Source organism: Fringilla coelebs (assembly GCF_963513975.1).
Source record: "Fringilla coelebs genome assembly, chromosome: 6".
Classification (NCBI taxonomy): Eukaryota; Metazoa; Chordata; class Aves; order Passeriformes; family Fringillidae; genus Fringilla; species Fringilla coelebs.
The window spans coordinates 6,156,082-6,431,235 of record NC_140034.1 but is presented as its reverse complement, the minus strand read 5'-3'; the positions used below and the strand labels follow the sequence as shown (position 1 = coordinate 6,431,235).

General features: G+C 45.4%; 3 protein-coding genes across 3 annotated transcripts; all 3 read right to left on the bottom strand.

The window, feature by feature from the left end:
- Positions 1–66,077: 66,077 nt before the first annotated feature.
- On the bottom strand, positions 66,078–74,689 carry SNAPC1 (small nuclear RNA activating complex polypeptide 1). Its single transcript, XM_084208321.1, has 9 exons — positions 74,545–74,689; positions 73,679–73,838; positions 72,503–72,643; positions 71,946–72,050; positions 70,865–71,023; positions 70,385–70,459; positions 69,711–69,773; positions 68,663–68,801; positions 66,078–66,466 (listed from the first exon to the last, which is right to left on the bottom strand). Exons 1-9 carry the CDS (start codon positions 74,670–74,672, stop codon positions 66,438–66,440), a joined length of 999 nt encoding a protein of 332 aa, XP_084064447.1. The 5' UTR covers positions 74,673–74,689; the 3' UTR covers positions 66,078–66,437.
- A 3,560-nt stretch (positions 74,690–78,249) lies between these two features.
- On the bottom strand, positions 78,250–113,184 carry HIF1A (hypoxia inducible factor 1 subunit alpha). The gene is made up of 15 exons (XM_084208288.1): positions 112,935–113,184; positions 97,984–98,174; positions 96,893–97,038; positions 96,713–96,797; positions 93,346–93,458; positions 92,117–92,319; positions 90,381–90,487; positions 90,050–90,197; positions 88,935–89,155; positions 88,470–88,750; positions 87,832–87,954; positions 87,209–87,609; positions 86,283–86,391; positions 83,480–83,606; positions 78,250–83,320 (listed from the first exon to the last, which is right to left on the bottom strand). Exons 1-15 carry the CDS (start codon positions 112,967–112,969, stop codon positions 83,169–83,171), a joined length of 2,442 nt encoding a protein of 813 aa, XP_084064414.1. The 5' UTR covers positions 112,970–113,184; the 3' UTR covers positions 78,250–83,168.
- A 42,779-nt stretch (positions 113,185–155,963) lies between these two features.
- PRKCH (protein kinase C eta) lies at positions 155,964–268,054 on the bottom strand (the record flags this gene model as incomplete). Its single annotated transcript, XM_084207840.1, has 14 exons — positions 155,964–156,110; positions 157,473–157,616; positions 173,467–173,655; positions 174,544–174,682; positions 199,523–199,677; positions 214,159–214,332; positions 215,079–215,222; positions 217,364–217,491; positions 218,360–218,489; positions 220,078–220,166; positions 221,112–221,146; positions 221,965–222,115; positions 241,358–241,421; positions 267,695–268,054. The coding sequence occupies 14 exons, from the start codon at positions 268,052–268,054 to the stop codon at positions 155,964–155,966; spliced, it is 2,049 nt and encodes a 682-aa protein (XP_084063966.1).
- Between the last annotated feature and the right edge of the window lie 7,100 nt (positions 268,055–275,154).

Sequence of the window (275,154 nt, the reverse complement as noted above, 5' to 3'; positions counted from 1 at the left end):
AGGTGCAGATTTTAGATTAAAAGACAAATAAAAAGAAGCTACAAAATAAATATAAATGTCTTGCTGGATTGAGAGGTCTAAAAGCAATCAAAGTGTAAAAGGGTACATACAGTGTAACACCAAGAAAATAAGCTCAGCAGCAATGTGTATTACCTTGTGAAATGACCTCCAGAGAAATGCAGTGGGAATCTCAGTGTTGTGGACTTTAAATGGAGCATGGACTAAGGAGATCCCACTTTGCTTGGTGAGCAGCTCCTTTAGACATGAGATCAGTGACTTAAGAAGAAGACCTTAGCTTTTAAAACACCTGTGCCAAACAATTTTGTTCAGTGATGTTGATTTATGCTGCAGACACTTCCAACAGGTTTATTGTCAGCTTCAGTTTGTGCTATGAATTGCAGCCCTAACAAGGGCAGTAAATGAATGTGGGTTACTAAAGGCATTTTAAGAGCTGTAGCTGTCATAAACTCCCTGGGCTCAGGGCACACACTGTTCCAGCATCCATCTGGCAGCCTCCAGCCCTCAGCTCAGCCCCTGGGATCCAGGTAAAGCTCCCTGCCATGCATTAAATCTTTGGCAAGGAACAGACAGTGCCATAGCCTCGCCTCCCAGGTGAGCTGTTCCCTTCCCTGACTCTCCTCTTTCCAACCCTGCCCTTGGCAAAGCCTCTCTGCTTTGTGCAATTGATTTTCTCATAGACCAAAAGAGATTACAAGCTCCAAACAACCCATTTGCAGCATAATGTGGATTGGCTGCTGGTAAATCACAGCACCAGAGAAGTCACTGGGAGGAGATGGAACTTTAGACAGGGAGATTCTCCCAGGCATGGAAGGGCTCTGGTGGGTAAGTGCTACACCCATCCAGATACTGGATTCATTTTTAACATGGCATTTATTTACAGGCAAGAGCAAATGCATCTCTGGCTTCTGATGAGAGGAGAACCTCACAGTGCTCTCCCTCTCTCTCGTGGCAGCAGTGGCCCTCAGAGGGATGCAGGCATCCAGAAGTGATAGCTAACTGATGGAGATAAAACACATGGGTGCTGAAATGAAGTGCTGATCTGTTCTAAAAATCAACAGAACATAGCCATGTGATATTTGCATGGGGAATAATTAGCTCCTCTTGTTATTAGATTTTGGAGCTAACACCTGATTGGTCCAACAAAGCTACCCCACTTCTGGGTGCTGTGGCTGGCTACATCACAGACTCTGACACAGGGAGGTTGGCACCACAGCCATAAAGATGGAGAGAGCTTTCAAGGCAAGATTTTGCTTCAAGGGAAGTAAAGCAGTGATCTAGATCCACCTGCAGGGCTTGGATGTGGTCACTCAGTCATCTGAAACAGCAAATAGAACTTGAACGTGAACTTTCATACAGCAAACAGCTGCCTGTGGCTTGTGGGGAAACATGGCACGTTCACAGGTACACACATGCACGACTCTACCCAAGCCTGGGACATTTCATTGAACCCCAACAAGTGGTTTGATTTCATTTTATAGACAATAGACAGACACTGATGTGTATTTCACCCAAAAAATCTAAACCATTTTGCAGTAACACCTGCGACTCACACGTGCAACTTGCAACCCGGTGCCTGCATAATCTCTAGAGGCAAAAGCAATGTCTTTTCCAAGGTTCCTGACTCTCTTTCACCTTTGCTTTGCTTTTCCTACACTCCTCTTACTAAAGACTCCACAATCAGTGATATGCTGAACAACTGGAGTTCAGCTGAATTATAAATGGTTTATTTTTGTTCTTGCAGCAGATGGATAAAATGTGTAACAAGCTGCAGACAAGTTTAGGCGGGCAAGAATTTTACAAAGTCACCAGAGGATCAAAGGGGGCTGAGCTGTGTTACAGGCTTGCTGTTTCCCAGGAGCTCTCTCCATTAATTAGGAGACACTGCTCTAACAGCATGTTTATGATATATTTCACAACGTGGCCTTTTCAACATAACAGATTTTTACTTTTGATTTCTCTAACAGTTTTGACTTGCATTAGAAGGAAAAAAAAAAAAGAACTGAGAGAAGCATAAAATGTGTGGGAAATAGGAAAAAAAATCCATTTCTTTTTAAAAGTATTCCTCAAACAAGACAGAGGGAAAAAGCAGTTTAGCAAATTTACTTCAAGTTCCATCTTCTAAAACCACCCATAAGAATTTTCACACCAAATCACATGCTAAACTCAAAGTGGTTAGGGTTCCTTTTTTTTCCTCTCCTGGAAAATCAGATAGCTAAAAGGATCAATGTTAAGCCTCTCACAGAAACCATCATAACCTTTACTACAATCTATATTCCCTTGTCTTGATAAGATCATTATTCCTGAGTAGCATTCCCATTGAGAGGTGCAATTACTATATTGCTAAAAAAAGTACACTATTACCAGAATTTCAGACACGACCACAATGCAGAGGTTTGTAATATTCCCAAAGTGTCTTTCAATCTTCTTGATAGGTAGGTTCCTAAAAAAAGTGCCATCAGTTGTGCATTTCTTAATGTTTCTCTTATTCAAGCTGTTGCAGAGTGTAGGCACAAACTTCCTTTTATTGACTCACTTTTTGTATGGCCCTTGGAGATGTTTTCTACCAAACCTCTCCCTTACAGGCAGAGCACAGATTGAAAATGGATTACATCCATGAGCAGGAGCTTTATTTGTGTGGATGTGGAAGAAGAGAAGTGTGATTGACCCAGCATGAAGCTCTGCCCCAAGTTTAGGGGGAAAACATAAAACAAGGTGACATATTTAATGAAAAATCCTTTTGTTAGCACCTTTTCTCCCAAGAAGCTGAGAGGCCTCAGAAAAAAAATGTAAACAATGATTATCTTCTGCTGTGGAATGCAACAGGTGCATCTTTGATTGGTCTCATCTGGTTGTTTTTAATTAATGGCCAATCACAGTCCAGCTGTCCTAGACTCTGGTCAATCATAAGATTTTATTATCATTCCATTCTTTTTCTTTGCTAGCCTTCTGATGAACTCCTTCCTTCTATTCTTTTAGTATAGTTTTAATATATCATTTTCTTTTAATATAATATGCCATAAAATAATAAATCAGCCTTCTGAAGCATGAAGTCAGGAGTCTCATCTCTTCCCTTGTCCTGGGAACACCTCCACAAACAAGGACTGAATCCAAGCTGATGCCCAGAACATCAAGGATCTGTGCTAAAGGTAAGGGCACTTTGCTGTTAACAGAAGGGGGAAATAAGAAAGCCTTGGAGAGAAGATTTTTTTTTGAGCCACTGAAAACTGTAATGAGCCTGATCTTCCTTTCAGGCTAGAACCCAATTAAAATACACATATAAAATAGCAGAGGGTAGATTAGAAATGTACTCAGATGAAGGCAGGCAGCAGCAACACTGGGCCAAGAAATCCTCTATCTTGGTTCTGGGAACAATCTGGGCTCTTTTCTCCTCTTGCAGTGCCAGAATTGTATCTAACAAGATGCTTGTAAAGCCCTTACACTCTCACCAAACATTACTATGATGAAAATGTATTTCCAGCTGAAATTGTCACAGTTCCAAGCCCAGCCTGTGCACTTGAAACTGTTCACAGGGTTGGAGTTTCTTGCAGAAGTGTTATGAGGGAAGTTCAGAGGCAGTACCCAAGGTTCACATCAGCTGTGAGCATCACTACTGACCAAACTGCCCTAAGGGAAAAACAAAACAGAAATACAGAACATCTGGTACCTTTTTGGCCTATTTCGTGCTATAAAAATGCTATTTATGTGGTTGAACTTAACACACAAAGAGAGAGAAGACAGAGGCACTTTACAAGTGATTATGTGCTCTGTGATAATAGTTTTCAGCTGGTGAATCAGAAACTCCAGGGCACTGAAGGAAAATCTAATGGTTTATGCCAATAAATTAGACACATCTCATTGGAAACATTCACGGGTTACAAATCAACACAGCAATAAAGCCACTGCTGCAGAGCCCTGGTCCTGCAAGCCCCAGAACGGTGAAGAGAAAACAAAGATGAGCTCAGGCAGACAGCAATGTACCCGGCTGCACGGGGCTCAGCCCACGCACAGGAAGCCTGCAGACTTATTTCTCACTCCCAAATCATCTCATGTCTTTGCAGGCAGCTCGCTAGTGATGCTGTGCCAAATTAGTTGTAAAAATTGATGCCCAAATGACAAAAGTGGTTTTGATCAGGATATTTAGCCCCACGTTGTCTCCTACATTCTTTTCATTCCTTTGTTCCTGCTCTCCTTTTGTCAATAACAATGGCAAAAATTTACTGATCTTCGCTGCTTCAGTGGGATGGGGGGAAGAGGAAAGAGGTAGAAGAAAAAAAGGAATTATGCAAATGTGACATTTATCGTTCAGAATTGTGGAGCTTTTTTCAAAAACCCAAGTCTCTCCATCATACAGAGTGTGTGATGACAAATTCAAGCAAAAAAAAAAAAAAAAAAAGTTCCTGGAAGACCAGGATTCAAATATTGTGCTCCAGCAGCAGTGGGGCTGAGGAGCTGATGGTGATTTCCTATGCTGATCTGTTCATAATTCTCTCTTGCCTAGATTGTAAGAACTACTGAAATCAGAGGTGTTTATCTCATGTAAGTCCAGGGCACCCAGAAAGCAGAGGATCTGTGAATGCTCAGATAGAAATTATTGCCACCAAAATGTTAATACAAAACCTGGGGGAATTTCAGGAGAGAGAAGGTGGCAACATCTCCCTGGCCACAATATCTGGTTTGGATATTCAGGTGAGCCAGATTCTGACTTGGCACTGGTGATAAATCCAGAGTCACTCCACCGAAGGCAGTCACATCCTTCAAATCAAAATAAAGCCCTTTGCATTTAAAGAGCTACTTGTCACCAGAGGCACAAAAAAGCCCCTAACTGTTCCATGCCAAATGGCTGCACAAAAAGCAGCAATGAATAACTTCATTTATACTTTTCCAGCCGAGGGTTACATAAAGGGCATAAAGAAATTCACAAATCATTGGAGTATTAGAAAAGTGGTGTTAGTAGTGGCAACTGTGCTCTTTCAGGCTGAAAGAGTGAGAAACATCTGTAATTACTGGATTAGGGGAATGAAAGAAGAAACCTGCAGTCAGAAATTACAGCAAGTTCTGTAATTGAGCTGCTGCCATTCTCCAGCTTGCATGAAGACAGAATAGCCAAAAGGAAATCACAAGTGCAAAGGGCTGGAGAAACACCAATTTACACCACCACTCCAACCCACCCACCTGTGCTGTCAAGCTGCTCCCTAGAGCAGATCCCATAGACTCCACCCTGCCTGCAATTGTGCCTCCCAGTTTGCAGCAAGTGAACAAACCGGGGTCAATCAGAGCAATTACTTGCATGGAAATGAGCAGTGGGAGAGCATGTCTAGCTGTTTAACAAAATGAAGTTATTTTAGAAACATTTAGAGGAGTCACCCAGTTCCTGTTACTCCTTCCCCCACGCACACTCCATCCTTACAGAGCCTGTGGGAATTGCTCTGTGTGGACCACCAAGAGCAGTGCAGGCAGTGCTGTTTGGGAGACAAAAACACAGTGGATGATTCCTGGTGATCCATCTTTGTGTGCACACGTGGCTGAGTCTGTAGTTTCCCTCTCCTCTCACTTCTAAGTCAACCACCGGTCCAGCCAGAAATGCTGGGAGGATGAGGGGTCACTGGGAAAACCAGACCTCAACTCAAAGGATTTAAAGGGATTTGGAGCCACAGATCTGAGCAGGCAGTTGTCCCTACTGACTTAGGAACTTCTCCTTCAGCTACTCTAATCCTCCATTTAATTCAGCTCGTTGCAAACCAGGCTCATCCAACATCAGTAGCAGCAATCCCACTGTCCCATGGCCACTCACTCTTCCTACATGCCTCTGCCGAAGCAGTTGAGAGAAAAAGCAATTTAGAAGAGCAGCTTCATGTGGGCACTGAGAAACTTCCCTTTCACAACCTTCTCTCCTTCCTGCCACAGGTTGGTCAAGGAATCTGAGCTACAAACCCCAGCTGGGGGACAGGAACAGCCTCAGGCTCTCTCTCAATCTGCCCTTGCTGAGGACAGTGGAGCTACTGGGTACTCAGCATCAGAAAAGAACCAACCACAGCTGTGTTTCTTTGGAGAATTACCCCCCTGGGTTTTCCACAACTTTGGAGGAAGCCATACTGGTGCTGTCACACTCACCCACGTTTCTTATTTCTAAACATGAATCTCTGCCTCTGCTGCATGTGACAGTCCCACTCACTGCATGTGACAGGTCCCCAGGGCCCGCCTGGCCCCGGGCAGCACTGACAAGGAAAGGCAGCACCCAGGCAGCCCTGCTAACATTCCAGCCCTGGGTGAGTGTTAGAGGTGTTGATGCCTTCCTCAAAACCTTGTCAAAGGGAGATGAGTGGTTTATATAAGAACTGCATCTCCATTTATTTATTTTAAGTGTGCAGCTAGCCCTAGAGGCTGGAACAGTGGCTGTGCAGAAAAGCTTGAGAACATGAACTGAAAGTGCTCTTGAGGCTGATAAAACAGAAGGAAAAATGAAAAAAAGAAAAATCTTCCTTCCAACTTCATCATATTTATGCTGTTTTCACACATCCAGAGTACATCTTCAACAAGTGTTCAAGGCAAGGCACAACTGGAATTATTTTCATATAAAGCACAGTGTACTAAGCTACAATTTCTTTCCCAGTCTCAGGTGACATCATTATGAAAAGATTACTGTGTAGAACAAAGAGAAACCTTCACTCTCTTGAGCCACAGCACTGAAGCCTATGGTTGGTTACAGCTCTTTGCACAAGGGTTTGCCCAGCATTGTCACAGGTACCTGTGAAATTTACTTCACCCATGAACCTTTGAAGTAAAGGGCTCCCCAGATCTATAAACACCATGTGTAGGAACATCACCACCTCCTCTTGGTCCCAAAATCCACACTACACACAGGGATACCAAACCATCACAGCATCAAAAAGTCTCACATGAAACCTCACTGACTTCTCTCAAGCCTCTGCTCAAGGGAAGCTCCTCCTTCCTTGTGTGGAGAGATGATTCAAGGGGCAATTTTCCATACACACTCTCCCAGTGCCTGAAAGACTCCCAGTGCTGGGAAGAGCCTTTCCATCTGACTCTAGAGGCATGGCAGTTAATCTTCCCATCACCAAGGAGTTCTGCACATGAGCTCTATAAAGGATCTACATCACTCTGGAAAGAGCAGGACTGCTTCATGCCACCACCTCTTCCTTCTGCACATGCTTGGGCATAGCCAAGCAAGCCTGATATGCCCTCTGCTACCTTCCTACCAGGTATGTGCTTACCAGCTTCTCTACCTTTGCAGCCTGCTCTGAGCAGGGCTAAGTGTCACAGACACATTTTATGAAAAATCCTTTCCTTAGGAATTTTTCTCCCGAGAAGCTGAGAGGCCTCAGAAACAAAATGTAAACAATTATTATCTGCTGCTGTGGGATGCAACAGGTGGATCTGGGATTGGTCTCATGTGGTTGTTTCTAATTAATGGCCAATCACAGTCCACCTGTCCAGACTGTCTCAGTCAAACTTTTGTTATCATTCCATTCTCTGCTTTCCTTTCAAGCCTTCTGATGAAATCCTTTCTTCTATTCTTTTAGTATAGTTTTTAATATAATATATATCATAAAATAATAAATCAATCCTTCTGAAACATGGAGTCAGATCCTCATCTCTTCAGATCCTCATCTCTTCTCTCTTCCTGGGACCCCTGTGAACATCACCACACCAAGTGCATCCTAAATACAGGCTGGCTGTGTCCAGATGAGCTCCAGCTCTCCCAGTGAAGGAACTCCTGCAGCTGAGTGAGGAGAAACCAAGGCAGCACATCCCTGCTCCATGAGAGATGGACTCATTGAGATCAATGAACCAGTCAAGAACAGGATTCATAGAAGTCTAAAGTACCAAAAATCTGCCATCCATTTTTGTCCCAGTAATTTAGAGCCTTTGTCCTGAAGTCTCCTAAAAGGTTTTCAATGAAATCTTCATTTTCACAACGATCTTTTCCTTATCTTTCTCCCTCCATAGAGACACAAACTGTGCAATTAAAATTAAATCAGGAACAAACCAGCCAGATGTATCCTAGAGCCATGTTGATGGGAGCACCTATTTCATTCTGTCACTTGCCTTGTTCTGGGGTCAGGCTCTATACAGGAAAGCAAAAACAACAACAAAAAAAGAGGCTATGACATTTTACAGGAGATTTTCTAAATGTCACCCTGCACACCTGCAAAGTAGACAGATTTCCTCATGTTTCTCTATCAACTCTGTCCTTCATTGGTAGATATCTCAAAACTCAGCTGGATCAAGGGCAAGAGGGGCAGCTCAAGCACTGACCCATGCTCCCCTTCCCAGGCCACAGCCTTCATTCACCTGTGCTGTTGCCTGTGGGGGTTCATCCTATAGCAGATGTCACAAAAAGTCATGCAAAATGCCTTCTCTCCTCATTAGATAGATATGTTCTAAGCACTCTGAATTCCAGATGTGGAGAATCTAAAATCTTTCCACAATTTGAGAACTTAGAACTGGAAAGAGCAGCCCTTAGTGCACTGCATGTTAAAGAAAACCAGAATCCTTGGAATCAGGATCTCCTTGCAACACACACAGCTCAGAAGAAAAGAGTTGAAAAGAGGAAAAGTCAATGCTAGCCAATGAACTGCATGTTGCAAATGCTCCCCCATCCTGCTCCTTCCTACCCACCAAAGCCATATTCCAAATTTGAAGCAAACTCTTGCTTGTCAACACTCCTCTTGGGAGAGCTCCCTCATGGTGCTGGAAACAGCCTTCCTTGGCTTCCCTGCCCAAGCTCAGCCTCCAGGTTTCTACATTCGCCATATGACACACTGAGTTAGCCCAGGGTTTAATATATTCCCTCATGCTGCTGTCCTTTAAAAGCATTGGCATTTCCTACACACAGATTCCATATTGACTTTACAAGTACCAAGACACCACGGTGAAATTTAAACTAAATATAGAGGTGATATTTTTAAATAACTCTCAGCTCCAACTCGCCAAGCCGATTTTATTTGAAGGGGAAAAGCAGACTCCAGCTTTAAGCTTCCATTGTAATTAATGATTACAACACATTCCTCTGCCTTATCAGATTTAGCACCTCATTAAGGTACGTGGTATTTTTCTTGCACGGCACAGCTGTAGTTAAAGTTGACTTAGTGCTTCCATTATAAGCCCATGTTTTCAAAGGTTTATCACTCAGACACATGAGATTTAGTCTGAAATGAAAATTGCCATCCAGAGTGTCAGCTGGGAAGCAATTTCTTGTCCTTCAAAACCTGGAAGCAACAAACACCAAAAAAAAAAAAAAAAAGGCAAGCAACTCTGTTTATTAATAATTCACATTTTAAAAAGCATTGCAATACATGTTTACATGATAGCCTGTGACAGCTCCATAGAATGTCAACACCCACACGCTCCTGGGAGATGTGTCATCTTAAAAACCGTAATAAAAGCCACATTTTTACACCACTTGATGGGAGGCGAAGAGAAGGGGAAAAAGACTTTAAAGTAATATTGATGAAGGAAACTTATTAAAAAAACCCTATAGTCTTTGTTTAGAAACACTGAAGTTAGGACTTTCAGTCGAGAGGGGTGTGGGAAGGAATCATTTCAAGTACCATTTGTACTTGTACCTTTTTGGTGCCTGTCCCTGGCTCACGAATGAATTTAGCAAGAATTAGTCCCACTGAGTTCCTACCATAGTAGGAACCTACCATCCAAGCCTTCAATTGTCCATGAGCCCTGGAGTCTCAAAGTACAGCCAGATCATGTCCTCAGCCACGCTGAGGCACAAGGCAAAATGAACAGCAAAACAACTTTTTCGAGCTCTATGTTTTGGGATTGTGTTCTTCTGCCATTAGATTTAAGACTGAATCATTGAGAAGCAGACCCTTCCACTGGGAGACTTCTGAGACCTTTTCTTGGCTATCTCAGTGACTGTAACTTTGCATGACTTCTGACGTGCAAATTTACAAATAAATACAGGAAGAGATTACCAAATTCACAGTGACCACCATTACCAGAACAGATGCATTTTTGAAAGCTGAGAAAAATTAACATGTTCTTTTTCTAACATAGTAAAATTCCCAGCTGTTTTGACTATTTCAGGACTTATGAGTTTACCCAAGACATAACATTTCCAGAACACAACAAACACGTGAAGGAGCATGTAATAGCTACTACAAGGAAACCAGGACAGGGATATCCTTTGTAAGCAGAAAGGCACAGTTGTTACTCAGAAACACTCACATTTTGCTCCTCACTGGATAAACAAAACACTCCCACAACAGACAGAGGAGGGAATGGGCTTCTTTTCACAGTGCTGACTTTCATTTTTCAAGACATTACTCCAGACAACAAGGATAATGGGAACATGGCAGTAATTGCATATCCTTATGATCAAAAATTTGGGAGGTTATTACCCAAAACCCTACTGTTTACCACACCAACAACCTGAGAAACAGCAAGTGGGCCTGTGTCTGTCCTCCCAGCAGTCAAAGCCTCCAGAAGACTCTCTACATCAAAGGCAGTGTAATAAATACTGTGAGACTCACCAAGGCCTTCATGAGCTCTGGACTTTTCTTTGCAGAGTTTTCTTTGCCCTCGTTGTTCCAGGCATGGGAGCTCACCTCTCCTTTCACAGCAGAGCTTCGTGTTGATGGAGTAAAAGAGGACTGCAGGGAGGATAATGAAGGCTCCACCGGTGGCATCAGGAGAAACTAAGGACAGAAAGTCAAAAAATAAATCATTGGCACAACCAGGAAAAACTGTCAAGGGAAAATGTGGTTTAAGCACAGCTGTATCCATGGCTCTGCTTCCCATCCTCTCTGCAGAAGAAATGGAACTGAAATCCAGCAGAACTTGGGCTTGGATATAACATCCATTTAACACATTGATCTGGTCTGCTAACGATGTACATCACACAGACTTGGTTCCAATTCAGGCCCTCATTTCTGTCACAGGATGAATTACAACACAGGAAAGACACCAGCTGACTTTAATAAACTTTTTTAGGAATTCAGAATTCCACCAGCTCCAAGAGAGGCACTCTCCATCTATAGTACAACAGGGATCCAGCCAAGAAAGGGTAGTTGGTCATTAAGGCCCCAACACCTCCTTTGCAATTTATGTTTTTTCTTTAAAACAATCAGATTACACATAATAGCACTCACTAACTTCATTGCATATACTAAGAACCAGGTTAATGTATAGCCTATCATCCTCATTCACAGCTTCTTCACCCTTAAGAAGTATATTATTGTACCACATAATTGCCATTATTTTCTGGGGGAAAAAAATCATCAGCCTCCAGCTCAGGTAATTCAGTTTAGCTCCTTGGGTGTCAGGTTTGGCCACAGGTGATGAGCACAGTGGTTTTGCACTAGCAGATGTCCCAGCCCTGTACATCCACATCCCTATGTCAAACTGTAAAGAAACAGTCTGGTTTCAATTTATCATGTTCTGCCTGTACCACTGGGTCTGCAACAAACCACAGGCGCCAGCAAAAAGCTTTTAAAGCCATTTCACCTCTGTCACACATATCAAAATGCCAAAACAAAGGACAAACACTACATATATCACTTGATGTGGATGGCAAGGGCACACATGTCAAAAACTTTCAGTGTCATCTGCAAAAAAAATTGTTTTGTTATTCTGGTAATTACTTCACCAAGAAGGGGTGAAGTTCAGCTGCTCAATTCAAGTCAAAGACCCCATAAAAATGAAACATCAGCAGCATCAGTGGCACACCAGGGATTCCTGTGATTACAAAGCTGCAGCTCACAGATGAGATGAGCAGGATGAAAGGATGTAAACAGAGCCCTGACTCTAGAACATCCAGCAGGGAATTTATAAGACTTGACTCAGCAAAAGACTTGGGCTAGAAGAGCTAAACTGACCCCAGTTACAGCCTTAATGCTGTATATGACTGCTACCAAGGAGATTTTAAAAACTTAAATTAATACAAGCCAACATGTCTCAACTGGAAGCAAAAATCAGCAATGCATAGCAGCAGCCCACATGCAAAACAAACGAGTGGCTGGGACTGAACCCAGAGGAACACGTGTTACACAAATTCTGGAGGTGGCTCTGACCTTCCTCATCCCAGCCTGAGGAAGGAGCAGAAATATGCACTGAATCACAGCAGCTGAAGTGACAACAAGGTGAAGTCTTCACTTCCCTTGCTCTATTCTGCATGGGCACAGACAATTCACCGAATGATTTGGGTTGGAAGGCACTTTAAAGACCATCTAGTTCCAATCTCCCTGCTATGGACAGGGACACCTTCCCCATCCAACCTGTCCTTTAGCCTGCCAGCACTGCATTTGGTGCCACAATTTCCCTAGATAATTTGGCCAGCACATCTCAGACCCATTTTCCCCTCACATCTCAACCCAGGGAGCAGGGCTGGGGAGGTGAGAGTGGCTGAGTGAGACATTGACTCTGGCTATTTTCAGCTGCTGAAGTCACCATTAAATGGCTGCTGGAGCCAAGGATATATCAGAGGAGATGAGTATAAATCAAAGTAGCCATAACCCCAGAATATACATGAAAGCCTGGCTACATCCCATCATGGACTTGCCATGTTCTTGAGCATAGAATAAGCAGGGAAAAAGGATAATGCTCTACCTTCTATACAAAACACATGGGATCCCCACCTCTCAGCACACAAGAGGGTGTGTGCAGCAAGGACACCACTGTTACCATTTATTTTATTTCATAAAGTGAGCCCAAGAAGACACTGGGTTTTCCCCTTCTCAGACAGGGCACAAACAAGCCACCAGTATTTTTAAATATAAATTATTCAACACATGTTCTTGTATGCTACACAAGCCCCATCTAGAGAAAATCCTCAAAGTGCCCCTTTTCCCCAAGAGACCTTCAAGTACCTTGCAAAACCACAGAAGAAAAAGCAGATCTTTGACTAGACAGGCATCCTGAAGGAAAGCTTGGAGACAAATAATCACCTGCTATATATTTGCTCTAAAGTAACTCAGACTGGCACAACAGTGTCATTTCCCTTCTAATTTTTTCTAGTCAGATACAGAGGAACAAGAAAGTAGTAGCTCAGTGACACAGGACTTTGGACAACTCTTCTGGCTTCCCCCAATCCTTGGGGCAAAAATATAAAAGGCACCACCTATCAGAGCTCACCAAAGGTGCAGCATCAACTTCCAGGAGGAAGTTTTTAAAGCCAAGTACTAAAACCTGTCCACACAGAGGCAGAGTTTTTGGGAGCACAGGCAAGAAGGGACTGCACAGACTCTTCCTGCACGGAAAAGAACCAACAAAGCCTCAGATCCCTCACCTCCCTTCAACATGGGCACCAAGCAGCTCTCCTATTCCTCCCAAAGACAGTCGGTCCACGCGCAAGGACTGGGACATCTACAGCGCGAGGCAACACAGCTCATATATCCTGTCCCATGGCTTCATGCACAGATTCCCTCTTTTCTCAGCCATAGTATTTGTGCCAGACACCAGAAGTTTGTGCCACAATGCCTGTGAGGGAGGGCTGAGTTTGCACCTGAGCACTGCCTCACACACTGCAGCTGGCTCCAGCTGGAAGCCGAATCCCTCTGGAGAGGGGGCATGCTGGCAATTTGCTTCTCCATCATTAAGAGGAAAAAATGCTGCACCTGCATCCAGTCCTGATGATACCTGCCAGCTCTCCTCCCAACCCTCAGCTGAGGGGCTTTCTCTGCAGATTTGAAACTCCCAACTAAGGCAAGGCCTGGGAAATGGCTGTAAAGCTGATTTGGAGCAGAGCTTTGCTCTGGCTTGTGGTGTCTGTCTGGGCCTGAGTGGTGCTGAGGAGAAAAGGCAGCAGAAATGCACACACATCCCTCGTGCTGCAGAATTGCTGGAATTTTCACAGGTAAAATGTCCGTCCTCGCACCAGTGCATGACAGACTGTGCCTGGAGTGACAAAATGTGACAGAGTAAGGCATTCAACTCTTGGTCCAAACCCTGGGAGGTGCTGACCACCACATGCTTTGGGACATTCAGCCAGGATCCTCCCACATTTACCCATTTTTAAGCCAAGAAATTAATGCCACGGACACCTTTGTGCGGTGCCACTGTGGGTCCTCTCATTCTGCTGCTCTGGTTGAGAGCACAAGGGAAGAGAAGAAATGGTGTTTGTGCTCCTGGCAGGTTGAGGCCACACACTCCTTGCCCACTGCTCTAGAACAAACCACAGGTGCAGTGTGAAGAGCCCCAAGGTGGAAAAGAGATCAGAAATGGAGGTGAGGTCAGCAGAAGCAATCTGAGAGAGGACACAGGGAGCACAAGGTGTTATAATGCTGTTCCTGCTCCAACCTCTCCTCAAAACCACATCCACACCAGAAGATTACTTCAGGGAGAGTGTGTCCAGAAGAACAAGAGAGATGTGCTGGCCACAGTGCTAGATGCATGGAATCCAGCTGGGTTTTGGGTTTGTAGCTGGTTTCAGAGCAATCCTGCTACCAGAGCTGGCCTCTCCTGATGGACCAGGGCCAGGGGAATGAACACAAGAAGCTCCACAGTTGATTCACTTGGAGAACCTGCAAGTAGCAAGATCTTAATCCATTCTGCCATGCAAGGGTTAAATTCTGCATAAAATACTATTCCAGACAATAGTTCTTTAATTTCATTTGATACCAAACTTCCTGAAAAAGGAATGTTTACTGGTACTTTTTAATTACGAAAAATAAAAGAAACCATAAATTGTCTGTTTTGCTGTCTGTGCTAATTACATTTCATTATATATTTGGAGTAAGCTATGATTTTCCTGCTGGTTCCCATGACATTTTTCATTATCAGCCACTAATTGTCTAGCATGCACACTGCATTGTGAACCAAGTAGGCTGGTGCGTGGGCAGAAGTTCCAGCAAAAGCTGCAAGGCAGTACAAGTGTACATTATTATTATTACTATTATGATGTATTAGAGAGTTTCCACCTACTTGCATATCTACATATCCTCATCCCTATCAGCAGTGTCACAGCAAAGCCCAGGAGTCCATCCTTGTGCTTGGCAAGGCTCAGCAAATACTGAGGGGAAGTTCTGTGGGATGGAGTGATGGCAGCAGCCCCTCTGCAAGGACAAGTTCCCTGCTGGATGCAATGGAAACACCAAGCAGCTTTCTCAGTCACTTCCTCTACTCTGTGCCCAAAGCACGTGGGGATCAGAATCTTGTCACTTTGCCCACCCACAAGCTGAGGCCAAGGTTATCAAGGAAAGCAGTGCCATATGTGGATTCCTAAAGGAACAGGATAACTAATGGGATCTTTCTGAGACAGCAGGGCAGAAGAAAAAGGTAAGGGGTTTTCAGAAGTCATGGCTAACACTGTAATCATTATAGAAAAATCTCCAACAAATCCCCATCTATGCAAACCCAGAAATTGCCACAAATGGTGAAGCAACTCCTTGCATGCAGCATTTCATAAACTCAGACTGAGGGAAGCTGTAGGTGCCAATTCTTCACACAGCAAACTGCAAGAACATGACCACTGCTTGTCCTTATCAGCCTTGGACAGGTGGCAATTCTATTCATGTGCACCACACACACAATACACAAACACTTCAGAAATAAATGTGTGCTTTCACAGGATTGCAGCTCTCTCCTGATATCTATTTCAAAGGAGACAAAGCCCGACCCTTTCTCACAGCACTGTGAGGGAACAGTTGTATAACTCCCCCTCTTCTCCTCAAGGTGATCCACAAATACATTATCAGAAATGCAATCAGACCACATTCCCTGCTGTAGCAGGAGTGAAATTCCCATCCAAGGCAGGAGGACTTGCCCTGCATAGAGGCTGGGTTTCACACACTTTATTTTTATATGCTGATTTACAGATAGCAAGAATGAGGAGGTTCACCAGTCCTTTTATATAAGGAATATGAAGAACAGAAAGGCACTTATGACCTGACTATGCCTCTCTTTACTTTGACTGCCAAATTTGTCTGATCAGAGTGGAGGAGTGGACCCACTAGTAGCTGCTGCTGATGTATTTTCAGGTCATCTTCAAAGATTTAAGCTGCCCTTATGGCCTCTGACATAGGCATGCAATTTCAGAGGTCTCAAAGACAGTAAATCAACTTCATTTCCCTCTCTTCTACCACCCCCAGAGCCACCCAAGCACCTTGCAGGTTTCAATGCATTTATCCTCCCAGCAGGTCTCTGAAGGAGGGAAACACTAACGCAACTGTCCCACAGAACAGGAGCCATTGCACAGGCACAACCCCAAAGTGTGGCAGTTAGACCCAAAAGAACAATCAAGAAAAGTTACATCCATCTATGCAAGCATTTCAGTGCTTAGAATTACCTCATGTTCCACCCCAAAGCTGAGGCTTCATCTAGAGATGACATCATGGTGAGAGTCACAGGACTCCAGGCATCTCTCCTCAGTCACACTGGGTCACAGAAAAGCTGCAGAATTGGCATTTTTCCCCCAAAACTGGGGAGCTGCATCCTCTGATTCTCTAAGGGATGCAATCCAGTGGAGGTGCTCACTGAACTGAAGGCACAACAGGAGACACAGCACTATTTAGCAAGTGCTCTGCCCTTAGAAGTGGAAGGTCTGAGATGAATTCTCCCTTAAACCCACATTTTCCTTTTCCTAGTACCATGTCTAAGGTGCAGTACTAGAGGAGGGCAGCCTCTACCCTTCAGGCTCAGCTTAGCTCACTGTGCAGCCTGTATTGGGGCCAAAAGCAGCAGAAGATTTGATTTTTCTCAGCCTACACATAAAAGCCAGACTCAGACTTGAATTCTCAGGATACAGTCTGGATTTCACTTAGAACCTGCTATAGATAAATGACCAAAACACAGAGCCTGGGAGGGCAAACCTCAAAGCACCCAACCTGTGAGAGCCACGGGCCCAATTTCAAAAAGGCTTTCCCTGAGGCCAGATTTTCCACCTTACAGAGGCTGCTCTGTGTTTTGCTATGTATGACCCTGTGGCAGCACTTTTTTCCCAGCAGCAAAAAAACCCATCCTGGCCTTGAGCACTGCTCTTGGTGACATTTGTAACTGAGCACACAGGGTTCTGTGAAACATTCTGCGTTCAACAAAAGGCACTTTTCAACTAGAAAAGATGAAGTATTCGTTTTGTTGGATGTGTTTCAAATGAGTGTGGAGCACAAGTTCAAGTCCACAGCCTCTGCAAACAATGACACCTGAAATTCTGCACCCTGAAGAGTCCTGGCTCTCTCCTCATTCCTCCATTTGTAAGCAAACACACCACAAACACAGAGGGAAGAAGGGAACAGAAATGTGTCCTGATGGACAGGGACAATTCACACTGTCAGGTGGAGGTCACTCTCAAGGATGATCCAGAGGTTCCATCATCAGTTTTAGTAATAACCATAAAAATGGCTCCAGTTCAGCACAGAACTCAAAATTCTTTGAAATTAACAGGGCCAGGGAGACTGAGAGTTTGAGCAGCACAGAACTTAAATTGTCATTCATGAGCTGAAAGCTGGTCCCCTCCATGTCAGGGCTGCACAGATTTGATGGGAACAGCACAAGGAACTTTTGTATTTGTTTGGTTCCCCCGACAGAGGAAGGAATGATGAATTTGACTCCATGTTCTTGAAGGTTAATTTATTATTTTAGGATTCTATATTATATTAAAAAATACTAAGCTAAACTATACTAAAGAATATAGAAAGGATGCTTACAGAAGGCCAAAAAGATAATAATGAAAACTCGTGACTCTCTCCAGAGCCCCAACACAGCTTGGCCCTGATTGGCCAATAAGTCAAAACAATTCACATGAGACCAATGAAACAATCACCTGTTGGTAAACAATCTCCAAACACATTCCAAAGCAGCAAAACACAGGAGAAGCAATCAGATAATTATTGTTTTCCTTTTTCTCTGAGGTTTCTCAGCTTCCCAGGAGAAGAATCCTGGGCAAAGGGTTTTTTCCAGAAAATATGACTGACACAAGGAACCTCACACCCATCCAAGCCTGGATTCTCCTGACCCAAAGTCCCTGCCAGGATTGTTCCCAGGACTGAGCCCACAGCTGAGGTAATCAAAGTGAAACCTGCAGCCTCACAACTGTTCATCTCAGTTCTTCTCCAAACCAGGGAAGAAAAATTAGGATCAGGTAGAAAATTACTTTCCCAGCCCACAATCTATGGCCTCAAACTCAAAAGTTTGCTCTGCCATTTCTTCTCCATCTCAACATTCACTCTAATCTCTGAGCTATGCCAAAATTCTCAGTTTTGCACTCTGGATTTATTTTCCATTGTAAAAGCAGCTATGACACAAAGCAGTGGCCTACCTTGGATGGCAAAGCTTTCACCTAAGGCATAAAAAAACAAGAAAATGGCTGTAGTGATGATGATAAATACAACTTGAATTAGAGCAAATTAAAGAATCTAGTCCCTAAAAGCCAATCTCCTGTTGCTCAGGGCTCTCATGTTAGAGATGACACCTGACACCTGTGCTCAAATGCAAGTAAATCAAACAGGACAGAGGTCTCAACTCGCCCCTCCCAGCTTTCCTTTGACTTTCCAGCCTCTGGAAAAACTACACAGCAGCAGGGGACAGGCTGTTTTTTCTCACAGACTGCTCAGAGGAGAATTCCATCCTGAATGAAGACACAACCTAGGTCTAAGAAAGTTTTTTCAAGATGATGCACTTCTTAAGAAAATTTATAATTTAAACAGAATTTAATTGTTCAACAAGAGCCCCTTTTCTCAGAAGGTCCTCAGCCTGCTCTCCCTGTAGTAGGTTTGTCTTTGATCGTGTCCCAGGTTTGTTTTCAGTCACAGTACAACACAGAGATCATAATCTGATACCTTTTGTCACAGCTGACACCAAGACTGCCTTGCTGGTAGGAAGGGAAGACTGGGGCTGTCAGTCTGCCACCTTTCTTGAACACTGAAGTCACGCTTTTTTTTTTTCCTTTTCCTAAAGACAACTTCTTTGTTGCCATGGTATCACTAATGCAGTATTTTGAGACAGGGAAAGAAGATAACTGTGCAGCATCACAGTGACACATCTATCAGCTGCCATCCTCTCAAAAAGGATAAATAAATAAGGATGCCAATGGAGACTTTTAAAGGCTCCTCCACCCTATAAATTTTTTTCCCTCTCACATACAAGTCACTGTCTAAAAAGTTCATGCCTTGGTTTTAGTACAGAGAAGATCAGAATTTTTCTCACAGCAAGGAGTGTCTAGAGTTATTTTTCAATTCCTTCTCTTCTCCCTGTGCTACATGACACCAGCTGAGGTCCACACTCAAGAGAGAACAGCACCTGCGTGTTCAGAAAATGCCAGCCTGGCTCCCCATGTTAAACCATGCAGTGACTCTTTGCAAATCTTGCTTATACAGTGATTTCTCCCTGAATTAACAGGGCATCCACTGGTGAGAACAACTCACATTGATCTCAACAGTGAGAGGAACAAAGAGAGGCACTCTGATGGTGTCTCCTACACAACCACCTTTACCTTCCTGTGATCCTGTTATCCTTGTAGCCTTGGAGTGTTTCCTGCACTTCCAGAATTATTTCAAAACAGAAACCTTTACTAACTTAGCAAATTAAGGCCTGACACTCAGCACAATGGCACTTCCCCCCTTGGCTTGTGAGAACACTGAATCAGGTCCTTTTCAAAATTTCAGAGGTGGCTGTGCCCACCACGGGCACAATTCTGCTGTGTGAGAAAATCCAGGGGCCAGCCACAGTGAGAGACACTCCTGTCCCCATGCCCTCCCTGATTTGGGATCCAGATCAATTAAAGAGCAACAGGAGACACAGTGACTTGATGAGATTTTCATCTCCCAGCTGATATAAAATGAGGAATAATGTAACGAAATGGAAATTTTTATAAGCTGAATTTGCCAGGGCTTCTGTAACAGAGAAGGGAGCAGAGAGCAACAAGCAAAGCGGTGACAAAAGGTCAAACTGGAAGGACCTCTGATATGAGTCAAGAATTAAACAGTGAGCATAGAGTCCTCTAGAGAATAAAAATTAAGTATTTTACATTTGGGAGAGAGAGGAAATGGGAGGAGAGGGGGGAGAAAGGAGGATCTCAGTTGCTGTTTCACTTACTTGGGGGGATAAAAAAGAACAAGTTGGTCTCCACTCAGGATTGAAGTGCTCTCAACTCTTCAAAGAGGAACCTAATTGGGACCTTTATGCTCTCATGTTCTTGTTTCTCTTATCCACAAAACCTTGCTCTTAGTTTCACCAATTTGACCCAAGGCACAGTGACTCATCACAGCAAAAGGCTGGACAGCAGCTTTGGGGTTTTTTCAGAGACCTAAATAAACCCTACTCCATCAATTGACCAAGGACAGCACCACAGCAAACCTCTCACTGAAGGCTGTGTGTTGCCTTGGCAACCTGTCTGATCTCCACTGCTCCAGGGACTGGAAATGTGCTGCCAACAGGAGAATTTAGCTAATCAAACCAAATCTCTTAATATTTAGACAATTTCCCATCTGTGGAGAGTGGGCCAGGTGCCAATGGAAAGCAGGGCACCCTCTAAACACAGCCCTGGCTCCTCCTTGACCTGTTATTTGTTGGATCCTTGTAGGCCACAGACATCTCCTGGCAGGTAGAAAAGGAGCAGAAAGGTAGCAAGAGACCACAACCTCCCACCTGCACTCAGTATATCCTGGCAGGGTGCAGGACCCTCAAAATATCCACTCCTCAACCCCTGACCTTGGGAATTAAAGTGAATTTTCCAATATTGGCACCGCACACCCCCTTGGTACTACTTGTTTTGAGCCTTCTGAAGCTGCTCTGTCCCTTTTCCAGCTTCCATTAAATACATCCAGGCAGCAGCCGTGGCAGACTGCTGACCAAAAAAGAGAGACAAGCGTGTGCCTCTCAACCTTCCTTGATCAGGGGCTGCTGTCATACTGCAGCACAGAACACCTGCTTTTTTCTAAAACTTCTAATTGGCAGTGCTAAAGGGGCAGCTTTGGTGGCTAATTTTGTCTTGAAAGCATGACCAGCCATTGATTTTTTTTTTTTTTTAAAGGAGTAGCCAGGTCAGCCTTTATAAAGTTCCACTAAAGGTTTCTGGCCCCTGCATTTAAGCCCAGCAACAAATCCAGATGATCAGCCTGGCATTTAGCAAACCGAGGAGACACAAAAAGAGGCATGAGTGGCAGAGGGGAAAGAGGAGTGTTCTACAGTCCTGCTGAGACAAGAAATTCTGCGTGGTGGTGATGAGATTCACACCCATGAACAACCACCAGTTTCCATCTAACAACCACCAGAGCTACATCACCAAAAAGATGGCCCTGACTGTGAGCTGTCTGTGCAATTGCCAAAAGAAATCAGGGCGTTTGAGCAGCAGGTGTAGCTTCGGCATTCAGGTTCTCCTTTCGTCCATGGATCATTCTTTACAGCATCTCAGAGGACACGAATCCACAACTCTCCAAACCCAAAAGCCACAGATCCTGCATGGAGCTTCATTCCACACAGGTGGTTTGCTGCCAAGTTAACTTCTGGTGTAGCTACAACTGGCTTGAGGGATCCTCAGAGGAATAATGCTGGGATAGCTGGTTCCTGCTGGGTCTGTGTGCCCCAGGCAGGCGAGCCCGGCTCGGATAGCTCAGCCTTTTGGAGGCCGTGTCCGCATGCCCAAGCCGCTCTTAGCTGCAGGCTACCTTAGCGAGCTCAAGTGATTGTCAGCTCTTAGTGATTTTCAGCTCTTAGGATTTCAGCTCTTTGCTTGCTAAGGATTCTCACCAGCTAGTGGAGAAGCAGACGTGAGAGAGAGAGGAGGCAGCCCGGCGTTCCGCAGCGATGGTTTGTTGGGGGGTCCGTGGAGGCTTCCAACCATGGCTCTTCTGACCAGAATGGGCTAAAGTAGCCCCTTATATAGGGCTAGAATGGATCAGAAATGGTCCAATAGCAAGGGTTAGGGAGAAGTATGGGGTGACAGAAAGATAAGCTAGGGTCTGGAAGGCGGAAGAAAGCGGCTTCTGGCCTTATCGCCATGACTTTGGGCCTCGGCCTGCCATGGGGCCCTCGCAGGCCTGGGCCTGCTCCAGACAATGTCTGCACTGCAGAAGCTGCCCCACCACAGCTTCCCAGGGCCTTCCTGGGACCCAGCCACCAGGCTCTGGCTTTTGAGGAGCAGGATGGAGGAATTGTTGGCATTTAACAGGGAGGCCTGAAGCAGAAGGCTGCTGCTCACAAAGCAGGGTGTGATTTCAAAGAGAGAGAGTTGTGGAAGACTTCAAGGTATCGACCAGGTGACCCACGCCCTGAGAAAATATGTTCCAACAATAACAAAGGCCATTAAACAAATGCTTGTGGGGGGGAAATATGTCAGCAGTTTCTAGAGTATTTAATTGAGTGAAGAGCTGAGCAATTACTGCCACCTTTTACCATGGCCCTGGGAATATTTCTCATGTTTCTCTCTCCACGTGAGTATAAACCAGTTAACCAGTTACTAGGGCTGTGGGGAGAAAGGAAGGAACTTAAATCATTGCTCAGCCAACCCAGGGCTCTGTGACAAAGGAGAGGCAATGAAATCCTGCAGGCATAAGGAGGAGGGAAGCAGAGCTCATTTTAAATGGCCAGGAGAACAGCTCATTCCCTATGGGTGCCTTCCCAGTTTATTCTTTCCTACATCACACCTCCTTCTAGTCCAGGCACTCCTCAGTTTTACTGAACCTGAGTTCAGCCAAAAACCAAAAAGCTCAGCCAAACTGACTGAAAGATGAACTCTGGTACTTATACCTGAAATATCTGTCTCTACAGGACATGGAAAATCAAAAGGAGAGTGGTCACTGATTTAGTGGGGAGCAGGAATGATCTCAGATAAAACAGCTGTTGTAAGTCACCCTCCATAATTCCCTTGTAAAAATAACATGCAGGGCAGGACCCCAGCACTTCAGAACCTGGGAGAAGGGTCTTCTCCAGATGGAAGGGCCTTCTCCAGATGCAAGCAGCCACAAAGTTGTTTCAGAGGATTCATTTGCATTAACAGGTTTCAAAGCATCTACCCAGAGCTTCTTTCAAGCAAGAGCTGCGGTGTCCAACTGTTCTCAGGGATAAATGGAGAGTTGAGCCACTTCAGGAGAAGGGAAGAGGGGAGGCAGATAGAGCAGCTCTTAGCCAGAACAGATGCAATGGAGATGGACTAAAATAGATTCTGTGCACTCCAAGGGCTCCTGCAGCACCGACGCTCCAGCCCAGCCCACGTGAGCAAACATCCACACACAGACTCTGCAGAACACTTGACATAAAGGACCACAAGAATAAAGTGCAGCCTGTACCTGGGATATTTGCAGCCACACTCAGCCAAGCTATGGACTCTATTTACTATTTTATTTGGATCCCTTCAGCTGTTTTCTCCCCCAGCCACCATGCTACTTTAAGTTCCTTTTTTTTTTTGAACCTGTCTCAGTCACAAACACCTGTAAGCACCCGTGGCTTCCCTTGCACAGCAATCAGATGTGCCCTCTGCTTAACAGGAATGCAAATACTTTGCACTTTTGTTACTCATTATGGATCTTGAATTACAGTCTACTACTGCCTTAAAATAAAATGTGGAAAGACAGTAGGAAACAGAATAATGTCAAAGCAGAAAACAGGAAAAAAATATTTGCTCCTATTTAATTCCTTGCAATTTCCAAGATCTTTGCATTTTAAGAAAACCAAAGCAGCATGCAAATCCAAAGTTAGAAGTGAGGGTAGCATAGGATTTTCTTTTCAAACTGCAATTGTCTCAAAAGTAACAAACTAGGGAAGCCATCTTCTCACCAAGAAAAATCCCCAAAGTATTCCAAACACGAGACTTACCTAATCACACTTACATAAAGCAGCAAGATGAGTCAAACCAGAAATGGAATTTCCCAAGGAAGCTTTGAAATGTGTTGTTTATGAGAAAAGTTTTCTTCCTAGGACAGTCTGCTAAATCCTTAGACTCTGTAGTACTCACATGAGCTGGGCAAAGCTGAAGAGAGGCACAGTCCTGAGTTTGAGAAACAGGAGTGGTGCTGGTGTTCTTGCCCTTTCCTCTGCATGTGCTTGTTGATTTAACATCCCAAGGAAGAAGGAAGGCTGCTGGTTGGTAAACATGTGACAGCCACCAAAGGAATGTGAGCCAGGGAAGTGAGATAAAGCAGCCTATGCCACTTCCTAAAAGGGATATTTAAATACTACTGCCTCACCTTTCCTGCTGCTCTCACCTTATGAGCCCTAGGTCTTTATTCAAACAATTATCTTGCTGACAAATTTGCCTTAAAAAAAAAATTATTCATCTATCAGGAAATTGGAAATTGTAAGTGATTTTCTCTCCTCTACAGAGTTATCATTTATTAGTTGGCTGAAATTCACAGTCTGGAAATAAGTATTTTGGATCCGCTTTGGAAATGTACCTTTCCCATCCTGGATCCCCACAGATTTGCAGTAAAAGGGTCAAGTAAGGATCATTCATCTGAAGCAAAGGGAGCAGCCTGCCCCTGGCACTTGCCATGCTCAGCCAGTCATCACTTCCCTGAACTCTGCTCACCCTGGGGCATCCCAGGCTGGAAGGGCAAAGCTGTGCCAGCAGCTCTGTGCTTCCCAATGGGTTTTTACACAGAGGTAAAAGCTGGTTTTAGAGCAAAGGTGTAAGCACAGCACTGATCCCAATGCATCCCTTGTTAACCTTAATTTTGAGGAAGGCTCTGTGTAAGCCTCCTAAACCATGAGGGCACATTATCTCTCTTCACTCTCCACACAACTGCTACTTTGAATGTGTATTTTGGATGTAATTTTGAATCCCAGCATGAGAAGGGTCATTTCCCCCCAACATTCAGAGCAAATCTCTTGTCAGTCTCTGCCTGCAAAAGGTCTCTCTGTAGTGAAACTGAAACTCTTCCCAACAATTCATTTATTGGTGTAAAAAAATTGTTTCCAGCTTCTAGAATACCTGATGTTCCTCAAAAACAGCATGGAAAAGCTATAAAATAAAACCACAGATCTGAATCCAGCTGCTCACAAATGCTCAAAATGTGAGAAAGGGTGGGGAAGGTGGACAGAAAATGAGAGGAAGGAAGGGAGTACACAGTGATGGCTGCTCACAACCAAAAGGCTTCTGGCCTCACTGCCTGCAGCAATTTGTAAGCTGGCTCTAATCTGCTCTCAGCAGTATCTTGCCTTTGCAAGGCAAACTGCTTCCTGAGGCAATTTTCTGCAGGTACTCCTAATGCAGCTCTTTACCACCACCCTCCCCCCCCCAAAAAAAAAAAAAAAAAAAGAAAAAGAAAAAGTAAAGGTGTTCTGATGACCTTGTTGCTAAAAGCAGTCCAGACTGGCATTTTCAAAATAAAAGCGACTTAGAAAGAGCTCAAGAGGAGGAAGAGAAGGGAAGAAAAGTCCTTTCTGGGCAGACCTCAATCCCCGAGATTTACATGAGTCTGGCCATGGCAGAATCCCAATGCATCCCAGCTGGAGAGGGTGTCTGGCTCCCTGGGCAGAGCCCTGGTGAGGAGCCACATGTTCCTCCATCAGGGCTATTCCCTGACTCTCAGGCTGTCCCCTGTCCCTGTGGTGACACTCAGGCCTGGCTGATGAGCCAGAGCAGGAAGTGGTGGCCATGGAGTTGTTATTGGTGCTATAATCCCCAAGTCTGTGAAGAATAATTGGCATCTGACTCCATGATATCAGAAGGCTAATTGATTACTTTATTATACTATATTATACTATAACTATATTACACTAACAAGAGCTATCACTAATTGACTAACTAAAAAACCCGTGACTCTGCCCGAGAGTCCCAACACATACACGTGGATCCAGTTAGTCAATGAATCCAAAACACCATCACCAGAATCCAACCAAGCAATCACCTCGGGTAAACAATCTCCAGAACACATTCCACATGTGCACAAACACGGGAGCAGCAAATGAGATAAGAATTGTTTTGATCATTCTTTTCCCTGCTTCTATCTGTTCAGAGGGTGTGTGAATACCACAAGTGGTGCCTAAAAATATGTGGGAGTGCAGCAGAGCCCTGAGGGAAACACCAAATCTGGTTATGTCAGACTCATCACTGGAGCCAGATGAGTGAGCCACTTCCACCCATCCATTGCTGAGGCGAGCCACTTCCATCCATCCATCCATCCATCCAGCCATCCAGCCATCCAGCCATCCAGCCATCCATCCATCCACTGCCCAGGAGACAGCTGAGTGAGCAACTTCCATCCATCCATTGCCCAGGAGACTTGTCTCATCTGCTAGGCCAAGGGGAAATTTCCCTGCTGATTTAGAATGAAGATGTGCAGAGCCAGGCTGCCTGCACAGTTGGGCACACAGGTCTGTGGGTGCCTCATTCCCTGTATTTCCAATGCTGCATGATTGAAAATAAGCAATTCCAGAAGGGAGGCTGGGAAATGAGTTGCCAAAGAGAAAATAAAGTCTCAAGTTCAATAAGGTTTGACCAGGTTTACTGCACCAAAGAAGTTGCTTACTCCAGACTTCTTCCCAGTGATTGTTTTGTTATTCCCTTACTTTTGAAGTCATCCCTGTGCAATTTTCTCTGTAGCCCCTAACATGTTTTCTGTGGAAATTGGATGCTTATCCACTACCATTCAAATTTCTCCAGAATTCATCAGGAGTCATGAGTTCATCAGGTCACATTTATGGAAGGAAATGAGAGACCATACAAGTCTCCCACTCTGATTCCCATGCGCTCATCTGCCTTTCCTCATCTCCCACAAGTTCTTACTCAAATTTGTTCTTGAAATCTTCCTTTACAAAGTTTCAATGGGGAAAAAATGTAATCCAGAAATAATAGCACAATGATGTTAAGAGAATAAACTCTCATCCTTGTCACCTCAACACTGCCCTTTGTATGGTTGTTTTTTTCCCAGAACTGTTGTGCTAAAAGAGCTAGAGCACAATTGGCAGGAATTCAAATACATTTTCAGATGTAGTCAGTTTTTATTATTCTTTGTCCACCACCAGCTAAACTGTAGATATATTCCCTTTATGTCCCACTAAATGTCAAGCTGGTATTTTTAAAACCCAGGAAATGCATTTCACATAAACCTTTACACCATTATTCCAAAGATCAAGCATCCTTTCACCTGGGAGCCAATGGAATGGCTGTTCCCCAGCAGCAGGATGGGCTTCTGGCTTGGCCAAGCAGTGAGATTCTTCTGAGGTATCTCCTGCCCTGGTCCTGGATGACAGATCAACCCTGACACAGCCCAGTTATGACAAGAAAAAGAGTTTTTATGCTGGTGTGGCTGATTTAATTCCCTCACAGAGCAGCAGCCATGGGATACCTGCCACCTACCTGATATTTAGCAGGCACCACTCTCATTGTAGTTCTTTGCAAAACAATTATTGCTGCAGCATTTGCTAGAGGTAAACTTGGCTGAACAAAGCATGGATGTGCAGGGAAGACAGGATGGCAATAAAACTGCACACAAGCAGCAGCAACTCACACTTCCACTTTGTTCAGTGTATTAAGCCTTCCTTAATGTTCTCTAGACTTGCAAAAAATAAATAATCTCCTGCTGCTTGAACTTGGTTATTCTCCCTTCTCAGCCCCAAGTCTTACTCAAAAGAAATACAAGAGTAAAGAGCAAACTGCATGCAACAGAGTCAGGTCTCTGAGTCAGGAGCCCCAAAACTAGAAAAGCTTATGAAATAGAGCTCAGAGCAGTGAACTCCTCTTGCCAAGGCATGAATGTCTGAGTGAAACATCTCTGGCACATCTTGCTGAGGTCAGACAGGGTCCCCCAGTACTCCACTCCTCTGGGCCATTGGAAGGAATGTGCCTGTGCTGGATAGGTGTGGAGGCAGAAATATTTGCACAACACATTTCTACCCAAGTGATATTCACCTGCTGTCTGCTGGCAGGTACAGGTGACAAGGCCCAGAACTCCAGAGGAGGAGGAAACTGTCTTAGCAGAAGCAGTGTTTCAAGTAAATATTTGTATGCACACCACAGCATTTCCTCACTAAAATTTCCGTGAAGCAGCACAGACCAAGTGCCTGAAACCACACTTGAAAATCAACTGAAATGAGGCTGTGAGCCATCAGCCACAAACAAAAGGGTTAGCTTCACCTAGAGTCCAAAATACCAACAAAATCCATGTGGCCACTAAGCCTGTAGTAGAGAAATCTGACCTGGCTTGCTGAAGTGTGCAAATAAAGTTGTAGATTACCAAGCAGTGATTTGCTTAAATCATTTCCTTGTGGCTATTCCAGTAGGTGCTGCCTGATGGCCAGGCAGTCACTGTCCTGTGTTCCTCTACACTTCACAAATGGGTTTTTGGATCTAATACTGACTTTCACCCCAGGCTTGGACCTCACAGCTCACTTATTCCAATCAAACAGTATCCCACTAATTTAACAACCTCTGAATTGGATCTGAGAGGTCCAGTTCAAGGGAATTTGGAGAAGTTTCAGGAGAATCCCAGGGTCTCTCTTGCAACCTGCATTTATTCTGCTGATGGGAAGAAGGAAAGCCTGGATCAGCACTCAGTCTAGTGGGACGCACAGGAGTTACAACTGAGTAGGCAAATCAACCCCTAAAAACAAAGCGAGCAGACAGGCCAATTCAAACTCCACATGAGGTGGATTTCCAAAAAAATGTCAGTGGACACAAGGGTGATTCAAGTCTACTTAGAGACTTGAAAATCAGTGGAAAGGATTTTGACTTTCTAAGCAAAGCTGGGTGATTATTTTTTATATATATAAAAGAAAAATCCAGCATTAAAAGAGATTATTGACAGGAATTAACCAAAACCATTGCAGTTGCAAAGGAGATGAAGGAAGACTGGAATTCTTCAGGAAAATGGTAAGTTGTGATCAGAAATCAAGAAAGAAATTGTCAGTGCTCTTCACCTTGCAGCTGAGTCCACAAACAACTCAGTGTCAACTTCAAGCTAAATAGAATCATTGTGGGTTACACAAGACCAGCTTGCAAGCAAGAGTATGGACAAGAGCAGACCTAAATCTCCAAAAATGCAAGCAAAGTCACAGGCAATGGCTGTATTTAGAGAAGGAACCCAACAGGAACACAAATACTGAGTCAGCACGTGGGTTAAAGCAATGTAGCTTGACAGCTGTGACAAACAGAGCTGGAATACATCAAAAGCCACCACTCCACCATGGAAAGTGATACAAGAGGGAAATACCCTCCTGACAGCTCTCTTGACAGAGATGAGGGAGACAGACCCAAATATCCCAGGAATTGAAAAAGAGGAACCAGCAAACAGCAACATGTGCACCAATTGGGAACATTACCAAATAAGAGAAAAATGCCTCTAGAGTGACTTTAGCTAATTAGAACCCTTGCCTTGTACAAACACTGCAGCCTAATCCCAGCCACATTGATAAGCAGTAGTATCAGACTGGAGGACAAGGAGCAGCTGCTCCAATGCATAGTGAAGCCATTTGGAGATGCAAGAGCAAGCACAGGCAGCCAAGAAGGAGCTCAAAGTACCAGCACAGTTATTGCAAAACCTTGACATGGCACAAGCACTGCCTGTCCATGCTCAGCATTCCTGGATGGCAGTCTGGGATCTGCCTGGGGCACACACTGGGTGTTGGAGCTCTGAATACTGAGAATTTCAGACTTTCTGTGCTGACAGACTCTGAGTCCCGGGAGAGCACTGCATTTGACCTGAGGCTGTGGAGAAGGCTTCAAAAATTGAGTGATAGTCCTGGGATTATGGGTGTGGAGTTGGTTAGAAGTGTGTAATATCACAGGGTGAAAAACTTAGAGTTTGGGGTTTTAGAATATAGTAATATATATGGAGCAAGATGGAGGTTTTAGGGTGGAGGCTGGTCCTTCTTCTTCACCTTCTTCTTCATGGGTTTGGGTAGTGTTGTGTAAAAGGACAGAAAAGTCCCCATTGTGGGACATGAGGGATCAGCTATTGGCTTAAAAGTGAAAATAATTTAAATGTCATTGCTTAATTGGATAGTTTAGCCTTAAAAGACCTTGTAACAAAAGATAGTTAGCTATTTTGTGCCTTGTTAGTGAAAGACTGTAGAACTCACTGCTATGGGACTGTAATATAGATAAGAAAAAATAAACATCTAAGCCTGAATGTGAGCTATTGTCTCAAGTGCCTTCAATCCCAATCTTGACAGAGGCAGAAAAAATAAGTGGAAAACTGGCACCTGGGGTGGTGGGGAAAGGAGGATGCCAACCCAGCCCAGCTTCAGCCTGCTCTGGGAAAAGACAGGAAGAGGGCAGGGAAAGAAATACTTTAACAATGGATTTTAGAAGAATGATCCTCAAAAACTTTCGGGAATGCTGAAGAGAAACTCAAATGCATTGGGGAATGCTCACACCCCAGAAAATGCTGGGGGTCCTTGCAGCATTCATATTTTCTGAAAAATCCTTTCGCCCAGGATTTTCTCCTGGGAAGCTGAGAGGCCTCAGAGAAAAAGGAAAACAATTCTTTTCTCATTTGTTTCTCCTGTGTTTTGCTCCTGTGGAATGTGTCTGAGATTGTTTATCCACAGGTGATTGTTTCATTGGTTTTCTGTGAGTTGTTTTGACTCTTTGGCCAATTGGGGCTAAGCTGTGTCAAAGCTCTGGAGAGAGTCACGAGTTTTCATTATCTTTTCAGCCTTCTGTAAGTATCCTTTCTGTATTCTTTAGTATAGTTTAGTATTCTTTAATATAATATAGTATCATAAAATAATAAATTAGCCTTCTGAGAACATGGAGTCAGATTCATCATTCTTTCCTTCATCTGGGGGGAGCCCAAACACAAAAAGTCCTCATTTTAGAGAGACCAACTACTCTTCCAGAGCTGGTGCAACTCCTCTTATATTGAGCTGGTGCAATAGTATTATCTAACATCATCGAAAAGAAAATAAAACAGTGAAAAGACAGCCACAAGACTAACAGTGCAGAAAAATGTGCAGGGGAGATTCACCACCAGTTGCACAGGTAGTTCAGTTCAGGATTTGACTGGAGGGCAAATAAAGGTTGTATTTTCAGTGCTATCAACATTGAAATGACAGAAAAGACACAAAAGTCTTTAAGAGAAAGCCAAGCAAAGCAGGCAGCTTCAGCAATACAGGCACCAAGGATCATAAACAACAAACACAGCAGAAGTGAATGTGTCTGGGATCCAAATACCAAACAATATGGAAGCAATGGAAAGAATCAGCAGATGATATCCAGAGTGATGAGAAAAGGAACTAAAAGAAAGTTGGGGTACCTTAAGAGACAGCCAACATTGCCCACAATAATTTGGTTTATTTAATTGAGTTAGCACTGGTAAATAAGAGGTTTGAACATTTGTTAAAAGAAAGGGAACAGATGTGGTGTTCTGGAGCATCAGAAAAACTCAGCATCAACCAAACAAGAAAAGTGCAGTTTGCTTACCCCTTTCCTGCAGAAAAATGAAGTCAGAACGAGGCTCAGAGGACCAGCAGAGAGCTCATAAATAGGCCTGGCTGGAGAAAAAGAAAACAACAATCACCCCCATGTCACTCCTGACAGGATGTCAGCAGTGGCTTTGTTGCCCTTGGGACAGTGCCACAGTCTCCAACTGCATCCCTGCACTGCCCTTTGCTTCAAAACACCCCAGCACAAAACACACTCACTTAAATGAGTTTGGCTGTGCAGGAGGAGTAAGTGCTTGCTGATGTTTATTCTGCTTTAATTTTATCTTATTTCACAGTGCCTCTTCAATTTAAAGCTCTTAATAGATGTCAGTCAACATCACTGAATGGCTGTTAACTGCTGCAGCTTGGCAAATGAGAACCTCAGCTCAAAAATCAGGTCCTACATTCCAGCAGTATCAAACTTCAGAAGTTATCTAGATCAAATTAAGTCCTTGAAAAGAAAATACTTTTAAATACTAAAAAATAAGTTTAAACTCCATTGCTTAGCCAGTTTTCAAGGTATTTAAATCCAAGGAAAGAGGACAGATTTCAGCTAAATTTTAATATTATGATCAAACTCCTGAGTGTAATTAGTTACAGCAGCTACAAAACTTAGTTTTTAAATTACCATTTAGTGTAGCTAAGTAAAGAAATTTTTATTATGTTTCAGAGATTATAATAATTGAAGTTTACAGTAAATCCACAGAGTTCAATAGAATTAACTGGCTGTAAATCTCAGAGCCTAAAACTGGTTTGCAGAGTAGCATGTAAGTGATTCCCAGACTCTGCAAGGTGCCAGCCATGGAGGGAGCTGATTAGTCAGCCTTTGATTAATTGCCTGTTACATTAGAGCCAGGGTCAATCTACTCAATTAGGTGAATGTCTGGTGGAGATCAGAGATGGGAATCAAATCCTGTAGCAAAGGCTTCAGCACAAGAGGAGAATGTTCCAGCAGCTTTTCTTCCCTGCAAGGACCTGTGTCGCCCAGGCAGCTGGCTCTCCAGCCACAGCTGTGGACCATGGAATCCCAGACTGGTTTGGGTTTGAAGGGACATTAAAGGTCATCCCATTCCAACCCCTTCCATGGGCAGGGACACCTTCTACAAGACCAGGCTGCTCAAAGATCCATCCAGCCTTTAACACTTCCAGGGATTAAGGGCATCCACATCTTCTCTCAGCAACCTCTGTCAGGCCCTCACCACCATCACAGCCAAGAATTTCTTTCTAAACCTGCTTTCTCTCAGTTTGAAGCCATTCCTCTCCTGTCCTGTCACATCCAAGGCTGCACCCACTGGGCTGCCACCTCCAAACAGGCGAGGCTGGAGCTGCTGTGCGACACAAGAGACAAAGGGGGAACACAGCAAGAAGAGGCTCAGTGGAAGACAAAACCCAGTGGGAAGCTGTAAATCCCTGAATATGAGAAGCAGGAGAATGTCAGAAATGGTGAAATGTGTTAAAAAAACTCCACTGATTAAGATTAGTTTAAAACCTACCAGATTGTGACACTGTCCACAGGGTGACTGGGTATGGAGACAGAAATAAGGAATGATTTGGAACTAAAGTTATACCACAGAGACTGGGAAACTGTCTTGACAGGGTGCTGAAAACACTGCATTTTTATACATTATAAATAACTAGTTAAAAACCTGCAATAGAAGAGCAACTCATCCCCAGCCACACATGAGAATGGCTATTCTTCAACACCCTATGGAAGAAAAGAGAAGCCCACGGAAATCTAAGTAATAAACCTGGATTTGAAAAAGGAGAACTCCATAAAAATCAGTGTAGCATTACAATGAAGTAGATGGAAAGGCAGAAATACTTCAGAAGACCATGTAGAGGTACTATAGGAAAGCATCAAGACACTTATTAATTCAAAATATTATAAAAGGACCAAAAAAATCAATTTGTTGATTGGGATTGAATGGTTACTTAAGGCAATTACTGGTAGTAAAGCCAAAAACTGGGAAAAACGATCCTTCAGAATGTGAACATCATGTTCAGAGGAGGAAAAGAAAAACAGATGGTGAACTTCTGTCAAGTTCAATGTGGAATCATAGGAGGACAGACCAAAAAACAACTGTGGCCAGCAACTTTCTAGTGGCATAAAAAATTAATTACAGCTCCTTTTCAAGTGTAGCAGAAATTGGACTCTTTTCTGAAAGCTGGTGGGATCACCAGTGATGGTGTACAAGGAACATTGATGATGATGATAGGTCTAGAGTACCAATTTTTGCACCAGTGTTACCTGCAGAGAAGCTGAAGGATGTAATTCAAGACTATTTTCACCCAGAAAAGGGATCTTGGTGACTGCTCAAATAGTTCCTTGGAAATGGCTCAGTGCTCAGGAACAAGGCAAATAAAGAAACATTATGAAAACTAGTAAGACCACAAAAAGCACTGCCATTACAAATTCACGCTACTCCCCTTTCTTCACTGGAGTGTAGAAGTCTTAAAAGACTTCCTAAAAGACTTAATAGACACACCACATTATAGCACCATGCTGGTACAGGCAGCTTGGGTAATGAGGGGTCTGCAAGAGCTTCTGCTCAAGGAAAAAACTTCATTTTGTCAAATAAAGAGGTAATTAAACAAAGGTAATATGGAGGTGGCAAATAGGGAATGAATTGTGACTACACCCTTCTAGGAAAAAACTATAGGGCACACAACAAAATGAAGAGGTATCAGGTACAAATCACAATGCACAGAAATAATGTTTCATGCAACACAGGACTACTATAGAGCTCACTGCTGCAGGTGTTGCACAGCCTGGAAGCATAAGTATTTCAAAAACCAAACAGATAAATGGGTTTCATCATAGGCCACCAAACATGACCTCTGGGTTAGAAAGTCCCAAGCTGCTGATTGGCAGAAACTGGAAGCACAAAGCCAGACTCTGGTTTTAAATATTCTCCCCAGGTACTTTCTACCAGCCAGCATCAGGGATCTTTGCTTGGACACAGCACAACCATCATTCTGGCACTGCACCACAGACTGATTCTTGTTTCATTTTTTAATTTATTTTTAAATTTCAAAATAATCTGAACCCAGAGGATTGCAAGCTGTTAACAAACTGTAAAAAAAATGAACTGCTTGGTTTGCAGCTTTCACTCAGTAAATCAAAGAAAATAACTTCCTTCAGTAGCTGTCCAATAACCTTTCTGATCATTTGCTTTAGGTTCAGGGGCAGCAGTCCCAGCAGGAATGGTGTCTGAAAGCTGATTTCCACTGCTAATCACCCAGCAATAAGAGAGGACCACACCACCCAACTGGTGTGCAGTCAGTACCAGTCTCCTGCTCCTGCAACTCACTTTTACAAGATTATCACAGATATTCCATTGTCACTGTCATATTTTATGAAAAATCCCTTCACCAGGATTTCCTCTCCTGGGAAGCTTCAGCTTCTCCATGTTTTGCTCCTCTGGAATGTGATTTGGAGAATTGTTTACCCAGCGTGTGAATTGTTTTTAATTAATGGCCATCACAGCCAGCTGTGTCAGACTCTCTGCGTCTGTCATGAGTTTTTATTATTCATTCTTTTCTAGCCTTCTGATGTCTCCTTTCTCTTTCTTTAGTATAGTTTTAGTATATAATTTTCTTTTAATATAATATATATCATAATATAATAAATCACTGGCTGTTACTTGCCCTGATGGGCATGGAAACCACAGAAGCCTTGGTCCATCTTCACTGGTCCTTTGTGGGTTTCTTCCACCTCATGTCATTCTGTGATTCTATCTGAGGCAGAAACCAGCCCAGGAATAACCATTGAATTTGGGGGAAGGGAAGTTAGAAAACATCTGATTATTTTTTGAATGAAAAACACTCAACTTGGAGAGAAAGTCTTCATGTCAGCCTAGATTTCTTTGACCTTTCTGGTGCAAGTAAGGAAACGCAGCCAAGTAGGGAAAAAAAGAGATGGGGAGGGGAACAAAGATGGAAGGGAAAAGGGTGAGAAGGTGAACTAGAAAAGGAAAAGCAATTGGCAATGTATTCCCCCTCAACTGGGTGACAACAGTTCAGCTTCCAGCTTTTAAAAGAGAATTTCTCCCAGAAAAATGACAGTATATTTTATTTATCCTTTTCTTTGATGCTGCCAAGCTTGGCTGCCAGCAAAATAAGTTTCGAATAAAAATGTTTTGACCAGCTTTGCCTGAAACACTCAATTAGTGGTGAAGGGCAAAGCGGAAATTGGTGGGGGAAAGAAAAGAGGTCAGCAGCTGGGCAGCAAACAAAGCCAGGCTGACAGAGAAGCTGGCAGCACTCAGGCCACCAGGCACCTGACAAACCTGTGTTCAAGCTAAAAAATCACCCTTTATCTCAAGCAAGGCTTATCCTTTGAAGGATGTCCTGTACCATCTTCTCCAGGGAACTCCTCCAGGGTGCCAAGGTCCCTCAGACCCTGCTGGGTGCCACAGTGAAGTCTGCAGGGCCTGGGTTTAGCAACAGGGATGGACAGCACTGAAAATAAATCAGGAGGCTCCTTAGGAACCGTCATCACAATGACAGTCACCAGGCTGGCTTAATATGACTCCAACCACAATCCATGCACTGAAGTAACAGCTCAGATATAGCAGCAGGTCAGTCTCTTTTCAGTCCTCAGATTCACCCTCTTCCTTTTTCTAATTCTCTCTTTCATTATATAGTACATCTTTCCGGCACCTCTAACTCGATGCTCCGTTTGCTGGCTGCCTGACAGGTCTCAAAAAAGCACATCGTTCCACTTCCAGAGCAGTTCTGTTTAATCTTGTATGAAGAAGGTGTATCACTTAAGTAACTTTTTCCACCCCTCCTTTTCTGCAGGAAAAAGGGAAGAAGTTGGAAAGAAGAATGACAGAAATGTTTCAACCTAAACGGGAGCAATTTGCATGCAAATCAGGTTTTTCAGGTGCCACAAAAGATGTGGGTGCCCTGACAATCTGAAGGGAAGGAATAAAAGGAAGGGTGAATTTGACACAAACACTGTCAAGTGATGAACCTGAAACTTTTAGTTTCCTCACTGGGGCAAAGTGTCCTGGAGAGAGAGTTTCTTCCATACCACCCCCGTATTTATTTTCATTCTCATTGGCACTACCGTTGTAAGAAGAAAAACCTATTTATTCTTGTGTCTGTGCACCTTCTCAAAGCTCCTTGCATGCAAGAGCTACAAACACAGTCAACATGAGAGCAGGTACAACTGGAGGTAAACCCAAGTGGGAAGTGGTTTAGTTGTGGAACATGATGAGAAAATGAGTTATACAATCCATAAACTAGCACCAGGCTGCAGAGGAAGAGAGAATCTTATGATGTACTAAACAGCAGCCAGGCATTATCAGCAATAAATCACAAAACTGTGGGGGCTAGCAGGGGCTCAACAGGGCTGCTGAAGCTGCTGAACACAGGGGAGCTGCAGGAAAGACAGCCACCAGCACTTCAGCTCAGCCAGCTCCTCCCAAGGGAGTTTCTCCCCCCACAGGTAGCATTTGTTGTCCATACAGAGAAATCTTTATGCCCCAGAGCTGGCACTCCTTGCTCCAAGTGTGGTTATTTGTACTTTTCAGAGAGAACCCTACAGAGACTGACTCCCATGGACATTTATGTTCTCCTGGCAGCACTGAAGTAATCTTTGGGGGAACCTGAAGGCAGCAAGCCCTGTGGCAAGGGATACCACAGCACCCCACACCTGGGACTGCTGCACTGCACAGCAGCAATGCAGTCATACCATCAGATTGGGTCAGCTTGGAAGGGAAATTAGAGATCATCTTGTTCAAAACCCCCTGCCATGGGCAAGGAATCTTTCACTAGACCAGCTCACTCAGAGCCCCACTCAGCCTGGTCTTGAGCATTTCCAGGGATGGGGAGTTCAACACTGCTCTGGGAAACTTGCGTCACTGTCTCACCACACAGAGTAAAAATTTCCTAATTACATCTATTCTCAACCTAGCCTCCTGCTCTTAAAATCCATCCTCCCCTTGTCATGTCACCCATGCCTTTACAAAAATTCCCTCTCCAGCTCTCTTGGAGCCCCTTTAGGTACTGGAAGGGCCTCAAAGGTCTCCCTGGAGCCTTTTCTACTCCAAACTGAACAGCTCCAACTCTCTCAGCCTGTCTCGATGTGCTCCAGCCCTGTGATCAACTTTGTGGCTCCCTCTGGGCTTATTCCAGCATGTCAGCACATTTCTTGTGTTGGGATCATTCCAACCAGGTCTGTAGCACTGCCATACACAGGCAGACAACATTTTCACTGGAACCTCAACATCACATTTCACAGTTTTAACTTATACCTGAAAACACACAGAGAGCAATAGAAGAAAACTCCCTGGCTTTGCCTTCCCATGGATTCTGCACAACAGACCTGCTGTACCAGGAGACCAGCAATCAGGTTAGCAAACATGCCACAGCTGCCCTTCACTAAAGCAGACACACATCTGGTCTTGGAAAACTTTTACTGAGCACATGTTTTGCAAGTGTTCATTTTTCCAGGCTCTACTTCCATGTTCCCGGTATTCTAACGCAATTTACCATCACTGCTCTCACAAAAGAATTACGCCCTTTCTAAAATAATACCAGGGCTATGTGACAGATCCAAACCAGCAAAATGCATCAGAGCAATTAGTGGTTCTGCTGCCTTTACGGCTCTGATTGGAATTCAGATCTCCGGCGAGGAAATAGGGTGGCTCTGCATGCGGGCTCCATCTGCCGGCACGCCGCTCTCCCGGCTCTGCTCAGAACATAGTAAACTGAAACAAAAACCTACACAGCCATCAATTACATTTTCTTCCCTCAGCCTATGAATTTCAATAAATACACCATCTGTTCATCTTCTGTGTGGGAGTTCAGTCATCTTCTTGGCAGCAATATTATTCTAGAGCAATTACCTGTGTCTTTATCACCTATCATTGTGCTTCATCATCTTTTCATCATGTGTAAAAACCAACCACTTTATTACTACAATTTCTGTAGGCAGCCCGGTCCTGTTAGTTACCATGGAGATGATCTGTCAAAAGAAGTCTACATTTAAAGAAGTAAAAGCTGTGAAAAGGAGGAGGAGAGAAGCACAAAGAGCCTGAAATGAACTTGTTTCTCTAAGTCATAGTTTAAACACAAAAGGCACATCTCAGGCAGCAACTGCTGAGATGCCACTAACAACCTAGTTAGGAATCCATCAACCTGCCAATAAAGAGGATGAGTCAATGGCTCACAAGCATTACAATATGCCCAGAGGTCGGAGACTTGGCTTTAATCCCTCAGCCCAGCCCCATGACCCGCTCTTAGCAAGGCTGATTTCTTATTAAGATAAATCAAAAGATAAAGCCGGGGGAGGGAGGACAGGCTGGGACGACAGGCAGGCGGCAGTGGCAATTTTCCCCTCACCACTGGCACTCACAGCACGACAGTGACTCTTACATCAGCTGCACTACACTTTATACCCATTCCTGAAATCTCTTGGAATCAATCTCTTCCTTCCCCAACTTCACTCTGGTTTTGCCCCACTTTCTCTCACCCCTTCCAGGGATTCCTGCTTAGCTCTGCTCCTTTGCTCCCTCTCTCACAGGCTGCACATTGCTCTCCTCTTTCCATAAATCATACACACACTTGCAGCTGTTCCACCTCTCTCTTTCCAGATTCCCACATATTTTTTAAAAGCAGCTGTCAGTGCCAACTATTTACAGATGCTTGCTCCCTCGCCCACCCACATACACTCCCTGCCTTCACTTCATGAAATCCTGTTCTTCCCTTTGAATTTTTTTCATCTCCTCCAGCCTTCCAACTCCCATCCTTCCAAGCTGTAATTGCTCTCGTGTTACTGCAGGAAAAATATTAGCAAAGTACAAAGGACTTGCTGATGCTCTGTGTTTCCAGGATGCGTCATTAGCAGCCTTGAGCTGAGACACGCCGGGCTGCAAAACTGCTTTGGCTCAATTCATCCTCGTATCCCTGGAAGAAATAAGCAATCTCAGAGCTATCCAATTTGTTTAATATCAAGAACACATGCACTGAGTTTTAACGGTGGGGATTGTCGTTCTGAATTGCAAGGGAACAAAAAGTGACCACCTATATTCGCTGTGCTCACAGCTAACTCCTGTAATTGAATTTCCACAGTCCTGCAAATCACAGAAAGACAGCTAGGGAGGGAGATCATGTTTTCCAGAAGTTCTCCAGACTTAAAAGCACTTTAATTTCTGTCTGCCCACCTCGAGACTCAAGTTTCCTAAGTTCTAAGTGCCCATGCTTCCCATGGATTTCTGCCTGCAGAAAGCTTTCTATGTTAGGTAGCTGAGTCTAAAGAGCCTCAAATTAAGGTGCTGTAAAATAGGAGGAGGGATTACAATAAAACATTGATCAGGAAAAGAGAGAGAGTGATGAAAATAAAAAATAAAAAAAAAAAAATTAAAGCCAAAACCAGAACAAAATAAACCACACCTAAGGAATGTGCTCCCAGAGTTCAAAGCAGAAATCTCATGGACAAAACCAAAAATATCAAATCTGAAAAAATCAGCATGTGGTGACAAAATATGAACTAAACAATAACAAAACACATTCTGATCTCATATCTAATCTCCCTTGAAAATTTATTACAGAGTAAAAGTTCTTCCCAGCTGCCCCCTTAGCAGAAATGCTGTTGAAGAGAGACTGAAACCACAGACAGATCAGACTCTGCAGCAGCTTCAGTTGCTGAGGAAATGGCACCCACACACTCTTCTTTATCTTTAAAGATGTGAGCCTTGTGCTTCCTCTCTCTCTTCAGATACCTTTTGCAGGCAGGTTGAGCCATCAGCTCCCATATGGTGCTTTACCTTCTACAAGACAGGTCCAGGGAAAGTCACATTCCTGCTCTTTAGCTGTGTTGCTGCACAGATTGGATGGAGATGGAGAAGTGCCCGGGCTAAAAAGTGGTTTCCAGCATCCTGGGCCAACTCGGGCCGTCGCTTGGTAGGCAAGCTGTAGAAACTTCTGCTAAACTCATTTCCTCCAGCCAAGCCTTCCAGACAGGCTCAGTGGATCCTGCACAGGATCTTTGTGCCCTTCCAAAGCAGATGCCCTCCACCAGCAGCATCTGTGCTGCCTCTGCTGGCAGGAAACCGGGACAGGCGCTGGCTCCGCTTTTCCCTCTGCTCCCCCCACAGGTCTGCAGGGACAGCCAGGAGCTGTGCCCGCAGGGAATGCTGCCTGCCCTGCTGCTGCTGCTGCTGGGGCAGTGACCACAGAGGGCAAGGTCCTCATCTGCCACTCCCATTCTCCTGAACCCTCAGCAGCTTTGGAGAAATTGCTGTTTCTGCTTACTCTTTGCTTGAGCAGATGTCCCCAGTCAGGGCTGTGTGCTTGCACAGTGATTCTCCCTCTCTGGGGCTCTTACAAGGGCATGCAGGAGGGGACAAAGGAAAGCAATGTGGGGATTGTGGTCCCAGCCTGGCCACCCACAGCTTGTGAAAGGCACGTGGAGTGAGCAGCAGATGATGACAGACAGGCAAGAATGAAAACAGAGTATTGGATAAAGGAGAATTTCGTCCACTCTTTCCATTAAATCAAATACCCATGAGCCAACCCATTGCACACCTGGCTCATTAAAATGGCCAAGACATCCCCCAGGAATGGCCTTGCAGCTCCCTTGACAGGGCAGAAGAGGAGGAACCAGTGTGACCCCTCTCTGTCCCCTGGAGAGAGCCAAAAGCACATTCCCCAGTGACACCAGGAGCTGCTGCTGCAGGGACAGGCCAGGTCACAGCTCAGACCAGGCAGGAATTGCTCTGCTGGCCAGGGTGACACAACTCGGGGTAGAGAGGCTTGCCAAGGGGATCACTGGCATCTACAGCAACCCCAATAGCACCAGCAGGTCCTGCACCTCCCCAGAGCAGCCTGCCACAGCCTGGAGCCCTGCAGAGCCCTCCCCACTGCTCCTGACCAGGGTCTGTGCCTGCACAGGGGGCAGAAGCTGTCAGCTCACCCCTCAGCAGCAGCAGCAATCTACAGCCCCCCTTGGAGCCAGGGTGAGCCTGCAGGCACTGCCATCACCTCCCAGGCTGGCAGGGCAGCCAGAACATGGGGTTTGGATATCCCCAGGTGACACCTGCAGCCCAGCACTGCCAGGTCCTGTAGGATCAGGCCTTGGCATGGGGACTGACACCTGGGCTCAGCAGATATTCATGGTCTGGGCTGGTGTTTGGCAATCCCAGTGTAAAACAAGCAGTGCCTGCACAAAGCAGGCTGGGATGGTACATGGCATCCCAGATGCTCATCCAGCACAAAGTCACTGCTGCTTGATTTTTCTTCATTCATTTATTCCACCCAGTGATCCAGCCTCACTCATTTCCAAACCAAAAGGCAGCAGGAGCAGTAGGAAAAGCACAGGAAGAGGCTACACATCAGTGCTGGTAGCAGGGACGGAAACCAGGACCTAATTTGTCAGTATGAAGGATTAGGTTAATGAAGAGGTACCATCAACACCTTTCACTTTTCCCTTTAACTTTGTATAAAGCCACAGACAAAGCAGTGCCTACTTCTGCAATCAAAGCTGTGTTAATTATTTCAGTTCACAGCATGTTTCTACCCTCAGTTCAGCAACAGCCTTGACTTGTTCCTTAAAAACTTAACAATTCCTGGCCTCACCCTAGGGCAGCAATTTCCTGGCAGTGCTGGGTAGAGTGTACAGTCAGCACTACCCACAGCAGCCTGCCTGGCAGAGGAGCAGAGCTGGGCTGGACTGGATTCAAAGGCTGAGGAGATGGTGAGACAGAAACCATCAATTCTGCCAACAGCCAGGTGGAGAAACAGGAGTTCCCACAGAGATTTGGGGGTAAAAAGGTCAGAAGATCTCAGGTTATCACACCCCCTGTTGTTCTCATGTCACTTTGGGAGCGCACACGCTTTTTAAATTTCCCATCCACATTGCTGATTTATTGGCTGTTCCACAGGGTTTTACAGCTTTTTCATTAAACAGCAATTAGAGCAGGCAGCCAAAGTCAAGTCAGACCTGTGCACTGAAGAGGCAGAAAGTCCTGAGCAAACAGATTTTCCTTCCTCATTTTCGGCTTGGGGAAGAAAGTGACACTGGATCTAGCTGATGCTTCACCTCGTGTCTGCAGGTAGCTGCATGCAATCTTAGTGAAAATTCTTGAAAATATCATTGTCAATTCCCTTCATGTGGCTTCCTGCCCTTGTTACAGATATTCCAAGCACAGAGTAAAGCTCTGTGCTGACTTTTGCTGATATTGATGCACAGGGCAAGCAGAGCACCTCAGGGACACCTTTGTACCCCTCACAGGAATGCAAGCACACAGCATTTAACTTTCAGCTAAACACACCAGCAATCCATTTGCCCACTTCATCACATGGCATCCTGCACCAGGCAGATCTGGAATCCTTTAGCCTTAATTTGTCATTTTTTTTTTCCTTCTACTTTAAAGCCCAAACTCAAGTTGAGATTCCCAGACAAGAGGCTGCAAGTCCTTAGGAAGCTCAGAGCATTTATCCTCTCCAGGGAACAGCTCATCACAGGAGTTGCTGCCAGCATGAAAACACAGTCAGGATTCTCCTGACTAATACAAAAGTACCAGCATATTAATACTTCCATCAAAAACCACTGTGTCTTATTTTCTAGATTGGGAGGAATCAAAGTACTGGGACTGCATCTCATGTCTGGTAGCTTACTGGGGGTAAAAAAAGGGACAATTTAAAGCCTAGTTAAAAAAAAAAAAAAAAAACACCAAAAAAACCCCAAAAAACCCCCAAACCCAAACAAAACAAAACAAAGTCTATAGAAAACTTGCGACACAAGGAGATATAAAGAAAGGGGAAATCAAAAATCACTGTGGATAGAATGGAGATTATCTGATGTCTGTGCTTAAATTGCAGCAAGAAAATCTGTCAGGAGTGAGTTAGATACAATTCATCTGGATGTGGGGAAAAGGGATGGATCTGTGGTCCTGTCCAGCTTTATTTTCTGTGATTATCTGTCCTCCTCAGCACTCATAATTCAGAGCACACTCCTGGTGCTTAGTGTACAAAGCCAGCCAAAACAGGATTTGTTTCCCATTTTGCTTAAACTATAGAGTTTCCTCACGAAAATAACAATGTCTCCGTTTAGCCTGGGGTCCTAAACATCCAAACAAATAAGAGTAAAAAATAACCACAACTAAACAATAAAAAAAGAGAGCAATTCTACAAAAAGAAAGTCAGTATTAAAACCCATTAGGCAGAGAAACACAGCATCTATCAAATTTATTGCTTGGTTTCAGGACTTGGGAAGAGTCTCTTCATTTCCTGTACCTCTGGAGTATTTACTATGTCCCCTATGAGCTAAGTCTCCCAGAGTCATTTTAATGTCATGTTCTAGGCACTTCAGTGTTGTAAATCATCGATTTTTATCTTCTTCTCCCAATCAATGCAAAGATATTTATGCTGAACACATAAAAGCACTTGACACTATAGAGAAACCAATTACACCCTGCGAGGCGTTTGCTTCTGGTCGTTGACATCATGGAATTATCCATTACACTTTGCACATGCCTGCCACTTACAGGAAAGCACTGTGACCTTGCCTGCCTGCAGTTCGCATCCCTGCATCCTGGTGGAGCAGCAGGAGCTGGGAGGTGCTCATCCCTGAGCTGCAGGCTCTGAAAGTTGGCTGAAGTCACAAAATCCCAGCAGTTCTCATGCCAGCCCTGCTCCTGTGCTCCTACCAGGCACTGCTTGCTGTCAGAGCTGCTGACCAGACTGTCACCATCATATTTCCTGAAAAATCCCTTCACCAGGATTTCTTCTCCTGGGAAGCCTCAGAGAAAAATGAAAGCAATAATTATCTCATTTGGTTCTCCTGTGTTTTGCTGCTTTGGAATGTGGTTTAGAAATTGCTTATCCAACAGGTGGTTGTTTGATTGGTTTCATGTGAATTGTTTTGACTTAATGACCAATCACCATCAGGCTGTGTTGGACTCTGGAAAGAGAGTCATGACATTCATTAGTGTCTTGTTAAGCCTTCTGCCTGTATCCTTTCTCTATTCTTTAGTATAGTTTAGTATAGCATTCTTTAATATAATATAACATCATAAAATAATAAATTAGCCTTCTAAGAACATGGAGTCAGATTCATTCCTTCCTGCCATGGGGGACCCCAAAAAATACCCCACCAGACAGATTTACTTCTGGCTGCAGTCACCTTTCCCTCCACAGCCCCATAGACGACTGGAAAACTTCATTATCACTCTGTGTTTGCCAGTGCTTCAAGGATGGCTCCCACATCCCCCTTCTGCCGAGTGCCAGGCAGGTCCTTCTGTCTCTCCCCCCTCCCACACACCAGGCTAGCAATGCCTGCATCAAACTGCAGGGCAGGCAGGCTCTACAGCACCTGCAAATTGTCTAGACCACCCCAGGATCCCTTGTGGCTCCCATGCTCCATGGCACTGGCAGACAGGTTCAGGGATGAGCCAGGAGCCAGCCCTTCCTTCTTGGCAACACTGCCACAGACTTGTCAAGTCTCAGAGAGATTTGCATTCCTGACGCCCACCAGTGCCTGTCTTGCACTTTCTAAGGTAGCAGCAGCAATTCACACCATCCCAGCAGAGCACTGACGGGTCTGTGCTCCCTGGAAGAGGACCCAGCCCCAAAGGGTCTCCCAGCAGGTGCTGCTGTCCCATCCTCAGCATCAGATCCCCTCCCTGGCTCTCCCATGTCCCTGCTCAGCAGTGGGAAGGAGCTTTCCTGCCAGGCTGTGACTGACAGGGGATGTGCCCTGCTGCCACCCAGCTCAGCGCTCGCTTTCTCACCAGTTAGACAAGAAAAAGTGTTTCTCTCAGCACTGAAACTGCCAGCATTAGCTGAGGAAGAAGTGTGCTGAACAAGGCCAGGCAGGAGTGCTGTGCTTCCCCAGCACTGCTGCCAACTTTGCCTTTCCACCTCCGGCGCTTGCTCAGGTTTTCTCTGAAGCTGGCACACGCCTGTGGCTCCAGCAGGTGAGGAGCAGCCCTCACAACTCGCTCAAGTGAACTGAAATTGGTTTTAAAACCTTGGTGAGACCTTCCAGTGTAGAAAGTAATGCCAGTGGAGTCGGGGAGCTGTGATGGTTGCATCAGATCCAGCCTGCAAGCCAGGAGCACAGCTTTAATGAGAGCACATAAAGAGAGGGAATGTTCAACTTCAGATCCTTCTCCCTCCTTGCAAGTCCAAGAATTACAAAAGCAGTGACACCAGCAGAAGCTTTAGGGCCCAGAGTCATCATGTTTGCTTTTCTACATTCCCAACTGACCCAGCTGAGAGAGGCAGAATTATCTCTCCTTAGTAGAACAATTAACTTTCTGTGTGCCCAGGCACTACTTACACTGAATCTATTTTAAGTTTCTGGACTTTTCCTTAGAGTGTTGAGGGCTTTACCTCTTGTTGTTAAAACAGGCAGAATTCAGCCAAGTTCACTGCAGACCATCCCCATCAACAGGAGGCCAAATCACTGAGGGGCAAAAAGAGCAACAAAAAGCACCACTGCATTTAAAAGCCAACAACCATATTTTGACTCTCAAATTTTAGGCAAAATAAAATCCCTCCTCCCTATTATTTATCCACTTCTGAACACCTGGAGCATCAGGCAGGCAAAGGAATTGTGTGAGAACACCAAGCAGAAAAGATGTCCCTTATCTTAAAGGAGCTACACACAAAAGAAATGCTAATGACAAGAACTCGCAGCACATCAATTCAATGGCATTAAGCCCTTTGGCTATCTCCCTTCTCCAAAAAATCAAAGCAGTCTTAAATAATAACAGTATGAAATTAAGCTGATTTCTTGCTCTTTAATCTGAATGAAGACAGCACACATGGCTCAGTTTTAAACCATAGAGGAAATAACAAGCTTCATTCAGAAGGAGACTGTGTAGACAGGAATTTGGCATCATTCTGTTAATCTGCTTTATAGTCATACCTTATTTAATTAGGAAACACATAGGGAAATTAATTGGTACAAACAAAAATTAGCTGTAATCTCTACTACAGTAATAGCTATGCAGCATTCATCAGGCAGCAGACAGTCTGATTCACAAAGCTTTGCCAACAGGTCTCCTACTTGAAAATTCTACATTTTGCTGTCTGAAAACCAGGGTGGTTTCACAGGCAGTTTGTTCAATTCACCTGGACAAACACCACCAGCAGCAGCTTTTCCACAAACCATAGGATAGGTACTGCTGAAAAAGATAATTAAGTCACAGTGGAACTGTGGCATTTGTAGGTCTCATGCACCTTTTCTTTAAAGGCAGAACTGAAGAAAATAAAGAAAGCAGATAGAAGGGAGAGAGGAAACACAGCTTTCTTTTTTTATAAAAGGATTCTTCTGGAAGTATGTATAAGCAATTTTCCTTCCCTCTGGTTCAGATGAGAGCATCTTATTTTTCACCTCAGTTATGTAAAGTCCTCTCTGTTATCCACAGCCCCTCCTTTCCTCTCATCTTCTCTGATTTGCACAGATGAACAAGATGTTCTCTACTTAGAAAACAAACAAATAGGTATTTCAGAGGTATCAGTTACCTAATGCTGAGCCCACATTCAGATCCTTTGCATTCACCCAGAGAAACTGCCTGGGATAATCTCCTCTCTCCTGCTGTGAAAGGCAGTCGAGTTTAATTTGGAAGAAGCATTGCTACCTTGAAAGTCGATAAAAATCCCTCCTGTGCTGCCTTACAGAGGGGTGCTGGGGGCACAGTCCTGGCTCAAACACCTCCCTGCAGGATTTCAGCCCTGATTCCCCCATGCCCACACGAGCAGCACAACCCACACAGTCAGGAGACATGAACTCTCTCACAGAGCAAAAATCCACGCCAGGTGCTCATTAAATAATCAGCCAGCCATATATAAGCTGTTTATGGGGTAGCAAGGAGCTCCTGACCCTTTCTGACAGCAGGAGCAGGCTCCAGGCTGTGGCTCCCCATCCTGAGGAGCAGGCTGACCCCCCCAACCACCCCCTTGCCATTCTGGATGCTGCCCTGCAATATTATCAGCAGGCAGGTGTGTGTGGCACATCTGAACTCCCACCTGAAGTGAATTCAAAACATTCCAGCACAAGGAAATGTTGCTTCAAGCTGTGCTCTGCTGACACAATGATTTATTGATTTGTCTCTCTACAAGGGAAACAGGAGCACATCCAGTCAAAGGATGTGTTGCATGATAAGGCTGTGATGGAGGAGGGGAAAGACAATGTGAAAACAAATAGTTCTTGTGTGGACTCTGCTGGGTGCACAGGAGGGATGAGCTTTGGTTTTTTCATTTCCTCAAATTGTACACAAATATTGTACTTTTTTTTTCTTTTTAAGAGATTAAAACCTCTTCAAAATTACAGCCAGTCTAATGTTCAAAGTTCCTCTTTTTAGAGGGCTAAGTCTTCCTGGTACAAAAAATTTTCATCAATCAAGACTGCCTGTGAAATAACAAAAACTACTGCTTAAATCTATCCTCTTTTTATCTTTTTTTTAGCAATCATCCTGCAGGGTAGGATTCCTGTGAACGAATCCTGGAGGCACTCCCATCACAGGGATGCTGCACTGCCCTCTAGAGCATCTCTCACTTTCTCGTTCCAGCACCGAGGCAAAAACTCTTACAAAATCGGCTCTAAAGACACCACAGAGGCGAGTGCCGTCTACCTGATATGAGGCACGGCCAATAATTAGGACAAGAATTCAGGTTCAAACTTCTTCGGGTGGTTGTCAGTGTATTTTGGACAATATTTCACCTGACCCTGCCTCTATTTAGGAAGGCACATCTATGAAATAAGGTATGGCCTTTTAGGAAGGACTTTCAATATCAAATAAAAATTTGATAATAAAATATTTAAAAAAAGAAAGAAATATTCCAACAAAGAATAAATAAATGTTGTATTTTTAATGATTTTCTCCTTTCCCCAAAGTCACAACTATTCCTGTAACTCAGATCACAGGATGAAGAATCTACCTGGTGCTTTCAGGATGGAAAATTGCTGTACTCAGACCTGCTGCATCCAAATTCTGTGCAGTGCTACAGAAAGATGGATATTGCTCCTATGAGTGCTTTGCTTTGAGTTAAAATTAGTTTTAGTTCCTTTCTCTCGGATTCATAATTAAAGATCCTCCAACACAGCTCACTACCATACCTACATACCTTCAAGCAGCTGAATGCAATAATTTTTTCCATTCATAATCCAGCAAGGAGAGGATAAAACACACCTTAGCCCTGACATATCAAGCTGCATCAATATCACATCCTAACAGCCACATGGACACCTTTGCATCACCCCTGGAGCAGGAGGTGGGCTGGCACCTCATCCTTCTCCTCTGGCACTGGCAGAGCATCTTGTACACAACATTCCTGACCTCCTGCTTCACACCCTGCTGTCCCCACAGGTGATGTCTGCCTTGATGTCCTGAAAGACACAATTTTGCCCACAAAAAAAGTATTGGTTTCTCTGGGTCTGGATTGAAGGCACTCCAGATACAGCTCCTGTTTGGAGTCAGGTGTTTATTATTTCTTATCAGCCTCACAACAATGAGTTCTGCAGCTTTTCATTAGCAAGGCCCAAAATGGCCAACTGCCTCTTGTTACAAGGTCTTTTAAGACTAAACTATCCAGTTAAGAAAGGACACCTAGATTATTTTCCCTTTTAACCCAATAACTGATCCCTGGAAGCTCACAATGCAGACTTTTCTGTCCAATTACAAAACATCACCCAAACCCATGAAGCAGGAGGAAGAAGAAGGTAAAGAAGAGCAATCTGCCTCCACCCTGAAACCTCCATCTTGCTTCATCTTTATTTCTATATTCTAAAATCCCAGACTCAAAGTTTTCCACCCTGTGATATTACACACTTCTAACCAACTACACACCCGTAATCCCAGGGCTATCAATCAATTTTGGAAGCCTGTTCCATGACCTCAGGTAAAATGCAGTGTTCTCTTGTGGGTCTGTGCCTTTAAGCACAAAAAAATTAAGATTCTCAACATCCAGGAGTCCAACAAAAAGGGGATGAAATAATCACAGGACCCATTTGGTTTGGTTTGTCACTGCCCACATCAAACTGCACAAATGCTGTGGGAGATGATTCGTTTCAAACATGCAACAGGACGTGTCTGAAGGAACACAGACACACAAAGTGCCCTTCAAAGGGCACAGAGACGTGGCTGAGCCACCCTCTCTGCTGCCTGCTGACCTTTGCAGCACCACAGCAGCAACACCGAGGGTTCTGCTTCGTGAGCCACACAGGGAGAGGGGAGTGGGAATAAGGAGCATGAGGAAAAGGCCAAAAAGAGAAAAGAGCGGCTGCCCAGTTGCTAAAAGTCATGCTGGGAATTACAAAACCAGGACTGCTGGGATGCTCTCCAAGAGGTTTGAGTTTATATTCAGACTTACACAGCCACAGGAAATGAATCTCTAGAAGATGGTCCTGGACACCGCCCAGAGCAAGTGTTGAATTACAGCAGGAACATCAAGGACTGCATTTTGGGCATGCCATTTCTAGTCACAGAGGGAAGGAGTGTAGGACACATCTCTTAAGAGTTTTTCTGGCTACATGCCAGCATCTGGAAGAGGACTGAGGTCTCAGAGAGGCATCACAATCCCTTAGTCTCCAGCAAACCTCATAAAATAGTCAAGAAGTTAGAGATTTGGGGTTATTCTCTGAAGTTTACCTGTTTTGCTCGGCTCCACATCATCTCTGCTGTACCCTGTCCCACCAAGCTTGAGCTTGCACAGAAATTACAGCACATTAAACTCACTCCATGGCCTAACCAAAGCACCTTGAGTGACACTGAGCCTGCTCAGGAGATGCTCTACCTCCTTTTCTATTAAAGTCAGAACAGATCACCTCTCTGCTTGAACACACTCTCTCCTGGATGTCACAAACATGGCTCTGAAGTCTTTAACTTATCAAGGCTCAGTGTAACCACATCCCTGCCGCCTCTCATGACACAGGGACTGCCCAAAGGCAAACTTACTCTGCAGCTTGCTCTCCCTGCCCCTCTCCTGCAGACTGGGACCCCAGGACCACCCTCAGCTGTCTCAGTTTGGGTCTGAGCTTGGCTCCTTCAGAGGCCTCTCAGGTGGAAACTGGAAAAGGAGTTTGCTCTTGGCAAAGACCTCACTCTGAGGAACAAGATGTGAATGGACAAATGTGTCCTCGTGTTTTAAATGCTTCCCAGTCCTCCTGAAAGTGTTACATCCCTTTGGCTCATCCATCTTCACCTGCACTCCCTTCCCTGCTACTCCACCCTCAGAGATGTGCTGCAGTCTCTATCCAAGACAAAGTTGGAAAGCTTTTAAGTTGGCCAAATGTACATCACACTGAGTCACACTCAATTAACCTAATCAAGTATTTCTCTAATCAAAACATACGTTTCTGGGCTGGCAGTTTCTGACTCAACCACAATTCATTCAATCTTAAGGAAAAATCATTAGAAAAACCATCTGTTCTCTTTAAATAGAGGAGCTATTTTTGTGTTCATAATGAGCCCAAGTAATTATAAAACAAGTGGAGTGGGTTTCAAAAAGAAAAATAAAAAGAGAGGGTAAGACAGCTGCTACCTTGTGATTATCATGGTACTAACACGTTTCCAGCCATGTGAAGTTCAGGCCTTACTCTCCTCACCTTATTATGCAACATGTGACCCATTGTCATCCCATTAGCACACTAAATGCTACAGGGAGGCACTGGGGGCAGAGTGCAGAAGAGTGAGATTTGCTGAATGAATATTTACATACTAGAACTGAACAGCAGCAGAATCCCAAAGTTAAAGTTCTCAGAAAAGGGTTGGTTCTCAAAGGAAATGGTGACAAGGTCCCACGCAATTGCTATTTTTATGTGCCAAATTCAAGACTTCATTCCTCAAAATCATCAGTCAGTTGACACCTAATCCTAGGGGATCTGACATTTTTTGCATTAAAATTCCCTGGGCACCCACCTGCTCACAGAAACCATGACAGCCTGAACCAAAACAGCAGAACTCTTTCATACCTAATCCTCCCCATAACCTATAGCACAGAAACTTCTGCCTACGTTTCCTGCTGAGATCATCCATTACTAAAGAGATGAAGCACCATGTGAGATCATGTGGGCAGCACTTTTCCACTCCAGCATGGCTACAAGGTGGGCCAGTGTGGCATTCACATTCTCTGAAAAAATCCCTTCGCCCAGGGTTTTTCTCTTGGGAAGCTGAGAAGCCTCAGAGAAAAGGAAAACAATTCTTATCTCATTTGCTTCTCCTGTGTTGTGCTCACAGGAATGTGTTTGGAGATTGTTCACCCACAGGTGATTGTTTCACTGCATTCTGCTGTGAGTTGTTTTGACTTGTTGGCCAATCAGGGCCAAGCTGTGTCTGGACTCTGGAGAGAGTCACAAGTTTTCATTATTATTTTTTTAGCATTCTTATTTTTTAGCATCAGTACCCTTTCTGTATTCTTTAGTATAGTTAGTATAGTATTCTTTAATATAATACAGTATTACAAAGTAATAAATTTGCCTTCAGAGAACATGGAGTCAGATGCATCATTCCTACCTTCGTTGGGACATTTCCCAGCAAATACAACAGGCCAGCCCTGAGGGGAAGTCCTGGCTTTGCCTAGAAGGATCTGAACCCCACCATCCTCACTGCCCTGGCCTGTGGGACCCTCCTGAGGAATTCTCTCTCAGCCCACCCTGCTGGAGCTGCTCCTTTCAGATGTTCAGTGGACCAAAGAGAAAGGCCAGAGGAGCACAAGCCCACTGTGAACTCCATCGTGAGAAAGTCTCCTGACCCAAGGCAATCTTGACTTCTTGCTCATGCTCCAGGGGTTGTTGCAGCTCAGGAGCCTGGAGCTTCTCTTTCCAGCTCAAGAAAGGGGCACATTCTCCCTTTGTGCTGCTCTGCCTCTCACTTTGATTGACTTGGAGCAGTTCACTCAGGCTGCAGGGCTTCCCTGGCGTGGAGGCACCTGGCAGGTCACTGGATCTGTGGGGCTGCTCTGTTCCAGGTCTGACAGAAGCCCACTACAATCATTCCTTCCCCCCCTTGAGATTGTCTGTTGGGAATCCTTAAATCCATTCCTTTTCCTCTAAAAGGGGGACCTGCAGCTCTGTTCCCAGAGTTGCCAGCACATTTAAATCATTTACTGTTTTTCTTGACTCTGTAGTGCTTGGACCCAAGTCAGCACAAAAGAGAAGGTCGGCTTTGTTTTATACTTCTGTTTCTAGTTTGTGTTTTTGCAGGAGAAATATCTGGAAACCAGAGGTGAGCAGAGTAAAGGTCAGAGTCAGTCATGGTGTATATGTTTTTCGAGACTTAAACTTAGTGATTTTTCAACATTAGCTTACAGGGTTGGGAGCAAGTGGTAACACTGTCACCTTGACATCTTCACAGAGCCTGAAGGATGTAATTCTTGATAGGACAAGGAGTAGTGGCTTCAAACTGAAAGACAGTAGGTTTAAATTAGATATTAAGAAGAAATTCTTGGCTCTGAGGCTGCTGAGGCCCTGGCACAGGTTCTTCAGAGGAGCTGTGGCTGCCCCACCCATGGAAGTGTTCCAGGGCAGGTTGGATGGGGCTTGGAACAGCCTGGAATGGTGGGAGGGGATGGCAGGGGAGTTGGGACAAGGTGATCTTGAAGGTCCCTTCCAACAGAAACCATTCTGTGCCTCAGACATACCTCAAGCAATTCTCAGAGTGGCAAGGAACAGCACATCCCATCCCCTGCCCCCTCTGCCCCACTTGACCTCCACAGCTCATGGCCCAGGGATGAAGAGGAAATCATGAGCAGCACCAAGCAGGACACACGGACGGTACCAGCACGGACAGGACGGTTTGAGGGCTCCTCCTGCAGGGACAACTTTCCATTTGTCTTTACTAAATTACAGTAAATTTACTAAATCTGTCTTTACAAAATTTTGTCATTTTGGACAGATCAGGTCGTGTGGCCTGGGTTGCTGGGTAATGAGAAAGGTGAGGTGGCCAGTAGTTGGGCTAAAATGAGAATATCATCAGATACAGTCAAGACTCTGTAACTGGGTGGTGGGATCACTATTTTCCACCCATGAAGTGTCCCTTACATATATATAAATATGGAATTAAAGCACAGTTAGGTGCACATCCCATGGTCCAGCCCATGACAACATTGGCATGAGGCTCCTGGAGCCAGGCAGGACAACAACTCTGACACACAGCAGGAGCAGCACAGACAGAAAACCTGCAGGTTGTCAGATCCCTCTCTGTGAACTGCCTCAAAAACACAGCAGAACTTCCCAATGCAAATCATGGCAACAGAAACACACCCTAATTTGTTTACAGGCTGTCTTCCAATTTCAGCATGAAATGCATTCTGCTTCCACTGAAAAGTCTGTGATATAACAATCATATAAAATGCAAGTTAAGCTGGGGAAACAATTATTAATGTTATACTGAAATGCAGGGAGGAAAAAAAAGTCATTCAAATTGCAGAACAGAACCCAAAGCACTGCTGCAAAATGCTGTGAGCATTTGTACATCTCATCTCTTACGGCTTCAGTAAAAACTCAACAAGAATTTACTCTCAAGCACAGCAACAGAACCTCCTGGATTAATTTTTCATCAGGGCTCCCAGCACAGCTGTATCCCCCACATGATGACCAATGAATATAATTGCAGTGTTGATGCTATAGAAATTCTTAAGTCATTTTTGCACCCAGAAAATTAAATAATTTGTAACTCTATGCACAACTTGTGGAGCATGCACATCTTTTTAAGACTTTAAAGGCAAGTATCACAACTTCACCAATTAAAATCTACACCTCCATCAAACAATAATAGGTATTTTACCTAAATGTGTAGATGTGAAGTAAATCATAAGGCTGCTACAACAAATAACCTTCTAGTCCTTGTGGCAATGAATAAAAAATGCCTTCTTTCCTTCTATCTGCTCCTCTGGAGAGAAACTCTGAAGATTTCAAGTGCTGCAAAACAAGAAAGAGGACAAAACCCATCCACACATGAAGCATTTTCTGTGATTTCTATGGTGATTTTGCTGTTCTTCAGGGCTGACTCAAAGTTTTTAAGCACAAAGCATAACCAAGGCATGTCATGCAAAATGGGTTTCAGACAACAAACCTTCTCCAGTATTTTCAACAGAAGTTATTGATGGAAGATGTTGGTTCCAAAGAGCCACTAGGAAACAAGAGAGAAGAAACACCCACTCTAGAGCAGTGCTTCATGCCCCCCTGCCATTGTCTGATAAACACACAGCAAATTCTTTTCTGCAGACAGCCACCTCAAGATGCCAATCACTGCCTTAAACAGTGGCCCAAATGTTTGTCCTGAGATAAAATTCACATCACCAGCAGGAATCAGCATCCTGTAGATGACTTCTCTTTGCAGAATCCCTCTCCCCACACTGGTGGAAATAATGCTTAGGAAAAGAGAAAGTACCACACCAAAGTGCAATAAATTCTTTTAGAAAGCTCTCTTCTTTCAATTGCAGTGAGACAGCAAAAGGACCTGAGTAGACCTTTGTTAAAATTACTGGGTTTTGTTCAGCTACCAAACATTTTTGTTCCAACTTTGCAAGCACTTGGTTGTGAGGATAATGTGATGGGAAACATTTGGGGGGATTTCTTTTTTTTAATTTATGTACATTATCTGAACGTGCTCCCTAAACACTTCTGAGATGTAAACAACATTTTGATTTTCCACATTTTTATAAGAAGTGCTTAAGTGTTTGAGAACTCTGGTTTTGACCCAGAATAAGTGTTATGGCATCTGAAAACCTGTTTGGTTTTTTTTTAGAATAACAACAATCTTAAAAACACACCTGCCAGCTGTAGGAGTAAGCACTATCTGCAAGTTCCCAGAGGTTTTCAAACCCTATCAAAGCCAATGAAGGCTAATTAGGACTGACTCCCTACTCCTTGAAGGTACCCAGTGTCTTGTGCATTTGAGTCACTAAATAATAATAATAGTAAGAATAAGAATAAGAAGAAGAAGAAGAAGAAGAATAAAAAATGTCTCTTATTATGATATATTTATTATTCTGTATTTATTATAGTATTTTTATATTTATAATATCATATATTATATTTAATATATTCTATTATTATACATAACATATTATATATTATATAATATTTTATAATAACTACATTTCATTATATATTTTATTGTTATAATAATAACAAATGTCTCTTATTATGATATATTTATAATTCTGTATTTATTATCATAATTTTTATATTCATAATATAATATATTATATTTAATATATTGTTATATTATACATAATATATTATATATTGTTATAATATTATTATATAATAATAGTATTTCATTATATATTTTATTGTAATAATAATAATGTCTCTTATTATGATATAATCATAATTCTGTATTTATTATTGTAATTTTATATTCATAATATAATATATTAATAGATTATATTGTTATACATACTATATATTACTGTAATAATATTATATAATAATTATATTTTATTATATATTTTATTGTAATAATAATAGTAATAATAATTATTATTGCTATTATCATTATTGTTGTTGTTCTTGTTCTTGTTCTTCTTGTTCTTGTTGTTAAGCACTATAGAAACAGCACAGGCAAACAGGAAGGGGAAGCAAAACCCCCCCAGTCCCAAAGTCAGCATCAGAGCAAGGTTTGTTCCAGTGAAGGTGTCCCTGCCCACGGCAGAGGAGTTGTAATTAAATGATCTTTAAAGCCCCTTCCAACCCAAACCATTCTAGGATTCTGTGGCAGAATCCCAACACAAGTTCCAGCTGTGCAAGGGACAGAGAGAGATATGAAAGGTGCTTGTGGGACAGAGGGGTCAGAATGGTATGAGGTGCCCTAAGAAGGAAAATAAACCAGCCCCATCCCATCCCACCCCACCCCATCCCATCCCATCCCACCCCACCCCATCCCATCCCATCCCATCCCATCCATCCCATCCCATCCCATCCCACCCCATCCCATCCCATCCCATCCCATCCCATCCCATCCCATCCCATCCCTGCCCTCAGGGCCCCTGCACTCCTCATTTCCCCAGGGAGCCCCACTCAGCTGATTCCCAGCCAGAGATGGGGACAGTGTTGGTGAGGAGATGCCCCCAGCTGTTCCACACAGATGTGCAGGGCAGGGCAGCTGTGGCCCCACAAGCAGAGGGATCACAAGTGTCATTTTGTGGGGTTGTGTGCAGGGTGGGCTCTGGGATACCCTCTCAGGGCCCCTTCTTTGGCTTCCACTGTCTCTGTCCTCCTCAACCTGTCAGCTGATGCAACCAGAGACTTTGTCTGAGGTCTTATCTCCTCTTGGCACTGCTCTTCTCAGGACTTCACAAATGGCATTTTGTCCCCCCATACCCACTGGGAAGGCTGCCACAAGGTCACTTTTCCTTGCTTGAACCAAGTCCTGCAGCTGCTGATGGATAATTTTGGCAATTTTAACTGCCTGTTTACCCACCTGTTGTTCAACCCTCCAACACAAAGCCAATCTATCTGAAACAAAAAGGGAAGTACAAGAAGTTCATTCCAGACAGCACAGATAACTCAGCACCCCAATTGATTAAAGCATGCTCAATTGGATTTGGTTACAGCCACTGCCACAGGCTGGGTGGAACTGGTTGATAACCATATTCTCCTCTGATTGGGAATTCATCTCCCAAAACTGCACAAAAAACGCTCTGTGCAAAGGCAGAGTGCCCAAATAAGAACCAACCACACCAGTCTGTAGAGGCAGTGGCTTGCCAGCTCTGAGAGAGCTTAGACTCAGCCCTTGCTGAATAATTGATCAAACTTTCTGTGTGCAGAACCAGAGCCACCAACAGCAGATCACACAAAGGGGACATGGACACAAAGTCTCCTTAGTGACTGCTCAGCCCCACCACTCAGGACATCAACCCACCAAGGCACATCTGAGGCTGCTTTTTCAAAACAAAGCTGCCTGATGTTTTTAGAAATGTCCCTGGTAATGATGACTTCTCCTCTTTGTTTAAGAGATGTCTCTACAGCTGAGCAGCACCGTGGAAGGACGCCCCCAGATGAAATTCACTTGTTCCCCCCGTGCACAGGAGGAAAAAGAACACTCCAAAAAGGCAAATAAACATCCCAGACTCCTGCAGATGGCTCCCTGAGGAGGGGCTGGCATCATTACTTGGAGCAAAGGCAAGGCTCAGTGCTGCACTTCCCAAAACCTGACACAGCTGGAAGAGCTCTGGCTGCTTCCACCACATCCTCAGGCACACCACAGCCACAGCATTTCCTCCATAATCACCCCTCTGCACGGAACAGGACCCATTTCATGGTGACATAAGAAAATTAAACCAGTGCTACAGCCCTCAGTAACGAGGCTACAGGGATGCATTCAGCTTAAGGTGCCCTGCGACCTCAAAAGTATTTGGTTTAGTATGGAGGGGTTTATAGTTGGTTTGTAAGCAAAGCTGAGTTGATAGAAGAAATAATAATTGATGATTTTTGAGTGTATTTATAGTAAGGATGAAGAAAAGGCTGTTAATATAGGACAGATTAGAAAAGAGACATGAAAATTTTTGTAAGCCAGACTACGTGCATAAGTAAATGCGTATACATACCTTAATAAATTTCCATAAAACTTTTACCAATTATATTAACACTGATTACTTTACACCAATGAATATAATAAGTTATTGTGATGTAGTTAATGACTAAAGGTCACACTTTGTTAAGAGCATATAAACTAAAGAACAAGCAAAATAAAAACTTTTTCTTCTTAAACCCTAATCACGTATGTATATGTCACGTCCAACCTAACAGTAACAGTTTGGTAACTCACTTTTTTCCTCAAACCTCTAAAAATGTTATTATAAGCCTGGCTGCAGGATTCACAAGCCCAGCAGCTCTTTAGCTTTTGAATGCTCTCTGCACCTTGTTCTTCAGTGAAACCCTCTCCATCCCCTCCTCCAAGACATAGAAAGGTGCCTATCTTTGTGAAAAACAAACTCTCCTCAGAGGCAGCATCCCTGGAGAATATCCCCCCACCCCTTGAATCAAGACAGGAAGGAAACAGATTTTAAATATTCTCCAATTTACTTTGAAGTCTGACTGTGTACCTCAATGTTCTCCCACAGGCACAAATGCAGGCTCTTTGTGGAAGTGCCTGTGTGTCACGTGTTTAGAAAAGAGCACACAAGTGCAATCAATATTTTCCACAAAGCAGACATTTCTTAAGACTTGCTTTCAACACATCTGCAGGTCTATAATTAGCAAGAATTTAGGCAATGTTACATCAAAATGAAACAAGAAAGGAAAACCAAAACCAAGATACAGTGACATGAACTTTCAAATGGAAGTCAACGTACTTCCAGTATTTAAAAACTGCTCTGAAGAGTCACATGTATGTTTCCTCTTTTAAATATATTCTCTTGGGAGATCTTTGACTTTAAAATATACAGAATGGTCTTACTATTATGAGGATACCATAAATAATTAAATCATTTAGGCTGGAAAAGAGCTCTAAGATCACCAAGCCCAACCAGCGCTGCCAAGCCCACCACTCACCCGTGTCCCCAAGTGCCACATCTACACTTCTTTAAATCCCTCTAGGGATGGTAACTCCACCACTGCCCTGGGCAGCCTGTTCTGATGCTTGACAACCTTTTCCACTATTTTTTTTTTCCCTAATATCCAATATAAACCTCTTCTAGCACAGCTTGAGGCCATTTCCACTTGTCCCAGTGCTTGTTCCTCACAGAGCCTGACCCCCACCTGGTTCCACCCTCCTGGCAGGGAGCTGTAGGGAGTGAGAAGGTCCCCCCTGAGCCTCCTCTTCCCCAGGCTGAGCCCACCCAATTCCCTCAGCTGCTCCTTATCAGATTTGTTCTCCAGACCCTTTCCCAGCTCTGTTCCCTTCTCTGCACATGCTCCAACCCCTCAATGTCTTTCTTGACATGAGAGGCCCAAACCTGAAGTCAGGATTGGAGGTGCAGCCTCCCCAGTGAGAGTACAGAGGGACAATCACTGCTGTGCTCTGGCTGGCCACACTATTCCTGGCACAGCCCAGGTTCCATTGGCCTTCTTGCCCACCTGAGCCTCATGTTCACAGCTGCCAACACCCCCAGGTCCTTTTTCTCCTGGCAGCTTTCCAGCCACTCTGCCCCCAGCCTGTGGTGGTACTTGGCTGCTTGTGATCCAGGTGTAGGACCTGGCACTTCACCTTGTGGTCCCATAAAATTGGGCTCGGTGCATCAATCCAGCATCCCTCTGCAGAGCCTTCCTTCCCTCCAGCGGATCAACACTCCCACCCAACTTGATGCTGTCACCCACAGACTCAATCCCTTCATCCAGATCATCACTAAAGGGCTAAACAGCACTGGCTCCCACACCTTCAATTAAAACCATTAGAATTGGAGTCAAATGATCCACAGTTCTGTTTGGCACTGACCTGAACTGTGTCCAAGCTAAACTCATTTCCAATTGAGCTGAAACCATAGTGACTGGAAACTAAACTTCCCTCACTTCTGATCCTGGAGCCAGCAGGAACAATGAATTATTCAGCAATTAAACCAGAGCAGACAGCTGTAAAATGGATCTCTGATCACCTCGAGTCATCACTGCCACCTCTTCTGGCAGCCCAGAATCAGAGGAAGAGACTTTCTGGCTCTTTCTGCCTTTCTTGGAGGAACAACTCTGACACAAGGACAGAAGTGGACACTGCCTGAGCTCTCAGGATGCCCTTGTTCTCCTTCCAAACCTCCCCAGACAAGACAATCCCTGGTCCTGCTGATGGTGCCACTGCTCCATACAAGTACAGGAAAGGCTGGCATCTGCTGAGGTTGGGTGTAACAGAACAATCCAGATTTTCCCACTTCAATAACAATCATAGTTTAAATCTAAGTGGGATTTAATACAATTACACCAAGTCCAAGGAATGCCAATTTATTCATTTTAACTTCAGGCTTCCCTCCAGTCTTTCTCATTTCAGATTATTATTTCTCAATCAAAACATTTAGCAATTTTCAAACAGATGAGGAGTCAACTGTCAGATGTGGATCCCTGCTGTAAAATCTAACTCATGGAAGGACAGATTCTCCAAGGTAAAAGTGTACTAATACTACTCTAAACAAACCAGGTTAGTTCCAAATTCTGCTAAAGCCATACTGAAGCACCAAATGGCTCCATGTTGTGGAAAATCCACAACACCACCCATCAGCCTGGGCCTTGCCTGAGATGACCCTTCCTTAGGGACTCAGCCTTGAAAGAAAATGAGGAACAGCAAACACAAAGGAACGTCACCAAATGGCAAAAGGGGGAGAGAAATTAGGCTCCTGATTAAGTCCAATCTTTTTAATAAAAAGCTCAAGCCTAGGATCTTTTTCCTGAGAGCTTATACACTGTGATATGTCATCCTGGCATCTCTTAAAGGCTCACGTGATTATTTTCCCCAAAGCTGGCAAAAGATGCAGCAAAATCAACCCAGCAATCCTCAGGAGGCATTGAAGTTGTCATTTTTATAGTAAATCAGGAGGAGACTGCCAGGGCTGTGTCTAACAGCAGCAGTTCAGGTTCAGCAACTTGGCCAGTGCTGTGATCTGAAATATTAAGGGAAATACCTGGCAGCAGCACCACGGTCACGACCATGAGCTGAGCCAGGGTGGGTCAACAACACCAGCAATCAAAACAACATCCTCATCACTCAAAAATACTCCTTCAGATCATTCCTATTATGCTGTGGTAAGAAAACCCAACAACTCCCAGGCTCACAGACAAGTCCCCCATGATTACAAGAACACCTGTTCTTCGTCAAAATCTCAGAAGCCGGCTTTCCTATTCCTTTATTCTCCCTAAAATCCGTGTCTGTGCACAGGAACCCTTTCAGTGGGACACACACGGGCAGCACACCCTGCCACCGCTCCCTGCGAGACCCGCGGGCAGCGGCCGAGGGGCACCGCCCGCAGCCGGCCCGGGGAGGGGACAGCGACCCCCGAACCGCCTTCCCCCACCCCGCCGGGCCCCACGGCGGAGGCTCCTCACCGTCCCAGGGGCAGGGCCACCGGAGCTGGGCCCGGCTTCCCCCTCCGGGGGCCGTCAGCATCCCTCAGTACCCCGCTTCCATCAGCAATCCCGCATCCTGCAGCATCCCACTCCCTCTCCCGTCAGCATCTCGCTCCCATCAGCATCCCGCTCCCTCTCCCGCAGCATCCTGCTTCCATCAGCATCCCGTTCCCTCTCCCATCAGCATCCCACTCCCGCTCCCATCAGCATCCCGCTCCCTCTCCCGCAGCATCCCGCATCCCGGGCCGGCGGGGCGCGGCCGCCGCCCCCGCCCGAGCGCCGCCCGCCCGCACTCACCGTCCGTGGCCATGGCCGGGCCCGGGCAGCGGCGCTCGGTGCGCGGCTCGGAGCGGAGCGGAGCCCGCGGGGACGCGGCCGGCAGCGCGGAGGGTGCGCGCCGGCCCCGCTCGGTTCATCCCCGCCCGGCGCGGGCAGCGGGGGGAGCCGGGCGCGGCCGCGGGTCCCACGGGGCTGCGGGAGGGAGCAGCGCTGCCTCTGCCGGGGCGGCACCGGGGACCGGGGCTCTGCCACATTTCACCCCAAAATGCGGCTCGGGGGCTTCACTGCGTCTCCCAAAATGTTGAAGCGTGTCTATCTGTGGGTGCTCGGGACTGGGCTGAGCGGTCGGCAGCACGTGTGGAATACGGCGGGCAGCCCCCACCCCAGCGGGATGGACAGGGACAACTCGCAGCCCTGTGTCAGAATCACCTGCTCAGCAGGGTGCACAGAGCCTGTCTCGGATTTAATTGCTACCTCACTTTTCAAAACCATTTTTTTTTAATAACAAAAGACCAAGTTACTCCCCATCTTCAACAACCCTTAGCAGCTGAGGATTATATCCTCTTATGTCCTGCCTTATTTCCCATATTTCCCAGATTTACACTGCTGTGACTAAAGAGGAAGCAGTTTGGTGTCTGTTACAGAAAGCTCGAGCTGCTGAAAGGTAATGCTCCTTGGATGGATTCTATCACAGCCAAACTGTGTCACAGCACAGAGATTGACCCAGGGGCTATGAAGATGGGAAAAGGCCCAGAGGTGAAGCCACACAAGAGCAGCTGAGGTCACTTGGTCTGTTCAGCTTGGAGGAGACTGAGGGGAGAGTTTATCACAGTCTACAATTTCCCCTTGAGGGGAAGAGAGGGGCAGGCACCGATTTCTTCTCTGGTGCCCAGAGACAGGACCTGAGGGAATGACCTGAAGTTGTGCCAGGGGAGGTTTAGGTTGGATATCAGGAAAAGGTTCTTCCTCCAAAGGGTGGTCAGGCACTGATCAGGCTCCCCAGGGCAGCGGTCACCAAGGCTGACAGAGTTCAGCATCTGGACAAGGCTTTCAGGCACATGGTGTGACTCCTGGGATGGCCCAGGCTGGGCCAGGAGTTGGACTTCAATTTTTGTTGTAGGTCCCACCCATCTCAGGATCTTCTACAATTCTAAATCCTAAGTGCTAGAAGAAAGACAGAGCTCAGCACTTTTTTAAATTCCTTGTAGCTGATAAAATTCCAGGAGCCCCATTTCCAAACGTCGGGCTGCAGATGGAGGAGGGAAATATTCCATTATCTGGCTTAATCATGTGCCCAGATTTGAGGACCAGGATGAAAATGGGCTGAGGAAGCCACTCAGCAAGCTTTGTAAAATGTAAATAAGCAACTGCAGATGCAGAATGAACTTCAAAATGAAACATTCCAGACAAGAAGGGATAAAATACCAGTGCCATTTGAAGAAACATGCTATGCAGGTCTCATGTGATGAGAGAAAACACTCTGCATAGAGTCCAGTCACATAAGACATTTAAGTATAACACCAGAATAAACCTCAAAGCATCTTTTAGTCCTTTAGGATCAGGTCTACCTTTAGAATCTTAAAAAACAAAAAAAGACAACAAAAAGAAAGCAGCCTGCTTTTGATTTTAGTCTGAAAGAGAAATGAGTGGAACAGTCTCTCCAGCTTTGCAATGTGTCTTTATGCAGATGGTGATTAATTAATTTTTCTCTGTGCTCACTACAGTAGAGATGTGCAATCGTAGCTACACAAATTCACTTAATAGGAGAATTTCACATTACACAATCTGGCCTTATAACAAACAGCAAAATCCCTTTTACTGTAGGATTCTCCAGTTATTCCAGAGGTGATACCTACATTGACACAAAGCTGTACACACAGAGATCTCCCCTGGCCTCCATGCCATTTGGAATTTTTTCACATCACTCTCATCTTGCTGTTTCAACTTCAGTTTGAAGGCTGCAAAAACCTCCAGGTGGAGCACAGCTACTTACAGGAGCATTCCCGAGCTGGTATTTGAGATTAATTTGTCCAATCTTTTGCACTTACTTGGACTTAATTAGATCTTGTTGGTTGCTTTAATAATAAGAATATAAAAGATATTGTATACTTTCACTTAAAGAGTTTCCAGGTGTTCAAGAAAAGACTGGACATTGTACTCAGTGCCATGCTCGGGTTGACAAGGTGGTGATCAGTCAAAAGTTGGACTCAGTGATGCCAGAAGTCTTTTCCAAGAAAATTGAATCTGTGATTCTGTAAACAGACGTCACCTCTAGGTGTTTTAGGTGCATTTTGCTTTTCATCACCCACATTATCCTTGCAAACACTGAGCACTGGCTCAAGCCTCCACTAAGAGGATCTTTTTCACTTTTGCCAAAGAAACGGTGATTACTTTTGGATGGACAGTTGTGCACCTACCTCAGAGAAGCTTCAGCCAAAACATAACTATTCAATTTATTTCTGAAAACTGTAACAACATCCAGATACACAGTATCATATGGCCTCACTCCTATCCACCAGCACAGCTGGAAATTAGGCTGGCACTACAGAGATTAAATTTCCTAGCAGACTTTAACCACTGCAGTAGCTGAGGCTACAACCAGGAGAGGATTTAAGATCCCAGAAAGTCTACTACTATTGTTACTATTTGGATTTCCAGAATTATTGTTGAAGGGTATTTTTTAATGACAGCTGCTTGCTTCAATGAAGCATTTTAGGAAGTCCCTCTCCTGTTTTTCAAAGCCTGTAATTGGCCATCAGACTGCAGCAAGGGATTTTTTACTTTTAAAGATTACACCAGCATTGTGAAACTCTGCTTACAGCTGCCTCTAAATTCTCAGGATTATTGTTCTGAAACATCACCATGCATACATCAGCAGTTCTAAGTTTATTCTCAATCATGACTTCCATTTTCAATCTATGTCATTTTATAAACAAATTACAGAAGATTTGTTTTCATGATTACAATATGAAAACAATTTCTAGTCGAATGCACCCATCCTTGTGCCTAGCCAAGCCTTTGCATGCTTTGTACATCATTTGCAGAGGAGTGCAGGGAGGACTCATGACACTGAGTATCAAAAATTGTGAAAAATTCCACCCCTTACTCAGCTCTATGGATGGCTCAAAGGTGTAAGGAGAGGCAAATGAGATGGTCATGTTATGAAAAAGTGCCACTGCAGGCAACAGTATTAAACATGTTCCTTAAACATGTTACTGAGCAAAAATAGTCTGAGTAAGTTTCCCTGTGAGATCTCCTCTGTTTTTTTTTTTTAACTTCCTCATCAAAAAGTAGAAGAAATGCACAGAGGCAAGGTTTGTGCAGGTAACAGAAAAGCACAGGCATTGTCACTGTCAGAAAACTGGAATAAAACCAAGTTGTTCAAACTTTACATAAATGATACCTCCAAAACATTCATAGCCACAGATGAGTCCTTTCAAGAAGACCACATTTGAACCATCCACAGCCTTAGCCCAACCTCAGGCCAAAGAGGAAGAGTGAATGATAAACCAGAAAAAAAGGGTAGAAACTAAATGGATGTATGATGACTTTAACTGTGTTGTTACTGGTATACGGGTTTTTACTCTGTGTAGAAGTATTCTTTTTCTATAATAATTAGATTTGAGCTACAAATGACTTTTGGATTAGACCATCAAGACTTTGGTTACTCAACTGAGTATCTGACTGTTCAGTTTACACTGCAGTAAGGTTTGGCTTTATTACAAAGTGTTTCCTCTTTTCTCATTAACAAGGTCAAGTGCAAAACTGGCACATCATCATCAGCTTTTCCAGTGTCAGACCTCATTTTGGACCATTCCTCCTTGCCAACCAACACATTTAATATGGAAACCTTTGATAGTAAAACCATTTTTATCTCCATTTAAATGTTTTTTTCTTCTAGGTAAGAGCACTTCAGTTCCTCTGGCCTTTGACAGTCATACTACCAAACTAATTAATTCAAATTAGGTTCTTTCTGTATTCAAAATCTTTCAAATTTCTAATTTATATTTTTTCCTGTAGAAAAGGACACTTAACTCCTTTGCCTTTCTTGAAAGAACAGCTGTGATCAACTGGAAATATTCCAAGGAGCGTAACTCCAAATTCCTCTTAAACTGTTGTGGTCAGATGGGGATTTTTAAGGCTACAGCCTTCCAAGGCTGAGTGACACAAATTCTACTGGTTTTAGTGTTTACAGAAAATATTCCAGCTGATGATTCTCAGTCCATTTGCTGCTTCTGCTGCAGTGTTGCCAAGCAAATATTTCCCCATGCTGTCCCTTCTCTCAATGCTGAGATCCATGTTTATTTCAGCACGCACTTCTTTCACTCCTCTCCAATTTATAAAGATCATTTTGAATTCCAGTCCTGCCCTTGTACAGCTTAGGGTTATCTGCAGAATTAATGAACACCCTTTACACCTCCTTCCATTTTAATACACAGTAACTCCAGATCTGCTGGAGACAGGGCACAACAAAAAGCTTATCAGCAAGTTCATTTTCACATGTGTGGGATCAAACCATGATAAGCAGTGAAGTTTACACACCATAAAATGGAGCAAGCCAAGTGTGAAAAATAATTTATTGTACCAATTTTCAACAGTCAATAATCTTCTGTTCAGAGATAAAGGATTATAGACATGTCTTACATGGGCAAATATTTTCTGAGCCTTCTCTTTCCAGTTCAGCCAGGACACAGCAGCTTCAGTCTCCCACAAGAAGCATTCACTTGGTGAATAAAGGCACCACAAGACAGCTGAAGTATCCCAGTCACTACCAGTATTCCTGCATCACCTGTGGCTCTGGTCCCAAACACTTCTTTTATGTTCAAAGGTATCCAAAACAAGCACTTGGTATTACCTCTGACCTTTTCATTTTGTCATTAAATTAACATTAGTGCTTCTCCAGCTGGATCCTCTAACGTCATCTTCTTCTCTTGGGGAGAGATACTTCTGAAAGAAAATAAGAGAAGGGTTTTTTACAAGTTTTTAAATCCATCTTCCTTCATGGGAGTTGTTCAAGTAGAATGAATTCTATCTAACACAGAAAATCCACTAGATGAGCTCTTGAGATCCCCTCCCAGTCCCTCTCCCCATGATTTTTAAATATGAAAAAAAAAAAAAAAAATTTCTGGATTCAACAGCACACTGTCATTCAAAGTATCAACTGAAATTCCATTGATGAATATTGTCACTTACTCCATCCTAAAAGCTTTCTGCTCCTCACCAAGACCTTTCAGATTTTGCTGTGAATTTGACAAATGGAATACTCACAAAATATCTGAAGAGACTGCTTATGGGTATTTTTAATACTTCAGAATTTACTGGAAAATTCTGAGAAATGGGAGAATATCCCTAATTTGGAAAGAAACTTTTTATCCACAACAAGTGAACAAGTGAAGGGAAAGTAAACAAAGTACAATATTAAATGCTCCATGGCACCCTCAATCTGAGCATTTAAAACTGAATGAATTCCTACTGTCTACAAATAAAAGTGACCAGAGAATGTAATCTCACTTCAGTACTACATGCTCCTTTGCTTCTAAAACCAGCAAATATAAATATACAATGTCGCTAAAAATGTACTTTAATACATTTAAATGTAATGAATTGTATTAAATATCCCTTGTATTACATATCCTTCCATTCTGGATAGTAAATTAACTGCAGAAGATTCTTTATACTGTGCCATGTTCTCAAGCAGCTGAGAACAGAACCTGAAGCTTCTGAGTTGCAGAGCAGCTCGCTATCATCCAACATTGATGCTTCTGCAGAGCAACTCCACTGTAACCTTTGAGCAATCTGCTTCACAATTAAAATTACATTATTTCCAGTAACCTGAGTGACAGCAAAGCCATTCACTCCCCATTCACTTCCCAGAGTCCTCCCCTGACAATGTCAGATAACTTCCAGCACAGCAGAGGATGCTATTGCTGTACTGGAGCTCAATCCATCAAACACTGCCCAGCTGAAAGTAAGGCTCGAGAGGGACCTTCTCTCCCTCAACCAAGGTGAGGGCAGCAAGGGCTCCTCTCTCCAAAGTTCACAGAGTTACCAGAACAGGCATCTTCTGCAAGTGGGTGACTGACCAAAAAAATCACTTTTCCCTACACAATGGAACTCCTCAAGACAAACTTGTATTACAGAAGAATGAGACTGCTTTAAACTGGACCAATTTTAACTCTGAACACACTATGATGAAATCTATGTAGAAAAAAATTATTTTGGAGACTTTGCCATGGAATTTCAAGGTTTCAATATTCATGCAACAATTTACAGGCTAAAACCAAATCTAGCTTTTGCAAGGCAGCAAGACATGATCCAAATATCAGCTTTAGTTTCAGAAAAAACCAGCAGAGGGATATTAAAACACAAGTCACTGGTTTGCTAAAATTCCAATTATTGTTCCTCCTTCATCTGAGTCCTGTTCTGTGATTATTGGCATCCCAATATGCCGAGTTACAGTTTCCTCTGCCACTTGCATTTCACCTGCAGACAGATTTTGAGGAAAAACTGACAGCTTTTTTTTGCTTCTACATCCTTCATTCAGCAATTAAAAGATTGCTCAGTGCTATTCTTCTGAGATGCTGTCAAATTCTGCAGACAAACCTACTTTTCACAGTACCTTCCATATGGCTCACTAAGAAACCTTCAACAACAAGTAATTAACACTACCAATTTAAAGCAAATTAATCACCAACTTAGTTCAATAACTCACAATGCCCTTACTGCTCCAAAACACTTCATCTACTCTCTTAAAGTCAAGCAAAGGCAACACTGCCTAATGCTCATCTCTGAAGAGGGTTTCGTTTCCTCAGTAACTTTTCTTCCCTAGCAGAGGCTAAGCAGGTCTGAAAACTGAGTTTGGAATTTAGAAATTAAATTCCCATCTTCAAAGTAAAGACAATCCAAAAAGGAAGGACAATCCAAAACCATTTTGCTGTTTAGTTTCATTTAAACTGTAACAAATAAGGAACAAAAAATTTAGACAGCAGAGCAACTTCTACCAGTTGAAGAGCTGGATATCAGAAAGATAATTTCCTTAGAAAAAGTAATTTCTCAGTGAGAACACCGAAATTTAACCCAGTTAGCAAAGCAATGGATAAATTTTACAAGCTCCTCAGGTTCATGGATGCAATGGAGAAGTACCTCTAACTTCTGAAGAACCTCTCCTTGCTGGCTGTGGTGTCCTGCTGGCTTTTTTACTTCGACCTGGAGACTTCCCACAGCTGGGCCCTGATTCAGAGGATTCCAACTGCACTTGCCGATGTCTCCTGGATTTGGAAACCTGAATGACACAAAAAAAGCTGAACTTCTACAGCCAGATCTTGCTGTGTGTCACTTGACAAACCAGCAGGGACCAAAGCCTCAACTTGATGTCAGGATGGAAAAGGGACAGAAGGGGAAAGAGGGAGGGAAGACCCTCACTAGTTGCTGCTCTTCAGTTTTAACAGGACAATGTCCTTCTATGATTTAATGGGTGCATAAATTAAAATGCAAATAATGAAACATTCATTAATTCCCAATCCATTCTATGTTATTACCAAACAAAAGGCACATTTCCAAAAACTGCTGCTCTGTAAAGCCCCCTTACCATCATATTTTGCTGAAGTGCCTAGAAAGCATCACTGCACATTCATGAGTCTGGAGTGATATAAAATCCAGACCTGTGTTTCATTTAATGACACATTTTTCAATATGAGACTTTAATAAACAGAGAAAGTTGAGATGCTTCTCATAGGACTGCTAAGAAAAAGACAAACCAACAATACTCTTTCAAGGGAGAAGCTACTGAAACAAAGTTTTCCAGAACGTGAAACTGACTTTAAACTCCCATTTTCACAGGCATCTTCCAAGATTCCAATATCAAAGATACAAAGAATCTGAGCAATTAAACTCTCACATATTTTTATACATCTTCTTAAAATTTCATCTACTTAAACAGAGAGTAGATATTAAAAGATACCCTGCAAAGGAAAATCCCCTAAGCAAGGCCTTATCTGCATTGCTCCATAAATCTAAGAAGAGTAAGAGCTTTGGGTTTCCCTGCTGTGTTAGGAAAACTAAATCATTCAAAAACTGAATAACAGACTGCAGTTTTAACTCATTCCTTCTTGACCCAACATTTATATTAAACTGGTACTTAAAACTGTTCTTGAAAAAGAAATACATCCCCACTATCAGTTTTCATACCCACCTCAACAACTGCAGAATAAGACTTGTATTTGATTCTGGCCAGGGCATTTGCTCTTTCAGAACCCTGTAAAGAAACAAGAGTCCTGTCAGAAAATATTCTATTATAGCAGTACTGAAATATTGCATCAGGCAACCACCTGAGCAACAGCTCACTACAGCTGTAACTCTGCAATTAGTTCTACATAATTTCCATGCCACCAAAATGGTACTTCAAGGAAAAAAAAATTCATTACAAAGACAGAGCATAATTTTGGTTGCCTTCACTGTTACAAAGCCCAGGAGGAGAAAATTCAAATTTGAAACTTCAAATCTTACCCAAATTCCAAGCAGACAAGTACAACATGAGACAATTCTATAGCATAAAAAAATGAATATTGCCTTAAGCTGAAGCTCCAGGAGCAAGTGTAAAGGAGTTTGGCCAAGAAAACAGCTCTTTTCCCTCCTCACCTGAGAGAGACTTTTTATGGGGATCACCTAAGAGCTGTCACAGCAGTGAATGCTCACAGCTCAACAGAAAACAATGTGAGTTAAAAACAAAACCAAGCAACCAGCACCACCAGCTGTCCTTGGACTTTATTTTGACACCATCAAACTTTGACTTACACTGCTTAGCCTGAGATCTGAAGTCAAAAAATGAACAGATCTGGCCTGTGCAATGCAGCAAAGTTTCCTTACCTCTGATTCTAGCCAAGTCTCCTCTTTCTTTTTGTTTTCTGTTTCGGGAGTTACTTCAGCATTTCGGAAAAATTTCTGTGGGGAAGAAAAGTGGTTTTTTTTAAACATCTGTGATATACAAGACAGCTAAAATCCAAGAACTGCAAAGAACAACATAAGTATTTACACACATGTCCATTTTCTACATCTACCTTACATTGTGCCCTTTCCTTGCTCCAGGAATGTGTTACAGAGGTATTTAATGAAGTCAGATCTTCAAGGCTTCCCTCTCAGCAGTCAGTTGTGGTATCCCAGAGACAAGACCACCCACAAGTCCTTCCTTCCATACCACATCCCTGCCTCAGGTTTCACACACTGTAAGCCTTCAGTGTCACAGTTCCTTTCCCTTCAGTCTGAGATGTAATCACATCAAGAAATCCAGTTCTTACATGTTCACCCAACCTGCTAAGGCCCCACAACATAGTGGTTGGTAGTACCTACCATTCTGTTCTGCTGCCATTGCTGATGTTCCAAGGTTATGTCTTTGAGATTAACCACAAAGTCATCTTTTATCAAGCTCAGGGCCTTGTCTGGCTGGGATTTGTCAGCTGAAATGACACACTTCATTTTCTGGTAGTGGTCGTGAATATTCATCAGTTCCTAAAATTATTTTTTTAAATGTAAATATTTTTTTTTAATTTATTTTTTTTTAAAGTGTCTTTCAGGAAAAAAAAGATTCCAGCAGTAAAGCAATATTAGTCCTCAATGTACAAACCCAGGGTTATAGAAACCATTCTAAGGAGACCATGGGACAGGAGGAATGTTAGAAACTCATTGTGGTTAGATTATTTGAGTTTTAGAGCCAAGGAATCCTGCTAACCAGAACTGACCCATCAAATAAGTTAAAGAAGAAAGAGTATCTTATATTATTTTAACTAAGAAGGTTTTTCAGGGCCACTCATCACACACAGTTCATTCTGATACTGTGGTTTATTTTCAGGAGGAAGCATTTTACTTCACAGATTTCTGTAACAGTGCAGTCAACCTTACTGATACACATTTGAATGAAAAAACCTGCAAAGAAAGTTCGACCACTGAGTGATATAAGAAACTTTACCTGGCTTTATATCAGAACTTTTACCTCACTTGAATGAATCAAGTTTTTATCAAATGCATCATATAATTTAAAAAAAAACCAAAAAAACAAGGTTTGAAAGGAGAAATAAAGGTGGGAGAAGGCCATATTATCACCAATATCAATCCTGCAACCTGCAGATATATCAAAACAAACATGATTCCCCCCCTTTTCCATTTTTCCCTAAGTGACAATTAACCATTTACACCCTTTTACATCTTACTGAGGCAAAACCACAAAACATTAGAGCATATTTCAGTATTGAAAAAGGTACCACAATTCTTCCAAACTAAATGCCACATTTCTGAGTGTCTGGTAAAATTCCCTTAGTCTGCACTCCACAAAAGGATAAGACTGCTGATTAGAGAAGTTACAGCTCTTGGACAACAGAGAAATTAACACAAAACAAACCCCATTGATTAATCTGTAGTTTAAAGGTTACTGTACCTCCAATGCATCACTAGTGATGACGCTGTTTACTCTGTTACTCGGGTCCTTAAATTCTTCTTTAAAATAATTTTCCTCAATCTTCTTCTTAGTTCTGTAGGTCAGCTAAAACAAGAGGAAATGTTTGTGACCTAAAAGAAAACTTTAAATGGCACCTCCTCTTGAGAATTCCTACTGCACATCCATCAATCAGGAGATGGGAGATACTGAAAGGCATAAAACCACATAAAACAACAGCTTTGCTGTCACATGCTCAGAGGCAGCACTTTTCACAAATTATTGTCTAGTTAAGAATTTAATCCAGCACCTACACTAATTTCTCCAACTGGTAAGACATCTCAAATCCATCAGGAACATTAGATACTGATAAAATATTTTCAAGTGAGAAGCATTCAAACATCCTCTAAGCTCTTCATCACCTACCTATGTAAAGCCACACATATTACATTTCAACACAGCCTCAAGGCTGAGCTAACCACGAGTGCTACTGAACTGCCAGGCATCCAAAGATGAGGGTATTTTGTTTAAAAATGTAAGTCATTAATGTAATAACTCACTAGCTTTGGCATTGCTGTGAAATGGAAGGCTCTGGCAAGTCGCAGTCTCCTGAAGATATAGACTGCATCATAGTGCTGGGAGTCAAGCAGATCCAGCTGAAATTTCAGGATTTCAGGCCAATCCTTGAGAGCAATTCTGATCTGCAAAACAAGAGTTACACACTGTTAAACTGAGATTACAACCATAAAAATTAACTGAGCTCACTACTGTGATCTACAGCCTACTGTGATCTGACTACAGACAACACCTGCATGTCCAGAGCTGCAGAAAGGATCCCACTATAACATTTGTTATTACCATCATCATTTTATGCACCTAAGATCATTATCATGTCACTTTCTTGGACAGTGACATGAAACACAAGTCCTTTCTGACATTTGAAGATATTCATTCTGCACATTCTGAAGTGTGTGAAAAATAGTCTGCACCTGGGACACCCCCCTTCACTTGTGATTAGGAAACAATACTCACAACCAGGTTGTGCTGCCACTGAAATGCTCATAAATGTTCTCTTTCCCTTATTTCTTCCTTTCTCTCCTGTCACATCCAGTCTGCCCACTTTCTTTTCTCTCTGGTTAACTTTCTGGATAACTCGTGTACCCTCTTATAGCTGCTATCCAGCAGTGCCTTTAAAATTGCCTAAATTCATCTTCATAAAAAGTTATTGATTCCTCTGAGGTCAAAATATGAGACATCATGGCATTATTGTAGACTACTCCAAATTCAGTTTGTTATTTAAAGAATTTGGACTCAATTTTGCATATGCACTCAACATAAATCACAAAGTTCCTAAGTAAACCACTTCTCCTTGCACTGAGTTTGTAATTCCTTTAGATATTGGTCTCCTACCCTAAAAGCAGCAAGGAGGGTGTCATTCGCCCTCTCAACCTATTTGTGAATTCCTTTTCTGGTTAACAGGAAGTGTAAACAATTCAGTCTCCATTCTGTTGGAATTCTAAAGAGTAACTCAGGCTGTAATGGGGTTCACCCTACAGCTGGTGAACACATTCTCTGTCTCTGCATTTTCCAGTAGCTTCCAATCTGGCTTTAAGCATTTTTATTTTGAGAAAGCGAGAGGAATGCCCTAACCATTTATGATGACAAAGCAGACAGCAGTGAACCACATATCTTATGCTTAAGATATGTCCTGAGAATAAAACCTTAGGAACAATTACCTTTTGTTTTGGCTGACAAAGCTGGGCATTATAGAGCCCATACAGAAGGTACAGAGCACCAACTCGGATCTGGAAGGAGTAGGGGGGAAAGAAGTACTGCTGGGCCAGATCTAGAGTCTTCTTTGTGATCTTATTCCTCTCCAAAGCTCTCATTCTACCACTAAAGCAAATTAAAAAAAAAAAAAAAGAAGAAAAGCAGCATGTTAAACAGGTAAATATAAAACTGCAGAAAAAAGCTTTAGATGTTTTAAAAATAGAGAATCATTTAATGTCCTCAGCTGGAAGGGACCCACAAGGATCACAGAGTCCAGCTACTGACCCTGCAGAGGACAATCCCAAGAATCACAACCTGGCAGAGTTCAAGAAGAGTCTGGACAAGATTCTCAGCACAGGCTGTGACCCTTGGGGTGACCTGTGCAGGGCCAGGAGCTGGACTCCATAATCCGTGTGGGTTCCTTCCAACTCAGGATATTCTATGATTCAGTAAAACACGCACGTCCTGCGATCACACTTTTACATCTCCCGAGGATTGCACCAAGCTGCCTGCGGAGTCAGCGCTCAAATCGCACACATTCCTAATGCACGAAATACCCTGAATTTAAAACTCTCTTCCATCATTAGAGAGGGACCGATGCTCCACTTTCTTTAGAACCCAGCCAGGCAACATTCTCCCCGAGCCAGGCCTGAGGGGGCACACGGCTCACCCACACCTCCTTTAAGGCTGGCCGTACCACGGGAGGAAACTGAGCACCGGGGGCTGCGGGCCTGGCGAGGGGCAGGAGAGGAGAAGAGAAGGCGCGGCCCGGCCTGAGGGGCGGCCGGGAGCCACCTCCGACATCCCCTCGCTCCCTCCCTCCTTCACTCACTAGAAGATGGTGTGGAAGCGGCGCTCCCGCCACAGCTCGGCGAAGCGCTCGAAGCGGACGGTGTCTGCCTGCTGGAAGGCGCCGAGCAGCTCCTCGCAGTCCTCCTTCAGCCCCGGCAGGGCGCTCATCGCGCCGGCTCCGCGCTCACCCCGCGGCCGCTCCGCGCATGCGCTCCCGCACCACAACAGCCGCGCGGCGCCTGCGCGCGGCCCATGCCGGGCGGGGCCGGGAGGAGCTGCCCGTGCTGCCCGTGAGGGAGCGGGGCTGCCCCGACCCGCTGCGCTCCCGGCGCTCGCTGTGTGTGGCGAGACCCCGTCAGTGATGGGCGCTCGCTCTGCCCGCCCTGGGCGTTGTCCCGCTCCCCGCCACCGTGGAGAGCGAGCCCGGTCCACGGGCAAAATGCCTCTCTGAGCAGCGCATCCTTGGGTGGTCCCGGGGCGCAGCCCGCAGGGATGAGCGGGGTCGGGCGGGATGAGCAGCGGGCAGGCGCCGCTCTACAACAGCCCAGAGATCCTGGGGACGCTCTCGAGGCGCGGGGCTTCGCTCCCCCGCCCCAGTCCCCGCAGGCGCCCCTGGCAGCGAGCTCGGGGGCCGTGACCCGGCGGGCAGGGGAACAGCGGTTCCCCGCGCGGGGGGTGCGCCCGGCGGCCCCGCGGAGCGCCCGCGCCGCGCGGCCGTGAGGACGTGACACGCCGCCACGCTCCGGTGAAGGGCCGCTGCCGGCCCCCTGCGCCGGTCCCCGCTGCTCCCCCCGGCTGTCCCAAAACCCCGGCGGCTGCGGGAGCCCCGTTTCCGCCTGAGCGAGCGCGGCAGGCAGGGATAAGCCGGCGGCCGCCCCCCTCCCCGAGCGGCGGGATGCCCTGCCCTTCCCTGCCCTGCCGTGTCATATCGTGCCGTGCCGTGCCGCCCGCTCCCCGCATGCACGGCCACACGTAGGCGGTCGGGGCAGCGGGGCGGGCGGGGAGGGGGCCGCGGCTGCCGAGCCGCACGTAGGGTGGGTGGGTGCGGCCTCGCCGGCGGCGCGGAGCGGGCGGCGGGGGCTCCCCTGCCCGCGCTCCGCCGCGCACGTACAGAGAGGGGCGAGCGGCCACCGAGGCGGCTGCCGGGACCAGCGCCGGCGTCGGAGAGCCCCGCGCCGCGGTGAGTACGGACCCGCGGCACCGGGCACCGCTCGGGGCGGGCAGTGTCCCGGGGAAGCGGGTTCTGGTGCCCGGGAGGCTCTGCAGCCCCTCGGGCGGGTCCCCAGAGGGTGGGAGGCCGGGGCTCAGGTTTCAAGGCGGTGTTGCGGTGATCGCCGCTGCGGTCGGGGCTCGGCCGCGGATTGTGGGAGCGCGGCTGGACAGCGGCACCTGCTCCGGGAGCGCTCCCGGGCCGGGCGGGAGAGCGGCCGGTGCCTGTGCCACCCACGGGATGCGGGGCTCGGCAGGTGCGAGATCCCCCTGCGCAGGGGAAGCCACGCTTCCCCTACAGCGTGTAGGGGAAGTATGGGCTTGGGATGGAGCCTTGAGTATTGTCTTTGGGATGTTTAAATTTACAGGAGTTTTCCCAGTGACCGGGTAAAAAATTCACATTTTGCTTTCTCAAATAATCATGCACTGTGAAATAAGTGTTGAATTCTGCTGGCTACAGTACCGTGATTTTCTCCAGTTCACCAACAGCATCAACTAATTGATCCAAAGGTTGCTCCTTACAGCGAGGCGCATCAAGCTGTCAGCTCCTACAATGTCAGGAGCTCCGACAGTGCTCCAGGCATGCAAGCATCTTTCCGTATTTATTGTGTTTCCCAAAAGGTTGCTGGAGTGCAACCTTTAGCAGCCTTTATTCGGAGGTGATTTGCCATCGGCTGAACAGCAGTTGCCTTTGAGCACCTCTGGTTGCCAATGTCATTGACTATATGAACAGAGATGTTTGCAGAGCTGTTGCATATGAACTGTACAGGGTTTAGGAGGAGAGCTGCACCTGCCAGGGTTTGGTTTACATTTTTTCCCTTTTTCTGAAAAGGCACTTTCATCTATCATTTGGATTCATGTTTAGAGATGTAGGGCAGTGACCCCGTTCATCCAGTACGTGATGACCCTGACTGCAACAGATTGTACTGATTTTGGAACAGAATGTTCCAAAACAGAACTGTTAGGAAAACAGATATAATGTTCTCCCCCCCATGCAATGGATTTAAGGATTCAAAGCACAAGTAAGTCAAAAGTGACACATCATGGAGCGAGTTCACCGTTGCACACAGCTCAAACCAAGCCCTGTTTAGTCACAGGAGTCATCCCTTAGTTTAATAGGAGCAGAGGAGCCTGGCTCTGGAGTGATGCTGAATTTGTAAAGCTCAGTGTGTTTTCGGATTTTTGTTTTTTAAGCATGCAGTGAGTAGGGTGATTTCTCAGAGATGATGTTTCAAGGAACACTATATGGAATTTTTTTTTTTTCCTAAAGCAGATGGGGCTGCATGATGCAAGATGTAGTGAGGATGAGGCTGTTGTGCCCATGTGCCCTAAATCTTCCCTTGCAGGAAGTTTGGGTACAATGTAAAGAATGAAATGCAGAAGACTAAAACCAAGTAACAGGGTCTCTTCATACATTTTCACTGGTGCGGTATATAAAATTAAATACAGTATCAATTTTTAGACTAATTTATTCTCTTCTTCATCACCTGTGTTTTCATATTATTCATTAGTACATTTTAGTAGAAAACCTTCAAACTAAAAAAAAAAAATAATTAGATGATGTAAGGAAAAATGTGCTGGTTACTGTATCTTCTTCATATTCAACTGCTAAACAAAAGGATGAAATCCTATTTGCTCTATTAATTCCTAGTTTATAAGTTGCAATTTGAAAGCCATTTATCCTGTACTGATATAAATAATGGGGTTTTCCAGGTGCATGTGGCACAAAACAATTTTTTTTTTAAATACCTTATGTGATTGCATTAGAACACATTTTCAGGTTGAAAACATTAAAATAAATAATGTTTTAATTGACTTGCATGAAAATAAATAATGAATATATTTTATTAAATAGCTTATTCCACCTTCAGTATGTACAAACCTATTGCTAGTAACAGGGTCATACTCTACTGGCACATGCCTCCTGCTTTCAGACTTCCCAACAAGCACAAATTTTGCAATAGCTTTTTAATCTGTGCAGAAGAAAGTGACATTGATTTAACAGGACAGCAGGAGTCACAGGTTCTTGAGCTATTTGTGTGCACCAACAGCAACTGAAATCACCTGGAGACATGGCCGTGGATTCAAACGAGTTTGTGTTTTGTTACTAAATGCATTCCTGGTGTGATTAATCAAAGAGGCTCCATAACTGTCCTCTGTCCCTCTGGCTCTGTAGCTGTTGCTCTCTCTTTGGCTTCCTCCAGGAAAACCTGCTCCATCCCCATATCTTACTTGTTAAATCTTATGTTTGACCTCTTTTGTTCACACTCTGCTTAACTCAGGTGGGATTACCACATGGGAATAGGATTTAGCTTATATATAAATATTATTTATTTATATTATATTTAGTACAAAATTTATATTTTTGGGGACTGTGACCACGTCTGCTTGATGCCCAAGTTTCTGACAGTGGGTAGTAAAGTCTCAAACCTGCAAAGAGTTTGTTACTCTGCACAAGGTTTAGTTCACTTTAAAGTCACCTCCACCTTTTACAATGGGGAAAAGGGACGGACCGAAAGATCACAGATGTCACAAATTAGAAACAAACCCTCTCTTTTATTGAATTTTATACTGGTACACAATCAAAAAGAAATACAGTCACAAGTACGTCAAAATGTTTCAAGAGAAATATCAATTGCAATACGTTGTACTTGGTTCCAAAAAAGAATTCCATTAAAATATACCACTTCTTCATGAGAGAATACTGCTATTATTCACAAAATCTACTGTACTGTATAAATCCAGCAGCAAACTCTTGAACTTTTTGGTAACTTGCTCAAGGTAAACAGGGAAGCAGAAGGAAAATGATAATTCAATTCTAGAATTTGGATCAAAAATCACAGTCCTCCAGAACTGAGCTTTTTCAGGGAGTTATATCATAATGGTATTTTTAATGAAAGCTGGATACCCAACTCGTGTGGAATTCCTATGAAAATGGACTTCCTACAAAGTCCTTGTGGCCTGTGAGGTGTTTCTTTTCATGCTGGACAGTTACAGTTTGAACAATGTGCCTAAGTGCAGTGACATTGGAGTGGGATGTGTGCTCAGGTCAGGAGCAGGGCAGCAGTGGGAAGGGGACAGATGGCTGACCTGGGGCCTGGCCAGCCTGGCTGACAGGGGCAGGATGCTCCCAGATCCCACCACACTGTCAGGAAAGGTTCACTCAGCAGTAAACAGGGGAACACTTGCCAACAGATACTGCCTTTAGCTGCCAGTGCTTAGCTGTTTAATAAACAGCTCTTTAAGTAATGAAACATTACTATTAAATATGGAGTAGTTTAACCTGTAATCATCAGAATTACCTGACCCAACAGTTGTACTTCATTGGAAGCAGAGCTGATAATTTCATCCAAACTAAGCTTTGAAGTCCTTAAAACCCTCATCAGTGTAAATGGCTCTTTTGGGCCCTAATCTGTGATTCTTTAATTCAGTAATTACTTTGGGAGAGTTTAATGTGTGAACAGATACTATTAAGCTTTGTTTCTCAGGTAAGTTGTTTCCATTTCACCCAAAGGTTTTCAAAGGTCACCAAAGTCCAAACCAGTCTCACTAGGTAGGAGGAAGGTATGTTAGCAAGAGGTACTTTGGACTTCAGGCTACCTTCATTTACTCATATCTTACACCCAAGATAAGTTACTGCACACCCTATTTAAGTGATTTCTGGGGAGTTACAGCTGTAGTTAATTTTAACTACTTTCAGGTAAAGGAAGGAAGGAATTATGTCATCATAAATACTATTTTTAAAAATTCCTTTACCCTTTAACAAAATCATTGCTGTTGATGATTAAAACATCAATAAAATCTGTATGTAAGAACAGTAATTGTACTGTGCCCTAAAGAAGGCCTGGCTTGACTACTGCTGTAGTCAGGAAAACCTGGACGGTAACTCTGTTCTTCTCCTCAGTTTACCATTTTCACATAATTAGCATGTTCTATATACAGGAGAAAATACTGTATTTACCCAGAGTTTCTTCTTTACAAAGAATAAATCACAGAATGATTTGGGTGGGAAGGGACCTTAAAACCCATCTAGTTCCAACCTCCTGCCATTGACAGGGACACCTTTCACTATCCTAGGTTGCTCCAAGCCCCATCCAACCTGGCCCTAGACACTTCCAGGGCTGGGTTATCCACAGCTGCTCTGGGAAACCTGTGCCAGTGTCTCACCACCCTCATAGTCATTAATTTCTAATAGGGTGTCTCAACATTTAAAAAACGCAGCAAGTTGGCAAAGAAAGCATGAAAGAAGAACACTAAGAAAACATTTAGAAAGCTATTTATTCTAGAAGCTTGTACTCCAAATTAGCTCTAGAATTCGACTGTGTTCCTGGAGTCTAAAGAGACCAAAACCAGAAACTTTAGGGGGGGGGGGGGGGGGGGGGGGAACGTTAGTAAAACAGATGTTTAAAAAAAAGGCAACTGCAAGGTGAACTAAGTTTTGCAAACTGGCATCTGCATTTAGCAAAGCTCTTACAAGGCCAGAGCAATTACTGCTCCTTTTTTGTGCCTTGTTCAGTGTCTTTAAGGAGGCCTGGGGGGATTTTGTTAGGTTATTTTTCCCCCTACAGTGAACTAATACAGCTGCAGCAGTTCACCACAGTAATCAAAATATTATTATTATGCATACTAAATGTTGTTATCATGCATAGAATCGAGATTTTTAGATGAAACATGGCTCAGTTAAATCCACAGCTGCCGTTACTAAGCTCAGAGATGATCAAGGACAGCGTGGATGGGGCTCTGAGCAACCTGATCTCATGGAATGCCCATGACAGGGGTGTGGGAACAAGATGATCTTTAAAGTCCCTTCCAACCCAAGCCATTCTCTGACTCCAGCGGACTCATGACCATAAATCACATGGGGCACTTCAGTCTTCCTTCTCTTTTAAAAACAGATTTTATTTTGAAAACTTTCTGCCCTCTTAGTGCATTGAAGAGGACCTGACAGATCCAAAGAGATCAGGCTCCTCCAAAACACAGCCAAGAGAGCAGCAGAACACCTCTGACCTGTCTCTTGGAAGTGCAAAGGGATAACACCCCCAAGCCAGCTCCAAGCTTGGTGGGGCAGTTCAAAAGTAGAACCCAGCTGCACTTTTCACCTGCCTGCAAGACTCTCACAGAAGCACCACATCAATCCATGCAGAGCTAAAGCAGGAGAGATGCTCTAAACAGCAGGGGCTTAACCCAACTTCACTATTTAAACCTCCTAACTGCTGACAGAGGAAGAAATGCCATAGAAAGAATGCCAGCCCAGACACAGCAGGCAGGGAGGAGCTCTGCTGCTTTTAATCATTAAAAATGCATTAAAAATGTTTACTAGTGAAAACATTCTCTGCATGAAGCTGCAGCTAACTGCCCCTACCTTCTCCACTCTGTGCAGCTTCTACTCAAAACTCTATCAAGTCTGCAATTATCTTCTGCTGCCAGTGCCTTATTATTTTTTGTTAATAGTGTCCTTTTAGTTTCATAGAGTTGTGGCAGTTTGGAAAGTGCTCCTTTCAGTGAAACAGTAATTTTAAAGGACAAGTTATGCTTACGTACTATGACTTTGATTTCAAAACAGTGCAATGAAAACAAAAAGTTTTCAACATAAAAGCAAAGTAACTCCTGTGACACTCCACAACTGATTACTTATATTGAGATAAGTTTTGTAAAAATAGTTTGGAGAATGCACAGAATATCTTGACCATATTTACACAATACAGGGTTACCAGTAGCATTGTGTTTTATGACAACAAAATGAGGAAAGTCACTGGGTCAACAGCACAAAAATGTGGAACAAGCTTCATCAAGTACCAGCTAAATTTTCTAATCATGGAATTTTGTGATAGAAATCCATCTCAGACCAATCACTCCTGTGAATTTTACCTTTTCCTGCTTTCCTGTGTTACCTTGATAAAGCTTCCAGAGACAAGCCTTTAAGCTGTTCATAAAGATGAATTCTTTCTGCTCTAAAGTAAAACAAAGATGCTGCCTCCTCGCTGCCAGGTTTGCTCACTGCTGTGATTACAGGTTGAGAAGTGTAACGTCTTTGGCGAGTGGTAGTACAACACTGTCTGGGAGACTTCAGGACTGAACAGGCTCAAAGAATTAACGCAGAGATGTTACAAAATAAGGAAGCAGTAGTTTCCAATCAACTCTAAGTTAAAAAGGGAACACGGATGAACAATAACCACTAACAAAAATATAAATTATCTCATTTCTCTCAGATAACACACTCCCCAAGGGGGCCTGGTCCACATATAGTTTATTGATGTAAGAAAACAATACAGTTAGTGTTAGATCCAACCACAAAGAGCAAAAAGAATGAGTGAATGGAGGTTTTGTACAGTACATATAGGAAAATAAGATGTCTGTGACAACTATATATTTCTACATAAAAAGGCTTCTAAATATATTCAAGTTACTGAAATCTACATGAAAACATATGGATGTTAATAGCAACAAGGTGCATAAAACCAAAACATCAAAATATTGAGCAACTCGATGTACTAGATAAAAGTTTGCTAACAATGCAAGATGTTTTACAATCTGCTTGAAATATCACCTATACCACACAGGGTAAGCTGAACATTTAGATTTAAGATCATACACAATATTAGCATTAACTTCAACAACTACAGGCAGGGATTTTTTTTTTAAGCTGGCAAAGTGACTACTTTAAGAACATCAAACTTTCTCTAAATTGAGAACGTATCCAAAGAAAATGCTGCTAGCCCTTTCCAGATAAAGCCTTTCCTTTGACTAACCACACCCACTGAAGTCAAAAGCATAAGACAGCATTTTAGAACAATTTATATTACAACGTGACTAAAATAATGACATAATCCAGGTTTAAACATGTTTTCATAGGCAAACAAAAGATTCTTCTTAAAAACTAGTTTTTATAAATGCAGAATATATTGCATGAGGAACTGCTGGTATTTTTTAAGAAAATATATTGTGCGATTGTGGCTACAATGCACCGCTGCAAAGCATTGTTGTTTCTTATAAAAACTATTAACATAAAAAACTTACTTGAACATAAAGAGTAAGAGAGCACAAGTCTTCCACAACTACCTATGAAAAGCAGGATGGAAGTATTGCCAGTTTTTCCTGTGTTGACATTTTACTAATGATAAGTTTTGGTGACCAACTCCCCAGCCAAAAAATAAATATTTTTTTTTTAATCAGGTGCATATTTCAAAGCTGCTATTGCAAGTGTGTTTTAAATGTAATGGACTTAAAAGTGTATGTACCAAAGAATTATAAAAATGCACTAGAGTTTGAGTTATTGTTACATAAAGAACATATTAAAAAGACTGTCAAAATAAGTAGAAAGGGGATCAAAACTGAACTAACTGAATTAGTGCAGTACTGTAGCCAGGCTTCTAAAATCAGATATAGAAAATATAAATAGACTGCTTTAGGTGATGATTCACCAGTGTCCAAAAAAGGAGCAAGTTTTGTGAAAGCTCAGTTAACTTGATCCAGAGCTCTGAGCAGTTCTTCCCCCTGTAGCAGGTTTCTGTTGCCCTGTATGGGAGCGTTTACTTCGCAGTCGTAACTCGTGAGTTGGGGGAGTCCACTCTCATCCATCGACTGCCCTAGAAGTTTACTTGCTATGTCTAAAGAGGGAGGGGAAGGAGAAAAAGTGCACTTTATTCACCATGCTTAACCTCTCCTAGAGCTGTTCACAAGGAGCTATGTTTGGGTAGTTTTGGAGTCTCTGTTCTCTTTCACACAGCCCCCTCCACCCCCTCTGCCTAGGAAAGGAAGATACCAACCAGTTGATAGTAGAATGATTGTCTTTTGCTCCACTCCACTGTGACCATTTGTTTTGCATCCCTTTACACGTTTCCAAGCAAGTGATGCATTTCCTCCACGGTCACCTGTCTGCTGGAATAAAGACCCCTAGAGAGAAATAAAATTAATCTTCTTTAGTGAATATTGTAGTTTTATAACCCTCCATGTCCCTTTTCCAAATGAACAGTTCCTGTCACTAAGTACCAATATGGTATTGTTAGAATTTAAAGTGGATTTTGTTCAGAATTTGGGGAGAAATACATTTCCAAGTACACTAACTTGGAAGTTATTTAACAGAAAACTGAATCAGGTTTCGAGACCTGACTTCTATTAGAGAAAACAATTACAAAATCCTGGTTATCATCAGCTACCAGGCTCAAGATTAGCGTGTACATGTAAACAAACACACCCATTTAATTACTGCAGCTCTGGGGTGAGTAAGCATCAGGTTTTCACTGCAGTCTCTAATGGCTTTCTGCACTGGAATTAACAGTGTAGGCAGGAGAGTCAGGAACCTCAGTAGGTCGATTCTATCTACACATTTAGGATGTAAATTCTGCTTGCACTCCAGTTATTGCCACCAAGCCACCCGACCCAAGCCTTGTGGAAAATGCAGTCCTCCACCAGTCTAGTGCAGATATGGCTCCTTAGCATATTGTTTTGACAGCAGAAGAGAAGATATGGAGATTAGGAAGCTGTAAGGGCTTCATATAATTGGGATAAGGAAGAAGAAGCTGCCACTGAAACAGATGGGATGGAAAGAAAAAGCACTATCTTAGTATCAAGTCTGCTAGCAAAAATACTTGAATCTGCAAAGTTTGGTCTTGTTAGTGATACTGACTGCTGCAAAAAGAGGAGAAGGTATTTCACAACACTGCCATTATCCTCAAAATAGTGAAGAGCATATGTTTTCAGGTTATAAAACACCTGTGTAAGTCAAGGGAGCAGCTGTATAGTAGAAGTTACAGTTAACTCAGAGCTGCAGTTCATAGTGAGATTAGTCATCTACACTGCTGCTGCTGCTTATTTTTTACCAAGAATGCATTCCAGCCCTACATTTAAGAAAGATATGGCTTGTAACTGTTCCAGTGTAATGATTTATATTGTTATTTTATAACCTCACGATAGCACAGTATTTTACAATCTTACTATATCTTGTCCTTGTCTAATTCTCCTGTTTTCTAGGAAGCTAAAAGTAGTACTTTACTTTGGTCTTCACTTATTTTCACTCTTTGCAAAATACATCCCACTTCCCTGGAGCTAAAAAGTTGTGGCAAGTGTTTGTACAACCCTAGAACAGCATATATTCTAAGCCTGGATTTAACATAATTTTTCTTCTGCTTGTGTGAAAGGCCTGTATATCCTCCCAGAAATCCATTGTGGAGAGAGAAGCCAAACAACAAAAGCACTTCTTAAAATAACTCCACTAAGACCCAGCTTCATGGAAATTCAGCTTCTGACTCTGAGAAACCATCAAAATATTTGTAACACTTTTGTCAGATATAGACAAAAGAAAAAGTTTAGCAAAAGATGAAGTCTGAACCTGTAAGCATTAAACTGGCAGTAAGCACAGAAGCCTTGAACACTATTCCAGCAGCTATCACTGAACTGCTTGTGTTCTGTGCATTTAATAACATTCCATGGTTTTTTGAATATTTTATCAGCAACACTAAGAGCTGTAGCAACTCTACATGAGAAAAGGGCAGTGGAAGGCAATAACATTTCTTGCAGAGCTGTGAATTCTTACAGGGTTTCTGGAAGCAGCAGAACAACGTACATGGAAGTGCAAAGCATTTAACAAATGAAAACAACCACATAGAAATGGCATAGAAAAACTGATTTGTCTTATGCCCAGACTAGAATGCTAGTACAGGAGTAAGGAGAGTTCAGAGGAAAAATAATCCTGCACTGTAAGATAGGGTAGATGACTACAACTGAAACAAAGAAGCTCAAAGGCTACATTGCAGTAGAGGAATTAAGACTAAGTGTTCTTAAAACTTGACAAGTGGGAATTTGCAGAGAAGATGAGAGAGAGAGAAGAGTGTGCAATGGCAAAGCTCAATGTTTCAAAATACTGAGAACTGACAGTGAGAGACAAAGATTATGGAGACAAGATACCCTTGCAGAAAATAACAAGCTGGACAACCCCCAATCAAGTGACACAAATCTAGGACTATCTACAAAGTGGGTTTTTTTTTAATAGCTAGAATAGATGAGGATAGCTACTCCCAAATGCCCACACTAATACTAGAGAGCATGCATGAAAGGGAGTGGCAGTAATAGACTTTAGCTAGGTGATTATAGGAGCTCTCTTCTCTCACAGTTCAGATGGTCTTGTCATCTGATTAAGTAAAGGAATCTCAGACTCAATGGAAAAATAAAAGCAGAGGAAAAAGCATAAGAACACTAATCTTCAGTTTTGACAAATATGAAAACTGAGTTTGAATTCAAAAGCTAAATAAATGCAGCAATTACACATTTAAATGTGATGTCTTACATTTGTGCATATTGTACTAAAGAAACACACATGTTCACAGAAGAGTATCTTCTACCTAATCAAGAAATGCACATGGGGGTAGAGGGCACTTGTGAAAAGTTGACAGTAAAAGAGAACTAAAAGTGGAGTATCTGCATATATATATATATAAATTTCACTGTCAATTATCTCTCATCCCAAGATTCCACTGCTTACCAACAGCTTAACTCAGGAGTCTGCACTGATGCCTCATTTCAGAAATTGCAAGGTTAAAAGTGAATATTTTAAAATGGTAAAACAAAACTCACAATTCCAACTGCCTGAAAAAGTGAACCATCATGTTCCATTTTTCGTTTTCTCTGAGCATTATGCAAAGCTAGCATCTTTGGATTTAGTTCTTCATCCAGTGCAGTAGATCTAAGAAAAATTGATTCAGGCTGTTAAGACGTTTCTACTTTCCTTGAGCCATTCTTCTTTCGTGGACACTTTTATATACAACATCACAGAACTGAATTTATGAACTCCACTACTTTTCGTTCATAAATTGACTTATTTCAAACAATCATTTTCTAGAGCATAGCAAATGTTAGCCTTTAATCTTGCTGTGAAGCTCAGAATGAGTTTTAACAAAAATTTTTAAATCTGCAGGAAAAAAAGCATAAAAGTTCAGCAGTTCACTATCAACAGAAAAAAGGGAAGGAAGGGTGTGGGAAAGTCTATTCTGAATATTTCTATGTACAGATAAATCTTTTACATATCACAAATCTCATGTTTGACTTAATATACTTTTCTGTTGTGATAAATGTGTACTACAGGCACCACAGACCATCACAAAACACATTTAGTTTGAAAAGCAATATCTATTGCTTGTAGATGTCTGTATATCTGACATCTGCAGTATTTGCAGCATAGACTGTGGTTGCCTCTTACCTCTAACACAGTGGACAAGGAAAGTGCCAGAAACATTGTGTGGGTGGAGCTACCTGAATTGCCTGCATTTTTATAAAGGCTGCACATCAGGTACAAGAGCAGAAGAGAATTTTTACATGAGGTGCTTAGGTTAAAGCTACCATGAAATTACCTTTAGGGGAGTTTACTATTAGAAAAGGACTCATTTGACATGTCCAAATTTAAATGCCTCTGAAAAACGCTGAGGACGAACACACAACAGCTGGCAGAATTTATATCTAATTCCTCGAGCAGAACCAGAGCTTAAGCTGCACTTTTAAAATACCTTTCATTCAGAGTGACTGTTAGCAAGCTGGGTGCTCCTGGAGAAGGCTTTTCCACCTGATCCACCGTTCCTTTCCCTGCCCTGATGGGAGAGGCAGTTCGACTCCTGTTGCCCCCGTAGGGCGAGGCGGGGGCGCTGCTGGGCTCGGGGCCCCCGCGCGCGGGCGAGGAAGGGACAACGATCGTCTTCACCTCCTCCCCACGCTCTGCCGGCTTCAGCTTGGCCTCCTCGGGGCTGCCCGCTGCTGCCTGGCCCTGCTGCTGGAACAGGGGGATGCTGCCTGCACTCTGCGAGCTGGAGGAGCTGCTCTCCAGCGGGGACAGCTGATCGAAGGAGCGCAGCTGGAAGTCGTCATCCATCGGGATGTAAGGAGCCAGCATCTCTAAATCTAAATCGGTTTCCTGGAATGGACAAGAGGGGGAACTTAGCAGTGTGGAAGAAACCTCAGCTGTGACTTCATCAAGGCTTTTCCTGTCACCAAATCCTTACAAATTTTTTTTTTATTTTACGTTTTAATCAAAATATTGCATAAAAAGGGAAGGAGGTTCCTGAAAATATTCTATAAAGGAAAAGAAGTGGACTCAGAATAAGATGATAAAGAGTTTTAAGTTACTGTACATTACCTGAGTAGAGAATGGATTTTTTGCTTCTGTATCTATGGCAAAGAGTTTCTCCACTAATTCCAGTTTGAATTCACTGGCCATATCATTATCCACATCAAAGCAGTAGTCGTTGGGACTACTGGGCTGTGAAAACATTTTGAACACAGTTTTAGGTTTCTGTCACTGCATCACTTGGCATTGTTACCTACAGATTCTCTGCAAAATGTTCTAATGTAGAAAACTAATCCCAAGCTGTAGCTGCACAAAATTAAAATGGGAAAGGAAAACACATTTATTTGTATACACTCAAATTTACCCCACCAGGGAAGCACTTGCTTAAGTGAAACCCCTGAAAGTAGCCTCTACAGCAATTCACTGCAAATACTTTGCTGTTTAGGGAAGCTGTATCTGAACCAACTGAATGAAAAAGGCCAATCCCAAACTCTCCTTATTTCTGTCAGAGAGTATTGCATACATTTGCAAGACTCACTTTAATGAAAAGATATGACAATTTATCAGTTTCCTCAGATCATGGTGTGAGCTTAAGTCATAAGGTAGAAATAATTTCCAGTTCCTGTCTTGGCTGCATCCTTAATCAGATCTGCTCCACAAGCCCCACATCCATTTTAATGACAGCATATCCAAATTACAAAACTCACCTCAGGTGAACTTTGGCTGGTACTTGCATCAGAAGGGCTGGTTGGTTGTTCTTGCACCTGAGGCATGGTAAAAGAAAGTTCGAGTGGCTCTGTGTTTGGCTCCAGCTTTGATACAACTTCTCTATTGAGTGCAGGATCAGCATTGCTACGAAGTGGCTTTGTAGTTTCAGAGGCAGGTAGTGGGGACATTGCCATATTTATATTCTGCAATTTCTCACTGGATGAGGGGAGCATTACATCGTTATACAAAGGAACTTCATCACATTGTTGTTCATCAGACTCTATAAAAATTAAAAGAAACCATCAACCTAAGTAACAGTACTGTGTGTGTCTATGGACCTCATTAAATTGATACAGCAGCTGAAATACCACTGGGCAAGTGGTACTGGGAGGTAATTTTATGAAATCTACTATAAAAAGTAACTTTGCTAATTAACATGCTCTCCAATTTAAACACACACCCACCATTACTGCTGAAATCTAGAGAGATAATTGTGTCTCCAGCAGCTGGGGCTAGCACAGTTAAAGCATCTGGTTCCTGCTTAAGTTTTTCAAATAGGCTGTTGGTATCATCCAGGTCATCTTTACTGAATATTTTGGTCATTTTCATGTCAGGAGACTCCACTGGTTTCAACATACACTCAGTTTGTCCAAGGGAAAAAATTAAGTCCTTCTGAACAATTCCACTGTCAGACAGAGAAGAAGATGACTGTTAAAGAACAGCTAAAAGGAATAAGTTCTGGTCTAATAGTTTAGTAGGCTGAAACCCACCCACTCTCCCCACCCAAAAACCCCAAACCAAAGCAAACAAAAAACACCCCACCACACATATCCCACAAAATTACCAGGATAAGAGCTTAAAGATTTTTTTTTGGTAACTCATTCTTTCCTCAAAAATAGCAGACAAAGCAAGCACTAATTGTGGTGCAATCATAAAAAAGCAACAAACATAAACGTGCTTTTCTGAAAGCATTGAAAAAGGAAAAGATTTTTAAAAAAGGGGAAAAAATTAGATATTTCCTAAACTAATTTTCTTTGTTTTAAATGAATGTGCAATATCTTGATAGACTTATATTGGGACATTCATTGACGTTTTGAAAAACTAATTTAGGACTATTAGACATTTGCAGAAGAATAGTCAACCAGTCTGGCCTCAGCTGAAGGTTTCAACTAAAAGAGGAGTTCTAAGGAATAAAAAGATAGATGGGATTGAGAATGACACCACTACTGCTGCTCTGACTCCATGACAAAGTTATTGGTGGAATTAACTGCTCCAGACTCGGGACAAAGATTAGAGAGTTGTCTAGAATGCAAATGCTCAAGTGCTTCCAATCATACAGAAGAGGCTGGTTTTACACTCATTTGTCTGCAGAGATCATCTACTGACATCACTAGACCAAAAAAGCATTTTGTTCTTAAATGCAATTTTTAATCCTAGGACTGGCATTATTTTTAAAAAAAATTCACTGCTAGGGAACAGTAGCATCATAACACACTCAGTAGGGGACCAGTGCCATCAGAGTATGACTTGGTCTTCACTAAAAATGATGACAAAGAACACTGAAGTCTACTCAACTTACCTCAACACATAATTCACACACACTATGCACTGTGGCTGAGAATTTTTAGTGTTGTATATAACAGTTGCTTGAGTTTCAACCCAGACATAGCCACCTTGTTTGGCCAGCATTCTGTACTGTCCTGTTGTCACCTGCCCTTTTGTGAACACTAAAAGCAGAAAGAACACCAGCTTCAATTACAGGCAGAAAAACCCCAGAACTGTTTGAGGTCAGTATTCATTGCAGATTCCTATCTGCAACTAAAAGAAAGCCCTTGTTCTTCTGCTGCTTTCCCCCAGGGCTGTCTCTCATCTCCTGTAGTTTGAGGGCTTTAAATTCAGTTTTCACTTACTGTCATGGTGTGTTTTGGTCAGATGATCAGAATCCAGTGCGTGATAGTACTCATAGATTGAGCGACCCAGGAGCTCCTCTGGCTCATACCCCATCAACTCTGTAATTCTTTAAAACAAGGGAAAAAATCGCTATGTGAAAGCAGACACTGGCCAGCACAAATACCAGAGCATTTGGATGCTTGCACGTCTAGAAAAACCTTAAGAATCACTTCCACACATATCAGCAGCAAATTTGGTTTACTGGGACTTTTCATTTTGAAATAAATTGCTATTTTGATGCTTCTTTAAAAGACAAATTTCAGCAGGCATAGGAATTTACTTCTCACTGATTATTTATAAATCATGTAGTAGAGATAGGATTAAATAAATCCCCACTTTTTAGACATTTTTTGTCTTTTTGCTTCAAGGTAGACCAGCTTAGGCAAACATGAGAATTTAACAAAATAATAAAGATACAATTCAACAGTTTTAATCCTGCAACTAAGAGAAATTAGGAATCAGATTTACTCTTCCCACTCAAGCACTGCCTGCTTTTAAGGCAAGTGGAATTTCTTTAGTCTCTAGAGGGCAGTGCTAACCAGGGAAGTGCTTCTATTTTGCCTCATTCTAGATGCAGAAAGTGACCAAATAAGTCCCTTTTGTGTGTACCATCAGTCCTAGAAAGGTTGTTACTGCAGAGGTCAGAAATTACCATGCATCAACCTCTTTCTGCATCTAACAGCAACAACTAACTAGAAATTCACTTTTGCTATAAAGGAAATGGGTAGTAACAAATGACACCACATTAAAAACAAACAAAAAAAAAAAAAAAAGAAAGAAACCAACCCCAAACAAAAAAAAAAAAAAAAACTTGCACTATTTCTTTCATTTGCATTTATCAAATTTATCAAGCTAAGTTCCCAGAGGACAGGAAAATCAGTCTGATGTCTGACTACACCCCTGATTTGCACCAGAACACAAAATCTCATTTTTCAACAGCAGATGTATTGCATTAAAAGTACAGCTGAACATCTGGGGTTTTTTTGACAGAAGAAAGCAGACACTGATCCCCTGAGGAAGGGCGAGGGGGGGAAGCAGTAGCAATAAAATACATCTGACAAGTATTACACACACTCTTTTCAGTCACCAAAATGCCCCATATTTGACAAACCTAAAATCCTGCTTTTTCAGTGTCTGGAAGAATCTTCTCATTTCAATTTAAATCACTGCTACTATAGTAAAGACCAATTTGAAGAGGCAGTTAACTGAAGGCAAAGGACTTATTAATAGAATCCTAGAATGGCTTGGGTTGGAAAGCACCTTCAAGACCATCTTGTTCCAAACCCCTGCCATGGGCAGGGACATCTTTCACTAGAGCAGGCTGCTCAGAGCTCCATCCAGCCTGGCCTGCGGCACTTTCAGGGATGGGGTAGCCACAGCTCCTTGTCAAGAATTTCTTCCTAATATCTAATCTAAACATGCCCTCTCTTTACAACCATGGTCCTGTCACTGTTTGCCTGTATAAAAAGTCCCTTTCCCTTTTGTTATTCCAAAGTGATAAACCTGCATCCTCCTTAGGTCTAAAAATCTGGCTTTTAACACATCCTGATCAGTTAGGAAAAGGCCAAGCATGCCATAAATGATTGCATTGTCAAGATCAATCAAGTTATTGAGAAGGCAAACATTAGCCAACATGTACCAGCCCTGCACATCTTTCAAATGAATGATTTTTTACAGTATAAATCATATACATTACCTTTCATCACAATAGGAAAATTTCATATCAAGACTGTGACGACTGAGGAACGTTTTACTGTCCAGGGGGACCTCAATGTTTGATGGGTGAGGAATAGGTTCACAGATCAACACCAAGCAGGTCATGGGAGGCTTTTTGTACCCACAGTGAGTCTGGTTCCCACACGTGTCGTACACGCGGATGTGACCAGTGCAGTGCAGCACCTGCAGGGAAGTTGGGTTTTAGAAACAGACAAGGTTTGGTCTGTCAGACAACACAGCCCTATTTCCACCAGCACACTCAGAGCCAAGTCCTTCCCCACCCCACCCCTCAAGGGAAGGCTGGAGGAGAGCAGGGTCCTCCTCCTCCTCACCCCACACAGCCCAACTCCTTCCTCAGCACTGGCTGAACCCACAGCAGACGTTGCTGCATTTCTGTGAACTCTTCTCTCTAGTCACTGTAATGACAACTCTGATGAGCAGCTGCCTCAAAAAAAGGCATCCACAATTTAAATCTGAAAGTTATGGTAACAGTAGAAACCCCCATTTTAGATATTCTGCAGATCTGATGACAGAGATCAAACACATCCTTCAACAGACAGGAACTTTTGCATTTTGTGGGGTTTTCTTTTAACCATTCTGAAGCAGAAATAGTTCACAGACAGCAGCAAAGAAGTTGTTTGATCCAGAATAATCAAATTCAAATCATAAAAGAGAATTGTGAGCCATAATCCACTGGATATAGTAAAAGGTTACTTTGTCCAGAGGAGAAAATGCATTCACTGCAGAAAGTTATCAGGCTGGCCTCTTTTTGTTCCAACTGTTACAAAAGGGAGAGCCAGCAGCTTCAAAAGAATGGCATTGAAGTCCTTCAGAGAGACCTCAACTATCACATTTTCAGTGACAAATCAAAAGAAATCAGCGATCAGCATAAGTGATGTCAAGTACTTTTTTCCCAGAGAAGGCTTTATGCAAACATATTTGGTAATGATAATTGTAAGTAAATGACCTCTAATTTAAAATGGAAAATTCATTAAAAGAGTTTTGAAAAGCTAATTTTAAAACATTGTTTCAGTTACCTCTGTGATGTAGTCAGCATTAAAATTCAGCATAATGAAGCACAATTATTAAATTATAAAGTACTTAGTGAAATTCAAGCTCGTTACATGAAGCAAAAATGTTGAAATTCAGTGTTATGACATCTGAAGAGGAAGCTGCCAAACTATGCAAATATTTCTTAGCATTAGTTACCTTCCATGTAGCAGACTTTATATTCACTGTTCTTCCCCTGCTAGTCAGCGTACACTTCATTCTGAGAAAAAAGCTGCGCTCCGTGTTCTGCTCTTTGCCCTTTTTCACAGGACCTAGCAGAAGCAAACAGCAAACCAGTTTTTAAAACACTTGGATCATCTTCCAAAGGCATTAAAAAACCTCCACAAATACCTTGTAGAACTCTAAGACTAATGGAAGACCCAAAAAATAAACTAAGAGTCATACACCTAATACTGCTTCTAATAATGGTATTTTTTAGAGCAAGTTTTACTATCAAGTAGATAAAAAAAAACCCTGAAGTTTCATAGAGTTATAGAATGGTTTGTGTTGGAAGTGACCTTAAAGACCATCTCATTCCAACCCTCCTGCCATGGGCAGGGACACCTTCCACTATCCCAGGTTGCTCCAAGCCCCATCCAACCTGGCCTGGAGCCCTGCCAGGGATGGGGCAGCCACAGCTCCTCTGGACACCCTGTGCCAGGGCCTCAGCACCCTCAGCAGGAAGAATTCCCTCCCAAAAACAACCTAACCCTACCCTCTGTCAGTGAGAAGCTATTCCCCTTGTCCTGTCACTCCAGGTCCTTGTCCAAAGTCCCTTTCCAGCTCTCTTGGAGCCCATTTAGGTACAGGAAGGGACTCAAAGATCTCCCCAGAGCCATTTCTTTTCCAGGGAGAACCAACCCAGCCCTCTCTCAGTCCATCCTCACAGGAGAGGCTTCTGATGCAGCCTAGTTTCAATAATTTAGGATCAGGATTGTATTTTTAGCCAACTCCACATTCCCAGATTTCAGGAAAAAGGAGCAGGAAAAAAGAGAGACCAGCTGGAAATTTAATATATTTTAAAATTGTGACAGAGGACAAGAAAAACATATGTAGAATATGAAGCCTTGTTGAGGTTGTTTCCACTGAAATGCAGCAGTAATTCACTATGAGGAGGTTCAAACCAAGCACCTTTTGGGCTCATTGCTCTTGAGGACTGCAAGTTTTTCAATTCAAAACTAACAACTCAGCTTTTATATGCATCCAAGTGTTTCCACGGTGATTTACACTCTTGGAGTAAACAGAGACCAAGTTTTTAAACACATTATTAACATTCTTGGGAGGAAAAAGTTGAGAAACCCTAATACAAATCAACATTGGCAGCACTTATTTTTTAGTCTCTCTACCAGCAGGCTTTAAGTTAAGTTTTTGCCTGTACAGAGGAGAACCTTGCAGAGTCAATTACTAGTTATGCTATTGTGGGCAAAGAAAATGTAACTGATGCTATCAGGAGAGCTGCAAGCAGCTCACAGTGTGTGCAAGGAGGAAATGCAGCACCCAGGAGAAGGAGCAGTGGAAGAGCCAGTTTGCTGAAGCTTGCTAAAGAGCAAGGACCAAATCATGGCAGAGGGGGAAGTTTAGAACACATGAACTCACTTCTAATACAAGTTTACACAATAATTTGCTCTCATCCTCCACAGACAATAGTAACTATGAAATTCTTCATGGTGGCTTGCACTGCAGTTACTGGCTTGACAAAATTAATTAGAAAAATGTTAAAGCCCCTATGCTAACTTGTTTATTGCTTCTAGCAGAGGCAAAGACTAAAGGGCTCAAGCATATTTTAGGCTACTTTAAAATAACCTTAATAATGGAGGAAGTAGGGGAGAACCTAGAGCAGAATTCACAGAAGCAACAAAAACATATTTAATTCAGTAAGTTTTTAGAGTTAAACCAATCTAGAAATTGATAGCTGAAGATCACACAACATTACTGTTACCAAGTACTGATGCATGAGGCTTTGCTTTGAGAAGCAGCTGTAAAAGATGGAGCAACTTTCAAGCCTGATTCAGCACCAGACATTATTTTTTAAAATGGCCAGCTTTGAAAGTTTAAAAAGCAGCTTCATAAAATGAGAATGCAGTTCTGTTTCTGCCAATTGCATTTATATTCCCTTGCACTTGTACAGTCCCAAAGGGGAATATTTAATACTCAATTCAAAACCAAAATAATTCCACTGATGTAAGAGCTGCAGTAGAAGGCAACCTGGGAATACCAATAAATATAAAAATGTACTATTACTACTGTAATTTAGACTTCTGTCTGCCAACGTCATTTGCAAAACAGCTTTTGTAATAATGGTTTCCAGACATCTGATTCCAGGCTGGCCAATTTAGACATGCTTGAGATGGCTTGCATGAAACTCAGTGACAGGACATTTTTAAGAATAAGCTTTTGCAACAAAAGCAGGTTTTTTACACTGCTTTAGGGAAATTGCTCCTCCACCCCAAGATGTATTACTGTATTCCAAAGGGGGAGGCAGGGGAGAAGTCTAATTTAGCTTTAGAAACATTCTAAGGGCAGAAAAAATTTACAAAATGCTTACAAAATCAAAGTGAGGCCCTTAATGCTATGGTATCTTATCAGGTCCTTTCCACTAAATTAAATAGGATGACAACATAAGACTTACACAAAATTTACAGTGCTACAAGAAAGCAGAGGTCAGGTTTATTAATTTATCACTATCTGAATTCAGAGTCCATATAAACCTCATTTGATGAAAGAGAAAGTAGAGGTCAGATTTTAGGCTTCTAATAACTGAGTAAAGCAGATTTGTTTGGAGACATGCAGGCTGCCAAATCTTTATAGCCTTTATCAAATCTTTAGAAGGCATAAAAGCTGTAATTCATGGGCAATTGTTAAATTTCAAAGCACACAGCACATGTAAACACAGTGTTCTGCTCCCTCAGATGGAGAAAAGAAGAGCCAGAAATCTGTGAAAAGATACCAATTTCATGCACCAATTAAAAGGTGCGGAGAAGCATCAACCCCAAAGCCCTTTTTTGGGCTGTTTAAGTATTCCCAGATCAGTGTCTTAGTGTCCTAAAATTTAAATACAGTATCTTTTCTTTTGTCTTGGTTATACCACCACAGATTTCTGGAAGAAAGCATTTGTTCTCAGCTGTCCTGTGAAGGGAAGGCCAGACCAAGACAAATGCACCAACTGAGCTTCTCCATGTCCCTCTACAGCAATTGCTTAAAATCATTCTCATTCAATCTACCACTAATTTTATTCCTGTAGGCACTTATTCTTTCAACCCTCAAAAACTCCATTTTAGTAATTAATTTTATTAGATTAAGGAATCCTAATGAAATCTCCTTTCTTCTATAAGTAGGATATAGCCAAAACATTTTGGTGATTCCTGTTGTTAGTGTCTCTCAACAAGGTTTAATTTGAGATTTAAGAAATTAAAACATATTAGCTTTTGAACTCAACACCATTTTCTGGCAGATATCCAACTGTATTCATGCCAATAGAAACTATCCATAAGTAAATTAAATTGATTTTTTTTTTCTTTCTTCTCACCATTTCTGTGTGTAAGCATTTCTCTCAGCTCCTCATGGTCACATGGATGAGTGAAATCAAATACACTGTGCCCCGTCAACTCAAACTGCAAAAAATGAAGAGGTACATGGGTGTTTAACTTCACGTACACAAAAATGGAACAGCTTTTTGAAACAGTCTTAGGAAATGTCAGTATTTCACCTGAGTGAGTCCCATACACTTGTTCACGTTTTCAGACATGTAAATCATGTCCCCATCTTCAGACAGAACCATGACAAAGCCATCAAGAGCTTTCAAGTAGAAACAGTTCAGTTCCTTCTCCATTTTGGCTTCTGTCTCCAGCTCACCTGCAAGCAGCCACACATTTTTGTTTAAGCAAACACCAGCCATTCTTCACTTACCAGCAGGAATGACTTCTGGCACCAGTCTGCAAGGAGTCAATCTTGCAGGACCATTCAAAACCAGTATAATTCATTTAGATAAATGATCAGTTCAATTCTTCAAGCTCTAGTAAAGGTATCAGAAATCACAGAAAATCAGAGTGAGTTAACCCTCTGTGCTGTTATGTATTAACCAATAAACCTTCCACCTTAAGGAAAAGGTCTATGTGGCAAAAAAATTATCACCCATCTCAAAAAGGCATTCTAAACTTCTCTCAGGGGCTTTCTGGGAGAGTTTTCCAAGTCTGGTTATTGAAGTTACTCCTTCACACAGTAGAGACAGACATGCATGAGCACAAATAACCAGTATACTGCCCATGGCAGGCTATCAGCTACAGGCTACAACCTGACTCAGATATTCCTGCAGTTGTAGCTGCAGAGACAGCACATCCTCAGCTGACTTCACCTCCAGAGGAGCACATCATAGAAACACAATTTACAAAATTATTCCTTGCAGTTTATTTTAAGGGGACACAACTATAGTTAGCTCAGTCAACCTTGAACCAATTACCTACGGTCAAAAAAGCACAGCTGGAACAAACAAATTTAGAGGGAAAAGAGGTTTAAATGCAGGAATCTAACTTTGGGAGAAGGGTCAGATAAGACTGAAAAGGGCACTACAGCTTTGATAAGACAGCCAGTATCACTAGAATAGAAAGGGAAAAAATGAAATCCACTGAAGAGTGGATTTTTCCTGTGTCACTGCTAACAGCTGATTTCTACTGTAATGCCTCCCACCTTCCCAGAACAAGAACACATCTAATAACACAATCATTTATTTTACTGCTGACAGGTCTCACAAAGAGACTCTTCCTCGATATCCCTCCCAGATGGGGCCATGCTGTCCCTCACCAGCATCCAGCAGCTTCCTCATGCGCAGGTAGCTGATGGTGAGCCTCATGATGGACGCCTTGTCCAGGTGCGCGCTGACGGTGTGCGGCAGGGGCAGCTGGTGGGCCAGCTCATAGAACACCTCTGACTCCTTGCTCCTCCTGCAGCGCGCTGCATCCCTCGACTTCTCTTTCCTGCGTTCAGAGCTAATCCTAGAGAAACAAAGTTTCAGGTTAATACAGGGAAGTGAGCTCTCTGGGATGTGTGTCTTTGAAACTAAGTTGCCCAGAGATCAACTGGAAGTTGAATAATGTAAAGATTCAGTTTAAAAGTGCAAGTGTAATTCTTTGTATCAACTTCTGTCCCGTTGGGCTCTGACAGAACTGAATTCAAACCCACAGTCTTCCAATGAGATCAGTTCTTCAAAGAGACACTTCCATACTCAGAACGTCTTGGAGTCTCTGTGGTTAGGATGACCCCAAGATGCGTTAGAGAGTCTCTTCCCAGCCCGGCAACCAAAGAAGGAGTCAGGATTCTTCTGTTCTGGTTTTCAAGGTTGTTTATTTTCTGTTATCTATAACATTCTTTCCCTGACCTGCTGAGGTCTGTTCAGCAGGTCAGTCCGTGGCACTCTGCCCACCTTCAGGGCAGTGTTGGCTTTTTATACTAAAAACCAGGTGTACATTATTTACAATTATTTTCCAATACCTATCACTTACATAGACAGTCTGTCTCTACCTTAAACCAATCCAAAAGTGCCACCATCACCCAAATGATGGAGGCTAGGAAGAAGGAGAAAGAAGGACAAGGCACGCCCAGATTCCTCCATCTTGGGACCCCGAGCCCCCATTCTAAAAACCCCAAAATTCTACTTTTCACCCTGTGACAGACTAACTATCATTCTACTTAAACTTTTGTGGCTTGTAAATCCTCATATAAAGTTGGTATTTTTTTCCATGGGTCAAAATTAAAGACACAAGTGTCTTGGGCTCTGTGCCAAGGTCTCTGTGCCCCCTGGCAGGGGCTCAAGCCATCCAGGACAGCCAGACAGATGTCCTGGGTTCTGACAAGAACCCTTCCTGCTTATCTCATACCTTGAGTGCTGCCTCTTCAGCCTCCAAATCTGACCCTTCAAGCCTGTTCAACAAATTACAGAGCCCATAATTTCCAGCTCAATGCTCCAGCATGATGGATCATGTACATTCTCCAAGTTCTTCCTTTTTTACCACCCTTACAAAGCCCACCTAACAGGTCAGACAAGCAAGGGTACTCACTTAACATTAGATATGCTGCTTTTCAAGCAATCCAGAAAGTCCCTTCCCCAAAATCATATATGATGATTCTATGATTCACTCTTTCTACAGAAAAAGCCCCTTCCAGAGTCTCCCCTGTACTGGAAAACAATGCCTCATTCTCCTTCCACTGCCTCTGTAGACCTGCCTCCTCTAGACCACGAGGTGAAGAGCAGCTCACTGAGGGAAAGCACTGAAACAGTTCAGACTGTGAGTAACAGGGAGAATTCCCCCTTTTCCCAACACCCACACCAGGTCACTTCTGCCTCATGTCAGATGAGTTTTGAACTAAGCATTTTCACATAGGAGCTCCAAATTTTTCACACATACAAACAAGAACTAAGTGCTGCTGTGGTCCCTAAGGAAATAAATATGCTTTTATTTTTAAATTAGCAATACAAAACCACACACTATTATTGTATTAAAGTTTTCTTTTTATGCATTTAAATCTTCTGAAGGCACCCTGTCTTCATTTTGTATTCACCTGAGATATAAAAGGCAGTTGCAGTTTGGGAATTACTTTTTTTAAGATTTCACAAGACTTAAAAGCCATCTACTACCACTGCCAAATTCACACTGCTAAGGTCTGTGGATATGTGCAAAAATCCTTTTTAGTTAGCACACATCTTGTGAGAGGCACCACAAATTACAGAGCAAAAAAATTCACGAGCTAATGATCCCTGGGACATAATGAACCAGATTCAAAGAATCAGAGAATGGTTTGGGTTGGAAGTGACCTTCAAGATCGACCAGTTTCAACCCTCCTCCTGTGAGCAGGGACAGCTTCCACTATCCCAGGTTGCTCAGAGCCCCATCCAACCTGGCCTGGAACACTGGAATGGAGCAGCCACAGCTGCTCTGGGCACCCTGTGCCATGGCCTCACCACCCTCAGAATAAAGAGCTTCTTCCCAACATCTGATCTGTATCTCCCCTCTTCAGTATCAGCAAATGCATACCCAAAAAACACATTTTCAGCCCTTTACCTGCTGTGCTACCCACAGTGGTCAAAACCTTGCTTAGAACAGAAACACAGGTGTGACAATACTGTGTTGAATGTTGGAAGCACAAATGCCTTGACACATGGAAGAAGTTTAATAATCCATGAAAAAGACAGAATAAGCTATCAGAATCTCTTTTACAATTACTTTCCTTTTTACCAACTTGATAAAACTCTATGCCATCCCACCATTCTCTCCTCCTACTCCTGCCACTGCCAGCAGAGAAAACCTATCTCTGTGGAATGAGAAACATTAATGGATTGACATAATATTAATAAAGATCTTTGGAAAACTAACTTATGGTAATTATAGATGTAAAAAACTCTGGACATACAATAGTCCCATTGATTCCTGTGAATACAAACCCATGTCCCTCAGAATGGCAACCTTAAAATATCTGATAGTATTTCCCCATATTGCAGATTTCTTCACATAGAATTTCCCTGTGACAACAGATGTTCCTGTTGTAGTGATGGATATCTTGGTCTGAGAAGCTTGAGGCTCCTGACATACAGGTATATCTGGAAATAGCCATTACGAAAAGTCTGACCTTTAACAATACTGCAAAAATATTTTAGCTATTTAACCTGACTAATTAAATATTTATTACTGAAGATGGACCTCAAGTACCTTTTCTCTTGGTGGAAAACTAAGGGTGGAGAGAAAAAAAACACCTGGATTCTCTTTATCCTCTTTCTTGGACCACAGATTTCACTATAACTCTATTTTGTCAAAGGTATTTCAAGGTAACTGTCGTGGTTTAACCCCAGCCCACAACTAAGCACCACAAAGCTGTTTGCTCACTACCTGTCCCACCCTCGTGGGATGGGGAGCAAAACTGCAATGAAGTTGCAGTTTTCCTCCCCATGGGTCAACTTAAAAACAGTTTAAAAATTGAAACAAAATAATAATTGCAATGACAAGAGAGAACACATAAAGAAAGAAACAAGACTCAAGAGAAACAAGAGAGGCTCAACGCAATTGCTCACCCACCCTCTGACTGATGTCCAGCCCGTCCCAGAGCAGGGACCAGCACCTCCCAGCCAACTCCCCCAGTTTACACATTGGCCATCACACTCCGTGGTTTGGAATGTCTCTTTGGTCAGGCCAGGTCAGCTGTCCTGGCTGTGTCCCCTCCTGCCTTCCTGTGCATCTCCTCACTGGCACAGCAAGGGAAACTGAAAGTCCTTAACTCAGGGGAGGCCCTGTGCAACAACAACTAAAACCTCAGTGTGCTGTCAGCATTATTCTCCAAAACACAGCCCTGAACCAACTACTAGGAAGAAAATGAACTATATCCTAGCTGAAACTGTAACAGCAGCACAAGAAATTCTATTGCCTTAGACAGATTCACCTTTATACCTTTGATTTTTGTTAGCTACTCATTCAAGATCCCTTCACCAGCAAAATGTTCATCCTACAACAAAAACTCAAGAGAGAATTACAGGAAATAAATGGTTGCCATCCACCCAGATTACTGCAGTTTTGTCACTGCTTCCTTTTCAATTGCAGACACTTTTAAGTTAAAACTCCCCTGCTTTGGCAATCAAGCTGAGCACTTCAAGTCCACAGGTTTGTCAGGCTTGTGTGAATCATACAGAGCACTCAAGAGATGAAAACAGACAATAACCTCACAAGTTGGGATTTCAGCCCTTGTATTTTCTTTCTGATGGCCTAATGTTCTTGAAGTTTCCATATTTTGGCCAGGTTTTAGCACCCTTGGTAGCAGCCTTCAGCAGGAACAATCAAAATTTCTCTCAGCCATTGAATTATTAATTACCAACTGGAACGCTGCTCAAATCCAGCCCATAGTGCTTTCTGTTAAAAATTAATCCCAGAGTAAGATCATCAAGTGCTGCCAGCTGGAGCTGATGGGCAAAACACAAGGAAAAGGGGATGTTGGAACCAACCAGTGCTGCCTGAGTGGCAGCATCTCCTCTCCCTTTTACTACATGTTTCCTTTCTAGAAAGGCTGTTACTATAGATAGATGTTTAAACTGTACAGCACAACAGTTGGCTATTTTTAGTTGCTATTTAAACCTAAGCTGTAACCAATCTGAGTAAAACCCAGCCATTTAAATAGGAAGATTAACTACCAGCTTCAAAGAGCGTTTCTTTAATGGATCAAATTAATAGGGAAAAGGTCTTTCACAAATGAGGTTTAATTACCAAGTGAAGTCATTGTTGCCTCAACATTGAAATGCCACCAAACTAAAAAAAAAATTCTTTCCTATTGCGACTACTCTAAGCTTTGTTACAATTGCATAAAGTAAATTAAAAAACACACATCAGCATGTATAGCTGCTCACAATTTTCTGTGTAGTCAATTAAATGACACTGAATTCCTGTAAAGAAAACCTATTTCCAAAGTGAGCATTCTCCTCACCAGAGGGGAAGGAAAGGGAGCTCAGGGAAGGGGATTTTAAACAGTGAGATGTGAAGTGCCACAAAACCAGTTTAAACAAATCATATCACTACTCTTATCTGTTATTTTGGAGCTGCCCCTGTGTAAAGCTCATGATCTTCTCAACAGAAAGAGCATTCTGCAGAAAAGGAGCCAGAAAAAGCTCCATTTAAAACAAACCCCAAACTTCAGAGCTGTATTGCAGCCTTCTGCTCTCAGTCTGGCACGAAACAAAAACACCTCAAGAGCCTGAAGAAAACCTCAGCTGCTGAGTGGATTATACATGCAATGAAAATATCAGAAATGCCGGTGCTGGACAGGAAATTGCATGCATTTGCAGGTCTGATTTTTCCTGCACAATTTCAGTGCCAGACATTCATTTCCATTTTGTATTTCTACCACCAGAATACAGAAGCAGAGAATCATAAGCACGTTATCCATGAGAGCTCACTGAAAGCAGTTTCACTGACCCCTTTAAACCCAATAGCACTTCTTATATATAAGAGATGTTTATATGCAATAGCTGCATAAAATCTGAGCTCCAGAAGATATTTGAGTTACAAACCCAGAGCAAAAGGGTGTTTTACAACAAGGACTCACTGCAGCTGAACCAAGAGCTCAGCTAAAGGATATAACCCAGACTCCCACTCCCTGCCTCAAATCATGGTGAATAGAAACAAAGTTGTACAGCAACATTTGCCCAACAGCCTTGAGAACAAAGCACACCCGCAGCAACCCACTAGTTACAGATGTTAATATTGGCCTCTCTACTTGAGTGTGCAGCTCCTGTCCTCAGGCTCATACAAACCATGTGAGCCACAGCATCTCCCAAATAACACATCATTCCCCATACCATCCCAAAGACCCCTCCACAGCAGATTCCTACAACTGAGCCACAACTGGTAAATTTTGGTTGAAAATACTTAGAAAGAAAATGGTCAATGGATAGAACTTAAAATGTGTAGCAGTCAGCTTTGTCGCCTTCTGGCTTTTAAAGTCACCAACCAGCATTAAAAAAATTTTTATACTGTGTACATATTATTTGATTAAAAAAAAAAAAACCAAGATGTTTCCTTTATGTCACTTTGCCATGGTTACAGATTTTCTCCCATTCAAACTTACTAATTCTCTAATCAGGCACATTTTATTCTATAGGGGTTTTCAGTTCCCATGTAAAATAACTTGTGCATGATTAATTAACCCAGGCTCATCTTTCTCGATACAGGTTGTGAAAACCTTCTAAAATATAAACATCTTCCAATAGCAATTCACATTTTTCTCTTTAGATTGGCTTTCTTCAACCAAGTGGCTTTGTATTTATCACATTATTTGTTCCTAAAGTTTGATAGACATATACATTGTAGGAAACAAGAAATCCTAATTAGTAATGTGCCTCAAATCTGGTAGCATCTTCTTGAGCTTTAACCAGTTTCCAGTTCTGCCATTAATTGCCATCATTTGCCAGTAAAAGATTCAGATAATATTTCCATGTTAGAAACAATCTTTCCTCTCAGACTGCAAAATTACTCTAGGAAACACCTGGCTTAGAAATGGAGTCACAAAAACTACATCCACTATAATATAGCTTCATTTTTTTCTTCATTACACCAAAAAAAAAAAAAGTCAGTAATATACTAAAAGTATATATGACATCAGGATGGTGTTGGAACTTTAGAAAGTAGACCTGCAAAGTGGTCTCACATTTAAGGCTGAATGCATTCCTGTGGTTGATATAAAACTTGGTCACCTTTTCAGGCCCAGCCTAAGCAAGGCATTTCTGGCAGCACAGCTGAACAGGACAGAGGGGCAGCTCCTGGTTTGCAGCCATACCCTGCAGAGCACCCAGAATAACCAGTTGTGTCCATGTGGAGTGCACATGGCTCAGCCCTGGGCTTGTACCACCAACCACTCTCACCTACAGCCAAAGACTGTTAGGACAAAGTTTACTCTCCTGACTGTGCTACACAAACACTTGGGGTTTTTCACTGTTTGTAAGATCTGTGTTTTGTCCAGAGCTGCTAGCCATGATACCTGCTAAATTACTCCTCCATGGAAAGGAGGTCCAGGCAAGCCCAGCACTTAGCACAGAGAAACTAAAACAGTGGAACTGCTCTATCGGCGACTTCATATAAAAAACTGGTTTATAGTTTTTACCACTCAAATCCAGTTTTTTAGGTATAGGGGATCTAAGGAGCTGATCAACTTCAACAAGGAGGGACAGAGCTGCAGTGTTAGCACCATCTATCAAGTCTTGAGACAGACCCACACCAACATGGCCCAGAGTTGCAGGCAGCCCCGAGAGCCCGATTCCCTCTCCCTCCCAGCCCTGCAGTGACACACTTGTCTGTCCTGACCAGCAGCCCAGACTGTTCGTCCCTCAGCAGGCAAACTTTTTCCAAATTGGTTGGGAGGGGTGCTCCTTCCTCCTATTGCAGCTCTACAGAATTACTGCAGTCTCTCAGCTGCCAGTTCTCCATGAGATTGCGGTTACAGCTTTGACCCACCTTGCTTTGACATTATTTCCTCTTAAAGTATTATTGCTTTATGGCCAATTTTATTTACTAGTTCTTCTTACGATCTAGTCTGTGTAGAGAGTTCTTGTGAGGAAAAAAAAAACCCACACCCAAACCTCGTGTGTAATCAGAAGCATGTGATTACACAGAAGAAAGTCTTGCCCCTCATGAATTAATGAACATCACAGCCCACTAATCCAGCTCAGGAAAAGAACTCAGAAATTCCTTACATACAGTATGAATGATTTAGAAGAGATTTAACTGCAGAAACTAATGTAATATCCAAGCAGAAACAATGCCGCCGTACATAAACTATCAGAAGTCATTCCTTTGTATATTTCTTTTTAACACAGCAATTCAAACCATTTTCTTTACATAGCATAGTTACAGGCATTTCCTATAGCCTGACTACGACCAAAACAAACCCCTAACTGATAAAACTAACAAATCAGGAGAGCAAGCAGGCAGGTCAGCCTGGATTAGCTACAGCAGCACAAATGCTCTGAAAGCCACCAGCGTTTGCAAAATGAGAGTGGGGAGAGGCAGCGAGAGGAGACTCACTCAGCTCACCTAGAGAAGCCTTACCCCACAAAGTCCAGATAAACAAACACCCATCCTACAGACAAATCACAGCACACAGGAGCCAGCAGCAGAGCCTTAATGGCCTGAACCCACCACAGCACCATGCTGACAAGATTATCCATCATCTGGATTTGGCCTTGAATTGACCTGAAACCCCAACTACCTCCCCACAGAGAAAATGTGAGTAAGAAGGGAAAAGCTTAAATATTGTCATTTCTAATTTAGATCATGGTGAAGTGATTCTATCATGTCTTGCTATACAGTGTAACCCACCCACAGTTTACCTTTGCATTGTAATATTCTGTTTTAAAATAACCACATGGCGTACAGCGGTGGCATGTAAGATTTTTGTTTTCAGCTACGTTATTTGGCTTTTTCTTGAATATATTTTTTTCCCTTAATTATTTGTGCTTTACCCTTCAGGATTAAAGGTACATGGTAGTAAAATTGTGTTTATTATTACAGAAAAATCAGTGCTATTCAAAAGGGATATCTGAACACAGGCTTGACAGAACTAGACACTAAGTGCTCTCCTCCCTTCAGCCCTTCTGCTTTTGCTTCTACCAAGCTCACAAAAAATGATGCAAAACATATCCCCAAGATATCTGTCAGGCTCTCAGTTAACAATGTTTTAGAACTGGTCTACCTTCAGACAGACACAGACTCTTGATAAAGTAACTAATTTTAGTCTAAATTGTGGCATTAAAATGTTTCTTCTGTTTTGTTCACTGCATTTGCTTGTAAGACTGGAGGCTGGACATTTTCCCTCATTGCTTCCATCCAAGTTTCATCCCTTTACCTCAAGTTCCTCAACTGCTTTCAGTTAACAGGGTATTTTGTAATCAAAGGTTTTTAAGAAAAGGGTAAAAAAAAAAAAAGAACAGAAGTAAGAGATATCAAGTTTTATTTTTTCTGTATGAATAAAGAACAGACCCACTAAGCAGTCAAGAGAAACATTTACAACAATAGCTAGGACAAAAAGCCTGCAGCAATGTCAGCTCAGCATCCAATAGACTCAATAGGGTGCAAGGAAAAAGTCCTTTCTGAAGGACTGAAAACCAAAATTCCCATCCCCAGCTAAACCTTCCTTTCTTTAGTTTAGCTAGTGGAGGTTGCAGCCTTTATATTTGATGTGGATTACTTTACGTCTTCCAAGGGAGGTGAACAAGAAGCAAACATAAGGCGGTAAGCCTTTAGTAACTCCCTTTGTAACATAATAGTCCATTTACTATTCTCATTTGTGAGCAAAAACAGGAGGCTTGGCCTCAAATCCTTTTGCTTCTTGAAATACACAAATTTTCATAAAGTGACATCAGTCTAGCTTTGGTTTAGGATTGACAATGAAAGAACTCATTCTGGTAAACAAAACAGGTCATCTTTTCCAGGTAACATTTGCAGGATTATTACAAATCGAGTCAAAATGTTTATTAAATCAGTTGCTTGGTAAAACCTTCCACTGTTGAAATTATAATCAGTGCTGCTGATTCAGTATCCTCAATTTTTCACTTGGAGTTCAGGCTCTATTTTAATGCAGTGAGTTAAAAGATTTGTTGTAACATTTCTCAAAATGCTTAAGGAGCATTCATTCACACCAAATTAAACAGAAGCTGCACAGTATCTCTGCTAACACACACACAGTTATGCTTTGGCATCTTTAAGGAACAACAGTGGACCATCTTGAAGCACCAGTTCTTCTCCAGTGCCAGCAAAGCCATTTTGAATTTCTTGGTACTAAAATATCTCAAGCTTTTAAAGGGCTGCATTTCTCTACTAGTCCCAGTGTTATCAGACTTCAACAGGAAGAAAGGACAGATTATGCACATGATGAAACTGCTCTTTATCAATGCACTGAGTTCTCAAACCCAACCCCCAGGCTGGTATGAGCAGGCATAGCTTCAACCCAGGCTGTGGCTCCACATCAAAGAACCCTGGAAGTGTTCATCACCTACATAAAGTGCATTCAAAAAATACATATGCTGACATGCATTCACTTGCTTCCATGCTCCTAATGATTTCAGAATGTAACTTTTGTAGAGATTTTTATTCCAAGCTAAATAGCAGAGATCTCAGAGAAAAATCTCAACAGGCTTCATGTCCAATGGTAATTTGGAAACCTGTATCTTCCTTGAATTTTCAGTCATTAAAGTGCAAAGGCTCATCTTCTCTCCTGCAGTCCCCAGCATCACAAAACCTCCCTGTGTGGAGGTTTTGTGGTTCCCTCAGTGGAAAACTCAGATTCTCTTGCATTCTCTTCCATCCCCTCTAATACAAAGGAAATTTCTCAGGACAGGCTCAAAATGCTCAGACTTTCTCAAATTCAAAAGGGAAAGGGCTGTTATAACATGAAAAGATGATTAAGGTCCAAGTTCTTTTCATGCATTACCTAGGTGGTTATTCTGAGGCATGTAAACACCTGCCCATATAACTGTGTGTGTGAAGATAAAAGGTGCAATAATCTGGAACATTCCTTCCTTTTGGACACCAGCTTGCTAGGAACAGGTATGGGGTACTGTGCCTTCTTGTAAAGCTCTTGCAAGATTTGTTTTTGTTTTGAATCTGCTTGTTTTATAAAGAACACATCTTGTAATTGAAATGGTATTTGCATCTCCTTGGAAGTATCATCAGGAAAAGCTTGATGCTCTTGTACACCACCACTAAACCACGTGGGACTTCCCTCCTGGGTTTACTTAGCCATGCACACTCTACAAACAGGTAAAAATTATTTTGTTGGCCCATCCTAACACCAAAGCTCTTTAGGAATAAAATTAATACTGCCAAATTCTCTTTGGTAGTACAAAAAAAAAAAAAGGACTTTCAAAATCAGCAGCTTCTGTCATTCAACGTCCCCTTTAATATAAAAAATCTCATGCAAACCTACTTGAAATCCAGCATTCTAACACAAACTGGTGCGATATTACTACTGAGCAACATGAACACATCCAAGAATTCAATCCACTGTGTTACACAGGCTCAGCAAGAGTCCTCCAGGCTTCCAGGCTGGAAGCACACCAACAGGAACATGCACAATCTTAGGAGTTTTGGGTTTACACTGCAACACCGCTGACATTTGACAGTGTTATTAATATTTATTGACTAATTTTTTTTATTCCACTTCACCATCAGGAATCAGAGTCTTGGAACCAGACACACAAACTCCAGGCATTATAGTTCAAGGACAGGGAGGAATAAAGGTCTCTGGCTGCTTGCACAACGTGCAGGGGAGGAAGCGAGCACCTGCAGGTGAATTCACGCATCACACACATGACAGCAGCGTGGTCTCCTCTGGTGGCAGTAGGAGGACAGCATGGCACAGCTCCTCAAGGCTTACAAAGGGCATGCCACCTTAGCCTAACCTAAGTAAGCCCTTGATGGGCACTTCTGATAAGAGAGAAACCAACCAGAAGATGGGGATGGCAATTAAATGAGAGAATAAAATCGATTATCCACTTCACACCTCCACCTTTAAACCAACTGTTGACTTAACTGCCACACTTAGGGTGCTGATAAGAGTGTGCAGCTACGTTTGTTCCCCCCCCACCACACCTTCCAAAAATGGTCCAGCATGTACTCTAGGAAAGGAAGAAAGGAAAAGCATTTCAACAGAAGGTTGAACTGCTAGAAAAGCTTGAAAGGACTTCAAAAAAAAACCTCTTACTATCACATCACCCTGTTATAGACCCCCTGACAACCTGGACCATCTGATCACAGCTGTAGCACCCTCCTTAGATAAGCGTGGACTGGTGGTTGGTATTTCAGGCGCCCCAACCAAGAGACCCAGACTGCAGACACTGTGTTTTAAAGGGCAAAGCAAGCATGACTGTAAACAAAAACCAGAAAACCCTCCTGCTGCTTCCATCAGCTCACTGGCAAATTATCAGACCTTCACTGATAAATGGAACCAAAGCACCAGCAGAGCAAAATTATGGAACAATTTCTGCAGCAGGCAAATCCTCCACAGCTATTCTTCCCTAATTTTCAGTGCCTTGATGCTCATGAGGACAGGCAGTAGCACTATGCTGTCCCCTTCATCTTTAGTGGGCACTGGAAAGCCATTTCTGGTCTTTTTTATTAAAGGAATTCTATAAACTTTTCATGTTTGAGGCAGTGCAAAGGACAACACAGGTAAGTCCTATGGCAAGGCAACAATCCAGAAAAATCCAGAAAGCAGTAAAACCACTGTTCTATGAGCCAGAAACCACTCAGCCTTCCCCATACCTGTGGGGAGACTACAGGAGATTTACTGAAAGATTCCTCCTCTTCTTACAGCCCAGATTATACAAAAGGGTTTTGTATTCACTTTCTACTCCAGCAACGGTGGCTCAGTTCCCCCAGTGCCGAGAGAAATTAACAGACAAAAGCAGTGACACATCCAATCCTAAAGACCTCACACAGGTTTAAAAAAAAAAGGGGCAGCCACTGCCCCTCTGAGCCATCAGCACAGGGTACAGCCTTCTCAAACAGACTCTGGAGCTGGACTTCGGTGGCAAAAATCCAGCAGAAAACCCCTGATCTTCCAAATCATCCCCCTTAGACAATAAGAAAGAAGTTTCAAGGCCCAACTCTGAGAAACTGAAAAGGTGAAGTTCTTCTGTGAGGCACTCATATCAGGATATTAAATTTCACTGGCTTATACCATCTTAAAACCCAGAATGAATACTCCAGAAATCACTTGTTTTTATTTAGCACCTATGGCATTAAAAATATGTATTTTATGTTATAAAGACTTACAGCACACTAGAAAAATGAATCTGGGTTACCTACCAGCTGCAAGCCACTACAAAAGTAAGGACTAACCCATAACCTTAAATGGCTCATTTACTTAAAAAGGCACCAAAATTCCTCTGCTAATAGTGAAGTGTCACAGCACAGACCGGAGGAAAAGCTTTTCATTGCATCAGCCATCTACACACTGGAGTTTGTTAAAAGAATATTGAGAAAAATCTCATACTTCTCAACAAAACCTTAAATTTGGCTCAAATGAGTGTCGATGAGCAAACAAAGCTCCCAACAACTCTGTTTCGCTCACTCCGTGCACTGAAATGCTGTCCTTGCAGCACCTGGGGGAAAACCCAGGAGCACATCAAAGTGATACAACTACTGAAGAATGGCTAAAACCCAAATAATTCAGTATCTAATCACGGTGCTGACACTTGATTTCTTAGGGAATCTTGACCCCTCTACATATATGTGAGGCTTGGAACCACATCAAAAAATGGACTCAACAGGCCAGTATAAAAATCCACACCTCCAGATACTGCCATGACCAAATTTCACCTTAAAGACTAATAAGACAAACTTGGGCAAATTCCATATTTTCTGAATCTCATAGCTTATAATTAAGTAAACAACAAGCTTTACATTAACTATCAAGAGATAAACACTATCCACATACAAGCAGAGGGAGAGGCAAGGAATAAAAGGATCTTAACCCATGGCAAAATTGAGGTGTACTGTATATACAATTAGCCAAAGTTTTATCATCAAAGATGATAAACAACAGGACATAAGGGACTTCTCCCTTCAAGGTATTCTGAATATGGACACTATCAAACCTAAACCCTTCAAAAACAACCCAGCTTTTTGAGAAATGCTTGATATTTCCATGAAGTTCTCTGCTGAGCTCATATCCTTCCTTTTTTTGCTTAGCCATCTTCACTCAACTGTACATCCACAGCCCCCAGGATGAATGTACCACAGACACAGCTTTATGTTTTCCATTAAAACCCAACAACAGGAGTAATGGGAATATTCTTTTATAAGAAACATTCCCGACTTTGAACTTTGTCTGCAGGAAACTGAAAACAACAAATTCTCTTTCTTAAGCCCTGCCTTTAGGAAGGAAGGATAAGCTTTGCATACTCATTCTTGCATTCTGAAGAAAGCAGATTACATCCAGGATAAGGGAATTCAAAAAAAAAAAAAAAAAAAAAAAGAAAGAAAAAGTTCTTCAGTGGGGCAGAACGGTAAGTAAAAAATAACAAATGCTCAAGGGCAAAAGAAAAAAATAAAAAAGAATAAATAAACCAATAAACAAACAAAAAAGTATCAGAAAACAACTCAAGTCTCAAACCCCCTTCCTAGACCTGCCACTAAATTAGGGCATCAGAGCAAAGCGCAGGTTACTCATTTTGGTTGCAACATTTTCCCACAGGCTTCCCAAGAGCCATCCGCCTGGAGTAGAGAAACTGGAGGCTGAGTGCCACCCCAGGTGCCCCCCTGTTGGGATTTCACTGAACCCAGAGGCGTTTCTCCCCCATCCCAGCCCGGCACGGGCTCCAAAGGCGCTCCAAGGGAGCCGGTGCTGTCCGGGCGCTCCCCGCTCATCACAAAGCTCACCATCCATTTTACAAGCCGGCCAGGGCTCCTTCCCGACACAACTTACACGCTGGAACACTTACTGCGCTTAACCTGCTCAGATGACCCTTGGATACAAGGGCAAGCAAAACCCATCTCGAAGAATTAAAAGCCGAGAAAAGGTATCGATAGCCATATAAACAAACCTTCTGCAGATGGCGAACACGGCAATTAATCCCCCCACAAAGCCCCACCGCCGGGACCGGCTCACCCGAGCCCCCCGGCTCCTTAAACTTCACCGCCTAACAAAGGCTTTTAAGCCTTTTATTCCCCCCCCTTCCCTCTAATTTGCGCTTACAATCCTCGGTGAATTATTCATACTCCTCAACTCACATTGTCCATCCGCCCCCCCCCCCCCCCCCCCCAACTCCGCACCCCCTTTACACCTCCCCAGCGCGACTTTTGGGGATTTTTTTTTTTAAAGCTTAATATCTCCAGATTGCGAACCGACCCTTTTCCGCACAAAGCCGGGGCACGGCGGGCTCGGAGCGCGCCGGGCACGGGGCACGATCAATCCCTGCCCGCTCATTTCCAGGAGCGGAGCAGCCTCCGGGTCGCTCCCCGGCACGGCGGCCGACACCGGCCGCTTCCCCCCCGGCCCCGCCGCCAGCCCCGAGCCCCGGCCCGCTCCCCCCGCCGACAAAATGGCGACGTGGACGAGAAGGAGAAGGAGGAATGGAAGAGCGGAGCGCTCCGCGGGCCGGGGGAGCGCGGGGAGGGCAGCGGGGAAGAGGCCGAGGAGGGGGCGGCGGTAACAAAGCAGGGGGCGGCGGGGACCGGCAGCAGCGAGCGGGGGGAGGCGGGGGGCGGGCGGCGCGGCATCGGTACCTCTTCTTGTCGGTGACGCCGCCGGGGCTGTCCATGGCGGCGGGATGGCTTCTCCTCCCGCCGGCTCCCTGGATGCGAGGCGGCCGCGGCTCCGATGGCCGCCACGGGGCTCGGAGAGATGGCGGCGCTGGCCGGGTCTGGGGCCGCGCGGGCTCAGAGCATCGGGGCACAGGCTGCGGGGAGGTGCGGGCGCGGCGGCGGCGGGCGCGGCGCGGGGCCCGCGCTGCGCCAGTGAGAAGCGGCGGCGCGGCCCGGCCCCTGCGCGCGGGGTCAGCTGAGCGCTCAGCTGGGCGGGGGCCGGCGCCTCACGTGCGGCGCTGCGTGCGGGGCGGGCCCGGGCCCGGCCGGCCCCACAGCACCGGCCCCACTGCACCGGCCCCATAGTGCCCGCCCCACAGCGCCCCGCCAGCGGGGGAGCTCGGCCCCACAGCGGCCCCACTGCACCGGCCCCATAGTGCCCGCCCCACAGCGCCCCGCCATCGGGGGGCTCGGCCCCACAGCGGCCGCCGGCGGGGGACTCGGCCCGGCCCCACTGCACCGGCCCCACAGCGCCCGCCCCACAGAACCCGCCGGCGGGGGGCTCGGCTCGGCTCGGCCCCACAGCGCCGGCCCCACAGAGCCCGCCCCACAGCGGCCGCCGGCAGGGGCTCGGCCCGGCCCGGCCCGGCCCGGCCCGCTCCGAGCACCCCCTGCGCGGATCCTGCCCCAGATCGCACCCCCGTGGGCACAGCGCGAGGAGTTAGTCCCTTCTTTATCTCCTTCTTTCTTCCTTTTTCACGTAACTTTGCTCAATGCTTGGCTCCGCTGCCTCTCCCAAAGGTGTCGTAGTAGAATGAAAACCCAGGACGTTTAGAGTCATAGAATCATCGAGGTTGAAGAGACCTTTAAGATCACCCAGTCCAAGCATCCACCTGGCACTGCCCCTAACCCGCATCCCCCAGCGCCTCTACAACACCTCCAGGGATGGTGATTCCACCACCAGCCTGTTCCAATGCCTGGCCATCCTGACAGAGACATTTTTATTTTCTACTATCTAATCTGAATCTTCCCTGTCTTGCCTTAAGAGCATGTCCTCCTGTCGTCTCACTGCAACCACGGCAGCAGAGATCTCCCTACAACCTCCTCTCAGTCAGTTTTAGACAGTGATGAAGCCCCTGGTGAATCTCCTCCAGGTGAAGCAAACCCAGCTGCCACAGCCACTCCTCACAAGACATTTTCTAGTCCATTTCCAGTTAAAGGGTTCAGAACCTCACATTAATTAAAGGGAGCAGTCAGCTCCACAGCCGGGCAGCCCAGAAGGGGAACTGACAGATAATTAGGCACATTTCAAGCAAGTTTTACAACTTCCCAAGCCCGAACCAAACCCTACAGCAGAGCCAGGAGGCTGGACCAGGGCTGTGCTGAGACACTGCAGGCCCTCTGCCTTCCCTGCTACCCACCCGGGCTGGCCCAGATCCAATTCCACCATCCCAGTGCCTGTGTCCAGTTTTCCTCTCCCTGCTCCCCCCATGGAAGCCTGGCCGCAGGCACTGCTCATCTGAGAGCCCCAGGATCTCCTGCTAACCTTGGCTGGCCCTGGAGGCTGAGCAGGAGGGGCTGGACAGTGTTCACTGGCACTGACATGGCCACACAGGCAAGTGGCCTCTTGGATTAGGAGTCAGGATACAGCCATGGGAGAGCAAGGAGAGAAAAACTAGGGGCAGAGCCCCAGTTTTAACATGTAAAGTTAAAAGCTTTAGCTCTGTACCCTTAGCTCAGGGTCGTGTGTGGGTGAGCGCTCTGGGGAGGCAGGAAAGGCACAGTTCCAGGTGGAGTGACCCCACAGAGCTCAGGGGTTCCCTTACATCTTGTGAGCTCCCACTAGCAAGGACTTCAAGTGACCATCTGGAGCTGAACCTTACGAGACTACTCAGTTTGCAGCTCAGCAGTAATGATACCTTTAAAAAAAAGCAGCTTTGACAGGCATAAGTGGCATTCTTTAGCTGCTGTGTGCACGTGTGGTGACATAAGAAACACCTGCAGGGCAATGTAGATGGTGCTTCAGTACTGCACCTTCCTAACACTTCTGCTGTGGATTCCTGACTCCCGGTAACAAGCAGTTGGTTTAGGGATACACTCATAGGTGTTCTGTGTTTGGGGGAGTTATTAATTTTTTTTTATTTAGAAGAAGAAAAAGCAGTGACTGTGACATTTGTTAGCAATCACAAGGAGTTCCTGTATGAAAAGGATTGCTTCTGCCCACAGCACTCAGATACATGGAAGAGGCACAGGTGCTTCTGACTACTTTTATTCCTTCAAGGTTTTTCCATCCAAACACAGACAAAGCCCAGCTCTGCTTTGCTTATGAGCTGTGACAACACGACAGCCTGTGGCAGTGTGGCTGTGAACTACTGATATTTCTGTTGTTCTGTGCTCACTGGAGCCTCGAGAAGAAAAACAATCTAAGCAAGACTCAACCTCAAGTGTCTTGCATAAGTACCAAGAAGCCCTCCCCAAGGGCTCACAGACAACTTTATCTTTCAAAATGAAGTATAGGCAGCTCAAACATAGGAAGAAATTCAGTTGTGCACTGCAACTGAGCAGGGTTTTTTAGTCTGTTCACAGAGTCACCATAACAGCCCCTAGAGAATTTTCTGGTTAAATGGGAAGGAATCTCCTGGTGGGTGCAGAAATGACAAGGCCAGCTCAGTGCCACCTTCCCCACCAGAGCCTCTGGATGGACCCAGGGAGTTTTGGTAGTGAAGTAATGATAACAGAGGTACCTCCCATGCCTTAGAGGAGGCTGGTGCAACTCAGAGCAGCCGTTGCAGCTTCTCTGATCTCTCAGATTGAGGTTGAAGTGGTTCCTGGTGAGCCTGGCACACTTGAAAGTGAAAGCCTCTCCTTTACTTTGACTGCAATCTCAGTGCCCTTCAAAGACCAAGAGGCACTTGATGCGGTCTGGACCAGGGACTGCTGAGTTGTAACCTACAGAATCCACCTTACCCTACCCAATAAGATTTTATTTCCACTCTTGTCACTCTTTGAATGACAATTTTAGTCCCTATATAAGCATGGATATCTTCGGATTCACTTGTGCACCTTTATTATTGCTATCCAAATGCACATAATGTGCAATACATCAAAAGGGTTTCTCATTGAGTATTCTTACCTAAGGTTCTGCTCTCTTTAAATCACTTGGACACAACAGTTTGAGATGTGTTGGTGACCCCTGAGTAAAAATCACTGGAGAAAAATCCCAGTCTACACTTTGCTAATGCTGCTCAAATGATTATTTAAAGATATCAGACTTCCCAGCATGAACTGTCTGGGGAGCTGTGAGTAAGTGCTGTGGTCTCCTTACGAGACACATTTCTTTCATGCCTAACATGCTTACCCCGAGCTCATAATAAAGAATAATGCTTCAAAACCCAGCTGTGTTTCAGAAGGGTGTTAGTGGAAACTTGCTCTGCAATTAAGCATTTCTTACTGTAGCAGGTTTTGAGAGATGTTAAGCAAATGCTCTCCCTCACACACATCCTTCCCTTTATTAAACTTTTGCGTCACTCCTCTAATAGTCTGCATTTACACTTTCTTTCCCGCTTTCCCAGTGGCTGATAACAGAAACTTATTCCAGTATATGATGCCTTAGTCACTTTTCTTGACCTTTATTGCTGCTCTAAGTTCACACTCACGCTTACGTTAGAGAACTTCCTGAACACAATGGTGTTTGCATATGACTAATTAGGGCAAATGCTCAAGCTGATGAGTCAGCAAACGGCTCGGGAGGACAGCGGCAGCGGCTCGGCGGCAGAACGAGTCGGGGGGAAGATGAGAGAAGTGCTCCTGCCTGTGCCTTCGGATCTGTTTGCTGATGGAAACAGGTCTGTCACCGTGATGGGCTCTGTAGGCATTTACCAAATGCATCCCCGTCAGAGCTTCTGACTTCGGCGGGAAGAAGTCAGGGATTTAATTAAGGCATTTTACTTCCCAGGAGCACTCACCATTTCTGAGCAGGGACTCACCGGGCAGGCAGAGGGTGTTAAAGAAAAGCTCCATGTATCTCTCTGGAGCTGGCAGCTCACACCACAGAGGACACAAACAACCTGCCCTCAGCACTGGCTTTCCTGGGCTTTTGCTTCATTGTACAGCCCCCCGTGATGCCTTGAGAGGCTACCTAGAACCTAGAGGCTATACTGTGTTAAAGGAATAAAGTATTTATAAATATTTATTAAATATTTATAACTATTTATTAAAAAGGTCTTCAAAGGATACACCTTGCGCATTAGCAGAGCCCAGCCAAGAGTACACGATGGACAACGTGTCACGTTTTCAAAACTTTTATAACTTTTGGTCCATTTCCATATTGGGATTAATTGTCCAATTCCAGCTCCAGGTGATGCAGTCCCATCCTTCCAGATTGCTCTTCTCAATTCCCTGTTGTTTACACTTTTTGAGGCTGAAGCTGCAATGGTGTCCTTGGTTCTCAGGTTAGAAAAGGATTGTTTTTCCTAATAGTGAAGAGAACTTGCCTACAATTTTTATGAAGCTCAGAGCTGTATACTAATGCAGTACAGAATCTGAAAAATATGAAAGCTAAAACTTAAGGCACCACCTACATGAAGGGAATTAACACTCATTGGTTCAGTAATTGAGCTATAATCAAAGGTACATTCTAGTCTATCAATATTTGACAAAAAACCTGTCTTGCACACAGCACCCCTGTGCTGACAGAGGAATACCACAAGGTCTCAAATGCTGTGCAGACCCAGGGCTCTGAACACAGGCTAATAGTTGTTACTACAACTTACTGTGCTTAACAGTGCAAGAACCTGAGAGCTCTGGTGGTCAACTCATTTCACAATAGAAAAATGAACTGAAATTTGAATCTAATTCAAACCAAACCATTGGCATTGGAAGCCTAATGCTGCTCTTTCTCAAATCTGAAATATTTTCTGAAACGAGAGTACGTGATGGGAGACACAATCTCCCCTTGGCAACTGCGGTTTCCTCTTTTCTTTTCTAACCTCAGTGCTTCTTTTTTCCTATTTGTGCCAAGATCTTGTTTATTTTTCCTTTTGCATCTACACAATCCCCATTTTTTAAACTATGGCCACCTCTTAAATCCTGCTTGGGAGAGTGTACACTTAGGCATTTGGAAATACTCTCTGGACTGTTGTTTCTACACAGGTACCCCAATATGGTAACAAATCCTGCAGTGTAATAAAAGCACTATGTCCTATTCAGTGCAATTAGATTTGGGGAAGGATTTTCTACCCATGAAAGGAGTTTAACAGATTAAAGTAAGGCAAGCAGACACTCAGCAGGCTACACTGTACAATTTCACCAGTTGGCTGCATCCTGCCTATCCCAGGTCTCTCCTGAGCAGATACTGCCAATTGTACAGTGGTTTTCCTGCTGTGGACAAAAAACAGCATGGAATTTCAAAATTGTCCTTACAGAAAAGATGGGTTTGTGGTCAAAGCCATGAACAAAGGCTCTGGGGGCCGAGGTTTGGTTCCAGGCTTCCTGCAGGACTCTACACAACTCAATTAGAGAAAGGCTTTCTATTTTCAGTGCTGCAATCCTTTGCCACAGTGCTGAGGGGAGGAATCCACTGTGTGCACGAAGTCCAGCTCCCCATGCAGCAAACTGGCAGATGTGGAACCTTCAGGAACCAGCTGAGGAGGGAGCAAAGGACAACGACAATGTAAATATGGGGAAAAAAAGGATCTTGTCAAAGCCAGGTACAGGTTTTGGCTTTCAAGATCTGTCTGTACCCAGGATCCCCAGCTTGTAACTCCACCCTGCAGCAAAGCGCAGCAATGGGACTTTGAAAGAGCAGCCGAAGTCTGGGGCTTAAAGTGCTGTCTTGGAGGTCAGAGATGCTTCTTCAGCCTCTGTCCTCTCCAGCTCAGGACAAGGTTTGGCAACAACTTGGTCAAAGCTTCCCTTTGTCTCTCCTCTGGGAGCTGTTTCAGTTTAGCCCCTTAACTGCAGTTTCCAGAGGAACACTGGAGACACAAAGGAGCTGGGTTAAAATCCCCTCACCAAACCAGGCAAAAGAGATTTGGGCAGAGTTTTCCCCACTCAGAGTGCTGAACAGTGGCTTTGGTGTTCCTTGGCATGATCCTGAGTATTCCTGATCTCACCAAGCACTGTTTTCATGGCCACCAGTCTCACTGTGTGAGCTGGAGACACAAACACCTCCTTTTCCTCCTCTGCTCTGCTCACACACTCCAAGCACAGCTTTCTTGTGAGGCTGTGGTGGCCAGGGCAGCACAGTCTGTCATCACACTGGAAGCAGAACACAGGCTGGTTCTCCTTGTGACCAACACAATGGTTTTAACCCACATCTCTGGAGCCAGCAGGACACTCCCCACATGCCAATCAGCTTGTAACACCTCAGACCTACCAGGCTCGTTTTACTTTCTTCCCTGCACTTCTTCCCTTTTGAAGGCACTATAAACACAAGTGAAGCTCTTTGAGGACAGGGAAGGGAAGGCAGATGAGCAGCCAGCAGCAGCAGCGTGAATGGGACGACAGTCTTTGCATAAGTTACAACCCAGAGCAGAGGGAATATGCCTTTCTCAGAAGGAGTGGTTTCAATTTCATGCAGATTTCTGACTCCTACAGCTAGTTATGATCCACAGGAACATTCAGAAAGAGGCTTCTTTTTCCTTCTTTTGATCCTTTTCATCCCTCCTACAAAGCCCTTTGTTATTTTACAGCCTGGACCACAAGTTTCTCACACAAAGCAAAAAAGAGTCCAAAATAAATTGAAAGATGAAATTAAATGGGCTGCACTTGTAATGAAAATGTAAAGGTGACCAAACTCTTTTGCCTGATCCAACAAAAAGAAGCTTCTAATTCTGATTGGGGATTTTTCCTGTTTTGACATTAAAACACACTTTCTTTCCAATTATATAGTTTCTTAAATGTTTTTGCCTAACATTTCCCCAACTTGGATCTAGCTAAAAGACAAAGGGCTTGAGGTTTTATTTGTTTGTTTGTTTGTTTTCCCAGCAACACATTAGAAAATGCAGTGCAAGCTTTAATGACTATGTCTGTTTTAACATGCCTTTTGGAGGACTGTAGGCATTTATGGGGGAATGAGGTAATTAACATATTACTTGGGCATGCAAAGACAAGTTCCAAGCAGCTGCCTTTATTCTCTTGATATGGCAACACAATTGTTAAAACAATGCCTTCTTAAATCTTTCTTTTTTCCTCTCTGTGTTCACAGACCACTCAAGTTGCTTGTTTAAGCCAAAGCTTTAAGAACTTGCCAGATTTTCAAGACCAGTAATTTTTCTCTCAAACACACTGTTGCCTCTTACTTATTTGAAGTAGCAAAATAAAAATCAATATCTCAATCCCTTTAAGGAAATGTTGAACTCAAAAGCTCCCATGTTCTCATTTCAGCCTCTAAATAAATGACTTCTATACTACATCCATTTTTCTTCCAGACTTTCCAGATTTTCCACCTATTAATCTCAAACCTTCATGGTTCTTCACATTAATCTCACCTTCACGGAGGTGGTGAGAGGTGGGTTTAGCTGATCCAGCCCAGTGTGAGAGGTGTCAAGCACCCCTGAAGTATCTGGGAAGCACAAGAAGATGGAGGAAGGATCCAGCTGCTTCCTGCCTTGCAGAAATCCAGGTGGGTAGGTGAGAGGGGATGCCTAAACAGGTGTTTCTAAATCGCAGGGTCAAGGAGCCGATCGTTGCTCTAGGCAGAAAGAAGCACTTTGCCAGCTTGATAACAACAGAGCTGAGACACAGATTACAGTTCCTTTAATTTTCTTCCAGTTAATTAAATGATCAATTGCAGTGCTGGCTTTCAGCCACAGCAGTGCCAGCTGAAATGAGGTCTCCAGCTTCTGAGAGGATAATCAATAGGCATCATCTGCTGCAGCAATATGGGGTTTTATTTTAAAGGCAAATATTAACATGCAGAGGCAACATAATGCTGTCATTCACAGCAGACTGAGAACTTCTCCAGCTCCCAAAAAATTCCCACTGTAGGGAAGAGTGGCACAAGCAGTTACAGCTTTAGCTTGCCTTGTGTTTTCGCTTCTCTGCTTACCATAGACTTCCTGCATGACCACAGACAAAACACTCAGGTCCAGATATGCAAAGGTATCCAGGCAGCTGAGATAAAAATCAGGTGGACCTAGATACATAAATAGTCTGTGGATGTGGTCCTTTGGAAGAGAGACTGAGTTCTCCACCTAGGAAAGGTGTAATAGGTACTTTACAGCAGAACAACTCCTGTCACAAAAAGCCAAGGCCGGGTAAGAGCTGAGGATGGATATGAACAGCTCCAGGCATTTGGCCACAAAGCAGCATCTGAGCATTCTGCCTGTTGTCTTGTCCTCAGTGCTGCCCACCTTAGCTAGCAGCCAGAGACCAGCATCCCCTTTGATGGCTTTCCAGCCATTTCTTTGTTCAAACTCCTCATTCCTTTAGCTGGAGATGCTGTAGAGCACAGGAGGGGTGAAGTGTGGGGCAGTGAAACAAGGACCACAAGTGCTGGGTTCTCAGAGCCCTTTGGCAGGTGGGAAAATCAGAAAAAGCAATATAATGGAGGCATAGAATGGGCTGGGGACATTTCTATATTGTTAATGAAGACTTTGGTTCTGGTAGGAGCTAACAAGCCCAGCATTTCAGAGCCCAGGAAACCCCTGGGTTTATAAGATGTCAACACAGGATAGAAGGAGTTTGCCAAGTAACTGAGTAAGCAAAATTCAGAACCATAATGACAAAGTTGGTGCAGCAAACCTCACTTTGCTATCTGAGATCATGCACTAAATAATGAAATGTTCATCAATAAGAGGCAACTCATGAGCGTGGGAAATGAAGATATTGTAGGATAAGATAAGAATGACCACAGACCTCACCATTTTCAGAACCAAATGAAAATTTGTTTATGCTGACTGCTTTTTCTCTGGGCAAAACTTTAATACATATAGGTATTCATGCATGCAACAGAGAGAGACACACACAAGCTAATCAATTTTTGGTTTTCCTGTTATCTTGGAAAAGGAAAAAAAAGTTTGTTCATGGATGTAATTTTCATTTTTAGTTGAGAAGCCCTTAGTTCATCATGAACAAAACACATCATCAAAAAACTGGACAGCAAGGTCAAAAACCAGTGAAATTTCATCACCATTTCATTATTTTCTTTTTAAAAATGCAAGAGGATTGTAGCAATAGCATCTCTACTACTCATTTATTTTACTGGAACTGTTACGCAAAAGTGAGAGAAGGCAGCACTGCTGCAATCTCCCCCAGGTAAAAGCAAGCATAGGCCTGAGCACAGCAGCTCCTGGATTATTGATAGGACCAGAAGCTGAACAACTTCTCCCAAAGCAGCAGGAAAGAAATCTAATTGCAGGAGCGGAGCGTGGGTTTCCGAGAGGGAAGAATCCATTCTGATGTAATAAGAACACTTCTGAAAGGTTTTTAATTGATATCACCTTGAAAATGAGCAAACAAAAATCAATCCCTTAGGGAATCACCTCAGAGAGATCTGAGGCTCCTCTCCATCCAGCCTGGCCAGCTGAGCAGTGCCCCTTGCGTGGCATCTTGGTGTGACCTTTCTTCCCCACAGGAATGTGCAGAGGTGGGGGCAGAGCCCGTGTGAGGTGTCCCCAGTGCACTGGGCTGCAGGAAAGGCAGGGATGGGCAGCCTTCTCCGGCCCTGTGGCTTCTCAGTGGAAAATCAGAGATGTGAGAAAACAGCCACAAGCATAAAACCCAACAAAACCCAGGCCTTTTGCCCTGAAAGTGGGCTTGGCTCAACCCAAAGGTTATTGTCAGCCCACTGACTTCTTCTAGATCACGTAGACAACCAGTCAGTTTCTCAGGGATTCACAGTTTCCAAATTCACAGATCTCTGAGGTAACCACAATCATCCTAACACAGATTTTTTTTTGCAAATAAAAAGTCCCTCATATGTTTTTTACCCCATCAAGAAACAGCAAGTAGCTTGCGTCATGCAACTTTTATTATTTTCCCTGCTAAGCAAACTCATGGTAAAACATGGCTGAAAGTGACCTAAATGAGCAAAAACTACCCAGGAGCAGTGTTTATTTTGCAGAACAGAATTCTGTTCAGGAGCCCTCATTAATGTGAAAAGTTTCCACATGACCTCAGAGTTTCTGTAGCCTGTGAGTGTCCTACAGCCTCTGCTGAATGTGATGGTAAAGAAATTGCTGCTGCAGCCCCGTGGAGAGAGTAATGAAATTCTGTCAGTCATGTCTGGGACAGCACCACTGGTTTATTTTTTAAAATAAATTATAAAACCACACATCTCAGTGCAAGAAGGTTAATGGTACAGATGGATAATCACCTGAAAAGTGCTGCTAAGAGAGGCAGCTGCTGCTCCCAGGGCTGGGGCCATCAGACACATCCTCAGGTTGGATGTGGCCACCTTCAAAGTGCTGAATATCAGTGAAATCAGGCCAAGCTCTTGCTGGCTTATAGGAAGGGTATGAGGAAAAAAAATAATTTCCTGGAGTTAGCCAACATATCAGACCAGAGAAAGTCCATCATCTCATTGATTAGCATCTCTTCTTCTGTTGGCCCTCTCTAATCTCTCCTGTCTGGGCAACTCCTCCCAAACACCTCATTGCTAAATAGCAATTAAAGCATAAGTACATTAGCAAGTGCATATTGTAAACTGGCTTGCAAGCCACACAGTGCTGCCAGCCCTCTCCGTGGCAGTGGGGCTCTGCCTCATCTCTGGCCACTTTCCCATGTCAGGAGTATTGATCCATCCCTCTGAAACAACACCAGGGTTCGTGTCCTGCTCTAACACCACTTTAACCTTTGGGAAATGACTGCAGCTTCTGCAGGGCAGCAGGAGTTAAGCAGGGCTGGGTTCAGGTCATTGGCTCTGTTCCCTGCTCCCAGGAAGCTCCTGCTCCAGAAACTGCTCTCTTCTCCACTTGGCCAGGCCACAAGTTGTCCTCTCTCTTTTCAGATGATGGGAAATGTTCATAGTCAGTCATACATGCAATGACATTTTGAAACTTTTTGGTCACTTTTTCTGTTGCACTGAGAGTTTCCCACAGAGCCACAGGGCAGGGAAACCCAGGGCTTTCCCCTTCAATATTCAGCTTATTTCCAGGAATATGGGGACCAGCCCTGGAAATCCATGTCTCCATTTACCCTGCTGGAAGTGCAGGGGAGCTGGGATGGGGGTTTGTGAAGCTGAGGCAAAGGGGTTTTGATGGGAAACCATTGTCTGGGGAGGGAAGCAGGTGTGATAGCCCCTGGAGATGGGAACTCTCCCTGCCAGTTTGAGGGATGTGCATGGAAGAGGGGAGGACAGGCAGCAGGAAGGCACCAACTCTGTATTTCCCCCATACACAAAACAACCTCAGTTTTCCTGAGTCCTCTCTGTGATGTTTTGCTGTGGTAGGTCAGAAGCAGCAGTTTCCCAGGAATTAAATGGGACAGAGCTCCAAAGCACTTTGAGCTTGACTGAGTTTGCTGGTGCTGCTGAGCACAGGAGCTTCCAGGCAAGCTGTACCCCCTTTGCTGCTCTGCTCCTTCTGCATCTCAGCATGGGCAAGTTCCCTCCCCTGCGGTGAAACAAGGAGATAAAGAGTAATTTTAGAGTCCTGGGGACCTGTGTGAGAGCAGCATGAGGACCTCTGTGCCATTTTGGTGGAGAAGCAATTGGCCAAGCCCAGGAAGAGGGAGGATTTCCCAGGACATCCTTGGAAGTCCCTGAGCTCCTGAAGCCCACAGAGGATGAGTAAAAGAATGGAAGTGGCCCTGGAGCACAGGGATGGTGAACACATGACTCAGGCATGAAGTGGTTTCAGCAGAGGGATGGTAATGCACGAGCAGCAAGATGGGAGCCACCAGCACAACATTTCCTGTTAACCACACACCAGACTCACTTGGCTTTCCAAGGAAAAGACTCCAGGAAGGGGAAGCAGGGATCTGCTGAGTAGCCATGGCTTGGTCCATGCTAAAACCTGAGACATCAAAGCTGAGGGACCTTGGTGCACAAAAGAGCTGCAGCAGGAAATGAAAAATAAACAGAGGCATAAGCAGGGTGAGCCCTGGGGAGAGCCAACAGCCTGGCAGAACTGGGCAATGCTGGGAGTGACCCACCAGCCCTGAGCTGGGCTCAGCACACACCTCCAGCCTGAGCTGGGCCTTTCCCAAGTGGGCTCTGCTTTTTTTTTCCTTCCAGCAAGGGGAATTTTGGCTGGGGCAGGATCCTGTGCAGCGCTGGCTGTGGGGCAGCACTGCCATCACCGAGTTTCTTTAATAAACACTCCGTGCCAGCAGCTTTTTAATGGGAGCTTTGCCTCAGGAGGATGTGACGTGTGGTAACAGTCTGTCTGCAGAAACACTTGCCTGCCTGTGTGCTGAAAGAGGCCAAACCAGGAGTTTTCTCCTTACTCACACACACCAAAATGGTGTGTTTTTAACCTAAAACTCACGTGCTTTCATGGAACACGAGCACAGCGCTGTCAGATGCTGGGGGGAGCTTTTCTCTCCATCACACACAGCAGGATCTGCTGCCAGGCTGCCCCAGAGTAGCTGCTCTCAGTGCCTCTCTTTATCCTGGTGGAATATATTTTATGCTTCCTAGAACTTGGATTTACTGAAGTCCAGCACTTCCAGAAAGCCACCAGATATTAAAAAAAAAAAAAAAAAAAAAAAAAAAAAAAAAAAAAAAAGCACTTGGATTAAAACTGTAAAAATGCACAATGTTAATAGCAGCACTGATTTTTTTTAAGGAGTTAAAATGTGGGAAATAGAGCTGACCACATTTAGTTAATGTTTAAAGGATGAATGGTATTTTGTGGCAAAAGGCTTTTTCCTGACAGGTGGGGAGGGAGCATCTGAGGCAGAGGGACTAAATGACATAAATTTGTCTTCCTGTGTATTTTGGAACATGATTTATTTGTGTCCATTGACATGACAGCTTTTTTGGTAATTTCTTCCTTTCCCAGCAAAGAAGCCTTAATCTCCTTACTGGAAATTGTACTATTTATGCAGAAAATCCTGCCCCTGAGATTGCTTGAGATCATGAGTTATATAACCTAAACAGATGGAGCTGGAACCTTTTTTTTTTTGAATGTCAATTCATGTTATAATCCCAAAAGGCTGGAATCATTTATCAGTTCATTTGTAGCATAGAAAAAAAAATAGATTGAGCATTTTAAATGGGCATTTAATATATGCTTACATGGGAACACCTATGCCAGTGACAAGACTGTCACTAAATACCAATAGTAATAATGCTTATTAAGGATTTTCCTCATTCTTATGAACTCAAGGACTCAGTGTGACTCACAGAATTGAATGGACAGGACATTATGACCCTCACCCTGCCACAACATGTCTGTGGGTGTATTTACCCATTGGATAGATGAGTTTATCTGCAGTGATGCTCTGAAGCCAGATCTGGGAGATCAAACTGGTGAATAAGTGGGAAGGGAGAGGCAGAGGAGAGCTGGGTTGGAGCAGTCCAGGGCAGGGCAGTCGGTGTGGAGAACCTGATTAATGCTGCCTTGTCCAACTCTTGAGCACTACTGAACCTTGTAATGATGAATCACCCATCCAGCTGATCACATGGGTGCACTGTAGAAGCCAATATATCATACACAATACCTAGTTTTAAATTTCACATTTGCTTAATAGTCCTCTTGCTAACATGGTCAGGCAGATAAAATCCTAAAAGGCTCAATTACCCTTGCAGAAACCTTATCCTTTTACTGTTACTAATGTGGCTGCTCTCATTTCATGGGACTTTAAGCCACAGTGAATCTAGACCACAGGAAAAAGAGGATGAAAAGGGATGGGAAGGAAAAGGTAACAAGACAAGATTATTCCAAAGGGTAATTAATATAAATGGATTAGTTAGGTGTTCTTAAAACTGTCAGATGAATTTGGGAGGAAGAAGAGGAAAAAACAAAAGATTAATTTGAACCCAAATATAATTTTATATCAACATGAAGCTTACAAGGACTTAGGAAAAAAAAAAAAAGTTACTGCACTTAAATATGAACTTAGTCCAACTACATTACTTTTACTCTGCTCTGTGGGAATTCCCAATGTGACACACTTGTATATTTGGGCCCAAACTGTAATCTAAGGCTCAGACCATGACAAGGAGCTTTGCTAGAGCAGAGCTCTCAGTGCAGCCACAGAAAGCTGAAGAAGAGCTCCTGGCATGAGGCAGAACTTTCTGCTAAAGCAAAACCAAAACGGAGGGAGGGAGGGATGCTGCTGCTGCCAAGGCTGGGTTCAGGGGTCTGTGCACTGAGCTTGACCCCTGTGTGATGTGTGCAGGTGACTGCACAACCACTTCCCTCAGCAAGGGGGGTAAGGCAGCTGGAACAGGCTCTGGGCCAGGGAATGTAACAGAGACCCCAAGATCTGGTCTGTCTCCAGCACCCTCTGCTCCCTTTCCACACATCTGTGGGGGCATTGAACTCTTCTGGAGGCTCTTCTGGGCTGTAATTCCCAAGGATGTGGCCCAGGATGATGGCAACAGCTCAGGCTCTGTCACAGGACCAACCTTTCTCTAGCTTTTGATCCCATCCTTCATTTTGCTGAAGTTCAAGCCCTGGGGAAAGATGAGCCAGAAAGCTGCTGGAAGCCAGGCACATCCACCATCAGCCCTTTTCAGGCCTCACCACTCACAATAGATCTTACACTGAAAATATTTCTGAACAGGACAGTAAAAAACAAGTCAGCAGGGGTTAAATATTTTAATCCAGGTGTGCTAACAGTCTCTAAATTCCCTGTTCACCCTAATTTCATTTTTACCCCTTCTCATATTGCATTTAAGACTGTAGAGAGAACAAAATATTTTAGTGAGGCATCAGGTGAATGAGATTGTTAAAATATGGTCTGACAGTAGAAGGAATTACAGCATTTCAAAGATAGACCCAAAGAGCCAGGGAAGTGCCATTGCTTATACACAATGCTAAGCAACACCTTGATCTCCTTTCTTCTGGATTGGGGACTTTACCTACTTAGTACTACTAATGTGAGAAAAATTGTAATGGGTTTTTAATTCATTCTGGATCTTGGCCAGATAATTAATTTAGTTAGACATTTTTCTATTAGCCAAAAAACTTCAAAGATTTTTTTTTTTCTTTCCACAAGGAAAGCAATGAGCTTCTGCTTGTAAATATATGTAAATGTTTACCTGAGCAGGATTTTGCTCAGGCTTATAGAGCGTGAGCTTTCTTTAGAATAGCTTTTCCCTGGATGATGTAATTTACTTGACTGGATATTTTCTACCCTTGCACAACTGTGTTAGTCGATCTAAGCAGATTAACCTAAGCACCAACCTGGCACTCACTTTGCCAAACAGTGCCCTGCAGAGAAGGATTGTTATTTTGGGGAGGCAAAAGGATCCTTTCTCTGTGCCTGAGATGGCTTTCAGATGGGTGTTAGTCTGTTTGTGTGTAAATAGGTCTGAAAGCCCCAAGGAGGATGGGCAAGAGGAGCCAGACTCTGTATGAGCAGTTATGTAACAGGAGCAGCTCTAAGAGAAGGAAAAAAAAGGGTTTTTTCTCCATTGTTACAATGACAGTCAAGAGTCAGATGATTTAAAGGGCAGAGAGATGATTTTAAAGGGAGCATCCCCAGCTCTGGCTATGCTTCCTAAATCCTCAGCCCCATGGAGCTCTTGGTATCAGAGTCTGGGTTTGTGGAGGACAGGGGGAAGAAAGAGAGAGGGGAGAAAGAAGGAGGTTTATTTTTAGCAGAAATGATTCTCATACAAGGGAAAGGTGACAGACTGATGGCTTTCAAGAAATGTTTTGTTGAAACTGAAAGCACAGGAATCTTCTGCAGGAAGCAGATTCAAGCCATCTCCACAGCACGCTCCAAAATGCTGCAGCATCACCCGGTCAGTCGGCCCTTAAGGGCAAGATAATTACAGCTGTGCTGTCTGAATGAGGGAACTTTTGGTTCACTGATCAAAAATTTTCTTTGAATCAACCTGAAATGAAAGTCTGATTTCCTGTTTTTGTTAGGCTTTTGGGGAGCTCAGCATTTCCATTCTTTTCACTTAAAATCATTAAAGTAATTCAGGCGGTGCTCAAGAAAACACAGTTTTTCATTAGGACTAGGGACATTTTAAGGCAAAAATGCATCATGGAAAATTTTGTTATTGTAAAAGTACTTCCAAAATTCAGCTCAGATACTTGGTCACCTCAAAACTGCAGGCTCCTGTGGTGAAATTTTTTCCTGGATTTCTAGTAAGCTCTGAACTAATACTCAATTTCTCAAGATTCCTGCCTATTAAAGACATACATTTGGCACATCCAATCACATCTCCCTCTTGTGGCTATTTCCCAGGACTAAAATGACCTGCTATTTACTAGGCATTATGTAGGATTATATAGGTTACACTTCATTTTCCAGCCCTGAGCCCTGCTGATCACAGCATGTGGGTGTGAGAGGGGCTGCACCACCATTTCCAACCTCGTGCTTCCCAGACAAATTGTCTCCAACCCCTCTTCTGAGCTTGGGGACATCAATAGCAGACTGGAGGGTCCCACCAGCCCTGTGCCAACCAGCTCATCTTTTAGACAAGCCAAGAGAGATGTTAGGAAAGAAAATGCTTCTGTATCTGAGTGATGGGCAGCTGAACAATTCTCTGTTTCATCACACAATCCTGATGAAACTTGGGCCTTAGATGGAGTTTTGCCCTCCAGAGCCCTTGTGGAGATTTAGTCCTAAATTACAGCATTTTGCTGCTCCCCACTTGGGTTTTACAAATAGCTGCTTTTATAACTACATTTATCCTCCTGCTAACGGTTTCACAGCAAATGATATTTCATTTTGATGAGAAAGCTTTTGAGCTGAAGCCAAATCGCTCCAGGCAAAGCAGATTTTGTTTTCCTACAGTTTAATCAGTAGGAAATTAAGAGGCCAATATTGTTCTGCCACAGACATGGAGGCAAGCAGCTGCCTTTTACATGGGTGAGTTTTTCCTCTCCTGCACTCCCCAGGACACAACCAGGAGTCAAAAGCCACAATGTCTAACATAAATCCAGTGGTCTCAATCCTCAGCCCATGTAAATCAGTGTTGCTCCACCAGGAGCAGGTTTACAGCCTCCATCAGTCAGCAGGTACAGAGCATCCATCACAGAACAGCCAACCTCTCTCACTTGTTTAAAATTCAATTCTGCATTTTAAGAGAAAACTGAAGCCATAACACAGATTCCCGTTTGTGTCCTTGCCTCCAGGGAAGGCAACTCCTAAGCAGCTGCTGGCAGCTGGTCAGACAGTATGAAAATCCACTGGAACTATATATACATATATAGATATTTTCATGCTGTCTGGAAGGGTCAAGGCTTGGCTGCTCCAAGGGAAGGTGTTTCAAGGAAAGCATTCTTGCGACACTCTGTTTACAAGGGGTGACTCAGCCACAGAAATATGTGTCTTTTATCACACATTTCTAATTCTGTAAAAAAAACAAGTTTAGGGGACTCCAGCCTGCTTATTCCTCAGCTCAGATCCTCATTCTGAAAGATGTTTATCTCAGAGGTTTTAGCCAATGTCAGACTGCACGGACCAAATGTTTTCCAAGCATATAGATTTTCCGTGTGAAATACAATGCCTGTGTGGCTGTAAAACAGACCCCGCAGTGTGATTTAGGCGATGGCTTCCAGGCACACGCATGGAAAACGACGAGGGGCCGGTAAATTCTGCACAGATTTATCCCCACCAAGCCTCACTTCTCCGCACAGGGCTTGCCGCGCATCCACGGCCCGTGGTGGGCAGCGAAAGCGTCTCCGAGGAGTTTTCTGCGGTGGCGCAGGGAGCGCTGCCAGCAGCTCGGACTCTGCCCGGGGTCATCCGAGGCTGAGCGAGCGGGGCCAGCCGGCTCCGGCTCCTCCTGCCCTCTCTGAATCAGGATCAAACCAAAACTCATCCCCCCACCCCTGCTCCAGCCGCGGGCGGGGGATTTCCACCCGCTTTGCCGGGTTTTTAAGGGGTTTTTAAGGGGTTTTTAAGGGGTTTTTAAGGGGTTTTTAAGGGGTTTTTAAGGGGTTTTTAAGGGGAGGCATCTGCGAGCTCCAGCTCTGCCCGGCTCCCTGGGGTTCGTGTTGGAGCAGGCTCAGCCTGGGACAGCCTGGAGCCGAGGAGATGGATGGAGATGGGTGCCCGCGCTGGATGGATGTGAAAAAACCCTCTAGGGAGGATGGCACCGGGCTGTGGCACCAAGCAAAGGCAGCTGAGCTGCCTCCCAGCCCGAACAGGTCCCCCCACGCCGCCAGCCCTGCCCTGCCCGGCACCCCGAGCCCGTGGCGGGGATGATCCGCGCGTCCAGAAGGGAAGGAGCATCTCCCATCCTCACCCCTTCCCCTTCCTGGGAAGGCAGCTGCCGGTAGCTCCTTGTAGGACAGGAGGGGTGGCATGGAAAGAAAGCCCTGTGCCCTTTCTCAAGGCTTCCTCACGAGGAGAGCCAGCACTTTATCGCGTCGCTGGCGGAAACGATTTAAAAGCTCCTTAATTAGCCCGTGGTATCAGGCAGTTCCTGCGCCGGCGGCTGGCTGGGTCTGGGCGACACCCCAGCCTTGGTTTTGTCACTTGGAAGAAGTTTTCGTGTAAATCACAGCAAAAGCGGGTGTTTGTCTGACTACCCGGCGGGCTGGGGGAAGAGGGGAGGTGGAGAGGGGCACCCATGTCACACGGGATTTGTTTGTGTGACATCCTGGCAGGGAGTGACAGGCTCTGGAGGAGCTGGATTTCTGCAGGTCTCACCTCCGAAGCTTTCTCTGCTCCCAGCTCCCTGTGCCACGGCTGGGGGGAGGAGGAGGAGGAGGATAGGAATTCTTCTCAAAGTTTCTCAGCATCTGAAACCACCACTCCATGTTTTGCCCACCACATCGTGCTGCACAACTCACAGCCAGTGAAGACGGAGTTTTCCTCTTTTTGTCTCAGCCTGAAGTCTCACAAAAGCCTTTTTCTGTACGACTTTCACCTCTGCTGAGAGCTGTGTCTCAGGCACCACCACCACAGCAACTCCTCCTCATCCTCCAGCCTGCACCAGGGCTCCCAGCCACAGCACTGGGGCACTGAGGGGCAGATAAGGACCTCTTATCCATTTCATGCCAAAAGTAGAGGCTGAGTTACAGTTTTTAGACACTAAAATTATTGTTTAATTAGGTAGCTAACTCAGCTGTGTACTCAACCTGCTTTCCATCTGTGAAGGGAACCTGCTTCCCCCAGCGCTTGGGCTGAGCCCAAGCAAAGCCAGGCTATGGCTCCCCAGTTAGGAGAGGCTCCAAAACCAGAGGGCTCAGACTTCTCACTGCTCCCCCATTCCTTCTTCAGCCCCACCTGCTGCTCATCCCTCCCAGAGCTGCTGATCCTGCCCCAGGCACAGCTTCCACCTCCTCTCTCTCAGCCCCCAGCACATCTCCCCTCCCACCCCCCAAAATCCTGCCCCTAGCATGAATATGCATTATGCAGCTTGGGGCTTTTCCTTCAACACAGGGGTGCCCCTGAGTGCACCCACATCTGCTCTTGTGGATTTAAAAGCAGCTGTACAGATGTAGGTGCACTCATGTGAATATGGTCATGTATTATTACAGGGAATTGTTTCTTTCAAAAGTGTCCAGAAAAGAGCAATCTGGGACAGCCTGTTGCTGATTTTTCTCATCTTTACTCCCACACATGCAGAGGAGACTTCCACAATAAAAACTGAAAATAGATTTCTGATGAAGTCTAAATTAAGAATATTTTCCTCTGTTTAGGCAGGCATTTGACAGTGTAATTCTTAAATAGATTTTATTGCTATTAAATTTAATACCCATGAAGGATTACATATCTGCTTCTTTGCAAGTCTGACAGGATTAGGAGAGTGGTGTCTGCTTAGTGTTCTTAAAACATCAAACACTCACAAAGCCCTGAGCAAGAAACCTTTTCTGAGGGCTGTAAAATGCCAAGGGTCCAGGGAATTGCAGCGTGCCAGGAAATCAGATGGCGTGCCCTTTGAGGAGCTCCACATTCCAGCTGCCAAGGCACGTGGTGACAAGGACACAGCCACTGTGTCTGCACCCAAATATTCCAGATTCTGCTCCCTGGCACTGCAAAAACACTGGCTTCAAGCCAGGCAGCTGGCTGGAGGAGCAGGAACTCACATCCCTTCTCCACAGGCTGAGAAACTCTGGGATTTGGGGACAGGGTGAAAACACTTTGTAATATTTACATTGCAAGCAATTAATTGTTCAGAGTTGCACTGTTTGTAATGATCTCTCTATCTCAGAGATATGTAGGGAAAGAGGGTCCGTTCCTCTTGGATTTGGAGTGGGGATGTTAAATCCTTGTTAGAGCAGGAGACACAGGCCAGGATGGGATGAGCCAGGCTGGCTCCAGCCTCCCTGGAATGGTGAGGGATTGGCACAAGGCCCTTTTAGGGATCTGTCTCTTTAAAATGATCCTCAGTTTCTCAAAAGAGGCTGAAAGTCAATATTGTTTGCTCTAATTAATGGCCTCACCAGCTCAGGCACCAGCCCTAGGCAAATCCACCCCAAAAATCCCCTGGAATATACACTAGCACTTTGATGATAGCTAGGAGGTGACTTGCCTTGCATTACAGTAAATTGGCATGTGGGAAGAACAAACCAGCCTTGCCACTTCCCAGCTCCCTCTGGAAAGCTCCTGTGCAGGCTGGGATTCTCCACCCTCCACCTCCAAGGGACTGGGACAGTGTCCTGCAAGTCAGAGCCATCCCTGCCAGGCCCTGGAGCACAGGATGTAAAGGTACAGGGGCAGGGAAGCCTATTTTTGGTTCAGCTGCTGTTAGGGTGACTCCAGCATTTACAAAGATGGATTAGCCCTGGATATTTCCAGGCATAAGAGTTTGGTCCTGGAAACCCTAGGAAAAAAAGCACTTGAATTAAAGGAATTGTGGGGATTCTTATATTAATATTATTATTGTGTTTTCCTTGTCACAGCCCCAGGGGAGATGGCATGCATGGCAGGAAGGCTGGAGGCACCTCCACAGGCAGAGCTGATCTGCAGAAGGTGAATGACAGCAAAGCAGCAACTCCTGGTGGGCACAGAGAGGGTTTACCCACCTCCAGCACATAGCCAGGAATCCCTGGAAAGCTCATTTTCTGCTACAAAGGGGGAAGAAAGAAGAGATTAGAAAAGAAAAATGACTCTAAGAGTTGCCTTCAAAACTTCAGCAGCAGATTGAAATGTAATCCCCGACTACTTCTTCACCTCCACAGCTCTGCTCAAATTCCTCCTAACTGTTTCCTTTACATCAAAGACACAGAAACTTGAAAAAGAAAAAAAATCAAAGCAGCAAACAAATCATGAAGGAAAAAAGGGCTTCTTAAAGCAGTGAGTGAGCCAGGCCTCCATTTGCCTAAGGAGAGCCCACAGACAGAGCCTTGCAGTTGCTTACTAAAAGATGGGGTCACATGGGAAGGCTCTTGGCTAAATCCTCTGCCCCAAAACCCACATCTAGGCTCAGGTAAGTCTGGTTTAAAGCCTCGCTTCCAAACCAGGCTGCTTGCACTGAAAAACAGCTGGGGGCACAGAGCAAATCTGGAGTCATTGCCAGGGGCTGGGAAAGGGGTCAGGCACCTTGCCAGGGCTTCCCAGGGCTGAACATCAGCCACAGTAACCCAGCCCCAGTTAGCTTGATGGGAAATAAGAGTTTTCATCAATAGACTCCAGGGTGGGAGGATGTCACTGTGTCACAGGTTGGAATCATCTGCTCAATGCGAGATCACAGCCTCGGTCAAGAATAAATATTTCCATCCTCATCTCAGATTTATTGTCACTGGAGGCTGATGTGAGTGCATGAGGACCCATGGCCACCTTGCACAGGATCACAGAAGCACAGAATGGTTTGGTTTAAGGGACCTTAAAATCATCTGGTTCCAGCCCCCTGCCACAGGCAGGGACACATTCCACTATCCCAGGCTGCTCCAAGCCCCATCCAGCCTGGCCTGGAGCACTTCTAGAGATGAGGAATCCACAACCTGTTTGGGCACCCTGTGCCTCACCACCCTCACAGCCAAGAATTTCCTCCTAATATCTAATCTCACCCTGCCCTCCTCCAGTCTTAAAGCCATTCCCCTTTGTCCTGTCACTCCATGCCCTTGTCCAAAGTCCCTCTCCAGCTCTCTTGCCAGCCCCCTTTACGTACTGAAAGATGCAATAAGCTCTCCCCAAAACCTTCTGTTTCCCAGGCTGAAAACCCCCAACCCTCTCAGCCTGTTGATATGGGGCCCAGCAGGTTTTTTCCCATATGGCCAAGTGGGAAGCAGCCCTGGGAATCAGAGGGAAATTCACTGCCCAGCCCTCAGTAACAACCACTGCACACACTCCCTCAGCAGGGCTGAGGGATCTGGCAGGGAGCAGAGCACTCCTGGGGAGTTTCCTTTGCATTAAGTGCTTTTGACACTAATGTTGGTGCCTAAGCAAACACATTAGGATTGCTAAAAACACCCGGGCTGCTAGGAATCACAGAGCACACACTGGGAATGCATTGGCTGAGAGGAAAGCAATGTGCTTTTGTTTTTAAGGCATGGGTGTGTTTGGGTTCTGTGAGGTGCCTGTGGGTGAGACAACGACACCTCCTTGCAGCACCTCTCTGCTATTTATGAAGCAGACCTAAATAGTCTGCATTAAAAAGTCACATATGTGGATTATGCTCATGTGAAGTGTAATTGGATTTGATTGTGCTCTTTGCAGAGACAGGAAGTAAGCCCACAGCCTGCACTCAGTAGAATTAGTGTTGCAAGGATGGCTAAAAGGGGAAGAAATTCAGCTTCATTGCCTGTATTTCCCAGTGCTGCCACACAGCACTAAAGGTTTTGTTTCTCAGATCTGCAGCCCAGATATTCCTGTTTGGAAGAACCTGAGATTCCAGGGATTATAAAGGATGCGTGGGAGTACTAGGCAGATCTCCATGCTGAAGATGAAAAAGACTCTCATAGAAATACTTAATGGCCTTTGAAGCAAGAATAAAGCAGGCAGGATATTTTTAGCAGCCTGCCTGCACTTGCCAACACCTGCATCTGCTGATGGCAGAGGCTCCCCAGGGTCGGCACTCAGCACCTCTCCTTGCCACTCCACCCTGGAGAGCAACACAGGAAAAGTGGGAAGCACACATGCTTGGCTGAAAGAGGGAGTGCACCCTACTAAAGGATCCCTGAAAAAATCACCTCTGAAACATGTTAGGGATGATGGTTCCCCTTCTACCAACCTCTTTGTGCTTCAAAGACGCCACCCTGGAGCACTGAAGGTTGCATGGTGGGAATATCCCTTAGGACATGAGAAGGACCACAGAAGGACTCATCCATCAAGACTTCACAAGCTCCCTCCTTTGCCTACCTCTTCTCTTGATTAAGGACACGGTATCTCCAACTGGACCCTCTGTTCTGGACTTCTTTCTGGAAAGCCAGGTGGTGGCTGTGCCCCCAAGACACCGGCACTACCCCGCCATGGAAATGCTGAAGTGATGCGAGTGGAAATTTCTTTGGAACTCACACTTCAAAGCATCATAAAAATAACAGAGTGGTTCAGTGTTTTGCATGTTTGCCTACCACTCCAAAGAACAGTTAGGAGCAGGTTGAAAAGTGGGGCTTTGTAATTATCCTGTGTGTTTTTCCTCTCACCCCATCTGCCATGAGTTTCCTTAGGAACAGGCACACACACTGGAGTGAAGCATTTTCCCATGAAAAACTACCAACAGCAGATTGTGTATGTTCTTAGGAAATTACTTGTTTTCACTTGTTTGGTTTTTTGACATTAAAAATTTGGAGTGTCTGAATTCTTCCAGTAAGAGAAACTTAATCTTATTGTACAAGAATTCTCTCAAGCCAGTAATAACATCTCTGAAGGAACCAGTCATGGAAAACATGCTTCTCAGCACTGTTCTCAGGACAGGAAATTTCCTAGGCAAATCTAAAACTCAGAGAAAAAAAAAAAAGAGAAATTGAAGCCAAGGGTTTGGGATAGAGGGATGGCTGGAACCACTGTTTAAAAGTGATAAATGGGAATTTAATACATTTCTGCTCCTAATAAGAGGATTTTCCTGCTTCACCAGGATGACCAACCGTTGTGGTTTAGATTACAAAGGGTCATCTCACATTGGAATAAAACTATCAGTTCATAGAGGCTGGGCCATGCAAATCCACACACCAATATTCATCAGCTTTCCAGCTCGATGAGAAAGTCCAGGATGAGTTTCCTGGTTGCCCAGAGAAGCTGTGGTGCAGAGTCCCTGCAATTGTTCAAGGTCAGGCTGGGTGGGGCTTGGAGCAGCCTGGTCTAGGGAAGATGTCCCTGCCCATGACAGGGGTTGGAACTGGGTGATCTCTCCCTCCCTCCCTCCCAACCCAACCCACTCACATGAGAAATACATTTTGCTGACAGAGCCATACCTCTCCATCCTCCTGTTAGAAGGGGAGACAAGAGTTTTGTCTCTGCTGAGCCTTGTGTGTGCAGCAAAAGCCCTTCTGTCAACAGGCACCAAGGAAACCAGCTGGCCACATCCCAACTAAGCCATGCAGGATCCAACCCACCACCTCACAGCCTGTGGGATTGTTGCCTGCTTGAGCTGCAGCATTCAGCTGGAGCAGGGTCTGTGACCAGGGCTCGAGGAGTCACATCACCCTCGAGTCCTCCTGTGGGTTTGCCTTTGCTCCTGCCACTGAGCTTGGTACTCACTGTGCTCCTTTCCATGGAGAGAGAACATCCCTCCTCTCCATCAGGGCATCCCCACTCTGCACTCTGATGATCCAGAGGAAGTTTGGCTACACAAGGAGAAAAAAAAATTGAAAAAACTTTAAAATATTTCATACCTACCAAGGACTGTAAAGAGCATCAACTTGATAAATACTGCTCACTAGTAACAGTAATGATTTATTGATTTTTTTCAGGAAATAGATTAATTTACAGCCGGTCTGATGTAGATATTTCTTTTCCCCTGTATTTATTGCTGCTGCTCAAAGCCTTTCCCTGTGATCTGCAGGCAGGTTGCAGGGCTGAGCACTGCAATGAGCATGGTTGTCCTGGATTATTCACTTACCAAGGAGGATCTTTGTAACAGGAGGCCAAGGGCAATTCCAATCCCATTCTGAAAAGCTGCATTTCATTTTTTATTCAGGCATCCTTTGAGGAGCCTTGAGAGTTTCTCCATCATCTGAACCTATTGCCTTAATCTAAATTGTTGATTTGATTGCTTTCCATGAATTTAGCACTTAAAGGGATTAGGGCAGAAAAAACTTTCATTTTCCTTTTGACCTTTTAACATCACCAAATGAAAGCTGGGACATCAGCAAAGGGATTTTAAGTCAATAATTGTTTTGTAGTGACTGTGTTTGCGAGCCAAACACTATCCCTGCCCTAACCCTTGCTCCCTGTATGGAGCAGAGTCATCTGCTACAGTCTTCTGGGTTTGGCTTCACAGCAGCCTTGCCAACAGGACAGAACTTGCAAACAAGGCAAGAGAGCAGCGATCCAAATAAAAATTGCAGAGATGAGGCTGCTCTGCTGGAGCCCCAGCAAGTTCTCTAAATGGGCTGCTGCTGAAATCCTGACCTTGTTTGCTCTTGGGCTGCCTGAGCTGCTGCCTACCCTGTAGCCAAGATTAATTAATTCTCATATTGATGTGTCGAGCCACTGCCATGAAACCATAAAACAGGCAGAGAGCTGTCGGCATCCTGTAAAACTTGAGGAGGAGACAGGGAATCAACACGTAGGGATTTACAGAGTGGCATGCCAAGCTTGCACAGCTTTCATCTCAGGTTGTGTTGCCTGAAAAGAGGCAGATCAGGTACCTCATTCTGGGCTGTTACCTTGGGCAAGAGTTAATGGATTTACACAGGCACAAGTGAAAGGACAGTAGCTGAGGAAACCAGATCCTTATGCCTTTGATGTCTCCTCTCTCGCACCAGGTAAGAAGCTGAGCTGAGGAGGCTGCCTCTGGCAGACAGGTTTAGTTACAGTGATGGGCTGTGGGTTTAGATTTCCTTTTGGCCCCCAGCCTCCTCCCTGGCCCTGTTTGGGTTTCCAGTTCTGTCACTCCACACAGCTGCAGCGGTGTTGCTGGAGTTGGAACAGCTCTTTTAGAGCAGCGTGGTCCATGCTCACGGAGGAGAGGATGGAGGGGAAAGCAAAGCAGCTGTGCAAGGAGCAGCAGGGCTGGAAGGAGCTCCTGGGGCAGGAGGCTCCATCCCCATCCCCTCAGAGAAGGGAGCTGTGCAGCACTTGGCTGTGCTGGGGTCGGGGCAGGTGGCTTGAGCCAGCTCCTCTTCCTTCTTTCTGCTTCTGCAGGGCTGCTCTCTGCCTCCTTGGGAGGGAACCAGCTCTTGCAACATCTCTGCACTCTCCAGCACAATGAGCCCCTGTCAGGAGCCTTCACTTGCTCCTCCACCAAAGCACAGGGAAGCCACAGACAAGAACCGTGGTGTTGCAACACCATTGTGCTGTCACAAGTCATCTCAGCTAAAAATAAACTGCTGCTAAACAACCTTCAGACTCACTTTCACCAAGTGCTCTAAGGAGGGCATCCATCAAGAGCACTAACTCAGGGCACAAATAACTTCACCAACTCTGAGGAGTTTTATTTTTTGTCTCTCCTCTGAGGCTAAATCCCCCCAGGCCCCCTCCTGATCCTCTATCCTGATCAAGTACCCTGGAGCACCTGTGGCTTCTCCACAAGCTCTATTTCAATGTGAAGGCTTTTTCTGCCCTGCTCTCCTCACTTCAGGGTTCCCATGGAGGTCCAGGAGGGCACATCCCCACGTGGGGACAGGAACAAGCCTCACCTTTGCTTTGAGCTGAGCTGAAGTGCCCTGTGAGCTCTGGCTCCCAGCTCAGCCTGCCCTGTTTTGTGGTGATGTGCAGGTTTTGCACAGCTCTGCAGGGATGGGGATCCAGCCTTGCGGAAAGCCGCCCGCAGACAAAAGCTGGCAACAAATCCCAGCGAGCTTTTTTGTTTAGTCTGAGCCAGGACTGCTCCATCTCCGGCTTCTGCTGGTCCTGGCAGCAGTGCAAAGCCAGGGCCAGCTGATCTTGCTTCAGTCTTAGCAGGTTATCTGAAGTTCAGCTCTCCCCTGCTGCCCCTGTGTGAGAATGTGGTGTGAGAGCTGCCCTGAGTGGCGGCCACACATTGTCCTGCTGCTTGAAAAGCTGTGCCAGGCAGGCTCCTCTCAGCTCCTCACCTTTTGAAACAAGCTGGAGAGAGTGAGTCTGCCCCACGATGCTCCTGAGGACACTTTGTGCACATCAAACCCAGTCCCACTGCAGTCCCATCTGCTTCCCCTGTGACCAGGACAGCAGCTCTCAGCTTCAGAGTGTGTCTCACTCACACAAGATCCTCCTTCCCTGTCCCACACACTTTCTTTCCATTATTTTCCAGCTCTGTGAGAAAGACAAAGACCCTGGAAACAAAAAGTTGGGTCTTTTCCCCCCTCCCTCTCTCCCAAATGCAGAGGTGAGCTGCAGCCCCACAAGACCCACCAGCCTCTCCCAGTGGAACCCCTGGGTGCCTCCTCAGTCCTGCCACCCTACAGACCAGCATAAGACACCAGGACGTGGTCTGGAAAGTTTTGGGATTTTGCCAATCTAAAATTGATGAGGGGGAAAGCCCAGCCCCTGCACCAGCCCCAGCTCCAGCACATGGACCCCACTGCTGGCAGCAGAGACCCCATCACCCCTCACCCCGCCTGCTTTGCTCCAAAATAGCCACATGCTTAACCCACGGGGTCACTGAGCCGTGCCCAGGAGGAAACTGCCCACCCTTGATCCTCCTGCTTTGCCTTTTGGCCTTTTAAGAAGCCTTGGACTAAGTAAGGGGACAGGACATGGAGCTGGAGGGCAGCTCAGGCTGCCAGTCCTGCTCCAGGGAGAGGTGACATTCAGCCCTCACCTGGACCCTGTGCTGGCTGCAGAATTAGGGGCTGCTTTGTGCTGGCAGGGCATGGGGAGAGCTGGAAAATAAAATCCCCTGGCTCTTCAAACACCCTCCTGGATCACAGCCCTGTCAGCAGCACAGCAGAGTGGGACATGCAAGGGTAGGAGATGCAGTGGTGGGAGATGCCCAGGGCTCAGCTCAGGCACCCAGGAAGACTCACACAATGTGCCCAGGTGTGGGACCAAGCCATGGAAAGGATTTGAATCAGAGATACAAAACTACTTCTCAGTGAGAGCAACTCTGTCTTTGGTGCTCCTTCATCCAAGGGTTAAATTTTAGACTAGCTCAGTGTGACACCTCCCTGGGACCGTGCTGAGGGAGGGCAGAGCATTTCCCAGTGCACAGATCCCTGCTGCAGGGCTTTGGGGCTGCCACTGGGATCATCTGCTGCTTTGCCAAAAGGGTTCATCACCAGAGCCCCTCTCAGCACTGCTCAGCAGGGAGCAGCCCTGTGCTGAGTGTGGGGTGCCAGAACAGAGCCAGAGCTCCTCCAAACACTGCTCCAAGCCAGATCCCAAATCCCAGCAGGCACAGGCATGAGCTGAGCCCCTGTTAACCGAAGGAAAAGGAATTCTGACTGGGGCCTGGGGAGGGGCAAGCACAGGGTCCAGCTCCTCATAACAAACCTTCTCAGCTTCAACCCTGTGGAGAGGTTTGTGCTCACAGAAACTGCTGGAAAGCCCCAGGCACAGAAATCTCTGGGCAGATCCATGTGACCAGAACAGAATCATAGAATGGGTTGGGTTGAGTTGGAAGAGACTTTCAAGATCATCCTGTTCCATCTCCTGCCATGGCCAGGGACACTTCCACTATCCCAGGTTGCTCCAAGCCCCATCCAACCTGGCCTGGAACACCCCAGGGATGGGGCAGCCACAGCTGCTCTGGGCACCCTGTGCCAGGGCCTCCCCACCCTCACAGTAAAGAATTTCTTCCTAATATCCCACCTAAACCTACTCTTCTTCAGCTAAAGCTTGGGTTTATGCATTTTTTCCATCAGCCTGATTTTCTCTGTTGCTGCATAAATGCTTAACATTCTTCTGAAATGGCCTTTTAAATTTTTCCATTTTGAATAAAATCTGGTGGGTAAAAAAAAAAAAATTAAAAAAAAAAAAAAGCTATATGTAGCCAAAACAGACTAAATTGCCAGTATGGAGGATTTGTGCTGAATCATTGTTACATTTGGCTCTTCCTTATGTCAATACCCCCTGCGCTTTTAAGACTGCATTAAAAATATTAAAAGGGATCCAGACAAGGACAAGGACAGTTCAGGCCAAACTTTGGTACCAATTAATTGGTCAAATGTACAAAGCAGCTGCTTTAAAGTCCAGAATCAATATTGTCACATCAGAGCACTGCACAAAACACAAACCAGAGAAATTGGTGAGGTTTTGACAGGATTTTTTTTGGAAAGTCCTGGCTGGGCTGAGGTGGCCTGGGAGGCTGAGCTGGCAAGGAGTCAAGGCTGCAGGAAGCCTTTATGGGACCTTTGTGTAGGGAAAGATCCAAGGCTTTTATGGCTCTGCAGCTGTATGGGCTGAAGGGGAATTTGCTGGGCTACAACTGTTTTCCACTGGATCTACTGGGAGCTGTAGCTGCCATCCTGCAGGATAAATTTGGTTATGTGGTGACGTGAATTTCCTCACATGAAGAAAAAAAACATTTCCCTGCCTGGTTTATGTGTCCTGAAACACAGCAAGGAGGGGAAAGCCATGGCAGATGGGGCAGGGCAGACAGGAACCCCACGGTTTGCATCCCACCTTCTCCTCCTGGCTGGCTGCACTGCTGAATAAACAAATGGTGCTGCAGGGATGATAAACTGGGATGCTGCTGCTGCTTGGAGAGTAAATTCCTGCTGTGTGAATGAAAGCAGCAAGGTCTGTTCATCAGCCATAACTTGTTCCTGTTAGGATGGAAAAGCTCAAGCCAAGGAGCTTCTCTCCACAAAAGCCAAATTTGTGAAGCAATTCATGCCAGGCAGTCATGGCTTTTCTGATCAAAGAGTGCTTGGGATTAACAGAGGATCTCTCCATATACAACATGGAGATGCACATGAACACCATGGCTCAACTGCTGGGCAGCTCCAGGAGAAAGAAAAAGAGAAAAAGAAAAAGAGAAAAATAACAAAAAAGAAGAAGGGAAGGGAAGGGAAGGGAAGGGAAGGGAAGGGAAGGGAAGGGAAGGGAAGGGAAGGGAAGGGAAGGGAAGGGAAGGGAAGGGAAGGGAAGGGAAGGGAAGGGAAGGGAAGGGAAGGGAAGGGAAGGGAAGGGAAGGGAAGGGAAGGGAAGGGAAGGGAAGGGAAGGGAAGGGAAGGGAAGGGAAGGGAAGGGAAGGGAAGGGAAGGGAAGGGAAGGGAAGGGAAGGGAAGGGAAGGGAAGGGAAGGGAAGGGAAGGGAAGGGAAGGGAAGGGAAGGGAAGGGAATCTCATTTCAGGATGGAATGAGCCTCTGGGACACTCTCACCTCACAGCCCAGAGCACACTGGGGAGCATCCAGGATGCTGTGGAGAGCCAGAACATCCCTGGACAGATTTAACCCAGATCCTGGTGTGGTTTAACCCAGATCCTGGTGTGATTTAACCCAGAAATGTGCTGGGTGCTGCAGCTCTGTCCCCTGGGACAGTGAGACAGAGCCCTTAGTCAGCCCTGAGGAATGCCTGGGAAGGCAGTGGGGATGCTGAGCCTGCCTCTCTCACAGGGCCAGGATGGAAACCCCAGACTGGAAACAGAGCCTGGAAATGCCCAGTGGGTCAGGAGACGAACCCTGGTGTGCCAGGAAGTGGAAGGGTGAAGTAGAAAAAGCTCTGATAAGAAGAGCCATGTAACCAGAACAAATATTGAGTGATTCAGCAGCAGTTGAGCCAGGAGGGAGTGAAGGGCACTCCCTGCCACGTGTGACTGCTCAGCTGGGATGGTGCCAGCCCCAAACAGGAGAAGCGGCACCGGCAGCGAGCGGGCGGCTCCTCCTCAGGGCAGCACCTGCTTGGACTCTGGAGATGGGGCCCAAAAAACATCTCTGGGCTTCTCTCAGCTGAAAAGATTCCTCTTTCTGCGGTAGGCTCAGGTCCCCACCCCACAGGGATGGCACCAGCCCTTGGTACAGCGGCCAGGACCCACAGCTGAGACGTTTGCTCTGTGCCCACGCTCCTGCAGCTGGGATGCTGCAAGAAACTCCGTCCCCTCCCAGCCCCTGCCTGGCCAAGAGGCAATTAAATGTCCCCACAGCCCGTGGTACTTGTGGCTGGAGAGCAGCTCTGCCTTCAGCCCTCATTTCACCAGGATCCACCCCCACAATGCTCACACCACCTCAGCCCTGGGCTCGGCTGCTGGGTCAGTGCCTTTTTATCCCCTAAATCCCTGCAGCAGGTAGGCAGGAGAGGGCTCACTCACTCTCTTCCCATGGGATGCGCTGGGAGGGGTCACACAATGTGCTCAGGTTTTGGAAAGCTGATGGTGATCAAGGTCACAGACAGGATTTCCATTCCATCACCAGGAATGAATACAGGCCTGGAGTCCAGGCTGAGCACCCACCTTCAGAAATTCAAACAGGAAAATACCAACCCAACCCCAGCACCTCCCAAAAACATGACCCAAAGTTTACTTGTGAAAATCCAGGCTCTCACCCCATATCTAAACCACAGGTGTGCTTCCTGCTGGCTCCACCTCTCACCCTGGGCATGGCTGTTCTTCCACAATACCCAGCTGGGAGAAAGATCTTCACCTTCCAAGCAGAGCCAGAGGCCAGCTGGGGGTCTCTGGCATGCAGGACCCCCATGGTTCCCTTGGCTCTCACAGATGGGCCATGGCTCAGAGGAAGGCTGGCAGGACACCTCTGGTACGTGTGGGAAACTGGCAAAGTTCATGGGGAAAACAGGCAACAAAAATGGCAGTGGATCCCGTGGGGAAGAGGAGGAACATCTCCCTGTGCTCAGTGTCTCTTTCCATGGAGAAGGAGAGAGTGCCTGGCCCCAGGACTGTGCTGAGCAAGGGGAAGCACTGCAATCCCTTCCCAGCAGGGATGGGGAGGTGGCCATGCCACCCCCAAAACTGACATTCAAACCAGTGGCAACGCTGCCCACACCACAGCAAAGACATCCCTGCCCTGCTGGGCAGAGCTGGGCTTGTCCACACCACCCCCAAGTGCTGACTGAGCACTGGAGCAGCTCGGCTGAATGAACAACAAATAACCCCCCCAAAGCAAAACACGGGCTCCAAGAGTGATAACATCAACTTTTCAGAGGTCACATCACATTGAGGATTTTTCCTTGGTACAATGCTGCTCCTCCCCAAACAGGGAGCAGAAACTGCAATGGAGGATCACAGATGGGCAAAAAGACAAAAGGGGGAGGATGAAAAAGACAATGCACAGCTCCTGCAGGCACAGAGAGAGGTGTGTCTGTGGGCTGGCGTGGCTGAACACGGATTTGCAAAGACTTGTCCAGTGATTGACCAACCTGCAAGTGCCAAGGTGCAGCTGAACATGACCTGCTAACAAGGCCAGATGGAAAGTCCCTCAAAGAGCTGCATCACTGGCTAAGAATTAGAGGGGGGAAAGAAACAGAAGATTTTACTGCTGCTGGAGAGCACAGTGCATGGGACAAAAATGCTTCCCCATCAGCATGAGGGAAATATCACTGGGGTTGGATGGGGTTGGAGCAACCTGGTCTAGCAGAAGGTGTCCTTGCCCATGGCAGGGGGTTTGGAACAAATGATCCTCAAGGTCCCTTCCAACCTAAACCATTCTGGGATTCCATGAAAACATGAAATGTTTGTCACAGGCTTCTTGCCACAGGCACTTGCTGCTAATTTAACTCCACATCAAGGTTCTGTGCTCCACCTGCAGTGGAGAACACAGGTAGAAAACCACAGGGACCTGCCAAGAAATCCAGCAGCTCTGGCTGCCCCTGCGGAGGCTGGTGAAGAGCTGCTGCCATGTCCCAGCACCCTGACCACCCAGACAGCACGGACACTTTCCCTGCCCACACCCCAGCTCTGGCAGTGCAAGAGCTGTGGCTCATTGCATCATCCCCACTCCACCTCCCTGGGCCAGCTCTCCATCAGCCCCAAACCTGCCAGCTTTCCCTGGGGGATCTTCACCAGCTGGCTCCAGCCAGTGCTTGCCCCATGTCCCAGAAAATACCCAATATTTCAAATCATTTCCTGGTGACAGGGCATGCCAAAATTGAGACTTTTCTCGTACTGGTGAGCAGCACCAGTTTCTGGTATTCTCCTGAGACAGAACACCAGAATCCCTCTGTGCCAGCTCCTGCCAGCTTGCAAAGACTCGCCCCAGAGGGAAGGGGTTGAGGATTTTGGAGGTGCCTGGAAAGGGCTGCTATGGGCAGGGATTCAGCTTTACCCACCACAAGAAGGAGGATCTTACTTGGAGACCAGAAATGAAGGCAGAAATGGAGAAATTAACCTCTGAGGAAAGGATGGAGAGGGAAAGGTTTAAGGCAGGGTGGTTTCTCAGCCTCAAGCTTGACAGAGCTCAAGAAACATTTGGACAAGGCTCTCAGGCACGTGGTGGGATTCTTGGGGTTGTCCTGTGCAGGGCTAGGAGTTTGACTTGGATGATCCTTGTGGGTTGTTCTCAAGTCAGGATTTTCTATGCTTCTATGAAAGTGGGGCCTGAGTGCTCCCAGGAATGTCTCAGTAACACTGTCAGAGAAAAGCTGCTCCAAAGCAGTTGTTCCCCTTGGGTGGAGAGCAACCAGAGTCATTGCAGCCCATTTCCACAGCTACCCCAGCCTTCCTCCTGGGCTGGGAGGCACTGGAAAACTCCCTGTCCTCCTGCCCTGTGGCTCTGCCACCATCCTGACACAGCAAAGCCCTAAAAGCAGGTGAAACTGCACATTAACATAAAGTCACCAAGAGCTCTTGGCCTGATGGATCCATGAAATCTGAAGAGCAGGGGCTGGTGCCAGAGCCAGCTGAGGACCTTGGGCATCCACCCATGTCTCAGGGAGGGAGAGAGGGCATCACTGGGCATCACTGCATCCCACCCACAATTTTTCAGCCCTTCCTTTGTGGCTATTTTTGACCTTCTGCCTAATCACATAAGCTGCTTTCCAGAGCAACTACAGCCTTTGCAGCCTTTATTGACTTCCCCTGAAAACATGACTGAGGATTGCCAGGAGGGAGATGCCAGAGCCACGCTCACTTTGATGTGGTTTTATTTACCTGGATACTTCGTGGGCTTCAAATCATGCCAGGCAGGCAGCTGGGCGAGTGGAGGGCTGGCAGTGCCCAGCTGGCATCTTGAGACTCAGAGGTAAAATACATGATTAAAGCCAGAGCTGTGTGCTCACAGCTCTCTCCACACAGCAGAGACAGAACTAGAAAGCCAAATCACTCCCCACTTCACCATAAACACTGGGCATTGGGTTTTAAGGAGCATCTCACGGTGACCTCAACGGCCCATGTCATGTGTGGTGGCATGGATGGAGCCCAAAGGTGAAAAGGCTTAATTAGTAACACTTCAAGCTGATTACCATGGCCCATATATAGGGTGACCTGCATCTACTATCACTTAGCATGGTAATGACTAAGTACAGTATGTGGTTTAAATATCTCCCTAACGCTAAAGCTAAATGCATCTATAACCCCAGCCCTCTAATTGACTGATTCTAAATATGATAGATTAGCTTTCCATCTCATTATATGTATCTAATCAGGGGATGAGGGCTCCTATACCCTTGGACACTTGGTTTTTCATCTCTACGTCCTACAACAGCAATTAAAAGAAAATCACTTCTCTGCTTGGCTTTGTTGCAGGCTTATCTTGTACCCTGTCTCAGGAAGATGCTGGATTTAGTTTATGATGGTCATAAAAACAAGCTGCAGAACACTGCTTTCTATCTTGGTGGACACAGATTTAGAAGCTTAGATGTTGTCTGTGTGACCTTTTCCCAATGTCCCCAAATCAGCACAGGGCTCCTGCTGCCTGTGGTCATCACTCCATGAACAACTCTCAGGGACAGCAGTGCCCAGGGGGGAAAGGCTGGGAGCAAGGAGCAGGGGAGGGTCTAGGCACCACCAGCAGCTCAGGGTTCAATCACCCTTTCTCAATTAAAATGCTCATTTGAATATTGCCTAAATGAGGGTGGTCCTGTGCAGGGCCAGGAGTTGGACTCAATGATCCTTGTGGGTCCCAATAACTCAGGATATTCTGTGATCCTGTGCTTAAAAGAAGCTCCCTGATTCCAGTCTCAGGTGCCTTTTCAAGCACTGCCCAAGCCCAAGGTCCTGCACACCAGGCAGGCTCCACTCCCCCAGGAGCTGCTCACCATGGCCCCAGCCCGAGTGCACAGGTGGGTGGAGGACTAAGGCAAAGTCCCTGAGTGGCCTCAAGTGCCTCTTCCAGCCCAGCTGAGCACTAATAAGCTTTGTTCATTAAGGCTTTCACTCCAGGCCTGGGTAGCTCCAGGCCACTCCTTGCTCACACCTTGTCTCTGACGAGGAACAGTCTCCAAGGCAGGGCACCCTGGGCCACGTGCCTGGTGTGGAACTCCAAACCCATTTGTTAGGGCCCTGAACCAGCTCTGGAGGAGTCCTTGGGATACACCCATGCTCCCCCAAAACTGTGAGACACCTCTATCAAATCACCCTGAAAATTTGGCCACCACCACCTGGCTCCCTGGTACCTGTCCCAGGAGAGACATCCCCTCTTGCTGAGAGGAGAGGGCATCCATCCATCCATCCATCCATCCATCCATCCATCCATCCATCCATCCATCCATCCATCCATCCATCCATCCATCCATCCATCCATCCATCCATCCATCCATCCATCCATCCATCCCTCTGCCCAGGCCTGGCTAAAGAGGAGGTTGATGGCTCTTTGCCCAAGATGCTCCCAGAGGAACTGAGGACCACCCACCTGTAAACAACTGTTTGGTGCTCTGCTTGCCCTATGTTTAACCAAATACAGAGGCCATGGAGCCAAAACAAAGCCTGGACACCTTTACAGTCACCCTGGCTGCCCCAGACTATGTGTAGGCACAGAGTAATTGACCATGGGGAGACAAACTATATTATAATCTTGTCATTTTCCACTCATCCTGGGCACTGATTGCAGTTTGGGGATTTTCCATGACAGACAAATTACCAGACTCCACCAAAATAGCTGAGAGAAAGCCCCATTTTGGGTTACATCATCTCCACCAGACGGGCACCATCCATTCTGTGTGCAGGAGTCTTGGGGCCATGGTAAATTGGTGCCCTGCAAGAAAAATTAAAGGAGTCAGGGTAACAGATGGGGGGAGACATCCCAAACTGGCAGAGGAAACTCTTGTTGATGGTAATGAGAAACAAAAGAGCCTTTGGTTGCCAGGGTCTAATTTAGACACAGGCTCTATGTGGCAATTTCCATGGTGAAACTTGGGGATGAAGGTTCCCACAAGTGCAGGGATTTTGCTGAAATCCAGGCCTAGCTGAATGTGCTTAAAGGTCCCACTTGCCTTTTTTTTTTCCAGTTAAAATTGGGTTTCAAACTACTGAGATTAGCATTTGAGAGGGCACACTATCCTGTGACGTAGGGCTCACCTGCCCATTTCCTCAGGCAGCTGGAGGCAGGTTCTCCCCACTGTCCAGGGAAATGGCAGAAGCACCAAGCTGTTCAAAACCACCACCCAGCCTTCCCCTTGGAGAAAGGGCTGGTGATGAGTGAGAATAAAGTGCCTGAGAAGAGGCAAGCAGAAAGGCTGCCCCAAGGAGAGCAACATGTCCAGATGTGTCTGTCAGATAACAATACCTCAGCTCAAACTCTTCACAGAGCTTAAAAATAATGATGGCTCAATTCCAGGTGAAATACTCACCTGTAATGCTGCCCTCCTGCCTCAGTCAGCTTTGAGCTACTGACGGTGCTGCCATTGTCCCAAAGTGTGGAGACAGCAACACCCCAGGGGCTGGAGGAGATGCTGGCCAGAGTAACCTGCAAACCCAACAACCCCGTTCTTGGCACGACACTGTGCCTCAGTTCAGAGGAAAACTCTGCTTAGCACCAACCCCTGACAAAGCTCTTGATACTCTGTTTCTTCCAGACAGCATTTGGGAAAAGAAAGCCAGACTTCTGAGCAGGAGGCATCTCTGGGCAGCAGACAGGCCTGTACTGACTGGGAGGTCTGGAACTGCTTCCCGTCTGGGTCTAGCAGCAGATAAGATGGAGATACATGAAATTGCCTCTCACTCCCAGCTGAACTACAGCACACCTTGGCCAGGCTCCAAAAAAGGCTTGTTAACAGCTCCTGCAATGCTCTTCTCCTGGAAGATGTGGTGGTTACAGTGGAGGTGTTGAAGTCGTTGCAGAGGTTTGAAGATGTGGAGATCTGCTCCTGGAATCAAGTGAGGTTCCACTGAAGAAGAAATAGAGTTTTAGTCGTCACTGCTGTAGAAAAACCGAGGCCCTGACCCCAGTTCACATTAAATGGTTGGAAATGAGAAGCCAGGTGATGAATAAACCCCTCATTTGAAGGAGGGGGAAGGAGGCGCTGGAGGAACTGAGTCACCACTTTTGAGCAATCCTGAACTCACTGCTAAAATCTCTCAACTCCACTTTTATAAGAACTGCTGCCAACAGCAGCTGTGGGAGCTCAGAGCTGGAGCAGAACTGACACCATGGGCAAGTTAAAACTGTTTCAGGGCTAACTCACACTGACATGTTACCTGGGGGAGCCCACACAGGGAAGACTTTGTCTTTGTCTGACCCAAGCTCCTTTCAAGCTCCTTCTTGAGATGAAAGGGTTTGGGGATGTTCCTCGGCAATTCTGCCCCGCAGCCTTTTGCCACAGCACCTTCTCACTCCCACATCCCTGAGACCTGTGGTCCCCAGGTCTCTTCACTCCAACTGCCCCCATGGAGGGTTTTCCCCAACGGGGATGGGGCAGAATTGATCATTCTTGTGTGCATTCACTGCCTGAGGCACCTCTAAAATACAGGGAATCTTCTCAGCCACAACCCAGAGCTGTGACTCCATTTCTTGAGGACACTGCCCTCTCTCCTCTCTTTTTTAGCTTCTATTAAAGGCATGAGAGGGGAGACAGCCTGGCCTTCTCCCTCAGCTGCCAGTCATGTATATGGACATCACTGGGACACTGGCTGTACCAAAGTCCCCATGAGAAGACACCAAGGCTGCCAAACACCAACACTGTTCCCTTTCCTCCATGCTCTTTGACCTCCTGCTCTTCCTTCAGGCCTGGCTCCATCAGCAGGACACTTCCAGCCTGAGGGATGATGCTGAGCACTGTGCCCAGGGGATGGCAGGAGGGGCAGAGTGGGATGCAGGAGGTGACAGCTTGTGCAAGGGCTGATGCACATGTTCAGAAATGCTGCTGGACAAGCCCTGCACACAGTGACTACACAGCACATAAATGCCTTCCCCAGCCTTCCTCCCTTCTCCTTCCTCACTCCTGTGCCTCCTGGGAGCCCTGCTCTGGGTTTGGAGACAAGGATGCAAGGGAGCACACTGGGGTGACTGTACATAAACAATAGGAAGAAATGGAAAAGTACATAAACCCTATGCCTGCTCACAGTTTTATCATCCACCTCTCAGTGTTTGGCATTTTTCTCCATGCTCCATAGTCTGGCTTCACATCAGTTCACAAACCTCAGCTTTCATCTAAAAAAATTATAATTGCACGACATTCCTGCTCCTATTGATGTGGAGAAGTGAGAGTCAAGAACTAAAATACTCGTAATGCAGATGTTTAAAAAAAAAGAAAAGGGGAGGAAAAAAAAGAAAGAAAAGGAGACATTTATTATTTTGGAAAGCTCTTCATTTCTGAGTGAGCTGCGATTTTCAGTCAACCTGACTCATCATTTCTGAATGCTTTGGTTTGGCAGCCCTGTATATATTTAGTAATACAAACCCTGACTTGCAGCTTCCAATGAGAATCCTAATGGCATGATAAGACAGATTTTCATCTCATTCACGTCATTTCCAAATATCAGGACATTTACTTAGCGGGAAGAGTTGTAAAAGCTGTGAAATGGTCTCCCTGGGGAGGAGCAGAAACCTTCTGGCTACGCTTGAGCAGCTGAACAGACCGAGGGAGAGCAGGCAGCAGTGAACAGCCCTTCCCTCTCTGGCCAGGGGACAGAGCAGATGATCCCAAACATGTTTTCATTTCTCTGCTCCTGGCTCTGGGCTTTGCTAACCAAGTCCATTGCCATACCACAGCCATGGGAGCTGGAGAAAGAGCAGCTTCTGTAGGAGGAGCACGCAGCTCCAAGGGAAAAACTACTGTTGCAAACCATTCAGGACTTCACAAGGAGCGAGGAACCTGTGCCAGTCCTTGGGAATGCATTCAAAGCATCCTCAGCCAGCAGTTAGAATTGAATTTTTTACCTTAAAATCCCTTGGGCACTGGAAGTCTGTGAGATTTTTTCCATTGCCTATCAAGCAGCGGTATTTAAAATGATGTCTTTGGCAGCACAGCCAGCATAGAGTAGCTGCAAGATGATTTTCATCTCTTCATCCCAGACCATCTGCTTCTTACCATCAACTTTCAAAGGCCTTGAAGGAGACGTAGGCCACTGAATTTTATAGCTAGACTTCATGAACTTCTTTGAAAATGAAAGGATTGCACCGAACACAAATTTACAGACATCAAAGGGATCTTCTTTCTTCATGCAAGCACTAAAAGCAGTGCAAAGGGAACTAATTACAATTTGCTCAATTGCCAGTTTTCACACTGGAGTGAATACAAGCATTTTATGCTTTAAACCTTACAAACTTGTGGCTGCCAGCTTAATATACTTCTAAAGCCAGAAGCAAATTAACAGACTAAAACCATCTTGCATCCACTGAGGCAAGCAATGAAGCCAAAAAAGTTGGCAGGGTAGTTCCTGGAAAACTCCTGAGTTTTGTACCTTTGCTTGGTTTTTTCTTTCTTTAATAAATCAATATTTATTTACATATTCAGTGGCAGGGGAAACACTAATCCAGCTTTTTCAAAAGCAAAGCCATTGCATTGGTACTTTTTATTGAGCTGATCTCATCCATACTGCTGACAGAGTCTCAGAGAACTCAACTGAAATGGCAGCTCCTCATAAAAAGTATGGGAGAGTTCAGGGACCTTGGCCAAATGTGGCTGACTCAGGATCTGCTGACTCCAGTGGCTGAAAGCATTACCCAGACACATGAGTTCCAGGCAGGCAATGGAGGGGAAGAGCTGCCCTAAATTACAAGTCAGGATTCAGGTGAAAACTGTGAAAATCAAGAAAATTCCCATATAGCAGAAACTTAGTCTTCCAAGTCCAACCACAGAATTGCCAGTGAATTTGCACCAAGGGTGATGCAAGGGTGCAGTGACCACTTTAAACCAATGAAAAAGAAGCTGGGGGAAAAACTCCCTTTGTCACTTGAACCCTGTCCCATTAAGCCACCAAGCAGGTATGGGCTGGCCACAGTGAGAGCTTTCCTGTTCCCCAAAATAGCATCTCATATCCTCCAGAAATGCTCAAGCTTTCTGGTTTGCAGTTCACCACAATCCTAACAGACCACCCCCAGAGGTGACTTCGTTCCCACTCTCCGAGCTTTTTAGGACACAGACTGGTGAGTACTGATATGAAATATGATATGATGTAATATTGGCACACCAATAAAGCTCTCCAAAGGTGCCTACTGCACATTCTTCATGCTGTCAGTGATGTAAACTCTCAGATCCTGGGGCCATGGAAATGGTACCACTGTGGCAGGAGCTTCTCCAGCAGGAACTATTCCATAAGGTCCCTGAGCCCCAAAGAATATCACAGCCAATGAAAACCTGGGATGATGCCACTGTGCTGGCAAAAAAAGGTGCATCACTTACTGTTCTCCAGCACTGACCACCAGGGAAGGAGAGGCTGCTCACAGCAGAGTTAAAAGTAGGAGACTTTTTTTTAGAGTAAGAGAGTCAAAAAGCCACCAACACAAAATTCAGACAGTTTTGGGACTCCCACTCTTGGTGGCCAACTGAGCTGCACTTACACCTTGCCAAGCAAGCACTGCTGCAGTTGTAACCCCACAAAACTGAGGAGGAACTGGAGTGAGGAATTGCCTTGGGTCACTCCTGCACCAGATGGGTGAACACCATGTGTCATTCACAAGAGAATGAGGTGCCACAGTGGCTCCCTCATGCATCCATCCTGTACTGCTTCCTCCTATATGGAAAAACAACCCAAGCCAGCCTGCATGGCTCGTCCTGGGATCATTTTTCTGGAAATCTGCTCTTTTCCCCCTATTTATACAACTCAACCTGTCCTTCCTTCCTCTCCTTCCCCATTTTGGAGGAGCTGGGCATCTACACACCAGCAAAGGGATGGGCTGCAATGTGGCCAGAAGGTGCCCATGGAAGATCAGAGGATGAAGCTGTGCTTACTGGAAGAGGAGACACAGGAAAGAAAGAGGGAGAACTGGTGGAACACACAGGCACAAAGACAAGAAGAGTCCAAGGGTACCTGAGCCTCTGCCCCACCTGTCAGACAATTCAGAGATGCTTTAGAGGTAGAAGTGACTCAGTCCAGTAGAGGGGGAGTGGGAAGGGATAATTCTTGCATGTACAGCTCAGTTTCTTCATCTCAGGTTTCCTCTTCACAACAGGTGAGCACGTACAGACCAGTGGGTCTGTGCTGTAAGGGGGTGTTGCACCTCTGTAATTTCCATGCCCAAGGCTCCTGCTCCCCTACACAACTTCCACAGCTGCAGTGGGGTGAGGTCGGTGCAGAGCTGTCCCTCTCTGCTGCACCTCACCCTTCTCTCAAGTTAAAGCATGTGAGGAGCCCAATACAAACATCATCAGTTTTGCAAGAGGTTAGAAATCCTTTTCCTTCTCCAGAAATTCGTATCTGCCCAAGGAAGAGGCTATAAACCTGTCATACAGCTTCAAGCCCAGCAAGGAGTGCAAAGGTGTGCCAAGGAGCTTCAGAAAAATCATCCAGCTTCCAGGAGAACAGGAAAAGCACAGAACCATCTTCCAGAGCATCTCGGTTCCAAAATCTGCACTGAAAAATCATCTCAGACTGCCTGTGGCAGAAGCTTGAGGATGCAACTGATAAGAAGTGCCCTGTGAGTAATGAGCTCTTAAATCCAAACCAAACCAAGTTACTCTATATCTTTAGATAAGGTTTATCACTCTGATGGGAGAAAAGCTGTCCTTTGTGTTACCTGCTGGTTGACAACTCTGCCTTCAAGCAGCTTGCCAGCTCTGCGGCTCCCATCGCAATAATGCTACAAATAATTTAAGCGCTACCACTTCGGATCAAAATTTTAATGAGGCACTAAACCCACAAAAGGGGCTCTGTGTAACATAATTAAATAGAAAGGGCCTAAATAAACAGTACAACAAGTTACATTATAGTTGAAAACAGCTGGGAGGCAAAGAAAGGAGCATTGAAGATGCATGATGTAAAAAGGCATTTCACAGAATGCAAACACTAAAACTTTTCAACACGCACAAAGAGTAAAACACTACGAGCACATGACTTCCCTTGGATTTGGAAGAATCTGTGTGGGGCACAGGGCATTTGTTTTTTGTTTTTTTTTTTCCTTCTGCTAGTCAGCACAATAAAATATTTCACATGGGAACCCAAACAGTGTCAAAAAGAGCCATTTGTGCTTCGGAAAGAAATAAATACTGCAGGAAACAGGTAAAGTCAGTGGGAACATCTGGTTCAGTCAGGCCATGGGATGTTGGATGACGTCTCCAAAACGCTGGACAGTGCTGGGACTCCTCAAAAGAGTCTTGCAAACAATCAGCATTGTAACAAGTCTGTTTGGCTCAGGGCTGCAAGACACTTGTTCCATGCTCAAGCCGACTCCTGGAATCCACTGCAAGCAGGGACATTCAGGCTGAGCCAACCAGCTCAGCATCCAATGCTCTGTCTGCATCAGCTATTTACAATATCAGGTTTGTTCCACCCCTGTCAATATTTGATCCAAGAGCTGCAGAAGCCCTACAAACACAGGAAGGTTTCAATTTCACATTAAGGTAACACTGACAGTGGTGCTGCTGTATCATGCCAGTCAGTGCACTGCTACTCCTTGAGAATGAAATTACTGGTAAACTTGGTTTTCATTTAATTTCCTCCCAGTCCTCTCATCAGCCTTTCTCCAGAGCCACAGCTATTCCAGCAGGTCTGGGTTGGTGAATGAAAAGTGTCTAAATTCATCCTGGTTTATCATTGCAAGGATCCCTTCTTCAATGGGGGTCAGGATGGGCTCCTCTTTTATAAAATCTGGATCAAAGTTGCTCACATCATCTTTGGATTTCTGTCAAATGGAAAACACAAAAGAAAGACACGTCAGAAGTATGCATCATCTGCTTGATCCTTGCTCTGTATCTGAGTGCATTGAACCATCACTTCCATAACCCAGGCTGAGCTGACTGAGAGCTTTTTCTGGGCTTGCCTCTCACTGAGCAAAGCCTTTTCCAGCCTCTGAAGGATCTGACAGGGAACCCCCTCTCAAATTTAACTGACAGGAACTCTGGGGGCTTCTCTGGCCAGACATGGCAGGGCACATAAATCCCCCCCTCCTCTCAAGTGGCAGCACAGTTATCAGCTGTGTTCCCAACTGGCTGACTTCAGTCTCTCCTCATCTGCAGAGCGTCTCAGCTGAGTTTTGGGGAGGGGGTGGAGGGCACTCCTCTAAGTGCCAGCCATTAAATTTGCACAATACTGAATTACTGGGCAGTGGGAAGACAAATGGCTGGCCTCCAGGTGCTGGATTCCTTGCTGTGTGCCACAGAGCGGGGCTGTTTAGAATGCACACACACAAACTGGGTTTGTGGCACATTTTCATGAGGCATGTGTTTTTCCTGCACCCTGAGCAAGATATTTTATTGACATTGAGGTCAATAAAATTTATTGACATTGAAGTCTAACATTCCCAGGTCCTACCCAGCTTGTGGCAGACTGAGCAGGCTGCCTTAGCCTTTGATTCAGGTTAAGGGGCAACTCGAGATTCTGATTTTAAGCTGTCACACCTCCCCAGGTACCTGATCCTGCACCCAGTGTTCAGGGAGCAGGACTGGGTGGACCATTGCCACTGAGAGCTCACAGAGTGACCACAGCATGAGACAAGCCACCCCAGGCAATGATTTGAAAGACAAGGAAGCCACAGTGACAACCCCAGAAAGGCTGGCCACGAAGAGCTCTTCTCTCACACAGCATCCTCAGGGCTGTGTGGCACCACTGGGGACAGGAGCAGCACTGTGTCCTGTGCAGCCTCCCTGCCATTTGAAACTCTCACTGACAGTGGCCTGAGCAGGGAGCACCATGCTGGGTGCTGAACAGACACAGAGAGGCAAGGGAGAGACAGCCCTGCTGTGGAGGGGTAGGTGGAGTGAGCAGGATGAGGATTACTTACCCTGTTTTATCTTTGGGGCAAACCAGAGGGTACCTGAGTGCCTAACCTGCTGCAGCTGCTTTAACACTGAGCTGCCTTTGAAAATCCAGCACGGAAGGGAAAAGAGGCAGCTCACCAGGTGGCCAACCAGCAGCCAAGCCAGGGTCAGAGGCCTCACTTTCCTTCCTTCACCTCTTTCCTGTCTCACGGGAATAAAGCTGCTTACAGAGCCAAAAAGAGGAAAACCCCCCGAGGGATGCCCTGCCCCGGCCCCTCCCCACGTACAATGCGGGGCCTGAAGGGGGGCTCCATCTGCCGCCGGTTCAGCAGCTCCCAGTCCAGCTCCTTGAAGTAGGGGTGCCGCAGGATCGCGCCCTCGCCGCCCAGCCCGGCGCTGCCCAGCCGCATCGTGGGGTTCTTGGTCATGAACTGCAAAACAGAAAGGGCTGTTTGTTCCCTCCCATCCGGCACGGCCGCGGCAGAGGGACCCGTGAGCAGCCACACAAAAGCTTGTCCTCGGCTTTCCTGCTGAACTCGGCTGCTGGCCAGACTCCTCAAGTTCCTTGTAATGGAACCGCGTGCGAGGAACTTGACTCGCTCCCCGGAGGAAGAAGTCGGGGTGTATTTCTCCCTGGTGCTTTTGCTTTTGGTGAAATCCTTGATTACCACAGTAAGAAAAGAAAGACGAGTTGCATCAGTTGCAATATTACAAATACTGCCCAGTGTGTTTGGTCATTACTTGTTTCTGTATTCATTTCTCAGGAGTACAAGCCTGCTCTCAAACGCCGCCCAGCAGCCAGCCAGGCTTTGGCCTGGACTCAGTCCTGAGCTGTGCCTTTTTCCTAAACTTCTCCCTGCTGAAGCCCTGCCAGATGCCTACGCTTTCCTTCCTGTCATCTCAGGAAACAGAGGAAAATGGGCAAGGCTCTGCCTTTTAGAGCCCTCTGACCCTGAGCTGATGGGAGCAGACGGGCGACCATCTCCTCTCTCGCTGCTGAAACACCAATAAAGGATTTCATTTTGTAACATTTTCATTCTGCTGGCAGCAAAAAGAAATCTCAAACCTCAGCCAAAGTGCCCTGACTTGCCAGGGAGCAATGAGGAAAGGCAAACTTCACATGGATGGTGTGAGAGGGCCCTGGTGGGTGCGCTTTGGGTCCTGGTAAAAATTATGAAGTGTGAGTGCTGTGGATATTCTTAAAGGGGAGGAGGAGAATACTTTCCCCAGGAAGGAAAAGAGCTGGTTGGCTTGTTAATTTAGAATTACAGTTCTTGAAAATTCAGTAATAAACAATCTTTCCCCCTCCCTCAAGTATTTCCAATTCACTGGAGAAATCAGGTTATGTTTAAACTGGGAAAATAGCTGCTTTTATTTGCCTCTTGAAACAGCAGCATAAAGCAAGCTGCACTCCGGTGGAGGTGTCCAGACGATTTCCTGGAAGATGAAAGAGCATTATGTTTAGCAAACAGCTGAAGCAGCCAAAGCAGACAATCAGTCACTGTTTTGGGAATGGCCAAGTCTGCTGCATCTCAGCAATGGGGGAATGAAAAGAAGGGGAGGTGTGGTGAGAGACCAGCTTCATTCTGAGTGCAGGAGCCTTTCACAAGGTACAAACTCTCCTAGGACAAGAGGATAAAGGGTTTAGTCATTCCCCATCTAGAGAGAAGGTGAGGAGGAGAAAGATGACTGCCTGATTTATAGAATTCTCCCCAGCACCCCATTCTGAGGGGGCTGCAGGGATGAAGCAGATGGGGCATCTTTAGCTGACACCTTGCAGGACCCCAGACTCTGCTGGCATCAGCACAAACCCCCCAGCTCTACCCCAGCCCCCTGAACCCTTTGAGGTCACGTGCTGCCACAGGATTCCCCAGAGCAGAACCATCTTCCAGCATTCTACCCCAAACACCAGTAGAAAGAGCTGCCAGGTGCCCCCAGATTTGTAGGAGTTACCAGGACAGGGATAAAGCCAAGGCAGCTGCTGCAGCTGGGCTCTCCCCATGCTCCTCTGGACTCTTCAGCCCCTGGTGATGCAGCATTTCCAGGGTCAGGCCCAAGGACAGGCAGAACTTCTGTGTCTCCCCAACCCTTCCAGCCTGCTCTTCACCCTTTCTATCAGCAGAACTTCAACACAATTTCTTTTCCAAGAGAATGCCCCAACATTTCTGTGGGATAGTGATATCCCCAGAAACAGCTTGGTTTCCAGACAAGAAATGGGTCAAGCCAAAATCTCTGAGAGACTTGGTTCAGACAAGCCTTTGCAAGCCTTGAACTAGGCTTCTTTGTTTTGCAAAACAGACCAGAAACCTCCTGGCAGCCCTGTCTTTTTCTAGAGATTCATTCTTTGTCCCCACAGATGGATATCTGCACCTCACTAGCTCTGATTTGCATTGCTGGAACACCTAGAAAGCTCAAACAAGACCAGAGCTTGCTGGTGCTGTGAGTGGTATAGACTGAAACATTCCAAAAAGACAAGGAAAAAATGGAGAAAAGATCTGGGAATACATCACATGTCTCCTGGCTCCTGCTCTACTGCCACCTCCATTGCACCAAGAACCTTCAGTTAAATGTGGATAGGGAAAAAATAATCATGAAAGTAAATAAACTCTGAAAAGGGCTGGCAACAAACTTTGCTTGAGTTCCCATTCATGCCCAACCATATAAGACCAAAACCTGAACCCAACTGCCCATTTCCAGACCAGTTCAGAGTCCTGGGATATAAAAGTGTGTTTATATTCCAATCTGCTTGATGTATTCCATGCCAAAACTGCACCAAGCAAAGAAATCCAATGCAACAAGTGAAGAGCCAACATAAATTCATTCCTGGCTGCTTAAAACACCTGTTTTGTTAGGACCATGAGGATTAGGCAAAGGCCATCCCTTAAGGTAACACAGCATTCAAACCAAAACTGTCCAAATCTGAGTGGCCAGCTCCACATTTCCATTGGACCCAGAGACTGGGAAGACTAAGCTGGGTAACTCTAGGCACCATCCACCTCACAAAGGAGGCAGGAGAAGAGTGAAGGATTCAAATTCATCTGCTGCTGGAGCACATTTCCCTGGCTGGCTCCTGAAACCGATGCCAGGTTTCCACAAAACCCCTCTGAATTATTCCTTGCCTCCAACAGGAACGAGCTGACCTATGGTCAGTGCTGCTGCCCCTCTGGCTCTGTAAAAACAGGGCTGAGAAGCACAAGGGGCTGCAGTGACCCCACAGCATCATGAACCACTCTGGAGAGCACTCTCTAAACCTTTTTCCAAGGTGCTGGAAGGACCCAAACTAGCAGGACCTTGGAAGTGAGTTACAGACCATGCACTCTACCAAGAGTATGAACACAAGGTGAAGAGGCTCCCCTTCCAAGGCAGTCACACTCACACTGGTCTGCTGCAGCAAAAACGTGGCACAGGTAGCCCAGAGAATGCCTCATCCCTGGGAGAACTCAAGGTCAGGCTGGATGGGGCTCAGACCAGCATGGCATGTGGAACACAGCCCTGCAGTCTGGGCAGTGCAGCACCATGCCAGGCTGCCCAGGCTGTGGGTGCACACACACCTCTGCACCCAGGGGCTGTGATGGAAAAGCACAGGCTGGCCATGGCTGCTCCTCCCTTACATAAAATCTCCTGGTGAATTGTGGAGGTGGCAGGTCCATCACAGTCTGGTGAAGGGGGTGTGTTTCTCTGGCAAGAGGCTCCAGTCTTTATCACAGTCTTTTATCATTTACAGGAGCGCAAATGATGACTCCAACAGAGACACACAGATGTTCTGCACTGGAACAGTTGCCTGCTTTGCTCTAAGAGGTATATAAAATGACAGAATGAAATTTTTGAAGCCTGCTTGAACTAAAATGAATAACAAAGCCTCTCAAACACTATTTGAATTCACCAGGAATTATTGCACTGACACAGAAATGATAAATTTTCAGTTTGTGTTGCCCAGTAGGCAGAAAAACCCGAAAGACTCCAATGACCTCTCAAAGGCTCCAAAACCCATGAATCTGCTTCCTCCCTGCCTGAGGCAGCACTGACATTTCTCTGCTGCAGCAGGGCAGCATCTGGCAGACCATCTCATGCTGCCTCTGCTGTCTGATGGCACTAACAGCAAAGCAAAGAGCTCAAGATATCTGTAAAACTTAATTACAAGCTCAGCCTCCATCTCTGAAATGAGTACCTGCAGCCCATGCCCCTGTCCTGACCACGTGAGAGGCTCTTGTGCAGCAGGAGGGGTGAAGTGCTGAGAGGGGAGAGCTTTTCAGAAGTGTAGCTCCCCTTCCCTGTGATCCCCTTGGCTGCACTCAGAAACAGCTGGAAAATGTCTTACAAAGTGTTTGCTGTTCCTGGCATTCCTGGGAAGGCCAGAGGTTGACACTTGCTTCACAGTTTTGATAGCCCTCAATGTCCTTCCAAGGACAACCCTCCAGTGCAGGTGGTGAGAGATGTTCAGCAGAAAGTTTTTTCGTGGAAAGATGTCATCTCCTAATCCTTAATTATCTCTGTTTTTCCACAATAACCATGAATACAGCACAAACCTCAGCCCCTGGCAAACAGATGAAGAAAAGAAGAAACACAAAGGAAAAAAAATTAACCGTAACAACAACAAGGCAAACCAGAGATGCTCCTGAGCAAAAAGAAACCCAAATCCAAGTTGCCTCCCAGCAAAACCAATACCAACACTATCAAGCTCAAACCTGAACCAGGCTGTCAAGCCCTTGCTCTGTGACCACATCCAGCCATGGGAAATTACCCCATTCCCAGGGTAAGGAGCCCCTTGGGAGCATCCTCAGACTGGGATCCTTTGGGCTACACCAGTTTGCTGAGCAGCAAACTGGAGCAAGGCTCTCCCTGACCTCAGCTCACCCTCCCAGCAGCACTGCAGCCAAAACCAGCAGCTGGCATGAGCCAAAACCATGACTTCACGAGATCATTTGAAAACCTTTACTGAGAGAAAATGCAGCAAGCCATGACAAGAAATTAAAAGCTGGGGATTAGTCCACAGAGAGCCCGTGAAGTTACAAGGAAAAAATGCTGCCACAGCAGTGCCAACCATTGGGGAAAATCTGTGTCAGCCCTGGGAGCTCAGCCTGCAGCAGGTGAGGGGATCTGTGCTGGTCCTCCCCTTCACCCATGGCTCAGACCATGCTGGGAAGGGCTCCAGGACTCCCAGGACACTGAGCAAGGCTCTGGTGGGCTCTTACAGTGCTGCTCACATGCAGCATTGCAACTTCTGTCTCAAGAGGCTGAGTCTGCAAATCAGTCTAATGGCCTGGGAGTCACTGCAGGGATGTTTGCACAAATCAGCCATTTCCTTGCATTTATTTCCTTGAATTACAAGTCTCCTTTCTCAATACTGGGATCCCTGATTGGTTTTACATAACTGATGCATGTGTTATTTGCATCAGAACAATTAATTTCATGAGTAATATCACAGATTACGTGAAATTGCATCATGTTCTAGGAAAACATTAACAAGGCTAAATCCTGTCACTGCACTTCAGGAAGAGAAATACAACTTTCTGCTCAGCCAGTCCCTTCACACTGTCAGCCATCTGGACAAGAAAGAAATCATTCTTTCTTGTACTATAGAACCTTTCAGGCACTCCAGTTCCCACCAGGACTCTGGTGTATTTACCCTGTAGGAGAAATCCTGTGTCCCAGCAGCTCATCCTTCAAACACAAGCACACAGCAGAGAGGGAGGATATTCCCAATCATACAGGCAGGGAACAGAGACCAAGGAAAACACATCATTTTATTTTGCTAGGAGCCCAAGGACAGCCTGTCATTGTCACCTCCCCTGCATCACACCCCATGACTCACAGGGCCCCTACTCAAATTGTGGCACTGTAATAGTCAAGTCAGGCTGTTAAAGGAATGGAAGATTTTGCAGTTCATGGTTTTAAAATTTGCCTGTTGGTGCTTCTCTCATGTTGGTACCAAAGTGAAGAGCAGCAGCAGCAGCACAGGAGATTAATGCCCCACAGTCTCCCCCCCAGTAATGAGGGAGAGCAGGAGATCAGGAGATACCCAAGGTGCTTCTCTTCATTAAGATTCATGAGCTAAACTAACAGGGCAGAAATTAACTGGAAAGGAAATAAGATTTCTCAAAGATCCATTTGATCTGAGACAAAAGGGAATCATTATATAAATAGAGCAATTACTCTAATTAAGGCTTCCCTACATGAATCTCTGGACTGAATGCTGCAGTTGCTGAAAACAGTTTGGCAGCCTATTATGTAAGGCAAACAAACCCATGGTCTGGGGTGTCATTAGCCCTCAAACAAAGAAGAAAGATGGTTCTATGGTTCTGTCTGTTAATGCCTCTATTATTTTTAATGACTGGAAGCCAAGAATTTTTATTTTTTTTTAATAAAAAGCTGCTCATTTTGAGCCAGAATTGTCTTTTGCTCTCCTGGGCAAAGGTCCCATCAGCCTCCATCCCAGTCCTGCCAGGTGGTGCTCACAAATGTGCCTCATTTCCCCATGTGAGAGCAATCCAGGGCTTGGACACACCAGTGGGTCTGTCCCATGAAGTCCTTGTGCTTAGGGCAGCTCAGCCAGTGCCTGGCTGTGGCTGTGAGCCAGGCTCTTGGAATCCTCCTTCCCTGACCTTCCCTGAGCACTGTGCTGCTGAGAGCAGGCCTGGAGTCACTGTGGCTCTCCCAAAAGCCACCTCTGTCTCATCTGGGGATTTGCTCTGACTGCAAATATCAGAGGCCATGTGGTGTTTCTGCTCCTCTCCTGCACACAGAGGGATCAGTTGCTGGAAGCCCTGATTGCTACCAGTGCAATTCAGTGGTGCTGAGGCAGGATGTGACCCACAGGCTGTGGGTACCCCCTGCTCCACTCCTGCCTACCCAAAACTGGGAGCAGCCAAAATCCTTCAGTGCAGAGAAGGTCCAGCAAGCACAGTGCCAGGGTTCAGAAGTACAAGACTGCCCTGAAAGCATTTAAAGGAGAGGGGGGAGGAAGAGACTGAGTGTGAAATATCTGTTATCTCCTCTTCCAGATAAGAAGGGGAAGGGAGGTAAAAATAAGTCTTCAGCTCAGCTCCCTAAAAGCCAGAAGAATTTAACAATAAGCATTACAGAAGTCACATGTCCAGTGTGCCAGCCCCAGGCAAGAAGGACAAAATGTCAGTGCAGTGGGTATTAAGCAGATAAATTTGATCTCACTTTCCCCTGGTGCAGAAATGTCTGCTCAGTGCTGCCCAGACAGAGCTCAAAGGAACAAGGAGGATTAACTGGATTGCAAACAGTGCTGAGCAAGAGAACAGCAAAATAAACCAAGGTGGACTGACTAGCAAAATAAACCCAGGTGGATAGAGCAACTCCCATGTGGGACAGACACATCTGGCTCCAGATCTCCCAGGGGTGTAAACTGATGAGACTTTGCTGACTACCACAATGAAATGCTGTCTGAACAGCTACAAACTTCCTCACTGTGCCAAAATCTACCTGTTTCCTTGCCTCTCCCCACTCATCAACACTAATGTAGAATAAAAAGGCCACAAGTATCAAGTGCATTGGCTCCTGAGGATAACTACTGATTTTGGACACTTCTGCTTTTGGTATTTCTGTAATAAGTAATAATAAGTAGACACTAACTTCAGCCATTGGCTATATGGAATATTTGACAAAGGTTTTAGTCAGGATGACACCCCAGAAAGCTGTGCTTTCAGAAGTGAGCAGTCACCCCCACAGGGGTCACCAGCTGCAGGGCTGCTCAGACAATATCAAAATCTTGCTGCTGGTTTTCAATTACCACAGCCAGGCTACAGGTACAGCATGGGGATATGCAGGTCCATAACTAAATCAATACATCAATCAGAGTAGCACAAACATGAAGGCAAAATGAGCATCACACTTATTAACAGGCTGGGAGCATGATCCCACTCTCATTTCAAGCAGGAGTAAAATCTCCCTTGGGTTGCAGGGGAAAACAATTAATCCTTTTCTGATAGTCCTGTCAAGAGGAACTGGGAATCTGTTACACAACCCTGGGTGGTCTATTTACATAGGGTCAAGTACAAAGGGGACTAAAGTGCCCTGAACAAACCTGTAAAGTCCAATAAAGAAAAAAAAAACTTCAAAGAAACTTTTTTTTTTTTTGTAGTCCTGGTTATATTTAAATTCTTTTAATTTTAAAGTTCCTGAGAAGACACAGCATGTCATAAAGTTCAAAGCTGGAGGGATGAGTAAGACCTAAAGCCCTGGACAGTTCAGTCAGTCAGAGTTTTGTTACCTCTATCACAGTGTGAAGACCTCCCAGTTAGAGGGACTGGCCCCTTCTGCCAGGGGTTGCACAGGCAGAGCTGGCCCCATCCTACAGCAATCATTCCCAAACCCAGGTTGGACCCAGGTTCTCAAAAGAATCCTTAGGATTTGCCCCAAACCTGGATTTTAATGGACGTCACCAAACCCCTTTTGTGGGTCTTTAAGATCAGTTTAAATATGGCAGAGCTGAGGAAGGAGCCTGGGCCACGAGTCTTAGGCTCAGACATGGGAATTGCTCCTTCCTGAGCACCAGAGACTAAGGAGGAAAAAAAGATGGAGAAAACAATGTTGGCACTATGAGTACACCTTCACCTTCCCCCATCCCTGGCAGGAAAGAGGAGGATGAGTCACACCAGGCAACTTCAGGAGCTTTTTCTGAAGGAAATCTGAGAGTGCACACTGCAGACTTAAATGAGAAGCTAATTTCAGTCTGTTGGGAAAGGAATGGTAAAAGACCTAATGGCTGCTTTAAGATGAATTTGACCTTGCAAGCTCTATACAGATATCTGTAGTTTTCTTTCAAAGTGAATTATTCAGGAGCTTGGACTATCACTGTGGGGAAGGGGAGCACCTGAGAAAAAGGTGTGATCAAATCAACAGAAGAGATTAAAATTACTGGGGAAAGCTGTTTGCTTTTTAAGAATTAGGAGGGAAAGAGTAAAAAGAGAGCAGGTTACAGGTATGGAAGTGCAAGCTCAGGCAGAAGAGATAAGAAGGCAACCTGTGGTGGGGCACAGCCCTGTCACCTCACCACAGTGTGTTTATGGCAGAAATGGTCATTTAAAACTGCACAGCTCCTCCCCAGCTGGGACACAACAGGCTCCAAAACCCTGCTTTTGCAGCAGTGGATGTGGAGCCAACCAGGAAATGCAAGATGAAAGCATTTCTGAAAAACAAAATAAAGGAAAAATGTGTACACAGATCCAGCATGGAGCTTCACAGAGAGATTTAAATATCAGCCTCATGCTGAAAGCCAAAGCTTAATCAAATTGTGCAAGGGAATTTATGGAGACTGCCAACTCTGAAGAGATGCCAAGGAGAATAATTTATTGGCATTTGAAGGCACTTTTAATATCTATCTGCCTTTTTTAGCCGCTCCTCAGCTCTGAGGATAAAGCAATGAGCTCATCCAGCTCCCTCTTTGATTTCAGTGGGTCCACCATCACCCTTTTCCTTTTGAACTTTGCCTTAAAAATGCATCTGGTTCATTCAGAAACAAGTTCATTCTGTCTATTCCAGCACTGAATGGGAAACAGATTATCTGACTTTTTCTGTCACTTGGAAAGGAAGAACCTGGCCCAGATCTCCAGGAAAAAAAATGCAAAGGGGAGACACAACTTGAGCAGGGTGACACGAGGGCACCATCAGCATCTGGCTGCCTCTTTTCACTCCTTGCAGGCGTTCAGGAGAGAGCTGGGAAGCACAAACAATGGGGTTTGGTACAAGGGCCAAAGTGACTGCCCAGGACTTAGGGAAAAGGTGAGGCAGGAAGGCAGCAGAAAGCACAGATGTTAGAATGAGTGATGTGCTGGGGGAGGAGGCAGACACCCCTGTGCTATCTGAGCTGCTGACAGCTACTTCTGACCTCCCCCTATCCAGAGGTGCTCAAGCCCAAACAACTGCAGGATATGAACAGAATAAACCTCTCCAAAGTCCAGAGGACCTCACCCTCCTGCTGATGTCAGGGGTGAGCAGCTGCAGCAAGTAGGCAGCTGGGCTCATCCACATCTCTCCTGAATTCAAACATCCTCATCAGCAGTTTGGAACCAGCCCTTTCCCCTCCACTCCTCTGTCACAGCAGACTGCTTTGATTACATTAATAAATTTATCTTTAAGTCTTTCTGCTGTAAGAGCTCCATCCCTTTGCCTTCTCTCCTCATCAAGGCATTTTCAATTTGCCCACAGTGGTGGGGCCAGTCTGGTTCAGCACAGAGCATTCACCATCCACAAAGCCTTTCTGAAAATAAAGGGTCCTCACTGAGGGTTTGGGCACTCAGGGTGGCACCCTTAGGGTGGGCAGTTCACTTTGCTTTCTGTCCCTTAGTAAGCCCTGGATGAAGTGTCCCAGGGAATTTTCTTTTTTATCTGTATGTGGACACTTCCAGTATTAAAAGGGAGCTTATAAAAAAGAGAGAGAGGGACTTTTTACACAGGCAGACAGTGACAAGGGGAACAGTTTTAACTGAGAGAAGAGATATAGATGAGATATAAGGAAGAAATTCTTGGCCATAGGGTGGTGAGGCACTGGCACAGGATGCCCAGAGAAGCTGTGAATTATCCCTGGAAGTGTTCAAGGCCAGGTTGGGTGGGGCTTGGAGCAACCTGGTCTGGTGGAAGATGTCTCTGCCCATGGCAGGGGGTTGGAACTGGATGGTGTTTAAAGTCCCTTCCTACCCAAACCCTTCTGTGATCCCTCCACTCTTCTCCTCTCAGCCCCCATTACGGTAGGTGCCTGCACAGCCTGAATCTCCAGGGGCTCTGCTGGAGCTGTTATCCTGCATCCAGCCAAACTGGGCTGCCCTGTGCACTGGCCATGTGGGACACAGGTATTCAGGTATTCACTCCTCAGTATTTCTTTGGAATGACAACTTGTACTCCCCAGGGAGTCCTGGATTCAACTCATACACACACACATAGTAATAAAATTTATCTCACTTTATCATCCCTGAAAAATGATGGAAAACACTGCTCCTTTTCATGACAAGGAGGGACAGAGGAAGGTACCCTTCAAATACAGTTTTTGCTCACCTAGTGACAGCTGCAAGCTTAGGAAAGAAGAAAATCATACACATAGACACACTTTCCTAACTTCCACCAAACCTATTTCTATGGATGCACACGGGTACACACAGGAAATCCCAACTTCCTCACCTTGTGGTCAGACAGTCAGAAACAAGTCCATGAAACACAGATCATCAGAGCAGGACTCTGCTGGTGCTGACCCACAGAGCACCATTGTTGCTGCAGCTGAGTCTGAAGCACCACTCCCAGACAGGACAGCCTCTTGGAGTTAACCTGACAGTGCAAAGGGGATTTTACACAATTCTGCAAGAACAAAGTCTCAGTGGTGTCTGGAGGAGGAACTCAGTGACCCAAAGCAGGAGAGAATTCACTCAACCAGACCATTTGCCTTTTGAGTCACTTCCAGGCTGCTGTTCTCTAGAAACACAGCTCAAGTTTTACTTTTGCATCCTTGGCACTGTGGTGCTGATGCAATTTTTCTCATGCTTGCCCTCAGCCAAGCTCCCTCACTTTCCCAGCCCTCTCACTCTTCACCCTAATCCGGGGGCATTTGGGCTCCCTGGTGCCATTCCACCTGTGCTGAGAGAAAGCACAGGCTGCTAAAGCCACAGCCAGTTTCCTCTGCACCTTCTTCTTTTCTTGTCTGGTGTTTATTTTTCACACAAAGCCCACTTGGAGGTGGATATAACCACTTCTGCCCACTCTCTTAACTCCAGCAGTGTTTTTCTCAAAATACACGTCTTTAACCAGCTGGAGAAAGAACAGGCTTTAGTCTCATTTGTGTCCCCAAAATATAAAGCTACAGGCAAGGCTGCCTAAGCCTCACTTTTGGAAGGAGCATTTCAGCTAGGCCAGAAGTGTTTCAGAGCTCTCATTAAGACTGGGGGTTAGCATAAAAATGCCAAGAGACATCCTTGGCTTTAGCCAACTCAGCTGTGACAGGAGTTTGGAAATCCAGGGTGCAGAAGGCAGAGCAGTACTAACACTTCCCTAGAGAGATGCTGCTTTCCAGCCCCTGCTGTTACCAGGCTCTGAGGGTGAAAACATCTAAGCTGCAATCTCTTATCCAAATTTCCAAACCTTTGGGCCAAGCACTGCTACTTGAGATCACCAGTCCATGGAGGGACTCCATAGGCTGAGCCCTTCTCATCTGAAACCACGCTCAGAAAGGAAAATCCCTGCAGCTTTCCCAGGGAATTTACTTCCCATTACACCATCGACTTCTGAGACCTGATTTTCAGTGTGTCCCTCCATTCTCTGCTCAAACTCAGCTGCCTGTGAGCCAGGCAGGGTGGCTGATCTGCGTTTGAGAAAGGCATGCATGAAGTGAGTGAAACACGCTGCCAAAAACCCACCCCGCTTCTGGGAAGCAAGAGGATTGTATTTCATTTTGCAGCTCACTCAGCTGAATCCCAAAGCTACAGCTTGCCTGGAAAGCTCCCCTCTCTCCTCCAGCACTTTTTGGTGGTGACAATTAACAAATTCAGAGTATTGATAGGCTGTAACAAAGTAATCTCTAGCGGCACTCTCCCTGTAAGAGATTTGGTGCAGCAGTCTCTGCTCTCTGCATGCACACAGTTTCTCCATGATCAGACCCTGGTGACTGCTCTGTCAGTTGATGGCAAAAAGTATTTGAAATAATTTATTGGACACACAGAAACCCAACAGCTCCTTGTAACTGCATTCAGGTCGGGCAATGGAGAAATTAAGAATTAAAATCAAAGCGAAACTTATGTCTGGAATAAGCTGAAATGGTCTGAATCCATTCAGCAGCAATTCTCCTCTTTTGCACTTTTATTACTCCTACAAGCAAATCCATGCCCAGTTTGACTTGCTCACACAAGCAGAGGAGAGCTCAGTTTGAGCTCTCTCCTCTTGGCTCGAAGCATCAGTACCTGAATTCCCCAGTGACACATTCACACAGGGCAGGGTACACAAGTGAGATGTCCAACTTTCCTCCTCTGAGAATACTGACTCCATCAAACCTTGCTGATTTACCTCTGTCCTACTCCCTTCCCCAGCCCTCTAGGGGAAAATTCAAGGACAACCAAAAAAAAAAAAAACATTAGAAAGGGAAACAGATTAAAAGGTTTATTTTCTGGAGCACAAATATTTCCGCTTTCAATTCTATACAAAGTCCCAGGGCACTGAGGTTAGTTTTGTTTTCCTTGGTACCAGGGTTCACAAACCCTCCAGGAACACCCAGTGACGTAAATGAGGTCCTAAAACGTAGTTTTGTTATTATCAAGAAACTGCAAAGATGAACAGGGTGCAATCTTCAGAAATCATGCGGTTTCTGAGGGGGGGAAATTGGTGAAATGCAATTACGCAAAATGAAAGCCAAACAAGGCATCTGTGAAAGGAGTACTAAAACTTCCTATCCTTGTTTAAAATGAAGCTCTTCACAAAGGCACATGGATCCAGTGCTTTCTAAACCTAGATATATCAATCTGTATAGCATCTCTAAGCACCTGTACCAAGTACACCTAAGAATTTGATTTTCATTTCAGAGCTTTGTACCATTGAAACTCAATGAATTCTCGCTAGTCCTGTTCAAGGTTAGAGAGCAGAACTTTTAGTGAGAGGATAATCCAGTTATTAAGGCTACTAAGGCCTTAGCCTGCAATACAAGAGAATCCAGGTTTAATTCCCTGATCTTCCATGGGCTTCCCATGCCATGTAATTACTTACAATCATTTATGTCACTGAAGTAGCTGGATGCTGATTTTCCAGAGCTCTTAGCATCATGGCTAGAAAGCACTGTCACAGCTCTAAATCAGAGAGCTCAAGTGCATGTTTTGTTGGAGAAAAACAAAATAGCAATTAGAAGATGCTCATTTAGTCATAATGCTGCATCCAAGAGAAATATTAGAATAAAAAGTGTGTATAAAAGAAAATCTACATACTTAGCAGCTAGAAAATTTACTGTCTTTCTCAAGAAAACCCCAGGTTTACCACTCTGTGCTATACTAACCCCTAAAAATACTGACCAAACATTATCAAAAATATAATGAAAAATGTAATACCTCAGCAGTGATAACATTTATTATCATTCAAAAGAGATCAAAGTGTCTGTGTGTGTGGCTTCCATTTTAATCTAGAGCCCCAGACAATCTCTTGACAGGATGTTTCCTTCCCATTAAAGCCAACATGCTCTGATGCTTCTTTAGAACTCAGTGTAAGAAGGAAATGAGGAAAGAAGAAGCTCTTCCAGAGAACAGCTCTTGGCCCAAAAGCAGCCACTGTGAAGCTGCACAAATTCAGTCTGTAGGCAGCTATCACCAGTACTGTGAAATAAGATGCAACAATCACCTCCAGGTAGCAGCCACCCAGGAAGCAGAAACACCAAGGAGCTGAACGTCCAGTGAACATCTCAGCTGTCAATTCCCACTAGTTATTCCCAAGACTCCTGGTGAATGCCCCAAAATTCAGCTTTTTTCCCCAGAGGGGACACAGTGTAATGCTTCCCCTCAGCAGTGCATGTGCATTCCAGAAAGGCACCTTTGATTCCATTTGTTTGTCACCAGCAACACATAATGCAGCACACAAGCAGAGGGGCTGGAGAGGAGATTCTTTTTCAGGCAAGGAACCAGCAGTCACTGAGCTGACTGGGTTTTGGAGATGCTCAATGCTTTCTGTGTAAATGCCCAGCTCCCTGCTCAATTCTGGCCCTTTTTCTCCAGTGCCCCTCATCAAGTTCCTTGTCTATCAATCACAGAATGGACCTTAAGCTGTTAAAATCTGGGCTGTGAACACAAACTAGAGCAGCCTGGGGTGACTGCAGCCTGCACTGGCTGTTTCTGGGAGGCCCTATCAGCATGATGAAAACACTCATTTCATCAAGAGGCTAAAACACAAATCATATTTTATTACACCCTGAGATTCCTGTTATGACAAGCATCTACATAACCACATTTTACCTCTGTCTCATAATTATGCAATATACCTGCAACAAATCCACTCCTCTAGTACTTGTCACTGCAGAAGAGGAATTGGTATTTAAGAGGTACTTAGAGTCCCAGTTCAACCACATAAACACAGATCCAGAAGCTGTAATGAGTCTGAAGTTCATGTTTATATCTCAAATACCTAGTGAGTTATTTCCAAAACTCAAGAGGGCCTCCAGCATCACAATCAATCAATTCTGAGCACAACCTGTGATTTCAAAGCTCCTCTTAACTCCTCCAGGAGTGGATTTTATTGTCAGTTGACTTCGGTGAAATTTATCAGATGTATTTTCAGTTATAGGAAGCAGTTGCATCACTCACATACAACAGAAACCCTTCAGCTGAAAATTTCCACATTTTTGCAACTAAAAACTCTCCTCTTTCCCTCAAATGGCCCCATTTCTCTGGGCCAGTGCTCCATGAGTTTCTATAAATTACTGGTTTATTACTCAATTATTTCTTACATCCTCTATTACCATATTTACTGGTATCCACTCTTAAATGCATCTTTGTCCACAGTGCTTTCTCAAGAAAAGGGAATACTCTGATCCTTCTCTTCCTAAAAGGTTCTTAGAGATATCTGGTGATGTGATGAGGGCCAGGAAGAAGTCAGGAGCAGAACAGTCAAGTTAGGTCTCCCAGTTTGTAGTTTAACACTCTTGTCATAAATCACCTTTTGATTCCTTACAGAAAAGCCAGGCAGTTCCAGTGCATTAGGCTCACACAGAGCCCAAAATCTTCAAAGCTTAATTCCCACAGGCAGAGATGTGAGGCACGTGGATAAAAGAACTCCTGGAAAAAGCTGGGAATACACGTCAGGACAAGGACAGAGTGTCACCAGCAACAGCTCTCCTAAAACTTTTTGCTGTTTCTTTTCCTCCCAAACACACAAAAATCAAACCTCTGTCTTTGCATGCAGATAGGCAACAACCCTGGGGGATGCTGGCATTACCAGAGAGGATTACCAGGAAGCCTTCACTTCTTGGCCATATGGTTGCTACTGATTAAACCCTGTATTTACCTGCTGCATCTGTTCTGGGAGATGACCACACAGTGTCAATCATTAAGCAAGGAGGGGAATGCCCAGACACACAGACAGGCTCACACTCTGCTTGCCAAGTTGGCTACTAAACCATATAACTGTGCAAACACACCTAAGTGTGGCAGGATGTTCTTTCTGTTTACCCTTCAATCCCAGATAAGAGGAGGGTCAGGGTCAGGATCTCACGCGATTTCTACGTGCCAATACCCTGGGCCTGCTCTCTTTTGCTGGAATTAGGCTGGAGAAAGCTAGGACAGAGAGCAAAGAGCCAAAGGAACTCACTGCTTTGAGGATTGCCACTGCATCCTGCTGCAGCCACGTTGGGTAGACAACTTCATCATTCAGAATGGCCTCGAAGAGGTCGTCCTCGTTCTCGGCCTCGAAGGGCGCGTGGCCGCACAGCATCTCGTACAGCAGCACTCCCATGGCCCACCAGTCCACATCAGGGCCATACAGCATCTCCTGCAGGATCTGCAGCACAGGGAGAAAGAAACACCAACCCTGGATATCAGAGCAGGGGAGGAAAGAAGGATTTGGAAATGGTAACGCAGAAGTTCTCGCTAACAGCGCTCTCTGTTAGGATGCCCGGGAACATGAAGGGATCTCACTCTGGGAACCCCCAGATCAGCACAAAGGTACATCAGGGGCTTTAAGGGCTGAATTAGCTTGGCTGGGTCACCTGGGAAGGCAGGCCTTAGAATGATGCTGGGGCTGAGCTGCAGGAGAAGGGGCACTCCAGCAAAAACTGGCTGAGCAGCCACGTGTGTGAGCTGACATCGCCTCCCTCTTGCCCTTGGGAAGAAAACACCTACCTGGCTCCTACAGCAAGGCTTTCTTTCAGCTGGAGAGGGGAAGCAGTGTGATTGTGGGGGAATGGTGCAAACATCAACCACAGACAGAAATTCAATTGTGTTGAAGGATGTGAAACCTTGTCAGAACATCTGGCAGCATCTGGAGTGCAGCTGCTCCTTAAAGAGGTGTTTATTAATTTTGTAGTGAGACTGGGGAATGACAGGGAGTGTGAGGAGGTAGAAAAAGGAACTGTGTAACGAAGGTGAATTTAATCTCCTTTCAAATCAAGCTGGGACAGCATCTGTATGTGCCTCTCAAGATTTTTTCAGCCATATTTCCATTTTTCACCTCATATTTTCTGGAGAAAAATACAGGCTTATTTTGATGCATGCAGCAGTCTGAAGATTTACTCATGCTTTACTTCACAAGGGGCTGATAATACATCTAAGGAGGAAACCCTGAGCTCAGCAATCAAATAAGGCAAAGCCAAAGACACTGGCAGTTGCAGCACTAACCTACCCTTTTCACATGGTGGCCATTTTCCTGACCAAGGAAAGGTTTCCTTACCTCTGGAGCAATGTAGTCTGGTGTGCCACAGAAGGTGGCTGTGGTGATGCCATCACGAATGCCCTCTTTGCACATTCCAAAGTCTGCCAGCTTGCAGTGCCCCTCGTAGTCCAGCAGCACATTGTCCAGCTTCAAGTCCCTAAAATGAGAATATTCAGAGTCACTGCATGCTTGGAGCAGCACCACACAGATGCAGGAACCATCCCAGGCCTCAGAAGCTCAACCTGCAACCTGGACAAACCTCATCATCATAAAATAAAAATTTAAAAAGTAATGCAAGAGAGGTTTTCTTTTGCGTCACCTCTTACAAAAGGGAGGGAGGAAGAAGCATCATTCTACCAGTGCCATTTAATGTGGGCAGGTGCTGCAGGAGTCTGCCCACGTGGGTTTCCAAACACACCACAAACCTGGCTAGCAGGGCTCAGCTCGTTTAGCTCTGGGACTCACTGGAGCAGAGGTTGCCAGAGCTGTCAGACTGTGTAAGGATGCTATGATGCAGCAGAATGCTGCACACAGGCTGCACTCTGATTCAGCAAAGCTGCACTGGAGCAGACACTGGAGCTGGGGAGCCCAGCAAGGCCTCTGCAGAAGGGAAGAACATTCCCTGTTCTCCTGAGGTGCTGGGGCTTCAGTCCCAGATCTCTTTGTTATCAGCCTGACTGATAAACCCCATCTGGAGCATCATCCAAGCTGAGAAGAGAAGAAACTCCCTACTGACATCACACCACATGGGCAGGGGGAATCTCAGGCAGCACAAGATGCCTCCATCACAAGGCAAACTCTTAAAGTCCTCCCAGCTGTATCAATTCCAACAGTGCGCTGATATAAGCAATGAGCATCCCCCAGAGCCCTCACTGGAGTGGGGACCTCCTTGTCACTGTCACAAGAGAGCTGCAGCCCAACAAGCTGCAGGGGGACACTTTTTCCAGCACATCACCTCTAACAGCCTGGGAGCTCCTCATGGAAAGCAGAGCTGCCAAAATGACAGAGGCCTAACAAAGCTTATCAGCTTGCCTGACCTTGAGATTGCCCAAGGGAATAACCTGCAGCCAGAAGCACTGCCAGGAACACCACGGGGTCATCTGCAGACTTAGGCAATGCCTGCCTAAAAATACACCAGCTCGTAGCACCTCTGCTTTGCAGCTGCCAGACAAGCTCCAGGCACCACTGCAGATGCAGGAGAGGAGCTCTGATGGCAGCTCTGTGCAGCACAAACAGGTCACAGCTCATTTTTTAAACTGTCTCAGGTGTTGGCCCAAGAGCTGCCCAGAGGCAGCAGCATGATGGGGTGGCTTGACAAAGTCACCTTTAAAGTCATTCTGATGCCCACATCAGGATCAAAAAACTAAATACATTCTAGGGTCTCAGAACCCCTTCATGCTGGCTCCTGATCCATTTTGCTCTTTGGTTGGATATCTATTTCCCTAGAAGGGTGGTAACATCAGTGGTGACATCTCCACATCAATATAAAAACCAATGGTTGAGCTGAAATCTGAATCCAGCTTGATCCTGTTCATCCTCCATCTATGATCCTCAAGTGAGAATCAGGGGGTTGATGGCTCTGTTGTGCATTGGCATTTCCAGACAGCCCTCCTTCAGCTACACTGCTGCACTGGAAAGATCAAGGACACATTGTGTAAGACAATCAGAGTCACATCCTCTCCTAAAGAGATAAGGAAAAGTATTCTTAGCCTCTTTTGAATGGATGGGAAAGCAAAGGATAGAAGTTAAGAAATTTGCCCGTGTCCCCCAGAGACAAGGCTGAACACCAGCTTCCTGAATTCCAGCTTGGATCTTAATCACAGGATCACACATCCTCTTTCTTGAACTTTAAGATGGTTGGCTACACAAGCCAGCAAAAACTGGCAATGCTGCTGCTCTTCCCAGCAGGCCCACGAGCTGCCCAGTGAAACTGGGATGCCAAGGACAGTGCCCATGCCTGTTTCACACTGCAGTGTTTGCTCTGGGTGGGATGCTCAGCAGGAGACACTTATTTTTTCCCTTCTGAGAATCACAAATGATGGCTGAGGCATGTGGGCAAAGGCTTGTCCTGGAAAGGCTTTAGGGGAGCACAGGGAGAGGTTTGTGCGTGGTTGCCCACGACAGGACATCTTCAGCAGTAGTTTACAGCCAAAGCTGCTGTTGCTCTTCCCTGTGGTTCCTGGCAGGGCAAGGAAGCCCTCCAAGCATGAAGGCAGGCCTTGTTTTCAGGAATCTGCCACGATGTGGCTGAAATGCACAGTTTATTCTTGGCTTGGGTTTAAATGCAGCAAACACCCTCTTGGTCCTGGGCACTGCTGACTGCTGTGGTGCGCCCCTAAAGATACAGCTGGAAGGGGAATTTTGGTGAACTCACTTGGAGATCCCCCTAGCAAACCTCCTTCTGTTCCCTGAAACATCCACCACGTCCTGGAACACTTTGGGCATACCTCAAAATACACCATCCTTACATCTGAGCCAGCAGAAACACAGTCACAAGTGTGGAAGAGCAAAGGCAAGAGACAGCTATGGGGCTGGGCCAGCTCTGCTGACCACATCAGCAGGGCACGCTGCCACTTCCCAGCCTCTGCCCCACAGGATATGCTGCAGGATGTCCCAAATCCCTGTCAGCTGCACAGGGCACCATGCTCACCCCAGCTCTGAGATGGCAGGAGCCCTGCAGGTGTGAGAGCGCTGCATTGGTTGTGTCCTCCCAGAGAGCCTCTATCTCTGTAATTGTCATTAAATTTAAACTGTCTGCCTCTCACTGGGTAAACGTAGCTCTAACCACATGAGGCAGAGCTCCAGCTCTTGGCTCCTCCACACTGCACGTTAAACCCATTAACAGTGTCTGTTGTCTCCTCCTGACTTCTGTCCAGCAGTGTGAAACCCAACACTCACATTTTCTATTTTCACATAACCTGTAATGTGACGTTACTCTGGCTCTCACTTGCTCAGGCCCTTGGCTACGTGCAGATCATTTCAGAAGAGGACCTCCCATGACCACAGAAGGCTGCTCAATGCTCTCTGCTCAGCAAAGTGACAGGAGATCATCCTACACTTCCCTCTCGGAGGTCTCGTGGGCCAGCACGGTGGCAGCCTCAGCCACGGGCTCCTCTGGAGCCTGCTCTCTCTGGCTGCCCCATAAGATAAATCCCTGGGAAAGCTGTGGTTTGAGCCTTTGTCCCAAGCCATCCCAGCTCTGAACTCACTGCTTGATGCTGACAGGTCTCCCCATAAGCCAGCACGGCCACATGAGAGGAAAAACACTGACAGTTCTCTGAGATTTACAAGGAGCTCTTCATTTTCACAGCAAGGATTCCGGGAAGCTGATGAAACTGGAAGCCATCCAGCTCAGAAAGGCCAAATCTACCTCATTTCCTTAATACTTGCATTTTCCATCCAATATTTTTAGCAGTTCCATGAAGCAGTAACGGCAGAGAGGTTTTCTGAGGCTGCGTTTCTAAGGTCCGGCTGAGGTTCTGCCTTTCACTGGCAAAGCCTCCCTGGAAAACAGGCTCCATCCTGACTCAGAAAAGGCTGTCTTTGTCCTCACCCTCAGCTATGGCACACTGGCTTAATGGCCTTGTTTAGTCTAGACCCAGAAGAAATGACAAAATGGGCTGCTTCAGTGTCACTCACTGGGAGAGGTGTTCTTTGCACATCTGCTGCTCGAGTTTGACGTTTGTAGAAAACCCAAAATTACAATTGCAGATGATCTGGTCCTTTTCCAAAGCATCTGTCAAATGCAATTTCCCTGCACCAGGGACTTTTGCCAGGGAATGTGTGTGATACACGTACCTGCCATCTCACTCCTGATGTAGAAACTGTATTTGAAAGGATGAAGTTTGGAGGGTTTTTGCCTTATTTTGGTTTCATCACCCTGTTTTGGTAAATGCTGTACATGTAGTAAGGATCCAGAGGTGTAAGGGTGGCAGACACTGGCTTCCTGCCTCCCCTCAAGGTTATCCCAGGTTTGCTGATCTCAAAGGTCCAGTTTAAAGCTCATTAAAGCCTGGTGCTCCCATCCCAATGCAAATCACTCAGTGGAGCCAGCCACAAAGGTAAGTGTGGCTAACATAAAACTCCAGCCAAACGGTTTTCAAAAAATGCACAATGAAAAACAAAATCCCCAAACCTGAAATGAGCTAAATGAGTAACTCTGGCTTTTCTAAAGGGGAAAACTTTTCCTTTAGACACTCCTTGGAAACACTTTTGGGTGAGCAAATGTGCGTTCAAGTTCCCTTGCAAGCAGGGATGAGATTTTAATTTTTCTCCACCTCTTCTGTTGAAGTCATTTTACTTCACAAAAATACTGCAATCTCCATCATGATGCAGAAAAATGCATTTCTATTGCCTGTTCTGGTAGCCAAAGTAATACACATTTCCAACTCCTGCTCCAAAAACATTGTCATTTTTTTTTTTTTAATGAAGCAACTTCAACAGAGGAGAATGAAAGATGTACAACCTGCAGAATAGCACAGTTGGTAAGATAGTTAAGGAAAAGGCAGTAGTTTTCAAGTTGGAGGCTTTGCTCCAAATACAGTGGACAACAGATTTAAACCCATACTTTGATTAAATAAGGAGGAGAACAGATGGAGGTCTCAGTTTTATGTAAAGCCCTAAATACTCCTGTGAAGCTGATAATGTTTCCCATTTTCCTTTGCATTCATAAGGAACATCCAAGCTAAAATACTTCTTTTTACCTGAAACCAATGCTGTCTTGACTTGCAAAAAAGAAAAAATTGCTTTTAAAAAGCCTTAACATTTATTTTGGGCCCACAAAACTATTTTTAACCTTTCTTTCCATACTAAATGTTGGAGACTCAGTTAGGAAACTCACAGAAAATAACAATTTTCATGAATCTATTCCCACCAGCTTTGGACTAGGGATCTCCACATTTTGTCCCCAAGATTTTATACAACTTTTGGAATTAATGCAGTTTCTACTGTAAGTCTTGGGTTGTAGAGAACTTGATTATAAATTCCCTCATAGAAAATGTTTCACATCTCCCACATTTTTCTAATAACAACCAAACATTATTTATTTCTATGATGAAGTAAGCTTTTATAACCAAAAATTCACGCTCTCATATTCCCAAGGAAGAGATAAGCATGTCCTAGGCAGTGGTACAGCTGAGTGGCAGCAGTAAATACAGGCTGAAGCTGAGACCTGCAACATATTCTACCAGAGCTAAGACATAAAAACCCAGGCTGAGCTGCTGGTATTTGCTTAGGCACATCTTTAGGGCAGGAGAAAACACTGAAATCACAAATGAAACACCAGGTTACTGGCCTTTGATAAAGGGAGCCACAAAGCTGACATCAGAAAAGGATCAAGCTGCACCAAACTGGAGAAAAAGAGTTGAAATCCTGAGTTTTGCTGCCGAATAAAAAGAGGTAGGATGCTCTTGTTACCCAGCATGTAAGCAGTGTGTAGGCATTTACACACACCACTGTGTGGGCATGGCAGGCTGAGATGGAAAGTGTTGCTTTACACACCTGCAGCTTCCCAGCACAATTCCCAAAATCCCATGGGATTCAGTCTGTGCGCTCCATCCTCCCCAGCACTGCAGAAGGAAATGTCAAAACACGCAGGGACTGCAAAACATAACTTCAACTCTTTGTTTCCTTGAAAAACATTCCTCTGGGTAAAGAAAACATTTATTTTGGTTTCCAAACAACCTCTGAGGTGAAACCCACCCAGACCACTGTCAGCCACACAGACAGCCTGGCTACAGCAAACTGCAACCTGCAGTGCAGTGTAACAGAACAGAAATGAGGGGAAGATGCCTCCAGATATTTGTAATTCATAATTACCAGAAAGTAGGAATGAAACATAGCAAGTGCCCTTCTACACTGGCCTAACAGCCAAAAGTTGTTTTCAAAATCTGACCAGACTTCAGTGTTTAGGGACTGTAAATAAAGCCACCACGGCTCCAGGCTGACCTTCTCATTTCTCACAAACAAAGCAATAGCAGAAATGTGATAGAATGATTCAAGGATCCAACTCAGACTCAGGGTAAGTGGTACAAGTAAGTGAAACTCCACTGAAATCCACACTCACTGCTGGGCCATTTAACAGTGGACAGGTGCCTGTCCTTGCTGGCCATGGGAGCCAGAGGAGGCTGGTGGGAAGGCTCCATCCTACAGCCACCTGAGCAGTGCTCCAGCCAGGAGCCCAGCACCATTCCTGGGGCTTTTACTGCCCCATCCCACCACAGCACATCCTGCAGACTCCACAGGCAGCTGGGAGGGGAATGTGGCAGAGTACAACAAGAGCCTCCTGCCTTGTCTCTGCTTCACCCAACCCACCCTGATGGCACTCAGAGCACAGACCTTTGGAAATGCTCTGCAGCCATGTGCTGGGATAAAGGTGTGATGGCTTAGGAATACTCAGCCTCCAAAGCAGGCTCCACCTCTCTTGCAACACAAGGTGTTACAGCCTGATGCAATATGGACTCAAGTCCAGGGACAGACACAGCACTGGAACATGCTGGAAGCTCTCACCACAGCACATGGCCAAGGACTGCCTGAGGGCAAGGTCAGGAGTGGGTGAGTTAGCCCGAGACAGATCCTCACACCTGCATGTGTGCTCTGCAGGATGCCCAAAGGCACTCGGTATCAGTAGTGCACACTCACAGGATAAGTCTGATTCTTGCTCTGTTGCTGTTCAGACTAAACAGACTGGCAAGCACTGCATCCAGAAGTGCTCTGTCATTACTATTTTAAAGTCAAGCAGCCCTTCAAGCACAAGGACAAGTTTCCACAAGCACTCTGCCTGCATTAAGGCAGCACCATGGGGTTTTTGGCAGAGATGGGCCGGCACCCAGCGCTGCTGGCTGTCCATCTGCCTGACCCCTTCCTGCCTGCAGGGGCTCCCTGGAAGCAGCTCCCAGCCCACATCAGAGCACTGGGCCTCTCCTGCTAAACCCCGGGCTGCTGCTCTGGAGACAAAGCACTGCCCAAGGAACTGACTTCTCTTACAGCACAGGAGATGCCATAACCCAGCACCCAAGACCCCTCTGGTGGTTTGAAGCACCAGCACTCTCACCTCCCCTCCCCTCTGTGCACTTCAGAAGGGCACCTGTGGAAGATTAACACAATTACTCACAGGATTTCATTGCTGCTGAGATGAGGTGTGATTCATCCTCCAGTTAAAACAAGAGTGGTAGGCTCAGGTATAAAGGCAGAGACTAAACACCCATGGCACACCACCAGAGATGATCACAGAGCTTCCCCCAAGCTGGTGGTACAGACCCAGTGGGACCTCACTGAGTCCCTCTGGGGTCAGGCACACCCACAAATTTCCCCCTTACTACACCCACAGCAGCTGTAAGAGGGCTGATGACAGTGTCCAAAGGCAGCTTTACAAGGGCAAAAAGCCATGGGGGACATGTGAAATGGGGCAGCCACGAGACAGAGCCTTTATTGGTGAAACACAGGCGTGCTGGAGGTTGCCACACTGGAGTAATCCCAAAGATGGCACAACCCCTGTAATTTATTTATACATCCAAATTGGTGTGCGTGCATTTTTTTATGGATACTTATATATAATCTATGTATTATTTGCTGCACTTTTATGTGGGACTCTACTCAGGAAAGAGGAGCTGTCCTTGAAGTGTTTCCCTGAATCCCAGAGCATTTGTCCTCCCATTTACTGCAGGAAGGGGAGAGGTGGATGGAAAAAGGCTTCGTGTCCAGCTTTTGGTATGGATGCCACGCTCTCTCTCTGCATGAGCTGCCAGCCTAGTCCTGTGATGGACTCCTCAGTCCCACTGGGCAGCAACACTGGAATTTGCTGGCCCTGAAACATTACTGCTGCTCCCAACAAAGCTCTTCTTTTACCATTGCCAGAAAAAGAGGGGAAAAGGAGGAAAAAGAAAAAAAAAAAAGAAGAAGAAAAAAACCCCAGCAACCACAATGTTTCTTTTTGTGCATCCCATTGCCTGAAGTCTTCAGAGGAGGCACACAACAGACTCAAGACCCAAATGCAGGAACAAGAATCAGGGGACTGATGGAGCTAGGAGAGGTTAAAAAGCACAAGCCTGTTGTGTCACTTTGACAAAAATAGATCAATGTTGATTCAAAGCCTGATATGGAAATTAAAATTAAATCAAGTTTGTGCCCGCAGCACAGCATGGTCTCAGCACTACAAGATGGAGTGAGAGTTATCCAGGATTAGTCATCACCAGCTGCCCACAGCCCTCCACAGGGCTGCTGAAGGCTCCAAACTGTCCTGGTGGCATCAGGGTTGGCCTGTGTTGCTGAAAAGGCTCCTCCTTCCCCCAGCACACGGGACAGGTCCCCACTGTGTGCCACTAAACCTGCCCTGGGGGGATGAGCCAGCAGCCCACACCAAAGGGATTCTCCTGCTCATCCCACAGATGCCATGGAACCCACCCTCCTCACACTCCAGTCTTAGGAGGAATATTTCCCTCCTAGAAATACCAAAGAAAATAAAAATGAAGGTGTCCCTATCCATCAGGATGATGTGTGCAGACTGCCTCTGGCACTGGCTTGGGCAGCAAACCAGCCTGTGCTGGTACTGGGAATGGCAGCAGGGCTCTGTGGGAAGGACACTCCTGCCTGGAACCTGTAAATCTGGTCAGGCAGACTTCTCCACATTCATCTGATACAGGTGAGGTTCACTGTACTCTGAGCCTGACTCTAAATCCAGGGAAATCAGTGAAAAAACGACTCCTGTCAAGTTCACTCAATTCTGAAATAGGCCCTGCCCTGAGAAAAAAAAAATTACTTAACCTTATTAAGGCTCTGAATTACAGATCCAGATTTATAAAGCTAAGGCTATAGGTGCTAATCTCCTTTCTATAATGGAATAAACAAAGCTGAAGGCAGAAGTACTGTATTTTTAGACAGGATTTTTAAAAGCACCTTCCTTTGGCCTGTAGATTTCCACTGCCAAACTTACTATATTAACTTTTGAGGGAGCATCCATGCCGGCCCAGCATGACTGCTTTTGAAAATCTCAGCATCTGCACTGAATTTTTATGCACAGAGCAAAAGAACACTCTCCCTGCTAGTGACACATCGTGGGCACAAAGCACACAGCCACCCCACTGCTGCACAGGAGGGGGTTCTGCCTGGTTCCCCTTGGAAGAAATTAATGAATTTGCTAGGAAATGCTGTCCTGAGAGCTGTTTCTTAAAAAAATAAACTGACACCATCACTGATATAATTGGCTCTTTTCTTTCTAAGACTCCAGAGAACCTTTAGGCAAACACAGTGCTTTTCTGACTGCTCTGATCTCTCTGCTTTTGACCACAGCAATCACTTAAATATAAGATGGAAGAAGTTTTTCTAGGGGCATAGAAGATGGGTCATTATCCCAAGATTCAGTTTCTCATTTCATGTGAATTACTGTCGTTATTCACTCATTACAGGTGATTCACCCAGAGCTGTGTGAAGCCCAAGGATGCTGGATAATCAGGGCTGAGCCAGGTGGAATTCCTGGCTGGGCATGCTCAGCTCTCTGCAGTCCCACTCTGACTCCTCCCAGGCTGCCTGCACACAGGAACCAGTGACACTGACCCTTGTGCCAGGCCAGCAGGGACAGACCAGATCCCATGTGTCACCCCAAATGCCACACAGCATCAAACAGACCCCAAAGTGCCCTCTAACAATGCTGGCTGGTGTTATCCCATGGCACACCAAGCACTTAACCCTCGAGTCTCATTGGTCTGGGCTCCCTCTTCAGCTGGCACAGGGGAACAGATGCTTTCCCAAGCTACTTCAGACCCTCTAAATTTGACTCACCAGCTGACAAGGCTACCAAAGTTCCCAAATTAGGTGCCTTAGGTGGCTCCCTGATTGTTGGTAAAGCAGCAGGAAGCCAGAGCAGGAGTCAAGTGATGCTCACCTGACACGGCTGCCAGGCACAAGGAGCTGCCAGCTGCCTTGCTCCTGTTAGGTATGAAACAAATTAATCACCAAATGAAATAAGCACTGTCTCCAATGACCCCATCAAGGAAAAAAGTAGAAATGGGACAAGAGTGAGGGAAGTCTGTCTTTACACTGCTTCAGCCCTTGAATTTTTAGTACATGCACACATCAAGTCCCTGCAAGTCCCTTTGGCCTCTGACAAATGTGACCATGGAGAAGGATGACCAGGGTGCTGTGTGTCTAGCTGGAAATATGCCTCCTGACATATTCAGATTTTTTTCTATTTCAGCTGTGGAAGATCTGAAGCTATCAGGTCCCTCTTGCTTACACAGGCTCCAATAATATGTCTTGCTTATAAATCCCTTTGGTCAGGAAGAAGACACCACAAATCCCCACAAAAACTTATTTCTAGTCTAGGAAGACAAGAAACATCAGGCAAAAACCTTGGTGCCCCTTGCTAAGGCACCACATCAGATCAAAACTCAGAATTAGAGATTTTCTACCTAAACCTCCCATGTTTACAACACAGGCCAGAATTGCACAACAATACAGATTTTCTATCACAATACAAAAGTTAGTCAACTTGAAGGCAAGGTGATTCTCAAAAAACTCTGTGCTCACTAAAGTTACACCCAGGTGGCATTTAAAGTGCACTGTTTTTTAGCTCATGTCCTCATCAAAGTTTAGCACTCTCCACCTACAAGGCCACATTTTTATTTTGTGGCAGGAAAGTACTTCTTAATGTTATTGACAAGTCCAGTGGGTTTAGCCATCAAGTACTACAAACTCATCTCCACAGTCAAGTACTGCTGCTCTCAGACTGGACTGCTGCTCTCAAATACTCTCCCATGAATAAATAATTGATTGAGGACTAATGGAAAACCATGGAGGCTCAGGGAAAGCAGAATGACTGTACTGTCCTGAGAAAAAGGAATAAAAAGGGCATTATTTTAATACCAACACGCTGAAATGCATCACCCACAACTGACACATTAAAGCTAATGAACCCCTGGAACTTTTCTAGATGGATTTGCAGACATGGAAAAATAGATGGCCTGTGTCATCTCTGCACTTTGGGGACATCATTTGTAAGTTTACCTGTCCTTGTCCTCCATCTCTGTTCTCAAACAGACTCCACAATGCTTTACTCCACAAATGGTTTGTAAGCTTCTCTATGGTTTTGCATGAGGAATGATTCCACAGTTCCTGAAATGATGCCATGAGAACACAGGACACTGTTTGGGGGTGGTGCTGTGGGTGCTGCAGTGTGCTTTGTCCTGGGCAGTTAACAGGAAAGCAGCCACACCATGACAGAGCAGCTGCTTTCCCATCAAGGTTATGTCCAAGAGCACCTGGAATCAGCTTTTGAACACTGGGTTACTTCACTTCCCACCTCCCATTGTCCCTGTGGTGACTTGGGAAGCACCACAGCCATACAAATGCAAACCCACCCTGCTTCCTCTCCAGCCAGTCCCTTAATTTGGTGCTGCAGGTTTGGAATCCCTGAGTTTCCCTTGCACACACTGGCATCCCCACAGCCATCCCACCCACCTGGAACTCAACCCTTGGGCATTTGCTTTGCTACCCCCACCCCAAGAGCCTGCAGGCACTCCTGGCACCACCAGCAACCATCACCATGGCTGGAATGACTCAAACCAGAGAACATCCAACAAGATGATAATGTTTATCAACAGCCTCTCATCCCTCCACAGCAACCAGGGCAGCTCTGCCCAGGCATGGAGCTGACACCCAGGCTGATGCTCAGATGCAGCAGGCTGTGTCCCAGAGTTGATCCAAGCTGTAGGGATCAGACAGAAACACTTTTTCTGCTCATCCCCAGATGAGCCTGCCTGGCAGACTTCTTTGGCAAGTGTTTCTCCAGCCTGGCTTTCCACGTGGAGCAGAAGCACTGCACAGCCCGCCGGCCCTGGTGCCCACACGGCACCTTCATTCCAGAGGAGTCAGAGCTGGTGACACATGACTCAAACACGCCGTGAGCTGCTCTTAATCCCAGCAGCCAGTGAGCAGAGCTCCCCTCTGTCCTCAGCTGCCCTTTTCTGGGCAGCTGCAGCTTTTCCTGGCACCTGACTAGAAACCCTGTGGCTTTCACCTCGTGTGCATGAGGTAAAACGTGGATTTGGGCTTAGAGCCTTCCTGCACCCTGAAAGGGAAGTGTTGGGGTTTAGCACTGTCCAGCTGCTAAGGTGGCATTGGGGCAGCTTTTCAGAACCTAGAGACAGCAAGATCCCTTCTGCTCTCCAGCTGTACCTGCCCCCCTGTCCCACTCATGCTTTTCAGGGAAGTGAGGGTGCTGCAGAAATGGAGGGGGAACCCAGTGCTTCCCCACACCCTACAAAAACCTCAAAGGCAAGAGGAAGGCCCCGTGTGTGGCACAGCTGCAGGCTCTGCCCTGGGCAGAGGACAGCACCTTACTCATGCTACAAGCAGTTACAGGAATGGATGGCTCTGGCCAAGCTCCCCCCACAGCTCTGTGTGGTGCTACACAGGACTTCAGGGAATCATAGAGGAGAATCACAGAATGGCTGTGGTTAGAAGGGACCCTAAAGATTGTCTCATTCCAACCCAGCATCCACGGGCAGGGACACCTTCCCCTGAAGCAGGTTGCTTCAAGCCCCTCCCAGCCTGGCCTTGAACACTTCCAGCGATGGGGCATCCACAGCTTCTCTGGGCAGCCTCAGTGACTTCAGCCAGCCCCTCTCTTCCTTATCACACACCCCAAATTTTGCCAGACCTTGCTCATATCACACTCCACTACCCCACAGCACTGTCCCCTAGCATGGGCTGAGCCATTCCCAGGACCAAGCTGAGCCATTCCCAGGACCAAGTACCACTCAAATGAGTGAGACTGGAAAGTCTCAGCCGCCTCCACACGAGTCCTACATGGGTCTGCTGCTGGTATAAACCACAAGTTACTTCATGACTTTCTGGCAGCCACAGCTGGAATCATCAGCCAGGGAGTGGGATGGGCTGTACACCCATGAGAGCAAAACCACAGAGAATTAAACCCTGTAGTGGGCTGGCAGAAAAGCCATGGTACCGAGAGCTCTCAGAGTAGCCAGAGGCTGTGACTCACTGGGAGAGGCTGCACAAAAATAGGGCTTTTAGCAAGGCCCACAGGGATTTCTACAGGGAGATTCTTCCCCTAGAGACAGGCAAAGGGACTCACCTCACCTTTCCCATCAGGGGGCAGATCCAATGACTGCTCTGCCAGAAGAGGAATTCACTATTGTCCGGCTGCTTGTTTCCAGCCTGGCTAAAAATGGGATCACAGGAGACTAATTGCTTCACTGGAGGAAAAAAAAGAACCAGTCTGGAGTGATGGAATTATTTTGTAGACTGTTGTTGTTTGGGTCTGTTTCCATCCTGGCTTAACGAGCATTAATGACTTCAGATGGGGGGAGGAAAGCCATTAGGGAGAACACGATCCACACAGATACCTCTGGCCCAGCACACACTTCTGTCCCAGCCAACCTCTACAGCTCTGATGGCACCCCTCCCTCCTCCAGCCCTTCACAATGCAGGAAGGTGGCTGAGAGCAAAGGGAAATGTTAATTTTTCCCTTTTAATTGGCCTGACTGGAAGTGCCAGCCTCCCTGCAGCTCAAATACTTAAGCATGTTAGCTATGCTCAGCAGCATCTCCAGAAAAACTGCTGTCCCTCCTCAGTGGCTGGGAAACAAAGGGAAAACATCCCAGAAAAGTGGATGCTCCTGGCAGAAATCAGCAAAGCCCAGAGCCTGTGAAATAAAGTTTGTTTGTTTTGTTTGAGGAAGCCACGCTGAATCTTCTGAGACTCATTCTGGTGTCTCTAGTAGAGACAGAAAGAAACCCAAAGCCAAGACAGGTAATTAATGTTGAAATTCTTCCTTACATAACAGCACTGGGACAGACACTCACTTGGCCAGGGCTGTGCAGGGCTGTGCCAGCACAGCCCAGAGAAAGCCTGGGAGCAAGCAGTGCCTGTGCTACACCCAGATGCTCCAGCCACCCTTGCATGCTGTGGGCTTCAGGGAAATAGGGATTGTCTGGGAATGATGTGCCTATTTCTATAACCCAGCTCTGCTAAAGGACAGCTCTCTTTTAACTGCAAGCCCCAGGGAAGAGGAGAACAACCTGAACTGCCCCAAACCACAGCAAGGTCCAAAGGAAGACACAGGCAGAGCAGACTTGAAAATATTAGGAGCTTCCCTGGAGAAGAGGTGGAGATTTTCAGCATGAGCCTGGTTGTAAGAAACTGAGGAGAAAGTAGGGAAGGCTCTCAGACAATCAGTGACTTCAACTGTCCTGTGCTAGACATGACAGAACATGAGATACCCAATACTCCATGGCACATTTAACTCATGCACAGGCAACAGCCTGGCCTCCAAAGACCATCCTCTCTCTTCCATGTGTCCCCATTCCAATGTCAGCTTACTGGCAATATTTGGCATTTGCTGCCTTGCTTCCTGGCCAGCAGAGATCCACAGATGCCACAGGCTGATGCTGGGAAGCAGCATCCAACAGTTCTGGCAGGAACTTCTGAATGTGCCTTGGGAAAACTGTCAGTCCTGAAGGACCCCAAGGCAGCTCTGAGTGGAGAAGATGAGGGGCAGTAAAGAGGGCAGGCTGCAAGACAGTTTCCCATTAATTTTATCACCCCAAATAGCTGTCCTTCCCCTGGGGTTATTCCTGTCAGGGCAGCCACCAGTTTGAGTGAGCAGAGCAATTTCACAAGAGCAAAAGAGTGTAGGGGAATCTGTGACATAGAGCCTTTCCACGCATGAATCCAACTGCAGCCCACTCAAGCCACAGATGACCTGTGGCTTTAGGGGTTTGAAGGCTGGTTTCCCTTTGCTCTGGCTCATTTCCAAAACCTCATGAGTTCCAAGAAGCAGTGCAGTTTAGTATTGCCTTTTCTGACAGCAGGCAGGGAACCATGTTTCAAGTGGCTCAGTCACTGATAAAAGATATTTATTTAACAGATATGGTGCCACAAAGGCTTATTTGGGCATTTTCTCTTTGTGTAAGGATAGAGGGAAAAAAACCATTAATTCAGGCTGGAGTTACACCAGTCCTATCTCAATCCTACCACCAGCAGATCAGCTGCCATCCATGGGTCAAAATTAACTCTGCAGCACCAGGCATGAGCTGACTGCCTGAATCTCCCCTGGCTTGCTGCATCCCAAGCAGCACAAAGGACACCAAGAGCTGTCACCCTCCTCTGGGGGTTGGCCCTGGCCCCAAAGAGACCCCAGCAGGAGCAGGACTAGCTCTGGCTCCACACTCTGTGCTGCTACAAGGGTGGAGTGGCAGTGCTGCCCTCTGATCTTCCCAGGGGATGGACTGTCTCTCTGGGAGCTTGGCCAGCTGGCAGCAGTCACAGCTTCTCCTTGGCTTTCTCATTTATCAAGGCTGGACAGAGTAGCAAGAAGCAGGAGTCAGCTGCCATGGTTTTTGCTCCCTCTGTGCGCAACAAGGTCTAAAGGCAGAAATTCTGGCTGTAAAGCTGCTGTTTGGGCACGAAGTTTCAAGCTACTGCTCAAAATATATGAGGAATTAAATGAGTAATACTGGAATGGGGAACTCCAGCTAGGAAGAATGGTTATAAAGTAAAAGAAAAGAGAGAAGGTGCAGGAAATGTCAAAGGTTACAAAGTTGATAAGATTGTGTCAAAATCCTCAAAGCACAGATAAGCATACAATTCCTCAGCTTATGGCTAAGAGACACTGACAAACAGAAATACAAAGCACACTAATTCAGCTTTTAGGCACAAGTCAACAAGGACATGGGACCCTGCTACATTTTCATGCTCAGGTAAATGTCAAAAGGAACGTAACAAGATCCAGAGAAGGGAGGATAAAACCCAAAGCCTGCTTGCTAAATGTCACACACCAGCTCAGACTCTCAGCACAAGTGCCACAGAGTCTGGACACAGAGACACAGGGCAGCCTCACTGCCACAGCCCATGCTGGCTGACTGGAATGTCCTTGGAGAGTCTGAAGGGAGCACTTCCTCCTGCCCCTGCTGCCACAGGTTTGCACATGGCATATTGTCCCCCTGCTCCCTTGCACAGCTAACCCTGCTTTATTCACCCCCTCCTCCATCCCCCTTCCTTTTTCAGCACAACAGCCAAAGATGGCACGACCCACTCTGGGCAGGCACCATGACAAAAATTGCTCCAGATCAGAAATGCTTCAGATGTGGATACACACACCCTATTGGACAGACTTAGCCGTGGCAGAATGCCTGGATCAGGGATTTAGCTAGTAAATAACCTCTCCTACTTGGAAGTCATTTTCTTGATTCATGAGCACTCCTCTACCACGCTGCTGAGAGATTTGTGAAAGCGGCTCTGGATGTTAATAATAAATCGTGCTTGTGAAACTTTAATTGATTCAGAAGGAATCAGCTCAGAGCATGGAGGATCTCTGTGGTTCTGAATATATCACATTTGTACACAGTTGAGACTTGAAGGCTTGCTCCCCTTTCCATTGTTCTCAGCTGGAATACTGCCACAGCTTCTTCAGTGGAATAATAACCAGGTAATACAATTCCAAGATTAAATTGTGCCCTCGGGCACAGCCTCATAAAAGGGGAGGTCCTCCAACCTATTAACAGCAAAGGTGCCATGACTCAGAGGCCAAATGATGAGCAATGCTTTCCCCTTGATCCATGAGAACAGGCCCCATAAACAGCAGCCTGGCCTGCACCAGCAGCTAAGGACAAGCCCCAGCAGCAGTTCAGCTGGCACACAAAGCTGTGCCCACCATCCTGCCCAGGGTACCACTGGCAGGAGAGGGAAATCTCTCCCAGACATTCTGAATTGTAAAGCACTTATTACTGCAGCACTACCCTGTCACAGTTGAAATTTTCCATTGTGTTATTATTTTTAGTTTATATCTGTATCACTACAGGCAGCTCTGAAATAGAAGCTATAGACAAGGTGTGACAGTGATGAACCACTGATGTTAAAAGTTGCTGGATGGCTTTACAAAATTCCTCTGCTTGCATAAAAGCAGAGTAACCCACCTGCTCCCTGGCATAAAGAACAAGATCTAAACATTGGGATTACTGACCAAGGAAACATCAGGTGCCATTCTTGCGGCAGCTAAAAGAGTAAGTCAAATACTCCCTGGCTAACTACAGCTATTGCTGCAGGCCAAATATTTCAACACAGAGTCTCCCATTGTGTTCCTCACAAATACAGCAACTTCACTCACTGCAACATGTTGTGATGCAAGAAATCTTCCATTTCAGCAAGTCAGAGGAGCAGATGCAACAGCATTTTGTCAGCATAATCCTTCTTTCAAGAAGTTGTACAAAACATTTATTAAGGTTGACAGAGAGACCTTTTCCCCAGCTATATATATCAGCCTCCCTAATGCCAAGCCAGGGCTCATGTTCTCAGAGAGTGACACTGAAAGCTTCCTCGTTTTGAGATGGGTACAAAGATCAATAAAATTACTGGATTAACGCTGGGCAATTCTGGAGAGCTCAGAGCAAATGTTTTCAAAATTTGTGAAATCAAACACCTGAATGCCCTTGGTATCAGGGAACATGCTGAAAGTCAGATGAGCAGTTCTGGCTAAAAACATAACAGTAATATTTAGGGGCAGTTTTTAAAAACAAATTTAAGTAAGTAACATAAAATATATTTAAGTTTTTATGTTTTCTCCTTCTGGTGACCTTTATGCCTTTAAAATAGAAAGAAGAGAGCAGGAAAGACAGAAAACCAGTATTTTTGTAGAAAAGTTTCTTAGTTTCAAAAGTTCTAATCCAAATATTCCCTGGTGCTCTAGGACTTAAAGATTGAGCCTAATTCTCATTTCCAAGTCTCCTTTCTTTGCAAACTTGTCTGTAATTGTTACACATAGCTATTTCTTAATTGCATCTGTATGCTCTTTAATTGTGAAATGCCTGCATGAGGATGTATTAGTCACAAAAGGAATGCCAGAACACAACTCACATCTAATCACCTATCCCCTCCACAGATGAGGGGATTTTTTTACTTTTATTTTTATGTTTTTATTGCACCAGCACCAGAATTCTCAATCAACACCAAGCTCTCATTGCAAACATTCCCTAAATGAGTCTGTGCCTGTAAGAGTTCACATGTTTTAATATGCAAATGTAGCTGCTACACTAAAAAAAAGTGAAAGTATGAGAGACTGGCATTCAGCAAAGGTTCTCCAGCCTTGGGGCAGGTGGATGAACTACACAAACTCTTGAGGCCCTTTCGAGCTGGGATTTTTAATGATTTATACAAACTCATTATGTGCAGGGTTTGCAGGTTTTAAAATCAGTCCCTTTAAATAACCATAAAGGAAAAGTAGACACTAGCAGAGCCAACAACTTCTGTGGGCTATTCAGTAGTCCTTAGTCATGTGGAAAGTTCCACCAAAGTTCACAGACGATATACAGTGGAGTCAATGGGGCACAGAGATCTGATCTGTGGATCTCCAAACAGGACTGTTCTTGCTAAGCACAACTGTAAATCAGGCCTGAACTGTCCTGCACTCTGACTGATTGAACATGACACAGAAACGTGAGAGGCTGGGGTTTTTTTTTTCCTCTCTGCACTTTCCATTTGATCAAGTGCAGAGAAACAACCCTTTAAGCACTGCATGCCAGAGGCTGTAAAAGAGCCCATCTCACAGGCATGCAACAACCACATCAGAGTGGAAAACTCTGTGGAAGATGCACTGTCTAGAAGCACAAATCAGTCTACACGAGCTGTTGACTGTCAGATAAGATAGCCACAGACATCACTACACTCCTGACCCTCAGACACATCCCTTTATGTTTCCTAAAGCTGAATGAAGTGTTTCCAGAAACTCCAGCATGAAAATTCCTCTTCTACACTAAGCAGTTGTTGAGGGGATGGAATTGCTGGTGGGGTATTCTGTGCCAGTTTGCAGCTTTTAGCTGATTTGTTTCACTCATTCACCAGATAATCAGCTTATATTTCATCCCTTCTGCTGCTCTCAGAAAACAGCACATCCTTCATTTTGCCCTGCTTACATTTATATTCACTCTGGTCTTTGGGGCCCCAGTCCCACACTGCACTGAGCCTTGGAGCTCTCGAAGTGACAGAGAGCAGATCCCACAGCTGAGGTCATGGAGACTCACACCCATTTTGGCCCTGGTTGAGCTACTCCCACCCTTTCCTCAGATGCAAACAACTCTGCCCACACAGCCAAATCCATGGGGAAAAGAGGCATAAAATACATCAAATCAGCAAAGATTACCTACAGAGGCAGCGACTGTAGCACTTTCAAGGAAAAACTTTCACTGAGCAATAAAACAGTTTGGGTTGGAAGGCACCTTGAAGATCATCTCATTCCAACCCCCACTGCCATGGGAAGGAACACCTTCCCTGTCCAACCTGCCCTTGAACACTTCCAGGGATGAGGCATCCACAGCTTCTCTAGGCAACCTGTGCCCAGGCCTCACACCCTCCCAGTAAAGAATTTCTCTTTTATATCTAACCTCAATCTACCCTTCTTCAGCTAAAGGCCATTCCCCCTTGTCTTATCACTGCATACCCCTGCAAAAAGTCTCTCTCCAGCCTTCCTGTAGACCCCTCTTGGATATTAGAAGGCTGTTATCAGGTCTCCAGGCAGCAGCCTGGAGGTCTTTCATAGAGGGTCTTTCAGAAAAGCTTAAGAACACCTGATTGAACCAAAGGCTTATCTTTATTTACCAAGAAAACAAAGCTATGCACAGCACCTAAGCAAACCACCAGTAATCCCTGGATAGCCCCCCAGCCAGGCAGTTTGCCTTGCAGAGCACTGCTGCTATCAGTCACAGATCCAGTTCCACTGCTCATTTACCTCCCTGGGGAAAGCCCCTTGACTTCAGGGGAAACAAGATCTGGCTCCAGATGTGAAAAAGGGCATCAGAATAAACAAAATCACCTGCTGAAAAAAACTCACCAAACAAAAAACCAACAACTAAAAAACAAAGCAAAGAGTGAACATGAGGAATCCCATGTCTATGCTGTCTTGACCCATGGAAAAAGCAAACAGCACACTAATAAAAGTTGCTCTGTTAACAGTGGCTGTATGTAATTAGGAAAGGCATTCAGCTTCTGTTTTCAGCATGTAATTTTTAATTGATTTTGCTGAAAGAAACCTTAGTGTTGTTTCAGTTAACAGCAGTCTTTCCAGCAAAACTGGTCTCCATAAAAGGCTTATGTAAAGCTTCCTTCAAGTGTCACAGGCTCATTGTCTGAATTGGCAGGGAATTAACCTGTTGCAAAAAGCCCATTCCCTATAAAAGCCAACAGTCATGAGACACACAGCTGCAGACCTGATGGGTCTCCTCCACCAAGGAAAGGTGGTGAATTCAGAGGCCTGGCCAGTATCCAGCAATCTTTCCAGATCCCACAGGAGAAAGTTTTTCCCTGTCATAAGAAGTCCCCCCCACAGTAAGGAGATGCTCTCAGGTAACACACAGAGGAGTAAACACTGCCAGTTAATATCTTATCTTATTTTCCCCAAGAGCTGGAGTTCAGCCCCAAGGCCAGACCATGCTCTCATCTGGATAATTGCATAATTATCTTTTGCCTTCCAAAAGGACCATGCATCCTATTAAAGACCTTTGAGTCACAGGACCAACACAGCAGAGCACAGGGATTCTTTGCACACCCTCCCACACCCAGAGGTGTGACAGGGCACCAGCAGACCCCCAGCCCCTCCAGAGGGGTCAGCTGCATTACAAATACCAATAGAGACACAAAGGCAGTGACATGAGCTGACCAGCAGGAGCCCCCGGGATAAAAACAAGGTTCTTCAGCCAGCCCCAGTCCTTCCCAGCAGTGTTTTATCTCCTCTGGCTCCTGGCCAGCTGCATTACCTCCCTGCTACACCACCTGTAGCCTTAAGGATGGATCTGCCCCCGTGCTGTGCAAAGCTGTGAGCTGGGGTATGGAGGTGTCCAACTCTACACCTCAGGCTTGCAAAACCACCACTAAAGTACAGGGTGCACAGCTGATATTGTGTCCTGCGTGCTGCACCGAGCAGGATCACCTGGATCACCTCTGCAGGTAGGTACAGCTACATGCTGCATCACCTCTGCAGGTAGTGGAGGTGTGTTCTGAAAAGAGACCCTCTCAGCCCAGGCATCCTGCTAGTGAGACATTTGCAGAGAGAGAGAGAAAGGTTTGGCACAGAAATTCAGGCTGTGCCACTAGGCTGGGCTGACTGCTTTATGTTGCCTTTAGAAAGGTCTTACTGTATTTCACTGTAAATCTCAAAGCCCCCTCCTCCAAAAAAATCCAAGCCCACCACAATCAAATTTAAGGAAATACTTGCACCTGCCCTCAAAACTCAAGTAGGTGACCTTGGCATGTCCCAAAGCTGTACCTCAGCCCATGCCAAGGTCTGAATTTGAGGGCAGCAGGACAAACCAGCCATTTTCACAGCAGTGCTACACAGAAGGAAATGTCCTGCTTTTAAAATAAACTCTTACAGTCATCCACTGTCTCTTTGCTTTTTAGCAGACTGTGAGTGGACCAGCTCCTCGTGCTGAGTAAGCCACTGTGCAACCTAATTCTGCTCAGATACACTGCTTTGTTTTGTTTCTGGCAAGCACAGAAGCCAAAATATGCTTCCCCTACCCTGGGAACTGCTGAACTGGAAAGTGAAAGTCGGCAAGAGCTGCCTCAAGAAAAATAGCACATCCAGCCATTAGAAAAAATGACAAACCAACCTACCTATCTGCAACAGAGCCCAGCACAGTAATTTCCTTTAGAAATAATCTTAGAGAAAGCAGCAGTGCACAAATATTGCCCTGTGAGCAAAGATTTTATTTACAATAAGCATGATTATTACCTAACATTTTCCTGGCAGCATCCAGCATGAGCTGATCCCAAACATGTCCTCGCCCTCTGTGGTTAGGGGTGCACAATACACTGGGATGTGACACATAAAAAGATTGTTTTCATGTCTGGATGCATTCCCCTCTATGATGGGCTAAGGAACCCTACTGTACTTGCTATTTTTTTTTTTTTTTCAGGAAGTAACTATAAATAGGTGATGCTAAGTTGACAGCTAAACCTCAGCTCAGGGCAAGACAGAGACCTTTCCTTGATAAGGCCAGAAAGCCATCTCTCCTTTGTGATGGTGCAAATGAAGAGAGAAAAATAAAGGTTTTTGACACTGAAAGCTGTCTTTTAGAGAGCCCCAAACACATACAATGTATGTTTATGAGACTCCTATTACACAGCTTAGTAACAAAAAGGGAATTTCTTCAAAATGAGGAGCAAACTCACTGAAAATTTCAGTTGAATCATGAAAAACATCTCATGAGAGAACCAATCCAACTGTAAGCCCAGTTTTAAAATTAAAAATCACATATAGCCAAAGTGCATCATCTGCCTCAAAAGCCCATTCTCAGGGACTTACAGCAGCAATTGCAAAAATATTGCTCTACAGCTATTTCAAACTGCTTGTGTGTGGCTGAAAAAGGAATCAATGAACACCTGATTTCAGCAGCCACCAGCACCATCCTGCCAGGCCACAATGACAAGTTTCAGCTACTTCTTGATGAACTTTCAGTGCTGTCTCTCAAACCTCTCTAGCATTTCAAAGAAGAGAAAAGCCAACTTTTGGCAGCACTTGTGGCAAATGCAATTTGACTTAGCAGGAGAACACTCACTGCACTGGTAAATGCAGATTCTCTCCTGAACTGCTCGGTCTTGAAGGGGGAAAAGAAAAATACAATATTATTAAATTAAGCCCAGAAGAAAAATAAATGACACAGAGTATTCTAGGCCAGCAACCCTCTTCCTCCACTGACCCTGGAAACCCAGAAAGAAGACACCTTGAAGAGCTTGTGGTAAAACCCTTTCTGGTCAGGCTATTTCTGGTGTCTCTGTCCCCTGCTCCCTAAGCAAGCACTCACATTCTTATCATAAAATCTGATCCAAACTCTCTTACACAAGTGCAGTGATTCCATTCTGAATATCCCCTTCTATCCTGCACACTCCCTCCCAGAGCCTGGCATTTGTGACCTGACAGAAGCAACCTCAGCTCAGTACAGCCCCAGCCAGCAGCTCTCTCCTCTTACATCTTCCAGAACTTCAACTAATTATAAGAAACCAAGTCACCCACCCCCCTGCAGACCTGCCCCATGAAGCTGAAGCTACCTGACTCCACAGCTTAACCAGTTTCTCAACAAGATCAAAGCCTGTGCAGTTGTTCGAGGAGCTTTCCAATTATTCCTCCAGTTTCTATCATGAATTACAGCAGCACTTGAAGAGTGCCAAAACCCAGAGGGATCAGTTACTCCTGCCCTGTGACAGGCAGCAGGCTGGGGCAGACAGGACAAGCTGTAAGCACAAGGCATTACATTATGCACAGAGCCAGTTTTGCTGCTGAATGACTGACAATAACTACTGGATGTCACTATTTTAAGGAAAATGTCATTTGTGTAATTATCTGGCAGGGTCTCTCCTCAGTGGCTGGCATTATTCACAAGGGAAGAATTAGACTGAAATCCAGCTGTAGAGTAAGGAGATTAGCTATTCTGTAGAGACAATCACTGTGCTTTAGGAGCTTGATATATAGGGTATATTTCACTACTCATCTTCAGGCTCTCAGGACATGGAGAATATTAAAATGACACTCCTTCTCTATTTCACTGTGCCATATATGTCACATGAGTTCAAACTTAAAAATATTTTAATATTCTCTGTCCTCACCTGACCATCTGTTTCTTACTGGAGCTCAAGCTAGGAAGAGACAGAGAAGCTTGTTTTACTTGGCTGATCCTATCATCTCCCCATCAGGTAGAAAAGTGCCCCTTGAACAGCCCCCAGCCCTTTGGCCACTTTAGCCCTCAGCTATTCTGGTTTTTGTGAGTTCAAACCTGAGTTCATCTGTCATGGGAGGATGTCCTACTCACTGGGTTAAACTTTGTGAAATCCCAAATCAGATGACATTTGGCCCACCCCACAGAAATGGCATTAACCGAACTGGACTGGGATTGGAACTGGTCCCATCCTGCACCCAGCTCTGGATCCCAGCAGCACAACTGTAACCAAGCAGCAAAAAAGAGAGACTTGACTTTATTCTTTCCAGTGCTGGCATGCCACAAGTGGGACTGAGCAGGGCTACAGCAGGCCATGCTCAAAAATACGTGCTTTGCTGCTGGATTCCAGGTAAGAGCATTCCAAAGAAAACAACAGCCTGTTCCTCCTCCCCAGCGCTCCGGGCACAAGGATACCAGAGGTGTTGTGTGAAGTATGTCAGAAAGAAACCTTTCTGTACAACCAGACTGTCTCAGTGCTGACACCTCCCTGCTCCAGCTGTCCTACTCCATCCCAGAAGAGGCCTTGCTCTGTCTCTGGGGCATGAGGGAGGAGGATGCTGGTGAAATGGTGCTGCTGGTCCAGGGAGGGCTCTGCACGGCAGCCTGGCTCTGATCCATGCTGGCTGCCCTATGCCTTTATGCTTGAACTGACAGGGGAGCACTTCAGCAGCACAGAAAGGAAAAAATACAACCAAACTGCCCCCCTGAGTACAGAAAAATGACAAATAACAAAGGAGAGCTATGTATGGGAAACAGCTTCCTGAGAAGAGCCTTGAGACCTCGAGTGGAGGCTGATGCATGGAGGCAACAATGCTCCAATCCTGCTGCAAACACAAAGATGTCTGACATGGGCAGAAAGGAAAAACTCCTGCTGTAGGAGCATGGCAGGAATGAAAACACTTTGAGTGGCTGAGATGAGTGGCACTGAATAATAGGCATGTGAAATAAATAGGGTTTAAAGACAGTAGCTACTGCAGGGAAGCACAGGCTTTGGTGTGACCTTTAGTGTATTAACCTTGAAATAACATGGCACACTGTGGCCAAAGCAACAGATCCTTACATTCACCCTCAGAAAATCTGGAAAGGTTTCATTTAATGCCTGCCCAGAAATTTCACTCCCTCCTGGAAGTGGTGCACCTTGGCCAATGTGCAGGGGGAACGTGGAGGTACTGTGACCCCAGCTGACAACTTGTTCCTGGTGGGCAGCAAGTGACACTTCTTCATTCAAGCAGAAAACTCCAGCCGTGGTTCAGACACAGGGAAGCCATGAATGCAGAGCTCACCTGTAAATGATGCCTCTGCTGTGGAGAAACATGAGGGCTGAAATAATTTCTGCAGCGTAGAACCGGGCCCGATCCTCGTCGAAGCGCCGCGACTTCTGGATGTGGAACATCAAATCCCCACCATTGACAAACTCCATCACGAAGAACAGGCGATCCTACACACAGGCAGACACAACAAACATGAACAGCATTAACCACAGCCTTGCTCAGGCTTGGAAAAGTCTTAGCAAAACTATTTTCTCCCAAACAAAAACAGATTAAGTAAGCTATCAGAAAAGCAGGGCACCCCTGACAAGGGGGAGAGAATGTTGAGGAGGATGCATTGATATCAGTAGGCTAATTAATTACTTTATTATACTATATTATTCTAGATTATATTACACTATATTACATTACATCTAAACTGAATTTGCACAAAGCACCCAACTTAATTTAACTGCACAGAATCTCATGACTGTCAGCCAACAGTCCTGACACACACACACACGCTTGGCCCTGATGGGCCAAGGAAACAAAACACCATCACTTTGGGTTAAAAAAAAAAAAAATTGCATTCTACTTTGGCACAACACAGGAGCAGCAAATGAGATAAGAACTGTTTTGATTATTCTTTTCTTTGCTTCTCTCACTGCTTCTCTGATGTTCAGAGAATGGGAATCCCATAGTAAGCGTGAGACAGTGAGTGGGGGAAAAGGTTGATTTTTTCAGGAGAAATCAGATCAATGCCAGGAAGACCTGTTAGTATCTCCTTACCCTGCACTTCTCCCAAAGGTTTTGACCCCAGTGGTCAAATGAATGAATGAATTCCTGTTCACATGTGGATTGGGCATGTTAGTAAGTGTGTGCTCATCAGTAATCAGCTCCCACTGGGTTTCTCTGAATTATCCTTAGCCTCAACCAGCAGGGAATGATAGCCCTTCATCAGTACTCTCTGAGCTGAGTGGCACAAGAGAAATCTGCAAAAAATCACTCACTCCCTAGTAAACACCTCAGATCTCAGGGGGAAGCTGCTCCATAACACAATGTGCATAACCAGAGTGCAGCTTCACCACAACAGCACAACATTGTCTCGAGGATATCCCAACATTATTTCTGGAGAATGTGGGCTGTTTTCCAGGATGGGATTTCCTGCCATACACTTGCATGGCAGCAGCTTTCTGGGCCCTCAGGTTCCAGCTTTCCTCTGATTAACCTGCAGACACCTCTGGAGAATAGAGGAACTGATAAGCATGAAGCATAAATAAAAGTTTCTGCTGAGCAGAAAAGCAAGTTGTTTGATAAAATTCAGTTCATTAACCACAGCTGTTGGTCTCTGAGGTTTCTTTTTTGGCTTTGTTCTGGCTTTTGCAAAAGCCTACAGATAGGAAGGCACTTGCTTAAACTGGGTGCTCCACAGTAAGTAGGGGTTTCACATGATTTCACTTGATTGTGAGAGGAAGGACACAGAGAGATTTGGCACAAAAATAAACCCTGAAATTGTTGTCGTCCAGTTCAAAAATTCCTCTCAGCAATTGTTTCAGGACTTTCAGTATTTGTTGTTAGAGTTTTTCTCTGAATATCAGGAACAAGCAGATTGGAAAACAGGCATAGAATTCAACTGAGATCAGCCAGGCTTTTAATGGTAATATTTGCCCTTCTTTCCCACAAGCCTCTTCCCAGGTCTGATGCTAATTATCTACAAGCTACTTTTAAACCCTCTCTAAGTTTAAGAGGATAAGCATTGTCGTGCTCCACTTTCTGGCAGTCAGCCAGCTTGAAATGACTACCGGTATTAACATCTTGAGATGTACATGGCAGAAGAAAAACAACCAGAAATTCCCTAATTTCTCAATGGATATGAGCAGGAAAGCAAATGGCTGGTAACACATGGGGACAGCCTTCTTCACATAGCCAACCTGGGCTCTGCCCAACAGCTCCTCCTGGGCTCCTTCCAGAAGGTAAAGATCATGAAATCATAGAATCATTTGGGTTGGAAAAGACCTTTAGAGACCATCAAACACTAACCCAACTATGCCAAGCCCACCACTAAACCATGTCCCCAAGTGCCACACATCTACACTTCTTTTACATACCTTCAATGACAGTGACTCCACCACTGCCCTGGGCAGACTGCACCAGTCAGCTTGGCCAACCTTTCAGTGAATAAATTGTTCCTAATATCCAATCTAAACTTCCCCTGGGGCAACTTCAGACCACTTCCTCTTGTCCTGTCCCTTCTTCCCTGGGAGCAGAGCCCCGACCCCCACCTGGCTGCAAACTCCTGTCAGGGAGTTGTGCAGAGCCAGAAGGTTCCTCCTGAGCCTCCTTTTCTCCAGGCTGAGCCCCTCCAGCTCTTTCTCATCAGACTTGTGCTCCAGACCCCTGCACAGCTCCTCTGTCTTTCCCTGGACACACTCCAGCCCCTCAATGTCCTTCTTGCAGTGAGGGTCCCAAAGTGACTGCAGAATTTGAGGTGCAGCCTCACCACTGCTCCCAGCACTCCCACAACACTCCTGCAGCACCAAGGCCATGTGCTGAATTCTATCTCCAGTCCATATAGACAACATCAGCTCATTGTTTCACTCTGTTTTTACGAGAGGGCACTGAAAGACACCCGAGCTGGCTTGTCTAGGCAGCAGTCTGGGCCACAGCAGCATGAACTGTGCAAACCCATCACCAGCCTTGGCTCTCCTGCCCACATCAGCCCTCTAATGCCACATCTTCACTGCAGATGGTTAAACTCAGCCTGGCTGTGCTGTGCCTGCCTGTTCCTCTGGCTGCAGCACAGGTATCACCTCTGCCTCTCCAGTCAGGCCAGCTTTTACATCTCCTTGTTATTCTTTCCCACCTCCTTCCTTGCTGATCTCTCCACATGACACATGCTTATCTAGCCCAGCTTGTCCAGGCATCTCCTCAAGCCCATACTTAAAAAGAAATCCTTCTTGCCAGATCCCCAACAGGAAGCAATTTAATTTACCATCAGCCTGGTGAGGGATGGTGTGTGTATTTATGTAAGTGATACATATGCCTGTATAAACATGCATGCACTTAGGGGAACACACACGGATTTTCTACTCTTTCCTTAAAGGTGACCTTCAGGAAAACAAAATTAACGCTTCCCATCTTAAAACATGTATGTCCAGCTTCTCCAGAGCAGGCAAAGCTCCAGACTTCTCAGCCCACCTCAGACTTCTGGCTGTACTCATCTTTACTATGATGCTTACAGAAAGACACTACTCCTCTCTCAGATGTTCAGGTAAGCACCAAAACAGCTGATTTTAAAATTCACATCACTGCTGCCATGGAATTAGCAGCTTTTTTGCTAAAAACTACTTTTGCTTCAGACTAACTGCAAACCTAATCAAGCATAACTGCACATGCTCTATGGTCACACCCACCCAGGGACTCATTTCACTGGTCAAGCAGTGATACATAGCATAGATACAGAACTTTGGGTTACTGCAGCTTTTTTAATTTTATTTTCCGATTTATTTTAAGGAGGTCCAGCTTATTGTCTGCCCACTTTCCTAACACTTAGAAATCCCACAGGGCTGCTTAAGAAAAGAGCAGGATGGGTTTTACAACTGGTTTATAATGCAGCATTTGTGCACTGGTCAGCTACATGCCTGGCAAGAGGCATTTGGAAAATCAGCACTAATAACCATCCTTTGGGGAAAAGCGTCTAGAAGCCAGGAAAAGCCTTCCATTTTTACTCTTACGAAAGATCTTCAGCTTGCAAAACTGCAAAGACCAACCACTCTTACAGGAATCATTAAGAGATAAAATAAACAGTGGTATCCTATTGAAAAAAAAATAGGAGGGGAAGGAAAGAGTGGGGAAGGAAAGGAAAAGAGGGGGAAAGAAGGAGGGAACTGGAGGGAAGGGGGGAAAGAGGGGAGAAGAGAGAGGAAGGGAGGGCAGGGAGAAGAAAGGAGAAGAGGGAGGGAAGGAAGGAGGGAGGGAGACAAACAGAAAAAAAAAGAGGAAAGAAGAAAACAAGAAAGCAATTTGCAGCCAGAAGAGTAAGACTGAGTAAATAACTTAAGAAGGGGCCAGGAAAAGCAAATCTTAAAACAGCAGATAGTTCAGACACTTGCAACTTTGACCTAAGAGACAGTTATGTGTCTCCTCCTTTCTTGGGGACTATCAGTGGGAATCAGGAGGAGTTGAAAGCTGGATTGTTTTTTGACAGGGCCCAATGCTGGACTCCTTACATGTCTATTTTTCTATTGTGCTTTGCCCAGAAGTCTGCCTGATGTGGTATCTCTGTTTGACGTGGTAAGAAAGGAGCATTTGAGTCAACAGGAAACAGTGACACGAAAGGCTTCGCAGCAAGTGGCAGCCACAGGAGGAAATCACATTGCACCACTCCTGGCCTGGGATCAGGATGAATAAACTCTCAGAGCAATTGTTACTGTAAATTAAAAAAAACACTAGGAGGAAATAAAATCCATGGGATCAAGCAGGTTTATTTCAACCTACAGGTAGAGATTAATCCTGTCAATTTTCACACCAGAGAGCTGTCTTTTTTATTTTTCTTGGCTTTTCTAAAAATTGATTTCTTTTCATTTCAGTTTTCCATCCCTATTTGTTCACCCATTAGCAGGGCAGGGGCTGCTAGAAGCACAGCAGTGGTTGACAGCAGCTACATACACCCATTATATTTGTTCATTGTCTTAGGGGGTTTTGTGGGGCTTGAAGAAAGTCCCTGACTGCAAGAGCCACCAAGAAGGACAACCCACACACTGGTTACTGCCCCTTGCAAACACTAAAATCCATCTCAAGCATCACTTTAGCCCTTTGTCCTCACCAGCTCTACAAGCTGTTTTGGATCCTCATACCTTTCCTCTTTGTCATCACAGGGGAAGAAAAAAATCCAGCTTTAAAGAGCATCCTTTTTCTCCCTGTGCCCAAAAAGGGCAGTGTGATGGCCAACTTCTACCCTCTTCTACTTAAAAGTCATAGCTGATGTCCATTTACAACCCACACAAGACCTCCTGGGACCTTACCACCAATCATAAGGCTCCAATTCCCCCCTACCCCCCCCCAAAAAAAATCAGCCTGGCTCAGGAATTCCGCTTAGTTTGCATTTTATCTTTTCGGAAATAATTCATGCACACAACTCCTTAGAAAATCAGCTTTGGGCTCAGTCTGAGTTCACTGAAGCCAAAGGGCTTCCCCAAGAAAACAGTCATTTTCCCCTGTTTTGGTAGTTTATGCTTTGCAGAGCAGAAGGGAGGTTTTCCAAATCATCCCCAAACAGAGACAGCTGTGTCGCTGCTTCCCAGAGAAAATTTATTGTTTCCAAAAAGAGTAGCAGGGCTTAGAGAGCTTGCAAGCAAATCATTACAAGATAATTACAAGAGCTGGCAGGCTCTCTCAGTGTTCCCAATGTTCTCCCTTCGTGGTCCACAACCCCCACACAAAGCAAATCTGCCCTAGGTCTTGCTGAGAGCAAGCAAATAAACCATGATTTCTCAGCACTGGGCTCCAGAAAGCCACATGTCCAACTCCCCAGCAGTGCAAGGGGCCATCTGTATCTGGGTCAAAGCACTGCAAAGCACAGGATCTGGAGAAGGAATAAGAAACAGGCTTGTAACTGAATATTTATTTTTGTGGGACTAACACAGTCATGCCCCACTCTTAGATGCTGCTTTCTGAGGAAATGCCCATCCTCCACAGAACCCATGAATTCCTGCTGGAATGCCTCCATACCCATCCCTCCACAGCATTCACAGATTCTATGAATTCCTGTTGGAAATGCTCCCCCCTCCCTCACTGTGGTTCTTCAACATCCTGATGAGGGAGGCAGAGGGGCAGGCACTGATCTCTGTGGTGCCCAGCGACAGAAGCCAAGGGAATGGCCTGAAGTTGTGTCAGGGAAGGTTTAGGCTGGATATCAGGAAAAGGTTCCTCTCCCAGAGGGTGTTTGGGCGCTGAACAGGCTCCCCAGGGCAGTGGTGACAGCACCAAGCCTGGGAGAGCTCAAGGAGGGTTTGGACAATGCTCTCAGGCACAGGGTGGGACTCTTGGGGATGGTGCTGTGCAGGGCCAGGAGCTGGACTCAGTGCTGCTGGTGGGTCCCTTCCAACTCAGCATATTCCATGAGTCTGGGATTCCATAGCCAGCCCCTCACAGAATACACAGATTCTATGAATTCCTGTTGGAAATGCCTCCCCTCTACACCCAGCCATGGACCAAGGCAGCCCTGCACCCCACGAGCTACTGCTGCTCCCAGCTCCAAGGGTTAGGGAGAACAGGCTATCCAGGGGGGTCACACATGGTTTCAAACCCAGGGAGCATCACAGGTGTCCTGTGAACAGCCCCACCACGACAATCCTTGCACAAACACGTGTGTGAGCACAAGAGCAGAACCTCGTGAGCTCAGCCCCAAATTTCCAGACGAAGCCGCTCTCGCTCGACTGCAACAGAGCAAAGCAGTGACTGATGTCAGGTGAAGATTTGGTCCTTTGGTTTCAAACACAGCAGCTATATCAAGAACACCTCTGCCCCATGCTGCCTCAGAAGGAACCCCAAGTGGCCCAGGACTCCCAGACAGAGAGGCAGCAGGTTTTACATCCAGCTGCTCTGCTGAGCTGTTCCTCCTCCCTGCTCCAGTGGCTGCAGAAGTGCTGCCAGCCCCAGGAACCATTTCTGCCGCAGGGAATCAAGCCACAGATGGCACACACAGCCCTGGGGTTACCCAGATGAGGGCTCACTGTGTGATGCAGCTGAAAGGCTGAGAAAGGGAAGGTTTCTTTCTTCTGTTGGTTGTGGGTGGTTTCTTAAGCTAGGAGGAGGTGCAGTGGAAATTAAGCCAGCTCAAGAATAGGCATAAGGTGCATGTGGTGTCTCCTCCAGACTGGGCAGCTGGTGAGCACATTTCTGAGAATCTCAGGTCACTTCCCCACACCAGGCTCATTTTTAGTCCTTTAATAGAGTCCCCAGTCCAAATGAGGCAGTTATCACTGCTTATCACCCCATCACACTCTGCTCTCTGACACTGCTGACAGTGGGCACCATGAGGCTCTCTGTGAGGCCACTGCAGCAAGGCACATACACACGGCCCAGAGAATCATAAATTGGCTCTTGCCACTTGCAGAAATAAACTCTGCATGGTCCCTGGGGGTGAAGGTGGCCCTGGCACTCGGGTGCACAGTGCAGCATCAACACCCAGCTCATTCCAGAGGAGCTCAAGGATGACAACCACAAACCAGGAGGAGGTGAAGGCAGCTGTGGGTTCCCACTTGCACCAGGAAAAAAACAAAACAAACAAGCCTAAATCTAACTGCATCCTCCAAATTCCTGCCCCTATTTTCTCAACCACTTGGCTGAAATGTCAAGCTCATATGCTTGAGAGTTTTTGTAACAGGCAAATTCAGTCATTTGTCTGGAACAATGCCTCTTCTGGGGTATTCAAGTGAAGCATACACACATCCTTCCTCCTCATCCCCTCCCTGCAAGACAGCCTAATTCACAGCAGTGTTACACTATCAGCTCATCTTTTCACTAGAAACTTTTACACACCATATGTGCAAAAGGATTATTATCCTGTTCACCTGTACCTGTTCCATTTGAAACCAGACCCAAATTAGAAAAAACCTCAAAACTCAGATAAGCCAATCAATTATGTTAAAAAATGTCTGTTTTTTTAATCCTAATTAAAAAACAAAAAGACATTTTGAGCATCATTAAAATGAAATAGTAAAAGGATATAAAACAAATTGAAAGAAGCAACTCAAAATCTTCCTTCCCAGACCTTTTAAAACGGTAAAGGAAACTCCATAAATACTCCTTCCCACCTGAAAGATTTAAAAAAATTTAAAGGACTGACTGAATTTAGAGGGGAATAAATTGAGAAATAAGGAGTAGAGTGTATGACACAATAGACATTACCTGTTAATCAAAGATTTATAGGTCATCTGCACCCCTCAGCTGGCTGCTGGCATCTTGGTGTCTCAGGAGAGAACAGCCCTGTAAATACCATGCTTTTTTTACAACCCTCAGCTCAAAAAGGCTACTGAAATTGGTGTTTTCAGTTCAGAGTGACCAACCTGCAACAGCTCTTCCCATTTTACAAAATTCTGAGCTCTGCAATATCTGCTGGCTCAGGCAGCGCTAGGGAAGGCTAGAGACCTCTACAAGCTCAGCCAAAGGCCTTCACAAAAATTAAGAGTGCCAAAACACCCAAAAGCCACTTGGAAAAAGCTTGCTGTGAGGATTTATGAATCACCTTCTCAGCTTAAATACCGCCTGGAAAACAATATAGATTCAAAGAGACTGAAACCTAAAGCATCACCAACTCACACCTCAGTTAGTTACCTCTTCTCTGAACTTAGATTACCTTTGTTTTTTTCTTCCCCTTCCTCCTCAATACTGACTGGCACCTGCTTGCTCAGGGCTGCTTGAGAGCTGCATCCATTTTGATCTCTTTTTATGCTACAACTTCCTTGATTTTAAGGACAAAAAACATTAGTTTCACATACTGTGGCTAACCATAAGCAACACACTTGGCTACCCGTGGAGTGAGCTTGATGATTTGTCTAAGCTACAGTCTCTCCCCTAAGCCACTGCAGATGGAGACAGGCATTTGTATTAGCTTCATGAAAATGCAAATATCCAAAGTCCCTCAACCATCTGGGGTCAGAAAGTTACACTGGGGACTACACCAGGATGATGGCAGCTGACCCTTCCAACCCTCCAGCTCATGTTTTCACCTCAGCTCTCACTGCCTCAGTGTGCACCCCAAGCGTGGACATCCAGCAAAGTTCACACATTAGAGTCAGAAATGTCAGTCTGATCTTATTTCACCTCCTGCCTGCAAAAAAAACCCTGGCCTCAAATGTTCCTGCAACGAAGTGACCACTGCAAGGTGGCAGTGCAGGTGTCAGAAAAAGCAGAGACTTTCTGAGAGGCCCTGCAGGTCAGGTTTACTGATAGCTGGAACCAGCGTGCCAGCACACACACCAGGGGGGTTTGGTGATGTGGACACTGTCAAACCACAGGAAGATGCACTTTCAACCAGCCTGCCTTTATTCTGTGCTAGACAGGAGCCAGAGGAAAGGAGAAACTGGCTGTCCCTGCTGTGGTCACAAAGCCAACACGAAGGCACACAGCACACAGCTGCAGGATCTGCACTGGAGAGTGAAGGGGGAGAGAGGAAATTCCTCTGTACCTCCCTGTCCAAGAACCCCCAAAAACCCAACCTGCCACCCCAGGTAAAGAACAACTGCAGCTCTCTCCAGCCTGACTTGCAGAGTGGCTTGGGGCTAACGCAGGTGTCAAATCTCAAGAATAAGAGAAAAAGTCTCAATGCCTGCAGAAAAGCATCCAAGACGTGCATTTGGCTGTCACGTGAATGCACACATGGAGTTGTGCCTCCACAATGTGGCACAGAGGGAATGCTGGGGGTTCAGAGCCTGGGAGTGCATCAAAGCCATCCTCTCTGCTCCCAAAGGGCTCCCTCCCAGTGCCTTTCAAAGAGAACATCAAAGAGGCCTCACTGCTTCCTGAACGCCCACCAGCACACTCCAAAGTCTGTCAGGGCACTTGTTCACCTCCCACAGCCCTGGGAAGGCTGTCACTGCCTCTCCAGCCTCCCTCACCTCCACCACACCAGGCTGATGCTGGAGATCCCCTCGGGGGACCAGGACTGAGGACTCCCCTGGACATACAAGGGCACTCAGACCTCCCCTGTGGCACCTGGAGACAAGGGGTGGGTGAGCTGCCACTTCTCAGTGCCACCACTTTGACTTGTGGGCCCTCACTTGAAAATGATGCTCCCATTGAAGGCTCCATGTCAGCTCTAGCACTTCTAGGAGGTGAAATACAGGCTCATCTCTCTAAGGAATGGGGTTACCCACGACAAGATGACCACACTGACCCTGGCAGAACTGCCTGAGTGCCCCAAGAGCCAGTGGAGATGTGGAGAAGCCTTCCCCTTCCGTGCTGAGAGCACGACATGAGCCCTCAGCCAGAAATGGGGACAAAAAGCTGCGTGCCAAACAGCAGGCTGCCCTCGTGAAACAGGAGCAGTTCCATGATTGTGCTGTCCTGGAGCCCCAGGCCAGTCCTGCCTGGCTTGAAGAGCACCCCTGCTCATCATTATCTTGAAGGACACTCGTTATAGAAAATCACAGCCTGCTGCCAAGTGCTCCTGTCTCACTATTTTTGGAACAACAGGGGCAGGCTCTGAGCCTCAGCAACTGTCAGCAGAGCCAGAGGGAAAGCAAATCCATATAACGATCAGGCTGGCTGATGGGGACAGTGCTGGGAACAGCATCGCCCGGGGACAGTCCCCTGGAAGGACCCTTTGGTCATGAGAAAAGGGATAAGGGCAATAAACCTAAACCCCAGAAGCTATTCAACACTATTGGCATGGGAAGCTGATCTCCCCCAGCCCTCTTCATTCTCATGCATATCAGTGGAGACAAAAGGATTTAAAAGCAAACCACCTGTGCAGGAAGGATGGCTCCTAAACCCCAAAGAAGACAGGACCTAATTACTGCAAACTGATTTTAATTAAAACATTCCAGGATTCACATTCCCCAGGATTATATTACTGACTTAGCTATTTATACCTATAGCCTCTTTCACTCCTCCTAGGACAGTACTGTTGAGGTGTTGGATGACACCAGTGTCAGGTAAATGGAAACAAACACTTTTTGGTGCTTGTCACCCCTAATGCAGGATCCACGATTATCCACAGGTCCCAGCACCTGTCAGCAACTCACAGATTACTGGAGTAGAACCATAATCCTCTCTGGCACTAAAGAATTATTCTAAGGCTCTAGAAAAAGTAGAGGTAAATGGCTTAAGCAAGGTGGAAAGCTCCCAAGGCAAGGCCTTCAATTAAAAAAATTTAAAATTAAAAAAAAAAAACAGAGAGGTGGTGAGCAGGAAAGACCTCCCACAGATGCAGCTGAAGCAGGATTTAAACTTCCCCCCTGCAATGGAACATCTGTACTCCTTCCTTGCCTTTCATAGGAAAGGAATCCAGAGGTGCAAGTCCAAAACTGCCCAGTTCAGTGCTGGGCACACAGATGGCTACATCCACCCTCTGCCAGCCTGCTGAACTGCTGATATTTCACATTTATACTCTGAAAACTGTGACCCACAGCAGGCAGAGACAGCCCTTGCAGCTCCTACCACCTAGTGGCTGCAGGATTCAGCCCTGATGGAGTGAGGAGGCTGTCTGGAGGCCAGGCAGCCTCAGCCCACCCTGGGCAAATAAAGCTGCCCTTGCTGGAGGGCATCACTTCAGCAGCTGAGACTAAAGCAGGCTCACACTGAGCACAGAGGCAGCCAAGAGAACAGAAAACCTTTCTGAAAACCATCAGTGGCTAATGGAAACTCAGAAAAACCTCAGCCAGCTCTAAAATAGGCAAGAAGAAGAAGCAGCAGTAGAGATGAACTCAGGTAATGCAGTACTGTTTCAGGTACTTGTGCCTGCTCAGCTAATCATGGAATCACAGAATGGTTTGGGTCAGAGGGATGTTAAAGATAATCTAATCACAACCCTCCTCTCCTCTACAGGGACACCTTTCACTAGATCAGGCTGCTCAGAGCTTCATTCAGCCTGGCCTTGGACACTTCCAGAGATGGGGCACCCCTGGAATAATGCTGCATTCCTGGCACCACACCACATCACTCTGTGCTGCACAGACATGTCCCAGGCTGATAAAGTCACCCCCAGGCTGCTTAAGCCAGGGGAAGAGTTTGCTGGTTTGGGTGGGATAGCGGAAAAGAAACAGAATTCAAATGGCTCTGGATCCAGTCAAATTCTCAGATCCTATTAGTGCTCTGTCCTCAAACTGCAGCAGCATCTCAGATGCTTCCAAGAGCCTTCCTTTGGAGTTTCCATGATTTCCTCTTGAACTGGGATGGGGGAGGCTGTAACTGGACATGCCTGTGTCAGGTGCAGCCTCACCAGTGCCAGGCAGAATGGATAATGACTCTTCCAATTTCCTGAAGCAGCCTGGTCCATAATTTAGCTCACATTCCATGGGGCTGCACTGCTGGCTCAGACTGAACCTGGCACCTACCATCAGCCCTGTCTGCCTCCCAGCTGGGCTACTCCTCTGCCAGTCAGTCACAGCTTGTCCTGATCTTATGGGATCAGGCTTTGACTTGGCCTTGAAAAATGGTAAGAAGCCTCAAAATGGCTAGTTCTTGAAAAATTCCCAAAGGCAGGCCCTGTGGGTCATTATGTATCCAGGGTCTCCATGGCAGACTGGAGCTGTGGGGTTTTTTTTATAACATGAACCATTAATACCATATTTTAAGTGTCTGGGCTGTAACTGTGACACATGTGATGTGGTTTCCATGTAATTTCAAACTAGTTATTTGTGCTACCATGCTCCCAAATCCATAAATTTTTAAATATGGCTGCAGGAAGACATTTTGAATAAGTGGTTACTCTTTTTATATCAATAAAGGTTTATATAGATAGATATCTTTTTCTGCCAAGGTGTTGTTAATGGAGGAGACATCCCCATGCCATACAAACAATAAACAGAAACCTCAAGTTTGTATCAGCCTGGTTAAGCCTTCCTGGAAGGACTGTGACCAGTGAATACCCCTGCTGTTGCAATAATTTCTCTGCTATAGCAAAGGGGTTTAATTGTGCTTTTATAAGCAATTTAAACCTGTTTATTCTGGACTGAAGTTGGTGCCACTGAGTGCAGACCATGGGCAAAAGATGTCATGAACCACCTTAATTTGAAATCTGCATTTTTTGGTAAAAAATGCTTCCCTTTTTTGTGTTATTCATCATCAGAGGGGAAGTGGGATTCAAGTAAAAGAGGAACCCAGGAAAGACTGGAAATAGCAGGGTCCTGCTATACAAGCACCACTCCCTTGGTACCGTTTCAAGGACTGACCAGCTCTGTGTTCAGGGCACCAAGGGCTGAGGGGTTCTTCCCTCTGCTCCTCTGATGACAAGCTGGTCCAGAAACTCCTGTTCCAGGCTGCTCTACTGTTTAGCAACCTCCTTTTAATTTCCAGTCTAACTGTACCCATGGCCAGTCTAGACTCATTTAATCTTAACCAGCATCTTGACAGCTTTGTTTCCCTCCTCAGTGTTTGACATCTGCAGACATCAATCAGATCCTCTTTTTGCTTTCAATTTGCTAGTCTAAACAGGCTGAGTTCTCCCCTTTTCTTCCTCTTTGCAAAAGACTCTGCAATTACTTCAGCAGCCCAGAAGAGCTTGCCTGCACCCACAGCAGACTGTGTTTAGTTCTGAATGCGACAAACAGTTGCTCACACAGTGACCTTGAATCCTCCCTGAGTTCATAAGAAGCACTCTGCACAGCCCAGGAGCACACCAAAGTCATAGCAAAGGCCATAGCAATGAGTGGCAAAGCCCACATTTGACCTCAAACAGAACACATCAATACTGATATTTCAGGAAAGCCATTACAAGTTGAAATATCCTGAAATAAAAGTTTCTTTGGTTATTAGTGACAACAGTGAGCTTTAAGTTTCATTTCTCCTATACAGCACAGCTGCTCTGTGAACTATGTGAGCTGTGCATTAAATAAAACCCAACACAAACCACTCATTTCTGTCAGATGAGTCTACCCAAAGGCTCCACCCTAAATGAAGCACAGTTTTTCACCTCCATTGCTGGCTGTTGCATCACCCCAGTGAAAAGAGAAATGGGTGGGTGGCTGAATACATTTGTCTGCTCTTTTTTTGGTTTTTTTAAGGTATTTTGGGTTTATGTAGGAGGAGCAAAGCTGCAATTAAAAGGGCAAGTTTCTCCTACTTCATGTAAGAGGAAAACAAGCCCCACTGCCCTTTAGCAAAGCACAACATGCAACTGGAAAGGAGCCCAGGTAGTTTTGAAGAGCTACACTGCAGAAAATGCTTTGGTCCTAATAACAGCTTAGCTGAGGGATTCCCAAGCTCACCTTGCCATACATGGCTGTGGCCACTGCCTCCATCTCAGCCACTCCTCCCTCCACCACCCACACCAGCAAGAGGCTCCCAGCACCAGCACACACCAGATGAGGCTCCCAGCCAGGCACTCAGCCCATGTCCTGTGCTCCACTTGGGTACACAGGGCACAAGGGACAGCAATGCTGCCATCTGTCTGCCCTACACAAGAAGAAATACCAGCCATACATGGATCTGACTCAGTGTCCACCCCTGTCAGGCAGACCCTTTCCAGTAACCCCAAAAGGATCTTTTGTTCAGTTCTGAGCAGTCTACAAAGGCTGGCAGACACCAGAGGCTACCTCCAGTTCCAAGTGCAAATCTTAAAGTTTGCAGAAAACTCAATGCAAATACAGCCTTGTTAAAAATTCAGGCAGCAACAGAGCAGAGCCTGAGATCCCAGAGCAACCAGAGGACACTGCAGGTGTGTAGACATTTGCACTTGGAAACGTTCAATGGCACAGAGATGTTTCTAGGGAAGACACAAAGAAAGGCTTTGTTAGGGAGCTCAGAAAAGGCCAGGATTTTGTTTGCCAAATGCCCAGCAGATGTCAGAGGTGCAATGTAACACAGTGCTCTGTTCATCCTCGAGCAGAGACGTTTCTCCCAGGGCTGAGGTGGACATTGATAACAGGCCAGAGGCCAAATACACAGCAAGGTTCCTCATGACAGCCAGTGCCAGGAGGAAGGCTGGCCACTGCCTGGGCTGTACTTACAGGAGTCTGGAAGCAGCAGTAGAGCTTGGTGAGGAAGGGGTGGTTCCTGGATAAGGAGAGGATGCGTTTCTCGGTCATGGTGCACTCAACGTCATCATCCTGGAGAATGACATCCTTCTTCAGCACCTTCACTGCATACAGCTCCCCACTCTCTTTTATCTTGGCGAGCATCACCTAAACCAAAAGCAAGGGTGAATGGCAAGGGCTGAGCCCTCTGTCTCTGAGCAGCACAGAGCCCCTCACACCTTCCCAGGCTGGAAATGTCACTCCTCTCATGACCAGGCTTGTGGACCAAAGTGAGTCAGCCTGTTAACATGGGCATCAGTGTACAATCAATGACACACACCACTGCCTGCAGCAGGCTGCTCTGGACAGACATACCCACATGCTGCTCCTGTCTGGCACAGGGCTGGCTGGTTGAAGGTCACCCACTGTGCCAGCACAAACTGCCTGAGCAGGGCCTTTCATTCCACCTCCCACCTCAGTTGTAAAACTCAAACACACTCCTTCACATCAGCTTCCTGGCAAAGAAGAGAAATAAAACTACCATCTCACCAGTTTGAAATCACTGCCTTGTTGCCTTTAAAGGAAAAGTCTTTACATGCTCCAAGAAATGCTGCCCAAATGGGTGTTAACACACACTTGCAGCTCCTGGTATAGGCCCTGGCATGCAGATGTTCCTTCAGGTGCTAACATCTTTTTTGTGATAGCCAGCTCTTCACTTTGCTGTCAGCTTTCTCTTCTCTTTTCTCCCTGCTCTCTGTAACCAACTTTGTTGCACAAAGCAAGTACCACTTAGTACTTGCTCTGCAGTACCACTGGACAGACTATGCAGCATGTTATGAAATCACTTCAGCTGCCTTGGGGCTTCTTAAATAAGGAATGTGGTTTCTCACAAAATAGCCAGGAATAACTCTCACCTTTCCAAAGCTCCCCTTTCCCAACACACGAAGGAAAGTTAAGTCTTTGATCCCGAGTCTGCTTGCTGACATTTCAGTAATGGTGTTGCCATCCTTCAGACTGCCTTTTCCCTGATGTTTCAATGTAGATTTGGAAACCAGCTTCTGTGGAAGAAAGCAAAGAAGTGTCAGCCTGCAGAGGAATTGTACTTCTGCTTCAGAGGTGCTCACAGGTAGTCAGTCCACCAACCAGGGCCTTTGGGGCCTTTCCAGGAGCACTTTATGGCTGCAGAGACAGAAAGCTGTGTTGGTAGAATCACACAGCTGCCACATGTGACCAGCCAAACTCAGCACTGCTCAGGGTTGTGCTGACATCTCAACACCAGCTCCTGACATGGCATTTCAGGTTGTAAACCCACTGACCAGCACAGCCCAGACAATCACAGAATATGCTGAGTTTGGAAGGGACCCACAAGGATCATCAAGTCCAACTCCAGGCTCTGCACAGGACCATACCAAGAGTCAAGAGGAAAGGTTGGCTCTCTCCATCCTTACTCCCCACAAAAAAATAAAGAGAGTAAGTGGGGAAATCCAAGTCTTTTATCTACCAGCAAAGTAAGGAAGACTGCATAATTTCTGCAATAGGCAGAGTGCTGTGGAGATTGAGAACCCTGGCAGATCTCATTTGAATTTCTTACATTTCTACTTGATTTTAAGACTCTTACTCAAAGCCCAGCTCAGTGGGACTCCAACTTCAAAACATGTCTCTCTTCCACATTTGGGCTGCTGGCTTGCTCCACCACTCCAAATTCGATGGAAATCTGTTCATTCCCATGCCAGCAGTGAGCTGCTGCATATTCAGGAGTTGTACCAGTATCAGCACACATTTCTAGAGCTCTTAATTCTGAAGTACAAAAAGATCAAGCCAACCTCCGGTGCCCTCTGCTCACAGCCCTCCAGGTATGCATGTGCATACAAACAAGCACTTCTATTCAGTGTATTGGTCTGAACAAAGTCACAGGGACTTCGTGAGCTCCATCTTGTGACTACTGTGGTGTACAGCAAAGCTCCTTCTGCACAGGAGACTCATCACCGTGGGCAAAGAACCAAGAGCAGTCACAGAAACACAGAGAGGTTTGTGTTGGAAGGGACCTTGAAGATCATTTCGTTCCAAATCCCTGCCACGGGCAGGGACACCTTCCACCAGAGCAGGTTGCTCAAAACCCCATCAAACCTGGTCTTGAACACTTCCAGGGACTGGGTATCCACAACTTCTCTGGGCAATCAGTGGCAGGGCCTGACCAGGCTCAAAGTAAACAATTTCTTCCGAATGTATTATTTAAACAATTAAACATCTTAACAATTTCTTCCTAAGTTATTATCTAAACCCACCCTCATTCAGCTTAAAGCCATTCAGGGTTGTCCTTACAGTCTGTGCGCTTTCCCAGATCCTTTATGTCATGAATAACAAGAAGAGATCATTAAACACCAAACATGGATTTTTTTGTTGCTGTTTTCATCTCCTTTTGATGTGAAGGTGATGCAAACAAGCGTTAACAAGTGCTGATTTTTGCAGAATGGAGAAGGGAGTATGGGATTTCCCTGTAACTCCCAGGAAAACTGTCCCCCAAACTGCTACAGGGGGAAGAGCAAAGATAAGAGTTTGCTACAAACCAACTGAAATCAAAAGGGGCAGCACAGCCTGATACAGCATGATGTGATTGATCAATGTAGCTGGCCAACTGTATGAGAAGATTTACCACATCTGGAAATTATGGTTTGGGTTTTAATTTTTTTGTTGTTGTTGTGTTGACAGGGACCATAGATTTTTGGCCAGGGATGCAGTGAAGAGTGAAATGGTTTCCTCAAAATCACACAGAAGAAGTAACAAAGTTGGGGAAACAACTAGGCTTCTTCTTGAGCTCTTTTGCTCTATCCCAAGCCATGCATGCAGGTAGCAGTTGCACTTGCAATAAAAAAAAAAAACAGTATGGCATGAATCATTGATCACTAATTAGTCAGGCGGTCTTATTGAACTCTCATTTGTGATAAGCAGATGAAAGACTGTTGAAGAGTCACAGCACTGTGGAACATAAGCACATTGCAAAGCAACACCTATAGACTAAAACCTGGATATCAGACATCCATTTTCCAGGTGAGGCCTTTGCCACAAGCCACAGACCTACTCCTGCAGTCCCCCACCCAGCATTACCTGTCCTATGGGAAGCCTCTACCCCCCTCCTACACCCATAGAAAGACTCAGTTGTAAATGCCTTAAATAGAGAAGGAAGAAAATAAATACTCACTGAATTTGGGGAAATGCTTCCTGGTTGCAGACCCATGCAGGCCAAGGTTTTGGCAAGCTCTGCTGAGTTCACCCCACAGTTTGGAGCAACGTTTGCTTGGCATCGGATGTGGACGTTCATTTTACAGACTGGCAGGGGCAATGGAAAGTAAAAGCAAAGGAACAATTAAAATAACTTGGAGGGGTTTACTGCTGAGAAACAATTTACTAATTCTGCTTCAGGAAATACACCCATCTGGGCCTATCCTGCATCTTTAAACTAGAGGGAGTTTTGCCACTGATTTAAGTAGAAGCAAAATTAGGACTCTAGTAAGAGAATAAGCTCCTGAAAACCAGGAACAGACCCCAAACTCTCCAAGCACGATGCCATTATTCCCTAAAGCTTTTCATAAGCACATATTTTTGAGGTGCATAACTAACATTGCAGCTATGTCTGTAAGTACAATTCATATTTATAATGCCACATAATTCAAAACAAACGTCCCCTGCTTTTTCCTGTCTCTAATTTTAAAGACAGCGTTGAGTGGGAAACAAAAATCATTATTGCTCTCACTCATGGGCCCACACACACCCTCTTGTGGGAGATGAAGGCAAGGATTTTACAGTCTGGATCACTGAAACAAAAACTTAACACCAGAACATGCTTAGTCATCAATTAATAGGCAGTGTAGTCAGCCTAAAGCAATGACCTTTTTTTCCCCTCAGATGCCTTTTCACTGCCTTATCTCATTAGCTGAGGAAAAACCTTCAGGTAAAGGAAAATTCGAATGCAGGAAACAGAATACTTTTAATAGTGCAAGTGAAACAAAGTGCAAAGGAGAGTCCTTGTGGCAGGCAGAGATTAAAGAGGCGATCGGGCTTTTTTTTAACTCTTACAAAGATAAATATTCATCGCTCAGCTTTCTCCTGAAGGTTGCACAAATCAAGCCCACACAGTGCATCAAGAGTCTAAAAATAAATGTATTTTGTGAAGAGGCAACAGTGAGAAGCAGCTCACTTTTACACTGCAGACCCTGTCGCATGATCCCCCAGAGCAAGGAGCCGCAGTGGTCACAGAACGTCGGGACTTTGTAGTTGTGGATGCCAAATTTGTGAGGAATGTTGATCCCAAACCTCTGTTCAGCCACCTGCAGCGCCAAAAGGAAAGAACAGGTTTAAAATTCAGACACATATTTATAAGCTGGTGTTCATTTGCATACAGGCATTTGAGCGCAAATCTAAGAAAATAATTTCAAGTCAGAAAATGTCCCAATCCATCACCTCACTGAGGTTTACAGCAAGTGAATACTGAATTAACAGCCTCACCTGCTGTGAGCCAGCCCTGCTTTCCTTGCTGGCCAGGACAGACTACTTGGCAAAGCAGATTTTTAAAAAAGGGCTCCCTAGCCAATTCTAAATTCTTAAAGACAAGTTAGAATTGGAATACCTCAAAACAAACCAATCCCACTGCAGAGTGAGTTACAGCATTTTTTGATCATACAGTTTCAAAATTATTGACTTGCATACTACATGCAAAAACATGTATCTTTGGCCAAACTGTGGATTTTATTAATTTTAATATAGAACTGCTTTCACAGCTCCTCCTAAAATTCTCATTCCTCTTTTTGCCCTCCTTGTAATTAACAGCCTTTCAGGCATGCATTTCACTTTATTATTTGCACTCCTTTTTAACCCTGTTCTTTTCCAATTGTAAATCATTCAGATCTCAAAGGCACCTTTAAAAAAATGTTTCAATGTCTGAAGAAAGCAGTCCCCATTTAGCATATTCATCACTTTTGACTTTGTTTCTCAACATGCAGATCCTGGAAAGCTGAGGTGGAACCCACAACTCTATTAAAGAAAAGTCAGGGGTGTGACTGGAACAAGAAGTTCAAGGTGAGTGGTGCCTCCTCTCTTCTGGCCTCTTTTAAAGTAGTTTAAATGTGTCATAAAACCTTCATAATCCCAAAAGAGGGGTGAGGACATTCACTATTTAACTTGCACTCTATCCTTAGGCTTCTTAACTCATTTTCATCTGGCTTGTCAAGAGGTCATTTTAAGGAGTTCAGCTCAGCAGTTTGGAGGCAAGAAATAACAAAAGCAATTGCATGGCACAAAACACAGAGCTGCCTTGTGAATAAACAGATTTGATTTGATTTTTCCTCAGTTATTGAAGCATTTCCAGTTCCAGAAATGAGACTCGATGCACAGGGCAGTGTTAGGTCAGGATGTTACTCCCATCCAACACATCCAAAACCAGCAAGAAGGAAAACCTTCAGAAACACAAGTTATGCAAGGGTTCTTCATCACAATGTATTTCACACAGCAGAAGTGTGGAGCCACAACTAAATGAGCCCTTCAGGCAATCAGAAAAGAAAAAAGAAGCAAAACAAAGACCAGTGGCTGGCCAAAGAAATCCACATTAAGAACTGGACACCAGATTTTGATTGCACCACAGTTAATCATGCAAGAAAATTACCAAGGAAAACACTGGATTTGCTACTTATTGATGTCTTCCAGTGAAGATATCCTGACTTTTTAAACCATGTGCTAGTCCAAACAGTTAATGGCATCGACAGAACAACAGGATGACATTGCATGGCTTTTAAGCGGGTCCCTATCACTCTTTCCCACTTTTGAACCCATGAATAAATATACCAAAGTAAATTCTCTTATAGGACAATCCCAACAACCCAGACAAAGTATGGTGACCCAAAATAAGCAACATGACTTTACCTTGAGATCATTCTTGCTAGCATTGTTTTGGCACGTGCAAGCTGTGACAATGAGGTGATGGCAGCGCTTGTGTACAACACAGGTGCACACTGAAATAAAAGAGGCAAACTGAAAAGAGGCCTTGGAAGACTCAGAACACATCAATCCACCAGCTGGGCTCCTTAAGGCTCAGCTGCATCATCAGCACACGGTACAGATGTGAAAAATAATTGGTGGCTTGGAATTTACAACAGATCTGGAGATGTATCTTCAACCTACTGCAACAAAAATTCTGCACTGGATTATTGACACAGCCTAGAAAACAATTGCCTACATCAAATATGGGTGACTGACACAAAAACAACTATGTAGCTTCTAAAAAACTCAAAAAATGCTGTTGAAATAATTATCTAGTGAAGAGTGTTTCACACAGCAATATCCATTTTGTTTACATGCAGCTTCCTTTCACAGGAATGCCCTATTTACTGTACAGGTACAGGCTGTGTCAGGCTATACTGAATAACCATGAGCAGGAAGTTCTGGTAAAAAGGGAAAGGCAAAATAAAGGGAAAGGCAGAACAATAATTAAATGCAAACAAGAGCCACATACATCTCCACACCCAGTCAACCAAACCATGCATTCAGGCAGAAGTGCTGTGCCAGCCCACGAAGTTGCAAACTCCCAAATTTTACTTTGGTGAAGTCCATAGGGAGAGAAAGGAGGGTGGCTATTCCAGCAGGGTACTTTGTGTCCCAATACCAGCTGAGCACGGTCCTGAAGGGACCCTGGGTACCTCAAGCCCAGCTGGGTGTTGCATGTGGCAACTGAGTGCACACCTGCAAAGGGTGAAACAGCAACCAGACATGCAGGTGTTTGCAGGAATGTCGGTGGCAAACCTGACAGGGACCCAAAAGCACAGGTCTGGCTGCCTGGGAAGGAAGAGGACTGGGGACTCCAGAGCAGCTCACAGCTGCAGGATGTCCCAGCAGCATGGGAAAACACTCCCAAAGCAGCACATCCCACACACACGCTACACAGGAGCAGAGCACCTTACCTTGGCACTGGTATCCCTGCTTCCCAAACACGCCCCTGGCCAAGAGAAAACACGGACACAATTCAATGGCAGAAGGATGGTTGTCTTGCAGATTGTTTACAGAGGGCAGAGCCAAAATGCAGGAGGATCCCAAATTATCAGATCCCATGGCAGAGCTGCCCAGCAGTAGTGGTGCAATCCAGCACAGGGGTGTGAGAGCACAGGAAAGCACTGCAGAGGCATGGCTCACAGGGCAGGCTGTCAACACTCCTGTATTCCCCATATTCCCCCTCACTCTCCTTTCTCAGATACTTCACTTCATTACAACACACACCACACATATTACACTGATCCCAGCAGCCCACACCCTGTTATTATTTCTCCCACTCCATGTTCTTTTGAGGCATATCTACGTTTTTCTCCTTGCTCTGCCTACTCCTCCATGTGCATCACTTCACATCTCTCTGATGGCTTTTCTGTTCTCAGGAATTTTCTCTAAACTTTCAAGCAATTGGGTTTTTTCCTCAGTGTAATCTCAACGCTTCACTCCAGTGAGTCAGGTCTTTCTTCAGGTTGCTTCATACTTTTTTTCCCTTGAAATAAGGGGAATAATCTGTGGTTACAAGGGAGGGACACTGCCACATCCCCACATCAACCCAGTTTGCTTCCAGCATCCAAGATACACATTACCTCTGGCCTCTGCAGCAGACTCCAGTCTGCAGCACAAATGCACCCTGCCAAACCCGATGGCCAAAGGGCATCACATCAGAGGCCCTGGGTAAAGTCCTAAGTGACATTCAGGACTGGGGGTGCCTTGTCCCCAGAACACAAAGGGCTGGGGAGCCCAGTGCCAGGGTGTTTGGGCTGCTCTTACCAGATGAACTCCCTGCAGTGAGAGCAGTAGGTGGGCTGTCTCAGGTAGGTGGCCATGAACTTGTGCCCGTTCACCTGGTGCACCCGCCTGCGCATCGCCCGCTGCCGCTTCCGAGTGAGGTTCTTAAAGATCCGGTCCCTCTGCAGGGTCCCTGTGAGGGGGAGGAGGAGAAAAAAGCACAACAAACATTAAGGTCACCACACACAGTTCTTGCTTCTGGTTTTGCTACAGCATTCAGTTTGGGCCCTCAACCTGAGGAGGATGTGGACCTGCTGAAGGAAGCCCAGAGGTGGCCATGGAGATGATGCCAGGGCTGGAGCCCCTCTGCTGTGAAGAGAGCCTGGAAGAGCTGGGACTGTTCAGCCTGGAGAAGAGATGGCTCTGGAGAGACCTTAGAGCTCCTTCCACTGCCTGAAGGGGGCTACAAGAGAGCTGGAGAGGGACTTTTGACAAGGCCATGGAGTGACAGGACAAGGAGGAATGGCTTCACACTGAAAGACAGTGGGTTTAGGTTGGATGTTTTGAAGAAATAAATGACTGTGAGGAAGGTGAGGCCCTGGCAGAGGTTGCCCACAGGAGCTGTGGCTGCCCCATACCTGGAAATTTTCCAGGCCAGGCTGGATGGGGCTTGGAGAAACATGGTGTAGTGGAAGGTGTCCCTGCCCATGGCAGGGAGTTGGAATTAGATGATATTTAAGGTCCCTTCCAATACAAACCATTCTATGATTCTATGATAAAATTCTTTCAAAAGCCACAATTACATCCCTTGTTTTAGAAGTCAGGGGACTGTGGTCTAGAATAAGGATGGCATCTGGAGCAGGTACAGAACTTAATTGCAATGTTCCTTTTAGCTCAAAATTATATTTTTTATCTAGAAATATCTGCCTTTTCCTACTTTCCCCCCATTCCTCTCCCATGATGAGACATGCCAGTAAGCTATTAACTCACAAGATGCAAATAGACCAGAAGCTCAAGGCTAATGAGTTGTTATAATTCACAGCTTTTTGGGCAATAACTCCTGAAAACACAACTACACATAACCAGCTGACCCCTACCACAGTTGCTGAGTGAAACCAGTGCCTTTCTTTGAGAACAGTGTTCATCCACCTTTGGTATTCTCATGCTACATTTCTTTATCACTATTTGCAGCATTTTTACATACTTCCAATACTTCCTGTGTTAGTAAAAGAAAAAACACAGGCTACTTTCTCAATGATGGTTAGTTGTTTGATATGCGCCACACAGCTTCCTTTAAAGGGCTCATTTTCCAAAGGTTAGGTAATATTTGATAGTTCTAGAAAGCAGGGATCTAGGAACTACTGGCATTCATATCTGAATTGTCCCAAAATAGAATTTAATTTTAGAACAGAGTAGACTATTTCAGTTAAAATGGACTTGCAACAATCATCCAGTCCAACTGTCTGACAACATTAGAATGGACCAAAAGTTTATGTACTTTAAGAGCATTGCTGAAACACTTCTTAAATATGACAGGCTGTAGGCACTCACCACCTGTCTGTGAAGCCTTTTTCCATGTCTGAATCACCTCTCATCAAAAAAATGCTTCCTCATGTCCAGTCCAAACTCCTCTGGCACAATTTAATATCACAATTTAATTATCTATCAATATAATCTAATCTTTTTACTGAGTTTAGTTCAGCCACATAATTTCCTAGCAAAGCTCAATTTACACAAGACAAGTGTCTCTCAAAGGGCATGAACTGAGCTCTAGATCAAGAGAGCCATTCCCATTTAGGCAGCAGCTGTCCAAACTGCATATCCCAGCCAGCTGGTCTCTGGGATCCTCACACATACCTGGTCAGACTCAGCTGAGCTTCCCAGATCAAAGCCTCATCTGGGGCACACTTGCCTCAGAAGAAAGAAATGAAATTTGCAGTTTTCAAGTTAGTTAATTTGCAAAGTAAAGGCTCTCAAAACAAGGGCATTTTTGGGGGGAGGAGAGCACACCAGAATCTGCCAGAGGTGACTGTACAACAATGTTCTGTGTTCAGGACTCTTGTTTTGAGCGTGGACTGGATGCAAGACCACACCAGCTCCTGCCAAACCCTCTGCATGGATATAATTCCACAGGAAGAGACAGGTCTGTGAACTCCCAGAGCAGTGGACTGGCAGCAGGACCCAAACACAGCTGTCACCCTCCCACTTATCTTGCCACAAAAAGGGGGCAGAGCAATTCCCTGCTTTCAACCTGGCTTTGCTGATTAACCACTGCGGGGAGGGGGACGGTGGAAATAGAGGAAAAGCTGTCAGCCTGATCAAGGCCTGAAATGCAGGAATCCCACATCACAGGCATATTTCCTGGTCCTCTTTGTAGGAGTAAAGATAAGGGAAACCATCCTGTCAGTACTGAGCCCAGCCACTTCAAGGGGATGTAAGCCACAGGACTTATTCCTCCTGGTACCCTTGCTACAGGTTTAGAAGCAAAGCCAGCCATAAATCCCAAGGGTTTTCTGCTGAGTTCTCCCAGCCATCTGTGCATGTGTCCCCTCCACAGGCACTGACAGAAACCTCCTATTCGATGGCATCACTGTGACACAGAGCATGGTTTGATTTTAGGACAGCTTGCATGTATTTTTTAAATGGAAGCACATGCTAGAAATCAGGATTTTCCCATTTCAACACACCAAGAAAAAGGCTGATCCAAGCATTTAACAGAAAGCTGCTTTCTTCAGTGCAGAGCTCCAAGCAGCTGGGCAGAGACTGGCTCAGGAGAGCCTGCCTTTGTAGAGAAGTGCTTAAACATATGTTTAATTCCCACTGAGGTCAAAAGGACTCAGGGGACCACAGGAATTACCAAACTGAATCAGAATATTGGTCCATGTAGTTCAGCATCCTCTGTCAGTGGGCAACCAGAAACACATGACAGCAAGCTGGAGGAACTCTGCAGCTGGGAGATAATTTGCCTCTTTCCCACGCACAAGATGTCATTTTGATCTCCAGAAGTGAGATCTGATTTGTGGAGGTTTAATATTCCTTTCAAACATTCAACCATCATTGCACAAGTTCAACTGCCTCTATATCTACCATAGGAAACAAGCCCAAGAAGAACCTCAAGAGGTCAACCAAAGGGTCCTCTAAAAGGAAGATGAAGACACAGTTGCTCTGCTGAGCCTCCTGCAACTTCATGTGAGAATAAAAAAAAAAAAAAATCCTTAGAGTATTACAGAATGTGCCCAACTTCAAATTCAAGAGATCACCACTTTGATCTAGGTTTAGGCAAACAGGTACGTGTTTTTCCTGGATCAAGGCCAAACACCTCAACTGGCAAAGTGTCCTGTATGGGTGCTCAGCATGCAGAGGAGAACTGAGGCATAGAAAGGGAAGCACAGGACTTGAGTGGGTGGTGAGCACCTAAGTAAATCACCTAAAAAAGCAATCTAGTTACCAGCCTGCTCCATGCCAGCTGCTCCATCAGAAGCCCAACAGCTGATGCCCTTTAAGCCCCCATTTAGCAGGGTTTAAAAGAGTATGTTCCCAATTTAGCTCCTACAGCTTCTGGTTTTTTTATAGTTCCCATCAAGAACCAGCATGGAGTAATCACCTCCCTGGTGCTCTCCCAGGCAGTGCAGACCACACATGGCAAGAGGAAACCAATGCTTGGCAACTGGAACAGGGGACAGTCCATGACAGCCTGCAAAGCCACCCTTGGGACACTGCTGTGCATCCCTGTGGTTTGCACAGCTTCAGACACTGCAATTTTGAAACAGTTCACAAAGCCCAAAGAATTACAGGCACTTGCTTCTTCCTGGGCTACAGAGGGAGTCTCCATGCTACCTGCACTGGTGGATCACATCCAGGGCCAGCCTGAAGCCTCCTCCCTAGAGCTGCACTTGGTTCCATTCCCCGTTCTCCAGACACCCAAATCCCACAGCACAACAGTTCCATCTTGCAGACCCGCTTGTCATAAATGCACATGCCACAAGTTGGGGTATTTTCTTTACTAAAAGCTAACTCATATTTAAAACACTCCTCAAATTTCACACTTTCTCCCACGACTTGGCTGTCAGACCCTGCTATGTTCTGCTGATACTGCACATCTTTCAGGTGATCCTCACACCCTGCTTATGTTCACCTCAATTTACAATATAACAAATCTGAGTGGTCCTAAGCAGGCTTCAGGAAGGCCTGGATGACTTTTCACATGCCATCAACTCTTTTGGGCACTCTTCCTCCCATGTCCTGGTGCTGGCTCAAGTGAAAAGGAGAGGAAGAGCCCAGCACAACCTCAGCCATACCTTGAGCCCAGGTGTAGCTGCAGGAGACCATCCATCAGATGATTCAGTGGATCTACATATACAACCACATCCCACAGAATAAATCCCTCTGTCTCAGGGCTTGGTGCTCATGCATCCCGCACACCAAACCATGGAGCTGGCAAGTTCAGCCCTCTAAAAACTGCAATTGATTTTGAAATGGTGAAACATATGGCTACCAAAACCTCCTTCCTCCCAACCAGCAGGATGGCAGTTCCTCAGCTCACACCCAGCACATCTGTTCAGCAGGTCCCAGTGCCACTGGGTAAGAGGCTGTGGGCAGAAATCCTCCACCAAGGCTGAGAGAATTGGGATTGTTCAGCCTGGAGAAGAGGAGGCTCTGGGGGGACTTTAATGCAAGCCTTTCAGTACCTGAAGGGGGCCTACCAGGAATCTGAAAAGAGACTGTTTGCAAAGGTATGTAGTGCTCGACAAGGGGGAACAGATCAAACAGAAAGAGAATAGATTTAGATGAGTTATTAAGAAGAAATTCTTCCCTGTGAGTGTGGTGAGGCCCTGGCACAGCGTGCCCAGAGGAGCTGGGGCTGCTCCATCCCTGGCAGTGCTCCAGGCCCAGCTGGATGGGGTTTGCAGCAACCTGCTCTAGTGCTAAGTGTCCCTGCCCAAAGAAGAGGATTGGAATGGGGTGATCTTTAAGGTCTCTTCCAACTCAAACCAGTTTGTGATTCTGTGACAGGGTGGCCAATGCAACAGCCCCTCATGCCTCACATCCTTGGTGTCAGAGGATATAAAGCCATCAGAGACATTTTCCCAGCTCATGTTTTGCATTCTGGCCAGTTTCCTATAGGATACATATTTTCTTTCTGGACACAGGGAGTGTTTTACAAACAAAGCCATTCTAGACCATTAAAGAAACCCAGACTTTTAAAACCCTCTAACCTCTGCTAAAGCAACAACCACCATGAACAGTTCAAATGTCCAAATACTGATATAAAAGCAGACAAGTAATTGCTCAGTGAAGGGAGTTTCCATATCCGTGGTTCAACTGGGACATCTGTAACTATGGGGTATCCACTGTGCCTGCCTATGTGCAAAACTTAACTACAAAGTTCAACACTAAAAAGCCTCTTTCCCTTTTCCCCTCTGCACTCACACTGAACATGTGTTTATGGCAGTGGAAATTATACATGCAGCAGGAGAGGAGAATAAATAACCTACCAAGTCATCTGAGGACACATGCAAGCACCAGCACATCCTCACCCACCCAGCAGCCTCTATCCCCACCCCACCTGCCCCTGAGCTCCCTCCTTTTTCCCCTACCCCAGTTTGTATTCCAGGGGATTGTGTCAGGCAAATCCTTACAGGGTGGTATAACTACAGCAGGAAAACAAGAAGAAGGGCTGCAGGATGAAATGGTGTGTTTGGAACTGTTTGACTCAAGTCAGGTCTCATCTGCTGGAAGTAAATCTCACTGTGTGCTATTGACCACTGCTGTAACTCCAGCACAGCAAAGGTCAGCCAGGTGCCTCCTCACACATGACAGCTCCTAGTGCTACCCTCCCATATGCACCATGGCATTTTAATTTGGACGAAATAAAGATATTTAAAAATAAGATATGTAAAAGTCTTAAATCAATAATGTTAATGGGCAAAAACTTAATTAAGCCTTTTTTTATCAGTACCAGAAGCAGTATACACATTTTCCTCCCCTAGGAGCACTGCAAGCAAGCTTCCCTTGCACTGAGTGACAGAGCAAAGACCACCACTGATTTTACTGGAGTATAAAAATCAGGATAGAAGATTAAGAGATCCCTCAGCTCTTACAAGCACCCCAGCACTGAACAACAATCTCAGATCATGCTAAATGCTCATCTAGCTCATGCCCTAACAATAAGTAGTAGTGGGTGTTTTAGGAAAAGAACACATAAATCAGATCAAGTAAATTAATTCACTCCCCCCCCCACACCCTCCAGCCATCAGTATGTAGGTGTTCTCTCAATATTTACCTAACAGTGAGCTTCCTCACATCTACTGAATATAAACTGAGGCTAAACCAATATGTTTATTTTCCTGGCTGGAAAACATGTAAGTTATGACAAAAATCCCTTACTAAGGCTTTGCATCTTTTAAGCAGGAGTTTTATCACTATAATCCTGTGGATGGTCAAAACCATGAGAAGCTTTGCTAATTAAAATGTTATAAACACAAACACACCATTGAAGAAACTGACAGCCTGACCCTGAAAAGGGAAACAGATTTAAACATCCTATTCTGTTTCCCTAAGATTAGTGCTGCGGAGTGAAAGCCTTTTTTTTTTTTTTTTTTAATTACAAAGCTTTTCTTCGGTTCTCCTCAAAAGTTAAGTTGGATGCACAATCAACCAGGTGGAAAACAGCCACCTCCACAAAGATCATGTTGACCACATGGGGTTTCTCTCCCAGCAGCAGTTGATCTTTCTGCTGCTTTTGCCAGCACAATCCAGTCTCTGCACTCTGGTTCCAGCCCCAGGAGAGGCTCCTTGCAAAGCAAACATGTGGCACATCAAACACAGGCTGGGACCTGTGTTTGATCCAGCTGCTGTTTTGCCCTCTGAAATTGGATAAAGTTTTGTGTGAAGATCAGAGAAAGATCCAGAGAGGGCTGGCAGCACTTTGCTGTCTTCCAGGACTTCACAGAAAAGCCATGCTAACAGGCAGCTCATCTTTTAAGATGCCAACCTGTCCAAATTGTCTTAAAAAAGGAACAATGATGCTCTGAATCAAAAAAAAAAGTTTTCCCCACTCAGGAGTATGAAACAGCACTATCAGCAGTCTTGGAAATGCAACCACGTAATCACCCCTGCATCAAATCACACAGAACTGTGCACTGGAGGCAAGACCTGTTTCTTGTCCAAGTGCTGAAGTGGGGCAGATCCATCTTCCTTGTTTTCTTGCCAGATCTAGGACATAAATTTGTCTCAGCTCTCAGTGATTAAGAGCATTTGAGGACTGAAGGATGATGTTTCAGTGTGGCAGCAGCGAGAACAGGATCAGTGAGGTTCACACAACAATACTGATGAACATGACAAACAGCACATGACAGGCTTATTTCTAGAATTACACAATGATGCCAAAGCTCTGGTGGTACCAGTAATTAAGACAGAAGAGCAACTTTTGGGGGGGCTCAGCTTTCTTCAGCTCCTTGGACTTGGCTGTGGCAGCACAGCGAGAGCAGGACAGCTCTGCAGAGCTGGAGTGACCAGTGTGTGGCTGCAGGGAGCATCCTCATCCTCAGGAGGGGAGAAGGCTGCAAAGCCAAGGGTACAGGCCAGTGCTGGGGCTGAGGCAGGAATAGCTGCTTTTTATCCGTTTGCATAACTTCTGTGAGAACATGAGAGAGCAGGAAGAAGGCAGCTTGAGAACCTCTAAAACAAGTATTTTTCTGCCTCTTCAAGTCTCCCAACCAGTTATGAACACCATACAGGTTATTTTGCATTGAGTTTTAATCCCAACTGCCACACAGGTTTTCAGACGTGCACGGAGCAGCTTTTCCACATTTGCTATTACATGATTTTTCTTGGAAAAGTTTTTTTTTCCCCTAAGAAAAGTTGGTTTTAGACATTTGCTTGCAGATGTTGACAGCTCTGAAGCAAGGCGCCACAGAATGTTGCACAAGGCTAAAAATGTCAGTGGAAAAGCCTTTCCACTCATTTCTATAGTGAGTAACCTTACCATTCCATCTCTGCAAGTTTTTGCATTCATTTGCAAAACCTCAGGATATATTTGTTTGCCAGAGAGGCCAGGCTTGGGCAACGATGGCAAAGAACCATCTCAGCTTGCACAGAGAGGAGACTCCAGGAGAAAAGGATTTTATTTAGAATTCAAAAGAGGGAGACAAGAGAATCCTGAGCACTGAACTGAAGCCATCAGAGCCCCAGACTGGCACTGTGATCAGAATGCCACCTTGTATCTGTCCCTTACCCAGCACGACACAGTTTCAAAAAGCAAAATAAATTAGTCTGGTTGTATCCCAGACAGGTGCTTCCCTCTGGCTGTAGCTGAACATGGTCTTCCAGCAGAAGTAGAATCTAAAAGTCACTCCAGCCCCGCTGTTCCCTCCTCACAATGGAGCCCCCTCCCTGCCATCTCAGACCTACCTGCATTCAACTGCTCCACAACCCACTCCTGTCACACTGACCTACATAAGAACAGGCAAAAAAAGCCAAACAAAACCCAAACCACTTCTCACTGCATGGCTCATTAGAGCCTTAACAAACTGATTCCTCTCCCTCCTCCCCTCACAATTACAATCATTACTATTTCCTTGGGCTTAGGCAAGCAAATTTCAATTGTAAAACCTCCTGTTGGTCCTTCCCACTTACTAAACTCAAGAGAAAAATGTTGAGATGTGATTTACTAGGGAAGGAAACCATTTTAATACATTATTCATTAAAACCAGGAAAATAAAACTAACGAAGCAACTTTGATCTTTGCCATGATTAATTCATGTGCCAGAAGCCCTCTGATTTAGAAGATCTCAAACCACACTGGCTGCAGAGCAGAAGCAGCAGGAACAGAGTGACAGCATTTATAAGTCAAAGCTCCCATCATTTTTGCAAAATCCTCCAGAAAAGCAGAATTGGTGGCAGGGAGATGCTGAAACCCCCCTGCTCCTGCTGCCTGGGGGCTCCTGCTGTCACAGCCACCAGCAGCTCACATTCTGTGGGTGGCTCCACAGCAGGGATCAAAACTCCCTCCTGGGAGGCCCTGCCCACACAGGGAAGCAGGAGATCCAAGTCAAACCTATTTTTAACCAAGTGCAGCTTAAAGCTATTTTTTAAGTGGATGCTCTGGGGACATCCCCCTTTCGGGGCAAGGGGGCAGCTTCAGAAGTTGGCTGCTTTGGAATTGAAACAAGGGTGTCCACACAATGTCTGACAATCAACTAAATCTGCTGAAAACTCACATTTTTATGTCCAGGCAGTGCAATTTGCTAGAGACACAGGTTTTACATCAACCTCAAAAAAAGGAGGAGCAGGAGAATACTCTTTATGGAACACAAAGACAAAACACACAAAGCAACCAGATGAACAGAAAGCCAGTTGAGATGGGAATACCAAGCAGTTTGTGTTCAGAGGGTCCCAAAGTTTTGCAGCATGTCCATAAAAAAATAACCATTACTCAACACAGCAGCCATCCCTAGGATGAAATCTTGAGCCTTCCTCACCAAGGGCACTGCACTTTTCTCCATGAGAAAGCAAACTGCATCCCAAAGCACAACTGGAATCTAATCAGGAGCAAAGTACCTGGGAAAGCTAATTCAACAGGACAAGTTAAACATTCCCCTTCTTCTGCCACTGGGGCCTCTGACTGCTGTCATGAGAGGCCTCAGCTTTTCCCCTGGAGCTGCACTGGCCTTGGGCTCGCTGGGCACGATGATCAACACCCGAATCACCCCCCTGCTCCACCTGGATTCTCCTGATGGACTGGTCACCCCACAGCTGAGGAGCACAAGTGGTCCAGCAACAGACTCAGCTCTGATTCCACAGCTGACCCAGGAACTTTTGAGATTTTCATGTGGCAGCTTGCCAATGAGGCCTCTAATTTCCACAGCCTTAAAAAGCAGGTTGTTTACCATGTTGCTCTCCCACGCAGGTTCCCACACACCATGGGCTGAGTAAGACACTGCCACAGCAAAGCATCTGTCAAGAAAAATAAATTCAGCCTCTTGTATTCCCAGCTTATTGGGAAGAGCTCTGCCAAGAAGCAGCACCTCTTCTCATCAACACATCCCCAATTTCCTTGGCAATGCAGCAAGGAAGTACTCAGTGCTCAGGCTGGGGATGGCACAATCCATCCTGAAACTTCTGCAGATGGCAGGGCCCGTGAGTGCTCTGCCCCTCCCAGTGCCAGGGGATTACTGGGATTTCCCAGAGGGATTTCCCAAGGCCTTCAGGAAATGCAGTTGGCCCCAACAGCTTCCCACAGCAGCTAACACAGCCAGATCTGATTCTCCCCCCTTCCCCATCTCCTCCCAAACATGATTTTCACCCTGCAATACATATTTCTCCACTTCTGAAATATGTCTCTGGGATTTCAAAAGCAGATGTCCCAAATCCAAACAAATACAGCTTTAAAAATGCTGGCTGCCACATGGAGGGGGTGCTGCTTGCCTCGGCTCAGGCTCACAGAATCATAAAGGCTGGAAAAGATCTCTAAGATCATCGAGTCCAACCTTTGACCAAACATCACATTGTGAACAAAACCACAGCTCTGGTGCCATGTCCAGCTGTTTCTTGAGCACTTCCAGGGATGGTGACTCACCATCAGACTGCTTGGGCAGTCTGGTGTCAGCAGATCCATGATGTGACACCAACAATTTCATTCTCTCAAACAGGTGGCCCTTTCCAGCAGACATAAGAACAGAGGTAATTCCCACCCTGCCTCCCCACGGGCTCTCCCATCTCACTCAATTAACAGACAAGCAGAGATGGGTGAGCAGGAAGAAAGTCACTTCCCCCAACAGCTTAGGGAGAGACACCTAAAACCTCACTTCATCTTTTTTCCCAGTCCTTCAGTGGGGAAGGAATACTTCAGGAAGGAATTTGTTTAGGCTCAAATGACAGGAGATGAAAGCCAGTCTGTGGTTTGATGGTCACAACAGCCCTCACAACAGCACTCACACAGTTCTCCCCCCCCACAGCACCCTGCTTTCCTTCCAGCACTGCCTTCCCACACATCCATTTTCCAGCCAGATCACGGGACACAGGGATTTCTCTGCCATGGCCTTCATGCTCAAGTTGTCATCAGCCCTTTTGGATGCAATTGGACCCTTCCCTTGAAGGGCTTGTTTTTCCCACTTTGCCTCCCATTCACAAGTGAAATACAGAACCAGAGTCAATGCAAGTAAAACCAGGAGTAGGACTAGACTGAGGCCATCATTTAGTAAGGATTCCTCACTGAACACCTAAGAACTCTGAGCTGGGCAGGCTGAACAAGAAACGTTTTTCTGCCTTTATCCTTGCTGACTTGCAAGTGTGATCTGCAAGTTTGTACTGTGAACATACAGGAAGGACACATTTTAGACACAAAAATGCAGCATTGCCTGACTTGTGAGTTTTATTTTCTAGTGATATCCTTCAAAGGAAAAGGTTTCTGGCTTTAAGACAATTTCCTACATTTTATAAACAAAGAAAGTTATTATTGGAAGCAAGTTCATCTGCTGGAACTGCAGCAGTCTCCTCAGTCCCGGCTCAGCAGCAAGGCTGTGGTTTTGAGCACACAGCTCCAGGGAGAGAGGAGAGCACTAACAGGGGAACACTCTTGCCAGGAAAGGACTCTGTTTTACTGTGTGGATCAGTGCTGGTGACAGACACACATGCTCAACAAGTCTGGCAGCTAGACGGCAGAAAAGAGCTGAGATGCTGGGATTAAAAACAGTTCCAGGCTCTAGCAAGAAACTGGCTTTGGTGGTCACGGCTATGCTGCTGCTGCAGCCTTTCCCTGTCCCCTGCAGCTCCTCTGCAACCCCCTCTGTCCATATTGGCCTCCTTCCACCTCCTTCAACCTTTTGGCTTCTTTTAAGCTGCTTCTTCCTGACTACTCCTGCCCACAGCCATTCATCAGCACTCCCCAGACCAGCCTCCTGTTTCTTTCTCTCTCCTTATATTCCTTATCTCTGTCCTTCTTCCAGTCCCTTATGGTTCTATTTCTTCTCCAAGCAACTTTTCCCAGAGTTCCCACCATTCACTGCCCTTGTCCCTTGTCTCAGCAGATGGGTGAAGGAGAGCAGGACACCTGCTCAGCCAGACCTCCTGCCTTCCTCCCTCCTCTGCACCACTGCTGGGGCTCCCCTCCTGCCTCCCTGTGGCACCCAGGGCAGGGCTGAGCTCAGTCAGGGGGAATTCTGGCCCAAAAACCAACCACAGCCCTGCTCCAATTTCCCAGTCCAGACAGCTGGTGCAGAACTGGCCTCACTCAAGGCAGCCCCAGGGAAACCCAAGAGCATCCTTTTCAGACAGACAGATTTACCCTCAATTATGAAACTGCCTCATTCCCTCATCTGCAACCACCAGCAGTGCCAGGAGCAGCAGCCTCTGAGGTGGCTCAGTGCAGGTGGTGTCCACAGCACCCCGAGCCATGCTGATGGCATGCAGTTTATCCCACGTCACAAATATTCCCCAAAGACAGCAGACAGGGACAGCAGAACCTTTCATCCCTCCCTCTCTTGCCTCTGCCAAGCTTGAGGTCACCCTGGCCAAACAACATCAGGATCTCTTTGCTCAAAGCTCTATTTTGATTCAGCTTTTCATTCTGGAAAACAAACAGAATCATTGCTGCTGAAGCACTCCAGGAAACAAAAACAGCTGGCACTGAAGAGCAGGAAACTCATTATTTTCTGCTGGGCATGGTCTGGAACAACCTAAAACAGAGGTGTATAAATTGCAAGTGTGAGTATTCACCTCCTAAAGCACTACTAGAAGACGAGCTCTGCTTCCTGTAGCTCCATGCCAGCTCACCCAATGCTGAAGACCCAGTTCTGCCCTTGGTTATTTGGGACATGTTGTCCCCCTGCAGTGAGGTGCAGGACTGAGCTGCACAACCCCCTCAGCAAGCAGCAGGACTGATGCTGCTGATCCTCCTGATGTCTGTGGAGCCAGAGGGACCCTAGGGTCTCCCCAGGAGCACTAACCATGCCTGAACACCTCCCAGGTAAACTGAGGTAATTAAACACTGCAGCACAACAGCATTTGTTACCTTCAGGGGACAAGGACTTCTGCATGCTGGCCAGGCTGGGCTGCCAGGCACCCAGACACAAGGAAAACCCTTGACTGGGGTGGCAGCACCTAAATCAGGAGTCTCCTCCAGCAGCCAGAATTGAGACACTCAGATATTACATTGGATACAGCCTAATTTGATAGTTGGTGGAGCTGAAGTGTATATACATATATGTATATACATGTCTGTATGGGTATATATAAAGAGAGAGACTAGATAGATAGATAGACAGACAGACAGATGAAAAAATGAACAGCATAGCTTTGTTGGCTTTTCTTTCCCCTGTAGTTTCTGGCAGAGATTTACAGAGTGACCCTGGTAAGGCACTGAGGCTTCTGGACAGCAATTTACCTATTCCATCAGTCAGGCACCTCACAAACTGTGGTCTAGAGAAATCCAGGCACGGCCTGAGGTGTGCTACTGTCAGGGCATCCCCTTCATCCCAGTCCAGGGTATCATCCAGGTGCCTTTAACCACAGTGGGTCCAGAGAGGGATGGCCATGAAACAGCATCAGGGTGCAGCAACCAGGGCTGTTCCATCATCCCTGATAAACCAGCACTCACCTCCTATAGCTTCATGTTCCTCTCCTTCCGTCCCACACTCCCCATCCTGCCCCACTGCAGCACAAACACCAGCTCCAGCACAGCCCTGTCCTCCAAGGCCAAGGAGATTTCATCTCCCTGGGAACTTCCATCACCTCTTCCAGGAATCACATGAAAATAAAGCAAAGAAACCTCTGTTCCTCATTACAATCAGGAACACTGAAATCCCACTGATTGCAAGCTTGCATATTTATCTCTAAGTTTCAGAGCCCAGACACAGCACAGCCCACTGAGGAAGTGAAGTTAACCCTGATATTGCTGTTTGCTGCATTTTTACAGTGCCTGGGTATCTCTGCAGTTGGCAGATCTGGGCAAGTCACAAATTACTGACAAAAATCTCTTGGCCTTAGACACACTGCAATAGCTGTGGGGCTCACATGGATCATTTTCTGAGAAGTAACAGAAGCCTTGTGGATATGTGGCAGGCTGGGGTGCTGTTCTCCTCCTGCCTCTGCATTACAGGCCCTCCATAAGCACCAAGCAAATCATTTTATTTCCCAGCGTCTGGCTCTTCCTGCTACCAGGAATAAACAGCTTTGTTTGTTTACTTCTCTGTTGAAATATTTTTTCCCTGTGAAAATTCAAAATTTAGAAACTTGCCTTGTTTTGTTTCCTTTTTTTTTGTTTTTAAGGCAGAGAGACATATGTGAGATATCAGAGTTCCAGGGTGTAAGCTCTCTTGGGTTCTCTCGGCTATATTTACAAGTGAAATGCAATGTGCACATTTTGAAAGTTTCACTTTGAAATACAAAAAAAAGAAACTCATGGAGACTTCGGGACAAGGACAGAACTGCTCTTGCTCCCCCTGCTTGGCTGATAAACCTCTGCAAACCCTGTTGGGGTTTGCAGAGTGTGACCTCCAGGAGACCAATCCCTGCTCAGGACTTCAAGATCAGCCTCTGGAAACCTTTTATTTTTTTAACCTGGCATTTTATTTTTTAACTTGACTGAAATCTTTCAGCAAGGCTGGGGATCCACTGCAGCTCACCTGCCTGCCACACAGAGATGCACAGCATTTGTGGATTACATTCATGGTCCCTGCAAGGGCTCAGTTTTCTCAGGGCACACTCAGGGTGTATTTTCTCCCCCATGGGACTCAACGCTGTCCAGACCTATCTCCATCTGAAAATGAGAGTTGGACCTGAGTAGATGGAGTAGATCTGGAAATCCCTTGCCTTCAGCAAACAGGTGTGACAAGTGTAAAGCACTGAAAGAACTTGTAGATACTGGAAAAAAAATACAAGAGTGTAGAAATGCATGTCTCTTGCTGGTCTCTGCCACAGAAGACTTTGGGCTAAACATTAAAGGCTTCCATGTCCTCAGACTGTGAACCAAGGACAGCAGAACTTGATCTTATTCTGCATTGATATGTCCAGTTTGGACCAGCAGGTTTTCTAGGTGGTGTCTACTACAAGCATTAAAACCCTGCTAGAACCAGTAAACCAAGAGAGAAGAGTGGCCCAAAACACAGGGGATGAGAACAGGGCATTTTATTTTTTTTTATTCCTGCTTCCTAGTTTCCAGTATTTATTCCCTTAACTATAAAAGATGGGCTGAAAGCAGTTTTTATTGCAGTTTACAGAGGATTGGTAAAACTTTTTTTCCTCCTTGTTGTGCAAGAACCTGATTACAGATCTGTCAATAGAAATTTTATGGGGCTGAGTAGCTACATTATAGTGCAGAGCAAGGATCTTGTTAGCACAATATTTATGGTCCACTTTACACTTCAAGGCTGCAGATCTTTAGTGGTACCTGTCAGAGAAAACACTATTTCTTTAAAAAAACCTTTGTGTTAGAAAAATGTATTCTAAGAAAAATAACAGCAAAAGGCCAAGAGTCTCTGTGTTTGAGGACAAACCATTTGAATGTGCCAGCTGCAAAACAAAGAAGCATTTCCTGGTCCAGAAGCAGGTTTGGGCTTCCTGAACCTGCTTCTTAGGTTACCAGTAGGTAAGCAGGTTCAGCTTCCCCCTGGGGGGGATGGAACTAGATGATCCTAAAGGAGAATCATGGGAATCGTAAATCCCATGATTCTATGATTCCTTGCTGCTGCAAACCCTACCAACATGAAATATTTAGTAACAGGTGCTATATCTGCTCTACCAATTCACTTGGCTTTTCAATATTCTTGTCATTCTATTTTGTGCCCAGAACTCAAATCTGTCATTGTCTTTACTGACACTGAAAGAAAAGAAACAGCCACTACTTATTTTAGAACGATGAAATTAGAACTGAACTTCAAGCCAGAATTATCACTTTGAGTGACAACATGAAAGCAAAAAAAAAAAAAAAAAAAAGGCAAATTTTAAGAGTTCAAAGCACTAAAATAGAAACACACTGTTTTCTACAGGGCTTGCTTCATTCATTAATTCAGTCAAATACTTCATTTGTATTAATTTAATTAGCTTTGCTCAGGATTAAATAGGGCAAACAGAGAGAGAGGTGGCAAACTGAGGGCACCTTGCAGGCAAGCTGTGAGGGGACTGGGCTGGCTCTGGGACTCCAGGGTTGCAAGGGGAGTGGTTCAATCCATGCAGGCACACACCTGGGGCCTCTCAATGCCCCGCCTGACCTTGCTGCAGCCAAACAGCCTGGCCCAAGCACCATCACCAGCTCTTGGGAATTTCTTCTAACACCTCACAGGGGTCCAGAGGCACAAACCACAGCAGAGGTTCACCCACGCTCACTGCAAGGCTTTTGATTTCAAATCAATCATTTTTGCCCGAGAAGAGCTGACTCAGGGTTTGCTCTTTCACAGCTGAAACCAGTACTCAGTGGGAAAAAGCAACAAGCACTGGGGAGCAGGTCTGAATTCATGTCACCAGCTGAGCAACACCCTCTGGGGCACCTCAAGAGCCCTGTGTGGGTAGGAGAGCAATAAAGCAGATTTCCTCCCTTTAAAGAGGGCCTGCAAGAGTTGAGATCTTGTGGATTATCTCTGAGTTCCTGGCACACACATGGATCACAGGGAGGGAGGGAAACAGGACTCTCTGGGTTCTGCTAAACCACAGCTCCTGCAGTCCCCAGGGCTGGGCAGAGCTCGGTGTGGTCCCACACACTGCACCCTGCTCCTGTTCCCAGCTCTTCAGCTGACAACATGCCTCACATCCACAGCAAAAGCACACCTCAGAGAAGGCACATTCACTATTTTTAAGAGAGCAGAAGCAAGGAGACACAGAGAGAGAGCTAAGAAATGCTAAATACGTCCTTGGGGGGGGAAATCATATTTATATCCAGAGCAAAAGGAATAAGAAAGTTTTCAAAAGGAATTGCATGACTTGGAAAAAAATTGATGACTTGGAAAAAAAATCCTAAATGGGTGAAGAAAACCCAGAAAAGAGTAAATAAATTCATTTGAGAAGAGGCAGGAAATCAATCCCTAAGCAATGCCTGAAGCATGGCAGGCAGAAGTCAGTCCTCACCTTCTCTATAAAACAGCCTGGACTGAAACAGCTCCTGGGTCAGTGAGGGAGATGGCTGGGGAAGAGGGTGCTTCCCTGCACCCCAACTGGGTGCCAGGGCCACCAGGGATGTGTCACCTAGGGGAGCTCAGGAGTTGGACTTTGCTGACCCTTGTGGGTCCCTTCCAACTCAGAGTATTCTGTGATGTCTGTGAGAGGTAATCTCCTCCCAAGGTAAGGAGATTTTCATTTTAATTTTGCACCGGTTGCTTTACACAGGAAATGTCAGCTGAATGAGGGTAGTTAATATAATCAAATACAGCTTAGCACAGCAAGTATGTGCAAGCAGAGAAAATAAAGAGAGGCAGGTATAATTTCTCTAGGCCTCCCTCACTTCCTATTGCTCTGTTCCTTTCTTTTTCTGAAAACCTACATGTATTTTTAACACATCAAACAGGCAGATCTCCCTGCCTCAAAACAGCAGGGTAGCAGTGATGGACAGAAGAGCCATATGGGAACCTGCAAAGAACTGGCCCCTTTGCAGCTGCATGTTTGCTATACTGCCCTCACATCCTGACAGTCCTCAAATGCCTCTGACAGTCTCAAATGCCTCGCAGGAGCCACACCCTGCCCCCCCATCCCTGCTGTAGGTGAGCAGAACCAAATTAAAGTTTCGGTCAGAGGAACTTCAATCAAACCAAAAAAACACCACTCCTAAAAGTCCAAGCACCACCAGGACTGCCTGTTTTGAGTAAGCAAAACAGGACAAAGAAAATAGGGCAGTCTCACATGGGCTTAAAACCCCAGTCTTGATTGCCCTGTCGGGGTTTTTTTGGGGTTTTGCTAATTTTTCTTCTTATCCCCCCTATTTCCCCCCTCTCTCAGCCCACTTTTTGGACTTTTACTTGACTGGAGGTAAACAGTGGTGCTTGAGACGCTGTGAATTTGGCTATTTCCATAATCAAAACAACTAGCTCAGCATAAGAAGTCATAGGGAGCAGGGAGGATGTGGCTGCCCTCCAGATCAGGGGAATAAGTGGGAAGCCACTTTTTGAGCTTTCAAGTCACAAATGATTCTCAGAGTTTTTTTCCAAAAAAACCTTAAAATTTCAAATACCATTCAGAGCCTCCACACTTCTAGCAAAAGAGATAAAAGCAGAATTAAATATGGTATTATGAACAAGACCTCTCTGTGTATCAGAGGGAAACCCCTGATTCTTCATGGATATCTCCTTTACCCAATGACTGGGAAAAGTCAGTATCTGCAATCAGGCTTGCCCTGGATTAAGAGTTTTCTTGGAAACTCTAAACGTGACCATACATGGGAACAACCAGACAAGAAAAAACCCAAGAGCCACCTTTGATGTTCCTGTTCTGTAAGTCCACACATCCTCAAGAACAGAGGAAAGAGAAGTAAATTATTTCCAACATTTCTCATTTCCTTCGGAAAGCAGTAGCTGTACAAACATCTGAGTTCTGCATTTCTCATCTCTGAGACCTTGTTAGCAACATGCTCAGCCACCAGCACAGGTCTGAAACACACTCTGGATTTATGCTCATGCCCACCATCCCTGCTCAGCCCTGCTTTCAATGGCCAAGCATGGCACTCCTGCATGTGGATACAAACTGGGATGTAAGTCAGTAAAAGCTCTCCAGTTTCTTCTCTTTCCACCACTGGCTCTATCATAGGAAATTAAAGCCAATTTTTAACATCCTTTTCATCCCTGCAAGAAATTCCTCCAGGCCTCCCCAGCACATCCTGGCACTCTCCCTGTTCTCTGGTTACAAATACAGAGATTCCCTGGGTTGCTGCAGCACAGCTCACATCCACACTCATCAATGGTATCACAATAAACAACAGGGACATCAAAACCATCACACTATAAAATGTAGTTACCAAAACAAAAGTCTGCCCAGATACTTTTTTAGGGCAGCTGTCACACCAAAAACTTGCAAGCTTCCTGTGCAAAGTGAAGCCATGAAACAGAAATGGTCATGAAGTAGATGTGAACCATTATGGAACAAAAACCATCCGGATGTTTTAAACATGTTCCATTTTAAACATGCTCTGCTTTCTCCTCACCTTGCCCTTGGAGAGGCAGCCAGGTGAAAAGCACAAGTGACAAAAACAACCTGTCTGAAGGACAACATCAAGGAAATAAACCAGAGAGAGCAAAACCAGTGAGCTCCCTGGGTCTGAGATCAGAGCAGGGGGCACAGAGAGCTCCAGCTGCTACCAACAGCCCCTTCCAGATTTCCCCCATCACTCAGGAAACCTCAGGCACGCCACAGCATGTGGCCCCTGAAGAATCCAAGTGTCTGCACTGCTCTGGAGCTGATGGCAGGGACACAGACCAGTCCAGCTCTGAATGGAAACAAGCCAGAGCAACTCCCTTACCTTCTGTGAAGTTTCCTGTAAGAGTTATGACAACAAACACTTTGCCTTCTGGCTCCAAATCCACCTGAAAAAAAGGAAAGGAAATGTCAGAAGACTGGTTTCTTTGAGGAAGAAATTTGATAATATTTGAAGGTGTATATATTCTCATGCACACCTTAATTGAAAAAAAATAAAATAAAATCAAGCATCTGGTGGCCAAATTGTTCAGCATTCAGGGCTCCATAAAAAATAAGGAAATTGAGTCCTACATTTTTCCTGGAAGTGCTGAACAAACTCAGCCTTGCTAGAGAAAAAATAATTTAAAAAAAATACAGTTAATAGTGTTCCAATTTGTGAGATAAATGAAGCAGGACGAACACTGAATTCTCTGAAAATATCAATGTGCAGCTGTTTCGAGAATTACATGGATATTTCCTCTCTATTATATTTTACCTCAGTGAAATTGTTTCAGTCTCTCAAAATACCATCATCTCTGAGGCAAATGCTGATTTCTTACATAAATCACCTTTTGGCCTTAAAGCACAGGAAATAGAAAACTGTTGGTGCTGTTACCTAAGGACTTCTTGTCGTTTAATCTAAATTAGATAGAGATAGAGATACAGAACATAATTTTAGGGATCAGAGATTCAATCCCAGCATCAGTCAGCCTGTCCTTGAAAGAAAGCATTTATGTTTTGGTGAGTAGATTTTTCATTTTGAGATACATTTTTAATAAAGGTCTTGCTTTTGGTGTTTTTTTTTTTTTTTCCATTTACCACCTAAGGGTTCCTGACGTTTGAGTCAGGCTGTCACAGAGAAATCTCAGTTAAAAAACAAAAACAAAGAAAGAAGTAACAAGGCAACCCCAAATTTCCCACAAATTTCAAGGTTGAAATTAGCAAAGAGGAGCTTCACACCTCGTGGGTATCGATCACCTGTGCAGAACAGGAATTTTGAAAGTGGAGCTCTCTGGGGGAATTAATGGATTGCTGAGCCAAACCCTCCCTGCTCCTCCTGTACAACCACAGGATGATGAGCTCAGGCTGCCTCCTGTACCCTGTGAGCCCTTTGATTCCTCCCCAGTGTCAACACCCAGCACATCACTGAAATAAACCCCCAACATCAACCTGAGCTCCCCAAGCCAGGGCTATGGACCACCCCTGACCCAGGCATTTGCTTCTGGTTTCCAAAAAACGCTGCTGCCACAAACCTAACAGACAATAATGTTAAGATACTGAAAAAACAGAAAGGTGAACCCTAAAGAGAAGCTGAACAGCCAAGTTACAAATGGAAGCAAAGCACTTGCACAGCTGCAGGTGGGAGGAGGTATCTGAGCTGGGTGACTCTGCAGGGTTAAGGTACTTCTGACACAGCCCAGAAAAAAACAGCCCTCTGGGGTAAGTGAAGGGGCAGCACAGACAGCCATACATTTCCCTAGCCCACAATTTGTTGCAGAAGTAGAGAAATTGTTATTTAAACTGGTGAGAATTTGTTAGGACGAGTAGAAGAAATATTTTCAGGAAAAAGAATGAGCAAGCATCTCATTCAGACGATTCCAGCTATGGTTGTAAGGTACCACACACACTTTTATCAGTGGGACACAAAACAGGGAGGCTACAACTGCTTGGGAAAATCCTACCAAAATGCTGATTTTATGGACACTACATTCTCCACTTTAAAAAAAATAATTAAAATCAGTCTCACTGGGAAATTTCAAAACAAATATTTAGTCTTGACTCAATATTAATTTTTGTGCTTGTTTGCACTGCATATTACACTGGTTTTAGGAAGATGAGTTTGAACAGCCCTCTGTCTCCATTAATATTGAAGACATTTCCCAAATAGATTTCAACTCCAGTAATATCATGCATCATTTTTGCCTAAATTTCAGCTCCCTGGAGAGATGTGCAGCTTTGTAAAGAAATGGTCCTTTCCAAAATATATAATAATATATAATAATGCAAATTGATTTATGGGATACCAAGAATTCAGGTTTTATGGAAAAAATCCTTACTTACTTAGGTTTCCAAAGTAATTCTTCAGTGTTTATCATTTTCCTGCCAGTCTCCATACAGAGTATGTCAGATTCCTGCTTCCACACTGACAAAGAGGATCCTTCCTCCCTTCTTCTGACACACAGTAACTCTGGTGGGATGTGGAATAAATCCTGCACTCCTCATTCAGTCTTAAAAGCAAAGGATTGTCAGGACTCAAGCATCTGGGATGAGGCCAGGAGATGCAACAAAAGCATCACCTACCTTCGACACAGGGCACAGACAAAAACTGGCCCAAAGTCTGACACATCTCATTCTCCAGCTCTGCAAAGAGGATTCTTCTGCCCCTAGCACAGCACAATCCTCTGCCTACAGCAGTCTTACAAAACAGAAACAAACTAATTCAGAAAGCAATAGCAGGAGATTTATGAGGGTTATAAAACAATCTCTCTCCCCTCCAGACTCCAAGATTAAAGACCAGTCAAATCCCCTACACCTACTAAGCAGCTGTGCTCACGTTGTACTACAGTCCAAGAGCACTCAGCCAGGAGCACTTGAACTACACTCAGCATCTTCTTACAGAACATCTAAGGGGCATCTAATTAAAAATTACAGCTGAAAGGCTTCAAAATGAGGCTGAAGCCCCAGCTTGCCAGGAGCTGCTGAAACTTTGGCCCACCAACGCTGATGGATGCAGGACCATGGGGAATTCTTGTCCTAGACAAGGGTTTAAACCAGACAGTCTTAAGGGTGTCTCTAGTCTTAAATTGATAGCAGCAGAACAACAAAAGCTTACATACCATGAAACAAAATGAAATAACAGACCACAGGGAAAAGTGGCTTTTGGACTTGCTGTGATCTCCTTTAAGGATGAATTTGACCAGCTAAGTAGCAGCCATCTCAGTACCTAAGATAACTATCACACATGTGGAACGCGTCCGAAACAGAAAATAACGCCTGACCTAAAAACCTGAAAGGAAAATGTCTGACCACAGAGCTGAGCTGGCCTGAGAAACTTCAGCAGCTCCCTTCCACCTGCCTGACAGGACATGCTTCCCACCATCATGGGGACACCCAGAGCCATGGCCACACTCGAGTGGCCCCGTGCTGGCAGCAGCTGACGCCTGTGAGCTGCTCACACTCGCTGGACCCACAGTGCCGGTGCAGCCCCACGAGCTGAGCTGGGTGTGAACAGCCAGCACCCTGCCCATGCCCTGGGGGTGACCTCAGGCAGCTCTGCAGTACAGCCCTTCATGCTCCTGCCCCTGCTTCACACCCTCAGCAGCGCTCTCACCCTTGCAGTGCAGCCACAGATGTAGTACACACTGTGGGAAACTCTCCTGACACAGCAACTGCAGCCCAAGCTGGGCATGCAGAAATCGCCCAGAAAGAGCTGAAACCAGAGACCCACAGGGCAGGAATCTGGCACCCCACTGTGTCCCCAAAAGGAGGAACTCCTGATATCAGCCCTCCTTCAGTCCTTCCAGTCACCAAAGCACTTCCAGTACCAGCACCTACTTTCACAGGCAGAGAGGGCTTCTCACCGTGTTCTGTTACTTAATAAGACCTGAGCACTTCAAAAGGGAGCAGCTGCCAAAGGACTGGCCCTCCAGCCATGGAAGGGATAACCCGACCTGGGCTGGCAGCCCAAGCCCTGACTCCATGCTGGCACAGCTCCAGGGATGCCAGTACCTCCCAGCACCAGCAAACACCCTCAGGATCCAGCCTCCCAACAGTAGCGTGGGTGGAACACAAGCACCACGCAGACGCCAAGTTTTGCTCCTCACTTCTTCTCTGTTTTTCATTTCCCAGCAGTCACATTAAAGGCAAAACCCCTACATTTTTGCAGAGAAGCAGGGTGTCACGGTATTAATCTTGACAGAGTTAATGAAGTCCAAAGTAGACCATGAAATCAGTTTGGGCCAACAAAGCAGCTGATATTCTTTCCTAGAGAAAGCAGGACAGGCTCAGAGAAGCTCAACAGCCTGAAGGCAGCACAGGTGATGCTCAGGGGGAACTCCTACACCATAGCATAAGAGAAGCGATACAGGAATGTTACCATCCATATGTATTTGACACAATCATCAAAGGGTAATATGTACAAAGTTTCCTAATGCCAAAGATCTGGCATGGGATAACTTATTTTAGGGAATCACAAGCTTATGCCTGGAAGGTTTAGTATCAAAGCCAGAGGAAAGTCCTGTTGTATTGGGAGCAAAGGAGAAGTATGAAATTCTATGCATGCCTGATACTGTGAATGCTGTGAGGTGCAGTGATCTCAGAATAAATCAAACTAAACTGGTGGCATGCAGCATCATACCACTGGCAGGCAGACCTGCAAACAATCACCACTTTACCCCCTCCCCAGCACTTTCATCCTCAGCCTGATCCCCCACGGAAGAACCAGGAGGAAAAACACAGACTTTCTAGCTAGTTTAGAGGTAACTTGGCCAGGTTTTGGTTCACTGGGAGAGGAAAGTGTGCTTATCAGTGTAGTAAATCCTTAAGTCATCCTCAAGGAAATAAAGGCAGCACATTTGTCCACAGCACAAGGTGTGGAAAAGATCAAATGCTAGAGCTCAGCTGTACCTGTGAGAACAGCACAGGATTTTGGCCCAGAGCTAAGCACATGCCTTAACTTCTGCTGAACTTCACAGCCCAACCAGGGAAAACAAGCGCTGGAGGATTTTGGCAGGCAAGCTGGAAAGGGGCAGGTAAGGATGAGGAGTTCAGCCATGGCTTCATTACACCTCCACTGTGAGGCACAGGCCTCTGCCAGGACACTGTGCTGGGAGTTAGGAACTCCACTCCTAACCCAAACCACTCACATGGTGCCCCATGCCTGAACTTGCTGGGATCCTGCTGTTCCACGTGACTTCAAAGGAAGCTGCCAGGGACTGGTTTCCCACAAGGAGGGGCCCCAGTGAACCATCTCACACACCTTCCCCAGAAAGGGGCTGTGCTGACATCCTTCCCAACAACAGGGCAGGTGTCATTGACTCCCCTTCTCTGCATTACAAAAAATAAATCAGTTCAGGAGCAGAGCAGATGCAGGGAGACCAAAACAGGGCTCCTTAATCACATGCCTTCACACATATAATAAAAACTGGCCGTGCATGATTCATCAATGGAAGAGGTTTGGAAAACAAATTCAGAAGGAGGGTAATCTCTCAGGCAACATATCAACACCCAGCTGAAGCATCCACTGAACTTGAAGAGCAGGTATAGTGAGTTGGCCTCCGAGAGAGCCCGGCCTGCCCCAGGAAAGGATGGGAAGAGGCAGATCCAAAGGGTGCCTGCCTGCAAGTTGCTCACTCTCCAAAATCAAGATGAGGTAGATAAGGTGGGCCTCCAGAATGAAAAGACATCTTCAGCACTACATCTGGCAAGAGCATTAAATCTCACAAGCACAAGTTTACAACATTTCTTTTCCTCCCCCCTCCCACACCCTAACAGATAATCCAGTCTGTGAAGTCTGATCTGAAGCACATCAGAATCAGTGGGAATCTTTTTATTGTGTTTGGATCAGACACAAGAGATGACTGTGTTTACCCTGGAGCCTAGAACATCCCTTCTGCCATTGCTGCCCTGTCCTTCCTTCCCCACAGGCACAATCCATAACCATCCTGGAAGTACAGCCTTTTCTGAGGCATGTCAATGCTGACATGGCTTCAAAAACAGAACAGGCCAGACACTTGCAGTGAGTAAAGCAAATATAAAAGCTACCTAGGGACTTCATTAGCTTAATTAAACAAGTAGCTATATCTTTTCACTTCCTACATAATTTTTAAATTTAATTAACAGAACTGCATGTGTAATCAGTCGCTTGTAGAGGCAATTCCCAAGGCTCAGTCGAAAGAGTTGAAAATTTGGGTTAGGCTAAAGCTGGTTTTTCACACGCCTCTAGTTATTTCTTGTCTTCTTTCTTGTTTAAGCTCTTACCAGATCATGCTTATGGAATGTCAGATCTTTCTGTATATTAATAAGGTAGCACCTCCTTGGACAGGTCAAATGACAATTTTCTCAGCCAAATACACGGTGTCTGGATTAATCAGTCCCTCTTATACTTTTTGAGGCTGACAGACACCTGTCTATCAAGTCAGACACCTTTGAAAATCCTCAGGGCTGTCTCGTACAAAGGGGATTTTGCATTTCCAGGCCAACACAGTAAAGTGGTTTTCCTACAAATGCACAGCATGCACTTTTTAAGATTCAAATTAGGGTGCCTAAAAAAAAAAAAAGAAAAGAAAAGAAAAAAAAGCAAATACACACAGCAGAGTACCAAGTACCTTCTTACTACTGCAAAGGCTGGCAAGTGCTCAGGGCAGCAATTCCCAGCACAGGTGCTGGGGCAGACCCGGACAGCACTGGGCAAAGCTGCCAATCCCACCTGCAGCCAGCAGGTCCATGTACCCTGAGTGCCAAAGCCCTCACCGCTCACCTGAACAAAGTTTAACACTCTGCAGCTAAACTCACACAGGGGTGGAAAGTCAGTCTCTCTCAAAACTCCTATAACCAGTTATTCCAGCTATTACTGTAATATTGTCATTCTAATTTTTTGTTTCAGGACAGCTGCTTAAAATATTACTTTTGTTTTCATTCAAGCTGCCTAATTATAAGCTGTGCACCAGCCATGAAAAAGCATGCATAACTAATGACTCTTAGCCAATCCTGGACTCTTTAATCAATTTTAGTCTGGTTTCATCCAAGAGATCACCCACCTCTACAGGAGATTTGCTGTGGTGGGAGCAAGATTTATTTATTCCATGAAAATTCCTGCCAAGAAAACCTGCTTGAAGAGCTACAAATAGAATATAGATAAAAAAAGAGGCTTCAAATCTTAAAAAAACAAAAACAACTTTTGAAAGCAGGTGCTAGAGCCTGCTCCTATAGTGTTACAGCAATTTATATTGCTTTTGAGAAATACCTCTAAAGCAATGAATGATTTACAAGTAATGGTTGCAGGAAGATGCTCTTTAGCATATTTGAAAAAAAAAAAAGTTATAAAATTAAAAAGAGAGAAATGGACATGACTGGTTCAGGGACTATTATGTTTTATTTCTCCTTATATTTTCAAAGAAAAACAACAACTCTCCAGGGGGATTTTTTACCTTTTTCCCCAAATTATGTGCCAGGGGGAGAGGATCCAATTGCCTGTTTATAAATCCCATGGTACTGAAGTTTCTTGAAGACAAAGCACTGATCCCAACAGCACCATCACTGAGTAAGAACACACTCCTTTAGAAATTTAAGTGAAATTCAAAACAAAATGGGGGCGACGTGGGAGAATCTAAGAATGTTGTGCACACACTGGAGTCTGCAACAGGGGAGAGCTTTCATCCACAACCTCCTACAAGTGTAGGGCTAGAAATGGCTAGGCTGGTAAATGGGCTGAGAAGAAAAGGTGAAGGATGACCAGACCCTAGCACTAAGAGTCCCTTTCCTGAGGGCACAGAACATGCCAAGCATGGGATGACCCCAAACTGCCACAAAGCTGCTGGAACCCCCCAGTGACAGCACATGGTGGCCAGGGGAGATGCCAGGTAGAGGGAAAAGGCTGCTCTGAGCCTCCCTGAGCAGAGAGAAGGGACAGGAACCCCCCAGCTCCCTCCCACAGCCCGTGTGAAACCAGAATCGCGTGGGCAGGACGGATGCTGCCTTTCCCTACCACAAGCACATACAAGCAGAGCTTTGGCTCTGCTGAGCACAATTAAACCTTAATTATTCACCATCCATCTTTGTAACACTGTGCCAAATACCATCATGTCCAGTCCATCACTTCCAGCTCCTCTTGCCTTCCTCCTACAGCTAGTTTTTTTTTTAAGGGATGGGAAGGAAAATCACAGATTACTTAAATTTCCCAAAGGCAAATGCTGACATCAATGCAGGACCACTAAATTAAAGGATGGCAAATGCAGGGCTTCATTTTCAGCTGTCTGAACACTTGATTACAGCTAATACACCCCTGCTCACATTCAGTAGCTGCTATCAGGCTATCAGCTTTGCATATGCAAGGTATGGAAATCTGCCTGCAGACACCTATGTGTGCAACTGCAGGTAAAAGAGGCTGACAGTGGGACAGGGTCTCTGCTCTTGAGGGGACTTCAAAGCATTGACCAACAACCAAACAACAAAAAATCTTCTATTTTCATTCAATTATCAGTGACAACACATCAACAAACCTCAACAACCAGTTATTACCAGCAAAACAAAAATCTTTCAATAGCTGTAGAGCTGAAGTTGCAAAGGGATGATCCTAACAGCTCATGTTTTAGGTCTATCACTGAGCACACAATGCAGGAATTGCCCTTCTCTATCTCCAAGATCTGGAGATAACCAACAAGAGTATTTTCTGCCTCCTACATGAACCCAACATAACTTGGCAGAAAACACAGGAAATAGCGCCACTTTTTCTGTTTACAGTTATAAAGAAATAAATTCATTGACTGGTGCCAAGTAGGCAAGTTGGTGGCACTTCCCACATGGAAACATTCCAAGGGCCACCACAATGAGATGCTGAGCAGAGCTTCCTCAAAGTAAAGCAATGACACAGATGTGCTTAGAACTGAGGCACTGCCCCCCAGGAAGGAAAGAGCAATGAAAAATCAAGCCCAGGTAGCCCAGTGCACACCAGAGACCTGGGTTTGGCCCAGAGAGGAACAGAACAGCCACCAGGCAGAAATACAGAAGGAGAAACAAAAAGACTGGGCAGAGAAGCAACAACAGTTCTCTCAGTCTTGAGAAGTCTTCCAGGGCACAGCATTCACCTTCAGCTTTAATTAACCTCCCTAACAAATCGAGGCAGACTTTATGAATCATTTATGACTTTACATTAAGCAGCACAGTCTGCACATGGTCTGAGGTTCTGTGTCTCGTTGGTTGCCCAGGGACCATCACTGCACAGCTACAGCAGGACAGCACTTAGGGGTAACTCAGGGACAATCCACTGGGTTGTACAGCATCAGGCAGAGCCCCCAATACCCTGTTCATGGATGAACCCAAGGAGCAGGGACCCCTAAACCAGCTGCATCACTATGTGAAGACCCCCTCTGCAGCTGTCTCCCCAGAACCTTGCTCACTCACCTACTTGTGTTGTTCTCCACGATTCAGTGCTGTGAAATATTTTTTTGTTATTCACAGGCTTTATTGCATAATCCTAAACTTCTGAGAAATTATTCTCATTTGAGTCTCCATTAGGTGTGTCACTATTTTTAAAATATCTTCCTACTACATGTAATTCATTTGGGTGTACTGCTGCTTTTCCATTTTTGTCCAATAGCTCTTTCTTCTTTTTAAAACCAGGCCATAGCAGATGAGATCATGAACCATTAAAATCCATTAGTCCTCAAGATAATCCATCAAATTTCTCAAACCTCAGGTAGAAAGGGGAAAGGTCACAACTTTCTCCTACTCCAACCATTTCAGTCAGATACTGAAGAGCCAAATACCATCCTTTTAACAATAGTTAAAAGTTAAGTCCTGGTGCTGCAGCAAAAGGCAGTCTGACAGAAAAGTTCAGTTATTTATGATGCTTGATCACTAATAATGAGAACTGTAAGCTAAAAAAGAAGGATTCTGGAGTGAGATGTGCTCAGCATCTCGATGCCAGGAAGATGGGGTTCCACAACACAGAGGTACAGACACAAACCAACAGCTCTGCAGAGGGCCTGATTTACAGGCACCTTCCTTCTTCCCTCCCTTCAACACCAAGCGTTGAAAAGACCTTTGTTGATCTTTACTGCACTGGGGACAGCTGGAACCCTAAAAGGTGGATGGCAGAAGTTTCAGGAAGGCCCACAGTGCTGGCTGTCACCCAGGCTGCCATCCTGGTGTTACATTCCTATGGTGCTGGATGCCAACGTGACAGAGGGAAGGAGCTGCACAGGAGATCATGCACTCCAACACATCACCCACATCAAACCCTTCCCACACATCTCCACCTTTCCAACCAAAGACAGCAAAGCCCCTCTGGGTGCTGAGCACATCTTACACCATCAGTTTCACAGAAAAGGAAAGCAATATATGGGGATGGCAGGAGCAGAGGTAGAAGCAGGGATTTGGGTCTTCAAAAAACAGACCTAGCTCACTGCACAGCAGCCACACTGCTTGGAAAAGAGCAAAGGAAACTCAGCAAAACACACAAAAGCAATGTGTACCTGCACTCCACTGATCTAGAAGAGTCAATTGCTCCAAAGCACCAGAACTCTCAGTCTTTTCAATGACTTTAAAGCCTTGAGCTAAGCAATTAAGGGGCACACAACACCACCCATGCCAGCATCACAATGAACTAATTTACGTGCAGGATCAAGTTATCAGCAATATTTGTGGCAAATCCAAAGATTTCAAATGGCATGTCTCAGGGGCATGCCAGTTTTTAGAAGTACAGTTCCCAACACAGCTCACATTCCTATTTTAAGCGTTAATCCCATTACTCATCCTAAGTGAGGATACAAAAAGGAGAGATTAAATCCAGCAACTTTCAACCTCGGCATGGGTTGTAACACCATGGGAAAACTTAAGCACCTCAACTCTGATAATTCTTCCCAGATCTGGAATTGATCACAGTGACTTCCTTCTTCCTCATCTCACTTCCTCACCTGGCAGTTTTTTACCACTGAAATTAAGGACTAACATTTACACCCAGCCAGTATTAACCCACCACATCCCCTCTCCATGTTGCAAGATGATCTGCCCAACGATTTGAGACAGAAGGATGAAAAGCAAACTATCAAATACGAGTGGCATGTCACAAGAGAGAACCTGCTTGGGACACAGGGAAAGATGAAAAGAAAGGTTTAGAAGTACTTTAGCCCACATACTCCCTCTCCCATTTCCTGCCAGCCACTTATGGGATTGCCCCATATCCCTGGTACACACATCCCAGAACATCATGTAAAAGCACCAGCAGTTTCTGGCTGCACAGCCAATTAGATACTTCCAAAGGTACAAAAAAAACAAAGGAGTGCCAAGGCATGCACTCCCCCAGCATTCCTGAAGGTATGATGCTTGCTCTCGGTGTCCAGATGTTACTGCTCATGTCTCTGCTCCAATCCCATGAGGTCCAGTGCTGGGAGCCACAATCAAGTCTTCAGGCAGCAAAAAGAATGTAGGTTGCAGCTGACAACACCCAGAAAGGACAGGCCACTGCCAACACTTGCTTTGCCAAGTTAGATCACATCCTATTTGTACAGTAGGTTTTGTTTATGTGTTTGCTTTTCTGTTTGGGCCTTTTTTTTTTTTTTTTTTTTGGTGGGGATGATAGTAGAGTACAATGAAAATATTTCTGTGAAACAGCAGTTAGAAAAAAGGGTGCAGAGGAAGGACAGTGGGTTGGACATCAGTGCCAAAAATAATATGGAAAAAAAATTGTCCTGAAATCCTGAGGCCAAGTATTACAATAAGAGACAGACTGTCCAAGACCAAGCAATTTTTAGTCCTATCAAGTCTGTGATTACAGTTTTCCTCATCTACCTCATGAGAGAGATGATCTCACTACCCACTTGTGACCATAAAGTCAGAGCTGTGACTCCAGTAATGAGGCTGAGCCAGGAAGGAGCTGCACAGCACTGGCCTCCAGCCCTCCCCAGCCACCGGATGGTGACGAGGTGCTGTGTCACTGGGATGTGCTGCTCAGCTGACCCAGCTGCCACCTGCCTCCCTCTGAAGGACAGGAGGCTCTCCAGGCTTTTGTGAACAACTGGAAGCTGACAGACAGCTTGTTGGGACCTACCAGCAGCACACTGTCACATATTTCCCCTTTTTAGTATTTCTTTTTCCCTTTCCAAAGTGTGGTTTCAAGATGAGGAACAAACGTGACCAAGATTTACCTTGGATTAAATAAACCAGAGGGCTGAGACACCCAGAAAGGGTATGTAGAGGAAAAGGTGAGAACATGGTTGGAGTGGTTTTGCTGACAGGTCAATCGAGAACATAACTTGGGCGCTGACCACATTTCCCATTCAACATTCAGCATGACCCACAAACCTGCAGATAAACCTTCTGCTCCCCAAACAAAGCTTTTGCTGAGGACTGCCACAAGCCCCAGCACATGGCAATCCTGGGCAAGCCTAGAGCAGGACAGGCTCACTTACAAAGCCAGTCATATTTAGGACAACTGTTGTCATGGTTCCTCCTTGACAAACGTTTTAATGTTTTGTTTCTTTGTGAATGGAAGGCCTGGCATTTCATCTGTGCCAGAGTGTTGCATGTGTTTGATATACAAACACATATGCTTTTAACTCCAGCACACTAATGTGTTTAAAGTATAAATTCCCTCCTGGAGAAATGCACATCCCCACCTGGGTGGCACTGCTAATGTGGACCTCATGCTCCCCTTCCTGCAGACAAACAGCCCTTGCTGTGTGTGGGGACGCATTCCCGTAATTCCCAAAGCAAGATTTTATTCACTCTGGGAAAAGTCACATCAGTTTTAGTCTTCTACCTTAATTCTCACCAGCTGAGGACAGAAATCCCTTGGATAGCATTTATGTCCTCTGAAAATAAAGTCAATTCACTTCCTTCTTTAAGATATACCAAGCCCTGTAATATAAAGCCAAGAAGCCACTCAGTTCCTGTCCTCTCAGCAACCACCTTGGAGGGAAGTAAATTAAGAGATCCAGTCCATTTTAATGACTGACCCACATTCAGTGAAGGGAAACATTGAAAACACACTTCCCTAAGAAAGATAAAAAAAACACCTAACGCTGTTCAACTCCTAATGCACATTACATTTAAAGAGCCCGAGATAAGATTACAGTAGCAAGGGGTTTGATGAAACCATAAAAAAAATATAAATCATAAAACAGTTTTGTTTGGAAGGGACCTCAAAGATCATCCAGCTCCAAGCTCATGCCATGGGCAGGGACACCTTCCACTAGACCAGGCTGCTCCAAGCCCCATCCAGCCTGGCCTTAACAATTGATTCTGAACCAGAACTGCTGACTAGATCACAGCACCACGAATTTCGACTTTTCGTGATTCTAAAACACTCCTCTTGCAGCCCAGCAGAGTTTGAAAGGCTTCTGGGGCATTACCACACAGGGCAACATGAAATAGGGGGGTGGTTTCGGATACTGAGATAGAAAGTCTGAACAAGTATTGACCCACTGGAAAATTCACAGCAAGAGATGGAAAGATCTGGTACTCTTCAAACACCTACATGTTCTGGCTGTGGCTTTGAAGCAAGCCACAACACTGTCTATTGTAAAGAGCACTGTTCCTGTGGAAACACTTGCTTAATATGGTCAGAGATAGAGTAAGTAGAAATGCCATAGGTGTACAGAATTTTGTAACTACCCATTTACTGGCTAAAATATATATATATTCCAAAGATAAAGAATTCCTTTTCTTATTGTTGACAGTGAAAAACATTATCAGGTACTAAAACAGTATATTTTTGTGCAGCTGGAGTAATTAAAAAAAAAAACCACAAACAAAACCAGCAAACCCAAATTCCTTAGAATGGTTTGGAATGGACCTTAAAGATCATGTCATTCCTACTCCACTGCCACAGGCAGCGATACTTTACCTAGACCAGGCTGCTCCAAGCCCCATCCAACCTGGCCTTGAACACTTCCAGAGATGAGAGATCTGCAAATTTTTCTGCAAATGAAATTTCTTACGACCAGAACTATTAATATAAAAAGATAGTTTAGTCAACCTAGAAATGAACCACAAAACTTATACTGAGAAAACGCTGATGAGCTTTTCTGAGGTCACAAAGACGTTTTCAGAGCAATCTTTTAGAAGCCAAACAGGGGGACACCAAGGGCTACTTAAAACCTGCAAGCTCAGTTACTCTTTTCTCACCTAATGTTCATGTCCAAAACAGGAACAGGAGCTTCAAAAATGTTACTAAAATAAGAAGTGCATTGCTTAAAAACAATGAGTATTGTATATGCATTGCTGAGGCAAGTATCTTTGCACTAAGCTTATTTATATATAGAAATAACATCAGTGACCTCGTATTAATCACAGACACAGCTTTCTCCATGACAAAGGGAAATGACAAACTTGCAAGGGCGCACCAGAAACCTTCTGAGATCACATCCACATAAGCCAAAACATGTGACAACTTGAATGATCTTTTGCTCCTCCTTGAAGAAATCCACTCAGATCCTTAGATATTATTCTTGACAAAATCAGAATCATGCAATTCTAAAATGAATCAAGCGATGATTTTAGATATAGCTTCAACTCTCTGTTCTAAGCTCCTTCTCAGAATTTCTGAAGCTTACAATTCTAAGAATTTTAACCAAGATAGTGCTAACCAGAAAGAACCAGCCAAAAGGGTTTCTCCTTGCTAGACACAGCTCCAAGCAAGAACTAAAATGAATGTGCGGCGTGTCCTGTCTGTGCCACAGCACACAGGCGTTCACAGGCAGCTCCACACCACAGCACCAACATCCTGCTCTCCTGCAGATGTGCAGCCACATGCAGCAACCCTTGCCCAAGACAGAGAGGAGAGCAGCCATGGCTTCCAACACCCCTCCAAGGGACCACAGGTAACCTCTGAGCAAGGCTCGGTATGTGTCCAACAGCGGTCATCAGAAACTGCTGGGGAAGCACAGGGTTGATGATGGTGCAAGCTGAAGGAGGGTAAATATTAGAGATGAGGAAGAAATTCTTCCCTAGGAGGGTGTGAGGCACAGGCACAATTTGCTCAGAGAAGCTGTTGCTGGTCCATCCTTCCAAGTGTTCCAGACCAGGGTGGATGTGGCTTGGAGCAACCTGGTCTGGTGGAAGGTGTCCCTGCCATGGTCCCTTACAACCCAAACCGTTCTGTGATTCTATAAACTGATAAATCACTAACCAAGTCCTTTGGTAGATACAAAATACAGGGAAAAGTCATCCTGGCATCAAGCTTTGACCAAAAGCAGGTTAAGGGCCCCAGCTGCCCCAAAATTCTGCTCCCGCCTCTTCTTCCGGCCGCCACCACTCCTGTGCAGAGGCAGCACAATGGACGGTTGCTTTCGCACGACTCCAAAACCACAGCAAACAGCCCCCCACACTGACTGGCCTGGCGCCTGACTGATGGTTTCTTTAGCAAGCTCAGCTGTGAACTGGGGTAGGAGAGAAGCAGAGACTCAAACAGGAAGCTCCCCACCGCTCCTGCTGCACAGCAACTGCCCATGGGGCAGAGGAGGGCAAAAACCTGCTGGGTGCCCTCCTGGATCTGCCCTGGACAAACTGCCAGAGCCCAAAAGCCACAGGCCTGCTGAAAAAGTGCTCCATCATATTGAAACACAAAACTCATTCCTACATTGGATGACTTCCTAAGTATTATATTAGCCCAGATGGAAAGGGTCATACTAGCACATGAACCTGTTTTGTCTACAAGGGGCTGTAAAACACTCTGTGAGGATGTGGAGCATAGCCTGGATTTTTGATGCTTTATTCCTGATCCTCCAGAATCCAGGGGTCTGGTCTTCATTTCAACACTGTCACTCTGAGAGGATGGCAAGCCCTAAGGATGTGGATACAGTGAGTCTTGGCCTGCAAAGACAGCTCCTTAACAGTAAATATGAGGGGGTTCCACTGTGCTGGAGAAATCAGCCTCAACCCATGCAGATGTGCCAAAGAAACTTTTATCTATTCCTTTACCATTTATTTTGCCTACATCATACCCTTTTTGTCCCTCAAAGGGAAATAATAAAGCTCCACTGTCTGGGCTCATTAGAACAGCCCTAGACCGTGCTCCTTTCTTGGACATGAGCATGAATTTGAAGATCTAGGTTTTGATAAACCATTGAGCAAGAGGAAAGTGGAACATGTTCCTTTCTAGAATGAAGGAAACAGGGGAAAACATCATGCCTCTTGGCAAGACAGGCTAGATGTTACTCAAGCTAATTGTATGAAAGCCTGGTCAAAATGAATTACTATCATTAGGTATTGATAGGATTATTGTAATGGGGGCTAATTTTTGAGAGGAAGATGGCTGATTTTAGTACAGCTGGGTTTTCCACTCTAAGCTGAGAACAGCTTAGTTGCTTGTAGAGTAGCTACTAAATGACCATAATTAGATCCCATTACATTAAAGAAAACTAAATAAACCAGCATTTCTTCTTGGCTGCCACATCAGGAGTCCCTTGCAGAAACAAGGGAAAAACTTCCATAAAAGAAAACTGATTGCAGGATCATTTTCAACCATCTCCAGTAAATCGTCCTCCCTTACAAACCAGTCTGGTGAGCAGTTCTTGGGAAGTACCCAAAGCTGGACTTTTTACTGCTACCAAGTGAACAGGTAATGAAGTGATAAGCATGGGGCTCCATGTAGAAAACTGATTATCAGCAGCAATACTCCCACCAAGCCCTATTAGGAGATGGAAGCTCACCCTACACAAAGCTCTGTAGCTTTTGTATTAGCAGTGTGTTCCAATGAACAGCTTGGACAAGAAATCCCACCGTGGATTTGGACTGCACAGGAACATTTCCTCACATGGTTATATCTTCTTCCAGGCTCAGGAGCAAACTGCCTCAGAGAATAAATTTTCATTGAATATATTAACATGAGATGCCTCAGTCTGTGAATGACCTAGATAATAAACTCATTGACAGAAGCCAATTCCTTCCTATTTCTCAGAGCACTATGGGCACTCACTGTGCCCAATAAATAATGTACAACCCAGCCATCATTATCAACTCTTGTTGCATGCAAGAAGGGGGAAGGAAACGTGGCCAGGTCTTCTTCCAATTAGCCAGTGCAAAGCTGGCAGCGCAACTCCATCGAAGCCGTGGGGAATCCACTGACGTAAACCTCACAAGCAACAGCAGAAGCAAACACCAGGCCAGGCTCCTGTTCTGCTGGAATCTCACAGAAGAGACAGGCAAACTTTTTAAAAACAAGTGAGAAAGGAAGGAGGCAACTTTCACATTGATGTTATTAAAAATTGATGCCAGAAAGAAGTGGGGTATGGAGAGCTTCATGTATGTGCCAGTTTACATGAGAGGGAAGGAAACATTTAAAGCATGTAAAATTTAAAAGAATTGAAGGATATGAGATAGAAGAAATCATGCAGTAAATCAATCCCAAATTTCACTACTTGGAACTCTATTTTTCCTCTGCTCCTCAGTCCTGGGGAAAAGGCCAAGAAGCTATATGTCCTTGTTTACCAAGAAAGCAAATGCAGGACAAAGTAGGAATTCAAACAGGACAAGCTAGTCTTGCATTAGTCATTCCTGATTTAAACAAGCTTTGTTATTCTGAAGGAGCAAGGCCCAGAACTGAATACATTTAGCATGGGATGAGCACACTGACCAGTCTAGGTGGAGAGAATGCCTCTAGGAACTAACTCACACATTGACAAGCCAGCTCCAATGCTATCAGAGACAGCATTGATTTGCAACTATTTCGTCAGATAAAAGCACTTTGGAGCACAGACATCCCATGCTGATTTTTACTGTCATAGTTAAACTGTCATCCACTTTCCCATCCTGGCTGTGGAGCCAGCCAGCTCCAGAGAGCTGCCACAACCCTAAATGATCCCTCTGACAGTGCACTTCTCCCTCTGACACACCCACAGCACCCAGCACCACTGGTCCTGCTTGAACCTACTACAGCATCTATAAGGCTGTGAAGGATGGCAAACATTTTTCTATCCAAAAATGACAAAAGGATTCCCAAACTAAGGTGCCAGTGCTATCATAGGAGGTTTAAAACACTAAATTTAGCAAGTAGATATGTACATGAAGAATTTAATTTCCAAGGGATGTCTTGCTTACATGACACGAGTAAAATTAAATGTACTCATGAGAAAAAATGCAAAAGACCGTGCTATGCTAAAATGCAGACAAGGAATTAAAAAAAAAGAAATAAGCAAAGGCAAAACAGAAACCACAGAGCGGGCCAGAGGGTGAGAGAGAGCTAGAAACCAGAGGTGCTGTAGAGAGGTGTGAGCTGCTTTTTCACACCAAATGCGACCAGCTGGCAAGTCAAAATCCTGTCTCTGAGAATGGCTAACATAAAATATATGAGAGAAATGCAGGAAAAACACTACAGTGCCAGATATGGAGGTACCAGCTCAAACCTCTCCTCAGCCCCTGGCTGCACATTATCAGACAATCTGCCACTGTGATTCTTACTATTAGATGTAAAGTCCTGGGACAGCAGAGACACACAGCCTATTTCTCATATCCTGTCCCTTACTGCCTCATTTTGAGAGACTACTGGGCTCTACTGATCTGTTAAGTGATTTCACACTGCAAACGATTGTACTGATCTTTTTTTAAACATACAGCAGACATGCAACATTCATACAGCAAATCACACATTTAGAAATGTGTCCTGCATGAATGCATTTTCCTCCTCTCCCCATTTTGACAGAAATATCTGTACTGCAAAAAAAAGTAAAAAAATAAAAATAAGAGAGAAATTCCACTAAGGCCTAAATAGCATTCTCCTGTTGGTTAAAAAAAATAGATTATTTATTCTATCTCCCATTTCACAAACTGAAGTCAGCTACCAAAGCTGCCCAGCTTGTACTTCTGCACCAATACTTCATCTCCTCTCCGTTCCACAGAAGGAGATCCCTCCTGGGAAGGAGTCTGGAGAGCTGCCACTGTATCACTGAAACAAATACAACCAACTCACTCACAAAACTCAAAACTTACCAAACTGGGCAGGTGAACACCAAGAAAAAGCCCTTATGTAATGTCATCTAACAGATTCATACCTCCCTCCCTCCTTCCTCCCCTGCCAACATTTTTTTGTACTGGCAAAGCTCCTGGGTAAGCACAGTCACAGCAGCTGGGTTTCAGTTCTGTGTGAGCTGTGCTGACCCAAAGGGCAGCTCCACACAACATGATGGAGCACAGAAATTCCCAGCCAGAGCCACAGAGGTCCAGCCAACAAGTGAAAATCTTATCCCAGACCTGACATCCCAAAAGCCCTGTGGCTTTGCAGCCCAGGACAGCATCTTCTCCAGGATGGGCTTAATTGCTATGCAATGTGGCACTCAGAAGAGCCAGCCCAGGGTGGGCTTAATTGCTACACAATGTGGCACTCAAGAGGAGCCAGCCCAGGGTGTGACATCCATTTGTCACACAGATCACAGGCATCCTGTCTCTGTCTTGAGGGCTGCATCTCTCCACCAGGACAGAGAGCACTGGTGGGCTGGAGAGCACGAGGTGTTCTGGAGATGCAGTGGGTCTCACAAGGAAGACCAGCCAAAAAAACCCCCAGCAGTTACCAGAACAACTCTTCTGCCTGCAACCTGGCCCACATTGGAGGAGCCCCAGGACAGAGCAGCGCAGGGAGCGGGGCCATCAGCCGGTCAGACAGCTCCGGCAGCCTGCGGGATAGATCTAGACATTGATTAGATGCCTCTGGTCTAGCACAACAAGGGCACAAAAGGTCTTGCAGGGGCAGTGAAAAAGCAATTTTTTCCATCACCTTGGGCCCAGGACGGACCCTGGAGTTGCTGAGCGATGCTTGCTCCCACGCAGCATTGCTCAAACGCAACTAAAGCTGGCTCACATCTGCTCATGGTGCTGGCTCCTAAATTAAAGCAGGATGGTTTCCTCAGCAATTGACCTCCCTAAGTGATGAGAACATCTCATGATATCAAAGCACATAAAAATATCATTGGCATTGCAGAAATACAGTTGTTTGTCTGGCTTACCCTAAGTGGTTTAGCAATGTTAATGGGATGCTTCTGGATGCTCTTTGTTCCAGATACACATTTATCTTTGATATCATTATTATAAAGCAGGGCTTTCCCTCACAAGCAGCCAGCAGAAGGGCATGGCTTGGGAGAGGAACAGCCACGTGGTGATCTCCACCAGGACATGGCGCCAGGTTAGTTATTCACGACTCCAGCCTGGGTCCAGCACGGCCCTACAAATAGCACAGGGGTGGAGCAAGCAATCAGAGCAAAGATTGCTCATTGTCTCCAGAAGAAATTAAATTTGCAGCATGGTCTGACATGTCTTAACTGCATGCTTAAATAGGATGAAATCTGGGAGGCAAGAAGGTGCGATGGCTGATCCAGAATCCTTATAAAAGCTGCCAGTAACTAATTTCATGTGGCAACTCCGCTGTTCATCTTTTTCTCCATGGTTACACAAAAGGCCCCCAATTTCCTGGCTGTATTAGCAAAGCACAATAGCTAAAGCCTAAAACATCAAAGGAGCCTTGATAGTTTGTGAAGAAAGGGTGGGAGTCTTATTCACTTCAGTAAGGGATATGTTTTTCATATTGAATTACCCTGTAAATCAGTAGACTTTCTAATGGCATTTCAATAGCTCAAATGGCCCCCTTGACGATCTGTTCTGCAGAGTTTATTGCCTATAAGCTCAAAATGGCCAGAAACCAAATCATTACTCAGAAAATACTCCAAACAAAAAGCCTCTGACAGCCTGGGTGAAATGTGCTTTACTAAAAGACCTGTGGAAAAAGCTAAATATAAACCACCAACAGGGTGAGGTGGGGCGAGCAGGGTGCTAGGGTGGGGACAGAGCTTCCTGGGGTGCTGGGCTCACTGGTGCTGTGGTCACCCCGCTGCCCCCTCCTCTTCCTCACAGCCTCTCTGCAAAAAGCACCCCCAGGGATGGGGGTGCAGGTCTGCAAACACCTTCTCACAAGCTTGTAACATGACCAAAGGCAAAGTGGGCATCAGCCCTCGGCTGCCTCTTCTCCCCCCAACCAAGGCTTTCAACTGGTTCAGCAGCAGCACCATCAGCAGGAATGCAAAGGTACCCCTGGCATCAAAGTCAGCCCCCCACTCCAGCCAACCACATCAACAAGGGCTTGACAGAGTCACAGAACAGAAGGGACCTTAAAGACCACCTCATTCCACACCCTCTGCCCTGCACCTTCCACCAGACCAGGTTGCTCCAAGCCAAATCCCGCCTGGTCTTGAACATTGCCCAGGATGGGGCACCCACAGCTTCTCTGGGCAACCTGTGCCACTCTCATGGTCAAAAACTTCTTCCTTACATCCAATCTAAATCTCTCCTCTAGCAGTTTAAAGCCATTACTCTTTTGCTGTCTCTCCATGCCTTTGTAAAAAATCCTTCCTCAGCTCTGCTTTAGCCCCTTTAGGCACTGGAAGGTGCTGTAAGGCCTCCCTTTTGCCTTCTCCAAGCTGAAAAACCCCAACTCTCCCAGCCTGTCCTCATAGCAGAGCTGTTCCAGCCCTTTGAACATCTTCATGGCCTCCTCTGGACTCCCTCCAAAACGTCCAAGTTCCTCTTTTACTGGGGGCCCCAGGGATGGGTACAGTACTCTAGTAGATCTTTCCAGATCTTGCCCTTGGTGGCAAGAGTACCCAAAGGGTGACCATTACCCATGTGACCATTTCCCTCCAGGTCACTGCAGCCCCTGATTGCCTGGACTCTGTCCTGCCTTTTCCTGCACTCCTGGAATTCTGGCTCTGCCCCAGGGACAGAATCCCCCCCTCCACCTCAGCCACAGTCCCCGATGAACACAGTGACAGCATTTTTGAGGGGTACAGGAACACTGTCACTTCACTGCCCATATGGCTGCCCCCCAGAGAACCTTGAGAGCCAAAGCCACACCTTGCTGCCACTCAGTTCAAAGCCAGGACATGAACTCCAGTCCCACACCCTCCTACTGGCCCCAGCCACTGGAAACTGGCTCTTCTCATGCTTGGGTCAAATCTTCCCAGCCAAACACTCAAGCAAAGTGCCCATGTTCTCCAAGGATTCTGACAGCTGCCAGCCAGGCCTTTTACTGGGGAGGAGCAAGAAACAGGACTCCAAATAGCTCAAGTTCTGATGCTGAAACAGGGCAGTACGTGTGCAGCTCTTTGTGACAGTCAGCTGTCTCATCTGCCTTGATCAGAACAACTGTTTTTAGCATCACACTCCCACAGACCATTAAACACCTGACAAATAGCAACAATTTTTCCCTTAGTTATCACAGCCTTTGTTTTAGGCTGCAGGGCACTCACAGGTAGTCGTGGTGCATGGGTCTCTGTTGGCATTTTGACGGGATCTGTTCATAGGGCCAAACGACAAATTTATACTAAAGGAAAGAAAGAAAAGCTGAAATTCCAATAGCTTTCAGCCCTATCTTACCTTCTGCAGTGGGTGTTTCTCTCCAGGAGTCCTATTCAAGATAGCAACTGCATATCAGTAATAACAATTACAGAAACAAGGCTTCTAAAAAGTTAGGGTAGGAGCTCAATTTACTCAAGCCTAAATAATATGCATTGTGACCTTCACACAGCTCAGAGATCTGTACTTTGTATATCACTGTTGTGTGCATGGAAACAGAAGACAATGGACTTTACCACAGCCTGCTCCTGCCATCACTTATTCCACCTCTACAAGCTTAATTTATCTCTACAGTTCAGCAGACACAAAATACTGCACCACAAAATCCTCTGTCAAGAGCTATAAAGTATTTTGGCTTCCTGCAGCAACTTTTGCCCTCCTGAAGAACTCTGCAGTCAACCAGGAGCCAAAAGAAGCAGCAACTATGTTATATTTGACCTGGAGCACCCTGCCTCTGCCATGGCCATGAGGCTCTGGAGAGAAGGTGACTTATCTTTTAACTCTTGAACTTCACATTCAACAAATACAATTGTATATAAACATGGGTAAAACCATTATTTCTGCCTTAAGAAAAAAAAATAGGGAAGGATACAGGCAAAAGAGCTGAAGTGAAGGAACACACAAGAATTGCCTTAATCTCTTCCTGCACACGAGCAACAAACTCATCAGGAAGTTGTGACTGGCTCACTAACCTTATAGCCCATCTGTTATGTGATTTCCTTCAGTGTACTCTCATGATTTGCTACTTCAAGATCAAGGTTTAAATGTCTACTCCTTGTTAAAGTCTTACAAATTATGGCATCTCCACCCAGGGACTAACAATTTTTACAATCATGATTAAATAATTCCCTTGTAACAATGCCATTCAGTATCTGTAAAGAGTGTTTCCCCAAGGTTAAAAATTACTTCAGCTACTACATAAAACTCAGGAATAATCCTAGCTATTGTAAACATCTCCCATTTCAGCTACACTGAGTACTCCATTTGTTTCACTGATATATGACAGCTTTCTATACTGCACTCAGAGACAGTCAAAGAGGAGATAATAACTTTCAAAGGTGCATGTGTCAAGTAGAAAGATCCTAGCACAGGCTAGTGCAAAACGAAATGCTTTCAAGAGGCAAGCTTCAACCCCGATGTAAATCCCAGCAAACAGCTCCAGAGAGCAGGCAGCTCAGCTCCCTCCCTGCACCTGGTCATGCACACCTGGGTAAAATGCAACCATTCAGGTTTGCACAATCCCACACCCACACAGGCAAATGCCTACCAGAGACAGAACATGGCACTGGGGAGATGGTGCTCAGCTGTGGCTGCGTTACAGCACGCTGAAGGGACAATGGCATTTAATTGGCAATGCTAATAAAAACTACTTTGCTGAAACCTGACAAGTTAATATAAGAAAGGGGAAACAGCAAGAAGGATCTTGTAAGTTAATAAGCTCTTGCAAATCTGATCTGTGGAAAATTAGACAAATGTGTGTAACAACTAACAGGCAAATTAGAAGATATCCGGACCATGCTAATGTGATTACTAGAAAGACTTTGGAAAACAATCCAAATGGTTAGAAAGAAAAGGGTCAGTTTTGAAGTCTCTGAAACATGAATTTTAAAGCAAACCACACTGTCCCAGCACCCAGGGGGATGACTCAGGTGTATAAGCATTACTGATGAGGCAGCTCATGTCCATACACTTACTCATCTGCATAAGTGTTCAGGTCATAATTGCAGTGATGTACCTGCAAGTCATCTGGGAAGCACCAACTCTTACACACCAACTGCTCCTCCTTGCCTCTTGCTGAAACTTCCTACAGTTCTCACAAAAGATGCTGACCAATGTTACAACTAATCACTTTTTTTTTTCCCCCAGCAGGAGAAAATCCATTTTTATAAACAGAGCAGCACGAGCCTGAGAGCTGACACCAATACTGCCATAGGTAATTCCTGACAGCTTCCTCTCAGGAGGAGAGCTCAAGGAGCAGAAGCAGCCAACTGCCCTGTCTGCCAGTTATTAATCACTTGGATTTTACCAAAATACTGCTTTACCTGTCTCTGAAAAGTGAACATTAAAGTTCTATTTCAAATCAAAATGAAAAATTGGGCACAGTCAAGTAAGTATAAGCCAGGTTAAACTTGGGAAGATTCACCAATTTTCCTTTCACTCGATTCACTCCTTAGTTGCTTATCTGTGCTTTTATTTTGGGGATGGAAAAAGGACAGAAATGAAGGGCTTTGGAGTGGAGGTGTTTCAAATCACCTATATTTCCTTGCGGTGTTTCACATCGTGCCAGCAGCTCATAGACCTTGGGTTAGTACAAACCAGCATTTCCTCTCCTTCTGATTACACAAACTCCCGTGACAGCCTTGCTGGATTTATCAAGACATATTAAATTATCAGGGCAAGATGCTGTTCCCTGTCATCATGTGATCCAGGCTGCACGCTATGCGAGATGCTAACAAAGCAAATCAGAAGGGAGGGGAGAGAGAAAGGCAACAGAAGGCAAACATTTGCTCATTCCCCACTAAATCCACCCCAGCTGTAAGTTTCAGACATTCATTTGAAGGGAGAGCAGCAGCTCTTAGCCTCTGTCTACATGCCCAGATGTAAGATCAGTTTACATCAATTCAGTTAAAAGAATTCACTGATTTCCCACCCCATTGCACCCATTAGCTCACAGGTACAGGAGTTCATAAAACACGTGTCTATCCTGCAAGGATTAGAAACTTTCCCTTCACCACCAGATGAATATTTCAGGCCACATTCTGCATCTGCCCTAAAAATCAGCACTGCAGGATGGACTAAATGGAAGAAATGTACGTGCATCCACACCAGCAGCAGTATTATGACAAGTATTTTAGTAATGTAAATAAGGCCACCACCTTTGCAGCAGAGAAGTCCCACCCCACATGTCACCAGCTCCAGTGTGACCAGGACTCCAGCATCCTTATAGGACTGGGCCTCTCTCAATTTTGACTCAAACATCAAGAAAACCCTCAAAACCACATAGCTCTATGCCAAGCTCACCCCTCTGCCTTGCCCCTGGGGGTCTGTTCTGTGTTTGAACCTGGTTTAGCACAAATCCCAGGAGCACAGCAGATACTTTCCAGGGGCACAGGTAGCCTGGGAAGCTGGGCATGCATCAACCAGGCAAACCCTGTGCCCTCAGCTCTGGCTGGGCTGTCAGGAGCAACACCTCAGCCAAGCCATTGGAGACTGGCTGGGACCTTTCTGTCTGACCCAAAAACTGCATCAGGGACTGTCTGAGAGAGAACACCTTCACTGCACAAAGCTCACACCTATCCACAAGGTACCTAACTAAATGGCCCCAATATACATTTATTAACCATTGCCTGTTATCACCCCAAAGGTGCAGCATCACACCTCAGCCACCGACACTGGCTGACAGCAGAAAGTCCCAGCATTCTCCCCAGTGATAGGATCAAGATGTTTATCTGTTCTCTACACTGTCAGCCTCAACATCTGGTTTTATTGTGGTGGTTATCTGACCGCATATCCTGAACTTCTCGGTCTCAAAAAGTTTGTACCCATCACAGCCTTGAACATTCTCAGCTCTTCTGCACCTCCTCCACTCAGAATAAATGCCTTTTTTAATTAAACTAACTCTTACCAACAAACTGTCTGGATCAATGCAGTCACCTCATCCTCCTTTACAACACTGGAAGCAAAGGTACAACTTTAGAGACTTCACTGTTTCTGTCACCATCAAGACTAATCCATAAATGAGGTTCTCTGGGCTGCATACAAGTGACATTTACCTGAAAATAACCTAGAATTAGCTCAGAGTGAAACTGCACTGACCCAGAGCAGCGGCATACATAACAGACACAAGACTAGTCCTGCCATTCTGCTAAGAAGTCAAAGAAATCCACATGCACACATCAAACTATTGTGCAAGCATGTGTAGAGCTGGGCAGAAATACATCCAACCCAGGTATCCGAGTCTCCAAGTGCGCCTCTCTGTGCTGAGCAAAAGGAGGGAGGAACAACTTTGTGTGAATTTGCTGGTGTCGTTTGCAAGTTACATACTACAGGTCTTGTCTCCGTTCATTTACAAACACGAGGAGAGACTTCACAGCCCTCCACTACAACGTCCTCACCCTCAAGCTACGACAGCTGACGGTCCTTAGGGTCCTAAGGAACAGCAGCCTGAGCGAATGTGAAGCAGAGGGACACAAACAGATGCGTGAAGGAACACACCTGTGTACCTGCAGACACACACCGGGCTGCGTGTCTGCGGCACAGGCATGCAAGGACAAGCCCCGGCTCCGCGAGTGCCCTTCATTCATTCCCAGAGGAGCTCTCCCGGCTTCTCCTCCGGACGGGTACTCACCCAGCCCTCGAAGGTGTCGCTGGGGGCGGCGGAGCGCAGCAGGTCCTGGAAGTGCAAGGTGCAGTTGGCCACGAAGTCATCGTAGCCGATGGGGGTGTCGTGGAAGACGGAGAGCTCGATCTGATGGCCGTCGGTGACCGTGGCCGAGAACTCCTCGTTGTAGGTGGGTTTGTTGGTCTTCTGCTTGGTGCTGGTCTGCCCCACGCGCACCTGGTCCACGCTGACGGTGACATAGGGGTCCAGGAGCTGGTAGCCCTTGCGGAAGAGCGAGTGCCGGAGGGACCAGCGGGTGGGCTGCAGCCCCACCGCCTCCCCGATCCGCACCTTCAGGCACCCGCTGAACTTCATGGCTCCGGACATGGCCGCGCCCCCGGGGCGCCCGGGAGCCGGGAGGAGAGCCAGAGCCCGCTCCCGCTCCCGCCGGGCGAGGCTCCCAGCCTCTCCTGCCGGCCCGGCGCAGCCCCGCCGCGCCTCCTCAGGGGGCCGGCCGGCGGCACCGCGCCCGCCCCCGGCCTCTGCCGGGGCTCCGGAACCGCCCCGCCCGCCCGGCCCGGGCTGCTCCGGCGGCAGGGGAGCGGCGCGATCCGGCTCGGGGACACCTGGGCGTGGGGCGGCGGCGCCGGGCGGGGAGGAGCCGCGGGGCCGCGCCGTGAGGGCGGGGACCGCACGGCACGGCCCGGCCCGGCCCGGCCCGGCCCGCTGCTGCCCAGGTGCGGCCCGCAGCCCCCGCCGCGGGGCGAGGAGCGGCTGCTGCCCGGCCCTCAGAGCGGACACAGCCCCGGGAGCAAGCTCCGGGACACCCCCGAGGGGCTCCGACTCCCCGGGGCTCCCCGTTCCGTGCCTCCCGGGAAGGGCTGGGGCTGCGGCCGCCGCTCGGACCGGCGGCGGCTGCACGGGGACGGGAGCGAGCCGGAGCAGCGCTGGCTCCGCACCTGGCCCTGGGCAGCGCCGCCTCCCCGCAGCGCTCCGGCGGCAGAACGTGCGCGGAGAACGCAAGGATGTGTTCGGGAGTTAATTGCGGGTGATTAACGTGCCTGGCACTCGGCGTGCAGGGCTGGTTTTAGGGTGGATTGTCTTCGGGGGTTTGATCGCACTTAATAAAGTCGGAATTTAATTAGTTTTAATTGCTTTGCAGATTTCACAGCAAAGCGGTGTGAACTGGGTAGGGAACAATGAAATCCTGCCTTCCCGGTGGCATTGTTCAGCCGGCATCATCTGAATTAGGTTGCACTCCCTAAGATGCGGTCCTTTGAGCGACCCCACCACAGCTGGATGGTGCCAAGTGTGGCTGACAGCTTGCAGCCTTTTTTTATGTGTTTCTTTCTTTTTCTTTTTTTTTTTTTTTTTTTTTGCCTTTCCCAGACCACTCCTCTTACCTCAGTACCTCAGCCCTGCCATCCTTCACATTCCCTAGCAGACCGTCTGTGTTTTCTCCCATCCCCTTTCCTCACTTGCCCCCCTGAGTTCTTCTAGAACTCCCAAGTTTTGCAGTTGCACCAAGCCAAGGCTCCTTCCATGCCTCAGACACAGCAGGTTGTCTCTGATTGCCTCCTTTGGAGAGAGCAGGTGGAACAGGTTCAGTAATGTGATCACTCCTCACAGAAGCAACTGCTCTGCCAGAAAAACTTGTAGACTCTTAAATCAGACTTCTGACAGGTCTCTTTTCAAGGCTTTTAAGTTCCTTGCTCTGTCACTATTGACTTGTAGAAGATGAGTGTTTAAGATCTTTTTGAGCTTTGAGGTTGGGACAGTCATCTGGAGGAAGAATACAGGCTCAGTTTTAGAAATTGCCACCCCAGGTTCTGGGATTTTGTTTCCAGGAGTGACCAGCTCCAGATCTTTTAACATCTCTCTTCTGATAAAAGACTTGAAAACTTAGGATTTTTGTGTTGATGTTCCTTCTAAAATGCATTTTAGCAGTAGCTGTGATCATTCTAGGTAATTTTATTTTCCCTGGTTTTAATCTTTGTACCTTCTTGGATTCCAGTATCCCAGAGCAGTGAGCTGGTCAGAAATAAAGATTTCCTTTTATCAGCTGTGTGTCTGCTACTGCTTTTGTGTCTGGATTCACCACTTCTTTATGACACCTTAAAATAAAAAAGCCCCCTATTTACCTTTTCAAGAGGATCACTATCTGTCATTTTGTACTTTCACCATTTCTGTCCTTCTGAGTTATGAGGTGTCCCTTGAAGCTAGGGCAGAATCCATGCTGACCATCATGGGCAACCTGGAGCTCTTAGAAAACTTCACCAGGACTCGCTCAGGGCTGCAGACAAGGTTTAAAGACAGCCTAAACTTTAAAGCACCCAGCATGGTACCCAAAGGGTAAGGCTGGAGTACTCACTCTCTAAATTCCAAATCATCAAATATAGATTTTACTTTGCTGAGAGCCCTTTCAAAGGGCTCAGTGCAATAGCAGTGAAGAATGTTTGGTGCTAGAAGACTAAGTTCAGAGATAAACATGAATCAATCAGAGACTGCCATAGTACTGTCAAAATTTCTCTTCACCTTTTCCTCAGTTTCCCGAGCAGGCAAAGATGAAGGTCATCCAAGGCATTACTTGTTAGAAGTAATGGCTGGCTCACATATTTACTGTCAGAAACAGGGAGAAGACAAAAATCTGATGGTCAAAGGCTCATTTCCTCTGCTTAATCACACAAGGGAAAGCACTTTGCCATGCTGGAGTTTCATTTATAATAGGAATGAGGACTTAAAGAACTTTTTCTATACAGTGGTTCATTGGAATTTCATGTAATAATGTGATTCCTCTACCCAGACCTCAGATAAACCTTGCAAGTATTGTAAAACTCATGGAAAAAAGCAGGTGAGCCAGTTTTAAGTATTTCTGGTGAACAGCAGGGCAAGGCAGTTTGCTGCTGCAGGAAAAAAAAATCAATCCTGTGGACTCATATGATGTGAATCTAATTAATTTTGTTTATCCACTCAAACCAGTCTGGAACAGATCATCTCACACAGCATCTGAACACACCCCTATTCTGAACTCCCAGCCAAAGCCCAAATGTCCTGTTCTCAAAGAGAACTGAGCAGCGACATGAAGTCAGAACCTACCCTGCCTACTCTCCAGACATCCATGCAGTGGAAAAACATCCCCAGTTCAGTATTTTCTTCCAAGAATCAAAACATCCCTGCACACCATGACCTTGCAAGGCTGAATGCAGCTGCACCATCTGGTGATGGCTGCATTGATCCCCCTGCACAGCTCTGGGGGCCAGCCAGGTCTGCAGGAGTGTGGATTCTCTTCCTTTCCTCAGCAGGACCTTGGAGATCATGCTCCAGGCATGGCAGGGTGATTCATTCTGTGCCCTCCAGTGCTCAGGGAGGCTGAGCTCTTCCCAGTGCTTCCTGCCAAGCTGGATGGTTCCCTGAGCAGTCAGCCCGTGGCACAGAGCTGTCCAAGGAACCCACTGAGATCTCCTGATGTGCCTGAGCAGCAGAGTGGTGGGAGACATGCAGTGGCAACAAATAGAAAATAAAGCAGAAAGGCTATGCAATCTGAATTATGGGTAAATTACAGGATAAACATGCCAGGCTCCAGGCAATCTTATTAACCTGGCACTCTAGGAGAAGGTTTTAGTGTAGTAGTGGAAAACCCCCTGGAAAAAAACAACCAGCTTAGAACTCACCAACAATCAAAAAGACAAGTAGACTACTGGTAACTGTTTGAAACAATTACATCGATGCTGAAACTGTCACTCAGGCACTGTGTAAATAACACACTCATACCATTTATTGTGTGCAAGCCTGCTGCTCCCTCCATCTCAAAAAATGAAGATAATGAAGATCTAGGAAAGGCACAGAAAAAGATGACAAAGGTGATGAAAGGCACAAAACATGGTTGTGAAGGGAAAGAGGCTGCCTAGCTTGATATTTCTAAGTCTGGGAAGGAATGAATGAAAAGGAAAACATGAGCAAGATCTGTACAATCATAAACCACATGAGCTGTATGAATGGGAAAGGGTTTTTCATTCTTTCCCAGCCGAGACCTAAAGGACACTTACAATTGTTTTGAGGTCAGAGGTTTAAAAACATAGAGAAGCAAATGCCCTTTCACAGAATGCATAGTTATAATTTGGAGTTCATTGCAAAAAATGGAGGCCAGAAATATAAACAGCCTTATCCAGGACTAGGTGTTAATGGAGGATAGAGTTAATAGTGGCTACTGACCATGAGATAAACCCTGGCCCAGGCACATCTTAGACCACAAACTGGCAGCTGAAAGGAATCAACAGGAAGGACATGGAACAGCATGGCTGAGGTATGATGGATCTAGGAGGGACACAGTGAGCATGCTATGCTCCTCTGAACTGTAATTTCCATATCTAAGTAAATAATTGAAGAATGAGACCTCCTTAAGCTGGCTTAGGCACCATTCCCTGCAGGTGGGTGAATGGTCAAAGATGGGAACAACTCTCAAAGTTTAGTCCTGCATTCTTCCTTCAGGTCACAGTAACCTTAAGGGTAAGTTCATGTAATTTCTCTCTCATGTTTTTGGGAATCTGTCTGAAAACTTCCAGTTCAGATCCACAAACAAAGCCAAAGAGCTTGGCCAAGTCCTGTTGTAACATTATGATTTAAGCCTGGCCTCATCTCACACTCCAGATATACACAAATTTCATGCACCCTGTACATTTCTTTTTCCTACCAAACTGTGTGTTATTCCCTTCCCCAGTAACCTGTAATTCTGTAACAATTTAGTATCATCCTCATTTGACAAGTTAAGGGCAAAGTCTTAAATTGCTCCACATTAAATTTCTACCAGACACTGGTTACATTCAGCAGTGAGTCTGTAAAGCAATGGAAGAATTTTGTCTTTCACAACTGCCATTGGAAAAAGTGCCAGTGACACTTTTTGTAACATAAACTGCAGCTAAATACACTATAAAAAATACAAAAATTAAGAGAACTGTAGAGGCAATTGAAGTAGGAACTAACTCTATTTTGTTCCTCTATTAATTTTAGTCTATTTATACCACTTCCCTTTTATAGTTCTTTCTATAAGACTGCTTGTTAAACCTTTAAACAATGACAGCTGCTGAAGACTGAATATCCCATATGTGGAGTCATTTATGGTCTAGGGAGAAGAAGAGAGAAAAAAAAAAAAGATCAAATTCCTCTCTAATAATAATAATTATAGGATCAATCCAAAACTCACTGAAGTCAAAAGCAAACCTGCCACTCATTTGAGCTATACAAGAATCAGGCCTGGTTTGTAGGTTTGCTGTTCATCCTGATTTATTCCAGTGCAAAAGAGAAAAAGAGATTGTAGCCTAATACCAGCTTTTCCTAATTGCCATGAATACTGATTTTCTAAACTGTAGCTCACCTGATCCTTATTATTTTTTATTTTTTGGAAAACTAAATTGTTTTAAATTGTAGCTCACCTGATCCTTATTAATTTTTATTTTTTGGAAAACACCGGGTCATTTTATAAAGTGCTGGTATTATAAACTGCAGAATATAGTTTATAAGAGCTCTAACTCCTGCAAGCCAACCATTAATACAACTAATGGCCTGTTTGTTGTATTAAACTGCTCTCATTTGTCTGGGTCCATTAACAAATGCAGTGGTCATTAACTGTTAACAGCAACTCAGTTATTAGATTTTATTACTTGTACAGGAAACACTGGAGAACAAACTGATTGTTCTGGTTTACTGGGGTTTATTTCTTTCCCAGCAGTCTTGCTCTATTATTTATAATTCAGTTTCTCACTTGTTCCCGAACATGACGGACATGCTCAGAAATGGGTTCAAGGCATCCATGTGGACACTCAGTTTGCATGCCAGCCCCCTACCCCTGAGCCCAACAAACCTCTGCTCTAAACCACAGAGGCACCAGCCATCTGCAGTGCCCTCTGCTTTCCTGATTTTTCTGTATTTTTTTCTTGGGCAGCAGCTTCCACCCATATATGTAATAATGAGATTTAAGTAAAAGATCCAGCAGCGTGTACACAGGAGGCTGGAAAATCATCTGCTTCATTCATGGTTTTCTCTTTTTAATCTACTGAAATACAACATTCAAGTTTAAAAATGTCTTTTACTTCCTCTTCATGGGGACTGATGTGTCAGCTAAGGGTGAATGCTTTCTGTCCCTCATTAACATTTAGTCCAGATAATTGTACAGTTCTCTTCTGGCCTTGTGGCTGACAAATAAGCTTAGAGCCACAATCTTGCAAATGCCTTCATGTGAGGAATATTGCCCAGTATTACTGAGATATGAAAGCCCTTCCCTTCCACATTTTGAATGCTGAAGGCCCCTGATCCACTTTTCTCTCTGCTTTCTTCCCCTTTTTGCAGTTCAAAGCAATAGAAAAACACCACCAGTGTCAAAATGCCATGAAGGCCTGGCAGCAGCTTGCCATGGAAGTGACTTTCATGGAGCAGTCTGAGCAGTGCTCTTCAACCTGCAGTGCCATGGCACCCAAATGAGGGAGGAGACACCCAGAAATGTGTTCTCAGTGCTCTTGGGGAACACCATCTTCTGGACTCCAGCTGGTGGAATTGGTGTTATAAGACAGCTATCAGCACTCTAGAGGTGGAGATATGTGAGATGACTGAGCTTTACCCCCTGTGGGGTTGGGTGTACTTAATGGTATTGAAATAACTCAATTTCTGAGCTGTTGGTCTCTTCCTAGCACACTGCAGTAATTAATAGCACTTTTGAAGTTGTCCTCTCCTACAAAGGCACACCTGGCGTAGGTGATCCAACCTGCTCACTAGAGGCTTGGATCAATCAGACAGGGCCACAACCAGCTCAGGGAATTGGTGGCACATGTGATGCTTAATTCTCTGAAGAGGAGAGGTCACTCCTCCAAATGAAGTGATTCACGATGCAGTATCTGAATGCATTGCACTGGAGGTGCCTCACCAGCCCTGTTCCTGTTTGGCTTGTGAAATGGGATCTTATCATGGCTTGACTACACACAAAGTGGTCAGAAGACAAGCATGGACTTCAAATTTGGTCAAATTACATCAGCCCAGCGCTACCTGCAAGCCCATTCAGATGCTGTGGCAGCCTATGGATCCAGTATCAAGAGGAAGAAGGTGGGAGATTTTGCTAAGAACAGGCTAAAGACACTGCTGGTTTGTACAACCAAGGATTAAAAAGTGCTCCTGTCATCCCTGGGGCAGAGGTTAAAGGCTCTTGTGTGTGCCCATACCTGTGTCTCACGTGGTATGAGCATGGGGACGTTGTGGTGCTGGGGACTCAGAGATATGAGTAACCTTATCTGCTCCTGTCTATAAACAAGGCACTTGGGGTACAGCTTCCCTCCTATCAGCTCCTGATAACAACAACTTCCTTCCCACCCTCCTTCCCAAGCCAGCACGTGCTAACATGTTGTGCAACAGAACCAGTTGGACAAGAAGTTCAGAAGTATTTAAGAAACCCAGGGATGTGCACTTTATGCCTTTGAGCAGCAGAGGCTTGCTGGGAATGGCCC

Coding starts and splice junctions, on each gene's coding strand:
- SNAPC1 (XM_084208321.1), bottom strand. CDS start 74,672: ATGAGCGCCCTGCCGGGGCTGAAGGAGGACTGCGAGGAGCTGCTCGGC. Junction 72,644..73,678: donor TTTGTCAGCCAAAACAAAAG/GTAATTGTTCCT, acceptor CTTGTTTTGCAG/ATCAGAATTGCTCTCAAGGA. Junction 66,467..68,662: donor AGGTTCTTCAGAAGTTAGAG/GTACTTCTCCAT, acceptor ATTTTCTTTCAG/AAGTATCTCTCCCCAAGAGA.
- HIF1A (XM_084208288.1), bottom strand. CDS start 112,969: ATGGACAGCCCCGGCGGCGTCACCGACAAGAAGAG. Junction 88,751..88,934: donor TCTAGATTTCAGCAGTAATG/GTGGGTGTGTGT, acceptor TAATTTTTATAG/AGTCTGATGAACAACAATGT. Junction 83,321..83,479: donor AATCATTCTACTATCAACTG/GTTGGTATCTTC, acceptor CTCCCTCTTTAG/ACATAGCAAGTAAACTTCTA.